Genomic DNA, 288,358 nt, shown 5'->3' with positions numbered 1-288,358 from the left:
TGTGGCCCTGGCATTTTCTGATGCCCTACCCTCACTTGGTTTTCTGGTGTCTGGTTGGGAGTAATTGAGTTTGTGTGTGGCCTGTAATGGCTCCCAAATGCTTTCGTTTGAGTCAGCAAAAGACTTCAAGCCATCCTGCTGGCATTATGTAAAATCCTTCATTTGCTTTCTACACAACTTGAGCAATATACATACATTTTTCTTTAAAATTAGTCTATTATCTGATCAGTGCAAGTCAAGTGGAGATAGACACAGCTGATGGATGTTTATCCTACTTATCCACGTTAGCATACTGTGGCTGCTATGTATGCGCTTACACAGGCTTTTTTACTTTACTCTTGCAGTTATTCATAACTTAGTTTTGCTATTAGGCATTTTGGACCGGTAACCTTGTGACCGTTTGAATCTTATGCACCTCTTAGTCTCCAGGAAACCCTGTTGAAAGCATATTGTCACTAAATATCTATCTATTTAAGATGTAGTCTCCTTCCCTGCCTTTCCAGGGCCGTTGTAATGCTTCTGAGCAAACCTTGTTGAAAGGTGGATTTGTTTAAAACCAGCAGCATCTTTACAAAACATCCCATAATATGATACTTTAGGACTGATTTTGGCTCCCTTCACTATTCTGAATGGAGCCAGTCTTGTTAGGATGCTAACCTAGGGGTAGCCAGCAACCTGGCAAGACGTTGCATTGGCCAATCAAACACTGGTGGATTATATTGTTAAGGGAATGCCATATTTCAACTGTTAACCTGATGATTGTCTTGATAAAAGGGACCAATCATCTGTGAATATGTTAACTGTTGTCCTGCCTACTCATCAATACACCAGTGGGAAATTCAGAGTGTTTAAGCTGCTCAGACTTACTTATGGGCGAGTCCTCAATCTCGTTTCCTGTCAGGAGTAGGTTGGACTGGGTGGGCTCCTCCGGCAGGCTGATGATCTGATTGGTCTTCTTTATCCTGGTCAGCATAACCTTGGCCATCGGGGGCAGGTGCTTCAGGCGGGGGTAGAAGAAGGAGTTGGCAGGGTGGCTAGGGAAGGAGGACGTAATCTATAGAGGGGAAAGGATTCAGAGTGAATATATGGTAATTCAGTGAGATGCCAACCTTTATAAAGACCATTTAAATATGGAATGATTAAGGGAAAAAAGATCTTATTGTGTTCATTATTAAGGGAACTACAGAGTTTTTTCTTTTATCTTCTGCTTTCCAGTTGGTTTCATTTTGGTTCTTCATTATCAAGTATAAAACATTGTGCACTCAAGCACTTAACCAAACTCTTAAGCTGTGATTTACAGTTTGATTTGGGTTGATGGATGTTGCCCTTGGCTCAGGCTTGACCCACCTGTGTGACTTTGTCCTGTGGGATGGTCTCGAAGTTGGGCGAAGAGAAAGTGAACCCGCTGTCGGTTCCTGCATCGTAAGGATAAAGCTCCAGGGACACGCTCTCTTTCCAGTGGTCGCCGTCACAGAGGTCGAGACTGTCCACACCCACAAACCAGTCCGGGCTGGGAACGATACGCACGATAAACGACAACTGCAGATAGAGGGGGAAATAGAGCGTGGGGAAGGATGTGGAGCGTGGTGAGAGAGAAAAAAAAGAGAGGGAAACGAGGAGGTGGGTCAGGGTGAGATGTGGAGATAAGGAGGAAGACATGGGTGGAAAGAAATGGAAAACTTTGTTATTTTACCAATGAATAGTTTGTTTTGTGTTGGCGAGCACCTTTTACATCCAACTGGCCTTTTCCCATTTATCTCACCTCCAGGCTACACTGGAGTTACACTCTCTCTGTCTCCTCTCTTGTCCAAGCCTAACATTGTGTTCTGTCTGATGTTCCCCAGACTTTATGACCTACCCAGACACTCATCAGTAGGAAGTTTAATGGCCAACCCCTGCAGAGTTTTACATAATGTTTAGAGACATAAATTAGGCTTCCTGCTCGGGGTGCAGCATATGGAAAAACTGACAATCTGGTTTTGTAGTTGCATTTGCTGCTTTGCAGAAACAACCTAGTTAAAAGACATTATGCAACTCTTAGTCATAATGGATTGTATTTTTATGATCAATAATTAGCAGTTAGATGACTTACGACTTGGCTAAAAAAGACACTTGGGTTATGAACTAAAAAATGTTTGGTAATTTAGTGTTTTTGTAACCGTAGCCTTATTTTTATTGTTCTGGCTTTTGTACTTAGACATGCGACGGCCTCAGTGGAAATAACTTGTTTTACCAGTTAGAATCCCTGCAAGATCACTGCAGAATCCCTAAAACTACATATGGAGATAAGAAAAATCAAACAACCTTATTGACCCAGAAAAGGGCTTCTGTTATACTTCCACTCCTGACCCAGTCTAAAGGAAAACCAGGTGTTGAGTAACTTACATAGGAGTGCCTGGCGAAGACCTCAAACTCAGTGTTCATCTGGCCTGAGCCTCCCACAACAGCAGGAGCGGAGAGGACCCCATAAACGCTCTGGATGCGTTCGCCGGCCGCCTCGACTTCCTTCATGATGGTCCAGGCCTCGCCTTTCTCTGCAAACTCCCGCACTCCGTTGCTGGCAAACTCATTACGCTGCCAGATGTGGTAATCAGAGCTGTGAGTCACCCCTTACAGTGGAGAGAGAGGGAGAGGACTTTGATACAACAGGTACTACAGAAGTGAAGTCATTAGAGATGTATATAAACTGCATCTGATGTTTATATACTGTGTATCTCTGCAACATGATATGATAAAATGATTTTATTTCTTACTTGTGTGAGAGGATTGCATGTGTATTGACAGAAAAATTATCTTTTCTACTTTTGACAAAAATGAGACACTTGCAATTTACTTCCTGTAAACTGACCAATCAGGGCATTCTTCATTCATTCTTCTAGTACAATCACCAGGGAGTTAATTTAGTGTACTTTTAAGGCCTTATATTTCCTTTGTATTGTTCCACGCCTGCTGCCAATACCGTGCAACAATCTTATCATACATTTCGAGCTTATACTTACCGATAAGGTTTGACCACTGTGCAGGTGGGCGGTAGACAGGATACTGTTTAGGGAAAGCAGCCTGGGTCCACTTGCCGGTAAACGTTAGCCTGTACTGGGCCGTCTCTGAGGCCGTGCACATTGGGACGTCAGTAGGAACAGGCATTGAGTGAACGCCTAGGCCCAGTGTCAGCATCATGACGAGCAGGTGGTAGAGCGCCTCCGAGATGGAGAGGATGTTCCTGGTGGTGTCCATGGTAACCAGGGTTGATTTGGGAGAGAATGGAGGATCTGAAGGATGTCTATTAGAGGGAGGAGAAAAGTTGCAAGTATTTCAATTGAGGCAAATGTGTTCAGGTGTAACAAGATGTTATAAACTTTTTCTTACTTTCTGCTGTTGCAACAACAAAAGAAGTCTGGCTAGTTGAGCTTTTACAAACTGTGAGCATACATGTCTTTAACCTAAGGATTTGTGTCATGCCTGTAATCTTTGCAGTAAGTTATTAGTCATATGTCTTATATTTTGACGTCTCTACTAAGACAGTTGCGGAGAATTGTTGCAAGGGCAAATCGTCTGCTTGAACCACCACTGTCGAGTTTAACAAGTGGGGCGTGTGAGTCAGAGGGAACATGTTCTCCACTGTTTTTCCACTGTTTAGACTTGTAAATCAAATTAAGTGGTTTAGGAGCTGCAGGAGGAGATCTTGCATTAATTAACATGCAGATACTGAATGTTTGGTCGTTGTTGTTGCTGTAGTGAAATCCTGTAGAGCTCTACATTCCTGCCTCAGCAATATTATCTAATAGAGTAAAGCTTTGCCAGCTGACTTTTACAGCTTTGGCTACCTTATCATATCATCCTCACTTAACTGTATTACAGGCAACATGGCACTCATCCTGCAACCTCCCTGAACTCCCTTTTCTCTGTCTTTAGCTTCTAAGAAAATGCTTTAAAAAAGTCCTGGTGCAAAACATTGCCTCGTGGGACATGCATACATTTTTCATGCAGCACCCTTGATTGTAAGAATATAAACAATTTTGGTATATGGCTTTATCAAGATGACTACTTAATATACAGGTCTGCCCTTTTAAGGCAGAGTTCATCAACATGTACATTTGCAAACATTTAAATTTGGCTAAAATGAAGCAGGTGTTATTTTCATAAAGGAAGAGCAGGTTTATGTTTAATGTCTGCAGATGTTTGAATTTTACACTTTTAAATATAATACATTACATCCTTAAGATATCTAATACATCCACACTTTATTCTCACTTGTTTGCTGCTCTATCTCCATTTATTGTGCATAGTTATAATAGCTTAGAGTTCAACTGTTGCAGAAATTATTGCCAGTATTTATTCATGCACACCCGGTAGCCTTCTATAATCCAGCTGTCATTTCTATTGGTGAATGCAGAATGAAGAGTGTAAGCATGTCTGTGCTGCCCTGCAGCGACAGGATGAAGATGTGGTGCAGAAACTACTCACTAGTTTTGCTCGGGGGTTCCAGATGAATGAAGGGCTGCAGCAGATGAGTGGAGAGGAGGGCTGGAGGTGAAGAGAAGGGGAGAGGAGAGCGATGGATGTGGCTGTCGGGAAGAATGACTGCAAGGCTCCAAGTCCTCTTTCGCCTATTTATGTCTTTCAGGAGGTTCACCCCTCTCCCTCCTCTTCCTCTTTCCCCCCCCTTTTTCCCCCTCCTTCCCTCCTATTGCTCCACTCCACTCCCCTCCTCGACTCGCTTCACTTTTCTTTCAATACTTTCTATCTGCATGTGTATGACTTCCCTGCCCCCTTCATGCCCTTTGACTTTGGCTCTCCCTCCTCCTCTCCCTCCTCCTCTCTCTCCTACTCTTTTTAAGAAGCCCATTAACTGGCTAATGTGTTCAGCAGCTCTGGATGCTCAGCCAGGGGTCCTGTGCAGCTCCGTGGGTAGAGTGTCATTTCACAGTGTGATACACGAGCTCTCTATATCTACAAGTATGACTAATGAGGCCAATAATGTGTTTCTAGAGTTCTCTAAACGTCTCCTAGTCGGGTTTTTGAACTGCAGTTGAGCTGCTAGATCCAATTCTAGTACTGCTTTTTAACTCATGTAGGAAGCTATACTGCCTCTGTCACAAACCATTTGCATAACTACTGTGATATGTTTTTCAGGGCTTCATAAAGTCCAGCGAGTGAGGCATCATCCAACAGAATGTGCTGGAGATGTGGGCTTTAAGATGCGGACAGATGATATGTGTTTGTTGGCACTTAATCAGAGTTTGGAAACTCTACACCGCCGCACATTTTAATTGTAAATTTTTTGCTGGTTATCTCGGGTGTGTAGAGTGCTAATGAGCCTGGATTCAGTCAATGATTTATTCCATTTACTTCAAATTGTGTCTACCACAGTTTTATTTCCCATCCTGGCAATTGTTTAATCATTCAGGCATTGTCTTCTAAAAGTTACAGCTGCTACACTGTAATGCAGTTAGGTTGTAACTACTTCACTTGTGGTTAGTTTGCTTATCATCTTCTTGATTAATAGACACGTCCAGCATTTAAGACCTGACATGTAAGCTGTGTCTCAATCCAGGGTTCTGCAGCCTTCGCAGGAGGTGGTCTACGGAGGAATGTTCCATTCATAGCCTTTGTAGACCGCTAAGGCCGAACTGAAATGAAACTGTTCCCGCTCTTAAGCTTGCGTCACCAAATGCCGCTCCTGACGCTTTAGCCACAGGTAGCTAGCGGGCTAACTAGCTCACATAACTAACGTCACATAACCTATTCATTATTTATTTCAAGCACCCATTTGTTTTTTTAAAATGTGTAACGCTAGCTACTTGATTGACTTGAAACCAAAAACTTTTACATTTAAAAGTTTATTCCTTGGCCGGGTCTGCCATCTGGTTTGAATTGGCGCGCAATGAATGTTGGGATACGTTGGGCCACGAAGGATGTACCCGATTGATCCTTCAGGGCCCGGGAAAAGGAGGACGCATTTCCCAGGGCTGATGTGACGCAGTCTACCTTCAAATACGTCTTTTGAAGTGTGTTCCCAAAAAGGAGTTGTACCTATATCAACCACAGTGAGAATTTAAAGCAAGATGATGAGAGAAGTTGGATGTTGTGAAAACACGACATATGTGACTGACACGTTTCAGTTTCTGACACAATTCAATTCAATTTATTTATTTTTGGTTCATTTTTAATAGACAAAACAAAATACAAAGATAGAAAATAAAAGCATCACCAAAATTTTTAGTAATAAACCGAAAGGGTGTAGGCAGAAGCTAACGTTTCAGTTTCTGATTTTTAAGTATGAATTTTGTGGTGAGTTCTGATCTTGCTGGATGGAACCATCGCTCGCTGTTGTTGGAGACATTTTTGCATTAATGTTTGCAGTTTTGTTTTGCTCATGGTTGTGCATGATGGGAAACTTGTGGCAATAGTATCCTCGTGTGTCTCTTTCAGTGGAAGTTGATAACCTCTGTCTTTTGCAGCTACACCTTGGTATAAAGCCATTGATGCAGGTGTATTTTTTACACCTAGCACTAACCCCACTTCCAAATTCAAGCACCCCACTGTGATTCAATTTCATTTACACATTATCAACAGATTATCATGATTGGAGCTGTAATTTCCTGCAGTAATCACACATGTTCTTCAAATAAACACAAGGAAGGCTGTAAACAGGCTCCTGAAAACAAACATGGGGTGTTTGTGGTCACATTTGCGGTAGAAAACTCTGGTTCAGACCGGACATGAACAGACGAAACAGTGTCTCTCCGAGTGTTTTACAGTGTGTGATGTGTGACTTCCACACCTACAGGCAGCCATGATAACAGCTGCTGTTTTCTCCTGGATCCTGTGTTGTGTGTCTTTAATCTCTCGGTCAGGTTTCAGTGTATGTGTGTGTATGTGTGCAGATCAGGGGTGTGGCTCCTGACTGACTTCGCCTGGAGGTGGCAGACAGCACTCCACACACTCACGTGCCAACACAGAATTGTGCCAGCATGCTGAATCAGCCCACATCTAATACTTTCCATATGGTCACGTTTCTTACAAACACAAACTGACACACCTACACACACGCACAGAGAATCCAGTTGCCCTCGCTCAACCTCGCTCGGTTTCAAGGATTTACTGTCTGGATTTCAGAGTCCGGTCTGCTTTCAGTCAGTGGCATTTGAAGAGGGAAAGTTAACTCATCACCACCCTTGCAGCTCGCGCACACTGAACAGTGCTGTACTGTACTCCGTTTTATTGAGGGTAGTGGAGCAAAATAAGAGAAGGAAAAAGCATGAGCAATATGGAAGTAGTAGAAGTAGGTGCTTTTTAATGTTGGTCATTGGGCTAAAGAGCTCGACTGGCCTAATTCATGAAGTTGATTCACAGGTACATCGCGCCATCACTTACCAAAGAGACCCTTTGTATTCCTGTGTCTGCAGACACATTGCTACACTGTTGGTGTATGCATCCCCTGAATTGCAGCCACTTCCTGGTCTGTTGCTCTGTTGCAGACCTCTGATCTTTGACCTCCCAAGAGAGCTCAATTGCCCCACAGAGATCAATAAAGTATCAGGTTACTATGAGTGGTAGAATTAGAAGTAGAGGGTATCTTTATGACGTGTAGTTGGTGGACCTGCCAGCAGGTAAAACAGTCTCCACTCAAGCTCCAGTTACACACGTGTTCTGGAGATTTCAACTAGATGCAATTTGCTTGGTTGTCATTGAAATGTAACAAACTAATGAACACTCCAAGAGTCCCTCCAGTGAAAATCAAGTGTTTAACCTTGTTAACATCTCCATGTGGTCTTCTTCAAGACATATCAGGGACAGCATAAGCAGTCATCTCCATGGCTGGGCCTGTCTGCTTTTAAACTGCAGTGCACCAAGGACAGGCTGAACAACATGTTTTCAGATTGGCAGGTTTGAGACGTCGCAAACCTAAGGAGCCAATCCCGTTAATGGACGGGGTGACGCTATGCATATCATTATATGATAAGACTGTAGCTTTCTTATAATTCATACATAACATTTGCAGACTCTCTTTTTTTAATGTCTTCATCTCATTGCTCCACTTTCTTCTGCAATGGTTTGTTGGCATCAGACAGGAGAATTAGCTCAACCAACCATTTACCTCACTGCACTCAACCTAATACTGTCTCAACAGTAGGCGATGGGTACAGGCATTAATTAGCATTTTCTTTGGCCAATATTTCAGAAAAGTCTGTTAAAAGCTGAAAATTCTTGTGTTGTTTAGGCACCAGTGCCGTCATTGTACATAGTTTATGTTGCAGAAGAACAACAAGGACAGATCTGTGAGACTCTCACACACACATACACTCTTCATGGTGTCAGCTTATGATTTTGCATGATACTTCTTACGCTGTGGCGAAGGACAAATTCACAGGTGCTTTATCTTGTCAGCATGTGAATAGAAGAGTGACCACAGCTCCTGATTTGAAAACACGATGGCACTGGGCTGAGATGGCAGCAGTGTGTTTGTGCTGGAAAAGGCCCAGTCGTCGTTTGAGGGGAAGCTGTAAATACCTAAGGACTGGAAAGTCAAAGAGAATATAGGTCAGAAAACACTGCCATGGCCTGGAGCCAAAGAGGCAAGTCGGGCACGTGTCTGCTGCAGCTGCTGGGAGTTCAGGATGTGGCTACATATTGTGGTGGAGGGTGGAAGTCCTGTCAGCATCCTATGTATAGAAGTTATATGCGAGAGCAATAAATCTGGCTGTCAAACCGCCTTTCTAGTGTTTCTTGTGTTTAAACCAGGGTATGGAGTTCACTGTGATGGGATGTGATCATCTGAGACCTAATCAGGAAGTTGCGATCAGGCAAATTCACGCAAATTCAAATGTTGCAACCTTTTCTTGACCCTGCAATTTTGGCCAATTCCTAAAACTTTTGAGCAACTTTGACCAATCGTCCAATTTCTCCTCTTGCAGAAAATGCCTGTGAAATCGTTGAGAGTCTACCTACTGCTTGTTTAACTGCAGCTGCAATTTATGCATCAAGAAATCAGGCATTTTATCATCAAATTGTGGATCATGTGATTACCAGGAGAAAAACAAAGCACTGATTTTGTAATATTATAGTGCCATGCTGTAATTTTATTTTAACAGCTAAATTACATGTATATTTGTGTATACAGTATGGTAAATATACTACAAAAATGCATTATTCTTTACTGATCTTTCTATAATACTTTAAGGTAGATAACTTGTGGGGAAGCTGTGAAAACAGCAAAGACTTAAACATTATTAATTGGCTAAATAAGGAGGAAAAAAGTGTCTTGAGTGACTTGCAATTCCAAAAAGTTAATGGTGTTAATGCACTGGAAGGTTCAGGGTCCATATGAACTGATGCAAGTGTCTGAAATGCAGAATGAAAGTTTGCACACTGCCAAGATTTAGACAAATCTAAAATGATTTGGTTCTATAGAAAATTAAAATACACCCCTGGTAAAAAAACAACATAGACATAAATTTAAGATTGTATGCAAATGCACTCATTAAGGTGGTCTACAGTGCGTCTTGAATCAGCCTGTACAATCAATACTTACTCTTGGCTGCACCCACTAGCCTCTCCGCTGTTTCATAACAGTAAAGGTTGTGAAACAGATTTAGTCCTTTTTATATGTAGGCACAAACTTTCATTGCTAAGAAATATTATCCAAAAACTGGTTTACAAGCTTGAATCGGCTTCTTAGCCAAGTAACAGCATTGAACTTTCTAGCAGAGAGCAGGAAGTCAGGCTAAACCCATTGATTTCAGTGGCCGGGTGGATGTCAAGACGCTGAAGGCTGCCGAGGGGCCACCATATGTCAACCAAGCGGACCGGAATGCCTGTAAACAAAACAGCAGAGTTTGTTGTTGTTAGGGTTAGAGCCAGCGTCGCCATGGTGACAGAGAATGAGGTCATTGTTTTGACTATCTGGCTCCATTTAAGATCAGATTTGCACTGACCACAGCGAATCTGGAATTACTGGTAACCAAAATGCTCGCATGTGCACAAAAAGAGGTTAAGTCACGTGTATTAAGAAGCACACACAAACACACGCGCATGCAGGGATTCACATGAAAACTCACAAGATAAAACAAAAGACACATCAGTCACATGTCAATTATGAATCAGTCTCTCCCCCTCTCTCTCTGGCCACACTAATACATTTTAATTTTTAAGGAGTGATTAAGCACCAATTTTGCTTTTATACTAACACACTGTATCTCCATGTAGTGCAGAAAATATCATTTGACACAAGGATTTTCTCATATTGCTCCAATGATAACTTGCCTCCTGTTGCATACAATAGGAAGTAGCATAATAATAATTTTAAAAAAGACAACAAGGCAATCTCAGAACTCAGCGGCTCTCCTCTCACATTAGAACCTCTGGGAGTGACAACCAACTATTCAGGGCTTCCTGTGAAGCCAGCTGTTAGCGATTCAGGACTTCAAGCTAAGACTTCCTTTTCCGTGTGCTGCATTGTTCATAATCTGACTAGCAACTTGAGAAGCGAAAATGGAGTTGGAGTTTAGATATGACATTCTGCACAATGCCCAGACAATGCCCAATTCACTTAAGTTGGCAGTTGCTGGTTGCAGTCTTTCAAATGTTCTGAGAACCAACTGCCAGCTCCACACTGCTGTTTTTACTTTATTTTACATGGACGAAATGTCGTGTGTACTGACGTTCCGCACGCAAGTAAAGGCTAGTTGTCAAAGGGAAGGCACTCTTAGAATGGGAATCCCCCCAATCCCCTTTTGTTGGGAAAAGGCGCACATTGGTCCGACCTGACTGGACATGTCAAACTCGAACAACTCCATCGGACAACACAGACTGTCGGCGCACACAGACCCGACAGTTGGTGGTTGGAGTTGGTCGGCGTTTGACTGGGTAGTGTGCAGCCAACTAGAATGGATTCACTTACATGCAGGTATCTGTTTATAGAGATTATTTAAAAGCTAAATCGTCATCAGATGACCGTCGATGGAAGCCATGATGGCAATTATGCGGATTGTGCTGCGCCCATTTTGCTCTCCACACAGACTGTTTGTCCTGCATGCAACCAAAGCCTGCCGATTCATGATTGGTCAATACTACTCGGACTACAAACGCACTACAAATAGAAACCAAAACACTTCCAAAATCCGGTCCTGTGCTTACAGATTCTACATTTTTATGCAAAATCTGCAACAAGAAGGTAGCAACACCTGTAATTTGTTATCTTTGTTCAATTAGCTGCTGAAAGACAAGGACGTCTTTGTCTTCTAGCAGGAAAATGGTCACATGTTATAGATGCAATCAGTGGGTGTTAACATGGGTGTCATTTTTTCAAAAGTGTGTGTTTCTGCCCGTATACACTGAAGGACAATCCTGAAGCTTTCTAACCGAAACAGGGTCTGTTAAAGGGCTTCAAAACAGCCAGAGTAGAGTGGACGTGACGTGTAAAAGTAGCAAAAGTTTTAAATCAAAATGTATTTGTCTAAATGTAGTGTCCGACTTTCTCTCACACAAACAGACACGCACAACCTCCCACTTTTCACCGACACCTGGTCTGAACATACAGCCCTTTTCACACTGTTCTCTCCTCTCTCACCTCCACTCGCGTATCCCTGCGGCCTTGTTACAGCAATAATCACCCCTGATTTCCGGGAGTAATTTCCTCCACTGTGTGGGAGCAATCTGCGTGCATGTGTATTCATTTGCACGTTTCTGAATAAATTGTGTGTGTGTGTGTGTGTGTGTGTGTGTGTGTGTGTGTGTGTCGGCTAATGGAAGCTGCAGGCAGACGATGATAAACCAATGCAGCACATGGCTCTCTCCGGTTTGGCTGAAGCTCTACTTGTGTTTATGCTGGTTTAAGGTTTCTGTGGTTGCTGCTGTGCGTCTTTTTACAATGTTGAATGAATATCTTACGCTTCAACTGTAATGTACTTATACTTTCATCTATTCAGGCCTTAATATTGGCTTTTTATAATATTGGTTTCTCGAGGAATTCAATCATATAAACTGTCTGACCTGCCTTAACTGTGTGATGACACATTATCTGAATCCCACTGTTTGACTCCACAGAAACAGACTGCTGGTATTTTAACGGACTTTGCTGAACGTTTGTCCCATCAATCACCAAAACCCACCACAGTCACACAAGCCAATATGAGATGTCAAGGCCAAACTTATAGAGAATTATGGATGAACAGCTCTGGTGCGGGGTATTCGATGACCACAGAGTATTAAAACATGACAAATATAAATTCAGCTTCAGGAAATCTCAGCTGCTGAGTCGGCTGTTCTTGCTGCTTCTTAATCGTTCTCGTGTCTTTCATTTGCTGAGCAGTTTGCGTCTTGATTGGATTGTTTAGTTAAAGTAGAAAGCTTTTTAAAAGCCGCACAAAGCAGATTTGCACATGGGCCACTCCAAATGGCAGTTAGGGGTCATGTGGGGGAGAGAGGTAGTGAGTGAGCTATCACTGTCGTTTAGTTTTGCGTGGGCATGACCTTTACCAGATTTGACTCAACTCTGGAAAACAGGCTACTGGAGCAGACAAATAAGTAGTTAGGCCATTTTGTCCTTCTGTTCAGTGGCTGACTTGTTGGTTTTTCTTTGTCTGATTACAGAGTTTGAGGTGGAGTTGGAAACTTTTTTTGCAAAAGTTGGAGCTTTAAAACCTATTGAGTCATATTTGATTTTGGGCAATAACGTCTAATTACATAGAATCTAAAGCAAAGGTTTAAAATTCACTGGCACTGTTGTCGCATCTGTTGAATGCCGTGTACCCATGTTTTTACAACTGGCACTGTATTACCTTAAGACCAAAAACAACTCAAAACCAGATCCATTGTCTGGCAATTTATAAAGTTATAAAGAAAGTCTGTTTACTATTACTAAGTGGGTTTAGAGATGTTAATCCATATTTTAGGTTGAATGTTATGGAAGCCCTTAGCGGACATGCATGTATACGTTTTATTTACTCGGTTTTCCTGTGGTAACCAGTTATTTCTGGTCATTTTCTCGAGATCTCGACTTTTATTTTTCCCGTTATCTGGAGTATGGACGAATGTCCGCTAAGGGCTTCCGTAGAATTTCACTGAGTAACGATTTAGGTGAGGAGTGGGATTTTTGTTGTGAGTTGCAGTATTCAGGTGTTAAATGTTGTGAAATACTTCTATTTCTATGTGTGTCAAGGGCACAGCTAATGCTACAACTACTGACTGTAGGTGAGAGGTGAAAACTAAAACAACTAACTTTCCATTGAATTGTTAACATCCATATCTCTGCCTCAACTCCAGATCCTGAGTTTGTAACACATCTTCTCCCCTGAATCCAAAATAATTCCAAATAGCAAAAGTGCAGTTTTTTTTCACCGCAATGTCTCCGCTATCATGCTAGCTAACCTCGCAATCATGTCAAATTGACACCAACTAATATGAGGGTAGCTGACAGCTAGTTGGGCTCCGATTGGCTGAATTATGTGAATACATAGCCCATTGATCAAGGCTGCATCTGATTGGTCAAATGTTCGAATGCTGAGTTTGAATGAGTGCGACATATTTCCCTTTTTTTATATTTGCTGTTGTGCGTTTGTTGATAACACAACGATGATAATACAATTTGTCAGTTAGACTACTGTTGAGGCAAACCCCGTTTCTATAGATGTGGCTCAGTAGAGTCGGTCGTATCTCAATCGGAAGGTTGGTGGTTCGATCCCTGACTGCTACAGTCACGTGTCGAAGTGTCCTTTGCCAAGACACGAGTCGCTCTCGAAGGCATAGGCGTTGAGTATGAATGGGTATGGATCTGATTGGAGATTGGCACTCGGGCCTTTGCCATCAGTGTGTGAAAGAGTGAATGTGACATGTTGTGCAAAAGCAGCTTTGAGTGGTCGGAAGACTAGAAAGGCGCTATATAAGTACAGTCTGTTTACCATTTATAAGTTTGACATTGTTCTCAGTGATGTTGGACTTCTTTTGAACTGGTGTGTTTTTACATTAAACTGTAGTCTGGTGCTACTTTCTGAAATCCTCGGGCCCCAAATAGGTCACGGTACTTTTTTCCGACGGGCCCCTCAGCTCTCATTTGGTTTTAATGAGACTTGGTCACAGGTTAAGAGGAAACATTTCATTTTAAGTCTGGGTATTTAAGTGACATGATGCCTTGTACAGGAGGTCATGTTATTTCATTTAAAAGACTGGTTTCCTGTGGGTGAAATGTCTCTGTGTTTCCAGCACCTGCAATTTTATCTGCCTTTCAACCTCATTTTAGTGGAAATCAGCTCCTGAAAACAGTCTGTGGCACACGTTAATTGTGGCTTATGAAGGGTTGCGTGGTTTAAAGGACTGTCATGTGCTGTGTGACTAACAGAGAACAGGGATTTGCCGGAACAAAGAGCACGTGGACACTTAATTAGAGACTCATGGATGGAAACAATGGAAACAGAGAAGGAAAAACAGCAAGTGCTGATATTTAACAGGATACAAGCAGCATTTTAAAATGACCTTTTACCAATTGTTTGATTAGTTTCTGTGGAAAAGGGCGTCAGCTAAATAGATCAAATGATAACCATTTAAACTGTTGCAAGGGGGGAGACCAAAAAATACTGCGCACTGTATTCTTGTGCTTTTGAACAAACTCAGCTTCAACTGCAGACTTTCTCTTGTCCCTCCTTTGATAGTAATTAAAGAGGCCTATCATTACTGTTACTTATTAAAACATTTTATTGATATCAAATCTGTTTTTATGGAATCGGATCCTGACGAAGCTGAGATTTTTATTGCTCTTTCTGCGGCTTTATGTCTTCATATTATTCTGTCTTTATTTCTCTTTCTCTGTCTGACTGTATTTCAATATTTTACCCCCTACTGCCTCTGCCTCTCGCTTTCATCCAGTGTAGAAATCCACTCCTACCTCCTTCACAGCCGCTCATCCTCCTCTGCCCTTTTTTTCTTCCTCTCTGTCTCTCTGTCTCTCTCTCTGACCCACTAAAGTGAGACCCCATCATGTTTTTCCCATCACGCTCTCCTCCCACCCTGTGGTGAGGCGGTGAACCCCCGGCCGGAGGTATAAAGGACATGATTTACGGGGCCCCATCGCAAACAAAAAAAGAGAAAAGAAAGAAAAAAAAACATTGAACGATAGCTCAGTTTTCCAGCACAGTAGCCTTGTGCTTCTGTGCAGGTTTCTCTCTTCAAAGTTTTGACTTGAAATATGGTGCACCGGCCACGACACGGTGTGGTCCAAATTTGCCAAAATGTGTTTCCACAGAAGATGAAAACTGTGATAAAGCCGGTTACAGTTTTATCATGTGTGACGTGTTGACATGTCTGGATGGAGAGACACAGAGATCTAAATGAGTGAGGAAATGGGGGCAACCGTTTAGCATGAAGGCCCAAGGCTGCGGTATTGACACGTTGTAAGTCTTGGTTTTAAAAGAAAGCATGGGATGTAAAGTCCCAATTAAATGGAGTCTGGCTTTTTCATCCTGGTAGTCATTGTTCACACAGTTTGAAGCCATGTGCGTGCTGCTGCAGTGAGACATGATTAAACTACAGAGAGATGGTGGTGTTGTTGAACTCTGTCGGCAAGAATGATGTTGATTTATGAAGCCCTTGCGAAACTTAAAGTAGCAAAGTGTGCTGCTCATGTTCTGTTGTTGAAGCTAAAGTGGGAGAATCAAAACATTTTGATTGCATCACTACCAGTGCACTAATTCTATTTTGATCAGATGTTATTGGCACAGTCGTCTCGAACAAGTGCGATATAAACAATTCCTGAAAGCAAGAGAAGCTGGACTGGATTTCTGTTCTTCTTCCACACAGATGGATGTTTTGACTGAAAAACATTGCACAATGAAGTGTTTCATTAAAAAATATTTTGAGATAGTGAAACAAGAATCTTTCAACATTTTTCAACAATAGAAAGGTTGGAAACGGTCCCTATTATTCTCAGAAACCACATATTTCTTATGTCCTTATTTGGAAACTTTTAGCATTAACAGCCTTTTGTTATTGACTATGGCCAACATGGCGGAATAGATCAAATAAACTTTATTGATCACACATTTTACAGATATTACACTTTTAGAATCAAGTAAATCTTTTATTGCAGTTAACTACAAGTATGTTTTGTGTGGCCAAAGTGGCAGTAAGCAACATGAACGTTTCAATGTAAAAAACATTCCGCCTCTCATGCTTTTTTGAATTTTGCAACTGGTGTGCAGTGCGTCTCTCTGCAGCACCAAGGCAAGGAGAGAGAGAGGAGAGATTCTGTTCATTCCAAAAAGTACACTTTATTGCAAAATGTTCAAATACTACTAAAGTTATCATGATAGTTATGATTCTTGGTGTGGACCACCTTTTTACCTCCAGGTGTTTGAGCTTAGTGCTACTGTTAGCTGTTACAGTGAGAGCTACCGTTACCTGTCAAGAAGGAACAGGGCAACCTCTGCATCGCTTCGCTCTTCGGCCCCTCACACTCCCACTCGTCTGATCCCTCTTTTTATTCAGGGCTCTTTATTTGTAGCTTTTTATCCTCCATGGTCTTCCTTCCTCTTACTTCTTTAGCAGTATATGCCGTTGTCAGCAAAGGAGGTACAGGAAATTTACCATAGGTTGCCATAACTCCTGACTGACAAAACCTCTGCGTGCACAAGTAGTGTAGAAGTCGGATGACACTAGTTAGTCGCTGTGATTGGCCAGTTACGTGGAAAGCTAACCCTGATTGGTTGTTTGATTCAGACTAAATACAAAGTGGCGGGCGCTCACAGTCATAGATCAGCAATCAACATCATTTCAATTTAATGTCGTTAGGGAAATGCAATGATCAAAATGTGTTATTTTAACCAAACTATTATTAAATAATGTTGGCTACTGTAGCTTTAAGATAACACTGAAGCATCAGTTCGGGGATGAAGCCTGTCCCTGATTATACAAAGTGCTATGAACCCAGTATCCTGGAAGTTAGAGCATCAGGCCTGTGGCTGGAAATTCCCTATTAGTCACTAATTCAGATTCAGTGTTAAGAAGAAAATGAACAAAGGTTTCCATACACTAAACAACCAAGAAATGTTGGTTCCAATGGGTCAGGTGGGGCAGCTCCGTCGTCAATAGCAGAACACTGTGAAGTACGGTATAGGTTGTTTCTTAAATATGATTTTCCTCTGGCGACTTGTCAAACTTTAAAGTGTAATGTTCTATTTGGACTTAAGCGAGAAAATAATGTCTAAATAGTTAATATAGTAAGTTTGGATGTTTCACATTTTGTTGAGGCTTTTTTACAAATGTTTCATATCAAAGTTTCCAACATCTGAACTGAACATCTGTCCTGCTTGGACAGATTCTGCAGTGGTGACTGTTAAACTCAGTGCACTCATCCTCCCATCAGGTTATTGAGTTGGAAAAGAAGTTCTCTTTTTCTCATAAAAGTCATCCGTCTTATTATGTAATTTTGGTACAAATCTTGAATGCTGAAAATGGAAACGGTTGCATTCTGAGTAAACTAGAAGGACACTATGAAAGCACCGACTTTTGCCAAGGCCTTGTACTCTAGTAAGTTCCCGATCCACTCCAAAATGTAATGGGTTCTTCTTTGGCGGATACTACAGCCTTCTTCCATATCTCGTAAAACATTCCCAGTATTTTTCTTATCCTGTTGAAAAAAACAAAACAACAGCACCAATAACATAACCTCCTCGGCAGAGGTCACAAAACAGCAAACCTACATTTTTGGGACAATATTTAAAGCTTTTATTTTCAAGTGTAGCCACTGAACTCACACTATCACTATTATCATCTTGAGCACCTACCATTGCGTGTTTTTTGGGAACTCAAACATGCAACTTGTAGGGTACAAGTTTGTCTATCTGCCGGGCATCTCAACATGGGGCAACATAATCAGGAACACTGGTCAACATCTCATCTCTCCTGTTTAAAACAACAGTATCCAGACAAACACACACACTCTCCTGAACTAAAACACTGCCAGACAGTGAAAGGCAAGGCCCATAAATTCCAGCGCTGGATACACACCAGTACATCTGTGCGTTGGTGTCAAAACTAGCCCCAAACACTCATAAATAAGGGTTATTACACTTGCATAACCAAAATGAAAGTAAAGCTACTGTAGGCTTTGGTGAAAAGAAACACAACATAACTAACGTAGGATTGAAGTTACAGTTTGTTTGAGAGTTTGGTTTCAGTTTCAATCCATGTTAAAGGGCAGTTCATTTTGATATATAGGTAGCAGCCTGACATCCTACAGTTAATCTGTCCAGAAGGTATTAATCAATGACTGTTTATAATGATGGACGACACGTCTCCATCTGCTCTTATTGTACAGAAGTGAAGCCAAAGAACCCCACGAGGCGGGCGCTGTTATCTTGTGCTGTTCTGCAGCCAGAGACTGAGCAGTAGGGATCGGCGGGTACGGCCGCGGTAACGATGTCCCGCCTCTTCTGCTAACCAAAACACACACCACGTCATGGCATTCAATCTGATAGATGTTGAGATATTTCAGTCTGGACCAAAGTGTCGGACTCACCACCAGACCAACATCGGCAACCATTTTCCAAAATTTTACCCTCACTTCATGGAATTTACCCGTTATTTACAAGCCCTGTTCGGCTGTAAAATATAACACTTTTTGGGACGGAGTTTGAAAGTTAATTTACTGTCAACCACAGAATTGAACTCCTAGACTAAAGGTTTAGCCGCTTAGTTGGTCCTGGAAAGACCAAACAAATTCCAAACTCATTATGTAACCAGAAACGGTTACAAACCCGCCATTTTATAGTTTGACAACATATTCTGGCCAGTTTTTTGTTCTGATTATGTAATCGAAGGATTACAGTAATGCTTCGTCTGAACATGATGTGGTAAAACGATCAGGGTTTGCGTCTACTGTACACTGCGACCTTGACTGAAGTCTGCCTTTACATGATGATTAAATGCTGGTTTGAGGATTGAGGCTGATTATTGACATAAAGGTTTGTGGAGCTAAAAAGAAAGCTAATGGGATAAACAGCCAAGCTCTACACAGAGGTCTCCTTCCCATTCAGATATTCACTAAGCATCTAAATTAGATCATAATGGCTATTACAGAAGTTTGTCAAGGCTTTACACATAAATGAATAAGAAACATGATTTCAAAAAGAAGGATAAGACAATGTTTACATTTCAGGCTATAAATTACTTTGTCTATTGGCTACAATTAATTGAAATTGAATCGAAATCGCAATATGGCGTCCTGCAATTTTCAAATCGCAGGAGGCGCAATATTTGTTAAAGGGGAAATTTGTCAAAATACCATTTTAATTTAAATATTGTGCTGCAGAGATGTTCTGGCCTACACATCATACACAGACGAGACAAGTATCAAATATCTTTGTTTGGTACAGAAAACACACCATAATCATTTTAATATGTTTTTCAATGAAAATGAGAAATATTATATAAAAATTGTCATTCAATTAAATATCGCAAGATATATGGAAATCGTAATTTAAGTCAAAATAATCGCAATTAGATATTTTTTCAAAATTGTTCGGCCTTAATGTTGGTCCAGAATTTCCTTTAATTAATTATTATGCCCTTGCATTTTGCCCCAAAAATCTCAGTTCAAATAACTTCTGAATATGTTAAATAAACACTTTGTTTATGTTTTTAAACTGATAATGGTTTTGGATTAATATTTGTTATTTGTTCATTTAGCTCAAAATTGATTAAAAAAAAAAACATGTCAGATTTCTGTTTGTTTGACACAATTCCAACACTTTCCTCAATTATTTTGATTTATTGACTTACATAACTTTTAGCTTAGATTGTACTGATTCTATGAAGCATTTTAAAATAATCTTAGAACTAATATCACAATAAGAACAAACACCTCTATAGCCACTTACCTTAACATTTCTGTGTCAGAGCTGAAAGGGTTAATGATTTTCCAGACCGACCATCTAATAGCGTCACTATCAGAGCTGCCTTACTTACAATATCTAATGTTTAAAACAGCTATGATTAATATGCATTACTTTTTACTGTCTGTGAAATTAATGCAAATCACCAACCCTATTATATAACACATCACTTATGTGTAGGTGTAGCTTTACTTCTGACAGGATGTTGGAAGAAGTTCACTGCTCTGTATAGGACACACACACGCGCAGAGTTTCCACTTATGCTTCAGATGGATGGGAAGTTGTTAGACTGTCATGTTGTCATGTACCTGTATTGTAAAGCCATCAGGGCTTACACGTATTTGCAGGTCTTACTGAGTATTTGATGATGGAACACTAGCGGTTAGAGGATTGAGACTCAACATCAATAATGAAACAGATCATTCAAATAATCCGTTGACTTAAATAAGTCTGGGGTCAGGGTAACCGCAGGTGACTCTGTTATGTAACTATGGATGGATAACGCATTAGATTTGTTTTGGCGTCTAAGAAGAACATAAAACACGTTACTCCACACACAAGTATTATGCATCATAATCCTGCACCTGGATCAAACTATTAGAGCTTGCAAATTTGGTTTTGGTGCGCTAAAGAATAAAGAAATCTTAGAGAAATCTTAAAGTTGACAAGCTCTGTCAATGTGTGTGAGATTTTACCAAACTTCTATGACTGTAATAATTAATTTAGTCATATTTTGGGACACTTTTGTTGATGTTCAAAACACATGGAGAAATCTAACATTAACATGCCATTAGAAAAAACTGGCAACAACAGCTTTTATTCTGAAATATGTTGGATATTTTGCCTTTCTGGATGTATTATAAGGAGTTTAGAAATGGTGGGGACCTCATGTCTGTCCTTGCAATCTTTTATTTTATGTGTTCTGATAACTTATAAATGTTTGCAAGGAAAACGACCAAGAAATCCGGGTTAAATTGGGAAAATCCACGTCCTCAATGATGTAGACTTGATAATGTAACACGATAATCATGCATGGATAGTCTCGAAAACTGTGACGCTAATGTTCAGACTCACATTTTTCTTCGATGAGGACGGATCCAATTTAATTTGTGTATCCTGAAGAACAAGACATTACAGAAGTAGCCAGAGATGCGTTGTTAAGATTTGCCCCTGGTCTTTCCCCACATTAAAAAGTTAAATGAAAAACATGATAGTGAGGATAACCGAAAAAACGGCCAGTGTGATGTACTCTGTACTTTGTGATTGTTGGAAGAGAAATCAGTTGGACAGAGGTCTGTCAGACTGTCACGCTTTGATGCAGATGAGTTACTAATAGTTAGGAACTGAAGAGACTGGGGAGGATATTAAATTATCACTGCAGTCAAAGGAAAACCTCAAATCTATGAGGACGTATACTTTTCACCCCGCAAATTACATCCATCTGAAACTCATGTCTTCCATGTGAGAGATAAGGGTGGTTCCAAATGTTGTTCTTTTTTTTTTTAAGTGATAACAGTGATAATGTGGCTCCAGAGGCGTACAGATAACATCTCTTGAAAGTTGCTTAAACAAGCCAGTTTGCTTTAGTCAAAATGACCTCACCCCTCTGGCAGAGTTTCCCGCCCTTACTTTCAGAGCAAAAGATTTAAAGATGCTACACTACGCCTAATGATTTGTCAAGCTGGATAGTTTTTGCAGTGTAGGAGAAAAAGAAAACCAGTTCTCATTTCCAGGTGATGCCAACAGATTGTTCAAAAAAAATCTACAATCTCTCGCTTTTTAATTGTTTCCACAGACATAAAGGTCATGACACTCCCTCGGCATGTTGGGGGATGATGTCAGCTTTAAAGTCAGGATGAAAATGCAGCAAAAGCCAAAAGTGAAAATGCAAGATTTCCACACGACTGAGGGATTGCATAACGACACTTGGATGGTGACACGTTGTCCTTAATCCCGTGGTGACGATGAAACTCCGGACAGTTAGTTCTGCAAACCAAAGCCTGATTGACGGGCTGTTGAAGTAACTGGGATATACGCACACGCAGATGGTGTTGGACATAGTATCATGCACGCAAAACAGTGGATATCTCTCACATTTCATGCACTCAGTGACACGACTGGGTTTATGATTAAGAAACAGGATCAATAAAAATGCAAGAACACATTCAGAAACCTTCAGTGAAGATGTGGTTGGATATTAGACCAGATGTCTGCACAAAAAAAGCAATTTATAGACGCTCTGTTTTTGTTATTATGCGAATGGAGAATTGCACTGTACAAAAAGTACAGCCACACTCAGACACTCTCAGGGAGCCTCATAAAGATACAGACATTTCTTCATGGCATTATTGCAGGACAAGACACAGGAGACTTTAATACCAACAGCACTGACACACACCTTATCAGCTTTCAATAAGTCAGCCAGGAAATTGATCTTGTGTTTCTGGTGTCCCTCTCTGTTCAGGGATTTACTGTCTCTCTCTGAGGAACTGTTAATGCTGCACCGTTGCCCAGAAGCCCTGTGTTATTCTTGAGAACACAGCCACACACCTAATGCAGAAAAAACTATCAAGAGCACCTGCTGTTTCAATGAAACCGACTGTCCAGGTGAATCCAGGTGAGCCCTCTAATCCGTCACTCAACTCACCTAATAAATCGCCCAGTGCCGTCAAGGATTTGGACCAGTTGAAGGAGGATATTTGAGCCTTGGAACAATTCATGCACATACGTACATGGACATCTTTTCAAAGAGTGTGCAATTCAGTTTCAGTCACCAATACTGCTCGTGGCAATAAAAAGAAAGGGATTTGTGTTGGTGACAGACTTTCAGTAGAACTACTGGAGGAATAATGGGTCAGTGCATTTGAGAGACAGTCGATACTTTGTGCAGCATTATACTAACAGCATGAAATGTCTGTGGCTGAATCATGGATTGCTGTTCAAAGACAATCGAAGACATCTTCAGGTCCAAGTGACTGATGTGTTCTCACAGAGTTGCTACTGTGGCTGACTCATTGGTCACGTGTAGTTTTGCAAGTGGACCTTCCCGGGGCAGTGCACCTATGGCGTGGGACACTTCAGGTGGACAAGGAAAAAGGCAGACTAGGAACCTTCAGGCAGATGGCCTGGAGGGAGGGCAAAGGCATACCGGAAGCCCTTTGACGGACTGTCTGGAGGCAGGTGGAAAGGGCAACAATCCATGAGCCCTCATGCAGATGGCTTGGAATTAGGGCAGAGGATCAGCAGGAATACTGATGCAGACTTGCAAGAGGTCACACAAATGGGCGGAACAGCTCTAAAGAACCGAAGGATGACCAGGTCAATGTAGCGGCTCTAGGGGGCAGCCTGAACGCCAGTGAGGTTGGCGTGATCGCTCCTGAGGTCAGCTATGAAGCTATGAATGGTTTGGAGGTCAGGACAGAAGCAGGACTGCTCTTGAGGATGATCCCAGAGGCGAGACTGTTCTGGGCACCGGCATAGCAACCGACGATATCGCAGAAGGTCGAGGCAGGGTTCAAGTGCTTAGCTGAAGTCAAGCGCCAGGACTGCTGAGCAAGGAGCCAGCAGCCGGATTGCATGACAAGAAGATGGCAACCTGACTACAAGACTGGGAGCCAGTGGCAGGGCTACAAGACTTACTCGAGCTGGGGCCTCGAGTGTAGGGTAGGCCTCAGTGGCAAACAATAATTGACTTGAGTGTAGTCTTCCTGCTCAAAGACTGGGAGGCTGAAGGAAAGCTTGGAGACAGGAGGCTATGTGATAAGGTTCAGCAGATGCGAGAACATGACCTTCTAGGAAAAAGTTTCCCCTCTTAACTCCAGACTGCCCCATTTAATTGTGGTAAATTGACTTTCTTGAATTAGTGGGCGCAGTACAGAGCAGTTCTGGCCAATTGTAACCTTTTTATATCTTACAGAGACACGTTTGTGCCAAAACGATTATAAGCCTCGATTCATGTTGACATTTGAGGAAAGTTCGATGGAAAATGGAGTAAAACGCTGTGAGTTAAATACTGTATAGGCTTTATGAACACTAATGGGCAAACTGTGCACACCTCTGTCATTAATACTTCCATACAGCGACACAACGTGTTTCCTTTTCCAAATAAAAAACTCAGTGCAAGACTTTACAGCTTAGGTTTGGGTATATTTTGGAACCACTTTGCCCAATAAACAACATAAATGTAGTTTCCTTTCCGTGCCGTGGTCTTCCTATATACTTCTAAACCATTCGACCGTGGGATTTGCCTTCCCCTAGCATTTCTAGGTTTTGAAACAATTCACCACCTTGTGCGATTATCAACAATTATTTCAAGTACATACTGTTGTATTTCATTGTATTTTTTCACGCTTTACACACAATTAGGATTACATAATTTCATTCAAACAAAGGTCATAGTAACAACATCAGACTCCTGGAATCCGCTCTTTTCCTCCTGTATCTGTGAAAGATTACAGCCAGATTACAGTTATTATGCTTTAATGAGATTACTGTAACACCATAATCCGTTTCTTCCTACTCTCGGTTTCCTGTGACGTCTTGACACGGTAATAAGGTCCACGCTTTGTTTTCATAGGTGTGAGCAGTAACTTCACGACACTGTGAGCGAATGGCCTCGCCAGCCGGCGTCTCTCAGGTTTCTCTCTTTATGAAATAATGATGACGGATGTGAGAACCATATATCTGAAAGCTGAGGGGGGCTATGAGAGGAAGACTAGTCTGTTTCTGTACCTGTCTGCCTCATGTCTAACTGAGACATGCTGGGAGGTTACTGCAGCACCACACACGGCAATTATCTTTAAACTGCAGCTGTTTGCTCATTTTGACTTATCTGTCGGTCAATATCTCTGCAGAGCTCTTCCAGAGACATCCTCGAGGCGTGTTATTGTGTTTGTGTGTTTCTGTCTGGCAGCATTAACAAACACTCATTTAAATTTCTCCCCCCTGCAGAGCTCATTATCGATTTAACAGGAGGCCAGATTAATCACTCCCATCTCTCCCTGCCTAAGAACCTAATTATCTGCACATGACTAAATGCTGCAAATGACCTTTCCAAGGACGACATACTGCATACATGTCATGCTTTGATTCTCTGTTATGTTCACTGCATTGCCGACCATCAATAGATATCCAGTTCTTACTCTTAAGGTCGAGCTGAAACGGCATTTTGAGAGTATCTAGCTTCCGTATCGTGACGTATTTCCGAGTGAAACAGGACGTGCAGGCGGGACATATCATTAGAGTGATTTGATCGTTGAGAAGTGGGCGTAGACAGACGTTCTACACAGCGCAGTAGCTAGCTAACGGACCGAGCGTTCTTGGTGCTCTGCGGCTAAATGTTGCAGATTAATTGGTTGAAATTGTTTGGTGCTAACTTACGTAAGCACGCGTGAAATTTAGTTTTACCGGAAGAAAAAATGATCGAATTTTGATATAAGAATACGAAGAAATGGATTTTCTGTATTTTTTTTGGCCTTTATTGTCAAATAGATGCACAATATTACCGGGGATGTGATCTAAAAGGATTAAAATGATATTTTTCATTTCACCTTGACTTTAACATAACCTGTAACTCTGAAAGAAAAATAGTCCTGACCTTAAATATACATCTTTGTACTTTCAAGGTAAATGTAGCAGAAAATAGCGATAGTCCCTGAATTACTAAAGCTCAGTTTATCCTTATAGAAGCAAATGTTTGTTTTTTCTAAGTGTTAAAAGATGTGTTTCGAGGTGTATAACCAACTCAGAAACTCTCACAGACAGCACACAACGATATGCATGTAATTTATTGCATCATTACATCTGTGGATATTACAGCATCTCCCTATTAGAACAAATCTTTTTCCATTGAAGGTCATAAAAACTGGAAGACTAATCCAGATAGAAAGTTGGAGAAAGACGCCTTTTGCATAACGCAGTCATCTGTTTTGTACAATAAGGATTGTACATCTGGCCTGCAGAGCAGAAACTCCACCATGAGTCAGAGGTTGATGGTTTAATTCCCTTATTCACCCTTTCCTGGCTGATCAATACGACATTCAACCCCTTTCTTCTCTGTTATTGAAAGCAATCTTAGTTGAAAACTAAAAGTAGGAAATGTGAGGACATCTGCTTAATGATAAAACAGTTGTCACATTAGATCTTCTTTTCCAGTCGGATTGAAAAAACACACATGGCTTTACGATTAAAGTAATCATTGTCACAATCATCCCTGTCACAGTTATTTGGAATCTGTGTTTTTGACATTCAACAGAAACAGAGGCAAAATAGTAGGAATAAAAACAGACTATAGTACGGTGGCTCAGAGGGCTCAATGCGCTGCAAAAAAACACATTTAGGTTGCCTAAATATTCGCATCTTGAAAAATCTTGAAAAAGTGATGCCTTGATCTGGGAGGCCTTGGAAACGTTTTTTAGTCCCTCGAATTTACTTGCTAAACTTCTTTAGTCCCAAACAAGACAACAACAACATATAGTATACAGGTTGGATGGCTTCATAGCTGCACCTGAAGCCTCAGTAAAGTGATCACTTCTGGATCTGATTATGCTTCAGGTTATGTTGGGACAGAATCCTTTTTTCGTCTTAAAGAGGTGTGATTCGACCAAATATGAAGAGGGAAGGGCCAGTGGTAAGCTAGTTTTTTAATATCTATATGTGTTCAATAACTTAGCTAGATAGTTAGCTAAAAGGTTAGCTAACCAGTGTTCCCTCAGATGCAGTGACACAAAATGGATCACATCTGAAGCAGTGTCATGGGTTGTCATTGTTTAGTTTTGTGTTTAGTTTGTGTTCCTGTCATGATTTAGTTAGTTAGGTATTTCATTGTTTAGATATCATATCTTGAGTTTGGTTTTAATGTTCCCTGTTTATTTTGTAGTTTTCGCTCCTTGTACTGTACGTCATGTCTTGTTTATCTTCCTGCCTTTGTGTGTTTTCCCGCCTTTTTGGTTGTGCGCACTGCCTTCATTGTTTTCACCTGTTTTAATTAGTTTCACCTGGCCTTGTTCACCCTCTGTTTATATAGTCCCTGTGTTCCCCTGTTTCTTGTTCCAGTGTGGATTAACTTTGTGGCTCCTTCTGTGTTTGTTCTCCTTTTTTGTTGGACTTTAAGTTGGACCTTGTTGTTGCAATTTGTAACCTTGACTCTGTAAGTAGCCCTTTTGGTTTTGTTTGACTTTTCTTTTATTTAAGGAATCATCCAGGTCTGCACCTGGGTCCCTCTTTGTTTAAACCACAGCCGCGACACCTAGTAGTTTGAAAGCATGTGGTGAGGAGTTATGACCCTGGATACATTGAATTTGGATTCATAATGCCAAGTAGTGATGCTGAGCTGAAAACACAATGTGTTGAATGTTGTGAAATCCTTTCAGATGAGATGTTCAAATCATCTGAGCTCCAGAGGAATTTAAACACAACACAGCTGGTTGTTTTTGGAAGCGGAATGAATATTTCCCTAATGACAAAAACCAGAAATGCTTGTTGTTATGTGTTAGTTTATTTTGCTCATTTATTTTGGAAGATGGACCCTGGAAGTGATCAGAATTGGGCCTTAGATTTCAAAGGTTGAAATCCCCTGCCTTCAGGCCCCTTCTTTGCTAATCTGTCTGCAGAGGTCCCTTTGCAGTAAAGCTGCGGGATAAATGCGTAATCCTGAATGTCTACAATTACTTACCTGCTACCATTTATCTTGGCTTTATGCCTCTCTGTCTGTTTTGTATATCCCTGCGTGTATAATATGTAAGATAATCTGCGTTGGCCTTGACGTTCTAAGTCATGTGAAGGAGTCGTCTCTCAGAAAGCTTCCTGGATCAACGTTTGGAAAACAGGCTGTTATTAATCTATGACAGAGTGAAGTGCTGCCATGCGATCTAAATTTGTTCTCCACTCGTTCCTAGAAGAAGACGACTCTTGATTTGTTTGAACACAACACTGGGCGCTTCTGGAGATGGTTAAATGTTTCTTGGAAATATCTGTGAAGTGATTAAGTCGAACTAAGTCGGAGAGGTTTTACTTCAGAAAGATAAAGCAAGTAAAATGGGCACTTGTTTTGTGGCATTGGTTAAGTTACAAGTATGTGAAAAGAAGATACAAAATGTCTTGGAACTTCATGCAGTTTAACTTGGTTCGATGTGAAGTGTGGAATAAATAAGAAATCTCACAATATCATCTACAAACAGAAAAACATTAAGACAAAACTTGGACAAAACCATCATAATAGCAGGAGTGAGGGGGTCTCTTTTCCCAGTTGCTTAAACCTTTATCATCACCTCTATTGTTTCCAGCATTTTAACTATTTTACTTTTTCTTCATGGAACACCAGTTTTTAATGCAACCATCTAGTTTCTTAGTTCAGTACTATATCTATATCTGTATATGTGTAGAAATGGTTGATGATTTTAACATCTTTCATTTTAACATCGCACTCTGATGGCATCATGGCAGATTGTTGAGCAGTGTCACAGACCTGTTCTCCCAAGGCCTCACTAATTTGGAATTGGGGGCCTTATCAGGTAACTTTTCAAAACCAATATTTCTACAAGCAAGCTCACTTTGTGCAGTGATATGCCAGGTGTGCTAAGGTGAGAAAGTAGGTGGAACTTTCTCTCTCATCCTTAATTCTTCACACAACCTCCGTGTCATTTTTCCAAGTCTACAAACAGGTGAAATACCAAAACCGACTTTTTGTGGAGACTGACTAAAGCCGCTTTCCCACTGGTCAAAAGACCCGCTAAAACCTGCTAACACCCGGCTTTTTTGCTTAATGGGAAAGGCTACAAAAGGCATTCAGGCCTGGGTCAAAGACTCTGCAGTAGACCCAGGTAATTATCTGCTCGGCTCCAATCGGCATTGATGGGAACACAAAACCAGTGTGGACACGCTAATCTCCGCCCCCTTTCCGGCACGATGCTATACTCCGTCGGTAACTTCTGCGACTCCTTGTCTTCTCAGCTACAAATTCTGCCCGTCTCTGTCCAAGCAGCGCTCGAACATCGTTCCAAATTTGTCGGCGCAGAGTTTGATACACAGACTGGATGAGTAATAGATACAATAATAACCTAACCACCGTAACATCTTCATTGTTTACTAACCCTGTTTCAGGCCAATTGTGACGTCAGACGGTGACGCAGCAGACAAGAGACTGACAGGAGTATACTCCACTGGCAGTGGGAAGGGAGACAATCGGCATCTATAAGCCGGTCTTCCCGGGTCTGAAAAACCTGCGTCAACACACTAACTTCAGGTTGGAAAGGGGTATTGGGAATAAATGTCTGTCTGTCTGAAAAGGCAAAAGACCAGAACCAACACAAGAAAAGGACTTTGTAGAATCTATCAGAACGAAAATGGAAAACTATATTATTTCATGACCTATGAGAAATGTATGTGTGTATTTATGTGCATGCATATGGTCTTAAATCTACCTGCGTGTGTTTCCTTCCATGTGTGTGTTTATGGGGACCAAATGGACCCTGTCAAGTGTCCGCCCCTCCCACCTCAGACACATGTGGTTTAAAGGGAAAAACACAAGAAAACCCAAGAAACCTGGCTGCAGAAACTGGGTCAACACCTTCACACACTTGTTTGGCAAACACACAAGGCATATACACACGATACGCACACACACAACATAACACGTTGAGGGAAAATGTGAAAACGTGACCAGCACCTTGGCTGAAAAATGTAAACAGACTGATTACAGATTTTTCGCTTTGAAAACGTGACCTTATTTCAGTGGAGAGGCTCTTCATCTTCATAATTCTCCATCTTTTTCTCATTTTCCTTCTTTACTTCATCTATCTTCTCTCGCTCCTTTCAGTCTGTATCCTTAGCTGTCTTTCTCATAATATTCCTCCTCTTATTCGATTCCTTGTGGTTTCTCCTGCAGCGCGGGCTCTATCCAGCAGACTATTTATTTTTCAACTATAGCGGTGTCTTCCAGCATTGTATGGGCCTAACAAAACCCATTAAGCCAGAGATAACAATATAATCTTCTTTAAACAGACTCTCGTCAGAAGTTAGAGCCAGTCTTTGTGACTGGTTGAAACCCCCAAATATTGAATGAGGCATTCAGAGGCATAGAAATCCTGCATGTTTGTCAGTGTGGCCGACAGCTGCAGTCAAAGGGTTTAAATCTGTCTTGCACATGGATAATCTGTAGCAGGAGCTTTCTGTTATATCCCCATATCATCATCTTGGTAACAGTTGCCGCAAAACCTCGTCAGTGCATAAAAAAAGAGAGGGTTTTTTTTAGCTAACTTCCATCTGTTGTTGACATTTTACAATCCATTCAAATGATGTAGCTTGGCTGTAACATCACAACACATTTCCTGCATGTGTGGCACACTGATGGCCGGTTATTGGAAAAATTGATAATTTGAGACAATATAGCAGACAGTTCGGGAGTGCTTGGTCGCCACTGACAAAATAATGGAGCAGCCAATTGAGTTGGCACATTTCAGGCAGCAGCCAGCATTTACAAGCACGTGTCTGGTGTTTATTACCACCAGACATTTTTCTTGGCAGCCCGGACGAGCCCTATGAAACAGTTTGTGGACCCATTGGATACTAAAACCTGCCATTGAATCAAATGTTAATGGAAATCCTGAATTTTAAGGAACTCATCTCAGCGAGGCGTCTCACCTTCTCAGTGTCGGGGCAGCTACTGTGTTCGACCACATTTCAGTGGATAATAATCCTTTGTCAGGCTTTATTTGGACAGTGCTCAGTCGAGGGGGGAGACGGGAGCAGAATATAAAGCAGAGGAGAGAAAATGTCAGGAGTTGAAACCGCAGCGAGGTGTGAGGAGATGTGAGAAGAGCAGAGGGAGAGGAAAGGGAGATGCAAAGAGGAAGTGTGAAAATCCACCCATTTCCTCCACGTCCATCATCGACCAATTCATCTGTTAAAGCCTGGACCAACCTGGTGAAAACAGTCACTTTCTTTTAAGCAACAAATTAACGAGCAATCGAAGTGTGTGGTCCCAAAACTAAAGCCCTCTTTCATAGTCTGACTTTGTATGAAACTCAATGGACTGAACTTGGACGAGGATTTTAGAAACTTTAGAGATTGACGGCGTTACTTTCCAATCAAAAAGACTTTTAATGAAAATATTGACTATAAAAATCTCTGGAATCAAAGTGAATTTCATGTTTTACTTAGAAATTTGAAGGTGAAAATCAGTTTATAGGAAGCTCTACCATCAGCCAATTGTTCCTCCGTCCATTAACTTTTTACTACTTTACTGTTTGGAAAAGGCCTCCCCTGTACTTTTATTTGCAAGAGCTGTTTTTTTTTAACTAACAGTATTTAAAGACCGTCCCAATTAAGACTTTAACGAGGAAAAAAAATCCTCACTTCACCACTTGAACCCTGTAAAACACAATGCTGCTATAACAGAGATTAAAGTTACGTAAGTGCCTTGCCCAAAGGCGGCCTGATGGTATTTCCCGAAGAAGTGGAGAGCGTTAGTCATTCGCTTGTCCTGTCTCCCAAAGTTTTCATCTAACAAGCCAGCATCTCTTAAATCTTCGGGCTTAGTCTGTACTCACAAAGGAGGATGTGACTTCTTGGAAAAGTCGACTCTGACCTTTGATTTGAAGTCTGACGGTGGTCGGTGCTGAAACGTCTAGTTCTGAGGTTTAAGCAGACACTTAAAAGTTCCAACAGCCTTATAAAATTGTATCTTCCCTTTTGCACAGTGCCCTGTGGAGGTCCCCGTGCTAGCCGAGTAAAACGTGCCCTCTGTCTGTTTCCTTTTTTTACTACATCTGGATCCCATCCTGCTTCCTGAGGTTTAGATTAAACCATCATGACTTTCCAGCTGCCGGAGAGACTCTTCCAGTGGCTGTAACCCTGAATGGATGAACCAGAGAGCGGAGAGAGGAAGGGACAGAGAGGGAAAGATGGAGAGATTTGGGGTTATGTGGGGAGCAAAAGAGAGCTTGATACGGAGATAGATATGGTATGATACGCGACACATGGCCCACGATAACGATGATATAATACATCACAATATCTGATTAACTTCTTAGGCCAATTAATTTCCGTTCTGCCACCATGAGGAGTCATGAAGTAGCAGTGAGTCATAATTGCAGGGAAATCTGTTTAGAGCGCCATGTACGCCATAACATTATGCCCACCTGCCTAATATTGTGAAGGACCTCCTTCTGCCATTAAAACAGCACTGACCCGTCGACGCATGGACTCCACTAGACCTCTGAAGGTGTGCGGTGGTATATGTGGCACCAAGACATCAGCAGCAGATCCTTTCAGTTGATGCTCTGTGGTCCAGTTCTGATGCTCACCTGCCCATTGTAGGCGCTTTCTGCGGTGGACAGAGGTCAGCATGGGCACCCTGACCGGTCTGCAGCTAAGTGGCCCCATACACAACAAACTGCGATGCCCTGTGTGTTCTGACACCTTTCTATCAGAACCAGCATGAGCTTTTTCAGAATCTTGAGCGAAAGCTCTTTTGTTGGATCTGTCCACATGGGCCAGCCTTCGCTTCCCTACGTGCATGAATGAGCCTTGGTCATTCATGACCCTGCCATTGATTCACCGGTTTTCCTTCCGTTTTGGTAGGTACTGACTGCTGCAGACCGGGAACACCCAGCAAGAGCTGCACTTTTGAGATGCGCTGACCCAGCGTCAAGCCATCACTATTTGTCCCTTGTCAAAGTCGCTCACATCCTTACGCTTCCAACACATCAACTTCAAGGACTTCAAAGGGTTCACTTGCTGCTTAACATAACCCATCCACTGCCTGGTGCCATTGTAACGAGAAAGTATCAGTGTTATTCACTTAACCTGTCAGTTGTCATAATGTTATGGCTGATCGGTATATTTGTAAATTAAAACATCAATATTTGGCGCCAGCCTATCGATAATTTTAAGGACGATGATATATTGTGGTATCGATATTTTGTCCCACCCCTATTCTTGAATATTTATACAATATATTTATGTCTTATTTCTAAAGAATTAACTATTCCAGTTTAGGTTGCTTAGGTGAAAAGTAACCTATAAAATTGCATGATCAAATCTATATTTACTCTAGTATTTCTCTCTAGTTTAAACTTCTGATTCAATGGCTGTCCTGTGTAAGATTACAATGCAGGAGACATCATCAACATCATTTTAATTCCACTGTTTTTTGATTTTCTAACTAAAATTAAACCACATCCATACAAATGTATTAATATCTGAAGGAATATCTACGTTAAATGAATGAAAAAAATGAGTCCTTCTTTGCTCACATCAACAGTTTCCGTATCTTGGATTACATTTGAATCTTGTTGAGGCCTTTTCAAACGCAGTACAAACAAAAGTAGTCTGTAATCGAATGTATTTCACATATCTATTTTCCGTCCCACAGTTGTGGATTGTGTGATCTCTTATTTGTTGACACGGGGCTTTATGTTTAAGCACCCAATAACTTACCAAAGTGTTGACATCCAGCGCTCTAATGTGACACAGGTGCGCTGTATATGTCTCGAGGAACACACACAGATGAGTGTAGATTTACTGTAGAATTAATTTAAACTAGAAAACAGATGCAGGTAGCAGAGCCCTCGCAGGTCCAGTTGTTACAGCTGGTTTGTGTCTTTCTCCTTAGTGAGTGTTGTAGCTGTTAGTGACATCTATTGGAGTCAACCAGTAACTCTCTTTGATAAAAAGGCCTTCTTCTACTCTCCCCCTCAATTTGTTTGTATTTTTTATACAATATAACACAACAATGATTTATTTTAGTGCGCAATAGTGCAACTTTTGGCAATTAGTTTTTTATATGATCAGCTTTCACTGAAAAAATGGATCAATGGTGCCGTTTTGTCAGAAAGTAAACCTCTAAAACGAACAAATCTAGTGAATAAGACACAAACGTCACCTTTCCACAGTTTATTTCCTTTTAAAATAATTCATACAAATGCATACAGTCACAAACATATCTTTGTCAGGTTGTCAGTTTCGACCAAAAATAATGATATTTACTGTAGAATATAGAATATGTATACTGTATATTGCTACGCCTACTACTTTACCATAAAGGGGACCAAGGTAGGCAACAGTGGACTGTGTGTTACTACCAGGGATGGAATTTCAAGGAGCACCTCGACTCTTTAAAAGCTACTCTGTTGTTTTTACTTGTGGCACCGATCGGTTTGAATGAGGAATGCTTACAGTTTGTATCAGGAAGTGTTAGCAAAGCCCCCCGACAGGCATCTGGTGAGGAAAGATCAGGAGTAAAATATTCCAGCATTCATGTCAGGATTTTTGGGCTCTAGACTGACAGCGAGATTTAAATGTCATTTCAGTATCGTCTGTAGCAGACACCCCCTTCATATCACCAGTGGCTAGTGAAATTTCCATCCCTGATTGCTACTCTTACTACCTCACCATGAAGAAGACCAGGTAGGCAACAGTGAACTGTTTTAACTACTCAGCTGCTGGTCGAAGGGGGATCCAGAAAGCACCGCCACTTAGCTGGCCTGCTAACATCAACAACACATGAACTTGAATCGGTAATAAATATCCCAGATTGAAAACAGTTCATTCACGACTGATGTTACAATATCAGCATCTTGTTTAAAAGTTGGAATGTAACCAGTTGGAGCGTAAATCACTGGCTCAGATTGCTAGCTTAAATTGTAAGTCTAGTTGGAAGTGTTTTCAGTTTTAAGTTTGGTCGTGTATTTAGATGGCAGTTTTCGCACTGATGCCTTGTGGAGAGTACTTGCAACCACCCCTCCTCCCAGTGCTGCTTTTTTAGACACAGATACAACCAAGTCACATTGACACAGGCAGGCAGAACACCATATGTACACATAGACACAGAGGCCACAGAGGGTGGCTGAACGGTATACTCAGGAAGGACCCATTGTGAAATGTTAAAGGGATACTAGACCGGAGGAATCAGTACGTTCTGACATGCTATCATGAGTAATCTTTTCTTTATAGTGCATATATGATGTCTCTCATGGTTTGCTCATAAATTGTTCCCTTTTTTTTTAAGACAAGCCTTATAACCATCTTAACTGAGTATCTGATTTATGGAGTTTGTTGATGCAGTTTTTCACACGACTGTTGGCAGTTTGACCGATCCACAGCTAGAAGGGCAACTTCAATATAATACTGATCAGGCAGCATGAAGCAACAGACTTATTTACCTATGTTGTGCATCATTTGTAAACCTTCGTGTGCTCATGCTCCATCAGCCAGAAAATGGATGTGTTTAATTTAGGAAGTACTGGATCATCAGATATAAAGCAAAGAAAAATAAATAACCTGTTATGAGACTGTTTCCCAAACTGTAAGCTGCTACATACTCTCAGTGCATTGCCCGTATCCTTCAATATAATTAATCCAACCACTCTATTTTGTGAACCAGGGAGTCATCCCAGCCAAGCATACCATCATGCCACCTCCCTACAGCCTTTCCTCCCACAACCCCCATCGATTTGGGTCAAACATTTACACAAGTCCCAAGAGCGAAAATCACATTCCCTTAAAACATAACAAACAAAAACAAACATTAGATCGACTTTAGCTTGCGTTAAAGTTCTTCTTCTAATGTGGCGGGACACAAAAAGGCAAGCAGGTAGAAAAACAAAAGCACTAAGTGGCATAAAAAACGAAAATTTAAAAAAATAATATACCAACCGCGGAAACTGAATTTCCTGAGATGGTGTGCAAAAAGCTGCCTCTTTTTTTCAGGGGATGGGGGAGGGGCTTGTTAATTTGGGGACACACATAAAAAACAGATATTGTATTCTCAAACCAGTTTGGCTACATAGAGAGATCACATGACCCTTGTTTTTTCTTAAGACTGGAATACAAATATCAGCATCTTCTTGTGGTAAGTCTAAAAACTGTACACAGACAGGTTACATTCATTTCATAACCTACTACTTTTGCTTGTACATCAAACTAAGGAAAGGACACAGAAAAAGAGAGAAAGACATGAAACAGGCCCCGCTAACTTTGGACACGCTACAGTCTAAGACGGCAGAATTGGATTCAAGAGTTTTTTTTCCCCAAATAAACAGGAAGTCCCTTTTTTTTTTTTTTTTTACTTCTTGAAGGGAAAACTCGACTATACTGTAATTGCTATGTGAAGATAAATGTGTGGATGTAACAGTCTTTCTCTGGAAATCTGTCCTGCTGTATGATTAGAGCATCTGACTGATATCCAGCCCTCCTCGTCATCCTCTTCATCATCTTCTTCCTCTTTGGAGTGTGAACCGGCTGCTGGGAACCAATTGCCAGAGTTGTGAATCGATCGTTATTGGGACCTCAACCTGTCCATCTGTCACTCTGTGAACCTGTCTGATAACAACATGTCACCAGACAACATGGGGTAAACATATCTGTGTGTGTATGTAGGTGTGTGTGTGTGTGGCTACAGTTGGTCGTTTGGATGCTGCTCTCTGTCGCCCTCTGGTGGCTTGACTGTGTTTTGTCCAGGGGACGGGGCATGAGGAGGGTGTGTGACAGCAGGCGGGAGGGTGTGTGCGATGGGCACGGCGCTGGGCACGATGCCTTCAACGGGCGGCGGGAGGCCGCCAGCTGGCAGGTTCACCACACCTGGAGGATACCTGGAGAGGAGAGGGGGAGAGAGAGAGAGATGCAAAACTGAGTTGATAGAGTACAACTGAAACAACAGTTACAAAGGTGTCACCTGCATTATTATATTGCAGTCGGCAACAAGTGAAATATGACAACCTGGTTGAGTTTTTTTTATTAATAGCTAAAAATCATAATCTTTAGAAAAGTGACAGAGTGCTGTGACAAAGTACCTGAATAGAGTTTGAGGACTCACAACGGACACATTTTAAAAAATATAATCAAAATCAAATCAGCAGAGGAGAAAATATTCTGACCAAAAATGCTTGATGTTAAACTTCCCACAGGGTTCCTAAAAAGTCTCAGAGCCAATATCGTGATAACCTGATGACATGGTCAGGGTGTCAGGGGTCATCTTCTCAGATTTAGGGTCGACTCTCTGTCGAGCCACAGATGAGATTATACTTGAACTGTTTTCAAAGGCAGGTTTCTGTGTGAAGACGAGTGAAATTCACCTTTAAGTAAAAATATAGCCTGCTTCACATGTTTCCTTTTGTGGTTGTCCATAATATTTTGCAGGTGCCCGGCAGTATTTTGTGAAATATAGGTGGAATAGAGAAGTCCGTATTGGCAGGAAAGATGGGATTGGACTTGTGTAGAGTGTTTCATTCCAAACAATTTCAGTAGGGGCGGGACAAAATATTGATACGGCAATATATCGTCGCCCTGACTCATGCAATACAATTTGTATCAATTAATGTCGCTATAAACAGATATCCCTGCATTGAAGACTCACCGCATCACTACTTCATGACTCCTCGCAGTGGCGCGTATGACATGAATGAACGTGAATGGAAATGAATTGGCCGCAGAAGAAGTTAATCATTTATGGTGATCTATCATTGTATGATTGTCTTTTAATATATCAATTATCGCAGAATTGTTGTATCGTGATGTTAGCGTTATCCTAGGTTACATATCGTATTGTGCGTTAACCTATGATCCCCTCCCCTAATGCACAGATGAATGAGATGTGAGACTGCACATAATGATTCCTTTCATTGTCGATTAATCTGCTGATTATTTTCTCTATCAATCAATGAAAAAATTGTCATGAAAAATCTCAAAAATAGAGAAAAATTGGCCTACAAAACTTCTACGGACTGCTTATATTGTCCAAGAACTGTTCCACAACCTTCCACACAGATTTTCCACTTCCTGTCAGCCTTGCAGTTGGGAATGATGGGCCAGCTATTGTTTGGCACTACAGCTTGAATGACAATTAATGGCTGCCAATTAAACGTCAAATTAGCTGATAGTTTCATCTCTACTAAAATGACAAAACCGTTTCAGTGTTTCGGCAGAATGAACAGCTGACAGCTGGGGTACAAAGAGTTACAACAACAAAAGATCAACGATGGATTAAGCTTCAACTTGTCAATACTGATTCATTAAAAAATGCCTCGATCAATGTGTTGTTGAAGCAGCTCCGGAGAGAACGGTCATCTCTAGCAACACATTAAACACACTCTACCCAACAGCATAATGTTAGACTGATCTGCTGCCACTCTTAAGCAGTAACACACTCTATTATTGAACACAGATCAATCACTTTTCCAGGGTTTGGGGGAAAAAATCAAACTGTACTGACCACTACAGGTTTCTTTATCCTGATGTCACTTATTACCTATAAGCCCCGTTGAGCTCGGGGTGGACGGTGGCCGGGTCGACTCCTGCCCAGTGGTTGTTCTGGGTGAGGAACTCCTTATTCACACAGTTCTTCAGACTGTCGGGGATACGACCTGAGAAGCAGATAGATGGAGCAAAGGCAAAAGAGAAGGAAGAAATCAAATGAATACTTCAGTGTTTTACAGTTCGCCTCAGGGAACTTGTTAGTGTTACTGCTCTACATTTCAAAGCAGGTGTGACTTTTTTTTGACATTTTCTGTAGAGGAAGACTGAGGCACTAGGGAAACCACGAGATGGGAAAATGAGAAGAGAGAGGGAAAAGAAGAAACAGATTGAAAGGAGGATAGAAAGATAGAAAGAAGAAGGCCTTGAAATCCCTCAGCTAAAAGAATAGGAAAGAGGGTTTATACTCGACTGCAGCAGAAGCACCTAAAAATCAGTTTTAGCTTTATGGTTGCATTTTTCCATCAAAGCAACCGTGTCTCCTTGATTGTGTGTGCGTGTGTGTGTGTGTGTGTGTGTGTGTACGCTACCTGTGATAGCTCTTCTGATCTCCCTGGCTGCCTCCTCTCTCATCTCCAGCGATGCCTGTTCGCTGTACCAGGCAGCGTGCGGGGTGCAGATCAGGTTGGGAGCGTCCTTCAGCGGGCCCTGACTGAAACTGTAATGTGTACAAACGCAGTGCAATCAGTTCAAACAACAACAAAATGATTACATTTACGGTCAAGTAATTACTAAATATTCTTTATTTCTCATTAAATGGATTACTTCCTTATAAAATAGATTTGTCTGGAAAAAAAGCTTATTACAATTTTTTTATAACCAGTCAAATTAATTTAATTAAAATCTGTGCAGTTTGGACGTGAGATGGAACGAAACATCACAGTATGTCAACATCCTAAAACACAACAGTATAATAGTTAGCCAAAATGACAAGCAGATGGCAGTGCATAAGAAGAACATATCCCCCTACATTTAATTAACAGCCCTCTTTCAACAGAAATAAACTTAAAAAGTGCTCCGTAAATGCAGCTACTGTCGGGCTCATCAAGTGTAGCTGGGATTATCCAATCAGTGGATACATGGAGTGTGAATACACTACACTACTACTGCATGCACATCATAGGAAACCCATGTCTTAGACTTTTGGCCACAACTTTCTTTTTTTCAAGCACACATCCACGACCCACTGAAAACAGCTCTGCGACCCACTTTTCGGTCCTGACCCACCAGTTGAGAACCAGGGGTAATGAGTACATTTATGTATACATCCTTTTGCAGATATACGTGTGCTGGAAATTATGTTAAACAGATAACAGTTATTTATAATAATACTTAGTGTTTTACCTAAACGGCTCCGTCTCATGAACATCCAGAGCAGCTCCACGTATCCTTCCCTCCTTCAGCGCCTGAGCCAGGGCCTTCTCATCCACCAGACCCCCTCGGGCTGTGTTCACCAGGAACGCCCCCTGACGCATCTTTAACACACATATGCACACTTATGGTACGTGATGTAATGAGACAAAACTTTACCTCACAAATTTTACATGCATCCAACATTCTTTGAGAGAGATCCAAAAACTCTACACTCTATAAATCTTGTTTCCGCTCTCAGCGCAGAGACACCTCATCATCATAATAATAAATATGTAATATTGTATTGATCGTTGTGAGACACTCGCCCTCCTGCAGCAAGGTCAAACATACAGCCTGTGTCTTGAGCTTTAGCTGTCTTTAACTGGCTTTAGCCTGAGCACCTTAGATGAATGACAAACAGTTATTTCCCGACTGTATCGGTCGTCATATGCATCGCAAGCAGTAGATCATCTGTATGTAGGTGGTTTGCTTCTACAGGTATCTGCTTATTTAATATTTATAGCCATAGGAAGCAGGAGTTGATGTTTTGATAAATAAATCATTCAAGTGTGTGCATGTGTTCCCAGTCCCAGTGTGTATGTGTGTGTCGCTTCCCTACCTGTTTGATGGTGAAGTCGTTGATCAGGTGGTGGTTGTGCTCGTTGAGGCTGCAGTGCAGAGAGACACAGTCGGAGTGGAAGAGCAGGTCCTGAGGAGAAATAGAGGAAAAGGCGTCATATATAAATCCCTTTAAACGGCTGCTTTCCACTGCAGGGGCTTCACAGCACTCATTTAAAATACAGTAGACTCACACTGACATGAAAGCTGGACTATAATTGATTTTCAACCGAAACACGGTCCAGATATCCCATAAAAACTCATCCTAATGACAGCACTCTTACTGTTACTGAGCACAGGAGGCCATCACTCCTTCACCGCATACAGAAGAGGCATAACAGTAAATACATATTTGTCATGGTGGAGGCAGGAGAAGGCAGTGTTATGTCAGCAAAGAGAAAAGGAGACAAGGATTAAGCGTGAATTGGTTTAAATTTCATGCTAGTGCTCTGTTTTTGTTGGCTGGGACTCCGAGAGGAATGGCACTTCAGTGACAGACATAATTATCCCCGTCATGGCAGACATACATTGCTGAGACTGGCCTTACCTGCAGAGCAACCTAATAAAAGTCTGACACCTGTGATTAGCCGGAGCAAAAACAACACCTGGACTTAGAAATATGCAGTCCTCTGTGCTCTGCTTTAAGGTGAAGTAATAGTAGAAGTAATGTCCTAAATATGATCGACAGAATTAGAAAATAAGAAAAGAAATAAGTTTAGAAAATAAATTAAAAGCTTCTTCTTCTTCCAGTCCTTCTTTGTTTCAACCACTGCATTGCTGTTAGTGTAAAAGTCTCACAATGCAGTAAAAGTAATTGAAGTTATCACTCTACAATGTGAACATGAAGCTGTACAGATACAGGAGGGCTGCCTCATTTAAAAATGACTACTAAAAAAAACCCCAGCAGTGGAAATGGCAGAAAGATGCCGATTTGTCAAACACAAAGTGGCCCCACCAATATCAGAGTGTGCGTCAACAGGAACATACCTGTAGTGTGGTGACCCTTTGTAGTCCCAGGGATCTCTCGACGCCATCAGCCAAATAAGGGTCATAGAAAATCACATTGAAGCCAAAGGCCTTGGCTCGCAGGGCTACAGCCTGGCCCACTCGACCTAGAAACACACATATAAACACAGTCATGGAGGAATACACAAAACAGTGCATACACATGAATACACATTCTAAATATAAATGAAGAATTAAACATTTTTCTGTTTGTAATATTAACCTTTTTGCCTTTTTTTCTTGGACAAATTACATAATTCTCTGGCTACACACGTCTGCTCGTCATTACTGAAAAAGCCTCCAGACTGTACAGGGAGAGATTTGCATTCTGCTTCTGGTTAATCCGCTTATACGTTATTGGCAGTAACTCCTTAGGAAGCCAATTTAGCTGAGCTAAGGACAAAACTTCACAAAATGGAAAAGAGAGAAAAATCCTTTGATTAAAAACTTCAGCTTTAGTCCTGAGCAACAACCTAATCAACAGTCTTTAAGTCTGACCAGAATGTACCGGACAAAATGAACAAAATATAAACTTTTATTACAAAAAGCTTTATGTTACGTCAATGGTGGTCTGAGTCCACCTCTTTGCTTCAGGCTGAAATATCTTAAATTAACTGTTGGACTAATTGCCATGACATTTGGAGACATTCATGGTTCCCAGAAGATGAACTTTGATCCCCTGACTTTTACTGTAGTACCAAGCAAATTAGTCCGGAACCTTTTAGTTCATTACATCCAGAAAAAGCTACAAAACATGTGATGTAGCAGTAGGCTTTTAGGCTGGGTAGCTAGTTCCAAAGTCAAATGTATACGGCATCTAGTTCAACATAACACACAGACTCTTGGCATGGCATAATTAAGTAGCAACACTTTGCAATTGTATCTCACTTGAACTACCGTCCTGTGTTTTTTTTTATTGATGTCATAGAAGATTGGGAACATTCCACATCACTGGCAGCCATCTTAGTTGTTTATGAAAAGGCCAAAACAGCTCTTAATCCCAGGATATATTACATTAACTGCTGTGCTTGGCCTGAACTGAATCTGATCAAATGGAAATCAGGCTGGTTAGAAAGGGGACTAAGAGCATCTGACAAGGCAAATAAAACAAGAGCTTTAAGATTTGTTTGGTCCAGTTCCACCAGTTGCTTTTCATTTTTGCTGTTGAGTGACATGTCTCAACTATGAAACTTGGTGCGACGGGTTGCTGACAATAATCTGCCAGATAAAAGACATTCCCCGATCCCTCAACAGTGAATCCTGTTTAGTTCTGATCATTAAATGGTAGGATGCTAACAGGCTAAACTAAGATTCCAAACAGGGTAAACATGATACTTGATAAACATCACCATGTAAGGGATAATGTATAGTCTGTTACACTCACAGTTAGAGCTGTGTCCATAGCAACAGTTAACTCTGTAGCCTTCTTAAAATGAGCTGTTTTTACTCACATTAAATGGAAACATTTCCTCTGATGGTGAAGTAAGACACATTGACCCGGGCCGCATGAATCAGTGCAGCACTTGATTGAGGTTTGAGTCTGTCAACATTTTCTTTTCCATTCACCGAGTTTAAACACCGCTGTAACCCACACTGTGGTCGGTTTAATGTTTACTTAGTGTGCCATTTTTAGTTTTTGCAACCTCTGATGCTTTCTCTCCACCGTATTCATCTCTTCTCTTTTTTTCCCCCTTTGTAAACAAGCCAACGTCAAATTAACCGGACTATTTTCGCAGATTGATATGATAACAGTTAGTCCTCCAGATACTGTGAATAAAGCCGCATCCCTAGCAACGGTCTGTTCTTCATAGCAACGGTCTGCTATCGAGAATTAGCCGTCCTTAGAATGCTGTAATTAACCAATCAGAATAAAGTATTTAACACAGCTGTCAGAATTAACACCGGAGTACAGTATGTTCGGATGTTGATGTATACATTTAGCACTGCTCTGCCTTTATTCAGCCTTACAGAGCATGGCTGTCAGCACGGCTGTAGTCTCTCAGTCTTGTTTTTACAACACTATGCCACGTAGGTCTCCCTGCAGAGGCATTAAGTGATATCTTTGCCGTTACTCACCGAGCCCTATAAGTCCCAGTGTCTCTCCTCTGATCCTTGCTGCTCCTGACGCCACCTCTCGGATCTGCTCCACGCTCTGAACCCGTGTGCCCTCCCGCAGAGCCTGGAATGAATTACAAAAACATATCAGTTAAACTCTAAGCAGGTTTATTTCAGGATGTCTGCATGAGTCTAAATCTTTTCACATGTTGATAAGAGTCTAAATAATTATTGTTACTTTTAACTGATTAAAAGAACAAATCATTTTACTGTATTTTCTACATCTTACATCAACGTCTTATAAATACAGCGACATTCTGAAGAAAATTAAATGTTTCGATTTGCCTGACTTTTCAGCAGACAATTATAAGTAACTGTCCAAACTAAAATTGTGATAACTGAATGTAAATGCCTGAAAAATATGTTTAAAATGACTTCATTCAAATCCAATTCATTCCAGCCCCTTTTATCAGCCACACAGAGATACAAACCTGGTGCAGCCAGGTGGTGCGTCGGTACAAGGTGAGGATGTGACAGAGCGTCGAGTCGGCCGTCTCCTCCACTGAGGCTGCTGGCATATTACATACAGCTATGCCTGTTGGACCAGAGAGCAGATAAGGATTAGTAATAGCTTTTGGGGCCGTTTTAGGAGAGAGATGAAGTTTGGTGAAAGCTATTTTTGGGGGGAGAAGTCAAGACTGAAGGCATGAGTAAGCAGTTTTCTCTACAAACACCAGTGGAAACTTTTAAATGGCAGAGCTTCTTGGTGGAGGGAGATAGGGGATTTTAGTTAGGCTCTGGCTGCTGCAGGATAGACTTGAGTTTTAACAAGAAATACGATGACAATGACAGTACCTATTGGCAGCAGAAAATACGTTTTTTGGGTCAAATTAAATGTTAAATAGCATCCATTGTCACGCCTTGAATCCCTAGAAGGACTGTAAACAATGATGAGCACACAGAAAGGGAACTCTTTGGCCCAAATATCCTTCCTTGCTTATCAGAATAACTGCTGGCTACACCTAAAGCCCCCCCAAAATTGGCAGTAATTGTCAGGGACTATATTCTTGTCAGTGGTAGTCAATGGGTTTTGAGATTGCTTATTACTGAAGGCAAAAGCACAAGCATGTGGCATTGGAAAGTAAAGATGATGTTTAGGTTCTTGTTACAATGTGTCAAGGATATTGGCATTAAATCGAGTCTATAGTCGCAACACAGAGTCGATTAATCATTGGTCAATTAAAAGACAATAAAACTACCCATAGTTTCAGTAATTCCTCAAGCAAATTTGACAAACATTCCAGCTTCCTAAATCCATCCATCCATTATCTATACTGCTTATCCTGTTCAGGGCTGCATGGGGAGGATATCACAGCTGTCATTGGGCGAGAGGCAGGGTACAACCTGGACTGATCGTCAGTCAATCATAGAGACACATAGAGACAGACAACATTCCACGCTCACACTCACAACTACAGGCAATTAGGGGTCACCATTGAACCTAACAAACATGTCTTTGGACTGTGGGAGGAAGCCGGAGTACCAGTAGGGGAACCCACTGGGAGAACCAAACCGGGATTTGTATTAGGAACCTTCTAGTGAGGCCAAAGCACTAACCACTGCACCACTGTGCAGCCCAGCTTCTTAAATGTAAGGATTAATTGGCTTTCTTTGTGATTCTTGGTAGAAAATTCAGAGTCTCTGGTTTTTAGACTGTAGGTTGGATAAAAAAAGCAACTTGAAGATGTGACTTTTTGACATTTAGTAGACTGAACAATGAATTGATGAATTTATTAAAGGAGCAGTTCACCCCTGGAAAAAGCAACTGTCAGTCAAAGCTGGTGTTCTCTGTAATCGATAGAAGCAATAATATTTGAAATTGGGGCCATAGCTGTGGAGAAAGTTGTACAAACAGCTTGTGGTTTCGCCCATTCTACATTCCTACAACACCCAGCGTGCATTGCGCCCCTCCCTCTGAAAGGAACGGCCCAGCGAGAGACGCTGGAGTGACATACTACTGTTTCACTGCAGGCAATGGCTCAGAGCAGTACAGAATCCGAAACACGACGAGAATATACCGGTGGATCGTCTAAAAAAATCTTCAGGTCTGCAGTCTACATTTCAAACCTGCCGATTTTGAACGAGACATGACATCAGAGGCGGGCGTCCTAGATTGAGGAACTGTAGTTCAGCAAGCTGCCTGGCCTCCGCCATTGGAGAAGCGGATAGCGTCCTCCAAAGGCAGAGAGCGTAATTGCATTCTTTTTCTACCATAATGGCATTAGCTCCCCATGATAGCATGATAGGACTGAGGTTGAAAATCGGCGAACTGGCCCTTTAATACTGAAAATAACTATTTGTAGGCCTAATAGGAGCAGTGGATGTTGTGTTTTGTATCTGTGTGTGTTCTCACCCAGCTCCCCGGCAGATTTGATGTCAATATTGTCGTAGCCGCTGCCGATGCGGACGATGATGCGCAGAGCTTTAAACTTCTCCAGGTCTTCTCTCATCAGAGTGATGGTGTGGTACATCAGAGCTCCTACAGCTTCATTCAACACCTGCAAACACAGACACACAGAGGGTTATTTAAAGAATAGATAGGCATGTTGGTGTGTGTGTGTGTGTGTGTGTGTGTGTCTGAGGAATATCTAAATCTGTACAGCCTTATTTAACCTCTGTGTTTACACGCTGGGTGATGAAAAAGACAACCGCACATGCATTAAACCAAACACAGGCCATTAGAGCAGCAGGAGTAGTTCTGTGTTTCTGCATTACACTCTTAATGTCTGCAGAACAACAGGCTAAAGTTTGAGACACATTGTAACAGGTCAAATTATCAGCATGTGTTTGTGTAGGTGTGAGCACAAGTCAAGTTTGCAGAAGTCAATTTGAGAGAGAGAGAGAGTTCACTGAGTTCAGTGTTTCCATAAACTCAATACTTCAGTTTCAGTGTTTTTAATATCTTCTGTTTATAACGTTTTCATATCCTGGTTTTTAATAACAAGGAATGACTGGTTTTCCTGAATATTACCATGGAAACTAAGCTTTTAGAACCACAGGGGTCGAGATAAGGTGTCTCTGCATGTAACAAACTACCTAATATCAGCAGGAATCTTATTGGATTCTCACTGGCGTCTAATCAGAATGACAGCCTGTTGTTTCACCTGAAAATGAAATACTGGGACTCAACAGCAGTAAACTTGACTATGAAATATAGAGTGTTTAAAAAAGGAAGGTTCAGTCACCCTTTAATTGGTGCTCAGTTAATTTCCCGCACGTTGCCAGCCTTCGTCTTCATGTGTGTGAGAGAGGATGAAAATGACATGCGGTTCAATTACAATAAAGAAGCCTTTTTAATTACACAATGAGGTGGCTGCTTACTAGACAGCCAGAGCGAGAGGGAGAGCCATCTGTTTCTCCCACGCTGTGGCCTACTGAGCGCGCTCTCAGAGAGAGTGTGCCTGGCAGACTCCCAGGACCAGACGTAACCCTGCCAGACATACAAACCCATTTACACTGCAGAGTGACTGTGGCAAGATCTGAGCCTGACCCACATTTTACACTCGCTCTCTGCACCCTTCTTTCATTTTCTTTTCTTGTGTGTCTCTTTTTCTGTGTTTTGGTTTTCTGTCATTTGATCTTCATGTCTTTGAATTTTAGCTGCGAGTGTTTAAGTCCTTAACGCAGAGCCAACGGTCTTTAAATGTGGCAACTTCAGGCTCTTCTTTTATGACGATATCTCAGGTGCGTATGTCGCATTCATGCAATTTCATTGGACTGAAAACAATGAATACATGACAAATGACTTCAGGGCATTCATGCATTCTTGGAAACAACATCTGATTTCCCCAAGTCATGTGCATTTTATTGCCTAAATAAGCTTTTATTCTGTTTTGAATTTGAATTTAGGACTTTGAGTTGCACTTGACAGCCTGAAAGGCATGAAGAAAATGGTGTTAGACACCACTTGTCTGTCATAAAGATGTTAATAATAATAATAATAATAATAATAAATTGTATTTGTATTGCACTTTATATTTAAGCAATCTCAAGTGTTACAGAGAAGAAAAATAAAACAAGACAATTTTAATGTTAAATATACTTCTACTATAAATACCATACGAAAAATTATACAATATAAAACATGATCTTAAAGATATAATCTTGAAGATTTTCATTTAAATAAATGTCTGTTATGTCACTATCTATCGCCGAATGACGTAACACACTGGTGATTGAGCCTATGGCCCACTGATGAAAGCCTTCACAAGCAGCGCCCAGTTAGTGACGTGTTTTCCATCACCCAGCAGTGGTTGGTCTGCCAGAGAGGGTAGGCGGAGCTAAGTGTGTTGCGAGTAAACAGTAATCTACTATGGCTGAACAAACAAAGAAAAGATGGATGACTCCAGATACAACTTCAAAAATAAGTGAAAATCCAAAGAAAAAGAAACAAATTTGACGCACAGATGAAGCAAACAGTCTGAAAAGGAAAGCGACCGTCAGCGAGGAAAATCAAGAGTTACAACCGGAGCCAACCGTGGACGTCTGGTTATCTGGGACATATGTGCCCGCAATTGCCTTTTATCTCCACAAGGTGCCGGCAAACAGAATGAAACTGAGAACTTAAGATAATAACTAACATCTGTGGCTTAAAATGTTTCCATATACATCGGGATGTTTTGAAGCCTAAAGTTGATTTTGGTTTGGTTTCACCTCCTCCTAAACTGGAACTTGTAAATCACTGCAAATATGACCCCAAAGGTACCCGGAGAGAACCGCAGGAAATATTTATTCAATGCATTTGTAATAAGAAAAAACATTATTAACATTATTTCTTTGGCTTTTGTCTTTATTACATAGGACAGCTGATGAGAGACAGGACATGTGGGGGGTAGAGAGTGGGGGATGACATGCACCCAATGATCGGCAGATTGGAGTCGAACCTGCGATCAGTGTGTCGAGGACTGGAGCCTCTGTATATGGGGCGCGTGCTCTACCAACCGAGCCAAACCAGCAGCCCAGTAGTTATTATTTATATAAATACAGGCTGTAAAAGCAGCAGCATTTTTTCTGCCCTAGTTGTGGCTTTTTTTGTCTCAGTCTCGGATTTTGAAGTTGGACTTACTGCTCTTTTATTTTTCTGTTCAACCGTGATGAGCACTGCTGCTCAGCTCTACGCCTGTTTATTTCATGCTGACCTAAAAAATGTAAAACATACTCACTTCCTGTTACAGAGAATTTTATGCAGCACCAGTTGTTCAATAATGACTGTCCATCTATCCTATCTTCAAACTCTTACAACAAACAACAAACTGTTGTCAATTAATACATGAAGATGAAAATATTGTCGGGGCAGGATCTTACTTACAGTGTGTGTGCGTGTGCATGATACAGTTTGAGTGTGTTACCTTCTCGTGGATCTCCTGTGTGGACTGAGCGTCACAGAAGGCCACTGTAGCTACGTCTTTCAGGATGGGCATCTCCACAGTGCAGTCACGCCCGTCCAGCAGCGCCACCAGGGGGCGCGGGTGCATCGGACCGTTCATGATGGGTGGCCTGATGCCTACAGAAAAACATAGAAGAAATACTGTGAGACAGGATGAACAATAAGCATAAGTTCATGTTGTTGTGCTGTATATAATATCACCTGCAGACCGTGCTGGGTCAAATGTCAGCCTTTCTTTAAAGTTTCAGTTGCGAAACGTAGACCTTAAGTTATGCTGTCGTTCCTGAGGCTGCATCCCATAATATCTCTGTTCCACACTGATGCAGTTGCTATGACAACTGTGACAGTTGTGGATGGTGGAAGAAGGAAAAAAAAGAATGTTCCAGCTGTCTATCTGCAACAGAGCACATTCCTTCTGAGGGCGGTCGTGTTTGCAGCTGTTTCTCTCCTCAGTGCATGTAAGAAAAGTTTATGATTCTGTTTAATTATTACTGCCTTTGAGTCTAAACAGGCAGTAATGAGGAAGATAGATGAAGAAGAGGCTAAAGGTCGACGTGTTTGAAATGGTTTTAAAAAAGCTAGTCCTCAAACGTTTAGAATATCCCAGTAGAATAAAAAATGCAGGGCACAAAAACATCATGATAATTAGATCCTTTTGTATTTCCTCCTATTTATATCACTTTAATAAGGTAGTATATTCCGGATACATGTACAGTGCTTGCTCCCTGTGGACTTTAGACTCTCTTGGGAGCCGCTTTCCAAGAAAAAATGGCAAGTAACTCGACTGGGAAACTACACAGTATGCAGCCTTAAAACCTAGATTACATCACAATCATCTTTTCTTCCTGCATATCTTGGTTGAAATTGAATTTTTGTCAGAAATATGCAACAAAAGTGTGACATTTCGTAGCTTTAAAACCCTTAAATTGTCACTAAAATGATTGATGTAGCCCGGCAGGTACAGCAGATCAGAAAACATTGTGAGATCTGTGTCAGGAGAGACTTGAAATCTGACAGTAACTGAGTAACACTGAGCTCCCCCTCTTCAACCTCTCTCCTGGATGTCTTATTAAATCATCTCTTCAGATTAAACAATTACCTTGAGCTTGCTGCCAGCTTTACAGGAGCATAAGTGGCGTTTAACAAGGCAGATAGACCTGACTAGTGAGCCTGTATTGAGGTATAGCATGAGCAGATAGGAGCTGCATTTATTGGTTTTCATTGCAGTGTACTAGATCTCTCGGTTTGTCTCTCCTTTAGGATAACTGAAGAGTTAATCCCTGACAGACGTACTGACTGAGCTCGGAGACATCTGAGCGACGGACAGTTGTAGATTCAGTGTATGTAATTGGGTCTCTGTGACATGCAGAGTTTTGACAGCCCTCTGAAACCCTGTAGATAAAATAAGTGAAGAGTTATTCCGGTTTCTGCCGATGCTGACCGAACCCATCACTCACTCCTGACTGTGTTCCAGTCGGAGATGTGCAGGCTGACATCTCACATAAGCAACCACTTCTGTCATTTCTCTCAAAATATTCCACCCAAGACTTTTCTTTGCTACTCAGACCTCCACATATAAAGTTGGTTTTCTGTGACTGCTTTCCAGTTTCATGAGCGAACATCATTAAAAAGTCGCCAAATTATCACCATTTTACAATCTTAATGTTACAATGCTTTGAATGTCAAGGACCCCTGACAATCAGACTCTTGTTAAGATGTTTGGAGGCTCCAAACCCGCATATTAGTCCCTCAGCAGCTATCATTAAGTCGCCTATGAGTGAAGTAAATTGGAGGAATTAAATCCTCGCCAGAAACATTATAACAATTAACATTAAACTCGGGCCGCTGGTTTAGCTCAGTAGGTAGAGCAGGTGCCCCATATCGAGAGGCAACAGGCCTCAGTGCAGCGGCTGCAGGCTCGACTCCCGCCCTCGGCCCTTTGCTGCATGGCATCCCCCTTCTCTCTTCTCCCCACATGTCCGTCTCTCTTCAGCTGTCCTGTCAATAAAGGCAAAAAATGGCCAAGAAAACAACAACTCTAATTTACAGTGCTTCTTTTGACAGAAGCATATTAAATATGAGGCTCCTGTACATCTTGCTTTATCTCCTGTTTATTTGTGCTTAAGTTAGTTTTCGAGGTATTTGCAGAAAGATTTTCGGGTTCATTAAACCCTTTAAAATCCAATACAACAAGTTTATTTGTTGCATTGCTCATGAAAGTTTCTCTTTTTGGAGACTTTTCTGTCTCTTCTGCCATTGAATGATTTCTTCTTATAAGACTGTTAGCATCGATGCTAAACAGTCTAACAAGCCTTGCCTTTTGTTTTCTTAAGCCTGACATGAAGCATCACTGTTTAAAAAAGGCAGCATTTTTACAGCTGATGAAAATCATCATCGCATGGAAATGTGCTGACGTGATGTCACGTCGGCATTTGGCTTCGTCTCACTGGTTGTTTTCCTTTATTGAAGCAGCTCACTGGCCAGAAGGGGAGGCCTGTTTTGCACTGTGCAGCTCCCGGGAGTGAATACGTGCAACTGCAATATGTACTAAACTCGTGTAAATTGATCGTCTCCGTGAAATCCTGCTGTACAAAATGTAATTTCTGATGTACAAAGATTCAGCTCCGGCTTGCAGATGTGCAGATTAATTTTAAACATACTCAGGGAGGAGGGAGCCAGTGTGCATGCATGAGGAAATAATGTATACAGTCAGAGCTTACATGCATCTCTGAGATCATGCTCCAGTGTGCCGCAGTGTTCGGTGTGTGGCGAGAGAAAACAAGTGTTCCGGATCCGCAAATGATTTACACGTTACATTTTAAAAGATCAGTGTTTACATTTCAAAGATAATACTCTCAGGAAACCTCACAGCTAGTTGATAAATGACATACATATTTAAGAGCTATTTTTAGAGCAGCATGCAAACCCTTCACCCTGCGAGTATCAGAGCGTAGAGCAGAGCGTGGGAGAGTAAACCCAGAGACATGTAACTGTAACCATGGAGTACGTCAGTGCTTGCATTTAGGATCATGCGTCTGTGGTTGCATATTGTTTTAGTTTCGGTTGCTTGGTTGCAGCGATGTCCCAAAAAACAAAAATATAAAGACTAGATTGTTTCTTGCCTTGAGACTGAAGCCTTACCGCACAAAAATAAAGCACTTTCTGTCTGTTTGACACAAATAAATTGGCTGACAAACTGCAGAGAAGCTCCAAATTTATTATATTCCATCACTCAATTTCTTTATTGTCTTATCTGCGTTGTCAGATTACAGCATGAGACCTGATCTGATGAAGTGGTGTGCAGAAGACCAATAAGGTGAAACCCAAATCCTGCTCACAATGCTTTATATGAGCTGGTAAAACATTAGCTTCCCATAATAGGATTTGCCTGAAGGCCATTGCACTTTCACATCAATACAAAATCAATGGTGCATAGCTGAGAAATTGGAATTGAACAAGTGCAAAAAGTACTCTCAGGCTTCCACACAGCCTTCACTGTAACTCAGATGTAATCACGAGCAGCACGGCCGCCTGTAGCGGGTGCTTTCGGCCCGCAGACTCGCCTTTTATAAGATTTCTTTTCAGCAGGGACCCCTGGGAACAAACTATGATTCAGAGATGATGCTCACTTGCACAAAATAATGAAACCTTGCCGGTCTAATCAGTTGTGTGGCCGAGTGGCGTTTTTGTTAAGCAGCAGAGATTCCAGACATTTCTCCGGCTCACACTCGGTCACGGAGCGAGGGAGGAAATAGCTTTCATTCCAGCACCATGCGTGACCTTGGGAGGACCAGCCGCTCTGACTGCTGAGTACTACGATATGATAAAACACTCATTCTCTCTCTGACTCTCCCACACACAGACACACAGACCTCAGTACTAACTCTTTAAGTCTACTCCCTCTCTCTTATAAATCCTAACTCACACAAACTCAAGCAGCCACTATCTCCTTTATTTCATGTATTTTCTAGGCACATTAAACACTCATTAAATTCCTCATTATATTAAATAATTGGTTAGACTTTTCTCTCACTCTGCTCAAACTGTAAAACCCCATCCATCTCTTCCATCTCTCATTATATTCAATACTCCAGTACACACTCTCCACCAGCTCTCTCTCTTCCCAACAGCCCCGGGGTGGGGTGACTGCTGGGAGCTTTCACAGTGCAAACAGGCCTCTTGACAGCCAACGGGGGCCACAGCTCCAGCTCTGCTCTCGCCATCTATCAAGGGTTTCTCTGATTCAGATTCGCTCCTGAATTTGGTAAACATTTTGAGGCTATGCAGCAATGCGGGAGTGATGATTTGCAGCCAAGACGACATTAAATATGGAAAAAAAGAGTTTGTTTGTAATAACTGCTCCCTAAAATCAACAACCATCTGCTTTTTCAATATGTGCTTACATCCGCTGATTTAGAACAGTATCTGTTAGAAGATTCGTAATCACCAAAATGAAGCTAACGCCGTTTGACTGACATTTAGAGACGGGAAAAGCAACTGCTCGAAATGCATCATGCGAGCCAGAGGGAAAGCCCCGCAGCCTGCCTGCATCCAGCTGTCGGTGACCAGCTAACAAGAACAGCTGGATTTCTCCCCCAGAGGAACCAGACAGTGTTTTCAAACTGTCAGTCAACAGACACAATGTCAAAGATCAGCAGTTTTCATGTTTTATAACTATGCAGGTCACAGGGAAGTCTGCCAGCCTTAAGGAAAAAGGGATCTGACAAAAAGAAAAAAGCTGCAAGTCCCTGGATTTGATTGACACTAAAGAACAGTGTGTGACAACTCGCACTCTTACAACAAGAGGTTTGATTTCCAGAGCAGCCGAAGTTCTATTTTGGTCGAACAAAATCAAAGTGTAAGGTTTTTTTTTTCATTAATTCAACGACATAAAAATAATCAGGAACTATTCTGATCATCAAAAAGTACCAACAGTTCCCTCGTCTCCACTGCTTTTTTCGTCCTCATGTTAATGTGTGATGACTATTTTTAGATTTTGACTGTTTAAGACCAAACAAGACATCTGAAGGCATCGCTTTGGGCTTTAGGAATGTGTGACTGGCATGCTTCATTATTGCTACACTTGACCAGATTCATTAAAAGTGATAATGTTGAAGATTTTTATTTAAATAAACATCTGTTAAGTCACTATCTATCGCCGAATGAGGTAACACAATGGTGATTGAGCCTATGGCCCACTGATGAAAGCCTTTGCATTTGCAGTGTTACAGACTGGGTGTCTGTGGCGACTTTCACGGAAAAAATCACAAGCAGCGCCCAGTTAGTGACACGTTTTCCATCAGCCAGCAGTGGTTGGTCTGCCAGAGAGGGTAGGTGGAGCTAAGCAGCTTCCTTTCCGCTCTCTGCAAGTGTTGCGAGTAAACAGTAATCTACTATGGCTGAACAAAGAAAGAAAAGATGGATGACTACAGATACAACTTCAACAATAAGTGAAAATCCAAAGAAAAAGGAACGAATTCGACACTCAGATGAAAGCGACCGTCAGCGAGGAAAATCAAGAGTTACAACTGTTGGGCTACAACCAGAACCAACCGTAGACATCTGGTTACACATGCAACACTGTCTGGATATCTAGGTAGTGTGCTCCCGCACTTACTGTTTATCACCATAAGTGCCGCCAAAGAGAACGGAACTGAGATCTTCAATAATAGCACTTAAACATTAAGTTGATAAAACCATAGGCTGCATGATGGTGCAGTCGTTAGCAACAAGGCTCCTGGTTTCAATCCCGGCTCAGACGTAGGAGGCCTCTCTGCGTTGCATGTTCTCCCATGCATGCATAGGTTCCCTCCGAGTACTCCGGCTTCCTCCCACAGCCCGAAGACATGCTCTTTGGGTTAATAGGTGACTCTAAAATTGCCTGTAGGCGTGAGTGTGTGTGTGAATGGATGTCCGTCTTTATGTGTCAGCCCTGTGATTGACAGGCGATCAGTCCAGGGTGTGCCTCACCTCTCGCCCAATGACAGCTGGGAGAGGTGTCAGCCCGCCGCGCCCCTGAACAGGAGAAGCAGTATAGACGATGGATGATAAAACAAGCTGAAAATAGAGCTCAAAAGATAGATCTGTCATTCTGAAAAACATTAATCTGCAACAATGTTTGATAATCGGAGTGATCTTTTAAGTCAGGTATCCAGTAAAAAACTGTTTGGCAGATAAAATAAGACTCATCAACATCTTGCGCTTTCATAGCCAGCACTTAGGTCGATCAGATATTTTAGAATCAAAGCCTTTCTCCTCATTTCAGTCTGCTCAAACTGAAACTCTCAAACAGCTCCAGAAAACATTTTCAGCTATGGACAAATAATCCCACACCGCTATCTGCTGTAAAATGTTTTCCTCAGGTGTTCACTCCTGAAATAAGCTCAGACACCCTGAATTAAATCTATTTTCAGTCTCTCTCCGACTGAACTGAAAAGCAGAACGCTGAAAGATGACACATCTCAGCTCCTGTGTTTGTATTTCTCATTGTTCAGGAGAGAGAAGAGAGGAGAGCGCTGCTGTCTGCACCTGTGATCAGTCAGCCGCCTGCGACCATTGTGCCACAACACGTCTGATTTATGATGCTGCTGGCTCTGGTGGCACGCAGCAACACGGAGCGCTTTAAAAAGCCCCTATATCCTCGTCTTTCACCCCCTCAGTGTTCCCTCATCTACGCGTCACTTCATCACTCGTCGCCTCATATTCACATCTCCATCTTTCATTTCTCCAAGCTCTCTTTATCTCACTTGCCATTTCCTTTTTTTCCGCCTGTCCCTGCCATCTCACCAACATCCATGTTTTTATGTTTTTATGTTTTTATGTTTTTATGTTTTGGATATGCAGGTGCACGATGTTCAGTCAGCTTGTTTAGCTTGTTTGTCATTCGTTCTTTCTCTCTCTACCCACACCTCAATTCTCAGGGAGAAAAGAGGAGAAGACAGACATTTCCCTCCACCAGTCCTCCCTCCTTCATATCACACACACACACATTCTGCCCCACCCACATTTACACAAACACAGGTGCACACTCAGCACACCAATCCACGCAGGTTGACACCACTAATATGCAGTGATATATGATACATACAAGTGCTAACACATAGAAGTGATCGCCTTGTAAGGATTCTCGGTCTCCCTCCGACAAACACAGGCGTGTTTACACACACACACACACACACACACACACACACACACACACACACATGCACATTCACAAGGTCTTGATATGTAGGTAGTGTCAGCAGTTCTGTTCAGGTTTGTCAGCTTTTTGTTCCCTTTACAGAGACAGCGGCAGCAAAACTGACTACAATGTTTGGCAGCAGATTAGCTGCGACTACCACATCCGCGTTGAACGTTTAATATGCAAATTTGATTTATTGTGGTTAGTTTTAAAACTGTCTTTACCAGTCTCTTCATATAAATAACAATTCTACTTTTAATTTAGTAACAGCTAAGATGAATCTGGAGCAGTGATGGTTTGAAAGCAGCGTTTCCCAGCTTTATAGTAATTACTGCATAGGCCCAGATCAATAAAGCAACAGCAGCAGCCCCCCATGCAACGCCCTGCACTGCATCAAAGCCTCCAGAGGCTCAATATGAAGCCAACCATTTCAAGTCAAATATATCACTTCTGTTGAAAAATGTGCATATTTTGCAGCAGTTTTTCATCAACCTGTAACTTTTTTGTAAAGTGTATTCAAAATTGCTCTTCATAAACCTGCTGCAGTGTGACGAGTGTCCCCTCTAGGCACTGTAAGCTGTCATGAACCTAAAAGGTTAACAAGCTCCGGCTTCAGTAATACTTGCATTACAGGAAATACTGCATTTAAATGCAGGCTGTAACTGGATTACTGTTATACTGGATTAAGTGTTAATATGGAGAGGAAAGTCACAATCACTCTGAAGGTTCAATTGGATCGGGGTCAGGTTGGATACTCGGGGGTAAATGTGCACGATAAATGGATTATTAATGCTGTGAGGCTTTCATTGTGTTATAGATTAAGGGTTCTCCACATGGGGTCTTCCCCAGAAACAAATGAATTTATTAGAGCTGATTTATTTGTCAGTATTAGTTACTTTAAGCATGAGTAGTGTCCAGGAATATCCAGTCAGGCTTGATTAGATATATTTTAAACCCACTGATTTATCTGTAATTACACTGGATCCACCTCATTTCTACTTTCAAATACTTTATGACAAAAGGAGAGCAGTTAAGTCTCTCTTTAAAATAATAGCTACCTGATAAAATCTTGCTGAACGAGCCCTTCAGTGCAGACAGTGGGTTTAAGTTGTGTAATGACATCAATAACAGAACTGCACCAGCTTGCAGGCTGCTATCTCTGAGCACCAGCTGCCTGAACACCACCTGACTCGGCTGATATGTAATATAATTGATGCTTTTAATGACGCTGAATTATAGCTTATGTACTAATTGTTATTTTGGGGTGATGCATTGTATGACTGTCTGTTCATGATTATACATGATGATTATGTAGCCACCTGTCTGGACTGTCATGTCACTCTCAAATTACCATGATCAGGTACATCCTGCTACATCTTTCACTGCTGCACCACTTGTTAACCTGTATGTTAACAGCCGGAACAGCCTCACTTTTAAACCTCCTTTTGTCTCTGAACTTTGACAGTGAAAGCCTAACTGTGACATCTCTTAGCGGTGGATGACTCACTCGTGTGGTTATAAAGAACTCAGCTTGCTGTGAGAACTAATGTGATCTGCAGGAAACATTGATTGACACTTCAAATCCTCCTCGCGACTACGGGTTTCTCCGGGGCTGCACCTGTCAGGTGTCCTGCTTAAATCCAATTCTCCTCTCAAATTTGTCAAACGGAATGGTGGTTAAAATTAAAGTAATAAACAATTTTCATTTGAATAAATGTCTGTTAAGTCACTATCTATCGCCGAATGAGTGACACAATGGTGATTGAGCCTGTGGCCCACTGATGAAAGCCTTTGCATTTGCAGTATTACAGACTGGGTCTCTGTGGCCACATTTGCGGAACAAAAATTACAAGCGGTGCCCAGTTAGTGACGCGTTTTCCATCAGCCAGCAGTGGTTGGTCTGCCAGAGAGGGTAGGCGGAGCTAAGCGGCTGCTTTTCCGCTCTCTGCGAGTCTTGCGAGTAAACAGTAATCTACTATGGCTGAACAAACAAAGAAAAGATGGATGACTACAGATACAACTTCAAAAATAAGTGAAAATCCAAAGAAAAAGAAACAAACTCGACGCTCAGATGAAGCAAACAGTCTGAAAAGGAAAGCGACCGTCAGCAAGGAAAATCAAAAGTTACAACCGGAGCCAACCGTGGACGTCACACATGCAGCACTGTCTGGATATCTGGGAAGTGTGCTCCTGCAATTGCCGTTTATCGCCATAGATGCCGGCAAATAGAACGAAACTGAGATCTTTGAGATGTAGGTCCGGTTACCATCATTATCCATTAATCTGCTGTTTATTTTTGTCCAAAAATTCTGTATAATGCTCAACACAATTTCTGAAAGCCCAAAGTAAAGTCGCACATTTGCTTGTTTGGTCCAACAGCCCAAAGACTCTTCATTTAGTATCATCAGTGACAAAGAAAAGCAGCAAATCCCTATGAAGCTGGAACCAGCACGTTTGATATTTCTGCCTGAGAATTACTGAAACAACAAATAGATTATTAAAATACAGCAGTTGGCAGTTCATTCTGTTGCAGCTTATAAATGCATCTCTGAATGCCATATAAAAATACAGTATTTACAGTGTCTTGTGTGTACACTTTCCCTAAATTGATCTGTTAAAAATGTGCAAAGACATGAGTCATCCATTGAAACAAGTTGTCTGTTAATTCCTGTTATTCATTACTTGTTAAACAAATAGGACTTTCATGTGACATCAGGTTGTGGTTTCCTCTCGGTTTGCAGCGTGTCACAACACGAGCAGTCTGCTTGGTTTTCTCCTTTGACATAATGAAACGTGTCTGTGGAGGCTCCTGGTGGGAAACTGCCTGGAGCTGTTAGGAACAGTCACGTCACTCTTTGCCCCTAACTCAGGTTATGAGATCAGACTGGGATCTCAAATCACACATGTAAGATTACAGTTTTGTACAGAGATTTTTATAAGGGATCGGGGCAGTGATTGACGCGTGTTTGTGTCAGCTTTATAATCAGATTAGAGTCAACACACAGGGATCAGAGGACCCCCACCTTCCCAAACATGAATCAACACACCCATCAATCAGCAGGAGCGACAGCCTGATTTTACACCTTAAAGCTTCAATGATCTCCAACGTGTGCTGAAACAGATCCGATGACCGGATCACTTTCACGATTATTGACCGGTGCTGATTTGTGCATGAGCATCTTTAAAAGCAGGCCACCCCCTCCTGAATCATAACTCATGGTCGTTATTCCCGTGACCTTGGACTCTTGAGCTGTCGGGGCATACTGAGGGGCGGATGTGGAGATCTCTCCTGAAGCAAGGAGGGGAAATAAAGGGGCAAAGGGGAAAAAGATCAGAGCTTCAACTTTAATCTTTGATGTCATCAAGAGCCGGAGCCCGCAGCGTGTTGATGACATCACAGATTACAATCTCTGCTTTCTTTTTTTGGGGGGGGAAATGCCCCGCAAATCAGAAAATATAGGTGACCGGAGACAGTGATTCATCTTCAGGGTGGATCATCATTCATCCTCACACCCTCCTCCTCCTCCTGCTCCTGCTCCACACCCAACCCTCCACCTTCTCCCCCCCCTCCACACCCACCTTCTTGTTCCCTAACAGCCCTACCTTGATCCCTTTTTCTAGAATAGTCTTCTCCAGCTGCTATCATAAGATGCATCTCTCACCTGTGTGTGAATCCGACTGTGTGCATGCTTGAATATGTGTGTCAGTTTGGTGCCCTATCTGTGTGTGTACGTGTGCATGCGTGTGTGTGATTTGTGTGTGTTTAAAGGCAAGCGCTCACTTAAAAGAAGCACAGTGAAAGGGAAATATGTGTCATGTCCTTGCTAGCCCCTCGAAGGAGAGAGAGATCTATTTCTGTCGCCACAAATGGAGGTGTTCAAGCAGCCTTCAATGGCTGAGATATACCTCTTCACACACATAGCACACACACACATAGCACACACACATACAGAGGGAGCTAGAGAAAAGGCTAACCATTCTTGTGTGGCGAGAGAGCCGGAGCGATGAATAAGATAATAGAGTGAGGGAGAATTAAGAAGAGATTGAAGAGGAGGAGGGAAAAAGGAGAAGAAGAAGAGAGAGAGAGAGAAGGGGGAGGGGAGGAGGAGGAAGAGAGAATAATGTACACTGAGTTCATAAATATTGGCACACACACACAGACACACGCACTCCAACATTAAAGCAGAGTGCTGGTTGTTTACCTAGAGGCATGCCTTTGTTGAGGAGATGTGAGCTTCCCATGGTGCGTTCCCCGGCCGGCCAGCGCGCAGCACAAACCTGCAGTCTTCACACAGCAGACATGAACAGGAATCCAGTCAGCATATGGCGGCTGTGGCCAGCTACCTCGCTTCCCTTAGTCCTTCTCCCAGCCCCTCAGTGACAAGCATACACATGTGCTCCCCCTCTTTCTCTCTCTCTCTCTCTCCCCTCCCTTCCCTTCCGTCCCCTTCCGCCTGCTCTCGCTATCTGTCTTACCCCTCCCTCCCTCTCTCGCTGTGCCGTCTCTACTTCCCCTCCCCTTTCTCACTTTCTGTAACAGCTAATCTCTCTGTCTTTCCGTTTCTCTCTCTGTCTCTGTCACCAAAAAAAAAAGAAAAACTACAAGAACTGCTGCATTTATGGGAGCAGGAGAGCAAAGGAGACGGTGGGGGGGACAGAGAGTGTGTGTGTGTGTGTGTGTGTGTGTGTGGGAGAGAGAGAGAGAGAGAGAGAGCAGGGGAGGAGCCAACGCTGGCCAAAATTCATCTTTTGTTTCCTGAAAGACGACGGGGAGGGAAAAAAAAGCAAGAAGAGTTATGCAATTACAAGGCTGCAGCAGGAGAGGAAAAACTTGTTCTCTGTGATATCAGGGAAGCAATTATTAAAGCTCATAAAAGTAAATTATAATAAGCAAGAACATGTTGTAACACCAGGCAGTGTGTGTTTTAAATAAACTATGAAGAACCAGAACTTAATTAGTGGCTTTGCTCTTATGATTAACTTCATAATTTGACTTTATTACTGCTCCTATTGTAAGTGCTGTATGTGTAATGCTTTGGTGAATGTCGTTTCTGTATTTTTACTTGTTTTTATGATTTGTACAGCGCTTTGGGGCATGTGATACTTAAAAACTTTGACTTGACTTGACTTTAGAAATAACACAAATCAGATCTGACATCAAAATGTGAACAAAGAGCAAGAGAACACTGCAGATCTATTTAAACAGACAGATGTGTAGGAGAGGACGAGTGGATGTAAATGTCTCCATACATCTGCAAGATTTCATTTTGGGACGCTGGTTTGGCTCGGCTGGTGGAGCGGGCGCCCCGTGTACAGAGGCCGCAGCCCTCGGTGCAGGTTCGACTCCCGGTCTGTGACCATTTGGTGCATGTCATCCCCCTCTCTCTATTCCCCATGTTTCCTGTCCTCCTTCAGCTATCCTATCTAATAACAACAAAAGCAAAAAAAAAGTTCATTTTATAGCTAATTATATTTCTATATATACAGTTTGTCCATAATCTATCATAGGGCGTTTACTTGTGTACCTATCTGTGTGGCATGAGAGTCTAAAATAAACAAATTGATGCCACTTCCTTCTGCTTCGCATGACTTCTTATTGTCACGAATCCATTTGCATGATGAAGTTTTGTAACTAATAATAACAAGTTATAGTAAATACACAAGTAAGACAGTTTGCGGGACAATATGTTGCCAATGGAGGGTTTTTTAACTTATAAAATAAGTATAGTAATGTTAATAAGTAAGTAAATGGTGCATCATGTTTAAAGATTTCCCGTAAAAAATAGAGATTTACAGCATGGATGAATGTGCAATATGTGCAGCATACTAATGCCAAGCGTAAATACAGGTGAGCGTTTATTATGAAAGAAAGATGAGGAAATATTCTGCTGTTCTCCTCCACCAGCCAAGTGTTTAATGTCAAACCTGCTTCTGAGCGATCTCTAGTTTGTTGTTTAAGGCAACTCTTTGTAGTTCTCTACAATGTCATGACATGAAAAGCATGCAAAATGCTTATTCCTTTTTATGGTTACAGAATTAGCAGAACTGTACTGATTATAATTAGTTTCACTAACATTGCATGGAGTCGTTAACAAGTCTTACCTTGTAAGGCTGTGTGGGTTAAATAGATTAAAACTTGACCTCAGGCAGTTAGAGTTGTTCAAAATACTGTTATGGGTATTATAATACATTAAATACATTTAAAATAAAATGGAAAGGAAGTTTTTAAACTTACGCCTGTAGCAAATCTTAGTACTTAAAATATCAGCTAATTTGCCTTCATGACACATAAAATAGTCAAAACATTTATGAGCGTTTCTATATTTGTAATATTTCTTACATGTGGGAATTGTTGCAACTATTTTCAAAAGAGAGTTATTTTTTGCTATAACATATCTCATTATGTAAGTAATTTTAACACGTAGTAAATATTCTCATAATGAGTCAGTTGTATAAATCTGCTGTAGAACATAAACACTGGAGTTTGTAGCAGCAGCAACAAACAGTTGAGTGGTATCTTAGATGTGGCATGGTGTTTTTCTTCTCCAGTTAGGGCTGTATTGTTGTGTAAGTGTACTTCTGATGTGCTTGCAGATATGGCAGGCAGAGTATCATATAATCACTTTAATCTCTTAACTTTCCATCTCTGTGCCTCTGACTGGTTTCACACCTCTCCACCTGCTCGGGCTCTTTCTATTCCTGCTGTCGTGATGTTACAGTTACTCTCCTCTGCATGCTGCCACTTGATAACCACAGTGATATAATCAGGCTCAGACGCCCCCCCTAACTGCCAGGCTCTAACCTAGTTTAACGCCATTGATGGTTACATCACATCCTCACTATTGGTAAATGTCACAGACGGCCGGTGGGCGAGTTGTTCAAGTCCAAAAAAGAGGCAGAGGGTCAGACAGACTGTTGTTTTCAACACTGTCGGGAGGCTGACTCACGACCTCTGTCATATGTAATCAGCACCACCGTTCTGCTCAGCCATTTCTGTCAGCTGCTGGCTTTATTAAAAACACAAATATAAAACAGATTTAGTCTAAGTCTTCAAAGGAACATCAGCAGCCTGCTCCTCCTTGTTTCCTGCTTTATTTAGACACCGAGGCAGGTCCATGCATACGAATCATGGCCCCTGAGCCCCTGTTGTTTCTTTGATAAAATAATCCATCTGAATGTTGCAGCCTCTCCTCTGCAGCTGCCAGGTTTATAACTCATCTCTTTCCCGACAGTACTGAGTCATGCAGCCAAAGAATCAGATGGGAATCGTGCCTAATAAACAGTCAGAGAGGTTAGGTAGTGTAAGGCTCAAAGGGAAATTGCATGTGGCATGTTTTGTGACTGCTGCCTACCAGAGAGCTGCAGGCGAATACCACCAACACCACTAGTGGCTGTGACTCTACATGTGTTAATTCAGTGATGATGACAGATGGGGGAGACTCAGAGGAAGGAAACATGACTCAATTATTCCTTAAACAAGCAGAAAACCCCAAAATAATACAACCATGGTGGTGATGCGAAAGATCCAAAAGAATAATCCCACGACATTTTTGAGCAGCTGTAAGCGACAACATACTGGGAGACAGTAAATATGGCTTCAGATCAGTTAAACAATAAAGACTTTTCTGGTCAACAATCATAAAGTGTTTAAAAGAAGCTGATGTAGCCTCTGGGTGTACGAACTGCAGTGCCTAAAAACTGCATTCTTTTAAACAGCCAGCAGGAGGCGACACCGCTGGTTGCAGGAAGAACTCTGATTGTATGGAAGTCAATGACAAAATGACCAACTTTATACTTCATGTATGACCTCAGGGATTACTCTCCAAATTAGTTTTATGGTCTCAATCGTGAATTTCAAATCTTCTCAAAGACAACAGGGCGTTCATTTTCTACACTAAGTTTCCATTTAGAATAAAATAGACAATTAATCAGGGTATGCTTAAGGGCGGGGCTTCCTTGTGATTGACAAGTAGCTACCAGTGACATGTCATTCCGCATAGAGGCATCCACAATCTTTCCCAAATATGGTCACAAACCAATTGATAAGGCTACATCCACCTCTTTTCTTCAGTCTATGTCATAAAAACATCATGTTGTTTACAACAACATAATAAATCCATATATTCACTCTTGACATGCACACCTTAATATGATTTTCACAGAGCAGCACTGAACTTTGGCCAAGGGTGGAGTTTCATATCAGTGTCTGTAGCAGCTTTGGAAAGGGGAAGTGGTAAAACCCCTTATGTTGGTTATTTAAAAGTCGCCTTGATTCACCTTTTTAGCTGACAGTGGCAGCTGCTCTGAACAGACCTGAGGTTTTTTACTGTACATGAAAGCCAGGCCGTTTTGTTCCTCTTTCTTTCACCTCAACACTATGAAACAGTGCAACAAATTTCTGAAACAGCCCACACTTCCTTGTACTTAAATGACAGAATAGGTTGATTGTCAATGTCTCCCAAAAGGAAATATAACATATGAAAATTGGAGAGGAGCACTTGGTTAACATCTCAAAACGTTCACAGCTTTGAGAGGTTTCGGCGTAAAAGTAATTGGTAATGGTTCAAATAAGTAATTCTCTAACATAAATTAAGTTATATATATTTGATGTGACTAATTTACCTAAATGATAACTTTTGTTTTCACAATCACCAGTTTTTATGGTGAAAGTTTGTTCGATCCACCCTGACCTCCTTATACATGCTTTCTCTCTCTTTCTATGACTTGACGTGACTTCTTCCACCCCCCTGTCATAATTACTCCCACCACAAGAGGTCACTGCCCAACAATATGCATAAATATGGGCCTTAATAATTTGCTTGCACAGACGGCCCATAGACTGTATAAAAACATGGACAACATGACAGCTCCCAAAAAGTGAAGCCAAAACATTTTGAGCGCCCCCTGCTGACTGGCTGCAGTACAGGTCATAAAGCCCGCCTCCTCTATGTTAACAGATGGGACATTTTTCTCAAACATGGTTTCTGTCATTATAATTAGTTCTCATCATGCTGATTTACGTCCAAGAGTTCATTTTTCTGACAAGTTTATTTTTAGTTGTAAAAAGGATGATTGACAGCCCTGTTGACTAATACGGCTCCTGCAGCCGATCTGTTCCAAGTTAAGGAGGAACGGCGAGAGGAGACATAACTAAAACAAACTAAAAACAAAGAAGCTGTTAAATACGCCGACGTGCGTTTGCCTTTTTTATCAGTAAGTTAAGTTTGTGTTTTGGTTAGTGGAAGTGGCTACGGCGGCTCCACCCACCGATCTCTACTGCGCAGCTCTGGCTCCAAATGATGTCACCATCGCAAGATGGAAGCGCCATCACAGGGGGGTATTTTGGCATCACTTTTTGTAATATTACAAGCATTGTAAAGCAGGTATTGAAATTTGATCTTGAACTTGCCTTTATAACAGCATTAAACCAACAAATTGTGCTTATTCATTCGCTGAAGCAACTGAAATCTCGACAAGTCTCTCTACAACCATTTTCTTGTCATCACACCACACCGTATCGCTACGTGCTACATGTCTAACAGGATTCAATATAACCATGGCGATTACATGAATAACAAAGACTTGGTGCAGTTCCAGGTTCAGTTCTCATACCAAACTCAAACTGACAACCTGGAGTCAGTAATGTGAGAAGCTTCAGACACATTTATCGTGTTGTCAGAGCCGATGGCAGCCACCTCCAACACGCAAGATACAAATGTTCCCCAGGAGATACAGAAAACATGAAACGCATTCAGTGCTTCTAAATAAGGATGGAAAGAGGAGACGACAGTGCTGGGAGACAATATGTGAACTCCTCTGCAGCTGCTCAGGGGAGAAGAATAGAAGAACAAGTAATGATCGGCAGATTATTTAATGCTGCTAAGGGAAAAGAAGGAGTGAAAGAGAGGACAGAAAGGAGAGGAACGAGGGAGTAAACTGATGTACATTTTATGCTGTGTAAACACCTGAGCCTTTAATGTGTGTAAACTGAGGAGATATTCACACCTTTATTGTGTGAGGTTGGACTTTAACAGTTACACCTTTTCCTCTCCTTATCACTCCACACCTTCCTCCCTCACCTCCCCTCCGCCTGCCTCCCCCTCCCTCTCTCTTCTCTATCTCTTTACCTCCTGCTCCTCCGTCTGCACATCTTGCTTTTTCATCTTCCATCCTTCCCAAATTTCTCTCTCAATCTCCTCCCCGCTCCATCAACCCCCCCTCCACACTCCTTATTCCCGCATCTTTTTCACTCTCTTTTTCCATCTCAGCTTTGCTCGCTATACATCTCCACCTCCCACCCAATCTCTCCCTCTCTCTCTCTCTCTGTAGTCACTGCAGCGTGTCTAATGGTTCAGCTCCTTCTCAGCAGATCCACCAAGCGGAGGCCAGGCGAGCCGCAGCACCGACTAACGCCCCCCCAACCGCTGGCCTTATCAAGACTGACAGCCAGCTAGACCTGGAGCTATCGCTAACACACACACGTACACACAAACACACATAATTACAAAGATACAAGCTCGTGCACAGAGAAGTAAATGTAGGTTCACATGAGAAGCTGCATGCAAAACACATGCACTGACAAACTATTGTGCGGATTAAAACGCAGATACACACGATGCAAAAAATGCAGCTGCAACCAAGCACACACAAATGCATGACAAGAAACGTGCACACACAGAGCTACAGACGCACACTTACTCTACAGCTCGTGCAGATGCAGGAACACACAGACAGCAAATTGGATTTATTGATACTGACAGTGAGCTGCAGAACAATGTGGATGCCGCTACAAAGGAGAGAGAGCAGATACAGGAGAAACTACAAATCTAATCTGCTATAGGAGGAGACAGGTACCGCCGGCATGAGCAATCTCACCCAGGGGTAAAAGAGAAACAGGGAAGGGGGGAAGAGAAGATTGAAAGGAGATAAAATAGGTTTGACCAGCAGGACAGAAACAAGAGATAAATGGAGGAACAGGGTAAGGAGGAAGAAAAGGGGGACAAAAGCGGAAAAATAGCAGAAGCTAATCTTACAGAAAGTTTAGTGTAGAGAGTTTAGTGACAGTGCTGAATAAATTCAACTTTAAAATATCTAAAATAGGGAAAACAAGGAAAGTTCCCTTTACAGCTCCTGTGAGGAGTTTTTCGCTGGTTATGAAACAGACTGAAATTAATTCTGATGACTCTCTATGAGCTACAAAAGCAAACCAGACCATCAGTGACAAGATTCATTATTTCTATATAGTTATTTTTAATGCCTGAAACTGCTAGCGGGGGGGTAGGTATCAGACAAACCGCACGCTGCCTTTGTTTACATTTTCCAGGGCGAAAATTTAAAGTGAGCGATACAGATGACTGGTAAGAAAGCAGGATGAGATTTTTTGTTAAAAACCACCACTTAAGCATGCACAGGACAAAATAAGCAAAGAGATAAGAGGTACGGCTTTGTCCACAGGGGGCGCCAAAATCAACACAAACCGAAAGTTCCTCACAGGAGCTTTAAATACACTTCAAATATTAAATCAATCAGTTGTCTCTATATTAAGTGTTTTAAATGTTTGATTTAACATAGAAAACTTTACGGCTGCAACTAACATCTGACGTCCCCAGACATCTAGATTCTCCTGAGCACCACAATGTCCATAAAGGAAATTTACTATCTCACAAGACCAGAAGATGCAGTAACTCATCACATTTGAGAAGCTGGAACAACGTAATGTTTGGCAATTTTGATTAAAATCCAAATTATTTTTTTCCTTTTGCTTTTGCCTGATTATAGGACAGCTGAAGAGAGACAGGAAATGTGGAGACAGCAGACCGGGAGTCGAGCCTGCGATCAGTGTGTCGAGGACTGTAGCCTCCATACATGCTGCTCTACTAACTGAGGTAAACTAGCGCCCCTTAAAATCCAAACGATTAATTGATTATCAAAACAGTTGCTAATAGGGCGCTTGTGTGTCCGTGAGCTAAAACTGTGCTGGTTTTTAGTTTGAGTGGACTTTGTTGTGTGTTTTCGACCCTCTTTGTCCCCTCCTCATATCTTCATTGTCTTTTCAAAATAAGATCTAAAAATGCTCCTCTAAAACTGTATTTATGTATTCGTTATTAAAAAGCTGCTACAGCTAAAAAAATAAAGAACAATGATAAAGTTAAAGTTTTGGAATTTGGCACTCACATTCTAGCAAATGTATACTCCCCCCCTTTAAATCACAGTGTATTTGGCTCTTAGTTCCTTGCATCTAAATGTTTCAGTGTTTGCTGTTGAGGATGTACTAAGAGGGAGCACACAGAGAGAGTAAACTCCAAAGCCTGCATGTTCCAATATTAACAGCAGGAACTGAAATTTGTGATACGATATTGTATCTCCACATCAGGGTAAGGTTTTACACAATTTTGGTGTGAGTCCATTTGCTTGAAAGACTGAGTGCTTTTTAGATCAAAAACCTTCAATACCCACTTTGTGCAAAATCCCTCATTAAAAGGCAGAAATAACGAAGCTGCTGCCAATTTATTCATCACTTCACAATAATCCTCTTGTCGCCCAAACTGTACTCTACAAAAACAAACACTTCTACTCAATCAGTCCCTCAAGTAAGCCTTTATACTGTAAGTACACGCATGCACAGAGTCATTTCCCCCTTATTTGACTTGGCGCAGAGTTATCTCCTCAAACCTAAACAGAGTGCAGAGCCAAGCTGCAAGCACAGACGCTGCTATCACCTAAACTCACACTTATACACGTATTCACACATATACTACACATGAGTTACACATGATATAGAGCCAAAAATACATCCCAAACCTTGCATCACTTTCCTCTCTGTGTCTCCACTGCTCCATTTTTTTGTTCAAAAGCTGCGATGGGAGGGGCATGCTGCAGATAATGGGCCAATTGTAAGCCATTATAGCTTGTGCCAGCCAATCAGCACAGCCTGGTACTGGACAGTGGCCAATGGCGATATGTTTAACATGGCTGGGGGGAGGGTGTCCTCACTCACACAGGAAATGTGTGGCCCTGATCTACAACAGTGTAGGGGGGTTTTAATGTTGTACTTATGGACTGAATACTGTAATTTCAAATATAGAAACATTAGAAATTCAATGTCCTTCTTAATAAAACATACACCCAATTCAGGATTCCTTTAAAGTAATTAGTGATTGCCTCTACCTGCTAATGTCTCAGATTTTTAATCGATTGGCATCTAGAAAATGTCTTATAGCTCTTTCTGCTTTTCATTTGTACACGTTAATAACGACTGTCGTCAATAAAAGCAGCCCTTGCCATGCAACTCCTCAAACAAATTGGATTCTATTAATTTTATAGGTGGTGATTTGTATTATAAGCATGTTTGGATGTGAATAGTTGGACCTGTGGACAACACTAGAACTTTAATAAAGACTTTCTTTTCTTAATAATCATGTGGAATTTGATAAATTACTTATTAATTTCTAAAAAAATATTGACAAAGTGCCAGAAAATGATTTTTTGAATGTATTTTTTTGTAGCTAAACTGACATCTTCTAATGCCTTATTAAACAATGATTCAAACAATTCATATTTTTGATATTATAGTGTTTAATACCTGATCCTGACATTCTTCCTGTCAGGTATACACATCTGTAATGGCTAAAAAATTACCAAACCTGATCTAGCACATGTGCTGCATAAGATAACAGGAAAATCAAGTTATTTATAAATGTAGTAAGAGAGTGAAACGGCTCACACTCACCTCTGCTTGGTATACATACTCAATTACAGCAGCCCTAAGAAATAGAAGACAAGACACATGATTATTGAAGACTGATTCATTAGTACATTATTTACTAGAGTCTTAATAATTAAAGGAAAATTTGACAGCAAATTTAGATGTGTTCATTTATTGTTAATGGACTGAAATAAGTGTGGTGATAAAGTTGCTATGTTGGCCAGTGTGGGTGAGAAGTCCTTGATGAGGTCAAGAGAAATGGAAATCTGACTTCTATTATTTCCTAGGAATTGACAATAGGCACACTGCTAGTTAATCTGCTCATGAAGAGCATGGCATGTGAATAAGAGCTCCAGAAGAGCTAATAAATGCTGGTGATATTGTTTCATCAGCAAAAGCGTGGAATTGACTGTATGTAAAACAACCTCCTGTATTTCACCTTTAATGATTGAAAACTTTTGCTTTGATAGTTGATTGCATTAGAAGAGCAAGTGAATCTTTTTAACAAAGCACACACATTGAGTCAGTGCTGACACCGTCTCACCAGGTGGCGGTAGTGAGCACCAAGGCCATTCTGACTTGATAGAAAAAAAACACAAACAACCACAAGAAAACCACAAAACCAAGATGGCGGTGCAAGAGACAGCATCTCAACTGTCCATGGCTCTCAAAGTCCAAGAATATCCCACCCTGAAGGTAAACAAAAACTGAAACTGGCATGTATGAATTGTCTAACGATACTCACGTTTCCACAATACACGAATAGTTTGGTTCTATTCGGAAAATGGAGATTATTAGTTCAGTTGATCGCGAGACCAGCAAGCTTGACAGAGAGGCTAACATTAGCTGGGCTAGCTTAGCCAGGTAGCAGTGTCCACTTCAGTACCTGCTGTGTTTGAAAAGCGATAGCAAAGATCAGAAAGATCGACAAATAACAACAGCTGACCGGCTGGTTAGCTGATTGTCTATGCCTCTCTGATTTCTTTTTATTGTGGTGAAGTCTGTCGTAGGCCTCAGGGATGTTAGCTTAAGTTAAAGCTTGTTGTTTTTGACATAGGTTGTGGTATGTCCGTTGACGCTTACTAACAGGGTCAGCTATCGTGGCATTAAGGCAGTTTAACGGTCGCGAGCCATATTGCAACGGTCGTTAGAATGTATGAACCGTTTTAACGACTGCGCTAACGGCTAACCAGGCCATTCAACCGTTTGACAGTTAAAGGATGAGACAATGGTTAGTATAAACATTGCCACTGACAGAGTGCAACAACGTGGTTGATATCGTTTTTCAACTATCAGGCACGGTGACAGAAGAAATATCGTTCAAGCGTGATTGGCCTGCTAGCAAGCTAGTTGTCTGTGGTAAAACCAGGACTAGCCATCTTAAAAGATGAGTAGCCTACCAGATACGTAACGTCGAGCATGCAAATAGGAGCAGGCTGAAAGCTGGTTGATATCACGGGGGGCAGAGCCCATAACGCTACGCTGTCAGACAGACAATCAGCCCTGCGAGTTAGCGCAGTGTCATCACATTGCTGCTGCCTCTCTGCACTTCAAAATGGCCAGCCAGAGAAATCACAGCCCGGTGCCGCACACACGCACTGTTCCTCCATTCCACATAACGTTACTGCGACACCACTGCTAAAAGACGAGCTGAAACAAGTCCGGACTGCTTCCCGTGTTCAGCCGCCTCACACAGCAGGAGAGCGTCGTCGTATAAAGCACGTTTGTGAGTAGCATGTATTGGCAGCTTTTGTGTGGAAACTAACGGCTTGATGTTGTCATAATGATTATAACGTGTCGTTGGCGATGATAAAACGTGTTCCCGTTAAAAAGGCATGGCTGTGGTTTGGGGGTATGTCTGCCTTTGCTTGGATGCTGCAGTAGGGATGGTGGGCACCATTTTAAGACAGGACTAGTGATGGTTATAATTGGCACCAAATGAGAGTCTACAGCTTGGGGAGAGCAGTGTTGATTACATTTGGTGCTATATTGAGTAGAAATATATTGACAGGAATTTTTCCTGACACTGAGGAATCTGCTAATCTGCATTACCAAATAATATGTTGATTTGTTTGTCCTTTAACAGTCAGATCAGTGAAAGCTTACCATTAATATACATAAGGAGCATGGTAACCCTGTTATATATATTTAGTCCTATATTTGCATAAATGGTTAGGCTTTGTCACCATGCTGAAAATACAGTTGGTCAGTGGTTTCTCAGATATTAACCTGAATGATGAAATTGCAGTCAATGATATTATATTAATGCATATTTAAGATATTATGCCTGTATTAAAGGTATAACATAATTATCATCCAGACTTCTTAAAACTATCCTCACAATGCTATGATTTTTCTATATTGTATGATAATTAATGAGTACTCTGTTCTGTTTGTAGTGGGCCTGTATATGTCTCTCACAATGAGCCACCTCCCAACAAATCAAGAAGGACAACCACGCACACAGTATCAGGCTAGCCATCAAAATAGATGTCTGAATCACATTTCAACAATGGAGTGAATCAAGTTGTATAGAAGGGACATAGCATATTCTTGCATATTTAAAATAAAATAATATCTAGATTTCCTTTTTAATGCAGTTTTGTTAAGACAAAAGGTCTACTTAAGAAGCTCAAACAATTTATGTTATGATTGTATTATGCAAATGTTCCAGAAATTCACTTGCAAAGGTTTTAAGAAAAATAATATCTAGGTTGTAACGCCTGTTTTTTCTTTTCTATTGAATGGAATTAAAAAAAAAACAAGGTTAATCACAGTCTGCAACACTTCTTTTCAAAGCCACATACAGCCAGAAATATTCAATATAGCAACTCTAGTAGAGAGTTTAGCATCATCTCTTCCTGTCAACATAATCTCTGTGGTTTTAAGCTCTGTTTGTTTGCACACGCTGTGAATTCTATGCATATTTTATGCATTTATTTGGCTTTCTCCACATCTTTCTGCAATCATCACCAGCTACTATGTGTATCTACTGAAGACTTAATCTCATGACCCCCAATTACTATTTTGTAAAAAAAAAAAGTCTGAATCTGATCTTGATATAGCCCTGAGGAGAAAAAAGGTGAGATATTTATATAAAGCCAGTGCTTTTTCCATGTTGTCTTTCTCATTCAGCGGCTCTGATGTACACATTCCTGAGCAGAATGGGCCCCATGTTACTGTCAACAGGACACTTATACTTACACGTGTATACAAATCTGTTAAGCGTCTGACTTATTGGGTCCCATTCAAATTATAGCCGTATAGAATTTATACTTACAATAATTCCAGCAGAAACAACAGTCACCTTCCTGTATCCTGTTTTGTTTCTTGCTTGCATAATTCCCTTTCAAACTTTTGTGATCTGTGAAATTAACTTGGCTCTATTTAAAAGAAAAATAATAATCTCAATGGATCAAAGCCCTCCTCTTGTTTTTTTATTATGTAATATCCTAGAAAAGAAACCACAGCGGTCAATCTGGCTCAAAAGAATCTGTTAAGCCATCTTGCTTTGTAGTGCAAATGGGAAAGCGCTGTACTGTCATCTTTAGATCTTATATCTACAGATCTTATAGTTTCTTTGTGATAAGAAAGGTGTTTATGAATTTGCTTTTGTTGCTTTTTTAAGATGACACATTCAATTCAAGGTCTCGAAAGTTTCAGAAACAGTTTTGCTAAATGCATCAAATTGCAAAAAGATCAAATATTAGGACAATATATGAAAACAAGAACAACAAAACCAAACTTCATACTAGTGTCGTGTACCTCACCATGGTCTTTATGAGGTCTCTAAATCTGTTACGGTAATAATTGTAAACATGTTTTTAATACATTTTACAGTCAAATTAAATCTTTTTTTTTTTTTGCAAAATTGATGTGGGAGAAGCTTTGCATTGTAAAGAAACAACTACTTTTTAGATTTACAGCCAGCTGCAATGCCAAAAAAAGCCTGATCAATAGAATATGTCACAGAAAGTACAACTTAAAAGGATCAATAAGATAATGTAGATTCAGCATGGTACAGTATTCTTACAAACATAATTGTGTGAAGTACAACTGAAAAGGATCTGTAGACAGAAGAAGTGTACTAACAGTTCAGAGACTGAATCTCCTATACAAGTCTCAAGTTGCAGTTTTGTCTTCCATAATGCAAATGATGCAGGGCTCCCTTGTATCAAGATGTTCCTTGTCAGCTGACCACACTCAGCATGGCAGAATACAAGGCTTCTTTTGTTTTCTTAAAGATCCTTTATGGCCCAGCTTTCTACCTTTTGCAAAACGCAAACCACAATCGGCTAGAGATGATACTCATTAGTTTTTTCATTTACTTGCCATTTGCCAAGTGTAAATCTGAATGCCCGATACACAGAGGTAAATGTCCTGTTGCATTGTTGTTGCAGGTCCCCTACGAGACTCTGAACAAGCGTTTCAGGGCCGCTCAGAAGAACATCGACCGGGAGACGAGTCACGTAACAATGGTGGTGGCAGAGCTGGAGAAGACGCTGAGCAGCTTCCCAGTGGTCGACTCTGTGGTGTCCCTGCTGGATGGCGTGGTGGAGAAACTCAGCGCCCTGAAGAGGAAGGTGAGGGATGCAGATGAACACTTACACACACTCATCTTAGAGTCGTTTCATCCTCATCAACTTTCAACAAGTGTGGATTTTGATTTGTTGTGCAGTAAACACCAAGATATTTGGTTACACTCAGAACAAAATCTGCTCTCTTAATTTTTGGCGAGTGTACTTCTGTACCAAATGGTCAAGGACATGCCAATTTGGAAAGTTTAAAACTTTCTGAGGTCCATCTGCATAACAAAGCAGAAGAACTGGAAAATTCCAGTTCAGCGTTGTTGGTTGGTCATCAGCGAGACTTTTACATCATATGCTTTTAAATCTCTTCCTCACAATTCTTCTTCGGGCTGCACAATATTGGAAAAAGATTTTGTTCTGCGATATTTATTGCGGTTTTCGGTTCATCACCAACAAGTTCTGTTAAGAATGTTGATTGCTTGATTGGTACTTTTGAGGTAGGAAGTACTGCTTAATCATGTTCTTTCGACTGTGACTCTTTCAGTTATTTTGTGTTGTATTAAAATAGTTTTTACAACAGCAGTGTGATTACAAGCATAATGGAAGCAACAGTTAGTATTCTGTAAATACACTACACCGCTATAAATACTTTACTTTTTTGTTTTTCAAACGGCCATTTAAAGCGAAGGCAATCTCTGTCCAAACGAATGTTTTGGTACAACTTCAGACCTAATCTCTATCCTTACTATTATGGGATATATATTACGCATATCACATACATTTATGTGCAGTGGGCATGTGCCTGCAAGTGTTAAAAAGCACACACAAAACTGGAGGAAAGGATCATACAGGGATGGTGACTGCTTGGACAATTTTAAGGAGTCCTCCTCATCATAAACCTTGAATTCATTGTGTTAAAGGCACAGACTTACCGTAAACTACCCATGTTGACGTGCTAATCTCCTACCCCTTTTGGGCATGACGCTATGCTCTGTCGGTAACTTCTGCGACTCCTTGTCATCTCAGCTACAAATTCCGCCCATCTCTTTCCAAGCAGCCCTCTAACATCGTTCCAAATTGGTCTGCGCCGAGTTTGATACACAGACTGAATTGTAATAGGTACAATAAAGACCTAACCACTGTAACATCTTCACTGTTTACTAACCCTGTTTTGGGCGTGTTTGTGACATCAGATGGTGACGCAGCACAGAAGTGACCGACAGGAGCATACTCCACTGGCAATGGGAACAGAGACAATCAGCATCTATAAGCAGGTCTTCCTGGGGCTAAAAAACCCACGACAACGTGCTAAATTTAGATGGGGAAGGGGTATTATTTTCAAGAGGTGTGTGAGCTTTTTGTATCCCAAATGTGGCCAAGCTCCGGTTGTGAAATGTGTGTGTTGTCCAAAAATCTGAAAGCCAGAGTTTAATCTAAGGCCTAAAAAAGGAGAATTAACCAAGAAGGGTCATGTTTTACAAAAACAAATCTAATCTGACATACGTTTAATGTGAAATGACAGTGCACATAGGACTGCAATCATGTACTGTACGGTTTAAGACTCTTCGTCTGTGTTTTTATACTGCTATGCTACTTTAGAAAACATTTCCTAATATAAATGTAACATTCAGCAATGGGAAACGTTTGAATTGTGTGTTTATCTCTAGCCTTGATGTCAACGACATCTAACGTACCTCCATTACACAGTTTATCACACAGGAAGCAGCTGTCTGTGGTTTGTGGTCTGGTTTCAGTGTGGGGGCAGCCAGGCACAGATAATCATTTCGGTTTGAAGTAATCATACGGTTCATAAAAAAGTAATGTGTTTCTTCCTAGTTCAAAACAAGTTTTATCGTACAGTATATTATAAATGTAATCAGATTCTGTTTGGCTGATATCCTGTAGAAAAAATCCTGATCATCCATGCATCATAACTTGAGCTCCTTCTTTTAGGAAATCCATCAATGCTAAGATTTTGGATTCAATGAGATTACAACAAGTGTCTGTATTGAATGCCTTCTCAGTTGAACTTGTATGTCTGTATACACATTCCATACTCAGCCTTTTGTATTGTTCCTGTGCGTTTCTGTCCTTCAGGCTGCCGAGTCCATCCAGGCAGAAGATGAGAGTGCCAAACTATGTAAGCGTCGCATCGAGCACTTGAAGGAGCACAGCAGCGACCAGCCGGCCTCAGTCAACCTGTGGAAGAAGAAGCGGATGGACCGCATGATGGTGGAGCATCTGCTGCGCTGCGGATACTACAACACAGCCGTTAAACTGGCCAGACAGAGCGGTATAGAGGTAATTGTCTGTGTGTGTGTAAAGTCAGTTATTGTCTTATTCAAAAGATTAGAACAAGGTTGTGTTCATAAAGTGTGCATTTATGATTAGGACAAAACCAAAACACCACAACACCACAACACCACAACAAGACCCTCTTTAACACACACACACCGTCAGTTTACCATGAACACATTTAGTGTATTGATGTGACTTTAGTGTGTTGATACATCCACTGTCCTATATTTTCAGGATCTGGTGAACATTGAGATGTTCCTCACAGCTAAGGAGGTGGAGGAGTCTCTAGAGAGGCAGGAGACGGCCACTTGCCTAGCCTGGTGCCATGACAATAAATCCCGTCTTCGCAAGATGAAGGTAATTCATCTAAAAGAGTAAACTCTTAGCCGCTTAAACCAAAATGTTTTAAAGGTGTGACAAATCTTGGTGGATAGATGCTTTCTGGTTGTGTGCCCTTCCTTAACAAGAATCAGCAAAGTAACCCTGTTAATGCTGCCCTGCTAGCTGTGGCAGCAGGGTAAAGCGTTTAAAAGATAAACGGTATGTATGTGTGTGTATAAGATCATCCTATTAAACATGTAAGTAGTTAACAGAGCTCAGACCTCCACCAAAGCAAAATAATCTTCCAGTTAGCTCTAACTTTTAGAGTCACCCTTATACTGATAACAAGATGTTCATATGGGCAGCCTGTGTCCTACAAAAGCTTATGCTCAGGTAAATGTCTTTGTTTTTCATTTCATTCGTCCTAAAAGTGTTTTTGAAATTTTGTTTTGCTACAACTTGGTGCCAAATAAAGGTTCATCTAGCTCATAGTCATATTTCTTTTTTAAGCTCTTCCAGCCAGAGTGGTAGGATACGTGTGTTTTTTTTCTGTCCCAAAAATCCATTTTGATGATAAAATATTTAAAGGCAGCTCGAGATTCTCGCAGCACTGCAGGGGCTGTTTAGAGGGGATCAGTATCCTGCCAGCTCTAAAGGTTCATTAAAAGGGCAACATAGAAACGTTGAAGTTTTTGCAGAACGTAAGTCGCTTACTGGAACCGTATCTGTTTCTTTTGCAGAGTTGTCTTGAGTTCAGTCTGAGAATCCAGGAGTTCATTGAGCTCATCAGACAAAACAAACGCATGGATGCAGTCAGGTACCTGACATAAAACCTCAACACACAGACACACCTGAAATATCACTAAGAAAAACCAATCTGTTCTTTATTTCAACTATCACTATATCTTCAACTATTGTATGTGTCTCTGTTTGTGTCAGACACGCGAGGAAGCACTTCAGCCAGGCAGAAGGTGGGCAGTTGGATGAGGTTCGGCAGGTGATGGGCATGCTGGCCTTCCCATCAGACACACATATCTCCCCGTACAAGGTAAGACCTAATGTTATTTACAAGTGTTGTTACATGCATGTATGAAATTTAATTTGGTCAGGGCTGTTTCACACACATAAAACCAAGCAATATTATGGTACACTAATTTGGCTTTCTACCATCTTGGATGTAATCCACACAAAACTTCTCAAATAGGAACGCCATTATTATCAATGACAGAGCGGATAGATCACCCAACTTGCATGTCAACTTATCGTGTCATTTTGTCGTCATTGGTCATGTTGATGAACAAAAAGTGTAGACCATGGGTAAACCATGAACACAACAGGTACTTGTTCATTGGTATCAATGTTTTTTTTTGTGTGTGTGATTAAAATACACAGCTGAAATAAATCGTGCAACATTCTCTACAAGCAGAGAAGGTGCTATAGCAACAGACAGACCACTAGAGGGCGCCTGTTGTCTATTATTAGATACCTCAACTCCCTCCACTTTAAACTTGTCCTTTGGTAGCTGCTTTCAGTATCAGTGTTGATATTTTTAAACTTCACCTCCACTTAAAAGTCCTCTGAGACAGTGAGTTGGACGATGACACAACAAGAATGCTAAAAGCCATTTCCCTATACAAAGAAGATGAACTGAGCATGACTAGTGTAACAGAAGCACAACTGAGAGTGTTTGTCCTCTGATAAGAAGTTTGTAGGGCTGCACTTTTATAGCTTCACTGGTATCACAATTTGTTTCTCAATGTGGAAATCATAGTCTGTTAACAATCAATCATTCAAAGTTGCTCTTAATTTAATTTCAAGTGACATCAGTGTGTTAACAAAAAAGTCCTATATTACTAAAATTAGGCTCACGATAAATGTTTCCGCCATAGCCAACAGGTGAATCAGGGATGTAACTGTAACTTTATTTATATGTATTTACATAATGCTTGTATTATGTGTCTGTAGTGGAAACACACAGCTGTGTTTGAGAAGCAGACAGTTTCACAGTTTGCTCAAAAGAAACAAACAAACACAAAGCTTTGGCATCCTTACTGATCATGTTTAACTAGAGTGTGGGATGTCTGGTGATGTCTGTCTAGTGTGAGAGAGAGCTGTAGTGTGTTGAAGTTTACAACTCCCCATTGAAAACCGTGTACTCGTGTTTGGGGACTTGTTGTGTAGTGATGCGAGTAGCATTTTGGAGGAGAGTTGTATGACCCTGATTTCCAGCTCGCCAGTTGTTTCAAAATGAGAAATTACATGGTCTGAAGTCATCTTTAATGGCTGTTAGATAAAACTCTCACCTCGGTCTTAATCTTTCTTTTCCATCAGGATCTTTTGGATCCAGCCCGCTGGAAGATGCTGATCCAGCAGTTCCGATACGACAACTACAGACTGCACCAGCTGGGAAACAACTCTGTCTTCACTATCACTCTACAGGCTGGACTGTCTGCCATTAAGACACCGTATCCTACCTTACTTATGTTTTTCTGCCCTTTGGATTTCATCTCCTCATCTAGACTAAGGAACCAATAGAGGCACTTTTTTAAAACTAATTCTAAAGATAAAAGGAGTGTTCCTGTGTCTCTGTGTACGTTGCCACTGTTGTTCCCAATTCACTGCATGCAAAGGGCAGTACACTGTCCGCTCAAGACAGGATTATTATGCCTCTGTTATGTTCCATCTTCTATGTAAAACGCAGGTAGTCTTAATGGTGGGGCGAAGTCGTTCCGCCTCTGAGCCAGCATCGGAGGAAACAGAGGCGAAACGGTGTCTGTGTAAACAGCAGAGCCGGCGGGGCAGAACAGCGCCGTGTGTGTATTTGAAGCAGGCGCTGTTTGTTTACACCTGACACACGTTTAGCTTCCGCAACGCCAGAAGCTGTGTAGAAACACGCACTGGGGCAGCTTCACGCCGCCGTTGCTTGGTCCAATGTAAAATGGCAACGGCTGCATGACGGCAGAACTTCGTTACGGCGCTGAGGCGGAAACACAGTGTAAAAAGGGCTTTAGATGTGACACAAACATGCTTTAGCACCTTGTTAAATTACCAAAGCTTGCCATTTTTTAAAAATCTGGTTATCGAGAGGATAAACAAATTGCTGTCGCTTTAGTAGCTGGTCTGTTCAAAAATGACTGGCTTAAATAAGTGACGTTTGTCGCTAACAAATTAATGGTCTAAAGTGGTTTAACTCTACTCTTGAGTGTCGGAGTAGCTTGCTTTCAACCTAGGTCAACATAATGAGGAACTATTCACAACTTTCACAAATGGAAACCTAACTGGAAGTGGAAGTAAGGCATCGGTTTCGGTCTATCAAACAGCCTTTTGCTTACAAGTAACTTTCTCTCCTCTTTCTTCTCTTTATGTCTTCTGTCTAACGGAAATTCTGTCTGATAAACTTATTTCACAGAGACATATAATTTGTTCCTTAACCTTCATGCCCGTTCCAGTCAGTGCTACAAGGAGGACGGTACCTCTAAGAACCCAGACTGCCCAGTCTGCAGTAAATCTCTCAACAAGTTGGCCCAACCACTACCCATGGCCCATTGCGCCAACTCCAGACTAGTCTGTAAGATCTCTGGGGAGGTCATGAATGAAAACAACCCTCCAATGATGCTTCCTAATGGATATGTCTACGGATACAATGTGAGTGCTTTACAAGATGAATTGCAGCCAAGAGTACAGGGAGCTGAAACTATTCCTATCTTCAGCAGAGAAGACGTCACTGAAACTGTAATGTGTGTTTTTCTGTCCCTTTCAGTCCCTTCTGTCCATCCGCCAAGATGACAAAGTGGTGTGTCCCAGAACCAAAGAAGTCTTCAACTTCTCTCAGGCTGAGAAGGTCTACATCATGTGATCACTCAGATAACCCGTCTGAGCATTAACATGATTGAGTATGGCCTGTCGTTCATCTGGCCGATGAAGAGAGCCACCTGTGGAGCTGTGATCCAGTGCCCTTCCCCCCCCACAGACACACCCAACATTTCCAACAACCCCCTTCCCCCAATAGATGATCGGCTACGGTTCTGCCATTCTCTCCCCCTCCCATTTTATCACACAGAAACTGGACTACTCTCCTTTCAGACTGTTTTAGATGTGGCTAGATAACAAGAAGTGGTTTGATCTGATCCATTCAAGCACATGGACTATCAACATTTTCATTATCTTACAGGCCCTCCCTCCAGAAGGACTGAGGGGCTGAAAAAAACCTAGGTAGAGATTTGATTTTACTACAACAAATAAAAACTTGTTGGGGTTACTTTGACTTTTTCCTTTCACTAGTGATGTTTTTTATTTTATTTAAATAACGTGGCAAGACTGTGTTAACCTGTTTTATTAACCAGATTAACACATTAGATTTGGTCCTTTTTCCAAACAAACATGGCTGGCTTCCTGGTCCTATGGTAGCATCTCATTCTGTGATGCATGCTGTTAACATCCTTTGTCTTCTGGCCATGTTTTTTGGAGGGTTGTTTCGGGGGGATGTGTTAAAAGAGTCCTTTTAACTGCCTACCTTTTTTGCATTTCACCCCTTTTTGGCTGTGAAACCAGAGCCTAATTTCGGCCACCTAAGGCTTCTTTTCAAGTGTAAATATTAGAATTAGGAATTGATCATCCTTATGTTTAAATTCAGGGGTTTTGGAGACGAGTAGCGACAATGAAGATTAACCTTCTACAAAGATTGCTGTGTGATCTTTTCTGGGGTGTTGAAAACCTGATTTAGTCCACAGTAAACAGTTTTTACAGTATAACGTGTCATTTTTGAGTAAAGCTGTTAGATTAAAAAACTTGGTAACAATAATATGGTGTATTAACTACCATAAAGAAATTAAGGGCAATACTCAAACAAGACTACCATCTCTGGTGTTTTTTTACGATTATTAAACAAAATGTCTTCCTTTTTTGTGTGTGAGGTTTGCCATTTTAAGTTCTGTTTCTATTCTGCAAAGAGAGGACATATCAGTTAACTCAATCCAACACCTACGGGCTTCAGTTAATGGATGTTGCTCAAAAACTTTAAATAACATAACTCTTTCTCCAACAATTAACAACATAATGAAGGATTGTGCTGATATTCTTCTCAGTCCTATATTCTGCCTCATGCAACATCAAACAGTCCACAAGGTTCGCATAGCAGGAAAGGGCCTGCTTCAACATTACATTATTTCCACTCACATCATTACTGCCTTTATTTAAAAAACACAGTAAAAGGCGGGATCAGTACCTGGACGAGGACGAACAATCCTGCCTTTTCTCACAGACTTTGGTCATCTGAAAACACTACTTAATCTTTATGACTAAAAAAACCTACTGTAGATAATGAATGGACTTAGAATGTGGAAAAAACAGGATGTACACAAATCCAGATAGCTGACCTCAGTAAAAACGAACGCACAACTGCTAAATAGTGAACATTTCACCCCGACACAATTAATCATTTGTTCCATTTTTTGTTTATTGACAAACCAAAAGTTGCCTCATTTGTGTCCATCAATGAGTTGGAACTGTATCTGTAAAGACACAGACTGTCCTGTGTGTTTGTGTTGGTAGAATAGATAAAGGGAATGTTTCATGAGCGAAATGTCTCATAAAGATTTCAGTGAACTTTGATTTCAGTGTTTCTTTGTTTGTTATGTCTGCTTCACTCTCTGGGCTCCTAAATCAACATTACCATAAGTTGCGGGAGGTGCGACAAGGTTAACGAGGCACTGCGGCTCTGTTGACATGGAAATACAAACCAAGTGTTGTGTCTTTCACCTGAAACTACACCTCCATAGTCTGAGGAGGGCTGCATTCTGTGTGGGCGTTTCTTGGTCTAGCAGTGAAAAGCATGCTTATATATGGTAATATACTGGAGTGCAATTCCCTTATCCCTCGTGGAAATGCATGAAAAAAAGACATGATTTATCCATGAAGACTGTAGAAAAATATGAAAATAGAATAAAAAAACAACAACAAAGCAAATATTATACGATTGGGCAATAAAATTTATGTTCTGATTTTCAGATTGGTTTCAAAATGCAAAAATGTTCAAAACATAAACCTTTAGTTGGTGTGATTTCACCAAGGTGCAAATTAAGTTATGTTTCAGAGATAAAAAGCAATCAGCCACCTGAAAGGTTTTGGGTGCAATTTACACTCAATATAACAATCATAATTCGACAGTTTCGTTTTTAGGGAGCTGCCTTCTTTTTCAATGGATACATTTTTCTATATAATCTGAACAAATGCCTATTTAAAGTTTCGTAAGTGCAGAAAACATTTTCAAATTACAGTGATAGAAAACAAAAAAGCAAATATATTGTTTTGGCACTTTATTTTTTGTAACTATTTGTAATTAGAATTGACTTGATTTCAAACACTAAGTGACGTATGGATAATTTTTGTAATGCTGCTTGCCATACACTTTTAGTCTACTTATGTAGTTTTAAACCTCTCAGTCAATACAAGCCTATATGCTTCTTAACTTCTTGCATACTAACCCAAGAGTTGTTCCTTGTTGTCATATATCCAGATACCAACACCCTCACATCATAAGACTCATCTTATAAATAAAGATTGCCACATTTTATGTAATTTTCATTCAAGAATGTGGTATTAGGGTTATGAACCCACTGTGACACCATTCAGTTACCTGGACTAAACCTTTTGTTAACTCGGCTTAATTGTGAGCGTCAAATCAGAAAAAATACAAGATACTGAAATAAGGTCACCGATCCTGCCATTCTAAAATGTATTTTTTACTTTAAATTATTAACGCTACCTTGTGTATTAGTAGCAGATGCATTCAATCGATGCTTTTTGATACCACGTGACGCGACACAAAAACGTATGGAGAAAAGGAACATACAAAGGATAATCTGCAACAGAAAAGCACGTCTAAACACAACAATATATTCAATAAAAAAATGTAATTACTATTTCAAGTAATCACAGTCGTTTAAAAAGTCGTTTTGTACGCTTAAATGCAGAATATCGTTTGACTTTTGTAACACAAAGGAAGGAATCAAGGACCGGAAGAGGTGTTACTGAATGCGAAGCTGGTCTGACGTCACATTGCGACCCTTATAAAGACAACTGCGTTCTACCTCTCCGCCATCTTGAGCCCAGTGCACGGTTGAAGTCGTTGAGTAATTGCCGTCTCACCGTTATTCAAAGATGACTGACCAGCTTTGCAAACTTTTTGTCGGTGGACTCAACGTGGACACTGACGACGATGGCCTGCGAAAACACTTCGAGCAGTTCGGTACGCTCACTGACTGCGTCGTCGTAGTCAACAAGCAGCTGCAGCGATCTCGCTGTTTCGGCTTTGTGACCTACTCCACGCCGGAGGAGGCCGACGCAGCAATGGGGGCTAGGCCGCACACGGTCGACGGCAGCGACGTCGAGGTGAAGCGGGCCGTGGCGAGAGAAGATGCAAACAAACCAGAGGCTCTCGCAAAGGTGAAGAAAATATTCGTCGGTGGTTTGAAAGACGACATCGAAGAGTACCACCTGAATGAGTACTTCTCGCAGTACGGCGAGATCGAGAAGGCCGAAGTCATCTCCGAGAAGGAGACCGGGAAGAAGAGGGGCTTTGGCTTTGTCTACTTCACCGACCACGACGCGGCCGACAAGGCGGTGGTGGTTAAGTTTCACACAGTCAATGGACACAAAGTTGAGGTGAAGAAAGCCCTCACCAAGCAGGAGATGCAGGCAGCCAACAGAAGCGGGATGGCGCCGAGGGGAAGGCCTGGAAGAGGCATGAGGGGTAATCAAAATGGCTACGGCGGCAGAGACTATGGCGGAAACTACAACTACGGAAATGGCGGAGGCTACGGAAACTGCGGCGGCGGTGGCGGCTACGGAGGATACGGCGGGCCTTATGGGGGTGGCTACGGAGACCAGGGCAGCGGCTATGGCGGTGGAAACGGCTACAACGAGTTTGGCAGCGGCTATGGCCAGCATTCTTCTGGTTATGGCCCCATGAAAGGGCCGCCCTTCGGAGGTCAGAGAAGCGCCGCTCCCTACACACGAGGAGGCGGCGGCGGTGGTGGCGGCTACCAGAGGGGGGGTTACGGCGGCGGCGGCTACTAAATGAGACTGCACGATGTAAGATCACACCAGCCCCCATCCCCTGCCATTTGTTACCTCCAGCCAGGATTTGGACGCGAAAACTCAAATTCAGTAACGGGGCGTCTGCCGTGAAACCCAACCCCGGCAGAGACACAGAGACCCCCCCTATTCATAATGAAGACCTCAAAAGCCCAAACAGGTAGGAAGGTCACTTCCCAGAAAGCCTGATAATAACGAGCAGCAGTTGCCGTTCAACTAGGACACGATAAGATGAAGAATAAAACAGTGATTCTTTATTAATATGTAGTTGTCGTTTAGAGTTGAATATTTTTTTTATTTGCGTTCACATCTCGATGTAGGATTGTTTTGCTGACAAGTATCCTAATATTTGCATTTTTAATTAGTTTGTTTTCTGGAGTAAACTTAGTGTGATTTCAATGTATGAGGATGAGAAAGCATGTTTTGTGGATTTCATTAGCTGTCATACTGATAACATAAATTTGTATAATTATTTACTTCAAAGGCGGGAACGTGACACTGCAGGATCCAGTCTCCTTGTTTCCTTCCCCAAACTGTATTCAAACTCTCCTCACGCGTAGTTATAGTTTCAGTCTAAATATTGTTCATTTTTCATTACCTGTAGCAATATCCAATGTATATTGTATACTTTCATGTCTGGAGAACAAAACCTACTGTTAAAACACTTTGGTATGCTTATGTATGTTCATTTTAAATAAAACGTTATACCACTTAGCTTAGTTATTTTACTTATTTAACCAGGCTTCCTCAAGTTCATCCACAGGTTTTATAAGTGACATCTTCTTGATCTTTAGTTACAAGGCATCTTTACCACAGTTTATTCCCTTACTCAGGTGGGTGAAATAAATGGTTGTAGTCTACCCACAGCCAATGCATGTAGGCTTTGTAGGGTTTGACCATGTTTTAAAATTATCATTGCTAATTACTTATTAATAATCTTTATTTTTTACATATTTGAATACATATCTATGTGGACATGAGGGCTCTGTTATTTACCTTTGATTATTCCTACATTTAGGTGTTCTTACTCGTATTCCTGTAGGCTATCCCAGCCAAAATAGCCTTAGAAGTTTGTTTGTAGGCTACATCAGGACCCTGTTGATTACCTGGGGTCGATTGTGATAGGAGTCTGAAATATCTCTTTAGGATATCCACATCCAGCAACCTAGGTATGTAAATCAACCTGTCTTCACTCTGTGTTGGTCAATTATGTATGGTATATCTTAAGAAGATGGTGCACAAGTGTGCCATTATTTAATCTTAAACAACTTAACTGACACTTTAATCATAGCTCAATGCGTCTAATATAGCTAATCTTAAAGTAAAACCAAAAAGGGGGGTTACTGAATTTGGTCTTTAATGTACTTTTAGTGGGTGGAGGGGGACCCAAATTTTGTTCCACCATTAAATGAAAAAATGGAACAATTAAATTGGTGTCTCAACCAGTGAACTTTTCTCTGTCCAATTTCTCACTCTCTTTTTCTCCATCTCCTCCAGGCTGCTTCTGCAACCTGGGCACGAGGACATCACCCCGAAAGTGGCGGGGTGCGTGTCTCCACACAGACTGGGGGGACCGGAGAGTGGTGGTGCCTTCTCCCCCTCAGGTGAAGTCACTTTTCACAAAGGATTCCCCAGTGTGGTCTAAATGCATTTTAAGTGAAAAGGATGGTTTTATTAAGGAGTTGGTTCATTTTAAAGGGAGAACTTTGATAACACAGTGTCCAAGTGCAAACATAAGTTGGCCCTGACTGTTAATCATGCATCTCGTATCAGATTTTATTCCGCTTAAGTGCTAATGAGGACTTGGGAGTTGGTACTTTGGGCACTGTGGGTATCAAAATACAATAAATATTTGATTATATTTGTCTGCGTTTTTAATAATATACACTATTTGTATTGGTCCCATATCTTGGAGTTCTCAAGCGCTTCCATATTATGGTTGTATTTTTCCCATTTATCAATACCTGCCAATAAGATTTCTATTAGAAGCTAAATCACCCCACATTATCTATACAGTAAGAGATTCAACTTCAGTATTCAAATCCAGACTTCTGCATCGTGATACAAAGCACCTGTTCTAAAGGGTAAAGGCTACAAAATGCATTGATTTCTCCAAGGATGATTGTTTCCCTTTTTGTTAAAATACATTTCAACATTTGAAGATAACAGGAGGTATTGCACAATATTATGAGTTACAAAAAAAAGGGTCAAGCATCATGTTGAAAGCAAAGAGACATACGACTGATCCTTTGTAATGCCCCTAAAATTTGTTATGAACAGGCACTGATCGTGTAACGGTCAGAATTTGACCAGTTATTTTTTTTGTTAAATTATTGTTGAAACGTTACGATTCACCACCTATTGGACATTTAACTGAAGCCTTTTTCTCTAACAAATTGCAGATACGGAGCACCATGTTTCTTTTGAGTTCTAAGAATGCAAGTGTCAAGCTTAAGGCAATAATTCATATCTACTGGAAGTTAAGTCAATTTTCATATTGAAGGACTTTGAGCCTGCTGATTATTTTGATCATTATAATACAAACTTGATTTCAAAAAAATAATTCAAAAATAGTCCAATCATAATGGGTGATTTTAACTGATGCTTGACCGAGTGATGGGAGTTTACATTTTACTTATCTTCTCCTCTTTAGGAAGATGGCGGTTCACGTTTTCTGATGATCTCATAGGAAAAGAATTCATCTGTTATGTTGGCCATGTTTTATATGAATCTTCAATAAATTATCTATTTTTATACTCAGAGACTTGGTATGTTACTTTTTTAAATTGTGGTTAATTTTGTTGCATGTTTCTCTGGTAAAAACCTGTCAAAGGGGTCAAATAAGGTGGCGAACTGATATTTTCATGATGAGGTGAGGTTCATGAGGTGGTGTGGCCACAGATCTACAGATTACTGGATAAACTTACATTCAACCAGGTTGGACGCATAAAGGACTTTCGATGGCTTATGAAGTACAAAGACGTGCACAACTTTGGTGCTTCTATAAATGGAATGCTTGGTTGGGCATTGGTAAAGAAACCTTTTTTTGTTTGAGTAATACCAAAGGCTTTATAAATGTACACTTGCGAATTGTGTCATCTGTGTGTTTGGCATTGACAGCCTAAATTACATTGTTTCTGAACCTTCACATATAAAGCACAGGTACTGTGGCAATTTTGAAGGTGCTTTGTGGAGGTTTCATGTAAACAAATTCTTTACAGTCGTTATCAAAACATGTTTCTAAAAAGGGTGTCATTTTTATTATACATTGATGTAAACCAGTTATTCCACCGTCTTCTTTGCCTATGTCAGCACCTTGCTTTTTGTTCTGGTTCAATACAGCCACATGCAGGTCTGTGAAATTATATGGAGAGTATATCATGTCCTTCATGCAGGCGTTTATTTGCTGGCTTGTGCATGCGTAAAACGCACAACACTCTGTATGGGAAGAACTGCACTATATCAGGGAAATCTGCAATTTGCAATTACATGATTCTATATTGCAATGGCACTGTGACCTTCATTAGACAAACCAAAACTGATGCATATAAGCTAGAACTTCCCTTACAGTTCCTGTCTTGCTGCTCTTTGCCATTTTTTGAAACAGTGCTTTGAAACATTGTCTCTCTTGTATCTAATTTAATTTAAAGTACAAGTGCTGTTATTTTCCTCTACCAGGTCTTTGTCAATTACAATGATCCTCCCCCTTCTCTCCATCCACAGTCATTGTGCTAGCTAATTAAGGCAACTAACAAAGTGACACTTAGGGGGGACAATCTGAGGGTGGTTTACAGCTGGCTGGGGCTTCATCTGATTGGCCAAACAGTGTGAATGCATGGCCATCTGTGCCATCTGTTAGGTCAGAGGTTAATGCATGGGACATGTACCTAAAATCTTTCTTTTGATTCAACTTCAGGCAGTCTTTTGCTACAGCTTTATTGTGAATGCTCACATTGGCTTCAAAATAATACTACAACGCTTTTCAGGAACTCTACTGGGTATCTTTTAAGTGTATAGAATGTAAACAGGGATTTAGACATACTAAAGATAGGGAGCTAAGTGAAGCTCTAGTGCCAAATTATAAACAGACAACATGGAAAAATGTATTTAACAACAGCATGGTTTCCCTGAAACTAATACTAGAGCTTTCCTGGTCCCTTGTCTGTGTTAAAACTGTAAGTCAAGGCAAGTGGAAGCTATTAAAATTGGTTTTGGCTCAAAATATGGGCGTGCTGCAACATGCATTAACATCCTGTGGATTCTTTTGAGATAGAAGCACCTTGAACAGCCTTTTGTTTTTTCATCAGGCTGGAGGGAGGGGCTGAGATAAGTTTCAGTTGCTTTGAAAAGACAGAATCAGCTAAACTGAACCCATAGATACTTTGAGTAACTCTGTAGGAAAGGCAACAATTCCATAGGTGGCTCTGCACTTTCTATCAAAACAAATACCACATTTGTCTTATGTGTAAATTGTAGTTAGCTCAGTGTGTTGGAGCTTCATTTATAACTTTTTTGGTTTCAAGACCAGTGTCACCAGTTCTCTGTCTAAAGAAATGAGTAAATACCTAGAGGACATAAAGGTGACATTGAATAACTGAAAATGTTGTTTGCCGTCCTGGAAGAGGGGGCCTTTCTCTGTTGCTCTTCCTGTTTTTTCCACCAGTGTTTTCCCTTGTTAAAGAGGTTTGTGGGGATATTTTTTCCATGTTTGAAAAGGGGTCTTAGGATTGAGAGTGTGGTGTACATATTGTAATGTCCCTTAAGGCAAATTGTTGATATTGGGCTTTATAAATAGGAATACTCTGACTTCTCAAAATCATCTTAAGGCTGATATAATTATGTTAGGAGTAGCCTTCATTAAACAAAAAGAGGATGATGAAGAATCACATTTGGTAAAGAGAATAACAAATATTTCATAAGTATTTTTTATCAGACACGAAAACCATGTGTACGGTTCAGGTGATTTTATACTTTTTCTGTTAGTTCAAGACTTGTGTGACCAGTTCCTCCTCTCTGAAGTCAAAAATAAACAACTAGAGGATTTATGTTTAAAGATGCAGTGCTGTTAAAATTGTTAGTCAGGCAAGACATGCTTTTATTCTAATACGCTTCTATTAAAAAACTTAAATCAGCCAATAACTGAAAAAATCTGCATGAATATCCTTAGGAACGTCTATTTCTTGCATTAATATAAAGTTAACGTTTAAAATCATTTGAAATGTAGTTTAAAAAGCCTCTGTTCTCGCCTCGTATTCTATTCAGAATTCTGATTAGTAAAATGCCGATTTCTGTTGTATTCAAAGAACATAAGGGCATTACAGTGACAAACAGCTGATGGCTGTTATATTTAATTAAGCATTGTCTACACTATGGAGTTGTGTCCAGTTGTAGTACTGTACTACTAATACTATGAACCAATGGATTGAATTGGAATATATCTTTATTATTGTGATTTGTGCTGTACTAAAACAAAACCAACGGCCACAAATGTTCAAATCCACGCTTCCCTTTCTCCTCAGCAATTGAACACAGAAAAGCCGACAGCACATGAAGGCAGCAGCGACGTGATTCGCCCGGGAGCCAATGAGGGTGTTGAGTTTTTCAAGACGACCAATCAACGTCTGATACGTCTTACGAAGGCGATTGTGTCAAACGGCCCGCCCTGACGTCGTTCATTGAAGAAGAAGAGGGACGGTCTCGGCATACCATCCTTAGAAGAAATTCAATCATGTCGGCGAAACTTTGCAAGCTTTTCGTCGGTGGGCTGAACGTGGAGACCACTGAAGATGGCCTCCGCGCGCATTTCGAACAGTTCGGCACGCTCAGCGACTGCGTTGTGGTCCAAAATCAGCAGCTCGGCCGGTCCCGCTGTTTCGGCTTTATCACCTACTCGACACCGGAGGAGGCCGACGCAGCAATGGCGGCTAAGCCACATGTCGTCGATAGCAAAAACGTGGAGCTGAAAATGGCCATTGCACGAGAGGATGCTAACAACCCAGACATCGTCGCTAATGTGAAGAAAATCTTCGTCGGCGGTGTGAAAGACCACATCGAGGCGGAAAACCTGACCGAGTACTTCTGTCAGTTCGGCGCGGTGGAGAAGGCCGAGATCATCTCCGACAAGCAGACCGGTAGGAAGAGAGGCTTCGGCTTTGTCTTCTTCGAGGACACCGACTCCGCAACCAAAGCGGTGCTGACCAAATACCACACCATCAACGGGAACAAGGTGGAGGTGAAGAAAGCTTTGACCAAACAAGAGATGTCCACCGGTGGTGGAAGAGGAGGAGGAAGGGGTCGAGGAAGAGGGATGCAGAACTATGGCGGCGGAAGAGGCGGCGGCTACGGAGGAGGCTACGGCGGTAATTACGGAGGCGGCTACGGCTATGGCGGGGGTTACAACGGTGGTGGTGGAGGTGGAGGAGGATACGGGGGGTATGGGGGATACGACGACTACGACAACCAGATGGGCAGTGGGTACAGTAATGGTGACTTTGGGGATGGCTACGGACAGCAGCACTCCAATTATGGTGCAGTGAAGGGGGGCAGCTACTCCTACAGGAGCGGGGCTCCCTACAACAGAGGCGGCGGAGGGGGCTACGGCAGGGGGGGTGGAGGTGGAGGGTTTAGCGGTGGCTATTAGTTGCCCCCTCAAATTTTGAGATGTTCATGGGGATAATTCTGATTACAACGAACTTGAATTCACACACATTACACACAAGCCCAGGTGGGGGTGAGGGGTCTTTGTTGAGTTCAGTTAAAGGGATCAGAGCCCATCACCCACGCGGAATGAATGAGACTGTCCCCCTGGATCCTGTCCCCCCCCCATCCGGACCCCATCTGTCCTCTTATTCCACACACCATGGACTTTACTACTAAGAATTGTGAATTATTGAATTGTACTTTTGTTATGTTGGGGGAAGACTTGTTTTGAACCATTTGTAAAGCCGTAATCAATGTCAGTCACTGCTTCTCTCAGAGTTTGTTTGTCTTGCAAACCAGCCACATGTGTCTGTTATTTTTTTTGCATCATGAACTCAGGGTTTTTAGTGAAGTTGGTGGCAGTGTCGGGCAGCATGGGACTCGATTGCTTGAGTTTCTTGATCTTAAAAACACACGTGACAAAGTATTTTTTGGAGAAATGTCGCGGCCTGTTTTTGTTAAGTGTAAATTTTTCTTCCCGTCCCATTAACTGGCTTTTGTTTAGATTAAAACAGTTCAATTGAAATCAATGTGTTCAGTTCACCCTATGTTTTATTCTGCTTTTATTAAAGTTTTTAATGTTTCGAAAAATCTATCCAATCTCGCAGTATTGATTTACATGATGTGGGTAAAATTTAAGTAGATAATGAGGACTGTGGTGGATGGGGTTCCTAAAGCTACCACCAGGAGGGAGTATCGCCCGTAAAATCCTACATTTCCAGTTGATCGGCCATTTTATACCGGCAAAGATTTACTGGGTGGAAGAACCTGATTATGAGCACCACTAACAGCTAAACTAGTTTTGTGATCTAGTTTTCAAAGTATATAATGCAAACTTCAATTCCATCCCAATAACTCAACTGAGCATCAAAATCCATTGAAATCCATATATCCCACATGGAGCCATGGTAGAATATAATTTTTATAAAGAAATCCAAATGTGTGATCTTCTAAAGAATATCTAAATCATTAAAATGTAATTTTTGGAAACCTGATCCAATCAGCTTTACTTTTAAAAAGTTTTTCCATAGCATGTGACTCTGATTAAGCCCATATATCCACACAATTGCGGACATCTCTTAAATTAATTCACTTTTCCTTGAATGATTAGTGTGCATTTTAAGGAAACTTGATTCGCCCTTTATACTTTAATCAAATTACTTTTCCCCCGTGGCTTTAACTGCCAAGTATGAGTGTAATGAAGCTCAAATATATATATATAAAGTACCCATCTTTGAAGAGAGACTGATTGTATGAGGACACCTTCAACACTGATGGTTTTTGTGTGGAAGCAGTAGGTGCACTGTTAGAGGATAAAAACAGTGTGAGCTCTCACTCTGACTCTATTTCTGGGTATGAGAATCAGCTATTTTATTTGAATTGCTTTACATAAAACAAAAATGCATTAAAACAAAATACGTTGGGAAAGAGAGAAAAGGCAGCATAAAATTACAAGAATAGTATTTTTATCCAGAACATACAAGATTAGAAAAAGCAAACAGTATAGAAATTGCAGTGCAGGATATGACTATTTTAAATTCATTTTGTTCAAAATATGTGTGGCATAAAAACGTGATGCTTCTTTTTTTCTCTCTGTGTTTGGTTTGAACTTTTGGGACATAAAGCAGACCTTTACCAGACTGTCTGAGAGGTCTGGACCATTCATTATATCGCACATCAGTAAAGTATTTTGACCCCCAAAACATGCAGTGCACTCTAGTATTTAGACTAAACATTATTTGACACAATGAAAGCCACTGTGGTACGACACTGGACTGATTTGATCTAGTATCTTTGTCTTGCTAGTTTATGAAAGGAAAAATACCTACAGCAAACTATTTACAAATACAAGATAGTGCAAGTGCATCTTTCATTTTTCATCGCTGCATCTTTCAAAGTTACTGAAACTCGTTTACGGTTGCAGCTCCAGGATCTTGTCCAGAGTGTCAGCATTTTCTTCAGGGTACAAATTATCTTTGGGCTCCCTGCTGGGCCTGATCAACTGCCCTCTATGCTTAGTGAATGTACTCTTTTGCTTTCAATTTTCCATTTAACCAAAGCAACCTCTGTTTGAATAAAAGTGATGCTGACAGTGATAAAATATCACATTAGGAATACGCATATGTGAAAGCAAGTCAGTGTTATGTCCTTTTGCAACACATTGCTGCAAAATTAACTTATAAAGCAGGATAAGCCCCCACTCATGTTGTACTACAGTGATGCAAATTCCCCTAATGTGTTAACGGTTAATTACATTACAAAATCCAATTGACATACAGTGCACAAAATTATTTTGGGGTCCATAATCTTGGACTTTAGGAATTCAGGATACACTTTACTATTTCAGACATTTTATCAAACGATGGAAAGTATCACATTTATGCCGCTAAAGGGAGGAAAATTCTATTTCCCTTATCCATTGTATTTTCTATCATTAAAAAAATAGGAATTTTATTTCATTTAACACATTGAAAATATACAAAACAAGACAGAGTTGATGCATATAAAATGAAGGTTAAAAATCTGTCAACAACGGAGGAAATTATATGCCACATGACAATCTGTTGAAAACAGTAAACAGTAGATTAGATTTCATTATTCTAATTTACAGCAAATCAATAGAGAACGGTAAACCGTACAACCAACAATAAACCAAAAATAAATAAAAGTGAAACAATAGGTAAACAAATGAAGAGCACAAAAGAACATTCTTAGTGACAGGTGTATAGCAAGTTTTAACTTTTCACTCTTTTTTCACTTATACTTAAGAGGAATTTAAGATATTTTGAATGAGCCAAGCACAAGAATGAATAATTTTTGTTTTGTGTATAATATAATTTTACATCTAAAATATATTGTTGAAGCCTGCCAGGGAATGGGTGGTGAGTCATATAGGTGGGTGTGGTGAATCTTACTTTGATATAACTAAGGACATTATATAAATATATTTTTAAATCAATTAAAAATAGACCATTTTTTGGCCCCGAGTAAGTCATACGAGCATAATAAAAACTGCACGTGTGTGCCATAGACTGTAGTGTACAGACTTCGTTGTGTTCACTTTCTTTAAACTACGGAGTGATCCATCTTGCTCATACACCATCTTTGTGCGGCTGGCTGTACAGCGCTCATGCCTGCTGTGGTGTCTGACTCCGGGAGGATGGACGGTGTGTCGTTGGGGTGAGTTGGCTCAGCAGCGGTAGGGATTATTTTGTAAAGCTGTGATTCACGCTGCTCCTACATCTGTTGGATAACATTTGACCACACACGATCCACCGGCTATTAACACAACACAGAGAGCCGAACAGATATCTCCTAGCAACGCGAGCTAGCCCTGTTGACTAGTTAGCTTCGCTGAGTTAGCTAGCATCTTTGGCTGCCCAGCTGAGGCAGTTAAACAAACTTCAAGTTCACTCATAGACATTTAGAGACTGTCATCAAGTGGTAACTTAAAGACAGCCAGTTTAGTGTAGTCTGGCTCTTAAAATTGGTTATTTCTGTCTTTAAAGCGATGTTTCATGGCAGTTATAAGCTTATGTTAGCTGTGAAGTTGCTAATAGCTAACCAGTCTGCCAACTTGCCGCTGAACAAACTCAAAACACATATTTTTATTTGTGCACTCTTTTTGGTATTTGGAAGAAAAGAGGACGGACTTTATGTATTTGAGAAGACGTATGCATGTACATGGATTAGTTTAATTGTTACCTGTTATGTCCTGAATCACCATACTAATCCTGATGCTTGTAAATGCTGCATCATTATTTCTTCAAACTGTTTTTAAATAGTCTGTGTCTAAAGGACGGGTCATAGTGAGAGTCAAGCTAGTACATAAAAAGTTATAGATCATGCATACAGTCATTACAATCACGAAACAAAGTAAATCTCTCGTTACATCAGTTCAGGCTGATGTCACATTGTGTTGTTTTTTCCTGCACCTGCTCTCAGGTGAGTGCAGATCACCTTTGCTTAAAAGTTGAATTGAAAACTTTATTTGAATGTTCTCAAATATATCCTCTCAGCTTAGGATATTCAATGCGGCTTGTATTACACAACAGGTTTTCTTCTGTGTTCCGGCTGGGTTACAGTACAGGAAATATTTTTGTTTTTCTTCTTTTCTTTGTGGGCCTGTCAGGGGAGGGTTTAAAGGAGTATTCTGTATTTTCTTGTTGTCAGCAAATACCTTGAACAGACTTAAACCAATAAATGTATCTAAGGCATTCAATATTTTTTAATCTATCCAAAGCCTGATAGCTTATTCCTTTGCACCATGGGCTTCATAGTTGTCCAATAAAACGTAATTTATTTAATTTTCATAGGGGCAAGAACGAAGCATGTATACTGCTGCAACATACCAAAGCATTTATAGCTTTATACCTTGTTTGTAATGTCGTTGTTGGGTCTTTAGAATACATAAAACTTGACAGAAAATACACAAGTGACAGTACATAACACAAACTCAACAAGAAATATGAACTTGAAGAACCCAAAACTCAAAAGGAAAATTAAAGAGCAACAAACAATACAAACGTAATAGAATGCCATAAAACAAGAAGCAAGATTTCACATTGATGCTCTGCAAGTGAAAAGATGGCAGTGGAATCAGGAGACTAATGAACACTGGAGTATTCTGATTATGTTTGCATTTATAGATGTGTTTAAGAAGAGAACTTTATTATGTTAAACATGACAATGATTTGATCCTATTGGCTTCCTGTCTAAAAATGAATTACTAGATTGTGTATCATCATAAGAGGCTTGGTTGTTGTGCATGCTGCTTTTGACCAAGAGGTAGCACAGTGATATAAATATGAAAAGATAAAGCAGTGCATGAACTGTTAAGTGCACATTATTCCTTGTTAAATGTTCTCCTCAGATAAAGTTGTTATAATTTCTGTGGAAATACGGAAACGATCAATCAACATATATATCCAGGCCATTAATTATGTCTGTGTAGCTAAAGACTGACAAAGGCTTTTCATCTGTGCCATGGGTATTATTGCTGTCCAAAAACACATCATTGTGTTCCTTTATTATCATTAAACACAGCTCCTGTAGTTTATTTTCATAACCGCCCTGTTAAATGTACAGCCTCCCTAGTATTGTACCAAAATGTGCATTAATCATACAACCTTTAAAATAGTCCCTTACACCCACACACAGCCCGGTCCTGAGTAATACATACTAAAATAGATCCCAAGCGGTTTTATGGTTTTATTTAGGGTGTTTTTAAAAGCCTATTTTCATGTGACTACATTTTGAATACTTAGATCTGCCTATACATGGGTTTTGGCATAAGCGGAAAGTGTTGTAAAAAGGACTAAGGCATTGTTGGTTTTGTAGTCCACAATTTAAATATACACAAACATTTTTTGCAGTTTTAAGAAAGGGAATTAATTGTTGGTTACAGTTTTAGTAATAAGCCATACACCTCTGTGTTTAATGAGTGAAGCAGATCTGACACTCCTAGTTTTTACTTGAGAAAAATCTTCACTGGTATATTCAACTGGTAAACTGGTGCTAAGTATATTCAAAATCCTGACTGTGGAGTTTCTCGTGTGCAGCTGCATCTAAATTCCATTACAACCAAAGCAGATTAGCATGTAGAACCTGGGATTATTAAAGGAGGATGGGTCAGTGACGTCACACAAGTGTTCAAAAATAGCTATCACAGGCAGACAGTGAAGCCTCGAGCAGCCCCTCTTTGGAGTCACACTTGATGTGATGTCTTTTCTGTGTTCAACACCATAAAGACAACAGTGACAGATATGTGTAAAATGCTCAGTGCGATTAACCTTATGTCTGTCCCATCCTCTTCTCATAACCTCAGTGATGAAACCGAAAGTAGCCTGTCTAACTGTCAGGTCATCGTCTATCTCCACTGATCCATCCAGACGCTGTCTCTCATGTCTTAACAGTCTGGTGGCCACACCGGCCTCGCCACGTCCGAACTGCACCACGGACTCGGAGGAGGACACGATGAATGGAGGGATGCTCACCTTCAACCAGACGCACATGAGGAAAGCTTTTCAGCTCATGAACGAGCTGAGGAGGTTTGTTGCTGACTGGCAGTTTTTGCTTTCACTTTCACACTGAAAATAAAATTACCGGAGTATCATGGTGTCTAATCAATCATTTTTTTCTGTCCGTTGTTCCTGTAATAAAGGGAAGATGGTAATGTGTCACATATTTAAGACAGAGTTGCTTGCATGATACTGAGACATGAAACCTCCATCTGCATGATATCCATATACTCCACAGCAACTTTACAAGTTAACCATGAAAATTAACACTTAAACTGGCACATTTGCTGGCACCCTTCCTGTCCACACTTGGCTCTTAAAGCGGCCTTCTTATAATAAATCCTTGTCATATTTATTTTTTACACAGCAGTGTCGTCTAAAGTGTTATGACAAACACAAGAATTATGCACATTATAATTAGTCTTTCTTTGTCTCTCTCTGTCACTCCTCGTTCTTTAGTAAGAAGATGCTGTGTGACGTCCAGCTGGTGGCAGGGAACGTCGAAGTGCCAGCTCACAGGGTGGTCCTAGCGTCCTGTAGCCCCTACTTCTGTGCCATGTTTACAGGTACGCACACACAGTTGTTTTGCACAATCCTACATGTAATGTGCATGTGTTTAACTATGCATGTGTTTGTAGGCGATATGAGTGAGAGTAAGGCCCATCAGGTGGAGATCAGAGAGGTGGACGGACCGACTCTGAGAAAACTGGTCGACTACATCTACACAGCTGAGATAGAGGTCACAGAGGACAACGTGCAGGTGAGTGTGTGTTTGTTAGAGAGTGTTTTTTAAGAGGGAGAGCGAGCAGGAAGGGAGTGAGAGCATTTTCCTGTTTTTACTTAACAAAATTTTCTTTCCTTTTTTCTTCTTTTATTGTGAGTTTGACCTCGTTCCTGCTCTTTCTCTGCTCTGTTGGACCAGTCAGTTTTGAAGAAGTCATTTTACCATTCGGGCACCAGCATTTTAAAACGTCAGTTTCCACTTTCACAGTTTGGATAATTAAATCAAGTGGTGCTGCTCCCAGCAAAAAGATGTTGGCTTACAGCATTAGTCACGCAGTTACAAAACAAAGTTGTTTTCCAGAAGTGAGCTTGTCATGTAGCTGCTGTCTTGACCTTCTCTGTGCACAATCCTTTTGTTTTAAGCTAAAGTCAGAATAACAACATAACAAGCTGGTAATAGGGATAACAACCAGCCCCTCCAGGATTTACACCAGGAGACCGCCGAAAGCAGTTGATGTTTGCAGTGGATATTGTAGTTTAAGGATTGTTTTTACTACACCGTTTATTCAGACCACATCGTTTTAGGCTTTTTTTCTAATTTCTAGTGACTCTTGATGGGAACTAATTCATCAAATTCCAAAAACACACTTTGTTTCAGCCACTAACTTTGCAAAAATCTGTGAATTGGACTCAAGAGGAGGGAAAAGCCAAACACCAGGAAGTTTTAGTGATTTTAAACATGCCTGTGTTTTTGCTTCCTGTAAGGGAAATTGTCCACTGAAGGCCTGATCGCTGTAAATCTCTGGTTTAAGTTTAAGTCCAGAATGAACCTGTATGAAGGGCAGATTTTTATTACAGGAGATGTTAAGAATGGTAATGTTTTCTTTGCTGTGAAAGTGCTGCACTGAGGCCTTGTTTATCTCGGTGGCATTCACTCTTGGTAGCTGCATGTCTCTGGCGAGAGGTTGAATAAATGCTGCAGGATCGGGCTGCAGAACGGAAACTTCCTCCGATTATTAGCACAGGAAGTCTGCATGGAGAGAGGCAGGAAATCCTCCCACTGTTAGCAGCGTGCCCCCCTGATTGGCTGACTCCGAAATGTTTTGATTCTTTGCTCATTTTCAGTAAATGTTGCTTTTTCTCTGCGATTTCTTGGAACTGTGTGTTTTCCTTGCACAACATATGTGTGGTTTTTCCTGTGTATGTATGCTCAGGTGTCACAGCTGTTTTCAGGGGATCTGATGCTCCCTTTCAGAAACCATGAGGCTTCAGAGCAGCTGTGCACTGACAAAAGAGGAGACAGTAACAATGCACACGCAGAGGATGACTGAGTGATGACAGAGAGGTGTAGAGGCAGGCAGACAGTGTCTCCCTGACCTAGTTAAGAAGGGATGCAGCACAGGATATCTTCGTCTGTCGGCGTCAAGCTTTAAACAGTACACTGACTGAATGCTAACAGATTAAAAATGCAGTATTACAGTGCAGGAGGTGCAAGCAGAGCAGAAATACAAGGTTGTCCATGAAAAAAGTTGATGCGTCACACCAGGACGTCCTGTTGTGAGGCGTTGCTTAGGCCTAGAGCTGCAACTATTAGTGGACTGATTGAGCAGTCGGTCATCAGGAAAATATTTGGCAACTATCATGATAATCTGTTGATCATTAAATGGACTTTTCATGTAAAAATGCCATAAATTGTTTTCTGAATCCCGTCATATTGGTACGTTTCCTGCTTACCTGTTTTTTGTCATGTTGAACTGAAGATTTTTAAGTTTTGGATCAACAAATGAAGACATTTAAAGATATCTCATTGGACAGAAATTGGGATGGAAACTTTATAGAACAAACTCTCATTAAATCGGTCTAGAAAAAAAGCAGATTAGTAGATTGATAGATGAATGAAATTGTGGGGGGGGGGAAATGGTCGGCTCAACCCTACTTTGGCCAATCAAATACATACAGAAACCTTTTTCTGTTTGACGCATCATTGTGACTCCAAGTCTGTCAATTGACTGGAGATATAGCTCTGGAAAAAACACTCCAAATGTTCCTTAAATCAGCCTCTCTCTCTACATGTTATGGCCAGCCCAATCCAGATCTGAACCCCTTATAAACCTCCTGAATGTGATCAAGAGGCCATCGAACAAAGACGAGTGGCTTGAATTTGTGCACCAAGAGTAGCATAATGTCAACCAACAGCAGTGTGAAAGTCTTCCAAGATGCATGAAAGCTGTGATTAAAAACCAGGTTATTCTACCAGATACTGATCTCATTAGTATTCTGTTGTTAAAGTCGAGCTGAAACGGCATTTCGAGAGTATCTAGCTTCCGTATCGTGACGTGTTTCCGAGTGAAACAGGACGTGCAGGCGGGACATATCATTAGAGGGATTTGATTTGATCGTTGAGAAGTGGGCGTAGACAGACGTTCTCCACAGCGCAGTAGCTAGCTAACGGACCGAGCGTTCTTGGTGCTCTGCGGCTAAATGTTGCAGATTGATTGGTTGAAATTGTTTGGTGCTAACTTACGTAAGCACGTGTGAAATTTAGTTTTACCGGAAGAAAAAATTATCGGATTTTGATATAAGAATACGAAGAAATGGATTTTCTGTATTTTTTTTTGGCCTATATTGTCAAATAGATGCACATAATAACCGGGGATGTGATCTAAAAGGATTAAAATTACATTTTTCATTTCACCTCGACTTTAAACATGAACTTGAACTTGTTTTCTTTGCATTAATTGAGGTCGGACAAACACATATTTGCATCGTTTCGTTTTCTTCACCAGTCGTCATTTTCTGCAAATAAAAGACCGAAATTAGAATTATTTGATTTGGAAGAAGTGAGAAGTGTTGTTTACAATAAAACAAAAGTTCAAGCCCTTTCCCACTGGACAAAAAACCTGATAACACCCGCTAACACCTGACTTTTTTGCTTAATGGGAAAGGTTACATTTGGCATTCAGACTCGGGTCAAATGACTCTGCAGTAGACCCGGGGAATTATTGCCGATCGGCATTGATGGGAACACAAAACCCGTGTAGGCACGCTAATCTTCCCCCCCTTTCCGGTGCGATGCTATGCTCCGACTCCTTGTCATCTCAGGTACAAATTCCACCCGTCTCCGTCCGAGCAGCGCTTGAACATCGTTCCAAGTTTGTCGGAAAGGGGTAAAAGTTAGCAGTAAACAGACGACCAATAATTGTTCCGTACCATGCTATTCTAGCATTTTTTTTAATTCATTAGAAGACCAGATTGTGTTTTTGTTTTTCCACCAACAAAATCCAGTTGAAGTTTTAAAGTGACTCTATTATGTGTGTGTCGTCACTGCAGGTTCTGCTGCCGGCAGCCAGTCTCCTCCAGCTGATGGACGTCCGTCAGGTTTGTTGTGAGTTCCTGCAGTCTCAGCTTCACCCCACCAACTGTCTGGGCATCAGAGCCTTCGCTGACCTGCACACATGCACGCAGCTTCTCAACCAGGCCCACGCATACGCTGGTAAGCTTCTCCACGTTCACACCACAAATCCTGAGTCATCTTTAATCTTTGTGTGTGTGAAGGTGCATGTGTGCTAGGAAGACCTCTTTGGAAAATGCTGCATGTCATGTTTTAAGGGGATTGGGATGAAGAAATCTTGTTAGATGTAGTGTGCGTGGTGTGTAACCCTGCATGTTTGTGTCTCTCAGAGCAGCATTTCACTGAGGTGGTGCAGGGAGAGGAGTTTCTGGGCCTTTCTCTGCAGCAGGTGTGCAGCCTCATCGCCAGTGACAAACTCACTGTTTCCACAGAGGAGAAGGTCAGACACCACAACATATACCAAACTGTTTAGCCCTTTAAGAAACTCACTTTGTCTCTTTCCTTGTGGATGAAAGTATTTTTGAGAATAGCACTTGTAAGGGAAGGTAGAAGATTAAGAAATTCTCTGCATAGTTGAAGCCGTTGCAGACAGGCGTCCTCATCCGGCTCTCTGCGTCTGATTGGCCCACTTTGGCAGAGGACATATTCCAGAGGATGTCAGCTGTTAGTCTGTCAGCAGGGAGAGTCTGAGGGAGCATCTGTGTGTCATCCTGCTGTCAGAGCGGCGCAGGCTTCAAGGTGACTGCCGGTTCAGTCAGACAGACACAGAGGGAGCTGTCATCTTGTCTGCTCTATGTCAAACTGGCTTCATCTGTCGGCACGATCGGGTTACTCATTGCAAAACTAAAGATGCTAAAATTCTGAATTCTGGAGTCACACAATTTTAGGAATCGATTTGTTTTTTTTTCGTGTCGACTCAATTTGTTTTGAGGCAGCGAGGATGTAAGAAGGGGGAAAACATCCTGTTATTTTGTTTTGGGGGCTTTCACACAATATTTAAAGATGCTAGCTCTTTTGCCAACGTTGTAGTCACACCAGATACATGGAAATTCAGAATTAGGTTTACTATCAGGGACGCATTTACTGGAGAAAAAAAAATAATGCTGTTTTTCTGAATTAACGAGATACTTCAAAAACCTGCAAAGGCTCTCACGTGAACACACTAAGGGCCCGATCAGACAGGACGCGTATTAGCAGCTGGGGGCGGCTTTTTTGTCATTGTTTTCAATAATAGTGAAGCTTTTTGCACATGTGCATTTTTGAGGAAACGCTCCGAGCGCCTGGAGTTGAAAAAACTTCAACTCTAAGCAGAAAAGTGCCCGACGTCATGGGCGTTTTTTCTCATTGTCCAATCGGATGAAAGGAGAGGCGAGCCTTCTGTCAGTTTACAATGTAACGGTTAGTTTAATGACAGCTAATGATTCGGTGGTTGCCTTAACAACAGTAGGAAAAAAAGCCGCCCCCAGCTGCTAAAACGCGCTCTGTCTGATCGGGTTTTTACTTTCACAAAAAAGGCAGTGCGGTGCGCCTCTGTCTGATCGGGCCCTTAGGCTGCATTAATACTGCCGCTAAAAGTGTCCCAATTCTGATCCCCCCCCCCCATGTGACACAGATCGGATTTTTTTCAGTGTGAACAGCAAAACGTTGCATGATATAATATAATAATGAATATGTGTTACTAAATCAGAATGTTTAGGAATGTTTCTCAAATCCAAACAGTGTAAAACTTCTTATCATTCAGCTCTGCTGCAGTGTTTTATTCATGTTAATATGAGGTGTTAGCTTAGCGTAACTGCCAGGTTACAGCCCTAACATAGGCACATTATCTTACACACATGTAGCTGACAGTGTCCTGATATCTCTGTCTCACAATTACAACTAAGAGGTTAAAGTGAACGGGCTTCTTTTCCCCTCGATGCTTCTTATTATAGTCTGTATGGTTTTATGTGAACTCTGCTTGTTTGTCCAAATTTAGCAGTAAGGGAAATAAGGATCTTTATTTTAAACATTAAGACGGCATCATTTGTGGTTCATTATAAGTAAGGCACTTTTTTAAAAGCAGGCCACATAAACACATATATATATTTATACCGTGTGAATGTGAAGAGGAAGTGGCTTATAATGTATGTTGGTAGAGGAGTTTCTTGTGTTTACAATTCATCTAGTTTGAAACCTTGATCAGAGGAAAGTCCGGGGAGTCGTCGACTAATGGTCCACTTTCCCTCACGACCCTCCTCGTCATCAGGGGGGGGCACTCAGTCCCTTGGTTGCCCCGACAGAGCTGCTCCACAGGCCAACAGGAGATGATTGAGTTGAATGTGAATTTTGAAGCGTTAGATTTTGGATTGCAAAACACGCAGGACAAAGGTCTGTCACCTCTGCTGGGCCGACATCCTGCTGGGAGCCGCTGTGACCACTTGATAACTCTGTTTGACTCTGAAAGAGAGCAGTGACTGCAGCTGTAACGATGCAGTTCACACAATCAGGGAGTCAATCGTCGGGCGTGTGAGATCATTTAACAGAGTCTTTATGTCTTCTTCTCCTCATAGTTTTGGGCTCTCATTCTCAATAAACCAACATTTTTTACACACACAAAAACAAAGTAATGATGTTGAAATGCTCTTATACTTCTACTTTTATGGGAAAGTTCTGTTTTGTGTTCCTCTATTAAAGCATTCATGTTTTCTCCCTCACTGCTGTCTGTCTCTCCTCTCTGTCTCTCTCAGGTGTTTGAGGCGATGATATCCTGGATAAAGCAAGATAAGCCGGCTCGTCTGGAGCACATGCCCAAACTTATGGAGCATGTCAGACTTCCTCTACTGTCCAGGGATTACCTGGTACAGGTACAAGAAAGCCTCTTTTCTTTTCTTTATACTTATTTCAATTCCATGAGGAACACCAAACGCATACAGCTCCAAACGCTCCTTAAATCAGCATCTGTCTCTACGCGTCATGGCCGGCCCAATCCAGATCTGAACCCCACTGAAAACCTCCTGAATGTGATCAAGAGGAAGGTGGATGGTCACAAGCATTCAAACAAAGACGAGCTGCTTTAATTTCAGTGCCAAGAGTGGCATCACGTCACCCAACAGCAATGTGACAGACTGGTGGAGAGCATGCCAAGACGCATGAAGCTGTAATAAAAAAAAAAAAACAGGTTATTCCACCAAATATTGATCTCTGAACTCTTCCTGAGTTAAACATTAATATTCTTCTGTTTAGACGTGAACATGAGCTTGTTTTCGTTGCATTATTTGAGGCAAAGAAAACATCCTTTTTGCATCTTATGGTTAAAAAACCATAATTGTTACACTGAATGTTTTCTGGAGCTGTGTGTCTGTTAGTCAAATTTTCAGTCAACCAGATCACAAGTTTTTCTAGTACGACTGTAGTGAAGGTCTGAAGATGTTCCCAGTCCTCCAAGTCCTCCCTGGTCTTTAGTTTCTAAGAATCCTATTGTCCAGTTACTTTGGAGTTCACCATGCTACAGCTGCTTGACAGCGTTTATTTTATGTCCCATGAAAAGTATGTTGATAAATGAACTGTGATTATTTTTGTGTTTGAACTGGATACATATGGTTACATGTGCTGCAGCTTACGATTACTTTTATTTAGGGATGCACGATATTATTGGCACATTATCGGTATCGGCCGATATTGGGCTTAAAAATGAGAGGATATCAGCCAACACGCCGATATAATTAACCGATAAAATAATGGGCTGCTGCATACTTGATTAAATGCCTGACCTCGGCGCAAAGAAGACCTGCGTGGCGCAGCGTGATGACGTCACGTGTGTCTACCTGCAGCATGAGAGAGTTAGAAGCCAAAATGTCCGTGGTGTGGAAGTTTTTCAAAGTGTCCGAAATAGAGCAAAACTGCTGTTTGCAATGACTGCTCAGCTTCGGTGATGCGAGGAGGAGCCAAGGCAAAGTCTTTCAACACTACAAACTTGATTAACCATCTCAAGACCCGTCACCCCGACCGTTGTAACAAACGTGATAAGAGTATCACCATTAAACTGTGCGCTAATTCCAATACAGAAGAGAGTTGATGACCTCTGCAATTAGGTGTGCGGGGAAAAAAATATCGGTATCGGTAATCGGCTAAATGAGTTGTAAAATATCGGCATATCGGATATCGGCAAAAAATCCAATATTGTGCATCCCTACTTTTATTATTGATTCATCTTAAAATGATCACGATTCACAACCAGTTTTCAAGTAAACAAAACTGGTCATCCCACTCTTCAGAACCATAAGTGATGTCTTTAAATAGCCGGACTGACATGTGGTCTCTGTTTCAGATTGTAGAGGAGGAGGCTTTGATAAAGAACAACAACACCTGTAAAGATTTTCTCATAGAAGCAATGAAGTATCACCTGCTGCCTGCCGACCAGAGGCACCTCATCAAGACGGACAGAACCCGACCACGAACTCCCATCAGCATCCCAAAAGTACACACGCATACATATACTGTAACACAACACACTTTAAAACATGAAGCCGTTGTCGTGAGTAGGATGACTGTAATTCGGATGTCTGACACTGACTGCGATCTTTCTCAGGTGATGATCGTTGTGGGCGGTCAGGCTCCGAAGGCGATCCGCAGTGTGGAGTGTTACGACTTCCAGGAGGATCGATGGTACCAAGTAGCTGATCTGCCTTCAAGACGCTGCCGAGCAGGTCAGTTAGTTTAGTCCTGAAGTTGTCTAAACGTTGGAAACTGATATAAAAATCACTAATATAGTGCTTTCTTTTTAAGCGTCTTCAGTTAAAAAAATAACGATTTAATCTTTAACCATTATTCACTTCCATTTCCTTAACTCTGTCTGTGTGTCCAGGCGTCGTCTCCATGGCAGGCCGAGTCTATGCAGTCGGGGGGTTCAACAGTTCTCTGCGGGAGCGAACGGTGGATGTGTACGACGGAGTCAGAGACCAGTGGAGCGCGGTGTCGAGCATGCAGGAGAGACGCAGCACTCTGGGAGCTGCTGTGTTGGCGGATTTACTGTACGCCGTGGGGGGCTTCAACGGAAGTATAGGTACGCCTTCGCACTCAGCACCATCATGCATCCTGTCACAGCTCATGGTCTTTGTGATGCCTTGATTGCAAGATTATTTGTGCTGAAAAAGACGCCTTTTTATAAGTGCTGAAAGTTTTACCAGCGGAAATTACTATCTCAATCTTTGACTAGAATTTAGGGATTAGATGGCACATCTGTTACATTGTCCTTTCATTTTGTCACTCCCTGCAGTACAGATAATACATGGTCAAGTCCTCTACTACCCCTTTCCCACCTTAATTAGCATGTTGACACAGATTTTTCAGACCCAGGAAGACCCACTTAAAGATACGATTGTCTCTGTTCCCATTGCCAGTGAAGTATACTCCTGTCGGTCTCTTTTCTGCTGCGTCACCATCTGACGTCACAAACGCGCCCGAAACAGGGTTAGTAACCAGTGAAGAAGTTACGGTGGTTAGGTCTTTATTGTATCTATTACTCATCCAGTCTGTTTAAAAATTGGAACGATGTTCGAGCGCTGCTGAGACGGAGACGTGTGGAATTTGTAGCTGAGATGACAAAGAGTCGCAGAGGATAATTACCTGGGTCTACTGCAGAGTCATTTGACCGGGTCTGAATGCCGATTGTAACCTTTCCCACTAAGCAAAAAAGCCGGGTGTCAGCTGGTTTTTTGACCAGTGGGAAAGCCTCTTAACAGACACAGAAACACACTGCAACAGTTACCAACAGGTTTAAAGAAGTATCTTCAGCTGTAGAACACAAAGCAACAAGTTTAGGGTCTAAATACAGACGGAAAGTTCCAAAATAGACACAGTCAGTGAAGAAATGAGTAGAAAACAGAAGTTAATGTGTGAGAGCAGGCTTTACAGAGAGACATAGTTTAAGGGCAACATGCTGATGTAGTTAGTTACCCTGTCTAGTTTTTGAGTGTGAAAATTACAGCAGATAAACGTGTGTTTTCATGTCCAAACAATTAACAATCTTACTTGTTATTTGGGACTTTTCTTTTTGCTTCTAACAGAGAGTTCAAGTAGAGCAACACGTTTCTTTATAAACTAAACACAAATAGACTTGTGGGCTGCAGTTGTGTTACTATACAGTATGTTATCAACCATTTCTAACTGTGTTCAAATCTATCTTTAATCAGCGTGATCAGCCCGGTGACAGTAACTTTTTGAAACTAAGGCTCAGCGTCTCCTACTTCCTGTCAGCACACACAACCTCACACCATGTGTGCGCTGCAAGTCCATCCATCCATTATCTTTCGCTTATCCCGGGCCGGGTCACAGTGGCAGCCTACTCAGTAAGGTGACCCAGGCGTCCCTCTCCCCAGCGACATTTTCCAGTTCCTCCTGGGGGATTCCCAGGCGTTCCCAGGCCAGACGGGATATATAATCCCTCCAGCGAGCTCTGCGTCTGCCCCGGGGTCGCTGCAAGTGTAGCCACTAAAAGTAAACACTCCGCAGCACGTCTGCTCCGTTTATGAGGCCACAGCGTTACCCAGCACCGGGACGAAGTGCCGCTGGTAACAGGAATACACTAATTTATAAGCCACACTGCATAATGGAGCGTCTGCCTTCATCGTCCCGCCGACATCTTTGACAGCAGCAGTGTCGCATGCTTGTTCACAGTTTACAGGCAGGTGACAAACAGTCTCTGCTGCACGGCGGTCAGTTCGCTCTGTGCTCTGAGAAGAGCTGCACTGGTGTGATATCAGAAGGACTTCTCCTGTAGCGATATATTGTTCAGCTCGAGTGTGAGCAGACTTTAACAGCCTGCTCGTGTTCACAGTAAACACAGCAAACACGGCAGTGTTTTTCTTCTCCCCTGTTTTAACACTTCTACTAGTTGGATGCAAAATGTTTACACTTCCACTCACACTTATTCTGACCTGATAATGTTATTTGCTGATATTTTTCAGTTGCTTCTCTCTGCGTCTCTCCTTCAGGTCTGTCCACAGTGGAAGCCTACAACTATAAATCGAACGAGTGGATGTACGTCGCCTCCATGAACACCCGACGCAGCAGTGTGGGTGTAGGTGTGGTCGACGGTAAGAATGAAGTGTGTGTGTGAACTGGGTAACATCGTGTGCTAATCCATTAAGAAGCCATATGTTTTAATGACTGTGTGCGTGTGTGTATGTGTGTCTGTACAGGTAAGTTGTATGCAGTAGGAGGCTATGATGGAGCTTCCCGTCAGTGTCTCAGTACAGTAGAAGAGTACGACCCTGTCGCTGATCAGTGGTGCTATGTGGCTGACATGAGCACACGGCGCAGTGGAGCAGGTACAAACACACACACACACAAGATAATCATTTTTATTACATAATGTCTCTTAAAAGTATAAATATTGATAGTAATAGCAGTGTATTATAGCCAAAGGTACAGAGTTGAGCTTTTGCCAAGTTTCCTTTGGCTCAACAGCACCACCCGGTGGACATTGTTTGCAATTGCATGAGCAAAAATCCTAGATGGAAAACAGTCATTTTGCTCACTGTAACAAAATGTAGTAACTGTGTTCACCTTGACAACACGGGGGAAAGTTAAACCCTCCTGCCTGCAAAAAAATACATTTATAGATCTCATTTTTGTCATTGCTCACACCTTCGTTTGCGTGTGGGGGTTTTTCTCCCAGGTGTAGGTGTGTTGGGAGGTCAGCTGTATGCAGCAGGAGGACACGACGGTCCTCTGGTGAGGAAGAGCGTCGAGGTGTACGAACCTCAGACCAACAGCTGGAGACTGGTCTGTGACATGAACATGTGCCGACGGAACGCAGGTCAGACATCGAGCACAGACACACAGCATTCATTAACCGTTTCTGCACGCGGGCGCTGAAAGTTCATGCTTGAAATTGATGATTTAGGAGAGAACAGAAGGTTGTTTTTTTTTGATTCTGCAGTTTCAAGACAGTTATAGGATTAGCTTTGAATATAAAGTTGGCAGCGGTTCATAAGGCAACAAGAGCTCATAGAGGTTCGTGTAGAGACAACAACAATTTACACTCTAAAAGCTGAGAACTAAATCATGAAGCTACATTTGTTTTTTTCTGTCAACCTAATAGAGTCCTCCAGAGCAGAGTGCTATAGTTTTATAGTTTTGAAATTTCCATTAGTTTTTATTTGTATTTTAGTCTTTCTGTTTGGTTTTTGATTTCAGTCAAATTCAAATTGACTAGTTTTATTTTAGTTTTTATTTAGTTTTAGTTTTTCAGGTGTTATGAGGAAAGCCTTGATTTAAAGAAGCTGAAAAAGTATGTTGCTTTGCTGTTACCTTCTGGGACTAGCTTGTTACTGTGTCATCTTCATTCTAGGTTCTTTTTATTAGGGCAGTGTCTCATCAAACAGAAGGGGACAAAGTGGTTTCGCAACAAAACCAAAGCTGATTTTTACCTGCAATGTTTTAGTTCATGTTGTGTTGTTCATTGTAGTTCTTATTTAATTGTTTTCATTTTTATTTCAGTTAACGAAATTATTTTTTTCTCTGCTAGTTTTACTCTTAGTTTTCATTAACTCTAATAACCCTGCTCAGGAGGTATGACCTAAACAATCGCAAGCTTGTTCCAGTGATACCTGATTTTTCTCTGCTTGCCTTTGCGTTTAAAGACGTGTAAAATGTGTCCAGCACCTAAACGATGTCTGCAGGGTGGTGACAAAAAACCTGCAAGAACTCAGGAGGCAAAACATTACCCTGCTTAATGTCTTGTGTTTTTTACTGTACAGAAAACAGTTTGCTGGTTTTGTATATTACGTTTAAATTATATATCTGTTTTTAAGAGTTTTGGAACCAAACAATGAGTGGAAATTCCTTTTTTTGTCCTGATAAACACCTGACCACATATTTTTATTGTATTTATTTTGTCGTTAAAAGTCTTAAAATGTTCGCTCCTACATAAAAGATGTCTAAAAATCTATCCAGAGTTATCTATATGTTTTGACATGAAGATAAAAAGGCATTGAATAGCAGAGAAATTACTTGTCAGATTTGCTGAAGTGTGAACATTGCTCTTGTGAAGGTGTGTGTGCCATAAACGGGCTGCTGTACGTGATCGGAGGAGACGACGGCTCCTGTAACCTCTCCTCTGTCGAGTTTTACAACCCGACCACAGACAAGTGGAGCCTCATTCCCACAAACATGAGCAACGGGCGCAGCTATGCCGGTCAGTCTGATTGCACCATCGCCACACGTGCAACATTTCCACGTCACAGAGAGAAATTAAGATCCACATTTAACCTTATTTCTCACTCCTACAGGAGTCGCAGTGATTGACAAGCCGTTATGACCGAGGGTCTCTCACCACGTCAGCTCTGCATCGGCTGCATCTCTCACAGAGACTCACACTGACGTCTGAAGCTCCACAGGCACACAGAGGAGTGACGCAGGCGATGAACGCTGTCCAAATGGACGGGACGCCCTCAGTCCTCGGCTGAGTGAAAATCAAGGAGGCATCTGGAGGAGCTTTTGGCGCTAAACCACAAGCTGATGTTGCTGCGATGTCCAAGAGAGAGATCCTAACTATTAAGACATGGTTGCACTGGATTAGAAGCAATATCCACAGAGATAGTGGGCTTATAAGATAAGCTTTCTCTTGGCTTTAAATGCCAAGCACATAACAAGTGGCTGTATCAGCTGACATTAGACTCACTGAGACTGGAAGAACTGAAGCAGACGGGGCCAAACGGAGAGTTGTATCTGCTCTGAGGTGTAAAGGCTGTACCTGCAAACCTCGGCACACCATGGGAGCTAATTTTTTAAAGAGACTTGCCACAGTTAGCCTGAATATAAATCTGCTTATGGGAAGTATTTGCTCGGTGGTTTTCCGGTGCCGATTGTCAGCAGGTGTAGCTAAAAGTTGACCTGAGCCTTCCAGAGAGCTGCAGCGTCGATTTGTGTTGAGTGTTTTTGTTTCCAATCAGGCGGCCCGGATCTACAGAGCTGCGAGATAATTTGAAGAATGTACAAAACATCTTTATATGCAAATCATATTTAATATTTTCAGATGTTTTTAATGATGTGCAGAACCACTGCGGTGGCTTTACACTCAGGCCCGTTGATCCGATTCGACACAGAAGGACTTGATTTTGTTGTCGGCACACTACTGATGCACTGATCACTTGCACTGACTGATTGGACCGCCTTTCTAACTTACCTGCTGTCTCTCTTCCCACTCATGGGAGCATTTAAACTCACCACTTTGAGGCCAATAATGGGATCCGAAATTGTAAAAAAAAAAGTGCCAGTTATATGATCAGAATGATGCTGGAGTCACACAGTGTTTTATCTCTTTGTAACAAACTGAAATGATGACTTGTTTCTGTTTATTGTGTAAGGGAGCGTGTCAAAATGCACTGTAGAAACCCAACTGTAAGATTATAATGTAAAAGAAGCAGGTTTAAGATTTTCTATTTATTGTTTTGAGACGATTGAGTTCACATTTCTTCATATCAAAGTGAGGTCGTCATTCCATTTCTCAGCATTTAACTTGTGCTCTTCTCACAGACGACAGCGGGTTTATTTTAGGTGTAGTTCTTCAGCTGACTGACTGGTGCCATAGCTTTGAAGTAAAGAGATTTATAGAAGCTGTTTTATGAAAGGTTTCCTCAGACGACCTCTCGTTTCTTTTGTCTCTGAGCTTCCACAAATCATGGAGCAACTGGAAGTGATCGGCTGTCATGACGAAAAGGTTTATAAAATACTTAACAGACCTCTGTGCTGTTGTCTTTTTCATGTCTTCCAGGAAGTAAGTTCAGGTCATATGATCACAGTATGAAACTTTACACTTATCAACTGTAAGGGATCACTGTGAATATCTAATTTTTTCCAGGAAATCTCCATTTGACGCAACACAGGCAGAACAATGGGGGTTTGTAGTTTGTGCAGGTGTTTTAAGTCCAGATTGAAAAGTGAGGCCAATGTCTTAAACTGCGTGCTTATTACTGGCCTGCAGGGGGCGTCTGCTGTGGTTGTATAAACAAGTTTTGTCTGGAGGTTGTTGAGAAAATGATCCTCTTTCTCACCTGAACTGTTTTCTAATATCTTTATGATTTGACCGCAAGTTTTAAGCCTTCGTCAACACAGCATGATGTTTAATTATTGCAGTAGGGTATGCTACAGGGCATGGCTTACTTATGATTGATAAGTCCTTACAGCGACTTTGGTACCGGGATAGAGGCGTACACAATGCATATCCGCCGCCTCTTCTAAATGTGGTGACCTCTGGCTCATAAAATATATATATTTGTTGACGGCAAATATGGCGAACTCGAGTCTTATAATGTCGTACACATATCAATTGTATAAGTCCTGAAGCTACTTCCACTTCTTACATGCAATACATTCAATGGTTAAGTCATGCTTCATGTCAAAGATGCAATCCAAATGTGCAACCCTCCAGATTCTGCTCTAAAACTTTGACAGGTTTAATTGCGTGGTCATGCAGGTGAACAGCATGGATTGTGGTGCGTTCGTGATTCTGCAGGTCGGAAACACACATAGAGTCCACTTGAACAGTGTTGCAACATAGCGGAATTTGTAATGACAGATAATCGAAATCCAAAACATTAACAGGTTAGCATGTGGAATTAGCAGCTCCTTGTATCACACTTTTGATCCTGCATTTATTATGCATTAAGCTTTGTGGAGCACTCTGCATAATGTGAACTTCTGCTGTTGGAGCTTTAAGTATATTTTGATGCTTATACTTTAATTCAAATAAGATTTTCAGTGCAGGACTTCACTGTACTACTTGTACTAAGAAATAGCTTTGAAAACTTCCACCACCACTAGAAGTAAGTCCAACAAATCACAGTAACCGAAACATAGTCATAATAGAGGTGGTTATTTTTCTTACTTAAGATGAAAATCTTCACTTAGATGTTAAGAATATGTAATATATATGTAGTTTGTATCTAAGGATGCTAAAGAGTCAGGATATTTAGAATTGTAACTTGAATGTAATATAAAAACGGTATCTAACATGGCGTAAGTAACCGCTCTCTTCCGGCCTCTGATGTCTGACTGACAGGTGCAATTAGCCTAATTAGTAACTCTCCGGCCTTTCTGTGGCTCGTGTTCAACAATGCCACAAGTCTGTGGATCCATTTCAGGACGTTTGACGGCTTCAGCAATAGGTGAGTTTAACTAAATTAATTAAACAGCGACAGTAACGCTAAAATGTTTCCTGTTGGTTGATACTGACGGTTCATCAGCTTGCTTTTAACCTACCTAAACACACACAGCATCCTCAACTCTGGCCCAGCAGTTTGTGGTACACGTTTGTACGACTTTCTGATTTCTCCAGTAAAAACACAATTTAACGTGAGACACAAACTTTCCTCACAGCTGTGGAATTTAAGGAAGTACTTTTACTCAAGTACCATACCGAAGTATCCTACGACTTTTAGGTAATTTCTTGAGTTTACACTGTGTTTTAAACTTGAACTATTTTGTTTTATGGATATTACAGCTATATTTGTTTTACTTAACATTTAATAACACGACCACTCACAGTATGACAGTTGAAAGAAATAGCAAAAGAATAATGTACAAAAAAATGGCAGGTGTGTTAATCGTTAGCTTGTTTTGCGTGTTGTTGTCCACTAGAGGGCGCTGACGACCAGTCACTGTGTTGTACTACATTAATTGCTGCAAAGGACGTTATTACTGCTCATGCTCAAATCAAATGAGATAATTTAACATTTGCTCTTATGGATTGAAAACTTTAAGATAAAATATTTCCTACAATTTTTTAAATAACTTAATGAAAACCTGACAACTTAAAAAGAAAAAAAGTGACCGGATAATGTAAAGATTGTTTTGAATACGAGATTTGAAGCTTATTCTTAATGAATCATTTTACATGTAATTGGACTCTTTTATCCATCAATTAATTTAGATTAATGTATATTATTAACACTGTTATTTGTTTTAGCTATATAATTGCTTGATAAGTAAATAAATGTTATTCTATTATTATTAGTTATTCTTTGTTTTCCAGCAAATGTATTTGTTCATTTAAATTTCAACAACTTTTTGTCTATATTTTATTGTATCACGCTACCCTTTTTCTGTAATTTTCTCAACATGCTTTACTATAATATCAGGTGTAAATATTATCAAGTTCATTAGTTACTTGAGCTGGCAGCGCTTTTAAAAAAATATATCCACCTACTATACTTAATCCTTTTATTTATACAGATAAGTTAATACGTCTTATTAGTTCACTTTAGTTCATTTGACTCAAGAAGAAGGAGAACCGATGTGGCAAGCTTGTAAATTTTATTTCCATGTGTAAATGTTTGTTACTGATTGTATTTTCTCGTCCTTTTTGTTCATGAAGAAACAACAGAAAAAAAGCATTCACAAAGTAAGAAAACATTTATAGATACATACGATATATTGATGTGATAAAACACAGTATCACATGGAGGAGACAGGTCGGAGGAAGTCGTAGCAGAATTCAGAATCAAAGACGTCATGAAGTATCTCAGATATAACAGCGTTTAAAGATATTTGACAGCTTCTTTAGTTAAAATTTAAAGACTTTCCTTCGTCAACAATTCCTTAGCAGACTGGTAAATGTATATATTTTATGTTGCTTGTTGCCTTTTGACTAAAAGAAATATATTTTCTTATTCGTTTAAAGGGGCAGCAGTGATTCGTGGGACATCTTTGACACCGGTTCCCGCTGCGACCTCCGGCTGTGCGTGTGAAATAACCACCATGCTTGTTGGATGAGTAAGTGTGAGATGAAACATACTGTACACGGACAGAGACAGAATACATTTACAGATTACAACGTGAATTTTACCACTCTGTTGCAGGCACAATGAAAACTAATGTTAACAAACTGCTCATGTGTTTGACTGAAAAAAAAAAAAAAAAGCCCTTCAGAGATTGACGATGGATCGTTTCCACTTTCTGAGTGATGATTAAAAACTGGAATGTTTTCAGATATGACACGTCTGTCATTGGCTTTTCAATCCCTGTTCACCGTCCTGTTCAACTTATTTTGGTTTCTCAGCAGCGCCGACATGAACATTATGCTGACAACAACCAGTGGTAAAAACACACCGTCTGAGTGTGTGTGTGTGTGTGTGTGTGTGTCGATGTGTGTGTGTGTGTCAGGCTGAAAACAACTAAAATTAAAACATATTGTACCTAAAATATTCACACCTATCCTTTCCCGATACTGTAAAACCTCCAGGCAAACTTTTATTATTGCTGCTTCTTCATGGCACAAACAATAGAAACAATACATCATGTTTTTCATACTATTATGTTCTCTTTTTGCCATGCAAGCTCACTACAGTACTGCTTCTAGATTAGCTTATTATTTTACACAGAGCGACAAAATAAAATCAGAGCAGGTTCATGTTGGATTAGCCACACACAGTGCCAGACTAACTTCTACAGCTGGTTTTACAGTTGGTGAGTAGATACAAAAGGGATTATTATCGTCGTCATGAACACACAAAATAATGGTTATGATAGTAATAGCAATATTTATAATTATTAGAATAAAAAAACACATTCTCAGGGCAGCACAAATATAATGAACCAAAGGGGGCCAAACGTAATGTTTGAAATAATTTAAACATTTCTGACATTCATTCCTTCGGGTGTTTTTTTTTTGTATGTACAGTATATATTTATATTTGTATAGAAGTAGTGCTTCATCTTTAGAAATACAAATGAAAAAACACAAAAGGGCTGCATTCAGTGAATGCTGTGCAAATAACTTGTTTTTACATCAAACCTCCAAACTTTTACCCTCCTGACAAACACGCCCTCCCTCATTTTCTCCACAAGCATCACGAACAAAAACTCTGGACTCATTCAAAACTTTTCACATCTGTCGTCCACTGACAGACTAAAGACTGCAGTCAACGTTGATTCTGGCAGGTAAATGAAAAGTATGTCTTCATGGCGTTAAAACGTTTAACTTTACGAGCCAAAGTTCTGATAATAGAACTTCACCTGCCCAAACAGCCGGTCCGACAACCCACCAGCTAAAGGTGGAAACTCTTCGTCCCACATTTGAAATCACACGGTGACATCTCGACTACATGGCCTCTATGAAGAAGAAAAAACGAAGAGGACGAGCCTGTTGGCAAACTTAGCCCTCATTTTACCTGCCAGCAGGAAATGAAACTTTTCCACACCTGCAGATTTAAGAAACACAACCGAGGATTGTTTTCGTTTTGGCTGCCTGATCTCTCTCAGCTTTGTGGACAGCCTGCTACTTATCGGACCCTCAACACCGACGCACCAGGTGGGGAAAAATGTCAGTGAACCACAGACGGAGTTTCTTCTCTGTGTTTAAAATCAGTGCTGGCAGTGTTGGCACCTCATCGATACGACACAGCCTTTAAAGCTACAATCAAACTTTGACCACCAGAGAAAGATCCGCTCAAACAGCTGCACAGCAACTGCTCAAACTCGGTCTGTCAGTCTCCCACTGCCTGAAGAAAACGCGCCTTTTTGCTTTCAGAGAAGCAGCAGAAGCAACGTGGACCAGATACTGGCTCCTCTCCTGCGGCACAAATCACCCATAATCCCTCAGAAACTGAAACACCTGCATGCAGCAAACAGAACAAGTGAAGAGACGCGTGGAAAACAGGAAAGAAAGACGTAAACCCGATGCTTCGAATGTCCCAATGACATCATAAAACCTCCTCATCAGAGAAGGACTGTTTCCTGTGAGCATCTTCAGTCTAATGTTGCCTTTAAATGCTTAAAAGCATCGTTTTTCTGCAAGAGGCTCATGGGAAATGTAGTTCAAAGCTATTTTGCAAAGGAGAAAGACAGTTAACGCCCATGTATGATGACCTGCTGCACATCTCAACGAAAATATTACCAAAATATGAAGAATAAATCATGAAGCAAATGCTGAAGAACAGAAATAATGAAAATGAAATAAGAATCAGTCTTTTTTAACAGCTCACACTGGGATTAAGTTCAATTATTTTTTCCTTTTTCCTTTGGATTACGACAAATATCTTCTTTTCATTCAAGAAAACGTGAACAGTAGTGTCTCACAAACATGTATGTATACACTTAAACAATACACACATGAACTTTGAACTTGTGAATGAGTTTTAAAATCAGTCAGAAGGTGAAAGCACCCGGGATGTTAAACTGTGAGAATAAAATAAAAGTCGTCGCGCGCCGAAGAGGACGCTTTAAGAAACCTCGTCTCCCTGAAGCGAGGCAAGACGGGGACGTCCCAACGAAAGAGCGAGCGCCTTGAGTGAAAATGCCAGTCTAAAATGCCAGTCCTCGAGCTGTCCGATCAGATTCCTCAGCATGAAGGAAAAAACAACAAAGAAGAACGACAAAAAGAAAGATGCTGAAATTAAAAAAGTCACGTTTTTTGTTTTCTTCTCAGAAGTCAAAGAAATGTGAGGGCAGAGTCTTGAGTCGCGTTGGTGGGATGAAGATGATGAAGACAGTGAAGATGATGATTCCTTTTTCTCCAGGTTTTAAACGATATGCAGTCGGACGAGGCAGCAGAGATCAGTTGTGGCTGACAGGAGTGATTTTTTTTTTTTTTAGATTAACTGGTGTTGGTGCTGTGTTCATGTCATGGAGAAAAACCTGTAAAAATGCACGTCACCTCTAAGCTGCTGTGGCGGAGAGGACCCCAATAAGATCACATAACTGAAACCACCACCAAAGAAAAATCTGTAGTCACATATAATCTTATATTTATCAAAAAAATACAATTATTATTATGAATTTGTGATTAAAATGTGCTCAAAAATAGTTCACTGCACATCTAATTCATTAAGTTACAAATCATAAGGAACTAAAATAGTAGTAACAACTGCTGTTCGAACATTTGTCTTAAATTTTCATGACAAAATTTGGCAAATTAGAGCCACTTTTAGGATTAAAAACATTATGGATGTCGTTTTTGCACTTTTAACTTAGTAGTTGTTTAGTATTTGCTTTACTGATCACAAACAAAGCCTCGTCCCTAATCTGAACACTGATACAATCAACAACATCCAGTGTTTGGTTTCAGTCTAACTGTTGCACGCAGCAGCAGTCGTGAGCTGTCGGGATCACTCGGTGCACACTGAATACTTTGCATGGCAATGAAACTAAGAATCAGGAACCAAAACTTACTTTGGTAGCTGAAAATGTTTGGCTCTGTGGAAGGTCAGTCACTTTAAATGTACATAGAAGTGATATCATGACATACTGACTTTAAAGTTCATGAATGCATCAAAGTATTCTCCAGCTCGCTCTGTTTCAGGTTTCTCCATGACATAAACGCAGCACATGTTGAAGTCTGAATGACCGTCTCCACTCATCTTGATGTCCTGTGAGGTCATGCGACGTGGAGTGATTGTTGAGCCCTCCCAGGTGTGATGTGACGTGACGTCTGACAGACTGATGGTGTACTTCCTGGGCGGGTCCTCGCAGCAGTGATGGCGGTGTGTCTGAGCCGGGAGTGGGTCTAGATGGATTTGGAGGAATCCTGTTTGCTGATGAGAACCTCCAGGAGGCGGAGTTTGGCCTTGATCCTCTTGTACTCCCTGTACTCCTCCAGCTTCGGCACCCGGTCCTCCTTCTGAACATTTCTGCAGCAGAGGAAGAGGACAGAGGAGAAGATATTTACCGTTAAATTCGGTGTATAAGACGCACTTTTAATACTTTTTTTTTCATCTAAAGAGTGGGCTGCTTCCTTGCAACCGGTGTGACCAGTATACCAGTATAAAATGCAGAGAGGTATGTTATTGTGTTACGGTATTTAACCTAGACGATGGCGCTATAATCTGGCTAAAGTCGGTGGTTGTGAAGTGGTGACATCACACCTCCGCATTAAACTGTTTCCGGGTCCAAGCTGCTACGTCTTGTATTTACAAAATGCCTCAGTGCTGTTTTGTGTTTTCCTCGCCGTTTTAAAGCGAGGAAAACTGACTTGATTGTTGCTAACGCTTCGTCATGCACCGTCATGATCGCCATTGCAGCTGCCACCCTCACAACAATCAACACCGGTAGCTCGCAGGATTGCAAACTCGACATGGTGAGAACAGTAGGATGTAATTTGTGTGTTTGAAATGTGTTTTAAATGAAAATAAATGTATATAATAAACTTGTAAACACGAGTGTCTTATATTCCGATGCGACTTATATTCCGGGTTTTACGGTATTATTTCTTTTCTTGTCCTGAGGAGGTTTAAAAGAAGTTACTTTATTGTTCTGACTGAGGTGTCTTCTATGTGTCTGTAAATGAAGTAAATAAAGAACAATAAAAACTTACAAATATCTGCATGTGTATCCACCAAACTGAATTTTTAATGGTCTTGATTTTGTGTGTGTCCATGTTTGTGACATTGTCAATCACCTACCTTCCATTACGCTGGTAAAAATCTTCCTCAAACTCTCGGATGGTCTTCCTCAGTTTCTTCTTCTCCGCTCGGGCCTTCCACAGCTGTTCCAGCAGCTCTGGCCTGGAGGATGATGGGATACAGGATGGGATGAGTTACACAGTTTCAGTGCCAGTAACAATGTAAGAGGCTTTTAAATCACAATCGTTTTTCACATCTTTCCGAAGCTGTTATTTATAGATCTCGTCCCATAAATTTAGAATCAAATCTGGAAAGAAAAGTGGGACAGGAAGCGATGTCACTGTGAGCAGGAAGTGAGCTGTGGTGGCATGAGGGATCAGCTGTCAGGATCATGTCCAGACAAGAGACCTGGATGTAGGAACCTGAGCCAATGTAGAGGATTAGAGGTGTGTTTGTGTGTGTGTGTGTGTGTGTGAGCTCAGTGACACATTAACCAGATTACAGACTCAGCAGATCAAACCTACGTCTTCTCTCTGTCTCACATTTTCCTGCTGGTGTCAGCAGAGTCAGCAAAGTTGGAGATAATCAGAGCTCTTTTAAGGGTTGATACTTAAAATGGACAATCAATCAATGTAAACACAAAGCTTTGTATTTTTTATGTTGTCTATTTATAAGCCTGTTCATTCAGGGAACTTTGGGATGTTTTATTGGGAGTTTGAATTTCCAGCACCAGAGTAACAAACTTTCCTTTAATTGTAAAATGAAGGTAAAGAAAATAAGTGCCTTAAGTCCAACATCGTTCTCTCTACAGGACGTATAAGGGGATATACATGTACTGTATGTGTGTGTGTGTGTGTGTGTGTGTGTGTGTGTTCGTACATGGACGAGGCGTTGGAGCTGGACAGCCGCAGGTCGAGCGCCAGCCTCCCCGACCCCTCCTCCATCTTGGCTGTGTCCGGTTGGTTCTGGCTCCTCACTTGTCCGTCGGTCGGGGTCACGATGTCGACGGCCATGATGACCTCGGAGCTCTGCATCTCTCCGCCGCTGCTCTCCCCCTCCTCCTCTTCCTCCTCCTCCTCTTCGTCGTCCTCCTCCCTCTCCTCCTTCCGCTCCTCTTTTTCCCCTCCTCCTTCTTTTTCTTTCCGCTCCTCCTCCTCCTCTTCTTTGATCTCCTCCCAGAAGTGAGCGGTTTCGCCCTCAATGATTGGCTGGAGGGTCTGACTGCGCCTCTTACTGGAGGGGGACACCTGGGGGAGGGGGGGAGAGTGTGTTAGCTCGAGTTTAATCTCTATTTCCAGATTCTACATAGAAATGTAAAGGTAAGACCTGTTAATTAAAATAATCACAATAAAAAACGTTTCTTTTCTGTAAACAAGACAGCACGCGGAAAAGTAAGTCATTTATTGCTAACTGCTGGCTACACGCCCGACATGTTCACCTTTGTCCCCAGAGGCTATATCGTCACCAGACTATAGCCGATGGATCTGAGATTGGCTCTAGTTCAATATGCAGAAGAGCAGGTAGAAAAGATGAATTTGTGTGTGTTTATAATTACGTACTGTGACAGGTGTGATGCTGACTCTGGTGAGCATTTGTTTGACCAATCTGTAGCGATCGTAGAGAGGCTTCACCACCTGACGTTCCTCTCTCGTCACCTGAGAGACAGAGAGAGAGAGAGGAGAGTTAGAAACGTTTCACAGAACACATGAAATACCTGCAAGATTTAAGATGTTGGTAACTCACCGGTCGACCGTGCAGGCCCTCATAGTGCAGCAGGTTCTTCTGTAGGACCGTCTTCTCACACGACAACTGCTCCTTGGTCATCTTCTACAGAGACGGACACAGTTAATCATGATCGAGCGATACATCCTATAGCTAAACACATTCTCACCTGTGACATGTCCTATCTGCAGCTCACCTTGATGTCATCAGGCCAGCCGTCCTCCTGCCTCTTCCCTTTGACTCGGCGCTGGATCAGCTCCAGTGTTTCCTCCCTGGTGGGACGCTGACCCTTCGCGTCTCCCGCTGCATCGTAAGCACCCTGGTCGAGAGTGGAGCCGAAGCTCTTGGGTAAGGTGTTGCTCCGAGGACGAGTGTGGGGGCCGAGCTCGCTCTCTGCACGGTGTTTGGCATCTGGGGAAGAAGGAGGAGTACAGTGATGAGGTAAGACGTGAAGGAGGAGATACAGAGTACGACAGAGAGAACCAGGATAAGAACAGGAGTTACAGAGAGAGAGAGCAGTGTTCAGACAGAACTTAAACTGGACGATCAGACATGCAGGAGTTTGCAGACAGCTGCAGTGGTTAAAGTCAGCCCGTCACAATATGAGGAGAAAGACACACATGCTTAGACAAGACACACACCCTGAACAAAAACACATCACCGCACAAAGTTGAAATCCAAACACACAAGCAAAAACCCTTTTCTGTTTAAAAAAATGAAGATGTTCCAAATCCAATACGTCAGTCTGATAGTTTCACGAGACATACTGCACTGCTACCGGCTGTTTATTGCACTCTATCTACATAAAGCTTCACCTTACTCTGCAACGAGCCTACTGAAGGTTTATATTGTATATATATATATATATATATATTATATTTAAATAAATGTTAAGTCACTATCTATCGCCAAATGAGGTAACACAATGGCCTTTACATTAACAGTATTACAGACTGGGTGTCACAAGCGGCGCCCAGTTAGTGACGCGTTTTCCATCAGCCAGCAGTGGTTGGTCTGCCAGAGAGGGTAGGCGGAGCTAAGCGGCTGCTTTTCTGGTCTCTGCTAGTGTTGCGAGTAAACAGTAATCTACTATGGCTGAACAAACAAAGAAAAGATGGATGAATACAGATACAACTTCAAAAATAAGTGAAAATCCAAAGAAAAAGAAACAAACTGGACGCTCAGATGAAGGCAAACAGTCTAAAAAGGAAAGCGACCGTCAGCGAGGAAAATCAAGAGTTACAACTGGAGCCAACCGTGGACGTCACACATGCAACACTGTCTGGATATCTGGGCAGTGTGCTTCTGCAGTTACTGTTTATCACCATAGGTGCCGCCAAAGAGAAGGAAACTGAGCTCTTTGAGATTAAACTTTAAGTGTATTAAACTAAATTGAAACTAAATTAAGCTGTTGTTTTTGTGTACGAACTGGAAACATTTTCACGCATTATTTTAAGATTAGCTACTTGATATAATCTTGTCTTATTATGTGCCAATAAATCTGTTCCTCTGTGAATTAGTTTTATGGTACAGTTAGATTCGCAATAAAAACTTAATAAAAAATTCGTTTTTACTGAATAGTCGGCAAATATTCAACATCTCAGAGTGTGAATTTTTCAGTGAACTCCCCCATTAAAAATGAAACATAACTGCCCTTCTCCTTGTTGTTTCTTCAGGCTATCTTTTGTTAAACCTCCCGTCCAAACATGCAGTATTAACAGGAAACACACGGAAAGCAAAGAAGCAAGATGCTGTCATGATGCCGCCTCATTGTGACTGTGTACAGCAGTGTATGTGATGTCTACTTACTGAGGGGTTGGTACTTACTGAGGTGAAACGGTCTAGAGCTCAGGCCTGAGTAGGGGTGGGGAGGGGGGGTGAGTGTGTGATGGGGAGGTGAGCAGATAGAGGAGGAGGAGGAGGAGGAGGAAGGGGAGAAGGGAGCATGGTGGCGTCTGTATGAATGGAGCAAAGCCTGGTGCCTCAGCGTGCTTCTGGGTAAAAGGTGGTGCTGGCGTCCTGGTTGGCCGATCAGTCAATCAATCAATCAATCGGGTCGTTGGGCGATTGGAGGAGGGAGGAAAGTGGAGAGCGGGTGCTCGCGTTATTGTTGTTTTCAATTTTGATTTGAAACAGAGAGAAATGTTTCGGCCACTGCGTTCTCCGCAAAGGAGAGCCGTCACCTCACATGGAGGGTGGATGAGTGTCATGAGGTGCGTTCAGAGCGGTGAAACGGTGCACAAGAGACTCGTCAAAGGGGAGGAGAGTATCTCTGGACAAAAAATGAGCCATACTTTACAGGAAAACAAGTTTAACAAAGTGCATACATCCTACATTTTACAAAGATTGTTTTTTGTATTATTTCAAAATGTACAGAATCATCGTCTTATCCACCGTTTCACCTGATCGAATTCACCTCATAGGTCATGAATGTGGGTTCACAAGGACGCACCAGCACACTGGAGGGTGGGAGCCACGCATGTGAGAGCCACGTCTGTGTGTGTGCGTGTGTTTGTGTGTGTTTGTGTGTGTGTTAGACCAGCATACATGCGATGTTGTTACAAAGGTCAAAGGTTAGGAGTGGGGAGGGTCAAGCTGTCCAGCATGGAACAGGATGGCACACAGACACTCTAACCCAGACACACACACAAATGCAGACTGAGAGGAAAAAGAGCAAGTGGTTCTACCTTTAATCTGCCTGCGGATCTTTGTGAGGTCGGTCATCCATTTGAGGACTTTGGGGTTAGCTGCCTTGTCGCCATGAGAGGGCTGCAGAGGGAAGAGGAGGAGTTTTACTAAAAAATGATTCATCATTTTACTTCTCTTTAATATAAACGTTTTGTTTTTTTTTACCTTATAGTTCCTCTCCTTCTCAAACTGCTCTTCAAACTGTTTAATTTTCTTCTTCAGGTGTTGAAGCTTCTTGGTGAGTTGGTGGGTCACTGAATCTCCTCCCCTCATCGCCTCTTTGGAGCCAAACGATGCTCGCCGCGGCCTGGAGTGACAGAAGGTACACATAGAAATAAATAAACTGCTAAAAAAATACAACATGATCACAGACTTCTGCTCTAAATTAGACCAAATAGTTTATGAAGGATGTTAAACCCATCTAATCGTACCTCTGTGCTTTGGTGGGCGAGGTGGCGTCTGGGTCCTGCTGGAGGAACCGCTGGGCACCGTGCGCCCCAAAGTCGAGGAAGCGCCGAGCCAGGAGGTGAGGGTGGGAGCGAGAAGACGAGGGGGAGGCTACCTGGCCTCCCTCCCCTTCGTCTTCCTCGCCGTCCTCCTCCAGGGGCAACGGGGGGAGAGGAACCATGCGACCGGCCAGCGGGGAGAGCTGCGCCTCTCCGCTCTCGCTGTCGTCCTGCCAGGATTTAAAAGCGGGGACGGGGTCTGGAGAGAAAAGAACAGAGAAGGAAGGGAGTCAGAGAAAGTGAAGAGAGGTAAGGAGAGGGAACACATATTTAACCTCTGGCTACATGTGAGCCAGGTGGTGTACATATCAACTTGATGCATACAAAAGCTGCCCAAGAAGGGGCTGTTACATTCACAACAAATTCATATTCTTCTTCAGTACCCTGCTGACTCACTGCCTGATTAACAGCGTCTTCTGTCAGCGCTATGCTAATTAGCTGAGTCGAGGGGGAAAAAAGTCGAGGGTGAAGGAGGGGTCGTGACAATAAAGAGACTGGGGTGAGGCAAAGAGAAGCGGAGTCAGTGGAAAAACAATGTATAGAGAATAAGAGAGAGAAGGGAGGAAAAACATCCTGATCTGCTCAAGGACCCTGCAGCAGGAGGAGAGTTAAGAGGAAGTCAACTGTGTTAACACATGTGATAGAGGGAAGTTTCACATGCAGGATATTTATTATAATCAGTATCACACAAGCAGATTTTAATATGTGAGAATGTATTAATAAAGCTTCCCACACTGTGTCAAAAACCAGCGAACAACCAGCATAAAAGAAAATGGAGGAGAAAGGATGAAAGGAGGGATGGGCTGACTGGTGGACGCGTGGGCTCATATTAAAGACTTACCTTGGCCTTCTTTCTGCAGATGCATACATGAGAAGTCTATGGGAGGGAGGTGGAGATGGGAGGGGGGTGACGCTGTTTGGATGGAAGGAGGCCAAGAAAGAGGAAGAAGAGGAGAAAAGAGGCAGAGGGACAGGGAGAGAGAGATAGAAGAGAAGAGGAGCATTGACGTCAATCTCTCACCAACATTCATCCAGTACATCTGTGTGATGATGCTGATCAATGATTTCTCTCAGACATGCTGGATATTTGACAAGATTATGGTGAAATGAAGGAGGGTGACAGCTCTGATGTTTTCTCTTTGATTTGTTTTGGATGCATTCATAGAGACGACCATTATAAAGCCTCTACGTGCTGACAGAAAAGAGGGTTTAAGAGCGATTTTAAACAACGTTACTCTCTGCTACGAAGGGAATTAAACCTTAAATTGTGTAAACATATACGGCAGAAAAAAAATGCATTCTCCCGATCTGGGATGATATCATAATTTTGGGACCGTGCTGAAAAGAAGTCTCCTCATTTAAACATGTTTTCTTTGGTTTCATTAATCTATAAATAGAATTAAAATTTGAGTTTAGGTGATGCACAACGACCTTTACTAATAATTACTGACACTGTTTAAGTTCTTGAAATACATCACAAAATATCTCAAGTTAATTTAAGTCTATGTCTCCTTTGGCTGTGATATCTAGGGCACATGGGTACCTACCTTCCCACTGGTTGTCAGGAAAGAGCTGGAGGTGGGGGTTTTGGCCAGATTTTGGTTGGCATGGCGACAGGTGGTTCCGGTTGGTTTCGCTGGTGTTGGCGTTCTGATCACAGCGGCATGAACCCGAGTCCTGAAACACAAGAGAGAGACAGAGAGAGAGAGAGATTAAAGAAACAAATCAGGTATAAAGGAATGAAGGATAGGGGAAACAAATGATTCGAGATACAGGTGTAGCAGTAGGTAAAAAGCATGGGTGTATAAAATAAGGAGCGAAAGTAATCCTATGCAGAATGAAACAGGAAGTAAAAGGACCTACTCACACAGAAACAGTTACATACATTTGAGGCAATATTTTGCCAATTGTCTTTTACAGATCTGTAAAAACTGCTCTTCTACAGCTGTCAGAACACAGACGTACATTGATACATCCACACTTCTTGACACTTACACAGCTTATGGTGTCAGTCTCAGTTTGCTCCATGATGTCACAGGGTTGATTGTCCTGCCTGAAAGCAAAGAAAACAACTATAAGATACTCTTGAAAAAAAATAAAAAAATAAAATAAAAATAATAACTATAAGTTAAGTGATGAAAATACTCTGAAGTACAACTTTGAGAAAATCTTACCCTGGGAGGCTCCAATTAGAAAGGGTAAATTATATTAAAATATAAGAGACATAATACATAAGAAAATAAAATATAATAAGAAAATAAGGAAGCCGTAATTAAACAATCCAAATAAAAAATATTAAGGATATTTGAGAAATATGTACCGGTACATTTTTCTAGTTATATATATAACAAGGCAAATGACGTACATGTAAGGCAGAGGAGAAATATAAATTCATGTGTGAGTATTGCACAAGGGGGTTGTGTTTATGTAGTTTTATTTATTTAAAAATCGGATGGCTCGGTGGAAAAAGCTGTTTAACTAACTTGTTTATTTTCTAAAACTGTGATTAATTTTTATGAGACATACTTATTGTAGCGCTGATATCTACAACTAATGTGTTGTTTATTTATATGTAAAGAAACCTAGAGACGTTTCTTTTCATGTGCAGACCAGTCTTTTTGCGTCCCGCTTCAACACTTGCTGTTAACAACAAGCCAGAAATTTCATGATGATTTTTTAGAGATCCAAGAGTATTTGAGTCATAATCTTATTTGACACATTTTCGGTGTTCGTCACAATCAGCTGCTAATTTAAAAATCTAAATCTAAACTCTCAAAGTTGCTGCTTCAGGAAATTCTCACATTTGTTAATATGTGAGAGAGAGACAGTAGAGGTCTGTTTGAGATGCAGCCTCGAAATGAGCTCTGACTGAGACAGCATGTCCGAGTGAGCTGTCAGGTGGTCAGTGTGAGAACACGTCTCGGCACGTGTTCAGGACAATGAATCTCTCTCTCAGACAAAGAGAGAAGCCCTCTCTCCACATCACTGAGCTCCACCGGGCTACATTTAGCACACACGTCTGTCTACGTCAATTAAATTAAATCCAGAGTTCCCCTTGATCAGATAAGGATTACATAAACTTCCTATTAGAGGACCAGAAGATTCTTAAATAGGATTTATCCTAATTTGGTATCACAGGAGGAGACATGACTAACTTTGCGAATCCAGTGTTACCTTAGTACATCCTATGTCAGGTTTGTTACCTAACAAATGATTTAGGCTTAAAAGCATCTCGCTCTAATAATGTTGCTGATACATTCTTGACAAGAGGTAAAACTGAACTCAATAAAGGTTTGACAATCAGCCCACCTGGCAGTGTTGATGTTGTTCTCAGCATCTCTGACCGTCTCTGCGTCCAGGTCCATTCCCGAGCTCTCCTCGAGGGCGGCACCAGAGTCCAAAGAATCCTGCCAGAAAGCAACAAGCAAGAATTTAAGATTAAATGTGTTGCTGGGAATAAGAACGTTTAACACATAAAGTAGAGCACAGTAAGAGAAGTGAATGGGAGAATAGAAAGAAAAAGGAATCTCACGAGCAGGTGGATCCTGCTCTTACAAACTACATACATCATGATGTTTCACTTCCTTTTAATACTTACGAACACTTTTTTAAAAGTAGAAATAAAGTAAAGTAAACATCCAAATGATGCCTCTACACATTAACGCTCATTATCATTACATCTTGAGCTATAAATAAGTCAGGAAATTTGTATACGCTATCAGTTAATCTTATGATTATCTGACTCATCTTTTGTAACCTTTAAAGTGTAAGTTAAAAAAAAATTCCAAAGTGAAGGCGAAGGGTTTTACCGTCACAACTTCCTACCTAAACTGGTAGGTTTCATAGCAATCATCATAACACTACAGGGGTTAATATAGATTATATCAGTTTAGAAAACACGATAGGATTAAAGTTGTGCTCATTGAACTGAACTGAACTGCAAAGGTTTATCAGCATAGCATCCTCTAAGTGGCAGTTCACACGTGAGTCTGTGTGACGAGTGAGTGAGGAGCAGGATGATGACTCTGAGTATATCTGTCAGTGGGAATGTATGACCCTTTGCATACAGAGCACGTCACACTGGTATTATAACAGAGAGTAAGTGTTCAAACTTTATTTTGTGCTGTAAATAATTTTGGCATCTTATCAGAGATTGCGTTCTGAGCAGAGTCGTAAAAGAAAAGTCTCTATACCCTTTTTACAAGTGAGGGGTTTACAAACTGATTTTTGAAGCTGTCATGTTAAGGGACAAAAGTTGCTTTAAGTCTGTAACTTTTACTGAATTATCCGACAGAATCCAAACAAAGACAAACAAATCAGCAGCGAAGAAGTTTTGATCTCTATTAGACTGAGGTAAAAACACACCTGTAATTACCTCCTAATGTCATAGATGTCAACAAAGAAAACATCAACAGAGATCTTTTGAGGTTTGCTACTTTAGCGAAGGAGTGGTCCCTTATCTGTACCAAGAAAACATCTAACCCACCTCTCTCCTGGAAACTTAAAAAGTTCTTGTGATGGTAAAAACTGTGCTTTATCGTGGGCTGTGACACTAAGGGGATTTCCACTATGACAAGTCTTACAATATTGCGTCTGTTTTCACATATGTTTCAGCCTCACGTCACTGTTCCCTAATGACTCAAAGTTACATTGGAAGTATTTAATGATCTATGTGTATATTTATATCACAGGTCTGTTGTTTCTCTGTTTGCTGCCCTGAAAGAATTCCAGCTATTGAAATAATCAGCGCAGAACAAAGATGGACTGTGCTGATAATATCAGAACAATCAGCCCGGGAATGGAAACAGACTGAGACAGGAAGGAGGTCAGCTATGGGAAATATGCTGGTGGTCCACACAGCAACTGCTCACGGCTTATGTGGTGTGTGTGTGCTCTTTTCAGGGAACTCTCCACCTCTGGGTGTGCATCGTCATTTGATTTCACTTTCAATTTGACAAATAGGCTTTTGCCATTGATCAGTTTACGCAACATTTATTGTGTGGATGACTTGGATGTGCATGTGTTAGTAGTAGTTGTTTATAGGCATGTGTGGTATAAATTTGTGTGTACCTGTGTGTCTTTCTGGCTTTCCATGAGCTGCTCAGTCTGTGTGAGTGGGGTTTCCCCTTCAGTGTCGCAGGGGCTGTCCTCAGGGTCAGTTTGTTGCTCTTCATCTCCAGGATCTGCAGATTCGATGGGACTCACCCTTGACGACAAAAATAAAAAAGACAGTCATTTAAATTGTACAGTTTCGAACACACCTAACAGAATTAAACATATTTGCTAAGTTAAAACTCTGCCTCTGTGCCCTTATGCTAACAGAGCGGTCTATTTCAGTATGCGTGTAAAACTGGACATCTTCTTTTGTCTTGAGGTGACTAACCACTGAACAGCTGCTCCCCCCCAAACATGTAGAGTTCGCTAATTAACGCCACAGCTGTCAACACGTTTACTGGTAAACTGAACCATCTGTCTGGCGTTGTGCCTTTGTACACAATGTTCACAATGACAAAAATGTGTCTTTGAAGTCATCTGATGCCACCTTTAACCACTTAGGAATCTGTGTCACGCATGTTTCTACCAGCAGGTGCACAGAGGAGCAGTTTGTTTTGCACCTGCATGAGAAAGCCGAACAGATCTTTGGTGTGTAAATGCTCTTACACATGATCAAAGTGTATTCAGGTTTTCATGTGTGTGTGTGTGAATGTTACTGTGTGTGTATGCACTCTTACCCCTGGCTGTCGTAGTTGCTGAGGTCTTGGTCGATGGAGGTTTTCAGCTCATAGAAGTGATGCTCCACTGCAGCTCTGATGGTGCGCTGAATGATCCTGGGAGCACACAAGACGTAAACATTTATTGAGATTTCCTTTGTGAATTCACTTTTTCAAACATGAACATGAACGATTTTGTGTTGTCCTAGCTTTGGTCTGAACAAACAAAGAAGCTATCAGGTTTTTGTGACTCTTGAATTCAGTATTTACTTTATTTGTGCGACCTCACTGGACATCTAACCCTTAACATGTTTCTTCCAAATGTTTTTGACTGAGTTTTCTGCAAGGCTTTCCCACTTGAACTTTGGCAGTAAGTGACTGATCAATCGCAGTCTGTGTTTAAATCCCGTTAATCACTGAGTAACGATGCAGGCCAGGTCTCCTCCACTGGAGTGAGTTTAGCTCAGCTGTAATGAGTGTAAACTGTTACTGCTCCTCTTACCACTCATTGTGTTTACTCAGGACCAAAGCCAAAGGTTTACTAACTACTTTGGATTACATCCTGTGGCCGTGTTTTCTATGTTTATTCAGTAGAGATTGGACTCCATGGCAGGAAACAATCCCACCACAGACAATAAAAATATCCAGCTAAGTAAAGGACAATGTACATAGTTGTTATCGCGGAATAGAACTGTGATAGGGTGACGCAGGTCTTGTCATAGCGGGAAGGTTTAGCGTTGAGGTCCATTATCATTATATCATCTTTATTATCAAGGTATGTTTAGTGCTTTCTTTATACATTTACACAAGAACATAAGGTTTAGCAGTTCCCAGTAGTGATGCACAGGTTTGTGCATGCTTTAACTTTTAACTCCGGACGTCAACAACCTCTTCAAATAAACAGAAATACCTCTACTAATCAAAAGGTAGGAGCTTTAAACAACAAACTGATATTGAATCAATGGTTTAAAAGCTTAAAAAACACTGAAATGTTTTTCTTTTCCATCCTCGGCTATTTAAGGAGCCCTTATAAAGTCAATATCCTCGTCCGGCTCTGAAAGGATTAATAATGCTTTAACTAGAGCCGGGAAGGGATCGGACATCACAGCCTATAAAAGGTAACAACGGTAGTAACACTCTGACCTCTTCCACACTGACATGCAAAGGTTGATCCACAGGCTTTTCTGAGACTTTACTTAACCTTCTACACCGTGTGTGTGCGATCATAATGTATCCCTGCACTCATTTACTTTAGCATTATGCAGTCTATTAGCTATTTCTGCTCAGTTACTTAACACAAGAGCAGTTAAGATGATGGGCTTGCAGTGGGTCTCATGCACACACATGCAATCAAAAGAAGCATCATTTGTAAGCTGCTGCTGTCCTCTAAATCTGTCACAGAAAGGAGGCCTCTTGAACACATCTTGGTAGCCAGAGGTAAATAAAGATATCAATCACACTCAGTGACACAAGACTGTCTAGGAAACCAAAGCTCTTGTAGCTTTCTGATGTATTCCTGGAAATGGAAGCTGTTTTTGAACACACAGGAAACCCTGAAGATGTCAAATGAATGAAACGCATTCAATTTCCTGTAAAAGCAGCTCATTATTTACAATGTTTGATTCCTGTTTTTACTTTAATCTTAAACAAAGGTTTACTAATCAACACTGCCAGGTGGGCTACTAATTTACTAAAGGCTATTTTTTTGGCGTACTGAAAAAAAAGCTTGCAGGTAAATTGTTGGGCCAAAATGTTAAAGAACCAATTAGCCGACATTACAATTAATTGAAAATGTATTGGTTCCAGCTTCTTAATTGTGAGGATTTGCTCCCTCTTTATCCTCCTTCTAATTCTTATCAGATACTATTGAATATATTTGCGATTCAGACAAAACATGTCACATCTCAATTTTCTGAAAGAATATAATATATAATATATAAAATCTGCACATTAGTTGATAATATGTTGAATACAACAAATGCAACTGATGGGACCAGTTATGTTGCTTTCAGTTATCAGTGCATCAGACTGCTGAATCTCAGTTTTCATGTGTTGTTCCTGAGACGTGTTGTTGCCCTCGAGCCTTCAGGTCAGTATACTCACGTTAATGCATAGCACCATAGAAAACTATTTTACTATGATTTCATGTCATGCAGCGAGGAGGTATGACAGTCAGGTGATAGCTGAGTTCGCGTCCTTGGGGCGCCATGCAAAATGCTTTAGTGTGGCTTCATAATCCAAACACAAGGTCCACTCTGCTTCTTATCACTTCTTTTAACCTCAGACCTTTCACCAAACTTTATTCCTCTCAGAGCTGCCTGCACGTCTTCATTCTTACTTCCTGTTATTCTGTCTGCCTCGAGCACTGAAGTGGCTTCACCTCAGCTAACCTGCTTGTCCATGTCTAACACCTCGTTTGCAGTTTGCAGGATATAACTGCTTACTTCACACTTTGTAAGAGTTGCAAATAAAAGGAATTGTCAGGTTCTTAGAGTATCTGAAGTGTGTGTGCATAAAGAAGTGTATGTGTATGAGTGGATGAAGTTAGTGGTGTGTGCATGTGTGTACTTACTCAGCAGAGTCAGCAGGCAGGATGGATATAGGGGAGAGGTGGGAGCTGTAGAGAGAGAGAGAGAGAGAGAGAGAGAGAGAGGGGAAAGGACAACATGGTTAGAACATCCCGTACTCCTCGACTCCCTTTCCATTCTGACATGACATGACCTTGGAGGGCGTCGGTGTCGGCCAGCAAGAGTCAAAACAAGGAAGAGGAACGACAATAACAATTCATGTGTCTGTAGAGTTTGTTTAAAGAGGCAGAGAAGGAGATGAAGCCCTTAGAAGTGAGTGCTAAAAAAAGAGTTAAATAAAAATGTGTGCAAGTCAGAATGATGAGTTTATGCTCTCGCTGCAGTCGTCCTAATCCAAGATCCCTTCTGCCAAATATCAATCTCAAGAAATGCACCACACCCACACAAATACACAAAGTTCCAGTTGTTGGCGCCACTCTGGGTGGGCAGATTGTTATTTAGGCTGCAAAGCTCTGCTGAACGCTGCTGATCAGATACAAGTGTGTGTGTGTGTGTGTGTGTGTGTGTGTGTGTGCGTGTGTGTGTGTGTGTGTGTGTGTCAGGTAGTTGTTCTTCGATGTTCCTCCAAAGGCGAGAAGTGTGTGTGCGTGTGTGTGGCATGAAACAGGGAGGTGGCTGAGATGTGTCCGTTGATTCAGCAGCCTGCCGCTGGCCTCACACACACACCCACCCACACGCACACACACGTACACACACAAACAGGCACGTCAGGATTTATATAACACTTCTACACATCACAAGGTCGCTCACATTATGCCCAAGTGCAAGGTTACATCTCATATAGACTTTGAGTGTGTGTGTGTGTGTGTGTGTGTGTGTGTGTGTGTGTGTGTGTGTGTGTGTGTATCTCATTAGACAAGCAGCAGCTGACGTTATGCAAGCTGTTTGTGTGGATGTATGTTGGCTCCTAAACACACACACTCTTATGCAGCGAGGAGTCCACAGGTAGATCGATACAGACTGAATTATTAATGGCAGATAGGACACAGTAATGCCCTCCATGTTTATTCTTCCCTCTCCATCTTTTCCTCTAATTCTTCCCGTGTTTTTTTGCTGCTATTTTCACCACATTCCACAAAACGTTCAAACTATCTTCCTTTAGCCCTTCCTTTATCTTTTTGTCATCGATTATCATTTTTATTCTCTTGCTGCCCTCTCCTTCTACTTATTCCATCTTTGCCTTTCTTTCATTGTCTTTCACACAAATAAAGTTTTCATCATTACCCTTTGCTGATGTCTTTCTGAAGTTCTCCTCATCGCAGTCTTTTGCTTTTTATCGCTTCTCCCTCTCAGTCCTTGATTCTTATTTTGCTTTGAATGTAACGAGCATCTCACGTTCCCTTTCTGAATCTGTAACCTTGATGGCTAATGTGAGTAAGATGAAGACAGGCTGCCAAAAAACTCCAAAAAAAATTAAGTGTTGACTGATTAAGTACTTGTATAATCTTAAACTAGCTTCTGACTTTAAGTCCAATCCATCATCCATCTCTCCAACATCAATATTTGTGATCCCAGTTATCTGGACCAACTTTACGTCTCATCATTCTTCATTTGAACCCTTCTTCTCCTGTTAGTCAACATAAAGAGCTGCCCTTTAAACAAGAACGCACCCTGCAGGCTCCCTCTGCAGCGACTGTCCCTTCCAAGCTCTGATAACATCTGACAGCAGCCTCTCCCGATGTGTTGTACCCTAAGGGGCCGAGCTGGGTGGCTGCATCACTAACAATAGATCCTAGATAGAGTCCTCAAGGACGTTACATAATCTTCATGTGCCTTAAGTAGCAAAGATACTATCTGTCCTTACACCATTTTGCCCCTGAAGACGTGCACTGAATTACTGTAGCAGCCTTTGGGGTGATGCTGCCACCCTAGAGCTCTCCCTACGCAGCGGAAATAACATTTCTATCAGCGTCAGAGGAGCCTTTGAGGACCAAACATGCAACCCTTTATAAGGCCCTTGTGGGCATTTCTCTCCCGCCGAGGACACCATGAAGGGCAGATAGGACTGAGTTATCAGGGCCCTGATGAAGCACAAAGTGGTTATGATAAGGTTTCTTTTACCAATTAAGCTGACAAACATGGTTCAACCCATGAGGACAGAAGGGAAAAGTGCACTAAGCAAAGCACTTTTGGTTTAAGAAACAAGAAACAACACAGAGAAACAAATCAGCACACATCTCTCTCGTACCCTCAACTGGCTTCTTACAAAACATGGGTTAAAGATGTGTGCTCAGTCCTTTTTCTCATTTAAAGCATAATTACAGTAATTAACTACAAAACCTTTTTGAAAAATATTGTAAAACATTCAAAAGAAAAACATTCCATTAGTCATTTCTCTGAGAAAAACAGGTAACTGGATCGCTCTTAAAGAGTAACTTTACACCCCTGAGGATCGCAAACGTGTACTTCTGGATGTGACAGTGAAATGTGACAACACTTTAGGGCTGTTATATAATCAAATCAAATCATACTTTATTTATAGAGCATCTTTCATACTAAATTGCAAAACAAGGTGCTTATTAATACGATGAAATACAGCAATACAATAATTACAGGAGCAACAGAGAAGATTTATGACCTCACCCGATGAGATGCAACAGACTGAAGACTGATAGAGAGAGGACTCCTTCTTGTTAGTGTGGTATTAAGTTACTTTTTAAAAGGGCTGCTTGTTTGTATTATTGTCTGTTGTTTATTTTAGACATGTTGTATTTCGATTAAAGGCAAGTGCACAAACCATGAAGAAGAGAGGTTGTTGCAACTTACAGTAAGCAACATAACAACAGGGCGTCTCAAAACCATTTTAAGATACATGACGATTGAACATTTACTCCTGTTGTTGACTTTGGCTCCTTTAGCGCGTAGGTGTCATAAAAGCACCAGTTGGCAACAGAAGGTTTCACTCTGAGTGCCCCAAGTAGGTCGGATGAGATCAGCTCCTGCCCTACAGTCACCACTACGGCAGTAGCCAAAGACAGAGATAAGACCTTGATAACATCTTAAGGAGTCGCACCTTCAGCTAACGGTTCCTTGGCGGTGATACTGTAAAACCTTTTAAAGTGACCTGAGTCCACAGTCACCTTGTACTTTATAAAGTGTCAGAAACACAAACTGTCTGCTTGTTGTTAAATTGGATTTAGCAACAATGACTCATGTTTTTCATATCATATTTGGAAACCACCTTTTATCATCGGTCTATCACGTTGACATTCTGACTTTAACATTACATAAAAGCACATTACTACTGTACTATTTTGACGTCACTAATTGCTTAACCTGCTACATCCTAGAGCATCTGCTGTGAGTGGGTGAGTAAAACAACTGTCGCCAGATTCACTCTGATCACATCAGGCTAATCTGCAGTCTGCTAACCGGATCCCTGACGTGACTGAGCAGCAGGAGAATCGCTCTGCTGGCTGATTAGAGCATTAGGTCGACAGGTGTGCATTAACTGAGAGCTGACTGATGCACCTGTGATAGAAAAAAAGTAAGTAATATGCTTATTCATCTAACTCAAGTCGAATTAAATGTCATCAATTGACACCATAAAATGTGTGTAAAAGGACCTGTTTATTAGACTTTCTGTTTATCCTTGAAGGGTTGCAGTATCCAAATCACATTAGTGTTGTGTACTACTGAAACCCAGGAGAAATGCTCCATGCAGACTCATTAATTTGTGCATTAACTGCCAATTTAAAAGACTGGTGACCTCTTACTGCCTCTGCATGTTTGAAGGCCATAAAATCATCAGGGTTTTGTCCAAAATCACAGACTTGATTTTCAACTTCAAAAATATAATAACGTTACTGTATTTTGTTCCTGCAGTGGTGAAGTAGGACATATTAGTCTTTATATGACATTTTCATCTAGCCTTTCATATCTCCAGATGGTTTGTGACCTTCACATATCAGCAGATAATATCTTTAGAAACAAGGTTAGCCCTGCTCCTGCTGTTACGAAACTGAATCAACATTTCCAAACTCTTTCCTGCTTATCTTCATATTCTTTAGTCCCAAGCTGCAGCTCTTATTTGAACTCCGAGGCAGTATTATAACAATCAATTCAAGAGCTACAAGGATTAATGGAAAAGTTGTCTACTCTCACATTAATCACTTAATATTTTTATATTGATCACTTGTTTTGGGTCATTTTTGAGAAGCAAACAGGTACATTTCTCTGATTCCAGACTGGTTTCTTTCCTCCTCTATGACAGCGAAGTGAATCGTCTTGGGCTTTAGAAAACAACATTTTTCAACCATTTTCAGATTTTATGTAGACCAAGAAATGTTTGATTAATTGAGACATAATTGACAGATTAATAGATGGAAATAATAGTTAGTTGCAGCCCTAATACCAGGTTCAATCCAGCTTCCACAGTCTGTTTTTCTTGTTGTGGAAGCCACTGACCTCAACATACAGCAGTACTTCATGTCACATACATTATATAGGGCACAAGTATCAGTTTCACACAGCTAAGAGTAAATACAGCAGAGCTGAAGCGGCCTCGTCTCAGCTGACTGAGTGACTAAACATCTCAGAATGACTGTGGTTTTGTCTGCAGCAGTAAGTAAACAGACAAAAAGGACAACACAGGAACGTTGTGTTCTCAGTGCAGACAGCTGTGAGGAGAAGCATAATCAAGGACAGTCCTTACATTGAATACAAGAGTTATTCTGAACGCGGGAAAAAAAGGAAACAAAGGCATAGAGATAGAGACTATGAGTGAGCGTGTGTGTAGGTGAGTTCGAGGAGAGTTGTGATTCTACAGAGGTGCTGTTGTCAGCAAACCTGACTCTGCTCTGTTCAGGCTGGGAGGTACTACACACTGCTGCAGTCTACGCTTACACCCACGCACACACACATCAATTCAAACCACACATATACATCAGCACGTACAGGAGGACATATTTCACGTTGGCAGGTAACCTACTTTGAACGCACACAGGCTTTGCATCTGTAAGCCTTTCCTTTACTTACACACACCAGCACTAACCACAGAATTATAAGCATCGTCTTGCATCTCGTAAACAGCTCTTCCTGCTGCCTCTGAAACACTAAACATTTATAGCTTTTAATGTCCGAGCCAAGAAACTCTCACGGAGCCTCACAACAGATGTTTGCCTTCAAACAATCCACATTCAAACACTCGGGGGTCAAACGGTAAAGATCTGGGTTTGGTTCTCTGCATGGATACTGCTTGTTTGTTTGTTGTTTTGCACTCGGGACTATAAATGACCAGTTCAGCTCTCCTTCATTCATCCTCCTGTAATCATCCCACAGACTTTTGGCCGTCTGAGAATAACGATCTGTTTAGTTTAGTCGACTCTACAAATCCTCCCGAGCCCCTCTCTCTGCCTCCTCAACCCTCTTTCAATTAATCATTCCTTCTGCAGAGTCACGAGGAGCTGATGCAACATTGCTAAAAGCTTTGACTTAAAATGAGGCGGCTATGTCTCAGGAGGGAGCGCAGGTTGTTTACTAATTCGAAGATCGGGGTTTCAATTCCTGACTCCTTGTGTATGCATGTCGAAGCGACCTTGGGCAAGATACTGAACCCCTAACTGAGTATAAGAATAGATCCTGATGAGCTGCACCTTGCATGAAAGCCTCTGCCATCAGTGTGTTAATGGTTGGAAAGTAGGTCCTGTCCATTTGCTTTTAAAATGTTGTATTTTGGGGCACATAAGCAATGTGTGTGCCTATTTAAGTGGATGTCAAAGTGGATTCATTTTTGTTTAATTGATTTAGACTCTTGGTAAGAAATAAAAAGACCTATGATTTCAACTTTGACGAAACAATCAATCAAGGAACTAACTGGCAAAGCAATCAGTGACAACAATGTATAGTGCCAGCCCTGAATAAATCTTTAGATTTTCAGTGGAAAAGTTGAAAAATGTTAACTATTGTTTCACATTGTTGGCAACTAATTTTCTGTCAATTCAGACTTTTTTTAAAGAGACCAAAAATGCTAATTATTCCCCTTCTTCACCTACAACTTCTCTAATTCACAAATAGTAAGCAAAGATATTTTAAAATAGTTTTAAATCGAATGCTATGATTTTTTTAAAGCTCCTGTGAGGAGTTTTTAGCTGGTTATGAAAAGGACTGAAATTAATACAGATGCCTCCATATGAGCTACAAAAGCAATCAGCGAAAAGAGTGATTATATCTTTGTAGTTATTTTTAATGCCTGACACACCTGTCGGGGGGTAGGTGTCAGACGAGGTGATGAACTTTGCGGTGCCAAAACAGCCTCTATTATATATATATGTTATATCTATATTTTCCACAGCATAGATTCCCAGTAAGTGATGCATTTGAATGTTAAAAGAAAGCAGGAGGAGATTCTTTGTTAAAAAACTCTTCTTACAAATGTACAGGACAAAATCAGCAAAGAGAGAAGATGTAGCCCGTTGCCCACTGGGGTCGCCAAAATCCCCTTAGAGTTCCGAACTTTAACGTACTTTGGTACTTGATTGTGAACTGGGATTTCCACCAATCACCAGTGCCACTAATTGCCAAAAGATTCACACATTCAATAAGCCTCGATTTGAGAGAATGCTTTTAAAAAAAAGAGAAATCCATTTATAGTCCAGGTTTGTCACAAAATGCTGACTCCTTCTCAGACAGGGCTCCCTGGCTGTCTTTATTCTTCGATTGCATAACACAATACCGGCTGTTAAGTAATGCCATGACCTCTTTCTCGTTCTCTTCTTCTGCTCTGTTTCTATTCTAGTAAAAGAAAAGTCACAGACTTCCTCTTCACTTTCTTTCATCTCACCCTGGTAACAAAACAATGAGCCAGAAACCCAATCCAAAGCTCATTTCCCTCCATTCTTTCATTCATAACAAAGGAGTGAACGCTCATTCTGAGGGTTTCCAGTAATTCATTTCAGCACTCGCACTTTGATCTATTCTTCTAGGTTTCCCTCTTTTCATTATTATTAATTAATCCACTTTATTCATCCAACACCTTTTCCTCCATTCCATCATCATCCATTTCTCTATAATCCAAGCAAATTATTGCTCTCCCATCCGTTCATTTATTCATTCATCCTTCACATCATGCATTCCAGGCAGACTAAGGAGGTTACATAACCCAGATGTTTACCTCTGCAGCAGAATGTCACAGGCCATTCTCATTTTCGCAGCTGTGTTTTCTCTCACTGTGATCTGTCCTTTTTGTTTTGTTTCGGCTGCTTTATGTCAGTGGATCCAGCCTGCAGGTGCTTCAGGGTGACGCCTGTCTTTAATGTCTGATTGGCTCTTTCTCTGTTGTCTTCTTTCTCTGCCCTGTGCGGTCAGCAAACTAACACGAAGGTTGTTTAAGTCCCGTCTGCTGTATTTTTCAAATCCAGCAGAGAAGTCGGCTTGACTTTTGCACCAAACTCAGCAAGGTTTCCGTCTGTGTCTTCTTTTTGCCTGTTGACCACTTGACACATCTCCTGCAGGAGCAGTATCCAGCTGTTTATGCTCGTTCTGTCTGTCCTCCTTTCAGATTTTGGATCTCTTTCAGTATCGGGTGGGTCAGCCTTGTTGTATCCAGAGGTTAGGTTATCCCAGTTGAGCACTTTGAGGTGTCAGCGTCAGCACCAGCAGGTTAAGCAGCAGAACCAGGGTATAGCCTGGGAGCATTCTGTGACGTCCTCTGGATCGGTGTGTGTGTTATCTTCAATGAGTGTGTGTGTGTTTGAGTGAGGTTGTCTCACTCTGCACTCTGTCTGTAAAAGTGCTGCAGTAAACATCCAGAGCACTGCTCAAATATATGAGCTTCTGATGTAACCAGGCAACAACCCCGACAGGACCAATGAGATGGGAGGGGCTGAAGTTGAGAGCCAATCATAAAGAGGGAATGACGTCTTCGGGCCAATCAGGAGGCAGAAAGAGGGAGGGGGGTTTGATTTTTTTGGTCCACTCGGTAGCTGCTATAAACTCAGCAGTTATTACAGCTGGCCCAGTGGGCCGTGTAATGATGTGCACACAGACACACAGTCACGCACACACACACACACAACATGCACATAACCACAGAAACACACCCGTGTCTTCTAAGAGACTTTTATAATGGAAGCCTCTCAGACAGTCATTAAGACATGTAACAAACCATTGTTCACAACGGGAGCATAAAGAGTGACCTAAAGACTCGATCACGGAGGGACAGAGAGAAAGGAGGAGGACGTGAAGACAGTGGGAGGAAAAGAGGGAGGGGGGTATCCAAATGTGCATTTCACAGTTGTATCTGTACGCCTGATGACGTTGGGAACACTGATAATCATGAGTGAATCAAAACTCACATATCACTCCCGAGGGAACGAGGTTAGTTCCTTCTGTCCTCAAAATGCTTGAGACTTAAGATTAACAAGCTTTAACCAAGACCTAAAAAGGAAAGCCAAACAAAAAGGAGTGTTCTCTACCATTTGAACAAAGTCACCAAGACAAGCGATACGACAAAACTGAATTCTTGACTGAAAGAGAAGTTGTTTCATCAAAACAAAATTAACCTTTAAACGCTGTATTTACATCTGCTATTTAACACAGTGGGCCTCCATGACTGCAGAAACCTTAGCTTGGACCAGGACAAGATAAGGCTGTTTTATCATTTGTTTGGCACTAAGGAACAAGACTTGATAATTGCAGGCACCCTTCGCCAGATACCCTTAGTGGTGGTGCCCAATAGTCCCCAACATTTCAAATGGCTAAACCTGAAGTCAAGCGCCATAAATCAAGTTGAAATATTGAATATACAACAACTACACAACTTTCTCCCAGCAAAATGTCCTTGTTCTTCAAGTCAAGACAACGTGTCTCTTCTTTAAGCATAAAGACCGAGAAAGATGACTGTAATCTATAAACTCAGTATTTTTCATTCTTGGGAGCTTTTGGTTGAGCAGAAGCCACAACAGGAGGTAAATGCAATGAGCTGCCGTTCTTTCTTTTCCTTAAATCAAACCGGGCCATAAATTAAGATAAAAACATCAACACAATGGATTGTTGTATTGGTATGTTATATCTAGTGGAACAACTCAGAAGTTGCTCTGGGCAGTGATGTATTCACAACTTTTATGAAAATGTTAAAGAGCACATAAGAAAGAATACTCAAGGTGTACAGGAAAATTAACTCCAGTTATTTATTAGTAAGGGATAATGTATCGTGAGCAGGTTGTTATAGTGGAATGAAAGACCTTGGAATGACCTAATAACCAATCAGAATCAAGTATTTAACAGAGCTGTGTAAGAGTAAGTAGTGATACACAAAGAGTTGTCCTAATACTGTGTTCCAGGTTCTGCTTCTCTTTAGTCTGGGTGAACCTGGTCTAAACTTTACATGATCCCAGAAATCCTTCATGGAATGAAAGAGAGGAGACAAAACAATAAAAGTTACGCAACTGTGGTCATTATTCATTAGCTAGATTTGGCCTAAGTTTGGAGCTATTTGAACTTAGTGGTGTTTTTATTGGTTAAGCCAAACTCTAATCTCTAACTTTACCTGTGTGGCCTGTGACCAACACAAAGCCGCTGCAGAGGAGACGTGTCAACACAAAGTGGCTTCAGCAGCAGTCTGTGGGGTGACAATCAAAATAATTTTTTTTCCATGATGATTTAGGACCATGAGTGCTCTTTAGAGAGCCTGATAGGACAGCTGTACCAGAACTGAGGATGAGAACTGATAGCACAAGTGGTGAGTGGTGCTATCTAGGTCAGTTAGTATATCACATTACATATTGTGCCCAGCGCTGGGCTGGAACCCAGGCCTCGACAGAGAGGGGCGAGGAAAGAAGGGGAAGGAAGGCATGAAGTGAGACGGACTTTAATGGGGAAGACTTTATATGTATACTGAATAATTACAAGTAAGAATGAATTCTTAACAGTTTCAAATGAATCATACAATGATAGACTTATCCCTGGAGAATTGATAATTTATAAAGTAGACTTAATAGAGTACGTGCTATAAAGTAGGCTCTTAAAAGCTCTCCATTTAGGTTCATTCAGGGACACTATAAATGAGTTTCATCAATCAGCTGCCAAAAAGGAAATCATTTTTAACACAAGCATCAAGCAAAAACCCATTATCCCTACAGCAGCTGCTGTGGGGTTTGTGCTAACTTGATTGAGATTCATCAATCACTTCATGTTTTAATCCTTTAACTTTCATTAATCATTTCTGTGTGCACAAAATAGCAACACAGAACAGAGTTTTAATTCTTCATATTAAGTGAATGAACACGGTATTTAAGCTAACTATTGTCATCACATGAATGATATTTTAAGACAAATTGTTACACTGTGCAACTTTTGATATTTTGCTAAATCAAATAGAATATATAAGAACATATGGTCTTCCAGTTTGTAGACAAATCATATTTGCAAAGGTGTCAGTCATTTAAGAAAAATGGGTCAGGTCTCTGAACCAGGTCAAAACACCAAGGCACACATGATACTCTTGTACTGACCTAAATACTGTGTTTTTGTCTATGTATAGTTCATGCACACATACACCTGTCATGGATATGAACAGTATGAGACAGGGCACTGCTCGACTGCATGCGTGATGGGGCACCAATGTGGGCAAGGTACCAAGAAGGAGCCTGAGAGCCCAGCAAAGACTGCTCTGTTTAACACAAAATACAGAACTAGCATTATCACTTTTTGTTAAAGACAAGTAAGAATACAACAATCAAGGTGGGTGTGTTCATCAAAGGTTCGTCTTTCTTTTATCACAAGCCACTTTTAGATCACGTTTTGGACAGTCGTCACAGGCTGTTCATAAGAGATCACAAACAAAGCTGAGACCAGTCACAATAAATCTGAATGTCTCTACCCGCCCCCTTAACACCGAGCGCTTTTGGGCTGTCTGAGATGAAAGCTGACAGTTGTGAGAAAAATATGGTTAAATCTTCCATCATCAATGCAAAACATTGGTCCTATAGTTCACATTGAGACAAATTTGGAGTTTTGGCAAATAAATCCTTCATGAAATCGCTAAAACAAACAGGACAGTTCTTGAGTGTAAATGTTTTGGGGGGTTTTTTAAGACTATTTTTTGGGTCATTTTTTGCCTTTAGACAGCTGAAGAGAAACAGGAAACATGGGGAGAAGAGAGTGGGGAATGACATGCAGCAAAGGGCTGAGGGCGGGAGAAGAACCTGCTGCCTCTGCATCCAGGACTGCTGCCTCTGTATATTGGGCGCCTGCTCTACCCACTGGTCTAGACAGTGGTAGACAGTAGCTCAGTCTGTAGGGACTTGGCTTGCGTACCGTAGGGTGGCCGGGTCCCTTCCTGGGCACTGTCCAGGTGCCCTTGAGCAAGGCAACGAATCTCTAACTGCTCGGGGCGCAATCCATGTGCATGTGCAGCCCCCTCACTCTGACATCTCTCCAATAATGCATGTCCAGAGAGTCCTGTCTGTGCATGTGTGTGTATTTCAGGCCTATGTTTGTGTAGCATGAGTGAAAACATTGAATTTCCCCTCGGGGATTAATAAAGTATACCTTCTTCTTCTTCTAAACCAGCACACCTCTTGAGTTTAATTGTTACATAAAGTTTAGAGTAAAAGAAAACTACACATAAGCACAAACCATTCTTCTTTTGAGGTTTGTTGATGTATAAGGGTATCAGCACTGCCGCCAAAGTTTGTTTATTGTGCTATTATTCCAAAGGGATTAATAGCTCAAACCCAAAATGCCTCAAATAACTTACTGTCTGGCACAGATTACAAGATTTTATTAGTCTTGACTCATGCATTGTCAAAGTCCCAAATCCTTTTAAGTTTCCTTTAAAGAAGAAAAAAAGTGTTTCGTGCGTGTGTGCACAAAGAATCAGGTGCTCATTGAAAAAAACAAATGTACTTGACATAGAAGAGAGGAGTGTGCACATACTTGCGTCTGTGTTTGTCAAGTGTGTTTGTTAAGTGTGTGCACGTGCACATTATTGTCACAAATAGAAAGAACGGAGTTCCCCAGCACGGTATGTAGTCACGTTGGGGTATAAATTATTTCAACAGCCACATAAAAATCTAGAGAATCTCATTAGGGATTCATCAAGAGGTGCTTTAAGAAGAACAGGACTGACTACCTGCAACACAACACGCTACATACGTCACACATGCTGGGAGGGTTGTGACTGTAAGGAATGACTGGAGAGAATGAAGGCTCTAATTCGAGGACACAATTGAAGACAAGTGTTTTATAATGTGTTTAAATGCCATCTTCTGTCCTGACCTTTTCTCTCCCGAGGTCTGATATTGCGTTTACACTCAGACTGCAAATCAATAAATCGTTTACAAGTAGGGACACTTTCCAATTCTCCCACCCTCCTCTTTCTCCCCCATGGCCTTCTCTACCCTCTGATTCTCTGTTCCCTCTATTAATCCTTCCCTCCTTCCTGCTCTGCTCCTCCTCACCGGGGCCAGGAGTGCATCCCAGGAGCCCTCGTCGTCAGCCTGCCAGGATATTTCAGAGGTCTCATGAAAAAATACTTTCCACAGGAGAGAGAGAAGAAAAAGCAGGGAGGAGGGAAGAAGTGACGAGAGAAGAAGGGAGATCAGAAGAGAAATACCAGGGAATATTTATAGATCTGAAATGAGCAGAGGCTGTCAGCATGTAAGGTGTGTGTGAGTGTGTGTATTGGCTGTCAGAGTCTATTAAGGGCACACTGCAACAGCCACAGAGGACAGACTTTCCTGTCTGTCAAGCGCCAGACAAACAACTCAGGCAGAGTTAATGTTGAGTCACCAGACAGGAACTTTCTCTCTCTCAGAGCTGTCACAATCAGTTATGAGTCGAAGAATAACTGATGAACACACAAACTATTATAAGTCATGCTGAGTTAAAAATGTGTACGCACACTGACTCATCAAACCAGGACATTCCTGAAGGTTTTCATGACTTAAGCTCCATTTTTAGACAAAAGTGACAATGAAGATACAAGAAACAAAATGCTAAAAACCAAACTGACGATAACACATTCTTCAAATTCCTTCTACTGTTGATTTGGAAATCTTTCGTAAATTAGCCTGCAACATTTTACCCCCCCAAAAAAGACCCATTTTTCTTCAACTAAATTATGACTACAACTAGAACAATAAGTTATTAATCAACCTTCAGAAAATGTATCTGCACCAACTCAGAATTTGAGTTGAAACTACTGCTTACCCCCCTTCTCAAATGTAAATATTTAAAGGTTTTCTTAGTTTTCTATTAGATCAAACTGCATATCTTTGGGTACTGGATTGTTAGTCAGAAAAAGTAGCTGTTTGAATATTAGATTAATCCATAATTAATCAATACTAAAAATAACTGTTAGCTGCAGCACTAAACATGAGCACAGGAAAATGAATCATTATTGTCACCCGTTTCATTTGTTAAAATTTCCTAAAATGTAAAACTAAACAGGATATCTGAGGCTAAAATCTATTTCCTTAAGCCGGACTCTGAATCAGAGTAGTAATCCATTATCGGTACAATTTCTACAAATTAAATAACTCTGTAGTTTTGCTCAAATGACAGAGCTTTGGGCCCTAATCTGAAGTTTGCTAGATGTACTACCTGCAGCTTAACTAAGTGGAACACATAAAACACAGAAAGCTAAACGTTATGGGTCAGGTGAGCAATTAAACTACATGCTTGTTGGTTCAGAGTGCTGGATTTTTTAGCACTTGAAATAGATGTATTCTTTAAAGCTCTGGGTCTGTGTTATTTAAATGTGGTATGTGCTGTGGACTCCAGGGTCTACAAATAAAGCAATAATCCCCTAGACCAGACACAGAGGTCAGCCAAGGTCATGGGGACTATGGCTGCAGGCTAGCTTCAGCTAATAGAGAATTAATACAAACTAAAACAATCACATGAGACAGTTCGGCCAGAGTTGTTCAATTTAAATAATTTGCTGCATGTAACCCCCCCCCACATCTTCATCAGTGATGATTAAAGCTTTGTCTGCACTTTGAGTGCCAATGGACAACAGCCAATGAACAACAGCTGCCGCTTACTGTAAAGCCTTCCTCCAATAAAACACAAACACACACAGGATCCTTCGTGTTGCCCCACAAACAGTGTATTAACCACTAAACCACTTATCTTACCAAAGATTCATGCAGAGATGGCACACATAACCACACATAACATAACATACACAAACTCTGCTGTTATCTATGATGACACAGTCTGTTGAACTCTGACACAGAGGGAGTTAAAATAGGACAACAGCATCCTGACAGCATGTTGATTAAGACATTAAAAACTTGTTTTGTTGCAGTAAAAGTGTTTGACAAAAAAAAATGCACAAGCTGTATGGTCTACTGTTATCATGTGAGCATGAGTGTGTATACTGTAAGTGTGTGTGTGTGTGTGTGTGTGTGTGTGTGTGGATTATGGATTACTGCCTTTAATCATCTTAAATGCCAGTAGGACAAGGCTAACAGCAAGACACTGACCATCACACAGACACACACATGCATGCACGCACGCACGCACGCACACACACAGGCAGAGCACAATTAGTGTTGTAAAGTATGACACTGGACTGATTTATTGTCCTCACTGCTGCTTTACAACTCTATCTAACAGGTAGTGAGCTACTGATCAACTCGGGTATCGCAGTGCAGAATAAACAGTCTTTACAAAATCACTGGTGAAACCGACCAGCCAGGGTCCAGAATCAAATGTGTCCACATCCAGAGACACGCAGAGATCTAATTAATTTGTGGATGATGAGAGAAGCCAATGCAGCCTAGGTCAACAACACTAGGGTCAAACAGCAACTTGGTTCAATCTGTTTATTTCAAACTGACAAATAAATAAAAACTGAATTAAAGAAACCTCCTGTTATGTTTAAATGGCAATGGCAATAATGTCCCCATAATAAACTGCAACGCCATGGCTGTAATACAGATCATAAAGCACCGTGAACTCCAGAGGGACCTATCTGTGCTAATTTAAACAATAAAAATAACATTTTGCATAAAGTTTTACACTAAAGCCGCTTTAAGACTTGAAAAGATTTATTTTCAGATAAAAATAATAATTCATTTGGGAAATTATAACTCCATTTGCAATAAATGATAACTTGGCTGTATTGGCCCCAATACTTTTTCCTCTCTCTAGATTAGATGACAGTCATAAAATATTTTATAGATGTTTTTTAATACTGTTTTGTTACTGTCCCATCTTTTTGACATGCCTCCTTAAATGCTTTAATTGTGAAGTTTTGAAAAGTGCCCTACAAATAAATCTTTACTCCATCACTTCCTTTGTGCTCTGTTCCAACTTATCTGCACACCCCTGATGAAGACATAGTCTAAATACAGTACAGTGCTGTTCTGTGCTCTGAACTGAAGACATAAATAATAAAACAATTCAAAGAGGACTAACTCTTCATCACCTCTGTGCACCACTAAAGGATGACTTCAGTGTTCACTTCAGCTGTACATTAGAGTATTGGATGTAAAATGCCTAGCTGGATATAGAGCAGTCTGGGTGATGCACTCAGTAATTAACTTAAAGGAGATCAGCAGCTCAGAAGAACCTGAGATGATCTTCATGTTCCTGCAGGGGGATTGGTCTTTCAGTCTGGAGGGGGAGTCATTATCCTGTGTACGTGAGCATCTGCATGTTTGTTTACCAGCTACCAAACATCAACTGCCTACATGGTACCCCCAGGATTCTTCAACTAAAATTTAAGACTTTTTAAGACCTTTTTAAGACCACTTCCTATGAAATTTAAGACCAACCTTGCACCTTTTCTGGCGCAGGGTGTGCGCGCTTTACAGCAGTGTTGCCAGATCTTGGATCTTGTGAGAAACACGTAACCGGGCCTTGCACAAATGACTGAATAACTGACTGTAAATGGGACTGTGTTTGTATGTGATCCTAACTTTGATACAAATTGATATAAAGTTCTGAATATTAGGCCTGAATGATAAAACGTTAGCAAAATAACGCTTGATAAAACGCTGGATGATTTTACGTGTAAATGCACAACATGAGAGCACGGAGCTCCAGCTCGTCACCAACCTGTAACATCTCCATGGTAACATCCCCATGAGTGAACAGCCAATCATCTAACAGACAGTCCCACGTGTGCTCCCTGCCTGGCTAATTGAAACAGCCTATCATATCCCTGGACGCTACCAGTGACAGGCAAACAAATTTGGGCTGTGGAGCCAGCAAGCAGACTGTCCTGCGTTTGAATGACATATCGAAAATATATGTTTGACAACTTATGGCGCTGCATCATGTAAGTAAGAGAGGGAAAATAAGACTTTTGAGAACGACATTTAAGACTTGTGAACAAAATTCAAGACCTTCTCAAGGCCTTAATTTACGATTATTAAATTTAAGACTTTTTCAAGTTTTTAAGACCCCGCGGGTACCATGTGCCTAAACACAAGTACTGCTACTTGTTGTGTTACCAGATAACTGTAACTGTGACTGTGAAAACGGATTTAAAACATGCTTGGATGATTGTATTCTCCTTCTGTTGGTCCACTGGCTGTGACATAACAAGACCAGCAAAACCTAGTATGTGGCTGGTCTCTGCACATGGAGCGCCCGCTCCACCCACTGAGCTAAACCAGTGCCCCAGAATGAGTGCTTATTTACAAAAAACATGAACGTTTATCCGTCTGAACATGAATATCTTGTCTTTGTACAGTTTTCCACTGATTATTTATGATTGGCAAATCATTGCATTCTGTTTTATCTACATTTTACACAGAGTCCAAACCTTTTTAAATCAAGGTTGTAGATAAATTAACCTAAGTGGACTCCTGATATGTTGTGTTATGTGTGTTGTCACTACTTCAAAGCACCCTCTGCAGATTACTGTATTTATACTTGCCACAGAATGTTTGTTATATAATCATTAAAACTTAAAACTGTTTCATAAAAATAAAAGCTTACAAATCTTCATCAGATGAGGTGACCCTGATTGATATGGGGCTGCACTGATTAAAAGTCTTTCTGATAAATATGTCCAATGACACAAGCAATACAAAGAAAGCAGTGCAGCTACTCAGTGCCAAGAAACACAGAACTAATGTCAGTCTTATTGGTCTATAAAAAGCCAATACAAATAGCCTTAAACAATTATTCTATTATCTTATCTACTTTAATAGAACACACAACAAAAGACACTTTGTAGACGCACTCCAGTTGAACTACTCTTTACTAATTGTATAACTATAATTATCTCTATGGAAACTGATCCTTTAATATAGGAATAACCTTGAGTATTTAAAGATGTATGACTGTCACGAGAAAGTGATGGGATGTTTTCATAACTCAAAAGTTAAATTGAAATCAGACGAGCAGCTTTTCAAGTTCTCTTGATGGACTACTGGTGAATATGTAACTGAAATGTCCTTTGTCACATGTCATAACCTCTCTAAATACATTACACCAGTCCTGGGATGACCCAAACTGAAACATTTAATTGACAGTCTTATGTAACGTTTTTTTTATACAGTTGTTATGTCTCACCTGGCTGCGGGGCTTTCTTCAGTGTGTGTGTGTTGTGGTGAGTCAGAGGAAGCGGGACCCTCCTCTCCATCCTGAGGCAGCTCTTCACATTCGGCCTCACACCTCTCGTCATCCAACAGCTCTGTGATCTGAGGACAAGAACATGAAAGGACACAAGGGTCACCTGTCAGAAAATGATAAATTTATTAAGATGAAAGTGCAGGTGGAGATATTGTTAACTGAAGGACAAAACGTACAGTTACACAAGGACTTCTGTTGGGCAAATTTAATGTGAAAGTGATCTGACTTGAGCTGTTTTGTACATGGTAAAATGATTCATGCTGATGATGTAACTTTATGTGAATAAAGTAATAATCTAGAAGATTGTCTGCTAAGTCACTATCTATCGCCGAATGAGGTAACACAATGGTGAATTAGCCTATGGCCCACTGATGAAAGCCTTTGTATTTGCAGTATATAGTCTTATTATGGACTGGGTGTCTGTGGCGACAACAAAACTGAAATGTTTGAGATAACATCTTTAAGTGCAGAAACTGCTGTGATAAAAAGTAATATTCCTTTCATGTGCCAAAGGTAAAAATATACTATGCTGATAGTTTCTTTTCTTTTCTTCTTAATATTTTAGGTACGGAGAGGGAGAGGGTTTGAAGCTAATATTAGTAATTTATAAGAGCCTTTGATTCACACTGACGTTAAACAGCCTCTTGAGATAGTCCAGTGAAGGAGAAGGATAATAGTGTCTGTTCCAGGACCTTAGTTTTATAATTTAACAAGAGTAGGAGAATATTCGCAAGGATAAAAGGTCAAAGTAAAGACTTACTCAACTAATTTACCACCAACTCTGATCAGTGGACATCTATTACCTCTTTGAGTCAAGTTGGAAATTGAATTTGATCTTAAGAAAGTGTTGGGACTTTATGTAACTGGAGGCTGAACATGAATAACTCCCTTGAGTCAAGCTAAATATCCTATCATTTAAACTATTTCCTCTCCTCTTCAGTTTTATTTAGTTAAACTTAACCGGAGATGATGTGTCCTGTACAGGAATCAGCAGGAAAGACTTCTGGTGAAAGGTGTAGGTATGTTTGCATTATGTGCGGTATGTGTTTGCAAGTCAGGAAGAAGATATTACAGCTTGTTCCATAGCACATCTTAATATAGATGGAGCTAATGTGTTACACATTGACGCAACAGATGCAGTACAGTGGTAAGCAGAGAGATGAAAAAAACAGGATAGGGAGAAGGAGAGCAAGAAGATGGGCCAGACAGAGAGGAGGGAGGGAGAAGGTTGGAGGGTTTAAAGTGGGGTTAAGTGATATATCATTTTCATGTTGACTCGACAATGTACCCACGAGTGATGGTCACATTACAAATTATGTAATATGGCAAAGTAGACCTGATTAAGTGCTCAACATAAAATAAAAGCTTGACAAGATGTTTGCATGTTCATGACTAATCTTTAGCCTGATTGAATACGCGTAAGAATAAACAACTTTTTCCTTTTGTTTTTGATTAAATAGTAATTTCTGTGAGGAGTAAAAGCAATGAAAAGAGGGAATAAGAACTGTTGGTGGATTAAATACTAAAGTGTTAAGTGTTAGAAAGACACTTTGCACTTAACTACCGTAAGAGAAGTTTAAACTTACGTATATCTAATTAAATTATGCAACTTTATCACAATATATATTGCAAGAATTAAACATTGTAATGCTATATTTGCTGTGTACTTCAGCCTTAGTTCAGACTCAGAGGTCAATGCAATAAATAGAGGCAGTGGAGAAACCTAGAGAGCGCCAGAGGGATGAGAGGGAGGGAGTGATAGAGGGCAGAGTGTAATGAATCCAACAGTAAACCAAGAGGAGATGGAAGACGGGAAGGAGAAAAGGGGGAGGGCGGTGGATGCTGGAGAGAGGAAGGGAGGGAAGTAAATATGTAGACAGAAATAACTTATTATATACAGACAGCTGAGAGCATGTGAACAAGGCATGAACAGGAATCACTGGGCATGGGGCACCCTGATAGTCGAGTGGTCAGGGTTAATACCAAATGTACTAAGGAGTGAGGAAATGTGGGAAATGACCAGGGGCAGAGGAATCAAACCAGGGATGGACTCTCCACTATCCGCCCCATAAATTATATTATTACTAGAAGAAATCCTTAGGCAGTATTTTTCATAAATAGCTCCTTACTTGTTGTTTTGTTGATTTTATATTAGTTATATGCAACCTGTTTAAAAAGACATTGGTTTTGTAATATCATCAGCTGATAAAAGAAACTACTGATTCAAGCTATAACCAGGTGACAAAAACATTTTCACGCGCACTTCTGTGTTTAAACTTTACTGTGAAGAAGCCATGAAGTAATCGGGTTAAAAGGTTGTGAAACTGATTTGTCATCATGAGCTTTTTATTTCCTCCCTGTCTCTTGTTTGTCTGTCCTCGTTTCTTGTCTCTTTCCTCCTTTGCTTCTGTCTCAGCAGCAACCCCATCTGCTGCTGTCACTGTGTCGTTGCTACGGTAACACCTCTGTTCCGCGAGCTCTGATTGGCTGTCGGGGAATTCTTGCACCGTCACATGAGCAGATAAGGGAGGATGAGTCATACTATTCCTCTCTCGCTCTGTCTCTCTCTCTGTGTGTGTGTGTGTGTGTGTATGTGTGTGTGTGTAGGGTATTAGGTAAAGAAGTCCTCATTTGAGACAGCCTAAGTCACAATTAACGTCTTTATCTTATGACAAGAGCTTCTTGAAATTGAATCGAGCAGTAAAAATGATTCTCTGTGGTGTGCAGCAAAGCCAAGCCGCACTGTGATTTGCATCTTTATGTGTAGGTGTCTGTAAAATGTTAACTTAATGACTAAATGGTGTGAAAAGCTAACGAATAATAATTTAACACCACACCCTCTCACTCCACCTCACACAGCACTTTCACACCACCTGTGCTGTTTTTATATGATCAAAACAATACAGAAAAAAGTGGACTCTGATGCTGCATTATCACACGTACACAAATGACCTTGCAATGGCAGATAATAAGCTTTTCTTATCCATGGAAGATTACTTGCCTGGAGGACACAACAAAAAACCTCCAGGTTACTTTTGGGGTATGCGACACAGAGAATATCAGTTTTGTTTCTGCTTCTACCTGCCCTGTCCATGAGTCCCTGCTCAGCACATAGACTTGGCCGCATGATGACATCACAGATTTTTAAATAGCTTTTCTCAGCTTGAGTAATTCTTTTTAAATATGAAACATCCATAAAGTAGTAGAGTAACAACTGATTTTGTTTGAAGTTTGAGGTCCTCTTTTAACAGTTTTCCAGACATCTTTTTTTCTACAATGTTGGCCTACAGGGCAAATGTTTTCCTCAGGGATAATCTTCGCCTGGTGTGGCCCAGGGCTGAATGGAAGCAAGGCTGAGCGGTGGCACCGCATGTAGTTCTTAATAATACATCCATGGAAAATCCTCCTTGGAAGTAATTTGTCATCCAACGCCTGAATGAGTCAATAAATGTCAGAGGTAAAGTTTCCTGTCTCAGGAAAATTTGCAGTAATAACTCAAATTCAAGATATATCAACATTTTAGTTGTAAATTATAACAGCTCTAGTTTCAAATATACAAAATTCAATACTGACATTTTTAAGGTGTCCAAAAGACAATAAAAGTACTGTAAAATGTGAAGAATTATTGATGTCTTAATAGAGAATATGACTGGACAGAACTACATTTAACATATCTATTACTTGAGTTTCACCAAGTCATCCTCTAAATGAGGATATCTATGTATGTTTTGACAAGTCATACATGTATTGCACATATCCTTTATGTAAACAAGTTCTTTTGTTTGCCATAGTAGTGGACACAATAGATATGCAACTCTTACAGTTACAAACACATTACAGTCAGAATTGAATCATAATTGAGTGTTCATGTGGCCTTGTGTTCTGTTAAAAGGAAATTTCATCATTTTAAGCATTTAATCAAATACTCCCAAGTGAGACTGAACAACAGACAATTATATTATGATTCACAGATACTAAGGGACAAAAAGTGGGGCATGATCCCATTCAATAAAATTCCGGATTTCATCATCCAGATCAGAGTTCATTCTGCCAAATTCACGTCTGTCTAAGTAACCTTAAAAAAAAATTTGGGAATGTAAAATAAATTCAAACCTATTCAGAAATAATGTGAACGAACAATTCCATGAATATAACCTTGGTTTTTACACCAGCTACCAGAGACTGATATGAAAAAAATTAGCCAGGTTAACTTGTTAAATAAAGAATAAGAAAACATGAAAGTATAGCGGTCTCTGGGCTAAAAATCTGATTCAAACAGCAGTGTAATGGATATGATATGAGGTCATAAGAAAGCCTTTGAGGTGATGGAAAAACATTCAAGTGTAAAAGTTATTAAATGCTTGGTCAGGATGGCCTGTACTGGCAACAATATCCCCTGATGTTAAAACATTTTAATAATGTGGACTTACAAATCAGCTTTTAATAAAAGAAGTTTCTGTTTGTTTCTGTGTACAAGCACATCTCTGTGTGGAGTTTGTGTTTGTGTGCCGAGTGGGTGAAAAGACAGGGCAGAGAGACGCCCTGGAACAAAAGGTCTTGGCCTTGGCCAGGGTTTTAGCGGCCTGCTCCGGAGTTTCGGGATGGAAAACGGAGAAAACAACAAGCCCTGCTGACATCATTAGCTGGACCGATTGTGGGCCAAGAACACAGAACAATGATAACTGGCTGAGGCTGACATTACAAGTCTCGAACTGTGGCCTACATCTGTGGTTTCCAAGGCGCCTTTGTGCGTCTCCTCCATTCTGATGTTAGATTTGTAAATGTCAATACACTCAAAAGTTTGGTCCTCCATACATAATAGGAAGGTTTTTTCTTCACATGTTTAATGTTCAACTCTGAGAAAACATCAGAAAGACAAATGCTGTTTCTTATTTGTAAAACTATTTTAGATCAAATCTAATTGTGGAGGGCAAATAATCAGGAAGATTTTATTCTAGGGTTCATAAGATGACTCACAGTTTTTCATTTTAGATGCTCGACATGGATTTCTTTCAGCTGATACCAAAGACCAAGAATTAACTGCTTCTCATGGCTGATATCAATAATTTAAAGAAAAGCTCCATTCATGTTTTAAGACATATAAAATGCTCTGCTTGAAATAATAAATTGTGTCTCATATGTTTTTCTGCAAAATACATTTAATTACCTTGTAAAAATCCTCCCGAGACATCTCCTCCTTCTCCCTCATTAAAAATTCCCAAATCTGCATAGTCACCGCCCACTATGCACATTTCCAAAAATTACAATGACGGTTACAGCTGTCTCGAACATCGTCGAATTGGTTGCCATAGGTTGCATAGTAATAATATAGGTGCATATCCTACAACATGTTCGATAAATGCATCAGTCTCGATATGTCATTTCTTATATTTATTTTAAGGATGTGCCAAAATTTGAAATGTATTGATTTTTAACCCCTGTCATTACCTTCAGGAAGGGCCTGAATGTTGCTGGACTGTTCAGACATGTGTATGTTAAGGTTAAGGGTGCCTCTGTTGTTTACACAGAGCCTCAGCCTTGGCCTCAGTTATGTGACACAGTTCTGCGGTTGTGTTCACAAAGTGAAAATATAGAACAGGCAATGTATTCACTGCCAGTTTTGTAATCTAATCACTGTGACAAATAAGTTTATTTGTTCACTGACAGACATTTGCTGTCTGATGCAGAAAAGCTGACATACTGTCGGTTTGGATGCCGGCCAGTCAGTCAACAAATCTGTCCACACGCCCATTGCTGAGAATCACATCTGATGATTCATGTTTCAATAATCTAATCACTACCTGCACTGCTGCACCATAGACTACACTGTGTTTGGGTGAAGGAATGTCATTAATAATGGCAGAGGAAGAGAACTATTTCAATTGAAATTACTTTAAAACATCAACATTTTAAAACGGATGGTAATTAAAATACAGCAAGGCAGCAAAATGAAGAAGAAAGTGTTTTTAAAATAAACATTGTAGCTTTTATGTAGACAGAATTCTACCACTGAAAATAATCTCTCTATCTCAGAGGTCCAAACTTCTTCTTCTCTGAGAGTGCTTTTGCTCATCTTGCCTTTGTGACTGCACTGTTTACTTCCAGCAGTACCACTAAAGATAAGCCCTCTGGCCTAATGTTCCTGCTGTGAGTGGGCTGTGTGATCTACCTCCCATCCTCACCTTCAAATGTGTTAAAACCAGATTTACAGACATTCATATTCTCTCCAAACACCCATAAAATCCAGTCAAAGTAAATAAATAAACAGAGCGGCTGTGCATTTCTAAACACCTGCGGGTTGAAAAATGTGTGAACATGTGTGGGTGTGTGTGTTCCTACTCCATTTCCCCTTACAGAGATATTATACATCTACTGCAATGTCCAACTAGGCCATCACCTCCTCTTTAAATACTCCATGCTCCCACTTAAATGGATATAACTCAACAGCTTATAACTGTGTCACATGTAAGTAGACATGTTCCAACCTATATATGCTGCTGACAACCTCTGCTACATGTAACATAACTCCATTCACTCAGTTCTAATTAATGTCCAATGTATGGCTTCCATACACTGTGGCATCTGAGACATGGCTCAGCTCCAGGAGCACTTACAGAAGTTGGCAGAGACGCAGTAATAGGACACATCCTGGTTCATGTATCTGCTAAGGTTAAATTAACAGAGCTGGAAAAATAAGGCTGTCATTAAGAGACTTAATTAAGTAGACAGACAACAGACAGTCTGACCAACACTGGGTCAGCCGGCCAGACAGGTTGGCAGCATGCGGCGCAGAAGCTTTGATTTAAATGTGCAGCTGCCTATTTCAAGTATGTTTTGGATTTCTAAAGTAAGTAGTAAAGTTAAAGATAATTGTGAATTTTCTACTGATAAAATGTTTGAACTACCTTGTTGTAATGTTATAGAAGTAGTAGTTTTAGTAGTATATTTATTTGTTTTGCTTGTTTTTTTTTGGCATTTTCACATTGTTGATGTCATTATTGATGTTATATTGATTTTTGATAAAAGATTAAAGTTTAAGTTACATTAATAAACATTTATTAAAGTGCTAATCTCGAAGATTTCAGTTTTGTTCTCTTTGGCAGCTACTATGGCAATAAACGGTAATTGCGGGAGCACACTAATCAGATATCCAGATAGTGTTGCATGTGTGACGTCCACGGTTGGCTCCGGTTCTAACCCTTGATTTTCCTTGCTGACGGTCGCTTTCCTTTTTAGACTGTTTGCCTTCATCTGAGCGTCAAAGTTGTTTCTTTTTCTTTGGATTTTCATTAATTTTTGAAGTTGTATCTGTAGTCATCCATCTTTTCTTTGTTTGTTCAGCCATAGTAGATTACTGTTTACTCGCAACACTTGCACAGACAGGAAAAGCAGCCGCTTAGCTCTGCCTTCCCTCTCTGGCAGACCAACCACTGCTTGATGCAAAACACGTCACTAACTGGGCACCGCTCGTGATTTTTATTTACCGTAAAAGTCGCCACAGACAGCCAGTCGGGCTTTCAACAGTGGGCCATAGGCTCAATCACTATTGTGTTACCTCATTACGGCAATAGATAGTGGCTTAACAGACATTTATTTAAATGAAAATGTTCAAGATTATTACTAGTGTGAATTTCTTTATAAGATATTCAAAGATATAAATTGTGAGAGAAATTGTATTGTAGAGTATTTTGCTGGATATTCATAGCATATTCCACACAGTTGGCATGAATGAGAATCAAAAATGCAGATCGGTGGTGCTGCCCTTTTTATGATTATTAGTTTCCCCCTTCTTAAACTCCATTACTTGTGCATGTTTACTTTGTGCTTCTGTGGCCTTTATGTTAATACACTGGCTCTCAGACTTGTCCATGCTGGAAGTTGCACAGAAATATTCCTTGATCTGAAATAGTAAGATTAACGTTATAACATTCACATATACATGACTCTAGGTCTAATTCACAAATAGGATTGATGTGTAAAATTGTATCACACTTATGTAATATCTGAAAGCAGCTTAAGAGTCAAAGGCCTTAGATCAAGCCTACAAGTCACGTTTTCTCTACACGAAGGCCCAGTTCGCAAAGCCCGAAAACACAGAGCTTATTATGATTGGGCAATCTGCTTACATTTCATGTTCATTACACACTGGTACAGCCATGTTGCTCCGTTTCTAAGAGGTTTGAGTCAAACAGAACATGTTGGTTTCTAATGCCACAGGATGCAAAGTGGTTGGTTTTAACTGTATGTATGTATGTGCTTACGAATCAAAACTAGCTCTCCAACACAAAATGTCATGAGCAGTCTGAATGCAAAGAGATGAAGAAACATCATCATTTTTCCGTGCTCTGTTCAGGTACTCGGCTCTACAAGACTTCTTCAAACAGTGAATCAAAACAAATACACCCACGGGTTTCATCATAGCAACAACAAGCCTCGGCACAGTCTCGCTCTCACCTTAACTTTAATTGAACTGAACCCATTTTGCCAACAAAGGAACCAAAATCCAACTTTGCACTATTTGTTGTTACATCCATGCCCGTATCATTGAGTTTCAGTTGTGCCCCAGCATGCCTTTAAGTCTCCTTCTTTCTTACTGCCTCCGTCTTTTCTCTGCTTCTCTGTTAAACTAGCCTCCAAAATTGATCTCATTTCTCCATTTCTGAGACTTTGCATTGTTTATTACTCTGTGGTTTAATCTAATTATTCTAACTAACATTTTTGAGACTCAATTTTTTATACCTTTTAAAAAAATGATAAACACTGTTAAACATCTTAGAGGGAAAAACATGCCAAATATAATCTGACATTTTGAACTTTTGGCTTTTAAACTTGCTCTTAAGTCTGTTACCAGGCTTAAGTGAAAGCATAAAGCATGTCTGTCTCCTGTGTGTGTGTGTGTGTGTGTGTGTGTGTGTGTGTGTGTGTGTGGGAGATTATCCCCTTCATGAGGGTACGCTCATACAGAGAGAGCCGTCCCCAGCGTAGTGCAGGGGCTGGAGGTGTGAGTTGCATGGTTACATCATCACCGGCTTCTTTTCTTATCCTTCCCCTCCCTCGCTATCTCCCCCTCCCTGCCTTTTCTTTCTTCTTCTTCTCTCAGCACTCTCGCCATCTCGTCGCCCCATCTTCCTGGCTGCTTTTTCTCCCTCTCCCTCTGTAAACCACCCACCTTTTGTGCCCTCTCCCTTACATAAGACACATGGATTAGTGCAGAGATGATTTGTCTTAACACATTTTTCTCACTGTCCCTGTCTGCTCGTTCTTCTTCATCGGCTCTCTCTCACTCCGTCTCTTGGTAATGTTATATTCTGATTCATATAGGACTGCAGCCAATAAAATTGAGGACAAAGGGAGGATAGAAAAACCATGAAAGTTACATTTCTTAAACTGAATTTCAAAGAGTTGTATGGAACAAAAAATCCTACTTAGCTTACTGCTGCGCTAAACTTCAATCTAATTAAGGTTCTTTCACAAGCCAGAGCTTTGTTAAAAAAAAGCTCAATACAAAAAAATACCCCTGGTTTACAAGCAAAATTGGAGTTTCCTGCAGAGGCATCGTTTACAAAAACACTCAAATAGAGATAGAGACTAAAGTAGGAGGGAATCAGTGAAAGAGTGAAGGAAACAATAAAACTAAAGCAGATAGTTGAGAGTAAATGAATAGGTGACCTACTACAGATACTGCACTTGTTTTTCTTTCAAGGTCTGTAGCCTTTAACTTTAACATTTAAACATGATCTTTGCAGTGTCCCTGCTCTGTAGGAGAATGTTATCTTAAATGTGACAGGAAAAAGTATAAAGGTGATACTAATCAAGGGTTGTCTCAAGATGATTGTTTTCATGTGTACGTTTTCATATAATAATACCTTAATCAGGTCATTGTAGAATTAAATGTTGACTTTGTGATTCCTGGCCCCGTGGTGAGGTTGTGTTTCTTGGCAACAGGGGAAATGCCTCTGAGCTTGTTTAGTCTGCCAGTCACGTTCTGGGTGTTCAGTGTACGTACAGAAGGAATGTATAGTTCAACAGTGTAGAGGAAAAAGAGATGAGCACACTTGCAGTTGGATTCTGATCTCAACACTGACACCAGAGTCTTTTTATTCTCTGTGTTCAGTATGTGCTTGTGTGTGGGTGTGTTTGGGTGTGGTTCTTCTGGATTCCTCCGACAAATATTTGGTTGTAAGAAGAGCTTTTTGTTAAGTAACACCATGCAGTGCAACAATGGCAAGAGGAGTAAGTGAAGCTGAGTAGCATTGTTACCTACATTCCGAGCTGTGTCTGATGCACGGCAGCTAATCAATCATTCTCAGCTTGAAAGGATTCAGTTTGGATTGTTTCACTGGAAGATGTGTTTGTTTGTGGGTAGGCGTTGTAATTATATAATCCCTAGGTCAATGTGAATTCTCATGTAGCCTGGTTTTGTAAGACTAGAACCAGTGGAGTCCAAAAGCCACATGTGCCAATAATTTTGCAGTTATTCTTGCATTACTTACTGATGCTAATAATTACAATAATGATACCTAAACTAAAAGCTTCAATCAAAGAGTCTTAAGCATATCATGCATGCGAATATATAGCCAAATGATTAAGTTATATGAAATCACAATGGAAATCAACAGTATTTGGTTACATTATATGATTATATCATTGTAATATGATTCCATGGTAGAGTCAAATAACAATAATTTAGTTCAATATGAAATTAAATTTATAGTCAGGAGGTGAAAACTCATTCAATCACTCACTCAATTGAAGCAATGTAAACTTAACCAAATCTATACAAAAATATAGACTGTACTTACTGTATTAAATGCCATTGGAATCACACATTATCATCAGTAAACCAACCAATATGTCCATCTGAATACCAGTTAAGAAATGCATAAAGCCATTCAGCAATTGCACATTTCTAGGACTCCTTTCCAGAGGTATCTATTATTACAGTCATATTCTTTCAAAATGTGAAAGTGTGCATCACTTACTATTCTTATATCAACAATCAGACATACTGGCATGGTATTATCTCATAGTATTAGAGAAGATAAAAAATAAGACATAAAGGTGTTTGTCAGTACCTGTTCATTGATGGAGCTGTAGTCGTTGGTGGTGGAGACGTCGTCGTCCTCAGAGTCAAACAGGCCCTCCTGGTTGTCCAGCAGCTCAGCAAGGACTCTGCTGACAGACTCCTGGTCTCGAAGGTCCTCTGCTTCTGTTGACAGACTGCAGAAAGAAGACAAAAGAGAAGATCGTGGGCTGTTGTACACTGCTTACAGTGGGATTCAAAATAATTGCACTAGCTGAATTTATACATCTGTAACGGTCTTAGTGTGCATCTCTTTGTATGTTTGTCAGAGAAATTATTCCTTTTTTTGCAGCAATCCTGTTTTCATGTTTTCACTTTCAGTGATTTTAACAAAATAACTTTAACATTATGTAAGGATCCACTATAAATGGACAAAATCTATTGTTGTAGGTGCAGAAACAAGGATTCAAACAATTCCAATAAGCATGCAAACAGTGAAACAGCATGATAACCTGTCTAGATCTTAAAACAATTTAAAATAAATACATGGAAAGATGCACTCGGTTGCCTTTAGCTCACAGTATCTGACAGGTGAGATTGTTTTGCAGCAGAGCAATGATTGTACTTATCAATCATGACTGATAGATAGCCCTATACAGGCATCTTACTGGAAGACGTCTGGTCCGAAGACGGCAGCCAGCGTCCCGATGTTCCAGCTCTCTTGTTGAAGTGAAGCCACACTGGCCAGGAAGCGACATAGGAAGCGCAGCAGGCCATAGTTGAGCTGGGGAAGCTGTTGCAGGAGGTACTTCATGTTTCTACACAGCTCCTCTTCGTTGCTGTAATCTGAGTAAGATCAAGAGTGCAATACAGGTTATGATTACATGACTATTAACATCTTTACAAGCTTGACTGCGGTCAACATATCTTACTGTAATTATTTTTACTAGGAAAGGGTGTTGGTTTATTACTATTGTTGGTGTCATAAACTTGTATGCCCGGTTCATGACTCATTGTTGCTTCAAAGCTTTTTATAAATGCTTTTGGAGATAGTGAGGAGTGAAATTTGGGTTATCAAGTTCTTCGTGTTACTTTACAGTTTACTTTAAAAATTGTTATCTCTGGGAAATACGCAGACACGGATAAGATTGATTTCGAATCCCCTGGGAGAGGGGAAATAAGGTGAAACCTGTGATGGCATTTGGGAGCAAATGTTCAAAAAAGGGTAATCCCTTCTGTAGTACAGTTGTGCCTTTTTTGGTAATAGTAGATTGAGAAATGAATGACATGACATGCAAACTGCCCCTTTGCTGTAATTTGCATGACAGCAACAAGAACAACTATCGTAATGACAAGGGGATTATAATAGATTATCTGTGATAGAAACAGAGGTGAACGAGGACAGGGCAAAGAGGAGAAACGAAAACAGAGCAAATTCGGATATGGAAGATTTGTGAAAGTGATTACACGTCCTTTAACATGCATCCCTCCACCTCTTTATTTGTTCCTTTAATTGGTCTGACTTTGATCAACAACATACATGATGTATTCAAGAGTTAGCCTGGCTGTTAATTTGGTCATGCATTTAAAACACCAAAAGGGAATATGTGCATGTATCTCATCACATTTGAATAGTTATTTTCTCAATCTTAAATGACTTAGAAGAAATAGTTTGTTTCAGAGTGGTTAATGAGAGGTGGAGTAGCAGTCCTGTCACACACCTTGGTGCAGCTGTAGTATGTGTCCCTGTATTGCTGTTGGGATGACAGGCTCGGGAAGCTCCTGCAGGAAGAGTCGGAGCAGACTGACCGCTGATGCCAGATCCGCCTCCTTTTCTAGCTCCACCTCCTCTCCGCTGTCGTAACGCTGGCGCAGCCAATCCACGCGCTCTGCGTTGCCATTAACCAGGAAGAGCCCCTCCAGATCCAGATGACCTGTTGACACGTAGAAAATAGAGGCATGACCACACTGACTGTTATCATTGCTATATGTGACAACATCAGAGTGTTTGTGATTAGAAGGATATAACCGATTTAGTCAGTTGACACATTTTCCTTCTTTACATAACAAGCTATCTGTTCATCTTGTCACATGGCATGTTCTTGTTCTGTTTTGTCACATGACCTCACCACCGCAAAAAATTTCTTGTGTGTGTTTTCTGCAGCTCCAACTACTACTGCTGGCAGCTACTTAAATAACCGCAGGTCAAATTTACACAAATTTAAATCAAGATGATGTTTGCAAATATTTACTACATACTGAAAGCATGTGAGCAGCCCTATCATTTCAATACCGTGGATACAATGAATGTTTATCTACATGTCAGTCCTATTCCATGAACTCTCAACTGTACTTGGCTCGCTTTGTGTCCTGCAAACTCTTCATGTAAAAACCGCCAGATGTGTTGGTGAGTCATTTCTTATACCATGTGGATGATTTTGGTCATAACACAGATGTGTATGTTGTCCAAAGGTGTCAAATATGTATGTTTGCAACATATGATGAATCGTAACAAGGGGATAATGAATCACACTCAGACAGTGAAGATGTTTCAGTCGCAGTCGATATTTCAATCCAAATGTTTAACTGGAGTCCTGCAAGATCGATTTCCATTTTATAACTCCACAAAACTGCTCATATGGAAAACAGCATTCAATGACACTAGGGTCTGCAATCATAGACGGTGCAACAACAAAAAGAATCCAATAAAATAACTTTTCACACCATAATGCCATGCACAACACTGAGGCCTTCACACATGGTTGCTTAATGATTCAAAGAAAACATTGATCCTCCCTGTTATGTATCCACTGAGGCAGCTGCTCAAACTGTATGAGCATTTTAATCCGTCACAGATGCCACAGTTTGGTCCGACACATCTTCAATCTCTGTCATAACATCAGATTATCGTTAAAATTTATATTTTAAAACACCCTGCTCCGACTAAAACCTCAGACATCAAACACAAATTAAATGAGGGAGATTAAGGCCTTTTCTCCGGCTGAATAACTTCTGACCTGGCAGCAGCACTCAAAGCAGAGGCCAAGGAGGATTAGAGCGTTATTACATAACCTCATATGGTCAAGCAGCCCCCAGGACACACAAACCAGCATCCTGCTTCACTGGTCATACTGAGGGGACCTGAGGTGAAGCTATGGTTTAAAAAACTGACTAAACAGGTTTTACAAGGAAATGTCTCTTTTATGTCTGACTGTGCGCCCAAGCAACAATACAAGGCTAAAACAGAGAAATGGAAAAGGAAGCGCTTTCTGTTACAAAACTCGAAATCCTTCCTTGATGTACTAAGGTGCTGAAAGTATTTCTCATTAAATTAATTGATCAGTTCTTTGGTTTTTTAGAATGTGAGTAAATTGTTGATATGTGTTTCCCAAAGCCAAAGAAGACGTCCTCAAATGTCTTGTTACGTCCACAACCCAAATATATAAAGTCAACTGTCATGAAGGAGTAAAGCCACCAGAAAACATTCACATTAAAGACACAGGAATCATTTCCTTAAACATATTAATCAGTTAATTGTTGAAGCCTCAACATACTTTTTAAATGGTAAATGGACTGCACTTATGTAACGCTTTTCTATTCTTCCAACCACTCAAAGCACTTTTACACTACATGTCACATTCACCCATTCACACACTGATGGCAAAGGCCTAAGAGCCAATCTCCAATCAAAACTATGCCCATTCATACAGCGATGGCTATGTCACCGGGAGCAAATTGGGGTTCAGTGTCCTGCCCAAAGACACTTTGTCGACATGTGACTGTAGCAGTCAGGGATCGAACCCCCAACCTTCCTATTGAGAGACGTCCAACTCTATCACTGAGCCACATCCGCCCCATCCCATATTTTACGTCTAATAACTCATCAATCCATCCATTCATCCATCTATCCATCTCTAAGGCTGAGCCCAGCCACCCTCCGAAGGAAACTCATTGAGGCAGCTTGTATCCGCGATCTCATTCTTTCACTCACTACCCAAAGCTTGTGACCATAGGTGAGGGTTGGAACGTAGATCGACAGGTAAATCGAAAGCTTTGCCTTCAGGCTCAGTTCCCTCTTATAACCCAAGGGCTAAATAAAACACATATACAACACACTTCTATCACCTTCTATGACGTAAGGATATAACATCTAATCTGCCTTGTAATCTTAAAAACTGAACATTCAGTCCAGTATATTATTACAACCCAATGAAGGGATTTTCATTTTCATTCTGTGGACTTATTACTTTCAGCATTTCCTTCCCAGTATGGATGTTATTTTTACAGCCGTATAATTGCTGCTGCTATGAGACACAGAGTAAATCAATTCTAAAAATGGATCTTTACATGCATTTGCATTTTTTTCTAAAATGAGACATACAGTAATTTCCTTAAGACCCTAATGAGAATTTTGGAGTAGAACAAATGGCTATTTTTATCAAAACTATTACATTTGCCGCTCATTTAACTTTTCATGCACACTCACACATCTAAGACACAGCTACCACGCAGGGTGCTGGTCTGACACTAAGGAGCAATTTGGGGTTCAGTCTCTTGCCTAAGGACAGTTGGACACTTAGACAGGAATCACTCAACTTGACAATTTCCCCAGGGTTCAGACCGACAATCCATCCTCAACACAAAGAGGATTTAATGGTTTGGTGTCTGGCTGAGGGCTATTTGAGCTATGTAAAACCACAAAACGGGTCCTGGTGGTGTTATGTAGCCAAATGCAGAACGTTTCTGGTAAGACTGGTTCGGCTAAAAACTTGAATTTGGCTGGTGAAATAGGCGAAATGTTTTAATCCTCTCCTCCTTCAGAGCAAGAAGTCTGAACTGCCTCCCTGCTCTCATGAAGATAATGACATAAGAGTGAAGTTTCTGCTCTGCGAAGCTTTAAGGGAAACATTCAAGGGGGGCAGATGTGGGAAAGGCCCGAGGCGAGGACTTTTGGTTGGATCTTCTCTTCACAACTAAGCTCCTCTGTTTTCACAAGTGGAGCTGCAGTTGACAGAGCAGTTATGTAATGAAGGAAGCTGACTGTGAAGCTGTCTGTCGGAGCATTCAGAGTTCATCTTATCACATAAACTGGATCTCAACTACCGACATATTTTTGGTTTATCATGATGCAAGAGCAGTCACGGCAGGGCAACAGCAGCAGGGCGTATTAGGGAGACTGAAACATTACAGAGGGCAATCAGATGTAAGTGAGCGCTCAGAAGTATGAACTAAGAAGTTTTAAGTGGGACACAAATAGTGGAATTCAAACTATTAATGGGCAGAAGGGAAATAGAAGTTGGCTAAAAGTGGTATGAGTAATCTTATTCCTGTTCTCACATGTCAATCTAAAGTCATGAGACTCTAGTTCTGCATTTTCAGACAAATAAATTCCATGAAGGTGCAAATACTTATGCCTCTTTACTTAATATCAGGTATTTTGTTTGAATGAGAATAACTTATATATATATATACATATATATTATATTTCCTTTAAGACCAGCTCCAGTCAAGTTTTAAGACATATAAAATGCTCTGCTTGAAGTAATAAATTGCGTCCGATAAGTTTTTTCTGCAAAGTACATTTAATAACCTTGTAAAAATCCTCCTAAGACATCTTCTCCTTCTCCCTCATTGAAAATTCCAGAATCTGCATAGTCTCCGCCAACTATGCAAAAACAAAACACGTCCGTCGCAAAAACAAAACACGTCTCTGCCGTCATTGTTGAAACTTAGCTGGTTTGAAATGTAGTAATCAGTAGTAGTAATGTTAATGTTGGTAGTCCAAGTGAGTTCAGAAAAATTACGATGATGGTTACAGCTGGCTCGCGCATCACCAAAGTGGTTGCCATAGGTTACACATAATGATATGCATAGCGTCACCCCGTCCATTAACGGGATTGGCTCCTTAGGTTTGTGACGTCTCAAACCTGCCAATCTGAAAACGTGTTGTTCAGCCTGTCCTTGGTACACTGCAGTTTAAAAGCAGACAGGCCCAGCCATGGAGATGACTGCTGATGTTGTCCCTGATATGTCTTGTAGCACATGAAGAACACCACATGGAGATGTTTACAAGGTTAAACACTGGATTTTCTCTGGAGGGGGGCTTAGACATTTTCAATTTTGACTGACTCAGTGGTGCCATGGTGGTGAATTTTTTTTTCTTTTTGGGGGGCTGATTGTAGGTACTTTTTTTTACTAGGGTGACCAATTGTGTAAAAAAAATAAAAAATGTATTATTGTAAAAATGATATTAATTTACAATCGGTTTCATGACCTACTGTCATGTTTTTTGTTTTTTTCAGTTGCAATTTAGCCCTTTGGTGCCCTTAATTGTTTCCTTTAACTTGAATTTGTGAATTGATCATTTGTTATGGATCATGTCTTTAACATTATGCTTACTTACAATATGTTTACTTAGTCAGGAGGCTGATTAATTTGTTTATTAGTTTACTTATTGAGATCAAACATGTTGATAGGCTGCAAGCATGTTGATGGGCTGCAAGCAGCCAACTGTTTGCCTGATGGTCGAGCACCGAAACGTTGGACAGTGTGCAGGAGTTTACTAGCAAAAGTAAATTACTCTGTTAAGTGAAATAACAATTCACAATTTTCTCTGCTTTTGTGTTGTGTTCAGTTATCATCTTCCATTAAATCTCGACAGTGTCCTTACTGTCTTTAGTTATAAGAAGTAACAAAGCACAAAGATTATTACACTAAGATGACTCAAATTCCTGCAAACAAAAACATCTCCATGCTCATGTGGGTGTTTATGAGTCATGTGAATATACTGTATCAAGACACTGACTTCATTGGCTGATAACCCAGATATATAACTTTGTGAATATTGATTAAACAATTCGGTTATGAGTCATTTACTGGAGGATTAAATGACGCAAAACAAAGACCTGCCGTTGAAATGTTAAAATAATACATCACTTTTAATTAACTATAAATGACACAGTTTAAAAGTGTCTCTGCCACTCACCATGCTCCTCAATGTATTCGACGATGTGTTTCACCAGTGCAGGAACCTCGTGGCCACTGATTGTGTGCGTGCGCGTCACCTCCTCCAATGGGACGCCAAAAACCCGCGTGGTGCTGGCTGAGCTCCCGCCCTCATTGCCTGGCAACGGAGACACGCTCTTCCTCATGGCCTCCTCCTCCTCCTCACCACAGCCCCGCCAAGACCTCACGTCTACAGGAAGAAAAGGAAAAAATGCAGGAGGAGGCAGATTAGAACAAAAAGTGAGGTGGAATGATTTTACAAAATTAGAGCACGACATAAAACATCACTTTTCATCTTCAGTAATACTTACGCCGAGTGCATGTTGGAAAAACAATAACTGACTTAGACTGAGACTGATGAATAGATCCAAGGTGATAAGGAGAGTGATAAAGTGATATCAGGAAACTCTCTACCTCTGCCGGTCACAAACAAACAAAAATGAGCACACACATATCTAGGAGTGGCTGGTTTGTTGCATGCTTTTGAACCTCCCCTCCAGTAGAAGAAGAGAGGGAGGAGGAAAAGTGGACAGCAGCAATTGGCCATTGGTCAGCAAAGGACTTCACACCTGGTCCTTGGGGGGGTAGCTTAGGCTACATGTTTACACAAAAAGTGGTTCTAGAACCCGTCACATTGGAGGAGCAAAGGCACAAAAACAAGCAGACCGATTCGAGGTTTAGTTGAGAGACATCTAATGAGTATTTGTTCACAGAGGGGTGTTTTAAATTATATAAACCTGATTCAGTGAGGGAGAAAGTCTGTTTTTTTTACCCTTGTCTGGTTATCTGTTACATAATCATGATTTAAAGGTCATCACTTAAATTAAATTCCCATCCCTGCAGTGTTTTTATGTCCTCTGTCGTCATCACACCTCAGTTCTCATGCAAAAGGGGATGCTGTGACTGGCTGAGTCTGGCAATAGGATGGAAATCAATGCAAAGCAAAGCAAAGCAAAAGAATCATTCCTGTTGAAAGTTGACGATGGTGGTGGTGGTCGGTTGGTGAGTAATCTGAATGCAAACAGATGGCAGATGGTGTCCGTTTAACTCATCGGAGGAGGAGGAACATCAGAAAATGTTCCAAAAAAAAAAAGGCTAAATAATATTAGTCTTTTAAAGATACACATGTATTACAATGAATTACAATAACAGACACTTTATAGACACTCTGACCTGTAGAGCTCATGCAGGTATTGCTCAATAGCAAGTATTATGGAGCGGTCAGGCAGGATTTTTCTGCTAAGAACGACGCTTAACTTGTTTGAAGTGGTCAGCTGTTTGCTCCTCCTCTCACACCGCTTTAAAACCAGTTTGTTTATGCTTGTTATATGAGACGACATAACAAAACAGGGAAGGAGGACACGCCACTCCCTTTGGATTTTTTAATATTAAAAGACGAAGCATCGGTTTTGCTGTTTAGATACTTAAACAGAGTGGTTTATCCTTCTGCGGTTACACTAAGTAAATTGTTTCTTCTCCTGTTCAAACAGATTGTGAGCTTAGCTTACTTGGTACAAGTCGAGGTTACATGGCAGACAACTAACATAGAAGATAAAATCCAAGGGGAAAAGGCCCTGAATTGCAACCTCCAGGATAAAAACCTGCAGTTATATAGGCCTCTGACAACACATTCAGATTGTGGTGATCAATGCAGAACATTATAAAGTTTAACATTGACCTTTTTGATGTTCCACCTCAAATACTACATTTATCCTTTGAGACATGTTTGTTCAATTTTGTCATGATTAGCATGAGAAACGTTATGGACAAATACATGTTTTGTGAGGTCACAGTTCTAAGGAGTTCATCCTTGAGTCCAAGATGATGTTTATGCCAAACTTAAAAAATTCCCTGCAGGCATTCATGAGGAATTTTGTTTATAAGAATGAGGTGGACAGACAGACAGACAGAGACAGACAAGCCGAAAACATAATGCCTGCACAGAGGCATAAAACTATTCATGTGCATCGACATATACGGATATGCTAAACATTACCGACTGTATTTCAAGAGAGTGTACGTGTTGTTTAGAAGGAGGAAGTGGTTACTCCTATTATAAAGAGACACTAAGTTCTGCCTCTTTGTAGATGTTTGAGCAACAATTGAATGTGGAAGATTGTGAGTCAAGAAATGTTCTCAAACATCTGGACAAAAGTTTTCATTTGTAGGTTTTGTTTGATTTCAGTCCTTAGCAAATGTAAGCTCAAGCTTAAGGTGTCAAGATCCTATTAAAAATAATGTGCAAAGAGAATCACTCTATCAAAGTGAAATGGTTGCATTCCTTCCTCCAGCAGCGGATGTGTCTGCAGGTCTGTGTGTGTATGTGTGAGAGTGTGTACTCACCGTGTAGCAGTGAAAGTGTGTCCTATCCTCTCCTCCCCTGACCAGTGAACCACTGAACCATCTATGGCTGCTTCAGGTTGTGGCAGAAGATGAGCCGGTAGTTCCTCATTGACGGACCGCTAATCCTTCTTGCAGGATTCCTTACTAGCTACACTGAGGAGAGACGGACAGAAAACAGAGGTTTGATTTAATATAATGCAGCAGAGTTTCAAGCTGTACCATATCTAGAACTTTAACACCTGTTGTCAAGTGTCAACTGCGATTTCCTGTAAGGTAGGTATACTGGGTATCACATGGAATATAAATCTGGTACAAAATCTCACAATTTGTTTGATCATCTAAGAATGAAAAACAAATTTAAAAAAGTATTAGTAGTATAGTAAGCTAAAACACATACATTTCAACATGTTAAGGCTGGCATTACTAGAAATGACTTTGCATTAAGCAGCAAAACTTTCCTTACATGTCTTGCAATGCACATTAATCAACATAAAGAGTGTAAGATGGCCCTTGCCAACACAGACACTTGTTGCAAACATTATGTGGGTGCCACAGATTGATTACCACCATGTGGGCTTACAACAGGTTCATTTTCTTCAGTGCAGCAGCCTCAAACTTGTGTGACAGAGAAAAGCCAAAGATAGAGCACAACAGACCAAACATCTAACCCCTGCAGTACATCCAACAAAGAGGACACTGCACTACAGGCAGTACTAGTAATAGTCATTAATATCATAACATAATCTAAAATACAAAATGCAAAATGACCGCTTTAGCCCCTTTCTAATAATGGCCACAGGCTGTTTACACAAGAGCAAAATCAGCAAACCCATATTCAGTGCAATTTATTAACCAATTAACTGAGTGCAACACAAGGAATTAAAGTAATACATCAAGCAAATGCTTACTAAACTACATGCAAAACACCTTTTCATAAATTAGACCCAGGTGACAAATGAGACACAAAATGAGGGCAAAGGATTACACTACATGGAAAACAAAGCTAATTAATCACATAAAAGCATTTTCAACCTTTTTATTCTAATATTGGCGTCAAAACAGGACCCCCAGCTTGGGTTTATCTTTGGGGGAAACAAACAACCTGATTGGGTATTATTTCTATTTCCCTATTCCTCTCAGTTTCCAGCTCCCTGTTCCCATCTTTCTTTCTTTCCCAACCTTCTTCTCTCCCCTTGCATCCCTCTTTTTCTTCCTTTCTAACCTCATCTTGCTACGTTGAGGTTTGAGATGTCAGTTTGTCCAAGAGTCGGCTGGAGGCAAGGACAAAACATCCTAATTAAACTGACACTGGTTAGGCAAGAAAGCTGTGCCAGTCTGTGTCTGTGTGTGTGTGTGTGTGTGTGTGTGTGTTTCCTGCATGTCTGTGCATGCCTGCGTGAAGAACAATGTGAGCAAACTGTAGCTTTGAATCTGTGTGTGTTAAGTGTGTGCTTGTTAATTGCTGCCACTTCAGTATGTGGCGAGTGTGGACTCATTTGTGTACGCATGCTTGTCTTGCGGTTGCTTTACGTGCAACTGTGTATGTGTGTGTGCTTAAAGAGGCTGTCAAGTTTGTGTGTGCGTGTATGCGAGCTGGGACTAGAGGGTGAATGTGTGTTGGTGTGTGCACAAAGAGAAAACTGTCCTCTGGGGCTGCTCCTGTCCAGCTGGTCTGTATGGGAATATGTCCATGTGGCAAAATATTTAAAATGCAGCCCTACTTTTATGAGACGAGAAGTCAGACTGATATTGAAAAATACAAGAGATTAAGAAGGCATAAAAGGAAGACGGAACAACACATTTTGCAGGAGATATAAATATTTTTGGGTTAGGTATTTAATATTAAGGTCTTGATAAGTTGTAAGAAGATAAAAATGAACAGTGTCCACAAAAAATGGATCAATCAAGTCCATAAATGAACGGCCAAACAATCACTCTAACTGCCAAAGTTTCTGACCTTGTGCTTTGAAATTTTGAAAGTTCATTCAACTGTTGTTGGGGACATTGACCTGTGTATGTTAGAGTTAAAAATGAGTGTAAACATTTGATAAGCAACTTTTGGAGGATTTTGTTTTCATACGAGGATTTAATTCTTGAATCAATTCCATACAAAACTGTCCCACCCCTTTTACAGTAGCTTGACTCTGAATTTTGATGCGTTCAAAGCATTGCAACAGTACTCAATAATGTTTATTAACATTGACCGTTACACTGGTTTTTGAAAACCTAAACACATGTATTTAAGACAGATTAGCCCAATTTACTGCTTTAATCATACTGAACAAAAAGTAAACCCAACACTTAAGTTTTTGCTCCCATTTTTAATTAAAATATCTTAGACTTGTTCTAAGAACTCAAAAGACTTATTTCTCTCAAGTTTCATTCACAAGTTTGTTTAAGCCTCTGTTTGAACTCTTACTGCACATAAACTGGATAATTGTGCAATAATTCAACTGTGCAATACGCTGACATAAATACTGCCTTATACTGTTCATTTGTAAATAACTCTTGTATGACTTTTTTGCATCATAATTCTTATTGTGCATTTGACTTTATTCTGGCAATGATATCTAATACTGGCATTCATATTTAAATCCCCATAGATCCACTACTCAGCATTTAATCTTTATCCTTATTTCTTTATTTCTCTATTTATTCTATATATACTGCCCATATTTGACATTTTTCTTACTTCTATTTTATGCCATATATTTCTCCATTCTTCTCTCTGTGTCAGAGCAACTGTAAGGCCCAAATTTCCCCTGGGGATAAATAAAGAATAGGTGATTCAGAACCTGGTATGCAAGTAAGATTTACAGCAGGATTATTACACAGGCTGAAATATTTAGTTTAATCACACAACGCAATGCTTGTGATTTCCTCCATTAATTCATTGACTACTTGTAGCAGCTCTACACACCTGTCAGGTGGATGGATCATCTTGGCAAAGAAAAAGTTCTCACTGACGATGCTTAATCAAAACTGTGAACAAAATTTGAGAAATAAGCCTTCTTGGTGCAGATTTACTTTTATTCCCACTCATGGCGGGAGCACCTGTCACAATTGTTGCATTAATATTTCTGTTCGGTAAAAATGAATTCTTTTGAAAAGCAACATTTTCCAACCCTACCACACAATTTCTTCAGCTTCCCTCTGAAAGTGAACCCTGGTCTTTAATATGCACCCAAGCACCAGGTTCCGAACCAGTTTTTCCTTGAGAACAACTCTCTTTCTTTCTTCCCCGCTAGAACTATGTGTCTTGTTACTTTTCCTTTTCCCCCCTTGTGTGTCCCTGCTTTTGTTTCATTCATCCTCTCGCTGTGTGATACACAAGCCATCCGACCTACTTAGGCATTTGGCATCACCTCTACGTCAACAGCAACGCTTCTACGTCAAGAGGAGGAGAGGAGTAGAGAGGAGCAGGAACAGATAAATACTGAGTTAAGAGTTTAATCTATTTCTCAACGTCCCCTGAAGGTATTTTTCCTTCCCTGAAGGTGACCTCCCATTACAACTAGCTTATTACTTTCAAAGGATAAAGGGTTTGCTGCACCCCATTAGAAGCATCTCTCTTTGCAAGGTATTACACTTAATCCAAGCAGGACCAGAGGCTCCCAAAACAACATCCAGTCATCAAATATTAGAGAGTACAGGTTATTATTTCAATTCTCACCAAAAACAAACTTTTTTAAAGAATTTTGGCAACTATCATGTGGAAGTTAATTCCTGTGCCATGGCATAAAAGCTGAAACCTGAAACAAGGACAAAGCTATATTGTCTCTTTCAGGTACAAGGGAAGAACCAGGATCCAAACCACAAGTAATTTAGAATTCAGTCAGTCCAAAATTTTTGTTTTTAGGTAAATATGAAACCTAAAACATGTCAAGACATTTTCAGTAAACTATGTGTTTTTACCAAATGGATTTTAATGTATGTTTCCTTGTTATTTTGCCCTGTCAAGTCTTTATTTTGAACATCATATATGGTCTGCTACACATTTACAGCCAACAATTTAAGGCTCCTTATGTAACATAATACATATAATTACATGCAGGTTTAAAATGTTGTTCATAAATCCACACATTTCTATTATGGAACGCTTCAAAGACAACTGAAGCATCAGAAATGTTGTCATCAACAAAAGCTAAATCCTCTTTAAACCTTTCTGAAGCACAGACAGAACTCAGGTGGATTCACTTGCTGCCTTAAATGGCCGTGATTCTGATCTCCACCTCACTTTTCAGCAAACCTTAAAGTATTAGAGTACCCCTCACGTTGCTTCCACCACAAGCTACTTTGAGAGGATTCCTTGGCTTAGAGTTCATTTCAAATTTGACCAATAAAACTGTATGTCTCACTGGTACTCTAATATGACAATATGTAGGCAGGAGAGGCTGCTCTGCCTGCACGGAGGAAGCTTTCAAATAAGTGGACTTCTAGCATCACAGTATTTTATCTGCATTATCGCTGAAACTGAATATCTTTTTGCCAAGATTCACTCCAAAGTAATTGATCAAACTCATTCTAACCCTCAATCTAACACTGTCTTTGTGGGGATAAGCACATAAAAGCACTTATAAACTCAACTAAACCTGAGCAGCATTTTAAACTGCACCTCCCTCTGATACAGCAGGTTTCCTTTTACCTTTTCCAGCTTCAAAATACATCTCTCTCTTACTGCCCTTTTATGGACTAATTCAGTGAATACCTGTGAGAAGATATACGGCCTTTTTGGGATATTACATATTTTTCTGTCAAACAGTTGATCTGTTTAACTCTACATAATAAATGGGTTTCCAACTACATAATAATAACTTACATAACTGGTTTTCCCTTTTTACTGAAGAACAGATTTTTACCGTTTCTTAGGGTTAATAAATCAGGGTTTCAGGACCCGTATGTTTGCTCACAAGTATTGTTGAGTCCTTAAAAAGCGTTCTTTAGTCTCTATTCTTTCCAAAACCAACTAAACTGGCACTGCGTGGTCCTAAGCTTCTTTAAAAGCTAGAGGAAATCCCACTTTTGGAACTGAAATTCTGGTATTGGTTCAGCGCCCTTACTATTGAAACCGAAAAAGCTACCAAAAGCCACCAGATAGTTTTGTTCTGTGAAATCTGAATGAATAAAAACCTTAACAACCAAATATAATTGAATAAAAACATTTATCACCGTCTACGATTTCAAAGCCTTTACAGCATAGTGCCATAGTGCATAGATCCTTAAGCAAGAGTGGTCTTGTTATGCCAGACATAAAACACAAGCTGCAACTGACAGATGAGGACAATGACACTAGGAGATTAGGGAACTCAATGTTCCAAAAAGCTGCGCTTGTCTGCCATGAAAACTGACCCTAAAAGGCCTCTGTAGTGAGGATTTGGTCAGTAATGGAACACTCTAGAATAGCTTTGTCTGTGTTTTTTCTGTGTGTCTTAATCCCAGATATCATGCTTGACAACCTCCTGCTCAACAATGAGGGACATTGTTAGAAGGGAAACGGAGAAAGTTAAGAAGCGAAGCAGAGAAAGTTAAGATACTAAGAGCAAGAAAGAAAGAATGAGCAAGGGAGGGAAAGGGAAAACCAAGGGACCCAGAGAAAGCAGGGGACACCACTAAAGAATGAGACAGTATGGAGCCATGTTGGTGGGGGTTGTGAAGCTTTTTAAGACTTACATTCAAGTACTTTGAAAGTGTTTGAATGAAAAATATCATATAAACCAAAAATCAATCATTGTACAATGTATTGTAACTGTGTTTATTTTACAAGCTGTACGTCTTCCTGCTATTATTAAAATGTTCCATTAGCCAGCCAGGTGTCATCAGCCTGGTATGTTGCTAAAGCACCCCTCCCCGTCATTCAACAAACAAATATGATGACGGGATCGTTTCAGATGAAGATGAAACACCAGAAAGTGTTAAAATCAATCATTTTTCAAGGAGTCACAATCACATTCACCTACACTAGAAAACAACGATTATAAGCATGACTTGTATAAACCCTGTGTGAGACAGACATGATGACTATGTAAAAAACCTACTAACCCCATTCATTCATTTTAATGAAGACGCTGTGTAAACACAGCAGAGGTGCAGTAAGCGTATAAAATATGCTGTGTCATCCACCAGAGATGCAAGTGTACTATTCTGGTATTACATTGTAATGTAAAAGTCATTCAACTGTTTACATGGAAGTGGTCTAAACTGAAACTCATTACCCTTAGACTCATGGCTTTACTACTCTGATTTTATGCAAATATTCACATTTATTCAGAGAATTGATTTTTTTGGGAATATACAACTAGTAAATTATTGTTGTCGCTCTAATGGAAACAGACCTATTTAAAAAAATCTGTACTCAGTAGCAGTTTAACCGCAGATGTGGCAGCAGTAAATGTAAATGAGGTTACTGTATATCAGATTTCAGTTTGGTTCTAAAAGCAGCACCTGGCCCTGCACACATATAAAGATGAAGCACGATCTGCGGTCTGCAGGGTGGCAGCAGTTAAAGTAAATGTCCTTTAACCGAAAGGTCACAGCTTCAATACTTTCAATATTGTTTAACCTTGTGAAGTTTGCTTAAGGGAGATATTTCAGCTGAGTGCTGCTTCAGCCACCTTGAGTCAGTGAGTTAAATTGAGTGATGACTAAACAAACAGCAAGAAAACAAGCAGAAAAATCAAAGCAGGAAATATTTAGGGAAAAGAAGAGAACCAGAAAACTAGTGCAAGAATATCAACAAAAACTGTTTCCTGAATAAGAAATTTAAACTGAAATATCCTTTTCCTCATGTGTTAAATATTACGTAGAGAAATAACCATCTCTGCTGTAGGTAAAACCCTATGCTTCAACAAATGGAAGAGCACATTTATATTTCATGAAGACAATTTCATATGCATCAAATATGAGAACAGAAACCCTGTTATGATTAATCTGTGATAACCAAATAGCCTCAGCTTCTTCAAAACAAAGTGCACGACCAAAAAGAAGATTAAATATTCAGAAGATGTTATAAATAAACCAGCAAATTTCCTGCAACTTGCATCATGTTGTGAAATCCCAAAAATAAAAGATCAAAGCAGTTTAAGGCTTCAGAGTCTATCGCTAGTGGTCAAACTGTCCGGATCAACTAAAATTGGGGAAGTGGAAAGTGACAGACAGAAAGGTCGGACAGCGGGAACCAGGAGATAAAAAGGATCAGATTTCTGCATCAAAGCCAACAAATCAAAGGGGGTCAGAAAATAGCTAAAAAGAAGGTATCAAAGCTTATTTAATCAATGTAATCTGAAAGTCAAAACCTTACACACTGATCTCTGGACTTTCGAGTCTGTTGATTTCATATGTTAAAGTGAAAACAAGAGGTGAGCGCGCTGAACTCTGCTCTCTGACCTGACCCTCGACAATACAATCAGCGGGAAGTACCAAAGCCTGGTGTTTCTGCATTTAACTACCGTGTTATTGTAGGGTTCATTTTTCACACATATCCCGTGACCCTGACACAACGCATTACTTCCTGGTATTCTCTGGTATGAGCATGACTTGTCACATCGTTTGACCTGCATGAGACAAACAGATACAAATCTTTTCCATCAATCACAGAGCATATGACTGAGATGTTTGTCTGCTTTGTCTCAGATGGAATGACAAATGACCTGTCACGCTGTGGCCCTTTTAACCCAGTTCCTCTTCAAAATATATATAGTTGGATGTCATACATTTTGGGCTTTTTTTGGTTAAACAATCATAAACCTACCCTGAGCAACAAATACCTGTTAAGTTACTGACCTGACTGTAGACTGTTGTTTTATTCAGGATATAACGTTTCCAAAAATGTTATTGCAATATCTGATATGTTTAATGTCATTATAACTACTGTACTACCATGGGATGTTGTTAGCCTTATTGTTGCGAGGCTAACGGTGCCTTAAGTCTCTTTTTTTAATTAGAAATCTAAATGTCCCTACAGGTGTTTCATTGACAAGTGTCAAGACTTGGAGCAGATCAAAATACGGCTGTTTTTAAAAGCTTGTCTAACAGGAAACTGAATTATCTAATTTGTCGAGCAGCTCACTATCATCGATCATGTGGAGCTCAACAAGTCAAAAACCTAGCACAGCATTGTGAAACTGTCTTTATTACTAAAGTTTGTCTAACATGGGTTGACATCTACAGATTTAAGTCACAACAACCATCAGCACTGGAAAAATGAATACAGCTAAATTTGGACACTGCCATTTAGCATGAGTCATTTCCTGCTTACTGGCGGTTTATTAAAATCAATAGACACTTTATGACCAAGTTTTGGTAAAAGGGGGACAAAATGGTATCCGGGTAAGCCCCAATTAATAATATATCTGTGAAACTTTCTCAACAGGACACGTGTTGCACAAGTTTATCTCAAAAAGCGAATGTTGAAAAAGGGGGGTCGTCTTATCACCTAGTTTTTTTTACTCCAAGATGTCACTTTGAGTGTCATTGTATGTGCAGAATGTAACACTATGCACACAAAAATCTACCTTCAAGCCTACTCATTTACTCAGACATACTACCCTAGATGTGTCACCTCATGGAAATTATGTTAATTTTCAACTAACATTAGTCAATAGACATCAATGCTGTTTAACTGCTTTGCAGCATGACAGGAAGTCTATCAATAAGCCGCTTAATACTAAGCCAGTGTGTCATGCTTATCTTTGCAACACACCTATTTTTACACTATACACAGCTGTATCAGTCTACTGAGTACAAAACGGTGGTAGGTGGGGGGTGCGGTTACAAGAACAAAACGTTTGCAAATGAAAGCCTGCGGTCTAAAGCATACCCATAAGTAGGGGAAATGTAACTCCTATTAAAACCCACAAACACACACAAACACACTCACACACCCTGTAAGCTCCAAGGTTACATGTTGTGAATGTTGACCTAAAACCTGCTCGTGCACATTTTAAACCGTCTTCCATTACCGCTGAGCTTTCCTGTTTGACTTGGGGTAGTAAGCCAGGGCTGAGAAGTGATCACCAACTTGACACTTAGGTCAAGAGCCAACACACAGTTTGTCAATATCCACAGCACTAAGAGAGTAAGTTTAAGATGGTCTTCTAAGATAGAGGCCAATACAAGAGTATGTATGCTATAACGGCAGTTTCTAACACAAATTAACAACTTGATATCCTGACATGTAGCATCAACCTGTTTTTCTCTACATCATATTGCTAAAATACGTCATCTATTTCTCAAACTGAGTTTAACCATCTTTAAACACTGCTCTTTGGTTCTAAATCATAATCTTAGACACGGGTGCATAAAGGGGATTAATCTGCAAATATGTGCAGGTCAGACGCTGGCTTTATTCATGCATTAAAGCTCTGGCTGGGCACACGAGGTTGTCCCTAAAGCACTTTTGCCAAACAGCTCAGGGTTTCTGGCTTTATGTTGTTTTCTTGTAAGTAATTTTTGCTCAGGAGAAAACATAGAGGAAAAGTGGCCTATTAGAGATTTTGATCTGGGTTTTCATCTATGAAGTATGCTTTAGAAAACAAATGTGGTTATTTAATTGGACACAAAGGCCAGTTTTACATGAATGACCTAGGACGATTGGATTTCCTGCAAAAGAAGGGTGATCCAAATACTCTGAACCAACCCAACTGCATGGCATGAGTCATGATCATTCAAGAATCACTTCTAATGACTTTTGATGCATGTAGGCGCATAACTTAATGTGTCAGCTGTGAATCTGAGCCAGTCTTCCTCCTTTGTCTGGCTGTCATCCGTTGCCTGTCTGTAAAATGTATTTACCCATGTGTCCGTCAGTTTACACAAAGGAGACAAAGGAGTGGTTGTCCACACACTGAGATTTTCAAATTCCCTCAAGTTATTTTTACTGATGCAACATTTCGCCCGACATCTCTACACCACTGTGCACACTATCCAGTCGGTTAACTTAACCTGCAATGCTACTCTCCATGCAACCTGTGTATTTCCTTGTCTGGAGTTCCCACACTGAACTCTGTTGCACATGACCTCATTACTGATGAGTCATTTGCAAATAATCAGTTGACTTTCCCATCTAACATGCCCTGTTCTGATTGAGGTTAAGCGGCATGAATGCTAACCGGAGACAGCGACGGATATCAGGGATAGAAATTTTAATTATTAATTCCCTTAAAATGAATATTTTGATGCATTAAATAGTAATTTGATCCCCGAAATTATTCATGTGAAACCTTGAATTCCCTAAAACAAATAATTAAAGGTTAAGTGATTGCTATCATGCTACTTACGCTTAGTTGCTGCAGCTAAAGCTTTTGGCTTAAATCTAATTATTCAAGGGAAATAATTTATCTAATAATTTTTCTAATTAGTGCTCAATAAATGATACATTTGAGGATATAAAGTGCTTATTCCACAAATTATCCAAAGTTTAACTTCAAACAGCCTCCAGGTTTGTAAGATATAGTGGGTCAGCATTTGCTCATACTTTTGAAAACGGTTCTGTGTCTTACAGGCGTATACCAGCAGGTCAACTCGGGCTGGGAGGCGTGGACGCAGATGGATGAAAGGAAAAATAAAAGAGGAGAGGCGGCGTTATGGAGAATAAAAGAGCATCAGAAAGAGACTGGCAGAGGGAGATTAGAGGAGAGAAGGCAGCGGGGAGAAAGGAAGTGACAGGAGGAAAAAAAATAGGTGAGGTAAAGAGCAAGAGGAAGAAAAAGTAGAGGCAGTAAAGCCAGTGTTTGCCCTTGAATCAGTAGCAGCAGTTCACAGCCCTCGCCTAGTTTAGCTGCTCCTCCCAGGCTGGCCCTGTCAGTGATAAATTAATAAGCACATGTCTTCAGGGGGGACATGGGCTTTTTCAGGCCTTGTTATCTCTGTCTGTGGCAGCAGAATCTTCCCTTTATTTGTTTTGAAGACGTAGGAGAAACGTACAACGAAATAATGATCCTTTTGAAAGACATATTCTTGTACTATACTGTGTACAAAAGCAAGAAAAGGTAAAATAATCCATCAGACTATCATTTCATTCTCAATTTTCTTCAACTAGATTCTGAAGCTTGAAAATCTGATGAACATGCCTGCCTGAGGGGATGAAGAAGGCTAAACCTTGTTCAACAGACTAATAATTCATAATGAAAATAGTCAGTGTTTTAGCCGGAATTTGTTGCATATCAGCTTATTTTCCTGAACAAACATTGTGTTCATCTTAAACAAGATGCCAGATATAGCTACGCTCTAATCAGCAACATCACATTTCCATCACATGTATAATGTTCAGCTTTCATCAGAGTAAAGCCGCCTGAACTTAGCGGTTAAATGCCACTACACACTTCCACTGCCAGGGTTAAGTGCCCTGCTTAATAGAATTTGCTGAAGGAGGAGGGAGTTTCTCTAACCAGGTGATTTTAAGTCTCAAGCCTGTTCCAGCTCTACACTCCAGGTTACAACAGTCTCCAGCGTTTCACAATTCTCTCCACTACGTTTTTATAGAAAGCCTGGAAAGTCATACAAGAGCTCTGTTGGGAAAACAGTAAAATAAGATCCATTCTTCGCTGCCTTGAGGGGCTGTGACACTGCAGAAATCCTGAACGCCTACAGTGGAAACAAGTGCAGCTCTGTGTAAGGGACTGTGGGAGTGGAGCTTTTTGTTCGGGACATTTGCATTAAGTTTGCCTGGTTGCCATCTGGGTGAACAGTCATACAGGTTCTTCTGTTTTTCTTCCAAACAATCAAACTTATTTGTTTTTCTTTATAATCAAAAAAAAGTTTTAGATCACGACTACTCCTTAAATAAAACCCTCATAATCTTTAAGTAATCAAACCCTTGGCCCTGTTTGAATACCACTTTATTAGCAGAGTTTAACTGCATTAACTTTAGGTTCATGATATTTTTATTTATACAACTTCTATTGTACCAGTCATGTATAAACATGTCACGTTCAGTTACATAGCTGTTTCTCTAGCATTCATACTGATGTAAGATATTAACTTGGGGTTTCTGGTCAAAGGAGGGTTTCTAACCACATTAGTGCAGAGTTTCAAATAATATACGTGTGCCAAATAAAAACTAGTCCAAACCGAGCATGGACATTAAATAGACTCATCAGGGGTGTCATAGAAACTGTTTCTCAGTTTGGGATCATCCTGAATGTGTTGAATGCTTTATTTTTGCAAATATAACGGGTCGTGGATATGAAAAAAATCTGTGATTTAAATCCTGTATTTCATATGTAAATTTAGATAATGACATTGATATTGTATTAAGACATTTCCATGTAAAAAAAACGTATTCCATACCTATCAAACTGTAATACTGCAGCTCAAAGCTAAAAAATCATAAAACTCCAATATGACCATAACGCAATTACTCTCATAATTGATTCTCATAGATTTGCAGCATTGTTTAACAACAACCAAAAACCTAAGTTAGTTGATTACATGAGAGTCAGATGAGGATATGCTTCGATTCAGGGGTTTTTCTACTTTTAATCGCAGTTAATCCTCCTTTATCTCTCCTGAGGCATAAAATGCGCACAAAGTGTTTCACTGTGATTCACAAGACAGAACTGCAGTTCAAAGACACATCGGTGTATCGCGACTCAAGAGTGATCGAGACCTTAGCAGAGCTTCCCGGAGCCACTGGGCCCAGCCTCGCCTCAGACAATGACATTGAGCTTTATTGATTTAGTATTGATCTGTATCACCTCGCTCCCTTGCTGTGTCTCATACTGATGGAAATTTCCAGACCACTGCGCACTAAAACACCAGCCAGCGTGATTCTGCATTTGCTGCATTAAAAAAAGATCCCTCTCCATCTGTTGTCTTTCTATCCTGTACATGCCTGACAACTCTATGAAAGCGGTACAATGAGGAAGTGAGAGTATAGAGAATCAATGAGGAAATCCCGAGCCCGTAGTTAAAAATGACTGAATAAACCCTCTTTGCTCTATTGTACGCGGACTGAATGAGACTCAATTAACACAGAACAAACAGCTCACGCAGGATAGTACAAGTGTCATTTCCATCTGTGTGTGTGTAAACAATAGATCAAAACACCAGCTGTGACACAACACCGACAACTGAGCAGGCAAAAGAGCATTCAAACAGTGACCAAGCAAACTGACGGTGCAGTTTGATCTTATCAAACAGCATACAAGACTTTTTGTAACTCTTCTCGTTTGTTTTTGATAGAAATGTATCTGACTTTGCGTAAATGATCATTTAAATGTACAAATGACATACTTGGTGCTCTCCATCACATTTTAAAACATCTTAAAATGGAAAACCACTGATCTAATGCAGACATCTGCAGTCTGAGGTAGAAAATGGTGCCAGAGGTTAGACAGAGGCTGTGACAGTTCAGACATCCTGTATTTCAAGTCATGTGACTTTCATTACTCTATTGTTGGCTCGTCACATTCAGTAGATGCTGTAGAGCATGACAACTGCCCTTTAGCTTACATGTCTTCCACTCCAAATACTTCACAGGATGTAACCATTATATTTTGGGTAACCAAGCTTCTCAAGTCTTTGTTTGGTGTGGCAATGTACACAAAAGGTCACATTTTACAGGGATGTATGTATACTAAAAATGATTTGTTTCCGCCATTACCTCGTGACATCCTTTTGGCAAAGAGGAGATGACGTTAACACCAGCCCCAAATCCCATTTATCCAATACATATAACAGATTCAGAATGAAAAAAACTAATTCAAACAACTAGATTTTACTTTGTAGTTTGGAGGAAGGTGACATATGTAGACTTGTTTTAAATTGTGAAATTATGCGGAAATTAAATTGAAGAACGTTTTATGAAATATGCAGATGGCCATGTCTGTTTCGGGTAATCCGGTGGATTTAATACCTTACGAATAGAGGAATTTCATTAAATGATGACAAATCCCTTAAATCCAATATTGACAAAAATCTGTCCCGCTTAATAATTTGCAACCATGCCTCTAATGACCAAATACAACCACAGATAATAAAGGAATAAAACCCTTGACAGAAACTGTACAGCCACATCTTTACCAGCTGACACATCTGTATCATTATATACATAGTCAACTGAGCAAAATTCTTCCAAAATTATTGATTCATGTGTAACTTCTCTTAATTAATGTTGAGTTCATTTAGGAAAATAATACAGCACATTTTCTAAGATGCAACATCGCAGGCTTTGCTAAACCAACAGTCAACAAACAGTAAATATTCAGTTCTCGAACCAGAGAATCTTGACATTTTTGTGAGACAAAAATACGAAATGACGGCAAAGTAATGGATTAACTGACAGCTCATTTCAGCTGTTCTTTCAACAAACAACTTCCTTGATTGACAGAATAAAATGTATGTACATTTTTATATTCATCAAAGCAAGAAATATGTTCATACATTCCTGCTCTGGACTGCACTGCGTTTGCGGCAGAGAATTTTGAAGAATTCAAATCTAATGTTTTAAAGAAAATGCTCCTCGGATTATAAAATTCTGTTTCGAAAATATGTTCCTTAACAAACAAATGCAAAGTAAAGAAATGATTGATGAGAAAATAACTGCAAGTCACATTATTTTCTACATTTCTGTGGAAAATGCTCTTGTGAGCCTTTTCTCTGGAAAGACAACAACACATCAATACAAGATGTTTTCCCCTGTAGAACCTTTTGTTATTTCAGCTGTCTAATGGAAGATCTCTATTTGCACAACTTTGGGGCCAGGTCATTGCCACGCTGCATGAAACTGCCTCTGGCCCTTTTTGCCGTAATGTACACCAGGAGATGATCTGGCGAGGCTTCTTGTTCGATACTGAGATTCCCTGTGTAGTCATGTATTTCTATCCAGTTGCAGTGTTTTGATTACTGTTTGAAATGACTGTAAATTATGGCTATCAGCTAATTCTAACAATCATCATATGTCGTCCTGCAAAAGAGAAATAGCAAAAGGCTTAATTATGAAAGAACGTAATATTTGAACTGACAACGAGTGAGGTTCTAAAGCACATTTCCATACAGGTGTGAACACAAGCAGTTGGATTTAATCTGGTGAATTTCTGGCAGTGTGGGCCCAGCATTAGAGAGATTTGGACCACACTCGGTTTAGCTTGGCCCCCGTCCACAGAGTCTAAAACAACCACTCACTGACCTGGCAACAACAATCCCACACTGCAGGCAGCTGTGCAGTTTTGACACTGCTGTTACTGCTGCGTGCGGTACAAAAACTATGGGTCGTCTTACGTACGCAGTCGTATCTCACACAGCGGGAGGCAGGAGGGATTTGACTCTGTCGGTATGTGCATACGTGAGATCCTTCACGTAAAAGGCTGCAGGTTCAGCTGAGGTACAGTAGGAGAGAATAAATGATAATCAAGGTCGATGCTTCCCCTGCCTCTCTGACGCGGTATTATATTAGAAAAGATTATAAAAAAAAGAGTTCAGTCAAAATTTACAATTTTTTTTTTTGTTTGTTTTAACTGCTTCAACTTAATAATGTAGTTCCTAAATAATGTTTCCAAACTTAGTTTTAGAACCCAAACTAGGCAGTGGATTTGTATAGTAGGCTAATTGGTCTTGGTAATTAAGTTATTATATAGGTATACCTCGTAAGTCTAAAAAGGCAGAGTGACAGAAAATTCATAAGAAAGTACAGTTATAATCAACAGGGATTGTAGTAATTTGTCAAGCAATTAGGCTATGCCAACTATTCAGAGGTTGCAACTTACAACAATTTCAGGATTTGCTGTGTTTTTTGTCATTTATGACAGTAAACGGAACATCTAAATTTGAATTTCCCAGATTTTCAAAGATATCTGGAAAAAAAAATCTAGAAATGAATCGTGAGATTTTTGGAGCGTTTATGTCTTTAACTGATAGGACAGTATAGAGGCAGACAGGTAACAAGGGGAGAGACAAGGGTATGACATGCAACACATCTCCCAGACTAAAATCAGACCAGCAATGTGCTGGAGTCAGCTATCAGGACACCTAGAAATTGGAATTAATTGTCAGATTGATTAATAATAAAACGAATGGTTAGTTACAGGTCTGGACGGAGCTGAAAGCAACGCAGTATAATATGACAGCCCTGCAGTAAATCCTGCCTATATTAACTTATATTTGTGGGGCTGCAGAATTACAAAGCATTATGCTGTAATAAGTGGTCTAACCTCACTGATAACATACAAATCAACAGTACCACAAACTACAAATTCAAAATCGACCATAAAGTGCAATCAACACAATCTAAAACAGTTCTAACAAAACCACTTTGACCTTCTTTAACGTAGGACTTATTGCCAGAGTGTTACTAGACTGCAAAAGTTTAACTACATGACCAGCTCAACATTCAGCTGGGTGCATTACACCATCAATCCAAAGTGTACTACACTGGCTGACTTAACAACATTTTACCAACATCAGCACCACAGCACAGTTGACCTTTACTCCAGTGTCTATAGACATATCTGCTGTCTCTTACACAATAACCTGGCTGTTTTGCTAACTGGCTAAACTTTACTGAGCTAATGGGACAGATTTTGCATAAGTCCATCAGATAAGATCACAGATCATGTTCATTCTGCAAAGTAGCTGCTGTTTGTTTTCAGCTTGTTTGTTTGGGTTGTTGCTCTAGCTGAGGAACTTCAGAGCCTAAAAAACATGACCAACAAGACCTTTTTCAAAAGAAGCGCTGTTACCTTTGAATCTTAACTATATTTAACTGCTTTATTATTTCTCAAAATTCAGTAATAATTGGGTTATCAATATGTCATGACAAATGTTTATTATTACGGTCATAGTTTGCAGTAGTGTCACACTGGACTGGATGTCTTAAAGAGGTTTTCTAATATTTTGTTCCTCAAATGAGGTTACATGAAACCCTTAGGGGCACTTCACAGAACTGCAGAGGGTACTTCTATATTTATTAAAAAATTTAAAAATGAATGCATAATTCCAACAACAATTATACTATAATTAGTTCGATAATAAATGCAAATGTTTATTGATTAACCACATTTTATACATAATATTCCCATTTTTTAACGCCGTCTGTTAACTTTCACCAGTTGCAACAACTGCAGTCAATATCAATCAATTTCTGTTTGTGTATTATGTTCGTACATTGTGTGCTCGAAGCTAGTTTCAATATTGAATGACGAAACAAATCAAGAAAATTGATTTGTGGTTGAATTTTAGCATGAACAACATAAAATTTAAAGATTAAAGGAAACATGCATGTCGAATTCATCACATTGAACTGTACAACTGTACCTAATGAACTGGACAGGGATGTCATAATAAAAAAAGATAATGCAATGTAAGATCTGTACCCTACAATGTACTTAATGTACTGTAATACATGGCTGAACACCATATGGAGAGCCCAATCCTCCTCTAATTCAGGGCAATGGCCAGATAAGATTATGCAATGTGCAGAGGATTTCAGAAAGCCCAGAAATGAAAGTCAGCCTAAATCCACGTCGGTTAATGAAATATTGCATACAAAAATCTATGCACCAGGAGCAGCAGGGAAAAATCCTCTTATGCCACAAAAAAACACCAGAACATTCCAGCACAGACAGTTTTATATGACTAAGCTGGAGCACCTTTGCACATAATGATGAGGCTTTCCAGAAATAGTCAGAGCAGAAAGCGAAACTAGGAGAACAAGAACTTCAGACACAGGAAACACAGGATGTACTGTATGTTTCTGTGAACGGTTGGATTCAATAACCGTCAAAACCAGATGAATCTTCTTCATTTCTTCATACACAACAACTAACTATAAACAACTCTAGTGTCAAATTTCTGCAAAATTGAAAAGAAGACAGCCCAGTTCTGCTTGTATCCTCCCAAAACCATCAAATATTAAATTATTTAGGGCAATGTTTCTCTTTCTGTCTCAGAGTTAGCTGCCTGTGCGGAGGAGCCACAGATGTGATGGAACTGCCTAACCGTTGCTAACCGTTAGCCGTTAGCTCCCAATGAACAACAACTGAAGCCGTTGACGTTTCTTAACACCCGCTGTGCACTTCAATGTTAGCCTCCAATTAAAGATACAACTGCGGTGGATAAAATTATAAAGTACATGTACACAATAATAAATCACAAAAATACAAAGCAAAGCGTCAGACACAGTTAGCTTAGCAGGCTAGCATTAGCCACTAAGATGCTGAGTGAAGCAGAAGAAGCGCTGTTAGCACAGCGAGCTAATCAGTCGCTCCGGGGTACCTTACCAGGTCAAAACAAACAGGAACGCGGAGCAAGATGCATTAATTTCTTGTTTCGTTTCTGTAGCCGACGTCTGGAGAGACGACAACTTCGATGAGATCAAAGCAAACGGCGTGGAAATATCGTCGGGAACATTGCAAAGACACTCGCAAATAATGTGGTTCCTGTTTTTTGCTCGGACTGGCTCGGATGCCCGTTTGCAGGTCGTTGCTTAGCGAGTCTCTCTCACTCACTCACACACACGCGCAAACACACACACACACACCCTCAAGGGACGAACCTGCCAAATACTGACCCCGCCCTCCAGACAACAGACAGGCATATACAGCAAACTTAAAACATAAAGCAAAGATAATTGCTGATTTGTTTGATTGATTTTTATTCTTTGTGTCAATATCGGACCGTTTAACCAGCTTAGTGTCTGTGTCACAAGTTAAAGCTCCTGTGAGGGCTTTTTTGCTGGTTATGAAACAGACTGAAATTAATTCGTATTACTCTATATGAGCTACAAAAGCAAACCCTACAGAGTAGGGTTTATAATAAGTCCAAATGTGGAGAATAAAGTCGAAAAACAATGTCCAGAATAAAGTCCAAATGTCGGGAATAAAGTCAACTCTTGGACCTGATCAATCAATGTCAGATTAAATTAATCTACAGAATACAAATTTGTTAAATGTAGCTCCACTTAAGCCTGGTACACTTCCAAGTGTTTCGCCACATTAATGTATCAGGCATGATGATACCATGAAATTATATACAAATATCAGATATCTGATGGACCTGAGGAGTTGACTTTATTCTCAACATTGTTTTTCGACTTTATTGTCGACATTGTGAGTTTCTCCTCGACTTGCGAGTTTATTCTCAAAATGGTAAATGATCATTTCTTAGTGTGGCCCGAATACTCCTTCATACAAACCAGACCATCAGCGTCAAGATATCTATATAATTATTTGGGGGGTAGGTGTGCTGTCAGACAAAGTGATGAACTGCTCGCTGCCTTTGTTTACATTTTCCAGGGCAAAATATTAAAGTGAGTGATACTTATCACTGTTATAGAAAACAGAATGAGATTTCTTTGTTAAAAACCACCACTTAAGCATGTACAGGACAAAACCAGCAAAGACATAAAAAGTATGGCTTTGTCCACAGGGGGCGCCAAAACAAACACAAATAAAGAGTTCCTCACAGGAGCTTTAAGGAGGTCAGTTGTTCACAGTTTAGCCACCACCTTCATGTCATCCACTAACTGACAGTTGTTGTACTATAAAAAGGGCACCAGTGGTCATGTAGGGCAGCCTTTATGGTACTGTAATCTTTACTGGAAGGGCAACTAACAAGGCCCTTTATGGCGTTTTCTCCATTTTAAGGGCAACCTGGAGGGCACATTATCACAGTTTACTCTTATGGGGCATCCTATAGGACACTTAATCTCACTGGAAGGACACCTTGGAGGGCTCATATCACGTTTTCTCCAATGGAAGGGCACCCTAAAGGGCACATAGTCAAGTTTTATCCATTTAAAGGGCACTCTGAAGGGCAAGTTATCTCATTTTCTACACTTGAAGGTGACCCTACAGGGCACATTTCCCCCCCTGGAAGGACATCCTGGAGGGCCCTTCATTGTATTTCTCCATTCTAAGGGCACCCTGCACAGCACGTTATCATGTTTTTCCAGGACACCCTGAAGGACACTTTTTCTCCATTGCAAGGTCACCATTGAGGGCACTTACCTGATTAGTTTAATCAAGTTGTACACAAACAAAGAAGATGCTAAAATAGGACTTTCTTTGTAGACCCATTAAATATATTAATAAAGTACATAAAATAACTTTATATCTTAAATATAAATGTATAAAACTAAATGAACTTTAGCTTTACCCCAGTAATATAACTTTTTAATATATATTTGTGAAACCACTGTCAAGTGTTCCAGCCTATAATTCTGATTTGTAAACTCCAATGTTCTTTAAATATAGATATAAGTATTTACTTTACATATGGACCCCCAGAAAATGTTGATTGTGCTTTTATTTCACAAATTACATCCATATACCATAAGTGTCTGTCCGCTCATTTGAGTATACACATTATTTAAAACATCAATCACTAAAATATGTACAGGTAAACAATCTCATCCATTATATTACCATGTCCTGCCTATAAAAATCAGTTGGCCTACACCGCCACCTGGTGGAAAATTTGTCTCATAGCACTTTAATTTAAACGAACTCTGTGTGCCTTCCTCTTCTCACATCTGTAACAGCATTGTTTCTCTTTAGTTTCATTGTCGAGTTGAGTCAATGAATAAAACCCAGACATCAGCTGCTCTATAGACACTTTATTGCTGTTTTTATTGTTTTACACTCACTGGAATGTTTTACTGTGTTTGACTGGCAAGTCCAAACACTCATCCTCCGAATATCTGTTACCAAACCAAGATTTAAATAGCAAAAACAACTCTAATGCAGTAATACAATATACATGACACTATAAAGTCCTAAGGTGAATTCATTCTCACTAACATATAGGCTATACTGGTCCATTTACAAAATGCTTCTTTATATATATTTTTATATAAGATATAAAACAAGAGTAATGCACATTCTTCAAAAGGGAAATGAAATGTTGTGTTTTTGTTCATATGCAGATATATTCTTGAGTGAATTCTGTTTGGTGGCAACAAAACAACATCCAAAAGTCATTGTCACAAAGTGTATCCACTGCATACAAAATAATAACACGTTTGACTGTATGTCCAGGAGATCGACAAAGATTGTAAGATTGTAAGAGGGTATCATCACCCAGGTAGGACTGTAGTGGATACTGAAAGGATATTTAGCAGAACAAATGAAATAACTGCCATGTATTGAATGTGTTGGAATGAAATTAATGAGTGTTGTTTTGTTTAAAAGTAGTAAATATGATTCAGAAAGCTGGAGTTTTAAACCAAATAGTCCCCTTTCAACGCTCAAGCCTTCAAAAGAACACAGTAACAAGGTCCAAAGCCCATAATGGATAAGTTCGATAATACACTGTATGTTTTATTATTGTCAAAAAAAAACATTAAAACCACCAATTAATTCATCCTACGAATAATTATTTTCTGTGTACCCAAGGCCCGATGTATTCTTTTGTACCTTCCAAAGTTATTGTTTTCCAAAACACACACTTTTGCTGTTACACTGTTGAATAGGTAATCTTCTTTTTTACCATAAACAGGACGAGTATTATTCCACCGCTGAAAATATTCCCCAACAAATGCACCATTTAGTCCTGTCTGAGTGACATTGCTAAAACTGCAGAGCCCAGCTGTTAAAGGGAGTTATTTAGCCTTTTAAAATACTCCTGATCTGTTTTTAAAGGGTCATGTCGTGCATTGTTGACTTAGATATTTTCATTGAATATTGGTAAATATGATTTAAAATAAAGACCATCTCCAGCCTTATCCTTTCAGATGATAATATACATAGCTCAGTAAGTACCGGTAGTAATGTAGGTGGTTTTATGTGATATTGCTTCATTATACTTTTATTTTAAATATGTAACTAAACAATCTCTCTTGTTGATGTAAACCCACTGACTGTATAAAAGAAGTGGACGCAGCCTCTTGAAGCTAATGTAGAGGCTGCATTCTGCCTGATGGCCAGCAGGGGGCAGCTCCTGTAGTCTAATTGTATAGAATTCTTTGAGAAAGGGGACCCTATTTATCACATGATGTATTACCTCAGTATACATTTCCCCAATAACTTTATGGTCTCAGTCCCTGGTTTCAAGCCTTCTTCAATACAGCATGATGTTTATTTTGAAAGTCACAGTCCCGTTTAGAGTACAACTGACTAGTAAATAAAGTCACTTTAAACGTGACCTGTCAATCAGGCTAGAGGCATAGCAATGCATATCCACCCTCTGGGCTCGTCCACTTCTTTTATATAGTCTTTGTGTAAACTGTAGGCAGTCTTGCTTTCTTTGTGTGTTTAATAATCAAGTTTTTTAATGAACCCACAGACTGTCCTGTATGTAGCGATGGCACAAACTAACTATTCATATTTTACAGGATGGGTGCTGCAGAGTAGTGTGTTGTTTGACACATATGACTAGCATGGTAACATGGTAAACACACACAGTGGTAGATCTCCTCTATGTGAATAAACAATAGCAACTTCTGCATTATATGTAACAGCAAACTGACTGCCTCTCTCTTTGATGCACTTCAAATATAACATCTCCTCCCAGGTAAACAGATCCTAACTGTTGGCATTGTCATTATGAATAAAGAGTGAAACAACCCATACTGCATGTTTCAAAGGAAAGTTTCTTCAGAATGAAAACAGAAAGTCTCTTTACGAAAAAAACTGAACAAAGCCTACAGCTGTGTGAACACAGATGGTGACGTCTCGTCCACTATTGGACACGTTTAACTACAGTTGTAAAGACGGAGTAGTGAGTGACTGTATCTAGATAGATGGCGGACTGAAATGAGCCCACCAGCTTATATGTATATATATATATGTAGTAAATATATCTCTTAATGTGCTTGACAGATCTCAGGCAGAAGAGGGAGAAGTACAGCTTGATTGTAGATCACATCTTGTACTTCTCAAATAACAGTCCTGGTGGTTTTGTCATCTTGTGTTTTGTCTCACTTGATCCGCGTGTGCTGGTCAGCGGAGGTTTTAGGCTTCATACACCCTGAGGAAGAAACAAAACAGGAGATAATGTTTCTGTTATTCCAAGCATTGGATGCCTCACAAGTTACATTTGTCTGCCAACATCATTGGCCGTATCCTTCATTAGTATTTCACTTTAATCTCCAATAAAGATGAATGATTCTTCAATTTAATGTGTTGGCCTTGTGGATGTAAGTAGAAGGACACAGGCTGGAGGAAATGTTCCTTTATATCCCTGCTTCCTCCTCCACAGGGCTTTTGTCAGCTGACCCTGACCTCTGACCTCCTCGTAAAGTGGAGGGAAGATTAAAGGAGACATTTCAACAAAACAAATTATTAAAGCTTCACAGAGAAGCCATGGGACCTGATATAATAATCAGAGTCAGTGATAACACACTGGTTGGTGCATAAGAGGGTAGGTCGTGTGCATCATGGGTAAATCTGGAGAGCAAACCGACCAACACAAATCAACTCTATATGTTCATCAGGCGCTGATACTTAATGAGTCTGAATTAGCCTTATGAGTGCAGCCATGACAGAGAAATGTGTGCTATTACAGCATAAAATTTAAATCTTCAGTTGTCTTACACAAAAAATAAGCAACAGGTTAGATAAGTACAAATAAACTTGCAGTCAGACGAATTGTATTGACTGATTGAATCACATTTACCTGTGCTTGTCCTTCCAGATGCGGAACCATTTGACCAGATTCTTGGTGCTCTGAAGTTTGGGATGAAGACAATACTCCTGCCCTTTGAACCGAGCCACGTTCTCCATCGTCACACTGAGAGAGAACGTAAAGAAGAGAGAAAAACACAGAGATGTTAGAAAGAAAACTCTTTTTTTTTTTTTAGGTTTAGCTTTGTCAAAAGCAGTCTTCTAAACAAGTTCTATAACTGCATAATTAACATGATAATATTCATGTATTTTCACGACAAAATTGGGCTCCACAATATGTCTGGAGAAATAGACTTCAACAGTCTGAGATAAGACTGCAGGAGCCAACTTGAAGTATGCTTTTTTAGTACTTCAGTGGAGTTAAACTGAGTAAAAACCCTGTTTTTCAGACTCTCTTGAAGCCAGCCTGAGTCATTTGAATAGGCACTGGTCATTTTTGCCCCAATTCTTCGCAGCTATTCTGCGCTGCCCTCAATAACATTTCCGCCGTTAAAGCCACCTCGATTCAAAAGATCAGCGTGCACAGAGCGGCCGGACAGTTACTTGGCGAAGGAGTAATATTATGGAGCTGTCACTTAAAAATGTGACATCTAAGCTTATTGAATCAATCGGCCTGCCTGCATGTGGCATATTCAGGCCAAACAAGAGAAATGTGGGAAAAAACTCCCACAGTGCCATGGGGCCTCTCCAGCCACTGACACACTCAAAGGCTCACCAACCCATGAATGTTAAATGAGTTGACTGGAGGAGAAAAGACTGGACTCTCAATAAAAACGCTGCATTCACCAGTTATAAGATTAGATTAAAGAGTTCTGCATTGATTTTCCTGCCCATTCAGTTGTCTCTTTGTTCGGCTGTTGAGGTTTAGTTGGGCAGCTGTACATGCTTTGTTGCTGAAGAACTGAGCCTTGAATGTGCTACTAAAAAAACATGAGAGTGCGTGCATGCCGTTGGACTCCGCATGGCTGTAATAAACACACCCTGGATGTTTATCCCCGGGCTGCTCAACTGAGGTGAAATTAAACCTGATTGCAGTGTTAATTTGCGCTTCGGTTCCTCCTCATTATAATTCACCTGGGCTGCTTCAGTGCAGCCACCGGCTCTAAAGGCTAATATTGTTAGCAAAATGTTACATAAGCATGGCAGAGGAAGGGAAGGCTTTGAGGGGGCTAAAAGGGTAAAAGTGAAAGGAAATAAAGTCTGTTTAATTTCCTGCTGCTTTAAACTTCAACCTTAAAACGTTAATGGTTAATATTGTGCTTTTATTTTACGGCAGCACAAGTTACAGACGGAATAATCAGCAAAGTAGTATGAAAAGAAGAGCTAAAACAAGCTCTACCTTTTCTTGCAACAACTTCTAAATCATGCAAATCATGCATTATTTGACATTGGTAAAATATAGACTTTTGCTTGAGTAAAAGTAGTAGTACAGCTTGGTGTTACTACTTTTAGGGTAAATTAAATAAGTAGCAAGACCAAAATAGAAAAATAAACTGATAAGAAGGAAAATAAAGATTAACAGGAACAAAAGCAGTGTAAGAAATAATGTAAAACTGAAACAATAAGATACAACGTGAGACAGAAAGAAGAACTGAAAAGAGCCAAAAGAAAATACGGAGTAAACAGGGGCATTTCGGGGCTCCTAGCTTGTGTGTGCGGTGAGTAGTGGTCGCTCTGAATGCCAAACTGAGCAGCGTAAGCCAAACGGCCACAACAAAGGCCAGAGGGGGGACTCTCTCGCTCATTTCTCTCCGACTCTCTTTCTCTCCGTGGCTTTCCGGAGCCCGCTGAGACTCATTTTTCACTGGGCACCAGCGGCTGGTGGCCCCCATCTCATGCTAATAGAGCAGCCTTAAATAACGGCTGTCAGCGGGGAACACAAACACACACAGAGAAACAGACCTGTGAGTGGACGGAGGCAACTTTAAGTACTTCTCAGAGTGTTCTTTTGCATTTACACTTACTGAAATGATTTCCTCACTACATGTTTGACTGCATAGTCTTTGAAAGCAGCACGTTATATTTCCTTTATACACTCATAAACACATAAACGTACATCGGCACTATTATTTTAATAGTGTTTTGGTGAATTCTGCAGTCCTCTGAGTTCTGTACGTGTATGTCTCTGTACAGGTTCTTTACATTCAAAGACGGAAGAATTACTTTCCTAATGTGAATCATTTTAGACAATTAACTTTTAAAACAACACCTGGCTGTCAGCTAATTCTTTGTTTACCAGCAAATTGGTAAAGAGACGAATGAGACTAAGCAAACAGATTTATGCCATATGCCACATCCACATTCTCAGTTTCCCAGCTGTCGCTGCAGTTATGTGTAATACTGTAATGTGCCAGCAGGTGGCAGCAGAGTTGGCCCATCAAACTGACTCCAGGGAGGCTGACATAACATCCCCATCTGTTGTCCCCTCATGACATGAAACTTTAAATGAATTCCACCCTGAAATCACAGCTCGTATTTCAAACTACGTTTGAGAAATGACCAAAGATCACAGTTAAGAAAATACGCTACATGCTGTCTATGTTATGTAAGATTGTTTATGTAGAGTTGTGCAGTATATCTGAGCACCACAGGCTACTTTGAGTGTGTTCGGACCCCTTGAGAAGGAGAGAGGCCTAGATATCATCTGAGAGGTTCATGCTGCATTCCACAATGGCTCAAATTGAACATAATAGCTGTCTGTCTGCTCGAGCTGTGATTTGATGGGTCAAAGGTCAGATGGTGGAGAAGAAGAGGAGGGGGGAAGGATCACAAAGATAGGGTGTCAGTCACAATCAAAGCTCAAACTGTTAGTGACAATGCAGTCTCAATACAAGTGAGTTAAGATAAGTGAGTTTACATTGTTAAACTGACAATCTCGAAGATTTCAGTTTCGTTCTCTTTGGCGCCCCCTAATGGCGAAATGCAGTAATTGTGGGATTCATCCAGACATCTACGGTTGGCTCTCTTTGTCACGGTTGTAACTCTTGATCTTCCTCTCTGACGGTCGCTTTCCTTTTTAGACTGTTTGCCTTCATCTGAGCATCGAGTTTGTTTCTTTTTCTTTGGATTTTCACTTATTGTTGAAGTTGTATCTGTAGTCATCGATCTTTTCTTTGTTTGTTCAGCCATAGTAGATTACTGTTTACTCACAACATTTGCAGAGACCGGAAAAGCAGCCGCTTAGCTCCGCCTACCCTCTCTGGCAGACCAACCACTGCTGGCTGATGGAAAACGCGTCACTAACTGGGCGCCGCTTGTGATTTTTTCGCCACAGACACCCAGTCTGTTATACTGCAAATTATTTAAATGAAAGTCATCAAGATCATTACCTTAACGTACAGATATTGTTTTCCTTTTCGGGATAACATAATTTAATAAAGACGAGTATGTATGTGATGCATACATTCCACATAACCTAAGATCCTACATGTTTCATGTGCAGCATGATATTAGCTGTATGATCAAAAATAAGCTTTAATACAAACCGAGAACGTTTTGAAAAGTTCTTCATCCAAGTAAAAATCATCCATCACCGCTTACTGTGGGCTAAATTAAATCATCAGTTTATTATCACTCTGTAAATCCTCCTAAGTGCTTCGAGCAAAGACGACAGGATGTTTTGATACTGACTGTAAAGCTGCCAAACATTTTTTATAGTGTTTTGGAGGCCAGTCGTGGCACAGAGACAGTTGTATATCTGAGTGTCAAGTGGGTACAAGTTCTGTGATATTACAGCTTCTTCACGCACAGGGAGAGAGAAAGGGGGGGAGGAGTGGAAGACAAAGGAAGGAGGAAAAACTGCTACTATATACATGAGGAGAGGCGAGACCTGGCAAAAAGAGAGAGACTGAAAGAGACTCACAATATCATCTTCTCTTGGCAGTACGGGTGTTTGGGTTTGATCTCCAGCTTCTGTACATCCATGTATCTGATCTTTGGTCCTTTCCTGGTGCACCTGCACTTGTAGGCTGTTCAGACACACAAACATCAGACCGACTTTAATCATCAAACAGAAACAGAATGAATGTGGGGATTTATAGCTAAAGGAAACTGATCGTGTGGAAACTGTGTGACAGATTATTAAAGTTTGTCTCAGAGTTACTTCCAGCTATGAAACTGACACAAAGATTGAAGTGATAGAAAGTTAATACTTTGAGATCTGACAGCAAATTGGCTCCAAATCGCTCCACAGTTTATCTTTAAAGCACACGCTGACAAGAGAGGATTAGCAGAGCCAACATTTTAGTCTGGTAACTCACGGCTGCAACATCACATTCACTGCTTAAGTTAAGTCATATAAACAAGCTAAAAATAACCACGGATAAATTAAACTCAAAGATGGATTAAAAGTAGGACGACTTGTGTCTAATTTGCCTGCTGTTATTTCTTATTTCAAAATAAAAGTCTAATGTTTTTAATGCAGCTTACATGATTTATAAATTCACCTGTGCCTTCAAAATAAAACCCTTTATTATGCTTCTTCTCTATAAGACTACTCTTGCACTGTAAGCCCTTTGGATGTATAACTGCATGATTTCAACTGAGGTTAGATGCAGTCATCTAAGTCCATCTTCTGACACACAGTTTATGCTGCTGTATAAAAGGCAGAGGAAATGAGTTTTTGGCGGGTTGTATATATTTGTGATGGGGAGCTGATGACCTGGAGAGTCCAAGGTTTCCTTCATCCATCACCTGCTATCTGTCCTCACTGCCGCGGGCCATTAAATCTGTCACCGTCCCCACATTGGGGCCAGCACTCAGAACATACAAGAGCCAATAAAAGTGTGGACACTGAGGTTAATATCCACGTACACCAGGGCTTCTACGGAGGTAAATGGCTTCAGACGAGATGCTATGTCCTGTACCAAGTCACGCATGGTGACTGCTTTAACATATTATAAACGTTAAACATGAAATACTTCATAAGCTGAGTGTAAGTCAATGTTTTGTAAGTTATCTGTTTTTCCCTTTTTTGTCACAAAATATGATATTTGAGCTCAACTACAAAATACATGCTTTCAGATGATCAAACAAACACTTTAAAGCCCCTGCTAAATGCATCCTACTTATGTTTAGATTACATTTAGGATTTGCAAATGCTTTACTGACTTTTATCCTTATTAAATCTGTTATTCACAGAAACTATATTCCGTTGAATCCCAACATGCTCCCATAAAAACTGGCTTTAATCCTTCCAGCTACATATGGTGAGAATCACTTGTTTTGCCAGACTCACAGAGACATGCAGAGTGGTGTTCAGGGAGCATAAAAGCTTGCAGATGCCAGTTTAAGGCGCAGGATGAGATCAGATTTTTACACCGCAGTTGTATTTATCATTACACTTTGGTTTTAGGACGTTGTCAATTCAAATAGATGTAATAAGCTGATGAAATCACGAAGTACTTTTAGGTTTTTGATCAGATTAAAAGTAAAACGCGTGCAGCAGGTGGTATATTGTAAAAACATTCAAGCGGAGCACTTGAATTAAGTTATTGTTTTCACAGCCTGTGCAGGAGATTTGTGGATCTTTGGCGTCAACTTCACTCATGTTTCAAACAAACTCGAGTGATTTTGCACTCAATCCCCCAAATCGTTCCCTTCGTGCACACATAATAATGCAAATGAGGTGTGAAAAACCGCGTCTCAACCTATTGTTTGCTATTCCGTTACATAACCATAGTTTATGTGCAAAACAAAATACTAACTCAAGCTAAACATATAAAAAAGTATTTACCTTCTGCATTTAGGAAGTATAAGGCCACCACCAACAGAAGTAGCACCGCTGTGCACCGATGCATGTCTTCACAAGTAATAAAAAGACGTTGTTCCACAAAATCCGAGCTCTCCAAACCGCCTCTATGCGAAAAACACAAAACACTTAACAAAAGTCTTCCGAGTTGTAAATAAGATCCACTTGCTGCCTCTGTTGGATGACAGGATTGAAGGAGCGCTGAGGGTTTCTCTGCTTTTTTGGAGTCCCTTCGGAGCGCTGATTGTGCAACTCCGTCTGTGCGTCCTGAGCGCTCGGATGAATCTCCAATCACTCGTTTAGGTCTCTCTCTCTCTCTCCCTCCCTCGTTTTCTGGCTCTCCGTGGAGAAGCAGGCAGCAGCTCTTTTAAAAGCAGCCCGCTGTCCCTCTCTCATTAATATGCACGGCCAGACAGCGAATCAAACACTTGTGGCCTACGAGAGAGAAGTTGAGAACATGGAAAGGGGAGGGAGGAAAAGGAAAGAAAAAAAGACACTTATTGTCGACCACAGATGAGGGTGGAGTGACGTCTGATTTGGTAGGCAGTTTGGGAAGCTTATGCTTGGCTCCCACTGTAACCCGTCATCTTTTCCCTGATTATATATGACAGAAAAATATAAGGGGAGCAGATTAACGTCATACAGAGAGGAAAGGAAATGGTGCGTATGGCTAATAAATGGGCGTAAAAACAATACTGTTAAATAATCTTTTAATGCGATTTTGAGCTGACTTCGGTGTTTCCAGTTATGTGGGTCAAATCTTAGGTAACTAGCAGAGACCTAAATGCTTCAATGGCAGTCTTGCAAATCACCATATTCACACAGTGGCCATTTTCTTCTGACATCATGCTCAGTGCTGTTATAATGTTGTATTCCATGTTTGCAAATTATATACAAGTAGTGAATCTGACAGTTTGTTAGAATCAGGAACTAAGGAACACCGGGCTATATTTCAAGGCAAAACAACACACTGTAAAACCTAACCGTCTATCTTAATAAAAGTAAGTTAACTTAACTCAGTCCTCAAAGAAATTTGACGTAACTCATCCCAGTGAGTTAGCAGCAACTCAAAACTCGAACTTTTGGAACACTTTATGTTGCAGTAATTGATTATAGTTAGTTACAGTTACTTATGTAGTCTAAGAAGTGTGGTAGCTAGCTGTACCTGGCAGCCTATGGTAACGTTGATTGTTGTATGGGAGGCGGCTGCAATGGTGATCATGATGGTGCATGTCTGTTTAAAAAGGGTCACAGGACATGGAAGCTATTGAAAAAAAACTATAAATGTTTCTATAAATAGATGGGAAAAAATGTATTAAAAGTGCGTCTTATACACTTAATTTTACCGTAGGCCTACTTGTTTTGTGTTACTGCAACTTAAAAGGTTTACGGTAATCGGTTTACGTGATTGAAATAAATAGACACAGGAGAGCTTTAAGTTGAGATAAACTAAGTTCATCTTAATTAAACTCATTTTTAAGTTCAATGCACTGAATGAAATGGGTACTGTTTACTTAATTTATTTAAGTTACCTTAACAATAAATAAAAGAGTTTGGTTTTCTCAAATGGTTTGAGTTGAACTAACTGATCAGGTTTTACAGTGTACTTGGAGACATTAAGCGCTCACATCTTTAAAAAAGTAGGCTGTAGCTTACTCAGATAACACATGTTCATAATCATTTCACATCATGACAACAGTTATTTTACTCACTTTTCCCAAGGTAATCGGTTTCCTCATTTAAAAAAATAAATAAACTTGTGGGAGTGTAGTAAAGCTAGGTCACAACAGCGAAATGGTAATGATTTGTCAGTTGTTGTATTCAACTTTAAACCTGGGCGTCCAGCATTTAGATTTTACCACAGCTTTGGGGTCTCCACTCTGAGCGTGGTTTTAATAAATGGTAAATAGCCCATTGGTCTTTTATTATAGCCTAATTAGATAGCTAGCCAAGACAAAGTTGCAGTGGTCAAACTTTTAGCTCAAATTGCTGTTTGAACTTGTTTAAAGGTGCACCAAAGCTAGCAAAAGGAAATTTTTTTTGTGCTCCAAACATATTCCATCAACACGGTAACTGTGTTCCTTGTGCTACTTGCCAACACATAAGCTAGTTAACTTTTGTTGTGACATGGACTGGCAAAAGTGACTCAAAGCCAACTTTAAAATAACAAAGATACAGATAAACAAAGGTAATAAGTAGCGATGGTGCAATAACACACTGTAATGTTGTGATATATGAAAATAATCATTAAAACAAATGCATTTAAGGCCACCGTGAGACGCAGAGTGTAATTTCCTCAGCTGACCCTGTTATTTCCTAGAGGCCTACAAGGACAGGTCAAAGAGTGTATGACGTTAGTTGAAGATAACAGGGAATCCTTGAAACTGGAAAAAAGTCGATTAAGCCACACGAGAAGTAATTTTAATTTATATTCAAAGTTAATTCACTTTAAGTGCAGCTAAATCAAATTCACTGTCTTTGCTCCAGTGAATGCCTTGGTTGGTTAGGTCCCCTTTCTATCCTTTTTCTACTCTCGTTTATTCTGAGAATATGAATAAATGCTGCTATTGTACCTGGTGATGCCGTCAGGCTGAACCACTGACCTGTAAGAGATAGCCCTGAGAAGAAGGTCTGACCCCTCCCACCTGGGACGCTGTGACCACAGGATTAAACAGAATTCATCCTGCATCATGAGGGATTTGTGTGTGTGTGTGTGTTCACTATGCCCTCTCTCTATCTGTGTGTGTTTGTGTTCACCTCCCTGCCCCGAACACTGACGCAATCAGCTCCTGTCATCACTCAAACCAGCGGCCTTGAAACGTCCGACTGCACCATGAACCTGCGTGTGTTTGTGTGCAGCTACATGGGTACTAGCATGTACATCAGTGAAATGCTGCCTGGGTCACATATAAAAAGAGGTAGATCTTTTCCAACCCTTCCTTTGATCTGGTTGTAATGTACAGTGAACGACAGTAGGACATGGAGCCAGCTACCGTTTACAGCCCACAGTGACAGATTGAGATGTGTGTGACCCCTGCAGGACACCGATGCTGTGTGAATCCATCTCAAGTCGTCTTGATCTCAGGATAAAAGACATCTGTGGGCTTGTCGGTTCCAGGCTTCTGCTGAAGTGACGGGTAATCGTTCGGACATCTGTTGTCTTCATCCATCAGATCACTTCAGCTTCACTGAATATAAAATGAAAAAAGAAATTGAAGGAACTAACAGGAGTTTAAAAAGGACAGAGGATCAGCCAAAAGGGATCTGTTTCGACATTTATAATCAGTCAAAGATGGTGTTTTTTTTTGGAGGGTTTAGTTTTTTACAAAGTTGGATACCCTAAAAAAATAATCCCCAGAAGTACCCTCACAGCTCCATCAGATGCCATCTAGAACAATTAATTTAGTTCCAAATGTGTTAAGTGGATATTATTACAATATTTCCATTTCTTTTTTTTAAAAGATTATTTTTTTGACCTTTTATGACAGAGAGCAGTGGATAGTGTTGGAAACAGGGAAAGAGAGAGTGAGGGATGACAGGCGTCAAAGGGCAGAGGGCGGGAGTTGAACCCGGGGCCGCCACATCGAGGACTATAGCCTCTGAATGTGGTCGCCGAGTTAAACCGGCACCCAATATTTCCTTTTCTTGAATGGCATAGTGTTTCGAGAAAGTGCCACCATGGGGTTCCCATGGGTGATTGTTTTTGTGTGAAATGTCTCAACAACTGAATCAGAATCAGTTTTTCTATTGGCCAAGTATGATGGCACATACAAGGAATTTGACTCTGGTTTCCATTACTCTCGTTGTACAGACAAACAACGACAAGGACAAGTTAGACAAATAGTAACACAAACACTGGCACTAAAACTAAAGCTATACAGGCCTATGGACACAATATATATTATACACATTATTTAAAAAATAAAAATAAAACACTTGTAGAATGGAGACAACAGTGCAAAGGTGCTGAGATAAATATTGTTATGGATATGGTAGCTATACACAAGTAGATGGTTGTAGTAGCCTATTTACAGTACTTACAGAGAACATTGATTGTCATGGCAACTGCAGGACGGATTACCTTGAAAAGTCATGTCCCTCTCGTGATCAGTTGTAAAAACCACTGACTTCCCCATCAGTGTCATCATGGGGATCAAACTTTTGCCCAGCCACCTAAGAAGCTCATTTCGGCCGCTTGTATCCACGAGATCTTTCCTTTGGTAACCTGACCGACTGCTCAATCCATAACCTTGGATTCTGTCACAGTTCTGCTCCACTGCTCACCTGCCCTCTCCCAGTAATTTTCCACTCACCCCTGTACTCTCCTCTGCCCCGACATACCTTCTGCCTGCTCCCTACTGGTTCGTCTGCTTATAATAAGTGCTGACCTGGTTCTGGACCTGCTGCTTCCTTGACCACGTCTCCTGCTCGGCCCTCCACGGTACTGATAACTTCCATGTACTGTTGTGATTGTGTGACAAGCCACCACCTCACCTCTCTCCTGGTTCAGCTCACCCAGCCCCTGGCCCAGTTCATAGACTCTGACAGCTCTAAGTCTTATTCTCTACTGAACTGTGTTTTCACCTGTCTGTTCCTGTACCTGTTGGAGCTGTTGGTGAAGATTATTACCAGTGATACCTGCTCTCTAGTGTGCTGCATTTGGGTCCAAACCCGGCCCGTTACATTCTGTGTCACCTGCAAAACACCCCAGGGCCTGTACACTGCAGGAGGTCACACGTTCACATCGTTTGCAAAGAGCAGAGACGCAATTCTGAGTTCCCAAACCTGGACTATCACCATCTTTTAAACAGGATTATAATTATACTATGTCTTTGACAAACTCCTGTCTTTCCGGCCAGCCTCTTGATAAGGCAGAAGTACCCCTGGGTTGGAGCTATTGCTTTGAAGTACTTTAAGTTTAGCTTTAAATAGACTCTTCAGATGAAGCAATGCCCACTTATGACCCCCATTAGAAGCTATACAGAGTGGTGAACAGTTCAACTGTGACTTTCCTTTTTCATGTTGTTGAATGAAAACATTAACTGGGGCTTAGGAGCTTGAAATGTATGTTATAAGAAACATTATCCCATTTATAACAGATTAAATTTGTCCATTGTATCAAACTGTTTGTTAAAGACAACAAACATTCCTTATTGTTTTCATTTAGTGGTTAAATGCAATAATAGAAAACCCTAATATCAGCCGGAGGCATTAGTGTGAATCCAAACCATGACTGTCATTTTGGCACTAAGCATTTCATAATCTGACACTTTGCAGAATAACAAGATCGCTCCTTCACTGAATCAAGGCAGACAGCTGTGTTTGAAAACGGCTGTCAGAATACTTCAGCCCCTCTGGCCACCTCTTTCAATATTTCCACATGACTGAAAACCATCAGAATAAGAAGGATTGTGTCTTGTTGCACAACCTGGACTGGTTTCTAAATTGTAAACTCCATTTGTCTCTGCGGTCTAACCTGCACTTTAGGCGGACTTGGCTGTTGCACAAGAGCAAACCTGTGCAGGGAAATCGTGCAGTTTACCCCAAAGTTAAACATGGCAGAGGGCGTGTGAAGTGTGCTGGGGCTGTTTAGCTTTCAATGACATGTGGTTAAAATGTGAGAAGAGACAGAGAAGAGAGAGTTTATCCGTGAATGATCTGCGCTGGCATCCAAATTGAGTGTCTTGATTGTTTAAATGCAGGCTGCAGACTGTAACTAAAACACACACAAACCTTCAGGCTAATTAAAACCGTCAGTGCATAAACACACTGCATACAACTTCAGGTGCTAGAAACAGTTCAACATGGCTGCTAATGTCATCTGATATGACATGAACATAGATCATCGTTGACATGCAGGCAGCTTTTACGTGACGTTAAATATACTGTCCTGACTTTAGTCATTGATTTACTAACATGTTTACTTAAAGGTTTGAGTTGATGTCTCTGATATTGATGGACACTTTTTTAACCAAGGGATGACGAGTACCTGCCCTCACTTTTATGCCACACAGAAATCCAACAGATCTCTTCTGATTCATTTAAATTTCGGCGACACACAGTGTTCAGTTGTACTCGTACCTTTTCGCTTTCATGCAGCCTTATCCTTCACTACATTTGGGGAGCCAATATTGTTCTTATTACATTAGTTACTAATTTCTTAACTGATTCATAGTTATATTACAAAACCAGCTTTACATTTAACATCTGCGACATGAGAGATGCTGACACTTGAATGCATCACTATTGCATGTAATGCTAACTTAGTGATGTAATACATGACATGTTAAAGAGTACTTTACGTTTGAGGTAGTAAGTATATTTTGCTAATGCCTTTGATCTTTTGCCTAATTATGATTCATTCTTAAATGTGTAACAGAGTATTGCTACACTGTGTTATTGCCAATTTAACATAAATAAAGGATCAGAGTTCTTATTCAATTATTGTGGTAAACTTTGGGAATGACAGAAACGTACGTCCTTGACATTATTTGTCTTTTAAAACAAAAAACATGATTAAATAAAAAATACTTTTAGAAATTTTGCTTAAGCCGTGATTTCCAATTGGTCCAACTTTCAACATTATACATAAATAACTGTTTCATAGCAAATAAAGAAGAAATGATAATAGCATCAGCAATGTGTTAAGATTCACCTGATACTTGTGGACATTCAGTCAGAAAAACAGCACTTGTTTAAAAAACATCACTGTTCCATTAAAGCCTGTACGGTGGTGTCGTTGTTAGCGGTTACCTCACAGCTAGAAGGTTCCTGGTTCAAGGGATCTGGGATCGAGCCCCCCGGCGACCCTGAACAGGATAAGCGGTATAGATGATGGATGGATGTTTCATTAAAGTTGGACTTTCTCTGTCTTAAGACATCAAGCCCTGAACCTAGGGGTGTCCTCGGCTTGTTCTTTCTGTGTCTACTTTCCGCCCACTGTTGGACTGACTGTCTTTTGAAGTCAGGCAGTTTTATCAGATCCTCACATCTAAGGGAGGTCTGGGGTTAAGATTAGAGGAGTAGGTCTCCTCATATTCAAAACTGCATAAACCTGCAGGTGTGTTTACTTTGCATAAAGCTTCAGATATCGCCGTTCTAACAATTAATACAATCCTTGATCAACAGAGTTTAAACAGGTGGAAATGACTGATAGTGATGATTGTAAATTACACAGGGAAACTTTTAATCATATAAATGTCTGTTCCTAATGAAAGGCTGTATTTATTAAGAGGATTTTCATTATTACGTAGCAAATAATCTTCAGGTCTATGCTCCTAACCTGTTTGCATTCTCCTTTGCATGTTGCTCCTGAGTTTTCCTGTTTTTCCTTCAGCTTCCCTTTCCCCGCTCCAACAGCCGAAAGACAAAGAACACACAGAGAAAGACAGCTTTAAGATTTGCATGCACACAGGTCAGCTGGCGGACAGACATGTACACAGACAGGTGGGCAGGTGCTGAGGGTAATTGCAGAAAATAATGATGGTTTCTATGTTTTTCAGTACTGCAGGCATGTAGGGACACAGCATACAGACAAAGACAGGTGTGCAGGAAGTAATTGCTGCTAATAATGGGATGCTAAGAAGTGTCTTTGTTTTGCTGTTTACCTGAAACCAGAATATTCCAGTACATACAGTGAACCATCACTGAATCTGTGTTAAGAGTGTGTGTGGCTTTCTTTGAGTCTGAGCAACCGTTGGACAGGCAGAAAGGTGGGAAAAAAAGAGCGAACAGGCAGGTGTTCGAGCTCACTTCGTTTCAGGTGATTGAGGTGACATGGACGGAGAGGCTACCTGCCCTGGGCAGAGATGTAATTGCTGCTTGACTGTCATGTTCACATCATTCTGCTTTCATAAGGTTTCAGCCATTAGGCTAAATAGTGGAGGCTTTGTAGAGAGAGGATTACTGGAGGTCAAATGTTTTTCCTTTCCCTCCTTCAGAGTGCAGCTCTCCTTCATCTTGTGGTCATTTCTTATTGCTATTCGAACATATACTGTGAGGAGTTCTATGTGACCTACAAAGCAGCTAGAGGGCTGTAAAGAACTATACAGTTATTTATTTTTTATTTTATTTAACTTTTATTTAACCAGGAAAAAACTTGAGATTAAAAATCTCTTTTTCAAGAGTGTCCTGGACAGGCAGCAGCACATTAACAAAGTTTTAGACAAACATTGAGCAGCCATACGTACAAACATGACACATAATACATGACTAGAATACAATAAAAGACATGAAACAGCAAGTGAAACCAGTCAATCTTTGTCTAAAACAACCACAATCATAAAAATCTACAGCCAGATGTGTCTGCATCCAAGTTATTTAAGAGCACCTTAAAAGCATCCAATGAGACCGGTTCCTTTAGTTCCAGGTCTTTTTGTAATTCGCTCCACGTAAAGGGAGCAGCAAACTTTTCTCCCCTGTTCAGTTCTGACCTTTGGGACAGACAGTAAGAACAGGTCCTGGGACCAAAGACTGTAAGCTCCTGCACTCTTCTGACTGATGCAGTTTAGAAGGTACGAGGGAAGCATACCTAAGATAGACAGTTTTAACGCCCGTCATTGATGCCTCCGGGTTGGATTCCCACAAAGCGATTCCCAGCATGCAGACTGAAACAGCTTTTGTTCACATTTTGCAGCAAAGAAGAAGTTAAAGTTAAGAAGTTAAAAGAAGCAAGGATGAGATTTTTGTCCGAGAATACTACAAATGCATGTACAGAACAGTATAATAGCAGGGATCAGATGAATGGTTTTGTCCACTGGAGCTGCCAAAATCAACTTAAAATGAAAGTCACCCTAAATACAATAATTTGTTTAATATTATTTTTAGTCCGTCATAGTTATTCCATTGCTTTTATATTGGCAAGAAAGCAACCGCTGCTCTATTAAGGCAAGTTTATACTGAAGAAAATTAGTTTGCAGCTTGCTCCACTGAACACCTGTACATTTTGTACAACTGCTGCACAAACTCACACCAAATGTGTGCGAGCAGTGTTTATGGGGCGAGTCAGACTCAGACTGAACTCTGCTTTTTCTCATTGAACTCTTGTCCCACAAATGCTTATGATGAGTCTCTAAAATGAGCCGACATCTCATAGATTAGACTCAGATATGAAGGTCAAACATGATTGTACATCAGTCCTCTGTGAGGCCTGACATTTAAAAATGCGCTCTGGATTATTTATTTGACAATCTTTTTTCTCACACCAAAGACTCTTTCCAAATAAAATTCTTTTCTTGAAATAATGCGCACTGAGACTGCAGACCGTCCTGCCTTATACAGTCCTGAGTCTGAGCGGACATAATGAACGGCCACACTCGAGCGGGGACATAAACATCACCTGCTGGGACACGAAGACACAGAAAAGACAAACAGGCCTTCAGCTGTAGTTTGTTTGGATTTGCACGACTTCCACAAAAGGAACGTTTAGAACAGTTTCACAGAAAGACAGAGGGAAAGAGAGAGGGAGCATGTATGTGCGTGTATGTGGAGATTCCTTCTATATCCATGTCAGTTAGCATGTAAACAGACAGGCCATTACTGCTCAACAGAGAGAGTCATTGTCGATCATATATCTTTGTAGAAAAGCACGAGTGCACATTATGTTCACAGGGCAAGCAGAACAAGAGAACAAAAGAAAGGTAACTAGTTTTGTAGAGATACATTAAACACAAAAGGAGATAGGCGTCGACTGAAACTGCTCAGCATTTATACAACCTACATTCAAGATGTAAGGGAAAGTTATTAAAAGGAATAGTTTGTTATTTTGATAAACAGGCTTATTCACAAGAAGAGAGATATCACTCTTACGCTGGTCAATCACAAATGTAGCTACAGCTAACAGCCAGTTAAAGAGGCGCTGTTGTGAGATGTTTTATTGAGTGTCTGTGTCTGTCTGTAGGAGTAATTGCAGCACACGTGTACTAAGCTTTGTATAGGGCCCAGGGCGAGTTTGTGCCCAGGGCCTGTGGCCATGACAACACTACGACAATAGTGCAATAATGCAGAGTGCAAAGGGTGCTGAAAACATGTTTGATGGGTTAACCTTTAACTTTGAGTGATGATATTTACATGTTCAAATGTGTTTAAACAATGACGACATATCATTTACAGGTACAGTGGATGTTAGTGTCACAAGATGACGGCACAGGGATTGTTCCTCACACTATATGACCGGTATTAACTTTTCATTACAGTGACAGTGAGTGGATCTGCTCAATTTGGAGAACTGTACTCTGAGGTAACAAACTGCTCCTTAAATATCTATGTATTTTTATTTGTAGAAAAAAACCTCCATCTAACTCTCAGTCAGAAACAAACATGTATTTCCCGAGATGTCAAACTTTTCCTTTAAATCACAAACTTTTTGTAATAAATGAAGGCTAATCCTATTATGCAATTCATCTTTACCCACTCACATGTCTGTATGTGTGTTAATGTGTATTCAGGCCCCAGATGACGGGGGACGTCAGGTCAGCAGGAAAAAACCAACCAAACCATCACGCTCGTCAAATTCACCATGAACGCAGCATATGTTCAGTCCCAGGACGAGTCCTATTTTAAGGTACTTTATGACATTGATCCTGGCTTATGTATGTGTTATGTAATTTTTTTTTAGCATCGCATTGAGGCTGATTCTAAAAACTGCCTGCTCATTCCACTGAAATGGTCGGACACAGCTGATGGAGCAGAGAAATACGGAGGATGAATTAAGAGCAGTAGCACAAATCATTGAAGCGAGGGAGGGGGGAACAGCACAGAGGGAACAGGACTCAACAAGGACATATATATATACATATATATATATATATAAATAGAATAGGTAAAGATCCTTTTTCAATAAGAACGTAACTTTATTTGTGTAGACAAATTAAAAAACAATGGTCTAAAGTGCTCTCGGGTGGCACCAAGAGAGTCCAGCGTTTATAACAACAAAAATATTCATTACCTCTTGGAACATGTGGTTATCACCTCCGCCAAGATGGCTATGTTTCCTGTGCGACTTGTCTGTTTATCAGCAGGATTATGGGAAATGTATTTTTCTTGAAACTTGGTCAAAGTGTGTAGCATAGGCTTAATGACAAAGGATGCTTCAGATTTTAGAGTAGATCCAGAAGGCCTTTGCAGAGCTTAGCACTCTCTGAGTACTATTCTGGTTGTTTTACCTTTAAGAATCAGTAAATATAACACATCTGTCCTGCTTGATGTCCTATTGAGACAACACAGAAGCAGAGGTGGACGTTACCTTTTGGGGTAGCTCAGTCCGTAGGGCCTGGGAACCTGAGGGTGGCCGGTTCAAGTCCCAGTATGGACCAAGCATGGAAGTGGGGATGGTGGCTGGAGAGGTGCCAGTTCCTTTCCTGGGGACTGTCGAGGTTTCCTTGAGCAAGGCGCTGAATCCCCTGACTGCTCGGGGTGCATATCCATGTGCAGCCCCCTCACTCCGACATCTATCCATTAATGCATGTCCACAGGGTCCTGTTTGTGCGTGTGTGTGTATTTCGGGCCGATGTGTGTGTTGCATGTTTGTACTAACAGAGTGAAAAGATTGAATTTCCCCTCGGCGATTAATAAAGTATGTCTTCTTCTTTCTTCTACCTGGAGCGGTTACTACCAAGGTAAAGATATAAGCTGATTTATGAGTTTGTAATTCCACATTTTTGCTACTTTGCTACTAGATCTTTATACTGATCTTTGATAGATTGGGTTTGGTGATTCTGGAGGTCTGGTTACAGTTATCAGTGTGCAGAGAAAAGGAGATATATAAATAGCTGAACAAATCTAAGGTGTAAATGTGACTCAGAAGAAAAACAGGCTCTACTGTCATTTGCAGGCGAAGAAATAATTTGTGGCAGCACTCAGAAAATATCTGGAGGTCGCCTTGTGATCCATCTTCTAGGACCCTGAATATCCACAGCAGATTTTATGGGAATGTGTCACACAGCCGTAACATGATCATCTCATACATCAAAGTCCTGTTCTCACCTCACAGCAACTCTCATCTCATGGCAGTTTAGCCAGTAGAGGATACGAGACTGAAAGCAGCATCTTCAGGCGCCATCACTAGTGACAAAACAAGGAGGACAAGAGATAAGTCGTTAGTTTGCATCAGTCAGCAGGTGCACACAAAGATTTCAAACACACACAGTAAAGAACATATGGAAGATATTATTTGTCAGAATGATTTGTTGATACTATCCCAGTGATTACTTTATAAACCCCAAGTGGTCATATTTCGTCTCTTAGCCAGGAGCGTATTTGGCGTTTGTTCAGGTCTGATGTGCTCCAGGTGTCTGTCGGGACTCATACAATTTCCAAAGGGACGTCCAAGATAAGGAGCCAAGTAAATGTAACTCTATGTCTAGACATAGATACATTCAAAACAGAGACTGTATTTATCCTGATTTCATTAACTGTAGGCCGAACTGAGCTGAATGTATTCTTTAAACGGGACCAGCCTCACTTTATCTGGAGCTGGTTTTAAGTACAGTTTGCTATCTTGTCTATACATTAAAGTAATTCTTAGTTTGTGGGTTAGAAAGCTGCACAAAATAACAAAAAAAATCACCCTTCCCTCAGACCGTTTTCCCACAATGACGACTGTCTGACTACCTCTGAAACCAGAGCTGCATCTGCGGTTTACTTACAATGAAGTCTGAAAGAATGAGTTCCAGAGAATGGAGCCGGTAAACGTGCCCTTTCTCTGGAACCAGACACAATCTGAAAATTGTAAGAGACGTGTGGTTAAAGCATGACATAAAATGATGCGGAAAACACGGCTGAACTACTTTAAAGCTCCGGCTGAAAACACATTTTACTCAACATCGGTATTTATTGTTGTTTTGAGGTTTTATGATTCGGAGAATTGTCCGTGCTGTGGCCAAAGCTCGTCTATTATTTCGGTATAAATTCAATACACAAAGGGATGAAGAGTTCATGACACACTTCTGCTTACATTGTATTTCCTAGCAATAACTCTCCCACTGCGAACAGACAATCTGACATGCCGACTGTGACTGATACTTTATCTTAAACCTAGCACAGTCATCAACTGGAAAAACTGTTGTTGCAAAATCTAAAGGCGCCTTAACCCATTAGAAATATAAATGTGTTCCAGTTTTTGTCATTAATCAGTCAAACTTCTTGTTTTTCTGCAGGGTAAGTTCTGTCAGAGTAAGAGATGACAGAGGTTTGGATGCTCTGACTTGTAGCTTCTCGAGTTATGCAAACTTAAGAGTTATTAACCTTGAGGATAGTCAGTTAAATAAATGTTTGTTAGACGAAAGCCATTACACTTGCTGTATTCTTTGGTATAATTAACGGTGTGTCGAAATTCTCTGGCAAAATCACAAGCCGCATCCATCAGCCAGCAGACCGAGGTGAGAGAGAGTAGCTGGAAGCGGTGTCTCTCTTTCGCCGGTCTCTGTTTTTACTCAAAGAAAATACAGAAGATGAAACAACAACACAAAAAAACTAAAGAAAAAGAACAAAATTCAATGTTCAAATGAGGACAAACAATTAAAACCATCAGCTATTTAGATCTCTTTGAGAGTAAGGTTCAAAATCCTGCCTGCAGTTACCGCTTACCGCCAGAGGTGTCGTCAAACTGAGTGAAACTGAGCTTACTCGTGTCTCTTGTTAAGACAGTCTGTCGGTAAATGCCCGCCTCTGTCAAACTCTACCGTCCCATTTTATAAGACTTCACAATAAAAACATTAAGTCTCAGAGCCCTAACAGAGATAACCCCATCTTCATGAGGGCAAACATTTCCCAGATTGACGGAGCTCCTGCAGAGCCACAGATTTAATGGTGTTTTTACAGAGTTCTCCCCAGTGCTCACGAAGCTCACTGGTATGTACGTACGGTATGTTCCTATTTAAGTCCAAGCCATAGTCAAGCTGTGTCTTAGTGCAAGCAGCCCCAGAATTATACTGTGATATAAATCTTTATATGCTGGAGGTAAAACAAGCTCACGCACAGCATGCACTGATGTGATAGAAGAGTGAGATGGGATCACAGCCAGACGTAGGAAATATGTAATCTGTGTTTGTGAGAAAGAGCAGCCCAGCAGAACTGTCAAGACTCGCTCTGATGTTTGAATTATTCTCAGCTGCAAACACAACCGCAGCTAAAACGACCTCTTTTCTGTTTATGTTACCTGTTACATAAGAGGTGTAAAACATGAGAGGATGACCCTCTCTGCTGCAGACGAATAAAGACTGTGAACCTAACAGTTTTGTGTGTCCTGACTCAGTACCTGTGCTCGCACGCTTCCTCAAAACCATTTTTGTTGAATTCTAAACAAGCAAACAATGTAAACAAGTGTGCAAAACAGATATGACTAGTCTATAGAGGAAATCCATGGTGAAGGAGCACATTGTGTAATCTCTATTTCCCAATCGTCCCTCATATCAACTAGCCACACACAGAAGGATACTTTCTCCCTGGAGTAATACAGGAAGGTGTTGGCCGTGTGTTTTTCTTAAAGGATTGAAAGAAGAAAAGCATAAAATTAGGGGCTAAAGAAATGTGTAAACTCGTACAAATAATTAATTTACAGAGATCATCATAGAGACAACTCATGAAGTTCTTTAGTCGTGACAGAAGGTTGTGAAATATTTCCAGAAGGCCACACAACTGTTTGGACTTGTTTGAGCAACAAATCAATCTTTTTCGAAGTGAAGACAGGACACAATGTTCCTGAGGATGAGCATCTTCCCTCCGCCTTGTTAGTGCACGGCCTACTTGAATTGATAAACGATGCTCTGAATCTGGAAAGGCAAAAGCCAAAACGTCAAAGACGGCAACTTCTCATCTCCTCGGCTCGACAAGATAAAATCAAGCAGTGGAGGGAGAATCTATCCAAGGATTGTGTTGATGTCAGAAGGATTATTTCAAGACAAGGATCTCAGGACGGTGTGGTGGCGGCCAACTTGTCGATGTCTTATATGACTCTGCAAGACGCTGCAGAATTAATTGTGGCTGTAAAAACCCACTATAAAAATGATTTAACAATGAAGTCTATCAACTGAATCTGAATATATACTTTATCTTGAAAGACTGATATAATTAAATCTCATTAATTGAACATGATAACTGATAAATCTTTCTTAGTTGTGTCACTTGATTGTTTGTCAAGACAGCAAGTATTGGCACTGCTATAGCAATAAAAATACATCCTCTTTAAGGGTTTACAGGTCGCCCTTAAAGTAGTACTTTCTGCAGTATAAGTACTTTTTGGATAGTATGTCACTAACCTAGAAGTACGGCCACAAACTAATCACACGCTTAAAGGCTTAATATTGGATAAATGATACGGCAAAGGTCTCAGAGATTCACTGACATTCATTTAAAAACTGATGTGTATAAATACATTTATCCCTCCCTCTTTGTCTTCCCACCATCCTCTCTCTCTTTCTTTGTTGCGTCTACCTTTGTGTTCCTTCTTCCCGTCTCTCCCTCCTCCCGATGATCCCCGTTGCTGCCGAGGCAGATGGAAACAGATGCAGGAGAGATGTTATCCATGTGTTCCCTTGGCAATAAAATAACAGCCTGAAGTTAGACTCAGAAACCCGCGGTGTCCTCACATGACCCGTGTTACTCAACAGAACACAAGAACAACATATCTCATGATAGAACTGACAGAACTAGAGTTGGATGAGGGATGGATTGTTAAGAAGATGTGTCATTAATTTCAAAAGTAAAATATATTTGACCTGTGGGGGTAGAAATAATTACACATCTGCTCAATCATATATTTATGACAGTGTTGTAAGTGTAATAACATGTATGACTAATGTGCTTTAAATGCTGCGCTTGTGTTTTCTATTTCAGAAACATGCCAGTTGGCTACAGAAGAAAGTGAGAAAAGAATATTGATATTGCTTTCATGTCTGCACAGTAAATATGAAGCTGCTGCCAGCAGCGGTTTAGCCTACAGGTAACCACAATACATCGTTTTCACACCTTTAAACAGATACAAAATATTGTGTTGTGACTGCTGTGCTATAAAACAGTTGTCGCTAATGTTAGCTTAGTTGTAGGTTAGCAAACGGTTGCTACAGTTGCCGCGACAAAGCTTACATGGCTAACAGACCGAGATGGCTTTATAGAGTTAGCACACCTGCTTTGGACAGCAGTCCTCTGCTGCTACCTTAGCTAACATGACAACAACAGCATCTCTTGACAAAGTACAAAGTAGGTTAAACCAAGTCTGTGTACAAACATTTTTTTAGCACACACAAAGACAGCTAGCTGATCGTGTAGAAATATTGGATTAGAACATTTAATTAGTTATTCAGGGGTTGATTTTATAATTGTGTACGGAGCATGGCTAGCTGTTTCCCCCTGTTCTAAGCTATGCTAACAGCTGCTGAATGTAGCCTTCTACAAACTATTCTAAACCTCCACATGACAGGTGGCTGAAAGCAATTTTGATGTTCTTAACTTTGTGTTTTGCAGTCTTGAATTGAAACCAAATTTAACTACATATATTTTTGTACATTTATAGTACTAAATTCGAAGACATTTCCATAATAAAACACGTAAAACAGCCCAAATACTTATATTTATGGTTGTTTAGTCAAGACTGTTGTTGGAAGGTATATTTTCAAAAGGAGGTAGGCTGTGTTTTTCTCACTCTTTGTATAGGCTAAAAGGGTGTGGCCTACATTGATATGAATCTTCTTAGCTGACTGGATAAGAAGGCAAACAAGCGTTTTTCCGAAGCTGCTATAAAGGATTCTGTTCTTTACAAGGCTCAGAGAAAGATTTACATTGTGAGTGTGAGAAAATGAGAGCCCTACAGAGACACGGATAAAAAAATAAAGACCAAATGACCCAAAAATGTGAATGATTGATCTCAGAACGGCAACAGCAGATAAACAAAGCTCCTTCACAGAGATGAAGCACAGACATCGGCTAGATTGTCCAACTCCTCTTTTGATAAACACCATTTAAAGTCTGATGCTAATGAAGAGCTGCAGTGCTGCTAATGTTCACTCGAATGATTGAATATAAACACAGAAACAGGATTTAAAACACGTCTCTCCCACATCTTTTCATGTCCTTTTCTCTTTTTTATTCTTCGTGTTTGGTTGTCACAAGAGAACATTTTAATTTATCACAGACTGAGGACTGTAGCCTACTTATACAGGAATTAACTACATTCAATGCAATTCGTGGTTCAGTGTCTTCCCAAGGACCCTTTAGCATGCACACTGTAGCAGTCAGGGATTGAACCACCAACCTTCTGATTGGGAAACGACCAACTCTACCACTAAGCCACAGTCGCCCCACAACAGCATACATACGGTCCTTTGAATATCGACTAAGACGTTCATTCCTCACAATTAAGGTGCTGTCTCCGCATGAACTTGTCTATTAGTCATTGCTGATAGATACTGAGTGTGAATGTGTGTGAATGACCGGTCAGGGTGCCCATGCTGACCCCTGTCCACCACCAAAAGCACCTACAATGGGCACATCAAAACTGGACCACAGAGCAATGGAAAAAGGCGGCCTGGTCTGATGAATCACGTTTTCTTTTACATCATGTGGATGGCCGGGTGCGTGTGTGTCGCTTACCTGGGGAAGACATGGCACCAGGATGCAATGTGGGAAGAAGGCAGGTGGGCGGAAGCAGTGTCATGCTTTGGGCAACATTCTGGGAAACCTCAGATCCTGCCGTTCATGTGGATGCTACTTTGACATGTACCACCTACCTAAAACAAGTCCAACCCTTCATGCAAACAGTGTTCCCTGATGGCAGTGGCCTCTTTCGGCAGGATGATGCGCCCTGCCACACTGCAAACATGGTTCAGGAATGGTTTGAGGAACACACCAACGAGTTCAAGGTGTTGACTTCACCTCCAAATTCCTCAGATCTCAATCCAGTCGAGCATCTGTGGGATGTGCTGGACAAACAAGTCCAAACCATGGAGGCCCCACCTCGCAACTTACAGGACTAAAATGACCTGCTGCTAACATCTTGTTGCCAGCACACCTTCAGAGGTCCGGTGGAGTCCCTGCCTTGAGGGGTCAGGGCTCTTTTGGCGACAGAGGGGGACCTACACAATATTAAGCAGGCGGTCATTATGTTATGGCTGATGTGTATTTCAGAACAGAGCAGCAGCATGTCTCCTCATTTCTGAACTTCCCCTTCAGTTTCCTGAAAACAAATCATATTGACTCACATTGAAAAGATTGCCACTGCTTTTATCACTGCAGTCCATCATGAATATTTGACATCAATCGCAACTGATTGCTGGCCCGTTCACACTCGACAGTTCACACACCGTCTCTGTTGCTTTAATCGACATGTTTTCCATTTCACAACAGCCAGATGTGTCCGTCTGTGTCTGTTATAGACACATGTGTGCCGGATCCACTATTCACCAAAGCACAGTGATTATGGCTGATTATAAATAATTGGGCTGAGGTCATTTCAATTATAGAAAATCAAACAGAATAGATTCTTTTTTATCCCTGAATCTGTGGGTAATAACCAACAGGTGCTTGTCACGCAGTGAGAGGTTAAAGATGATGGTTCTCCCCCCTTACCTCCACAGGAGATACCAGAAAATCAAAACAAACACCAACAGACAAAGAAAGAGCTTCTTTCCACAGACTGTAAAATTAGATCAAAATCTAACGACAGGCGAGGAATCAACACCAAGAATAAATCACAAAAACAAGAGAGGCCTAAATACTACGACCGCTGCAGTGAGAAAATGATCTGGCACAGAATGGGCGAAGAGCCGGGGTTGAACCACTGCCAGGCTGATGAGTCGATGGTGTGCAGGTTCAGCAGGTGTGCGTCATCGGCAGGGAACCAGGAGCCAGGAGAGCCAGCGAGGGATTACTACAACAATACTACAGACAGAGAGAGAGAGAGAGAGAGAGAGAGAGAGAGAGAGAGAGAGAGAGAGAGAGAGAGAAGAGCCCAGGTGACAAGTTATCAGGGAGGCTTCAGTCTTTGGAGCTTTAGAGCTGTTTAGTTCAGCATGATATTTCCACGAAGGACAAAAAAAAGGCCTAATTCTGTGTCGGGTTCTTGACAGTTTTACAATGACCACAATGTATGACACTTCATATTTGTAGCTCAATGGCAGGACTCAAAGATCTAAAAATCCCACATGATTTGGTGGAATATTCCTCAAAAGTTTTGTCTGCCAATTCCTACAAAAGAAGGCAGACTGCTATCTCAAATAGGGATGCACGATATTGGATTTTTCGCCGATATCCGGTATGCCGGTATTTTATAACTCATTTAGCCGATTACTGATACCGATACCTTTATTTTTTTCAAGCACACCTAATTGCATAGATCATCAACTCTCTTCTGTATTGGAATTAGCGTACAGTGTAATGGTGATACTCTTATCCCATTTGCTACAACGGTCGGGGTGACGGGTCTTGAGATGGTTAATCAAGTTTGTAGTGTTGAAAGACTTTGCCTTGGCTCCTCCTCGCATCACCGAAGCTGAGCAGTCATTGCAAACAGCAGTTTTGCTATCTATTTCGGACACTTTGAAAAACTTCCACACCACGGACATTTTGGCTTCTAACTCTCATCCACGATCTTAAGCATCCTTTTTATTTAACTTATTAAACAAATTACTTTGTAATTATGTATGTTTATATTTATATTTTATATGCTTTATCTTCTTCCTCTCTTTCTGAGAGTCTGGGATGGATGGAGGGTTCGAAGAAGTTTTTGTCTTCTCTGTTTTAACAAATCAAAAGATGGGGAAAGCATGTTGTAACAGATTTGTTCTTGACATCTGTTTGATACTGGTTTCCAATAACACAAATATATCGGGGGGAAGACTGCACTCAGGATGTTTAGACCTTGTTTGATCAGTATAAATCAGTGTTTCTCCAAATTGCTTTAAGATAAAGGTCGATGACCGAGGAGGAAACATTTGTGTTTACGATTGCTTATTCTTCATTCACTGGTTTGTGAACTGAGGCTGCGTTTTCATTCTATTTAGTATGCCACAAAAAATATACCATGTTCCAATGCGTGTATGTCAAATGCATTGCGGACAACCTCACTACATCCAGTCGCATTTTTCAGTCTGCATCCAGCATGATCTTCAATGCATCATGAACAACCTCACGAAGCTGCCTTCAAACATAAAAGAGGTCAAAGAACAACAGTCAAGTAATCGTGGAGCTCCTCTGACTCAATCTTATACCCTGTCTGCTTTAACCTGCACAAAACTCACGAAAACTTAAGCCAGAGAGACAGCTGTCATCTTTGGAAATGAAATCTCCAACCAATCAGTCTGTTTGGTTACAGTTATCCCCACTGAAAGAGGCCTGGGCTGCACATGTTAACATAAGGGCTGAGATCATGATATATAGGTCACAAGCTAATGCTGGCACGAGACGAGGTGCACCCATGTGGAAACGTGACCACGCTCCTGAATAATTCACGTGTCACGTAAAGGGATACGCTGAGGTCTCACGCGCAGAACGGCCTCTCATTCCAGAGCTCCAGGACATACGTTGAGGCATTGGCGGAGATGGTTACATAGAACACGAATGAATAGAGAGAACTCTAAAAATAGAGAGCACGTGTAAATAACTATAGTTAGAAAAAGGAAAATACATTAAAAACGGTTCCTTGGATGATCAGCTGAAACAAGTTGATGGATTCTTCTAGCATCATTTCATGAAACAGCAGCTTTCCTGTTCAAAAAGCAATCAATTCATAGAGATATCAGCCAGCACCACAGACACGACTGATGTGAAGCCCAATTTTCCATTTCCTTGGAATAATTTGGGGCTGCAGTCGCTCACAGCTTGAAGGTTCCTAGTGCGAATCCTGGTTCAGACGAAGTGGGCCTTTCTGTGTGCATGTTCTCCCTGTGCATGCGTGGGTTCCCTCCAGGTACTCCGGCTTCCTCCCACAGTCCAAGACCATACTTGTTTGGTTCATTGGTGAGTCTAAATTACCCGTAGGTGAATGGTTACCTGTCTCTAAATGGCAGCATTGGGATTGACTGGTGATCAGTCCAGGGTGTACCCCGCCTCTTGCCCAATGACAGCTGGGATAGGCTCCAGCTCCCCCTGCTACCCTGAACAGAAGAAGCAGTACTGATAATGGATGGATGGAATAATTTGCTTATGGACAAGAAGGCAAAAACATTTGAAACAGATAGTCCAAGAATAAAAACAGAAAGTAGATGGAAGTATTTCCAAATGGCCTCTCTCTTGTGTTAGGACACTGAATAAAGTTCCCCAATTTGATATTAATCCCTTAATTGACGCGTTAATTCACTAGAGAGGGCATGTCTCCTCAATATAACCAACCAGAGGAGTTTGTTTTACTTCCTCCACCCAGGCAAAATCAGTATGTTGACATGGCTAAACATTAGTTCTGACTTAAACTGACTCTGGATTCAGGCAGATACTTTGGTCTCCAGTGATTGGTTAGGAAAAATGTAATCCCCCCACCATAATGGAAATCGGTTAGAGTGGAGGCCATGTCAGACTGTTATCTGTTGTCTGGTATCAGGCAAAGGTTAGGGAACCGGTCATTCAAGTCAACAACTTTAAATCATAGGTTAGGTCGGCTTTAAACAACTCGACTAAGGTTGGGATCAGATTTATGTAGAGTAAAAGTCACAATCTTTCTCACTTATGATCACTTCTTACCACATGATTGAGTCCCATACTTGGTTGAAAGTTCTGGAAAAAAGATTTTTCTTTTTTCTTCTTTTTCTGAAGAGTTCAGTAATTTAGGTTTGAGACGTTTGGAAACTGAAGCTAAAGAAACGGACGACAAAGACGGGAAATAGGATTTCTTGATTTCCAGATTTTTTGCTACATGTTTAAAAGTGAGCCGCAGAAAACACGCTGCTGGTTTGATTGTCTCTTCTAGATGTTTGAGTTCTGTGACGAGAGACATCAGGCAGCTTTGCATTGTGCTCATAAGTTATGAATAAACTGGTTAATTATTTACCTGTTTGGCCTAATTAACTCTGACCACAGTAACCTTAAGGTATACAAGTCACACTTCGGAAAGGTGTCACTCTGGGCCTAATTTGGCACGTGTCTCACACACACACACACAGAGATGCTTATACACACAAGACAAAGCACAAGAGTCAGTACACAGGTAAGCAGACCTGCTCACACGCCGACACCTGAGACTTCCTGCTATTGTGACAGGCCAAAGATAGCTTCCCTTATCGTGCAGGAACACGTGATTAGCTCCGTCATCCAGCTACAACGACCAGCAGAGGAGAGAGGGAGCGCCAAAGCCTCCGAATGAAAATGATGCTTATAAGCTGCAGCTGCAGCCTCCAGAGACAGTATCAGTTTTCACCTACAAACTTATTCACCCGTTTCCATTCACACAAACAAACAGCAACATGAATGAACTGGTTCACACTGGACAGAAGGCGGGTCAAACGGGGGAGACGGTCCTGAGCCTTTTATGGTAATGTAGGTAATGTAGAATTTTAACAGTGTTTTATATCTGCCTGTTTCTGTTTTTAAATGTAAATAAAAGAGTCTGTGTTATAAACATCTGGGGGGAAATGTATAAACCATGCATACAAATGAAAAGGGTACTTACACCATTTTACAAGCAGACATTTTAATGTATGGCTGCATGTACTTTATAAATCGGATATGAACTCTGGGTAACTACCAAAGGAAAGTCCGCAATTTGGCGTGGTAAAGTCGGCATCAGAGCGCTCAAGCACTCCATGATTTGACAGTGGGACAGCACTGAGCGCTCACACACTTAATGGGAATGCGCCTCAAAGTCCGTGAGTGTGGAGATTGGGATTTGGCTTTCGTGTTGCAAGTCCTGTAGTGAACTGTGCGCATCGACAGAGGGCTCATGCACTTGGACAAAACTTCAGATGTATGTGGAAAAAACCTGCGGGAACAGATGTTCATGGTGTTCTAAAAATCTGTCAAAAGCAAAGGTGTGTTTCCTGTTTGGTGTGGACAGATTTATTCAACTGTAAGTTTTATACATTTTCCCCTGTGAAAGGGGAAATGTTGTACTTACCAACAGTCTTCTGATTTGTCTCACTTAATGCCAACTGTAACGTGTACTGATCAGTGACCTCTTGCATGAGGAAAAAGACCAAATGTTTTCAATAAAGTACATTTGAAGTGTCTGGAAATGTCTGGGTTATTTTGGCGAAACATCAGTCGGGCTCAACTACACGATGTATCAAATATGCATAGATTTAATGTGCTGATTAATGGCTGCAAAAGAAACACTGTCAGTGCGTACTGGACTGCAGGAGCTGAAGGGTGTTACAAAAGAGACACACGCATTCCCCTCCAAGTGACCTGGAGCAAGGAGCTGAATTTGAATATCAAACACACAAACACACACAAAGGAAATTTTGAAAACAGTTGTATGAATACGTAGACATAAATGCGTGCCTGCACACACATGCAACACGCAAAGACACATTTATTCAGATTTTTGTTTTTGCAGCAAACTTAATACAACTTGCTGTGCAGAGATTTCTACTTTGGCATAAAAAGACAGACACCATCAGTCTAATCTGAGTGTGTGTGTGAGTGTGTAAGAGAGATAGAGAGAGAGGGAGGGAGGGAGGGAGGCAGAGTGTGTGTCCACTGGCACACAAACTTGAGCAGCGTCCAAGCAACTGCTATTGACCAACGGTGGAAAGTGTTTGTGAATGAGACGCCTAGCTCTTACACACACACACACACGCATATGTGAGCATGTAGAAATGTCTGCAGGAACAAACATATGTACACATACATAAGCTGACACACACACAAGCATTCACATACATCTACACTGAGACACGAACACAACCTACACACACGCTGCTGAAACACACACTGCATCCAAATGGCTAGTTCCTGCAGACATTATGTTTAAAGTGGACACACACACACACTTGCACACACACATCGACAGACTCTTCTCCTGAAACAGCCCTCTCAGCAGGGAATGGGACTATTTCGTTCCGTCTATAAAGGCCGCTTTGTGTCCCGACTATCTCCTAAACACACACAAACACACCTAATGACTGCTTTGTGTCCACATTTAAAGACACACTCACACATCAGCGCAGAGACCAGCTGCTTTGTACCCGTGTTATGTAGCTGCTGGGCTCAGGATACTTGGGATGTTGAACACAGGACAAGCAGATGTCTGCTGGCCTTACAGCGCTGATGACAGAACACACACACCTGTACGCTGTGTAAACTGAGCATTTGGCCTTGTGTTATTAACATGGTGTCAGGTTGGTTTTCCAAGGGACATACAAGTAGCTTCCCATTAACAAGAACGTGTGTCACTGAAAGGACGAGTCAGAGGAACAGGGTTAGCATCCAGGTAGCACCAGCAATCATATCCTTTGTGGATTTACTCTCTGCACTGTTTGCTAGGATTTGCTAAGTTAAAGCCGACACCGCTACCTACTATTCAGTGCAGGTGTTTCAGCCACACACATTGCCAACAGGTGAATTAAAAGCCAACACATAGCAATGGATTTTCCAAAGCCAAAGATTTAGACTTTCAAGTTGGTCGTAAAGACTTTAAATGTTGCTCTGTCATTGATGCCACCTCTGCTCCAAGTTAAAAAGTAAAGTTTCGGCCACACTAACTCTGCCCTAGTAAATGGTAAAGTTCTTATACTGTGGAAGCACCTAGGGGCAACATCAACTCAGCAACTAAGTGGTAGACTCCGTGAACTCACAGATTGGGCCGATGAGCTCTGAAGCATTTAGTATGGACGACCACCAGAGCAGAGAGCGTTGGAGCAGCCAACAGACTGGATATAGTGCTGAGTTGATGATGGTTATAAGCCAAACCCCAAAGACATCTGATGCTACTGACTTCCACATTACTTCTGGGAGGAATGTCAGTGGCTCAGGAGCCCCATAAACTGTGTTTCCATGGTCAAACAGCTGCATGAAAGCCTCATATTACCATGTGTAATGGATTGGGGTACAAATGGACTCAGTGGAAACTTGCTCTTTTGACTGATGAATCACCCGTTCACTCTCTGGTAATCTGATGGACAGATCTGGGTTTGGTGGATGCAAAGAGAATGCACAGTGCCTACTGTAAAGTATTCTGGAGGAAGGGCTGGATTTCAACCCTGAAAGCTACTTAGTGAGGCCTCTTACTTCTACTGAAGGGTTTCCTAAAAGCTACAGGATACAAATAAATTAAAGTGCCTACGAATATGTGGACACAGTTTTAGGAAGGCCTCTCCAACACGACTGTGCCGCTTTGCACAAAGTAAGGAGAAAGAGATGGTTAGACAAGGTTGGTGTAGAGGAAGTCGACTGGCCTGCACAGAGCCCCGACCCCGGGCCGGTTGAACACCTTAGGGAAGAATTAGAGCTGACTCTGAGCCAGGTCTTCTTGTCCAACATCAGACAGGCCTGACCTTACAAATGCTCTTTTGGCTGAGTGGGAACAAATTCCCCAACGGCACAGACCAATCCAAGCGGAAAGACTTGGGGCTGCTATTATAGCTGATATCTGATGCTGTGATGCTCATTGTAAAGAAGCAGTTAGAAAAACCGGAGGCTCATCACAGGTCACAAAGCCATGAATGACTGCATTAAATTGCATGAAAGCCTATCGAACAGCTGTGGACTTTTTGCTCGAAATACACAAAAGTTAACCTCCTGGTGGCACAACATAAAAACTCAAAGGACCAAAGAAGCTGGAAAAATGTAATGCTGATGCGCTTTGGTGAACTGGCTGTTCGTGGAGAACAAACTTCAGCTGCAAGAAATCCTCCTAAACCGATGCAAAAATGAGCTTCACGGTCATGTCGTCATTATTGCTCTAATAGATGTCTCCGCTTCTTCCCCCCCAAACCATATCCCATTAATTTAATATAAGTTCTACATGCTGATAAGAAGACGTGACATGTCGTTGGATGTAAGCGCTCCTATGCTGAACCCTGGAAGTTCGGAAGTTCATGCTGTATATGTATGAGTCACGCAGAATATAGAGGAACGTAGGCAGCACTGTAGGAAGCCAAACAAAGAAAAAAATGCAGCAGTGCACATTAGATTCTCATCAGCGTTGAGAACAATGCCATAGTTTTAACCACCTCTGACGTTCACAGTTGGGTTTGTTCGTGAGTCATGAGGGGCCGAAGAAGAACACAAAAAAGGTCTGAAAGAATGAGAAGGATGAACAAAAGATTCAGCTTCTGTTTTGAGTCAGAGCTCGGCTGTTTCTTCTGCAGGAGACGATGATGACTGAATCTGAGTCACTCTGCTGCTTTCATGTGGCTTCTAACTGGATGGGAAACAATTCCACGTTCGACAAAGCATCCTTTTCTTTCACTAGCGACGACTGTGCAACACGATTGACGTATTTCATAATCAGTCCACGCCTACTCGGCACGCATAGTTCTTCATGACACACTTTTAGCTGCTGACCGAGCCCGAGTGGGTTTGATGCTGTACAGCCATTCACCATCTTATCTCTGTCATCATCTCGGCGACATATTTCCATGTAGACAGTCAAGGAATTGACTGAAGGAAGGAAGTTGAGGAAGTCAACCCACATGAGCATGTGGTTTTGTCTAAAGTAGACAAAACCCTGCAGAGAATTCCCGTTATTTGGGAGTTGTAGGACAGGGTGGGATGTAAAATACCAGGAATGAGCCAGATTCAACCCACAGAGGAAATCAGATCAGGGAAAACATCTGCGAAACAAGAATGTAAGTGTGTCCTCAAGAGTGTCATGTTGGGATGCTGTGGTAAGTAGTTGGCATCCTTCAGGTTTCCTTTTTCTTGTACAGCAGTAGAAGACAAAATACATCTTCAGTATCCAAGAATAAGTTTGATACTCTCATATGTTACGTACTGTCATATGTCACACAATCATCTTCTTGATTTGCACTTTGCAGAGGCCAGCAGTGACACCATCTTCTCCTACGTGATGAGTTCAACCGCAGCACCATGACTCCCAACAGAAGGCACAATGGATGATTTCACAGAAACCACAATCCCCTCTGGGGACACAAGACAAGGTGATTGGTTTCAGCAGGTAGAGAGGAGACGACTCCATCCATCCGGGGCTGCTGTCCCGTGTAAGGGCACCACGGGCGGCTGCCCGAGCCAGACGGGACCTGATGTGCTTTTCTGCGAGTTGCCTCGGGGAGCTGCAGCATGGGCGGACTGTTTGATGAGGAGAGGACTGTGTTTAGTTCATTTCACATCCTTATGTCCAGTTTCTCTATAACATTTGATATGTGATGATTCTTTTGTTTTGTTTAATTGTTTGTGGTATTAAATGTGTTTTAACCCTTCATGACCTGAACCATGAAATTATTTCCAGAAAATTCTAATTTTTCTGAATCTGGAGTCTTTATTGAGCCTTCTGACAAATAAGAAAAAAATTAAAATGCATGTATGAGTTTTGTTTTGAATCATATTTGATACATCAGGCGTTTCTGTTTTACAATTCACTTGTTACATTGTCTTTTTTAAACAAATAAAAACAGACACAAGAATTTTTTTACCCCTTTAAAGTCCTTCACAGACACAATATCACCACCCACAAAAATGTACCACACGTCTTACAGAACAGAATGATTAACACCTTTAACTCAGATAACTCTTTATATTCTCCCTTGAGCGTCTTCAAATGTAGAAAAATCTTGTATTGTACAAGAATGTGTTTTTTGTGAAAATCAAGAGAGAGAGAGCCAACTACTCCTCCTTCACTGTGATAAAGCAGGTTGCGTATATATAATAAACACTGATACATTTACAGATACGTTCATTTAAATACCTGCAGTATCTAAGTCGACATTTGACACAATTTTATCATAAAATAACAAATATTAGGTCATTTTCTGTTGCTTTAATCCAGTAAATACTTCTCTTGAAGTATCGGTTACAATTTTAATGTTTTCTTGCCTTAACTTTTTCAAAATTGGTAAAAATATCTATAAAATACAGGTGAGGGTCACAGACTGACCACCACCATGTTTGATTTCTCGTCCAAAGGTCTTCTGGGTCGTACACTTTATCCCCTGGTGGATTATCCGTTCACTGCATGTATGTGGTTGCATTCAAAAAGATTTTCAGTTAAAAAAATGTGACACTAACGATGTAGAGGTCGATAAGTTTGCGAGGAAAATTCGCAAAACACTGAAAAGTTCTAATTCCTCAGTTTTCATTATCTGCTGCTTTCCTTTGTCTTATGTGATAATGAACCTTTTCTTGAAATGTATATACCGAGCAATTAATCTGTTCATATATAATATAATTTGCAGATTAAGCATTGGTTGTAATATCCCTGTTGCAGCCCTTAAACAGGCTATGCTTATAGATGGTTTAAATAAAGCACATGAAAGCATTATGGGCCGCCTCTTTGATCTTTAAATGGTAGATGCATGTGCAGCATTTTCTTAAGCTATGCACTGCACTAATGTGAAAGTGTGTGTTCATGATTTGCTGACACATGAGGTTTATACTGCATGCAATATTTACATGCTTTGAACTTCTTCATTTAATCCACGCGATTTTTATTTCAGCCTTAAAAACAAATTATTGGATAAAAGTCACGTCCTGGAAGTCGTCTCGTACTCTGAGGGGATGCATGACAGAGGGATTAATGAGCACACTGTACTTTTCCCAACAGTGATTCCATGATATCAGCGACTTCCTCTCCCAAGTAATCCTCTTAGGGGGAGATCGGAGGCCTCATTTCTTAACAGGAAATCAGCATCACATATACTGTGTACCTGACAGCCTGAGCTCTGCAGTCTGATAGATTTTTATATTTTGCTTTGATGGTAATGGAAGTGAAATTCAGGAATTAACGAAACGTGACAATGTTTGATTCAGTGTGGATGTATAGTCTGCCACCAGCAGTTGGTTTTAGTTAAGACTTTTCTGGGAGACATTTAAAGTGTTGCTCTCAGTTGTTCATAATAAAGACACCAAGTGTTCTGTGTTAGGTGGTCAACTCAAGCTGCACTGTTGACATGCATCATTCTCCGCAATCACATGACAAACACACCCTCCCAATATGGCGCTCTATTTACGTTGCAACACTCACCATCTCTCCCTCTGCTCTCTCATGGCCACTTCTGCCCTATATGCCAGTACTGCGCTCAGCCTTTCAGCCCCACCACCACCACCCCAGCATCCACCTGTAGGCTCCGGCTCCGACTGAACTTAGTTAGTTCCTCTGGAGAGACGACTTAAACTAATTAGATATCATCGTGATCTTTACCAACATCATTGAACTTGTTTTGCGTGTGTTTGGGGAGTTATAGTGATGTGTTTTATGCTGCAAGTTTTATGGTGACAGCTGTTGGTTTATATTCCTCCTGTTTTTCATGCAGCTGGTTTCTTGTTTTTTTTCTTTTTTATAAAATAATGTTTTTTTAATGTCACACGTGTTCTTATGGCATCTGCTTTAACTCTGTGCAGTTCATTTGTTCATTTATTGACGACCTCGAGTCCAAAACTGAATTCCTCATGGGGATAATTAAAGTATTTTTTTGGCCTAACTGTTCTCACAGTTTCTTAATGGCCAACAGTCCAACAACTGCTATCCTCAATCTTTGTGCACAGCTGTGCATCTGCACGCACGCACACACAGACGCACACACAGACGTGCACACAGACGCACACACATACACAGTGGACGTCAAAACCAGACTGGGATTTTAACAAATTTTGACGATTGCTTCACTGTTGTTTTGTGCACCTGGCTCTCAAAAATGAATCATATTAAAGAAATGTATTTCTCCGATGGAAAATGTGGGAAAAATAAGTCTGAAATCTGTGACCTTAAGTGCGAGCTATATTAAATATCAATTATTTTTGATTAACATTTGAAGTCAGATCAAAAGCTCTCAGTTTCAAAGGTTTTTATACTTCGCTTTAAGATCCATGAAGTCCATCTGTGGCCAGAAAGAAATATTCCAGAGAACAGTACATTTGCAGGAAACATTTGGAGATGCGTGCAGAGCAGCCGCCACACTGCAATTGCCTTGTAAAAATCCTCCTAAGACATCTCCTCCTTCTCCCTCATCAAGAATTCCTGAATCTGCATTGTCCCCGCCCACTATGTACATTTCCAACGACCTCCTCTGTCACGAAAACAAAACACATCTCTGCCATCGTTTAGTGGCAACTTGTTGAAACTTCACTAGCTTTAAATGTAGTAATTAGTAGTAGTAACGTTAATGTTAGTAGTCAGTAGTGAGTTAAGATGACGGTTACAGCTGGCTCGTGCATCGCGGAAGGGGTTGCCATAGGTTGAACATGATATGCATAGCGTCACCCCGTCCATTAACGGGATTGGCTCTTTAGGTTTGTGATGTCTCAAACCTGCCAATCTGAAAACGTGTTGTTCAGCTTGCAGTTTAAAAGCAGACTGGAGGGGGTCTTTAATAAAAAACTCTGTCTAATGTGTCATAGTATTCATATTCAGAGAAATGGGTAAATGTACACAAAAACTAAATAATACCGATAACAAAAAACTAGATGTTTGGGGGGTGAAACTCAGAAAGGCGTCACATGGACGAGCAGCAACCACAACTTTCTGCAAACACAAAACACACTTTCCTGACGCCGCCCACACAAACAGCAAGTAAAGTGTTTGTTTTGCAGCGGAAAAATATCCACCCAGCAGTCAGGCTGTCTGTGAGAATACGTGACATCACAGAGACGATGATAGTGATTAAAATGATTTCCACTTTGCAGAAATGATTGTTTGTGTTTTGTAGGAGGAGATTCCTGAACGTGTCGGAACATCTGAGAGGGAGAGTGAAAACAGGACACAATAAGATACGGTGCAGGATGCAACATGCAGTTGAAGGTCTATAAAAGCATGTGAAGGTGCTCGTCAGTTTAATAATTGACGGTATGTTTGTGAATGGGTGTGCAAGCATACCTGTATACCTGTATGTGCTCCAATGTAACACTCCCTTTATGTTTATCTAAACAGGAAAGGAACAGCAAAAATAGTTTTATTATATAGAAAAACAATCCATGTCCATGTTTGATTATTATTTATGTTGTTTATTATTTATTACTGCTGCATTCAGGCGTATATAGTATTTTACCACTGTATTTTTTTAATGACGAAATTGTGGATTTTTTACAAGAACATTATAAGCCCCTGTCCTCTGAAAAAAAACAACTAAAAATACAGACATAAGATAGTCAAAAGGGAAAAGATATGAATGCATTCCTTTCAATTTTTAAGGTAGATTATATTGCAATACAGTTCAAAAGCACTAACTGACCACATACTCCTAAATGATCCTTGCACCTAACACCTCTGTTAAAGGTACAGTAAGTAGGACAACAACACATTCAAACTGGGCCCCATCACCAGAAGCTCACTGTCACTCTCTCATGCCGTTGCGCGAGCATGCTAACCGCCTACCTGTCCAACAGAAAGGAGGCCAACTCTGCATCGCTCTTTCACCATGTTCACCAGTCTTAATGAGGCCCAGCTGCTACTCCCACTTCCACACTCAGCTGTGATTGGCTCAGGGAACAACAACAGCGCCCCTCCTGAAAACGTCCCGTGCAAAGCAAAACAACAGAATAGATGCAGAGGGAAGGGTCTCACAAGGGTCTGCACACACACTCACCAACACACATGTATAGAGGCCTATGAGTGATGATTTAAATTATATTTGTTATATTCTATATTTTATTTTTTTAGGAAAATCCTACTTATTATACCTTTAAGCTATTTTAACTAACATTAAACATTATGAGCTTTAGGTAGGATTTATTGCAGACTGCATTGGTTGAAGCTACGCATACTTTATAAACTGGCAACTTACTGTAAATTTAGATGTTTTAATATATTCCAGGTCAACTTGTGGACATTGACTGTGTTACATCTTGCAGTGGGGGCAGTAGTGATTTGCGGATGGCGGAACTTTATAGTAAAGTTATATTGTAAAATATGCAACCAAACTTTTTTTACTGACAGAATTTAACATCCATTTACATTTTTGCATTCTGATAGGATTGTTTCTGTGTTTGTGTATTAACTGTGTGAGGTGAGTGTGTGTTGTGTTTACAGTCATGTAATCTGAACTGTCAGTTGAAGTTGAAGTTGACGTGTCGACACGTGTTTGTGTGTCAGCGGTTCTCTGTAAAAACAAAGAAACAGCGTTCAGGACAGAATGATCTGCTGTGATATTTCTTCAGGCAGTTTTCCTGAAAAGATGAAAGGGTTTCATACAAGATGACATTTCTCTGACGCACCGAGATAAATGACTGCCTGGAGCGTATACTCTATCCAACATATCATTTACTGTAACATCACTTGTTGTAACACTAATTATTTTCTATGAGGAGTTGTTGCTAATGTTTTTGTTTTGGCCAAGTTGTCCTCTAACTTTTCCAGGTCACATCAGAAAGAGTCTGAGCGTGTGAGAGGAAATGTTTGAGAGATTTAAAGATGAGAAAAAAGAAGATACACGATAAAGATAAACAGGAACGTGAGGGAAGTGACCTAAAACTGTTCAACGTGAACGAGAGGCAAAAACATAATAAATATTTGTTTCAAAAATATCCATTTACATGTGGAAATAAATTCGTAAGACAGGAGCTCTCTCTGGGCGCCGGTTTAGCTTGGCTACAGTCCTCCATGCAGCAGCCCGCGGGCTCAACTCCCACCCCCAGCCCACGTATAATTCCTCCTCTCTCTTCTCCTGATTCCGAAACTATCCACTGTCCTCATCACAGTGGTTCCCAACCTGGGGTCCCAGCCCCCTTTAGGGGGGCGCCAAAGATCACTGGGGGTGCGTGAGGCTTTGTCTGCACTGAGATTGTCAAGATTAGATTTAGACATGTTAAATAGAATCATTAAAAAAGCACTTAATCAAAAGTCTGTTTAACTATAAAAAATATATTCATGCATACATACATGCAGAAATGCCTACATCCACATGTTTACATTTAACTAAAAGGGATGTTTATTATAATAACTAAAGATAACTTTGATAAACTAAAACGACAAAGAACTATGGACTTATTGGTGCCAATAAAGATTTATAATGAATCACTTCTTTATTGTTTTGTGTATGTGTGTGCGGGCTAGGGGGGCTCAGCCTTTCTTAGATACAAGGAAAAAAGGTAGGGAACCACTGCTCCATCTCTCTCAATAAAGACACAAAAAACCAAAAACAATTAAGGTTATTAAAAATATGAATAAGTAAAAAGAGAGAAGCTCTAGTAATTTAAAGTTAAAATTACATGTACGGGTCTATCATGGTTGTGCAGAGCCTTGAATTAATTTGCAGAAAAAATAAAGTGCAAAGTTTGGCATCTGAATACTTTCTCACATTCAGCCATAAAAATCTCTGTATCACGGAGAGTCTCACTCTGCTTACTGGCTTCCAGCAGGAAGTAGAGCAGGACTCTCATTTCCTCTTCTCCTTCTACCATCTTATCCCCTTCACACACACACTCACACACAGCCCACCTCACGTGCATCCACATTCATCAGCTTCTCTTCCATTCCAGGAAATCTGGGCTTTGCGTGCACGATCATCGGGCTCACATGCGGTCCACTTCCCTGCCTGCACACACAGCTTATAGATTATTGCCTGGGAGCGTATTCATCATCTCTGAGCACCCCACGCAGACTCACGTGCACTTTGCTGAGCCTGTCCTCTGTTGTACCCCCGTATCCCCCCTCCATCTCCCTCAGGGAATCTTGGCACCGCAGCGATATTCCTTTGCCGCTTCACGCTGCGATCGTTTCTTGTCTGTTTCTCCGTCAGCTCTCTTTTATGCATTCATAGCGTCATTGCTTTCTTGTTACTGTTTTCTCTGCAGTTTTCTGTCCTTTTACTGATTTCTCTCTCCTCTCTTTTTTTTAAAATGTACTGACATCCCGAGAAAAAGTCTGAAGTGGATAATGATCGCCAAAGTGCCCACCAAACACTGGCAGTGGTTAAAAGAAGAAAAACACTTTTCATGAGCTCTTTAAAAACAGCCCTCTTTCAGCTCTGAGGAGCATTTTCTGGATGCTAATCCAAGAGGAGCTTTAAATTGTTTTAGCTAAAGAATCATGACAATGTTCCGATCCCATCAAGGAACACTTTATCCAACAGCTTGTCAGAAAAAATACAAAAAGCCAAACTTGAAGATAAATGGACAGGAAGGTTAAGCAAAAGCAGTCATATATGGTTGAGCAAAAAAGTACAATGGAGATTTTTAAAGTTGCAAGAAGTGGAGATACTCAAGTACTTTGAGTGTGTAGTATATTAGTTACAGTCTACCACTGAGGCTGGATAATCATGTGGGATTTGGTGTCTTTGTTTGGTGCCTTTTGGGTATTTCCTGTCTTTGTTTTGTTTTGGTGCTTTGTTTGGTCCGCAGGGCTGTTTGTCCACATGCAAAAAAAGATTTTTTTGGGCGCTGGTTAACTCAGAAAACATTTGTATTTGTGTTGTTAGGGATGGGTCTTGTTTGAAAATGTTCCAATGGTATTCCAAATGGTTTGGCCGCTCTGGTACCAACATGATTCCTTTTTTCATACAACAAAAAAGTAAAATATCTCGACAGTTAAAACACAAGAAGTCCAACAAATATACATTTCTGATGAATCCACCAATTTTCTATCATTATAGAATCTCTTTACATTACTGTACACTTTTGTACCTGTCACACACCAGGAGCTATTAAGGGTTTGGGTTTGCTTAAGTTTTTAATACTTAGCAAAAATAGGAATCCATCCATCCATTATCTATAACACTTATCCTATTCAGGGTCACGGGGGGCTGGAGCCTATCCCAGCTGTCATTGGGTGAGAGGCGGGGTACACCCTGGACTGATCGCCAGTCAATCACAGGGCTGACACATAGGACAGACAACTTTTCACGCTCACATTCACACCTACGGCCAATTTTAGAGTCACTAATGAACTCAATCTCAGATCCCATCGGCTATATTCTGAGACGTTAAAGCTTCAGGGGACACCAGTGAACGTGCCGGCTGGTAAGCGATAAACGATTTCCCGTGAAGACTTCCTTTACTGCGTGCTGCGTTGTTACAGAAAAAGAAAACGTTTCCTTGTGATTTACTTGTTATTAACGGGTCTTACCTTTGCAGAAGTTTCAACATCATGATGCAGATTTGTAAGAAGTAAAAATGAAGCTTTGTCAGGTCTGTCCTCAAGAGGAGAAGAAAACTTTTAAAATGCTCGATTGTTGAACGGAGGTCGGATCGATCTGATGCATTCGAGGAAGTCGGGAAATCTGAACGCTGAATGGCTTTCGTGACACAGCGTCAAAGGAATTCACCTCAATTTAAATTTTAGATCTAGAACAGAGTGTTAGCTGTTAGCATGCAGATGTTTATAGAGATTAATAGGAAGCTAAATCGTCAGATCACGCTGATGGCATTATGGCAGATTACGTTCCGCCTGCTTTTGCTCTCCTCACGGACAGTTTTTCTTGCATACGCCGAAGCATGATGGTACGTGCCTGGTCAAAATTACTCAGACTACAAGTGTAGTTCAAACAGAAACCGGAACACTTGCCTTCCTGGAAATCTACGTCCCTTAATAGAGATTACCAATGAACCTAACAAGCATGTCTTTGGACTGTGGGAGGAAGTCAGAGTACCCGGAGGGAACCCACGCAAGCACAGGGAGAACATGCAAAGTCAAACCACCTGCAGCATTAACCACCGTGCAGCTCTGCCACAAATCTAACTCTGACAAAGTCTGACTTTTGTAACTCCAAATCGTAGCTTATAAAAGACACAAAAATGTGCACAAACAAAAGCTTGCTTTATCCATGTAATTGAGAAGATGTCTGAAAAGAAGTTTGCCAATCACAGAAATAAACAGACCCTGACTCACTTCTGTCCGGTTTGGTTAATTCAGACAGAAGCCAGGAGTTTGATCTCATGTGAACAGATCAAGCGCAGCAAAGGTTTTCTTTTTATCGTTGTGATTTGCAGGGAGAACAAACCAGTTCAAAGAGTACCAATAACTATTCTGTCTCAGCCTGTCATGTCAAATCTGGTTGATAAACTGAAGCACTGAGGCTGGTCGTCTTCATGCCTTCAGTCCATCTGGATTTCCAAGTAAACCGAATCTTTGAATCAGACAGTCCAGCTTCAAAGGATCTGGCTCTTAATTACTTAAAAACTTTTGATTCTGGTTCTATTAGAGCCACATTGGGTCCAGCTCCAGGATTAGACTCCCACTCACTGACTGACTAGAAACACATTGTTGCATTTGTTTGATTCAAGACGCTGAGAAGTCTGCAGCTGAAACATGCATGCAACATACACACTGTACACAAATGTTAGAAATGATTGGCAGATAAAAAGATGTACGAGAGTCACGATTTACAACGCTGACGATGACTCACTCATGTCTTGCAAAGTTTACAAATCAAAAAATAAATCATTTTGGATGACTTATATATGCAGATCTTGAGAGTGATCTTTTAAAGGCTGGTGTTGCTGCTTCAGCTACGCTTAAAAGACTATAAATACAGCCATAAAACTGAGCAGGATGCAGGTAAATCAACATCCCGAGAGGTAAACATGCTGGGATAAACAGACACAAACAGATGCAGGAGAGAGAGGAAAATAAAAACAGTAGAGAGAAGGAGAAGCTGGAGTTATGCAACATATCGTGCAGGCAGACGTAAGCCAGAGTAAGAGACATAAACTCACACACACAAGTGATACAACAAATCCCAGGAGGCCACAGGAGGATGTTTAAAACACACTTTTATCTATGGTTTCTTTATTTATTGACATCTTTTTCTAACAGTTTACTGCACATGTAGGTTCTTCTATTTATACTCGGCCATCACAGACCGGCTACAAACCACACCTCTGCACGCAATGGCTCTTTTTCTTTCTCTAAAAAGACTTCACTGCACATGCCAAAATAGACCTTTTAACACTTACGATTACAAGTGTTGTAAAATAATCTTAATTTAAGGTCGTCTTTGCAGCTTTCAGCCACACCTTAGTTTTCATCAGCGATCAGAACTTTTTTTATGATAACTACCATTCTGTTCTTTCATATGTGAACACTGATTTTTACTGATTTTAGTGGTTGTTTGTTTCCTTTTATATGTCTTGTGGGTGTGGTATTTATGCCATTTACAGGGTTCTACTACTCCAGGGAGACCCATGTTATGTTCGAAATGCCATACTATACTAGCAGTACGTACTAATTTTGCCAAAGTGTAGTATGTAGTATGGAAACAAAAGCAACATGTGCAGTATGCCAAAAATACCTTGTTGTCGTACTGATTTGGAAAAAATCTCCAGTATGCATCGGACCAGTCTACCTCGCCTACTGTATCCCACAATGCAAAGCGCTGGAACGTCACAGCGGCAGATGAAATGACGGACAGCAGCAGCATTCCAACAGAAGGGGGCGCTTTAGCTAAAGAAGCGGCGGTTATTGTTTACTTCCGCCTGGCGCTGCACACTGCAAAATGAGTTTGAAAAGCTCCTCCAAGCTACAGACTACTGCAGAACGAAGTATGCAGTGTATAGTACTGGCATTTCGAACACACCCCAGTTCCTGTAACAAACTCCTGTCAGACCATCTCAAATGCATTCCCACACGGCCATTTTCCTTAAAGGGGAAGGCTTGGCCGGTAATGCTGCAAATTGGTTAAATGCTGTCGTTTTCTGAGACTTACCCAGCAATCTCATCCAATTCTGTTTGGGTCGACTTTTGGGTACAGCCCTGCAACACGTAATTGTTTTTTGTCTGGGTAAGTTGTTAATCAAACTTGGAAAACAGGCTGAAATCATCAACGTGCCTCCTGATAAGAGGATCACATTCTTGTAAGATAAAAACTGATGTTTTTGCACTGTTGGGGATGTTTGCCTGAGAACTACTCAAGCAACATGCCAGGATTCAGTGATGAGATATTTCTCCTGGTGAATAAATGTAATTTATAGCCTTCAAGCTGCTGTAGCTTCTAGAAAAAGCTCCCAAGTTTTAGTGAAATGAGTGAAAGCAGCCCTGATAAGATAGAGGAAGGAGGAGGAGAGGTTTTTGTCACAGAGCCAGACAGAAAATCTGAAAGTCATCATTCTGTATTGAAGGTGGCGGCATGTTCTTATAAACTGTTTATCTTTTTCACAGGTTGTTCTAAATGACATGGATACCCTGACATGTAACATTCAGCTTTTTTCCCTCTTCCTGATTCGTGCAAAAACATTGCGAGGTCAAATTGTCCGACTGAGACCTTCCAGAGGGAACACATGTAAATCACTTGCAAACTAACCTAGAAAAATATTGCAAATGAAGGTGGAGGTGGATTTGTCTGCTTGGTCGTCCTGCATGAACAGAGAGCGCCTCAGTGGAGCTTCGACAGCCGCTTAGCTCACTTCAAAGAAAGTCCTTTACTTTCTTACCTTCTCCTCTTTCCTTTTCCTCTACTGGGCAAGAAGTCTGACCTTTTTCCCAAAGTAGACGAACACAACCTGGAGCGAGCAAACACGGGCCAAAACAGGAGCTCAGTTTCACTTTTGCATGTCTTAGTTTTCCCAGCGTCCTCATTTGCATTTACAAATCCCGGAGGATTCAGTGACACTGTTGACAGGATGCAGAAACTCGCACGATGCAAAAGATAAACATGTAGTAATGCTGTGAGAAAAGCAGCGCAGATAAACGGGGGGATTTGTGTCATCGTTTTGCTTTAAATCCCCCCGCAGATAGTGACAACAGCCTGACTGTTAAAGGAGTAAAAATAGTTTTTAAGACTCAGAGCAGTCGTTATGTAAGTCATCATGGAACTTCAAAGGTGGCTGTTTGATGTGACGCTAACACCTCCCCCAGAGAGAAATGTGTTTAAAAACGCGTGACGTCAAAGAAAACCCCTCGGGGAAAAAGAGAATTAGAAAGGAGAGTTTTCCTGAAACTTTGGTGGCTCTCAAATTCCTAAAAGAGTAAACTTTCTGTAGTGGGTGAGCTTTTTTTTAAGATACTTTCTTTTGGCCTTCACCTTTATAAGATGGAAAGAGTCGGAAATGCAGGAACAGAGAGTGGGGAGGACGTGCAGCAAAAGGCTGAGGGACCAAGGGCCGCTGCATCGAGGCGGCATGCTTTAACCGCTGAGCTAGACTGGCACCCCAGTTCAGTCAAGTAGCACTGTGTTTAATATAGGGTCCCTGTTTTGTTTGTCTTCTGTGTGCTCACGTGGGTGACACGCATATCTTACTGCTTCTAGCTTGTAGATGTTAGTCAGCTCTAACATCCAAACATATGCAGCAATGCACAAAAAAGGACAGTAACAGTAACAGTGTGTTCCCGGCGTAAAGAAGAACACAGATGGATACACACTGCAGGATTTAAATTACTTTGGAAAATAGATTTTGCAAATGTTTTATGAGGATGTAAATGCGTTGAGTAACACTAACTTTTATTTGAAGAAAACACACAGGGCACCTCAGACAATGGTCAACATCCCTGCAGCCAAAAACTGGAGAAAAGCCTGAAACTAGAGGAGAGGAGGTAGTTAAAGCAGCATACTCATATAGTTTTAGAGACGGATATTCAACAGTGTTATACGTAAGAAAAGGACCCAGAAGTTCCAGTTTACTTCAGCCCCCGCTAAGTTTACAATGGAGGCTATGAATAAGCCTATTAAGACGTCACCTGTAACCCAAACAATACCAACATTCATCCTGGTCTGGTGAGAAGGTCATAACTTTTCATCCAACCTTTTACACTGGGGTTACAGCCAGTCACACACACACGCTTCTGGAGCCATTATTAAAAAATAATGCAACCACAGTTCAGATCCATGCTCCAACACACACACAATGTCTTATGTGTGGGCTGCACCATAATTAGGTCTGTTTTGTACTGATAAAGCAACAGTAACGTGATACACACACACGCACACGCTCCTGTGATTAAAGACGGAGCCGACGGCTAAAACAGAGAACAGACGAGGAAGAAGACGAGCAAAACTGTGAGTGAACAGGGAAGCCAAAAACCCTGTTAGAACTTATATCTAGCTTCAGTAAAAAAAGCAGCTTACATTTAATTACATATAATATGGACACATTAACTTCCACTGTAGCATCAAAATGATAAATGATATGTTCCATCTTCATTGTTAAATAAACCCTGCTACTGTTAATACATGCATATTCTGTACACGTGTACCTACTTCAGTTGTTAAAAGTATCCTATTATAATCATCATGACCTTTGGCGAGTAGGTTCTGTTATTTCGGTGCTTGTCCGTTTGTATTTTTGTCAGCAGGATTATTAAAACAATACATGGAAAAACATGGAGCTTGGTATAAGGGTGTATATACTGTATATAGTGTTGGCCGAGGAAGAGCCCATTAAATTTGTCCTGGATTTGGATCTGACTCATGAAAAAGCTATTTTGGACCAGATCCTGATCCAGCTCACGAACAAGCAGTAAAAGCAGATCCTTCTTAAACAAGCCATAAAATGGACTAAATTGTATAACAGATGTAAATAACAGCAGATCTGACTGACAAATACAAACGTTTTTCTTGCAATCAAACAGTTAATAAAGACTCACTCAGTGTTTTTGCTCACAAGTTACCATGTTTGTGATGTTACTTCACTGTAAGCATTTAATGCTGCTTTTCACACCTGTATTTTTAGAATGTACATACATCTAATTTAGAGGTACATAATCAATGCACAGCTGATATTATGATGCTGCAGCTATGCAAAACATATTGATTGTTATGGTTTTGGAGATACTTAAAATAACATTAAAACAATAAAATATTAGAAATCAATAAATAAAAATCTGTAAAAAGCTATTATAAAACAATGATGAACTTTGACTAAGGCTGTAAAATGACTCTAAAGTGTAATTTTTTCCAATGACACTGCTGTGGTGGGCCTGATCACAGGTCACAATGAAAAGACCTACGTGAAAAGGTGGACGACCTGACAAAAACCTACTCCTGAACATCAGCAAGACAAGACAAACGAGAGGATGTGGTTTTGGGGATGAAACAGAAAAGAAACCACACCCCCCTTAGTATACAAAAGGTCATCAGTGGAGAGGGGGCACACCTCGACGCTGCATTAAGACTCAGTGAGAGAAAGAATGAAAAGAGACTGTTTCACCTCAGATGCTTGGAGAAATTACAGGTGAAGGGACACCTCAATGATTTCACTACCTGAGATTACCTTGCCTCCACCTCAAATAAATCATACATATATGCTTATTACTGTATACTATCTTAAAGTACAACATTAGAGACCTGGACCGATAACATGTGACATAAAAACATAATTGATTTACTTTCATGTTTGTGTTCTGGTATGCGCGGGCGTATTCATACTTTTGCACTTAATAATGCTTAATGACTTTCTAACTGCTTTAAAAACACACAGAGGACGGCTGCATGTCCTGGCTGACAGAAACACGTCAGGACTCATCGGAACAACAATCACAGAAGAAGAGGTAGGGTCAACCTGAGCTGCAAGGCATCTATGAGTGTGTTTGCTCCCAGAAAGTGAGGCCAAAACATCTCTATCGCCCCCTGCTGACTGGCTGCAGTATAGGTCATCAAGCCCACCTCCAGCACAAGAAGCGGTTCTGCTGTCGACTGTGCCTATGTGAGGGATCTATGACATTCTTGTTACGTGTGTTTAAGTTAGAGGAAGGGGCTGTAAGTCAACACCACAGCTCCACCATATGATCTCTACTCTGGCACCAAATGTGAAAGATGGCAGTGCCCGCTGCAGGGGGTTTACACACAGCATGCCTGTTGTGTTTTTCATTTCTTTAACCAATATCAACATACATTTTGTTGTTAATAACAGAGCCATTTTTTTTCTTACCTCTACTTGTCCTGTAGTTCCAAGCTACATGGTCATACTGTATTTAAAACTGCCACAAAATTCCACTTTATTCTAATTAATATTTATTTGTTTATTCTGAACTTGTCTGATGACTTCAGTGTCACTCAAAGTTTTATTCTTTTTCTAGACTGACAAACTGAAACAACTAAAGTCTGCCAAATAAAAAGATAGTTCAGTCAGATAACTCACGCTGTGATACTTTAAAACGTGTATTGCTGCAGCAGCTTGTGTTTGGCGTCTAAGCTCCGACATCATCTCTCCTCGCGGATTTATCTTGCATGCAGAAATTTGCAGAGTGTAATCTTGCAGCTTAAATAGACCGCCAAATGTGATTGTGGAGAATGGCGCATGTCAAATGTGAAATCAGCGCAGCTCGAGTTGCCTGCCTGAACGAGCTTGAGACTGTGCTGCCCCCTGTGGAGCTCTTTCTCTTCTGTTATGTAACTGATAATATACATAAATGTTTGCACCTCTCCTCACAGAGCATTAGACTGACTGTGGAGATACAAATCAAACAAAAAGGCCTGATTATAAAGTGCGTTTGGTTTGACACTTAATAGTTGATTATTTTGGGAGCAGCTCCCTCTGTATGAACGTTTTTAAACATTTTAAACATGGCAAATTATTACATACTTTTTAAGCTTTACTGGTGATAAGAAAAACCTCTCACTGCAATGTGAGCTCAACAATGTCTTTGAAATACTAGGGACATGTTAGAAACTAAACTAAATGTTTAAATCCTTTAGTGCCTGTGTGTCAGTTTGATGGCTGATGTGTGAGTATTGTTTCTGTACATGTGCGTGTCTGTGATCGTTTGCCGCACCTTAAAAAGATCCCGGTTAAAACCTGATGGAATTAAAAATCATTTATGCCCTCAAAGTAATCATTCAACCACAAGACTTTTCACGTTCTGATAATCAAGGAGGCGTGAGAAAATGAACATCTGCATTCAAACACACCCTTAACAACTATGTTTGTTGTTGGCAATGTTGTCCTACTGTGTGCATATTGTTGTGGTATTAAAGTAACACATTTAGCATTTTAACGCTAACCAACAGTTGATCTTTGGTCAGGAAAGAAATGGGCAGACATTGGGGTAATTTATTCTCACAAAACTCAACTCTGGTGAGAATGTCATTAGTCACCCTCAACCACTGACTTAAACATTGACTTTACATAAATGCTGAAGGGCTCAATTCAGTTTTAACCATTAAGTGTTGTGTGGATTGATGGCTGGATGGTTACTTTACTGAGCCCGAGGGGAATTCAGGCATCCAGTAGCTTACAAGACACAAGAAATGGCACATCTGTCACATCTAACAAATATTTCTTAAAAGAGAAATATGCTAAGACTAAATATGCTAAATATGTAAGTCTGTGCAGTCTTCTTTGTTTTTCCAAACAGCTTCATGATCCCTTAATGATTAAGTATACAGTGAATTGCTCCTGTGCTTCTTTAATAAATAATAAATGAAAAATTGTGTATTATTTGGCAGAATTTGGACATGGATACATAATTGTCCCAAAAGGCAGCATGGGTCATTTGATCACACGACACTAAACAATCTGAAGATGTTGTTTTGGGGACAACAAATCTTTAAGCCTGGTATCAAAAACAAAATCTGTATTCAAGTAATAATCTCTCTAGATTCAGTTAAATAAATGTCCGTTAAATGTCTCTATCTGTCTCAGAATGAGTTTACACAGTGGTTACGGAGCTCATGGCCCACTTGCATATAATGTGATATCCAAGAACTAACAGGGGTGTCAAATCAACGGCGCAAAATCTCAAGGGACTCCGTCAGTGAGTTCCATCACCAGCAGTGGTTGAGTGGAGATGTTACGAAAGACTTGCTCTTAAACGTACTGGTGAGAGGCAGCAGCGGTCTCTGCAAGTGTTGCGCATAAACAGTAATCTACTATGGCTGAACAAACAAAGAAAAGATGGATGACTACAGATACAACTTCAAAAATAAGTGAAAATCCAAAGAAAAAGAAACAAATTCAACGCTCAGATGAAGGCAAACAGTCTAAAAAGGAAAGCGACCGTCAGCCAGGAAATTCAAGAGTTACAACCGGAGCCAACCGTGGACGTCACACATGCAACACTGTCTGGATATCTGGGAAGTGTGCTCCTGCAATTACCATTTATTGCTACAGGTGCCGCCAAAGAGAACAAATCTGAAAAACTTTAATGCTGTATAAGAAATGGTGGAGGTCATCCTGTTCTTTTGATGTCTTGTTTCCTAACTTTAGGAGAAAAAAAAACTTTTCAGAGGGAGGAATCATTTTGACTTTTCCCTGAAAAAACAACAGGAAGTCCATCTGTCCCCACCGAGACGAATCAGAGCAGAGAATCGGCTGTGCTGTCATAGTTTGCCCAAAGTAAGCAGGGTCGACAGATGACAGCAGCTAATTGGAAAACTAATGAGGTCGAGAAACCCAGGCTGGACTCTGCTGTGTGTGTGTGTGTGTGTGTGTGTGTGTGTGTGTGTGTGTGTGTGTGTGTGTGTGTGTGTCTGTGTGTGTGTGTACAGAGAGAGTAATGAGGTCCAGAAAGAAGGACAGAGCGAGGTGTCATCCTTGTCAAGAGCAGATGTTCAGAAAACTAACAAAAAAAACTGTCAAACATCAACTTCTTTTGAAGAAGGAAAACTTGTAGAGGGAAGCACATCTTTCATTGATATAGTCAATCAGTTAGATTTATTGGGAGCTACTGATAGCTACCCGTTTCATGCCTTAACACCCCATGGGATTTATTATTTTACCTTAAAAATCTCAAATAACAGACTCCTTATATCTCCTTTGTTAGACACATTTGCAAACTTCAAGGTCAGCATTCACTTTTTAAGCCCACAAAGACGACATCATCTCATTTGCATGAGACTGAGGCGGCCTGATGCAGCTCCCTCACTAACAGCCGTCTTTGGTTTTAACAGCAATCAGACCTAATAACACTGGCATTAAAGTAACACTATTGTTGTCTTTTCATCACCCAACATTTACAACACGACAGCTACGATACACTTTTAACCTGCAGGTTATACATCTCATTTAGTCATATTTGTACATATACTATTAGCACATATACAGTATTATACGTATACATTATGATTAAAGTGTATTTGTACATACTGTATATTCTCATACACTGATCAGCCATGACATTATGACCACTAACAGGTTCAGTGACCAACATTGGTTATCTCGTTACAATAGCATCTGTCAGTGGGTGGGATATGTTATGCAGCAGGTATACATTTTGTCCTCGAAGCTGATGCGTTAGAAGCAGAAAAAATGGGCGACTGTAAGGATGTTAGCGACTTTGACAAGGGCCAAATTGTGATGACAAAAGGACCGGGTCAGAGCATCTCCAAAACTGCTGCTCTTGTGGGGTGTTCCCGGCCTGCAGTGGTTAGTACCTACCAAAAGTGGTCCAAGGAAGGCCACAGAGTGACAGTGTCGTGGGCGGCTAGGCTCATTATTTTGTGTGGGGAGCGAAGGCTGGCCCGTGTGGTCCGATTCAACAGAAGAGCTACTGAAGCTCACATTGATAGAACGGTGTCAGAACACATTGTGCATTGCAGTTTGCGTAGCTGCAGACCACGGAGGCCCCACCTCGCAACTTACAGGACATAAAGGATCTGCTGCTAACGTCTTGGTGTCAGATACCTCAGCACACCTTCAGAGGGTCTAGTGGAGTCCATGCCTCGACGGGTCAGGGCTGCTTTGGTGGCAAAAGGAGTCCTACACAATATTAGGCAGGTGGTCATAATGTTTTGGCTGATCAGTATACATATCCTTTACTTAGGTGTAAAGTGACTCTGACTCTTCAGGTGCTGTGAAGAGTGCATGTTCCCTGGTTATCTTTTCCTATGAAGATTCAGAGATCTATACGTCCGTCTGCAGTTTATAAGCACTATCAAATCAGCTGACATACTGCAGCCTGACCTCGTGGAGACAAAATGGAACAAAACAAAAGTCATAGTCCAGGAGGGAAGAAGAAAGAGAGGAAGAGGAAGCAGCTGATGATGAGAAGAAATTAAGGGATGAGAGAAAGACATTTGGCCCTGACCTTAACACTTGCAGGCGAATTGATTGAAGTTCTACTTTTGATTTATCATTGGCAAAAACAAACTGTGACATGAGATGAAACAGTTATATAAAGTAAAGATTTCCTCATACAGAATTTAACACTCACACTAGCTAACACTTCATACACACACGAAGAAAGAGTTATCTGAGGGCCATCAAAAGGCCTGCAGCCACTCGCCTCTTAAGAGCGGAGATTAAACCACCCCAGAGAGAGGATTATAACAAACACAATAAGCACTGTGGAAAGAGAGACACAGCGATAAGAGGAGATGATGGAGAGAATGAGCAGGAAGACGGAGGTACAGAAATAGAGGAAGAGGATGAGGAATGTGACGGAGGAAAGAAAGGACAATGAGTGAGAGGTGGGGATGAGGAGCCGTCACATGCACAAGACAGAGAGTGAGGAGAGAGGCTGACATAAAGGGCAGAGAGGATTTAGATGATAGGAATCATCATTATGTGCGTTACAAAGGAGATGGAGGGAAACGAGAGACAGTGACTTAAAATAGTTTTAAACAATGCATGAAGGATTTAGTCAGAACTGGAAACTTGAGACACAGGGCCACATGCAGGGAGTCATCTCAACATGTGATACGTGGCCTTTGGGAAAAAACAGGCCTGCTTACAGTTTTACTTTAGACTCAGTCTGCGGAACAAGGCAAGTAAGGCTTTGTTCAGATTGCTGGCAAAAAGCTGCTTCTTTTTTGGTCTGTAAGGATTGAAACAGGATCATTTTTTATAAAGTTTGGACAGCAGAAAATCAGAAATCAGATCTAAGCCAGTCTTACCGGTCAGATTTCTACTGTTGTGTAAGGACGCTCTGGCTGTTTATGTGCCTTATTCGTCACTTGTAATGCGTATAAATTAAGAGTGATTGAAGTGCATAAGAGCAGCTGAACAGACTTCATGCTGCCACCAGCTGCTACTAGCTACTACGAGTTTATCTGGCGAAACCATAGACTGCATAAAAAGATGGACGACATGACCGCTTCCTAAAAGTGAAGCCAAAACATTTTGAGCGCCACCTGCTGACTGGCTGCAGTACAGGTCATAAAACCAAGTCAAACTATAAAATCAAAATACACGTCAATGTTTCTCAAACATGAATTCTGTCATTATAGTTAGTTCTTAACATGCTGATTTATGTCCAAGTGTTTATTTGTCCAACACGTTTATTTTTAATTAGTTATTTGTTTCTGTTAAAAGGATGATTGACAGCTCTGTTGACAAATACAGCTCCTGCTGCGATCTATTCTGGATTATCAGAGTGGAGGAGGAACATCGAGAGGAGACGGAACTAAAACAATCACTACAGTCATTGAAGTTTCCATATCTGCAAACATCTGCTTCAGACCAACACAAGAAGCTGTTCTGCTGTTAAATGCGCCGGCGTGCGGGATCTTTGCCGTTTTTTTCAGTAAGTTAAGTGTGGTTGACAGAAGTGGCTATGGCGGCTGCACCTGCCGATCTCTAATGTGCAACTCTGGCCCCAAATTACTTCACCATCGCAAGATGGCAGTGCCTATCACAGGGGCTATTTTGGCATCAATTGTGTACAATGAGAGCAGATGGAGAAGCCTCATCCATCTATATATACAGTCAATGGGTGACACAGAGAAAATCTGCACCACCACTAGACAAAATTGTTTGGAGGGTGAGGTCATGATCACCTATATTTAACAGTGTAAACAATCTGCCCAAAAGTTCTGACTTAGTAAACAAACCTGCAGCCTGAACAAGCTGTATCAGACTGTGATTTGTTTTTCAGACTTTGTTTGACTTGAGTAGCAGTTCTGACTCCACTCAGCAGGCATATCTGTGACTCAGGGCTGGAAAATAAAGCAGCTTTAGGTCGGGCTCAGACTACAGGAGGTTTAAACCTAACCTTATATAATAAATGGGTTCATGCAGGTAACAGAAACTTCACAGATCTCTCTAATCTCAAACATTTTTTCTCAATTCAAACATTGGTGTACAATGCCTCTGAATGCTGCTTCATGGGCATGATCCAGCAGTTAACATCAGCCATCCTGTAACAGCTGGTTTGAAGGGACACGGTATCTGTATAACCAAGATTAAGACTTCAGAGATACATTATCTACTTAATTCACCTCTGTACATATCATGACACACATTAAGGCAGAGAATAAATGAGACTCATTATTTTCTCTTTTCTGGGTATTAAACCGCTGTAATATCCAGGTCTCTTGTCCGCCTTTGGTGCAAGGTTAATCTGCTCTCCTTCGGTCTGTGTCGGGGGCTCTGTCTGTCTGTGTGTTTCTCCCTCATTCATCTAGGATATTTAACCTTGAATAAAATGGATATGCAAAAACAGGTACTAATGTTGTTATTTTAAGAACTGTACTTTCTATTTGATGCAGAAAATATCCCCATCCACCACTTTGATTCTTGACAGCAGCACGCTTAGCTTGGTTGAGCATGAAATGATGTTGGCTATGGCACACCAAATAACAGCTAGAAAACACACCAACATGTTTATTTGTGTCCCTATAATATACATAGGACTGTCAGAAGATGTTGTCAAATTGTAAGAGGTGTCTGCATTTTTGAATGGTTAAACCTATTTTGTACCATTCAAATCTAAAGTTGTCCAAAGACACACATAGAGAATTGCTGGTTAGCTCAAGAGTTAGCGAGAAAGATTACCTAAAATAGCCAATATCGATTAATTAATCTTGAGCTCGATCTTTAAAAATATGTGTCAAAACGTGTCTGATCACTCATGTTTCTGAGCGCTCCTGAACGCAGCACGACTCAGCCGAAACACGGACTTGTTTACTGCACCTACTACGGAGACATCAGTGATCGCTGATGGACTCTTTTTATCGTGTGTGCGTCCATGAATATGCAAGTTAGTTTTGCACTGATGTTTCTGTAACACTCCGTTAGCGTCGGCTTTGGCCCTGAGTGTATTTTTGGCATGTTGTTACACAGCATGCCTTTCCCCATAACTCCAAGTCTCATGTGGTTTTGTTCTTCGCGCTGTGAGATCTCCTGGCCAAATCTCACGCAAGTTGAACCCCAGTTTGTTTAATCAAAACCATAGCAGGACATTTCATTTAAACAAATCAAAGCAACATTTTTGTATTAAACTTGTTAATTAACTTTTAACATGATAAAGTGTATTGGTCTTCCACTGATACTTCCAAATGGGGAAAAGTACACACAAGAAACCAAACACAAAAAGAGGTTTGTTTTTTTTACCTACTCCCTGACAGGCCGAGATACACATGCACCTTGTCTACAGGTACACAGCTGTTCGCTGCCGCATGACATTTTCGATCTGACATTTGTACAGGTATTCCCACAGCTTCACACAGAGCAAACATGATTCTGCTCTGACCTTTCACCTCCTTCTCTCCTCTGGCACCTCTTGTTGTTTTAAAGAAAACAGTGTTGTTTAATAAGAACAACACATTTAGAGAATTCAAGAGAATAAACATTTGTTTTGTGAAGGAAACCATTACAGCCCATGTGGTGTTTTTGATCTGTGGGAGTCCGCCCAGCCGATCCATCACGTGTCACACTTCTGCAGCCTTTTGTCGTTTTCAACAGCAGTTACCATGAAGACAAAAAACACACTTCAAAAACACTCTGCTGGCCATTGAAGCTCATTATGCTGCTGGCACCAAGTGTGTGTTTTAACTTGTGTGTGCTTTACTCTGACTGTAAGAGGACAAGAGCTTGTGTGTGTGTGTGTGTGTGTGTGTGTGTGTGTGTGTGTGTGTGTGTTAAGCCCTGGGTTCATGTTGAGTGTCATACAGAGCGTGGGATTCTTTTCTATATGACAATAACATCAAAACCAGTCAGGCTCACTCTTTGATTTCACACACACGCCTCTCTTTTTCCTGTGTGTGTGTGTGTGTGTGTGTGTTTGTGTGTGTGTGTGTGTGTGTGTCTGTCAAAGCCTCCTCTGTGCTTGTCCGGTAAATGATGAATGAAGCCCCGCCCCTTTATTGTGTCTGCATTATGTAACAAGAAACTAAATGGATGCTGTTTCATGTTGCTGTTGGATCATGTCTCTAAGTCTAAAAGATTTAAAAAGAGCACCAGAGACGTCACATGACTCAGCGATACTGTTTGTAGGTCAAGGGTCATAAATGATGACTAAGTAATAATCTTGAAGATGTTCAGTTACATGAATGTCTATTGTTTTTTTAACACAACAGTGATTGAGCCTATAAGATGCCCCGTAGAAAGTTGAAAGCAAACAGTTAAAACCTTCAGCGAGGACACAGGTTTTAATCTCTGACAGAGTCCACAAACAGACCTGCAATTACAGCTTGTCGCATTTTTATGTTTCAGATTGCTACTAATTATTAATGCTGCAAGTAAAAACTGTGAATCACTATAAAGGCAGTGACAGACTAAAGTCTCCATGAGTACACTCCAAAAACAGGACTCAAGTTGTAGTTTACAGCTGAGACACCACGGCAGCATACACCTTCCTGTTTTTATCTCCCAAAGCATTATGGGAACTGTATATTACTTAAGGCATGGTTTTTACTATACTGGAAGTATAAGAATAAAGAACAATATTGTGGAAAAATCTATGAATTAAATGTTTAATACTAATTTTTGTCGGGGCCTTGGCGGACGCCCTAAGCGGACATGCATCCATACAATTTATTTACTCCGTTTTCCCATGATAAGTTATTTTTGGTCATTTTCTTGAGATCTCGACTCATCTTTCTCATTATCTCGAGATAAAGAAGCTGGTTTTCCCTTTATAACGGATTAATTTGGCCCTTTATCTCCAGATAACAAAGCTTGTTTTCTTGTGATAACAGGATCATTTTCTGGCGATCGAGAAAACAAAACAACACGCCGGTCACTGTGATATCACAGACCAGGACATGCCATGCTGCCATTGCCCACACTAATGAGAACAGTTAAGCCTGTTTCTATGCTGGTTTTGTGCTTTTACATCTCTGGGGATACGAGCTATGATCATCTGACGCCATGGCAGTGCCACGTCGTTATCTCGTGATAACATGCTAAATAAGTAGAGACCTCAGAAAACGGAGTGAATAAAATGTATGGATGCATGTCCGCCAAGGGCTTCCGTACTAGGAGGCACACTGTCAAACTTTTAAACCCTCTAGTCTAGCAGACAACCGTTCACTGTTACACAATTAGAGTCCTATTATCATCTGACCTGTAGGTTCTTGGAATGTTTGCGGAAAAAGGGAAGCGGTGGAGGAAAACCACACAGCTAAGATGCAGAAAACAAACTGGTGACGACACAATAAAACACATTAACCAAAAAGAAAATATATGACATTATGGCTTTCAGCTCAGAGTAAAGAGTAAATGTTCCTTCACATTCATGTTGTTATTATATCACTTTTCCCCTAAATAACCCCACTGGTTTAAGACAAATGTTTTTTATTGTAAAGTATGTTTGGCCAGAATAAAGTAACATTTACATTACTTGCTAATAAATCAATCTTTTTTAGGAGAACAGACGACATGTTTTTGAAAAGTTAACCATGTGAATTGTTGTTAAGGGACATTTTCTACTTTTCTGGACAGCGACAGAGCAGCGACTTTTTAGTCCAGTGCCTGTGATGACGACCTCTCAGTCTGTGGGCCTGAACATGGCTGGTGTGTGTGTGTGTGTGCGTGTGTGTGTGTGTGTGTGTGTGTGTGTGTGTGTGTGTGTGTGTGTGTGTGTGTGTGTGTGTGTGTGAGAGAGAGAGATAGAGAAAGAGAGCTAGAAAGAGAGGCAGAGTCATTGATTGTGTCCCAGGCCTGAGGGGCCGCCAAGACAGCTTGACTGGTGAGAACAGATGGCAGCCCACTGTGAGTGTGAGTACGTGCATGCGTGTGTGTGCTTGTGTGTGTGTGCTGCAGAGAAAGTCTTTCTTTACAAGTGTTGTAGGGTGAATATTATATATGTAGGAGAGAAAGTAGTTTTCTATCCATATGTACCTGCTGTGTGTGTATGTGTGTGTGCATGTACATGTTTCTGATATAGAACAGACATGTAAACACTCCACACACACACACACACTCACACTATGCAGCCCACGCTGGGACCAGCTTTTCACACTCGTCAAAGCCTGAAATTACAAAATTTGCCTCTCCATGAAGCCTCGTCCTGTATCCTCCATTACACACACGTACAAACACAAACACACACAAACACACACACACACACACACACACACACACACACACACACACACACACACACACACACACACACACACACACACACACACACACACACACACGCACACACAACAAAGAGATCCTGGGACCACAACAAAATAATCCTAATGTGGGTCACACATCTGAAAGTCATTTCAGTCAAAATGTAAAATATCAAACTTTACATACTGTAGACAAGAATCATCATGACACACAGCTGCTGGGCCATCCTACATCTGAATCAATAATAACACATTTTATTTGAATTAAGCACAAGATACTTGTGCCCTAATGATAAGGATACTTGCTCAGTGAAGTAACCCCTCCCTGTGTGCCCTCATCCCAATACTCATAATTAACCTACCACATAACCCTCAGTGGTCACCGCAACCCAAGCAGCACTGCCACCTTCAACAGACCAGGGCTCCGTCATGCAAGCTCCAGGTAATCACAATGCTGATACGACCTACCCTACCAACCCTACCACATGGCTCCTACTGACCCCCACAACTCAAGCTTGTAGTTAGATATAGGCAGCGAGAGCCAGCACATCAACAGGGTTACCAAGTGGGCATCTCCCCAGGTGTTTGGTCAAGTTAGGCCCCCTAACCTAACAGTGAGCTTTGGTGTCCCAGAACCACCCCCCTCCATGCTAGCTTTCACTGCCACAAGTATTTGTACATGATTTCATATGTGCCTGCTCTGAATAAAAAAATCCAAATTTAACAATAAAAAAATTATCCATGTCAAGACTAGGGGTGGGACAAAATATAAATATCGCAATATATATCGTCGTCCCGACTGGTGTGATGCAATTATCATATTATTATAGTGATTGATGCGTTAATTCTGCACTGTACCTTTTTAGGGGCATTTTGTGTTCTTATATTAACCAGATATTGTGATGCATCATTACATGATTGTCTTGCAATATATCAATTATCACAGAATCGCTGTATCGTGATATTATCAGTATCGCGAGTTAGGCTACCCTGTGATTCCCACCCCTCGTAAAGACACATGTAAACAAAATTAAACTCTGACACTTATAAATAAAGTAGCAATAACTGTCATCACTGATTAAGGCTTATAGCTGAAACCCATTGTTGTTTTTCTCCACAAAAGGACCATTTTATTTTTGTGTTTGGTTTTTGTATTATGCTTTGATTACCGCTAGCATCCAATTTAGCTATCAAGTTATGGAGCTGCGGGAGCATTATTTTCCATAAGAGACATGTAAACAAAGGAAGACAGGTCAAAGGTCAACTACAACAACGAACAATGAACAGTGAGCTTGGTGCTGGTAGGAAGGGATGGAAGTGAGTTTGACTCCTCTGTCTGCTGTGTTTGTAACAAGCCGACCCCCTGCTGTCCTGAGAAGAGACTTTTGGGGGGAAAGGAAAAAGGTTTATTTTCTCTTCATGTGGAAAAGCGAGGGATTGAAAATCTGAAATCTAACTTCCCCCACAGGCAGTGTGACATGTGACTGTTTTTAACTTTGTAAATGTATTATAGCTTTTTTCATCCTCTCTTCAATTTCATTTTGTCATGTCCCTTCCTCTGTTCGTCTCTGCGTGCCTCTATTGCTTCTGTCTCTCTTTCTTGCTGTTTCTCTGTGTGTGTGTGTGTGTGTGTATGTGTGTGTTATTGCACAGTCTGACCCAGCACATTTGGCCAAATCAATTGCCACACTTCTGGAGCCAAAGCCCGGAGGCTCAGCTGTGGCTCTGTGCTCTCTCACACATCAAAAGCACAGACACACAATTATGCAACGGTCCTATAGGCCGGGGTTTAGAGTTACCAATATACACATTTTTACCGGGAGTCATTTCTAAATGAATCCGGAGATTTCTACTCTGTGAAGATAAACAGAGATGCACAAACACGGCAAGGTGTTTGAAAGATATTGATTTCAGGATAAGAAGAGGCAGACTCACCGGACTGATAAGGGATATCTGTGAGAGAAGCACAAGACAAGCACACGTTTTTCTTTTCCTCGGTCGGAACACAAACACCAGCCGCCAGCATTCACTCACACGTTATAACTTTTTCCCTTCTTACTTACACTTTCCTCTTCTCTCTAAACAACAGCCGTTTATTCTGATTATATCAAACTAAATGTTGCTAAAAAGTTTTCGTTACAACCCCTCAATGGATAAATACACATTTTTGTATCAGTCCTCGCTGCAACTGATTGAAAAATACAAACTGTTTGTAATTTTTACTTACTATCACTAAACTTAAGACCAAAATCAAAACACTTTATCAGTTCTTTTAGACTTACTCCACCAGTCTGATTCCTACGGAGCCCCTGAGGGGCCAAGGCGAGAATTTTTTTGAGGGATCTTTTTGCGTTTATTTGCAATACATTTCTTCTTCTCCTTCTGAGCAATATAACTAGCGAGGAAATGCATTAGTATTGCAAAACATATTGCGAGGGAATGGAAAAGTATTTCTCAAAAAGATTCTCGCGGCAACGACTCGATGGCTCTGTAGATTCACATTCACTCCTACATTTAAAACAACAGGCAACAAGTATACGGAAGCCCTGAGAGGCAATTGAGAAGAAAGTCTTTTTTTGGCGAACTTCTTTTTGAAAACCGGCTCATTCTTTTCTTTTCAGGAAAATAGTAATTTTTTATCACACACTAAACACTAAGTAACTATTGAATATTGTGTGTTACTGTTAAATAATTTGCTAACACTCAATACAGAGTGTGTAGAAGTCACCTGGGAGTAAAACTGAATGCTCTAAGTTTAAGAACATTGGTCACTGGTGCATTTCAGCCCCTTGTGGCAGAAATAAGAATTACAACAACAATCAATGTTACTGAAAAGTTTTTTTTTCATCTTCCATAAACACAAAATATCATACAGCTTGTACAGTACATATTAATCCTAATCCACACTGTGTTTGTTTCCTGGATATCTTTCAAATTAAAGTAAAAAATGTTGAGATTTAACTTTTATTTTCTCTTCAAGACAGAATTGCTCAATTTATAGAAAGCTTAACATACAGCAGCACAAAAGCACATCACTATAACATAAACAACATCATTACCAAGACCACAAACTCAGTTATTGCCTGTGTGTGTGTGTGTGTGTGTGTGTGTGTGTAGTCCAGGCACCATTTGCACGCCATCTGCCCCTGTTGGTTCTCATGGTAACCATCACCAGCTGTGTGGTGGGAAATGTTCCCTTCACACACTGCCTGTCATGCTCCTCCATCAACACACACACTCACACACACACACCTGTTCTCTCTCCCTCTCTCACACTCGTCCCATGACTCTCATTCAGATTCACTTCAGGGCTCATTAGTTATGTTTCCTCGTTGATCATTCAGACTGGTTTGTGTTTCACCTCTGCTCAAACTTACAAGGTTAAGTACTCTGTATTCTGTGGGGCCATATATCATGTGTTTGTGTGTACTTTGGCCATGTGGTGTGAGCTGTGACTTTTTTTTTTTTTTTTATGAAATATAACTTAATGTGACACATTAAGTTATATTTCATTTTTGTACAATGAGAGGAGTTTGAGACACATTGTCAATCTTTATACACAGTAATTAAGTGAGACTTTAAGCAACAGCCATCAGTAGTGATGACAGAATTTTATCAACCATCACAGCTGTACTTTTCTGACTTGGTAAAGTCTCCTGCAGACACCTAAAGTGTTGACAGACAGTATCTAAAACTAGCACTCGTCTGGATTCCAGGAGATGTTCACCTGTGTACAATCAAACTATGATGATAAAGTTGACTATTTACATCCAATATTTCTTATGGATCCATTAAGTCCAAAACATTTCTGAGAAGTTTCTCAGAGAGAAAACACGTACATTGGCACTAAATATGGGAGAAATAGAGAGTTACATGTTGGCAACTAATTCCAAATACTAAGCTCACACTGTTGAGACTTTTGGTCAGTACACAGCAGGTCTGCTGAACATGCAAATAATAAGAGGCAGCATAGAATAAACAAATGAAAATGTAAGTTTCTGGGAATTAATTTGGGTCCATTAATATTTAGTGAGTTTCTGTAGAGAAAATTGAATCGTTTATAAACTAAACAATGAACTACATTTGGTAACAGTCCTGTGAAGGAGATGTAGGTCTCCAGTAACGCCACCAGAGGGAGTAATACGTCTACATTTATGTAAAATGCAAAAATTAAGCTTCTTTCTCTTCGTTACAGCGGTAAATATGTCCTTCGTATCTCTACACTCCAGACATACACCTGCACAACCTGTCTCTTCCTGTCACTGTCTCAGTATTTCTAGATTTATTTGACACAAGAAGGATATATATTCTATTTTACACAAACTATTACATTATTTCATTACATATTTTATTCCCTGCCTCAGTGGCTTCTCACGTGTTAAAACACATAATAATTTGTGTGTCAACAGTGACCTCTGTAGGTCGTAGTTTGCACATGCACTGCATGTATACAACCACAAACTGAAGGCAGATACACACTGTTTCCACAAAAGGCATACATATATTTCTTCCTTTTAATTCTACGTATTTAATAATAATAACTTAGATTTATAGAGCGCCTTTCACGGGACCCAAGGCTGCTTTACAGAGTAAATAACTTATTCATCTTAATTCCTAATTTTAGTGGAAGTAACTGCTCATCTCAGCTCCAGTTCTCTGTTCCCCATTCACACACCTCTGGTCTCTGCACACACACACATTCTCTGCATACACTAACTTGTGTATGTTGAAAATTCTATAATGGGATGCCGAATATACAAAATACATGCTTTGGTTGCCAGTAATATAACTAAGTGGCACGTTTTCCACTCATAAACATGCTGCAGAGGACTTTTCATACAGCCAATACACATACAAAAATAGGTTGGGGTAAAGTTAATAGAAAATATGCCATAATTATGGAAATCAAGAGCTGCAATTTGGCATTACAAAAGGCAAACAAGGTTACTCAAAGCTCTGACATATCAGTCGATCTCCTAAAATCCACAATAAACAAATGAAAAGTTTCCAAGTGAAAGGAAGGAAAGCTCCACGGAACAGTTACCAGGGAAAAACATTTACCTCTGTATAAAAAACAACAATAAAAACGCACCAGGACAGATAAAGTTCCAGTGCACTATGAGAAGAAGTCACAGTAAGTGGCTGAGGGATGATTCGGTGCAACCTGGACGTCTCACAATTACCGAATGAGTCATGAATACTGCTCTGTGATTCTCTCACAGGGGAACACAAAGTCATATTTCTGCAGCTGCGGTCGAGGTGTGAACGGGTCACATGCCGAGAAAATGATCCGAGACACACCAAGCAACTTCAGGGCGGCTGAAGAAGAAGAATTTAAAGTTTTGAAACGGTCCTGTCAAAGTCCAGAACCAAATCACATAAGAGAGTGTCGGTTTCTGAAACAAGAATTTCATGCCTGCTGAGTTGGAGCAGTTCTGTATGAACGGTCGGGTCAAAATTAATCCCAGCTGGTATTACGGCTTATTGCGTCTATATGTTTTATATTGGACGTGAAAAGAAACAGACTTTCTTTTGAATCTTTACAAATGTGGAAATCTGCGGAGGGCAGTGGAGTGTGTCTAAACTACACCTTCTGCTGCTGCAGAGAAGACATCACTGAAAAGGGACACAGTGTATGAAAAAGGATTTAAAGATGGTAAGAATCGACTGCAGATGTAGTTACACTTTGCCCCAGTGTTCCTGCAGCCGACATGGCACTGTAGAGTTCAGTTTTCAGAATAAAAGTCCTATTTCTACAGCACTAGTGGCACTTTGGGACGTCTAATAAATTCTTATTATCGCAGAGGTTGTCTGTGATCTTTTTTCTGTGCTACATCTGTCATCTAAGTATTTATTAAAGTGAAAATTCCTCAGAAAGTTACTTTTTTATTTTCTGCATCTTACCAGGTTATCAAAGCGCTTTGACAGCATTTGGGTGCAATTTCAGGAGGCTTAAAAAGACAGGAGACCCATTTTCAAACAAAGAAAAGGACTTTGATCCAGAAAACTGGAAAGTTGCATCATGTATGTAGCAAGACTTCCTGTTTATTAAATTCCTTAAAGTACCTCAATTTAACTGAATCCATTTAACCGAATTTTCCTGAATCTAACCAAGAAGTTTTGGTGCCTAAATGTAAACAAACTGCAATCGTGTCACTACATCAACCACATATTTATTACCGCTGTCATGGCAAGAAGTTCCAGCAACATCTAGCCTGTCACTGTGGACTTCTGGGTGCAGTTCGCCTTGTTTGAAACTCTCTAATGGTGTTGATAACCACTTATTACAGGCCGTTAGTTGGTCAGCTAAGATTGTAAGGGTTGGCCATTTTTCACTTTCTTTTCCCTTATTAAATGAGTGAGAACATACGACAGTTTAGGAGGTTGTTAAAGTAGAACAAAGTCTTTTTTTATTTACTTTTTCCCCATCTGGTCTGAACAGAAACATCAAGCCTCCAGTTCCAAACACTCCTCTTCATCCTCTATCAAGCTCCAGGGATAAATCAAATGATCTTAGATTAAAGAAAATACAGTTCATAGAGCAGATGAAAAACTGGAGGCAGTAAAATTGTTTAATTCCACCACTGTGAATCTGCCGTGCTCCTTTTCAATCCCAAACGGGGCCGGAAATAACACCCACATCTCACTTGAAGAGGCTCCTACCTTCTGTTGTGCTGCTGTGCCAGTGAGACTCTCAGATCTCCCGGCAAATTATGCACTCTCCTAAATACATGTGACTGCAGCTATTAAAGCTAATGTGCAAGTTGTGTTTTTTCTATCCACATAACTACAGGCTTAATTTAAGTTGGCACGTATATGGTGTTTAATGCTGCTGCTGAAAGCAAGCTCATGTAGTCCTTACAGACCGAGGAGAGGCGCTCCTTACTCGAGGCTGCTGCAGAAACAGAGGAGAGATGAGGAGGGAACAGAATTTATAAAACTGTCAAATAAGATGAACCTTTAGTACAATATGCAAATTTAATTGTGTTAATGAAAAAGTATGAAAACTAATTAGATTAATGCATGATTCACGTCAGGGGCTGATTCAAAAAGGGCGATAAATCTGTAGCAACTAATTTGAAGCAACATTCATGATACATTCAGTTAACTCTATGGACTAAATAGTGAATGAATGGATTAAAAGGGAATAAAGAAAACAAAGGTTTAACAGGTTCATTAAGTTCAAGCTCTTACGCCTGGATCCCACAGGTTCCGTCCGGAATCACGAACATTGACTTGAATGGGCGCGGCGCACACAGAACACGCTGGAGACGGATCCTGTGGAATTTAGCAGTTAAGAAGAAGCTGATAACGTGACTTCGTATTAAGAGGACCAATCATATTATTAATTCATCTCTTCTTACTGTGCCATATACCTTTTCTACCATGCAATACACATTATTTACTGTGCAATAGACATTATTTAATTTTATTTAATTATTATTTTTATCTATTCCTATTTCTTTTTGTACTTGCCTTCTTGCTACTTGCTTCCTGCTTGTCTTTGTGCTGTTGCAACAATTGAATTAAGGAATTGGTAGGTAACACAATGGTGATTGAGCCTATGGCCCACTGATGAAAGCCTTTGCATTTGCAGTATTACAGACTGGCCGTCTGGTGCGACTTTAGTGGAAAAAAATCCCAAGCGGTGCCCAGTTAGTGACGCGTTTTCCATCACCCAGCAGTGGTTGGTCTGCCAGAGAGGGAAGGCGGAGCTAAGCGGCTGCTTTTCCGGTCTCTGCAAGTGTTACAAGTAAACAGTAATCTACTATGGCTGAACAAACAAAGAAAAGATGGATGACTACAGATACAACTTCAACAATAAGTGAAAATCCAAAGAAACAAATTCAACGCTCAGATGAAGGCAAACAGTCTAAAAAGGAAAGCGAGGAAAATCAAGAGTTACAACCGGAGCCAACCGTGGACGTCACACATGCAACACTGTCTGGATGTCTGGGAAGTGTGCTGCCGCAATTACTATTCATCGCCATATGTGCCGCCAAAGAGAACGAAACTGAAATCTTTGAGATTAGCACTTTAAGTTACAGTTATATGTTGTATATAAAAAGTGTCATTTTGGCAGAAGCCATCTTGGTTTTTTGGAGGCAAAAGTGACAATATTTAGATGAGAGCGGGGAAACGCTTTTCTGCTTCTCTACAGGTTAACCTGGTTGCGGCCTGTCAATCATAAGACCACCAGAGTAAACAGAGGGCAAATTCGGGCATGTGAAAATAGATCTTAAATGTAATCTTAAGAATCTTGTTTTCTTACACACCTTGATCTATTTCAGTTATAATTCCATCCTGATAACTTTCTCTGAACATTTCCTGCGTCAGAAATGAGATGCCTCTGCGCATTATGCAAAGAAATCAAACGGCTCTGGTTTGTAATGACAGAATAAAAGTCGCAGAGGAAAATTCTGAATCCTGGGCCTTTAAAAAGTTGCTCCTCCACTTGAACTCATCACTGAGGATTGTGCACATATCTGGCTCTTTAAGTTAAAGAGTACAGTGGGGGAATTTGTCAGAGTTCTGCCACTCTCCGTCTGCGGTAATTATTAATTTTTGAAAGTTTTGTCACAGAGGTTTTTCTCAGCCCAACAGATGGCTTTGAACTCATCACAGGAGGTTTTTGTGTATAATCTTCTTCACTCTGTTGCTGTCTTCGCCTGTCACTTCTGTTTTGCGAGCGTGGCAATCAGAGAGGATGCGGATGGTATTTACCTGCATGGGGATGTCGGGGTGCTTGTAGAAGGGGGAGGGACTTTGAGAGTAGTGTGAACACCGAGACGCTGCACATTTCCACACAGAGGGTACATCTGTCAGCACGTCTGTGTAAACAAGCCAGGAAAGCTGCTGGGAGATTTTCACTCGCGGCTAAGTGCTCGATACTGACAGTATATTTTTATCAACCTTGGCACGTAACACGACGTCATGCTGTGGATTTTCATTTTGCAGGAGTATCACACTGTTTACACATCACACCAGAGCTTCAGTATTATAGATCCTCTGTTAAACACAATCTAATGTGACTACAATGCAATGAATAATACTTTGACCTTTCTTGATTTGTCTTCGTTTGATGCGTTTTGATACTTTAATTAAAGACATATGAAAGTCTGTGTGTCATTAGCTCTGTAACACATTTAGACTTCAGTTTTTATCATCAAATCACGCACAAGTGCTTTGAGTAATTAATGCATTAATCATCTGTTCATGCCATTTTTCTTCTTGCTGAGTTTTGGCCCGAGGACAACTATGAGTCATTTTGTATCCTCGACTGAACTTTTCAAACTGTCAAGTGAGAGTGACTGATCACAGATCAACACAGAGCGAGTGAAGATATTTGCAGCACAGAACAATTTAGGGCTGCATGATGTTGGAAAAAACTGACCATGTGATAACTTTTAGTTCTGCGATATTTATTGTGATTCTAAAAGATACCAGTGTGTTTTCATGTTCATATAAACAATAAACAATCACACTTATTATTTGGGACTTTTAAGTCTTTTTTCTTCTAACAAAACAAAACTCCTCTCCTACTTTTACCACTTTTGCTTCAGCAACACTGACAACCTTTTGAAAAAGTAGAGAGAGTTCAGGAAGAGCGACACGTTTTTATATAAAGTAAATACAAATAGACTCATGGGCTGCAGTTGTGGTATATGGTACGTCATCAAACCGTGTCATATAATTTCTAGCGTGATTAGCCGGGTGACAGTAACTTTTTAAAACAAAAGCTCACAGTATCCTACTTCCTGTCAGCACACATAACCTCACCCCGTCTGTGCGCTGCCACTAAAAGTAAGTACTCTGCAGCACTTCTGCTCCGAGAAGGTCCGTTAATGTAGCCACAGTGTTAACCAGCACCGGGACGAGTGCTGTTGATAACGGGAACACACTCACTTACTAGCCACCTCGCACAACAGAGCCTCTGCCTCGATCGTCCAGCCCTCATGATCTGCGACATCAGCAGCGTTGTTTACAGGCAGGTGAAACACAGACTCTCTAGCTGTTAGGTCACTCTGTGCGCTGGTGAAGGGCTGCACTGATGTGATTAGATTAGTGATTAAAAACGAGAAACTGGTGAGTTTTCATTTTGTACCAGTCAACAAATAAAGTAGCAGCTTGACGTGTTTTACTTAATTCGCTTCACTATCGCACGTCCTGCGATGTGACTGTTGCACATGTGCACATTGCGATTGTTTAATGATAGACTGTGCAGTCCTAGTACAATTGTACCTCATGGTGATCCACTCAGAAGGAGCTGTGATGAAAAGTTTTGAATTTGCCAAGTGACAAGATGGGATTGGAATGAATGAATAAGAGAACAACAGGTCACCCCGGACAAAAAAAAATTTGGTAGAGAAATGTGCAGAATGATACCATCATGTGCAAAGCATTGCAAAACTATCTTACTAAGGCTTGACAGAAGTTTAGAACTGCATGGTACAGCTTAAAGATACATGGATACATTTTATCTGAACTGTTTGAACATTGGGAATAAAGCATGATAACATCTTTAAAATGTCAATGCCAATATGCCAAAGTTATTAAGTTTCAATGTTTACCATGTTCACTGCTTAGGTTAGCATGTTAGCATGCTTACTTTTTCTACGCAGTACAACGCACTAAACCCAGCTAAGGATGATGCTAATAGTACTTGAATTTCATACCATATTTCTATGTATCTAAGCCAGTTATATCTTTTGAAAATCACCTGCAGTTGTTGCTACTGTTCTCTGTGTCTCAGAGGCGCAGCTGCTAAATCTGGTGTTCTTTCAGCACCCGTGTCATCATGTGAGGAAGTTGGTGGATCTATTCCCTGCCTTTTCTTGGAGAGTAAACTATCAACAAACTACACTACGAACAGCATTCCAAACAGGAGTACAGAGAATGTTCTGATGGCAATACATTTTACAGTGTTTTGCTGATGTGACACAGCATATTATATAATGCAGCTGAGCGGTGCAGAGACTGTGTCTGCTAGCATGCAATGCATCCTCGCACTTGCAGGCCCTGCGGGCACGGCTCTGAGATCACGAGAACTAAGCTTTTCCAGTCAATACCATAGCCTGCACTGAGGAATTTATTTCTTCAATTCACTGCATTTCCCATCAACAATGAGTGGACATCCACTTAAAATGTTAAAGTATCCCTTTAATTAACTATATATTTAGGTAATGCTTTAAAAAGGAAAAAGGAGCAGCGTAGAAAATCAAAAGCTAGACTACAACGTGCAATCAATAGACTGCAGCAAGAACATCTAGAAAAACTTAAATTATATTGTGCTGTTAGTGAGGCATCAACAGCAAGAAGGAAAATGGAAAAAATAGGAGGAAAAGAGGCTCCAACCAAGAAAAATTCTCAGTAAAAAATGTCCAAAATGAAAAGCACAACTGTGGGAATATAAGGATGAACTCAACAGAGAGTAATGGGGCTCCACAGAGGAGGAAAGCTGAATGAAGTGGGAAAAAGAACAGTTGAAGAAGTTTCCTGATGACCTCAAGACTTCAAAAATCTTTGCAAGGGAACAAGTGAACTACAGAGGCAGATGAAAGAAGGGAGGGATGAAAAGAATAATAAAACACTGCTGAAACGGGAGCTAAAGAAGGCGTCTGTGCAAATGGAGGAGATGGAGGGAGAGACGAGGGAGGGAGGAGACACAGACAGGAAAGGGAGGAAATGAGGGATCTCTGTGAAGGAGATGAAGACGAAAGAAAAGCCCCTGATGAAGACGATTCCCCACATCACGCTCCCAAAGACGGACGGATGAAGACAAACTTTGAAACGCAGGTGGAGGAGAGGGACGGATGAAGAGCAAGCCAGAAGAAAAGTTACGCGAGATCTGTGAATGTGTTTTCCGGTGCTGGGGGAGGTCGAACCGAATCTGCTGACAAGAAACGGAAACAAGCAGACACGGAGAGGATTGAATATAAATGAAGAGCGGGTCAATAATACATGAATGTGACTGTTATATCCAGTGAAACAATGTTTTTGCCAATTATTCCCACACTGAAAACAACTCCTCCAAGACACAGACATTCAGATCTTCTGTGACTTAAAACACCATAAGTGGTTAAATCACATCAACATACACACGTTCACCTCTTTAACTAAGATGTCAAATCATCATGGCAGCAATAATTGAACAGAACTGAGCAAAGGAATTGTGACGCTTAAACCTTCAAACACTTATTCCTTTTGATGCTTCTTCATGCCCGCAGACAGGGACGTTTGTATAATGCGTGTTTGAGGATGAAAGCCGGTTCACGTCTTTTTGATTAATCTGACAAGTTTGGATGAAACACAGGGAGAGGTTGTTTGAGCAAGGATTGGTGGCATTTAGGTACATCTCCGGGCACACAGAGGTGGAACTAGACGGACAGTTTTATCAGGATTTAAAAGTCAGTTACAGAAACGCTGAGTAATACTTTCAGTTTTTAATTTCTATATTCAAAAAGAGACAATGTACGTCTATCAGAACAAACGGATGGAAACACACCAAAGTCAGCTGAACGGATGTTTTTCATGGGCAGACCCTTTGCCTGATGGGGCTGGGCCTCCTAATTATAAATGACACATTATAATATATAATACAATTAGGGGTGGGAATCACAGGGTCACAGGGTTGGTGTAACTTTCACAGAATATGACACAAGCTAAGATGAAACAACAAATACATGTTTTCAGCCTTTAAATTACATTTACAGAACTATAGCACAACTGTAATAACAAATTAGGACTGATTTGAAAGTGTCTAACACATCTCTTAACTTCTTTTCACCGCCATCTTATTTTATGCTGCTGTCAACTTCTTCGGACAATTAATATCCATTCACACTACTCTCATTCATGTCATGAGCACCACCGCAAGGAGTAGTGAAGTAGTGTTGCAGTGAGTCAAAATCACAGGGAAATCTGTTTAGAGTAGGGTTGGGTATCGTTTGAATTTTAACGATTCTGATTCCTCTAAAGAGCCTCGCACAGGTTCTGCAGTAACACTTCAAAAGTAGCCCAATTCCACTGGAAAACCTTGGACCTGGCGACCCAGGCTTGCATCCTGCATTTCTTTTTTACTATATATAATATTTTCAAGGCTGTTGTTGACCCAAAATGATTCTGAAATGAAATTTCTGTTGGTCAATTCCATTAAGCATCATAATAAGACTTTAAAACACATCAAATACAAGAAACTGTGAAGCAGACTTGTAGCACAGAGAGGTGGAGAGCGATCAGGTGATATGAAACTTGGATCATGAAGCATGATACTCCTCCACAGCTCGGTGTTTAACTGAAATATATGAACTACACAGCATATGGACATATGACAGCGTGTCGAGAAGGAGTTTATACTTTACAGTAACTGTGTGCGGAAATACGGACAGATCGCGACATTATTGAGCACGAGAAACGGACACAGATCTGTGTCACACCTGCTCCTCTCCTAACATCTGTCTCCTCCCCACACGGCATGATGAACTACGCGTGGATCACCTCTGGTTCATCTAATCCACTGCATGTGGAGATTTTTATGTTTTATAAAGGTTGTTCACGGAAATAAGGACAGATCGCGACCCTATTAAGTCAGGGGCAGAGCCTGAGAGGGAGACACACAGGTGCAGTGTCCTCACTGCACTGCATGATAACAGTATTGCCACCATCTCTCCCTCTCGCTGGTTAAAGACTTAGATACAGTCTCCTCACTGAATAAATACAGACACGATCAGTCGGTATTTCCGTGCGTGGGACCGTAATTTATGCGCATGCATGTCAATGAGGGGACCCCCTGCTCTGCGACGACTCTGCCTGAGGGAAATTTGTTTTGGAATCGATAAGCAGCATCGAAATGAACATTTGTTAATGATTCCATCAGAATCTGAATTCTGTAACTGGTTCTATTTTAGAAGCGATTAGTGAGAAACGACTTCCAGTTAAGACTTCCTTTTCCGCATGCTGCATTGTAAACAGTCCAGTTAGCAACTTGTGTTCAGATGAAAAGTGAAGGGAGTTTCACCCCTCTAGATATGTCAGCAAAATAAACGGCGCCAGCTCATCTGTTTCTGGTGAGTCTCAGTTTCTCTGTGAATAGTTAGTTTCACAGAGGCTTCACTCTGACTTTCTTTTGATTGATTTGAAATTAATGGGTCTACGTTTGCCGAAATGTCAACATCATGATGCAGATTTGTAAAAAGTAAAAATTCAAGCTTGTCAGGTCCGTCCTCGAGAGGAGAAGTAAACGACTTTTATAATCTTTGTTTTAACTCGTTTGCTGAACGGAGGTCAGATCGATCATGCTGAACGGCTTTTGTGACACAGTCTCAAGTTTTTCATCTAGAAGGGATTGTTAGCTGAACTTGCTGCAGATGTCTGTTCATAGAGATTAATAAGAAGCTGAATCGTTGTCAGATGGCCGCTGATGGAAGCCTGGATGTCCTTACGGCGGACTACGTTCCGCCTGCTTTTGCAGCCTGTTGATACATGATTGGTCAATATTACAATAGGACTACAAGCTACAAACGGAAACCAGAAGACTTGCCACACCTTAAATCCACGTCCCTGCCTACAGATTCTACATTTCTATGTAGAATATGTAAATAGAGATTAGGAGCCATCATATAGTTTGATGATTTTGATACAATCAATTTAAAGGTGGATAAATAGCATCAATATTAACAGTGCTGTTAAATGGGACAAAAGTGTCAACACTTTAGAAACTGATAGTAAGATTCTTATATATTGTTTTAAATTTAAACTTCCACAAATTTTCATGTGTTATAAAGTAAATTCTTACTTTATTGCAGTAGATTTGATCAAGGGGTGAAATAAACGACTTGTATTATGTCCATTCTCAGACACACATCTTCCATCTTTCCATTAACGCTGAATACTGTCCAAGTGTCCTCAAGGTCGGGGGAGCTGCTGGAGTAAAATAAAAGTTAATTTTATCTTAGCTATAAAAATAAATTAGATTTAATGAGTTCACAGATATTGTTAATTGAGATCAGACATACTCCGGTTTAGGGATAAAGTCTAATAGTCTGCTTAATTAAAGTGACATTTACACACTTGCAGAGGTCATAAATAACACTGAAATGATTTATTATCAGGTTAACCACAAAAAAGCTTCATTATAAACATAAACTATAGCTGTGTGGAGATTTTCCTACAGCTTCCTTCAGTGGGTGTGTGTGTTCTTCGCATTCATTTTTTATTCTAAACCTCGAAAAGTATTTAAAAATGTCCTTACAAGCGTAATCAAAAAATGTAATGAGAGGGTTTGATCCGGAGTATGCTCGTCCATTGCTCATGAACAAATGCAGTTGATTAGAAACACTAGATGGCAGCAATGTATCAGAGTAATATAACAGGATGAATCACTGTGACATGTTCACTCTAATGAGGCTGATATTCTGTTTTACATCAGCCAAACAAGCAGGTAAAGTGCAAATTTTACAGGACAGTAAACACTCGAGTCTAAGATATTTGCTGCTGAAAGATGAACAGAAAATAGAAGAAATGACCCGCTGCTTTCCCTCCTTATTGATCGTCTATTGGCTCTTCCAATCAATAGACCTAACATTTCCTCAGTGACGGCAGAACAGGATGCGAGGTTACTCCTTGGCGTGAACAGTGACCCCCCGCTGATCTGGAACAGATTGAATTAGAAACTTCATCAGTCGGCAGCTCAACCACTTCCTGAGCGCCACGCTGTGACACTGGATTGGATCTCCCTCAAAGGAAATCATCTCCCAAAGTCTGTATTAACACCATCTCGCCCCCTGCCAAGTCAGGCCAACCTGTTCCACTTGTCTCTTGCCAGGGTTACCACTGGCACAGACGGCGGCAGGTACCTTTAAATGCGGGCCAGGGCACAATCCTCCAAAGGTGGGCTTCTGATTAATTGAGCCTGAGGATCTGCGGCCTAGCCACTGACAGATACTAAGTGCGGGTGCCATGTTGAGGGAAAGAGCTCTCCATCTTGCCCCTGGTGACTCATTCCATGCAGAGGAAGAGGAGGGGGAACTCCCTTGGAGCTCCATCTCTGAAGAGCAATGCTGACCAGATGCACAACATTTGAACATGGCCAGCGCGCGGGGAGACGTCTGCTTGTGTGATCGATATCTCGTCCGAAAACTGCAACACCTCGTCGAGGATTCAATTTAAATTCCATTTCATTGAAAAATGAATCCTATTGGCGGAGCATTGTCCATACACTCAATTAAATATCACTTTCCCCGTTCAGTGGAGATCAGTGAAAAATGAAATAGGTTACTACCGTGGTAATGGTCTACTAGCCCTGCAGTCAATTTCAATCTACTGTCTGTGCATTCTGTAAACAAGTCATGCTTTTGCCTTTTAGCCCCATGCTGCTGATGGCTAACGATGTTTAGAGCCATAGTGGGAGGCTTGCAGCTCTGCACGCCGACCGTGTGAGAGGTAATTATCGTGAATATGTAAATATACACTTTACATACACGCGGCTTGTCGTGCAGGTCTAAGCATGTACACACAGAGACACATACACAGAGGGCATGTTCATTGTGTGCAAATAAAGACGCTAACTACCGCAGTAAGACTGAACGCAGACAGTTATGCAGAGCTCTTCTCCCTGGAGACAGAGGAAGCCTCTCTGTAGAGCTGCATAAATGATCTCTAACTGCCGTCTGTTGTAAATATGCTTGTGTTTATTGCGTTTTAACAACAACTGGCATGCAAAACGAAGTACCTGGAGTGTAGGCGTGTGCATATTTGTGTGTGTGTGTGTGTGTCTGTGTGTGTGATTGTGAGTACATCTTGTGTGAATTGTGTGCTGGCATTTACAGCTGTGCCTGGATATCATGAGAATACATCGGTCTCGGTGGCTCCGGCAGCTCAAGCTGCTGAACCAGTCACTTGTGATTATACTTATCAGCCTCTTCCGAGGAGCACAGGAAGCTGGGGAGAGAAGAGTGGAAAGAGGGAGGAAAGGAGGAAGAAGACGGGGGGAACGAGGGAGAGCAGAGAGAGGGGAGGGGAGGGATGTGTGTGGTTAAGTGAGTTGTAAAAATTTACAGCTAAAATGGGATTTCTCTTCACGACGAGCCATATTTGAAATGATATGAGCCTTAAAGAAAAGATAAGGCAAATATTTAACAGAATGGAGAAGTGCAGCTGCTCCACATGAACCTGCATGCCTTACAGGATACACTGCAGGTTGTACATTGAGGAGCTGTAAGTAGTACAGAGTTATTACAGGCGAGGGGTCTGGACTGCTGCCTTTCAGATCACATGCTCGCCTCAGGAGAAGTTTATGCAAAAGCGTAGTAGGATTATTATTTTTTGCTAAATCTACGTTTATTCTTCTGTAGGTGATGCCGAGGTCTCTGTCTTCCCCTGGGCATTTTTTTTTTTCATCTCTGCAGCTACTTGCCATTTTTAAATGATTCTAAAGCTTAATTCATTTTAAAGAGAGATCCTGGCAGCGGACGACTCTTCCTCTATGTGGTCTTCATTATACATGGGGATTTTCAGCTGAAAAAGATGGAGGAGGCAAACGTGTGGGCGACACCAGGGATTCAAGAATACAAACCAAGATCACAGCATTGCACTTTTATCATCTAACCTATCCTATTATCTTTAACCTAGCAAAGTTTTATCTTATTATAGCTCTCTTTGAATTTTTAAAAGCTTGACACATTAATTGCCCTTTCATTTCTCCTCTTAAGTAGCACCTGATCCTCTCAGAGATAGACGCTGAGGTATTTGACAATAAGTAGGTTCCCTGAAATAACACTTTCTAATGTTTCTCTGGGAAGATGATCTTGTTAGACACACAAAATAGTTTTTATTATCATGAGCGACAGTTCATGTTAGATAATGAAATGATTTTGACAATCTTGTTTCCAAGGACCCTTTAAGATAATTTAATACTAAAATGAAACCGTTATTTGAGTTACACAAAGTGGCCCATGTGCTAATGCAATAAATAAAACCTGACAATTGTGGAAGAAACAACACTACACATACAGTTCAGGCTAGCAATGACAGTGAAGAAGAAGACTGCTAGTTAGTAACTGCTAGCTAGTAAACATGGATGTCAACAACGCAGGGTATAAAATACTTTAGAAATTGGTTTTTGAAAAGTTCCATGAGCGAGGAAAATGCACACAACAAATGTGTTAGAATCCAAGGGAACAAATAGGTACAAAAATATTAGCAGCCAAATTTACTTCGCGAATCAAAAGTAAAAACACATTAAGTAGAAGAATAGTTCCTGTCAAATTGTTGTAGTATACTTTAGGATTAAACTGTTTAAACAGTAGTTTAATACTATTAGTAATACTAAGTATTTTTAAGTGGAATTATCAGGTACTGGCCCTTTAATACTTCCATTGTATGACACTTCATATTTCTACTTAAAGACACAATCTTGAAGATTTCAATGTATGTGCTCTTGAGCGCCTCCCACTGGCGATAATTGAAAGATATGACAGCACTCTTCCCAATTTAACAGATGTCTACGGCTGGCTCCATTTATCATGGTTCTAACTCTTGATTTCCCTTGCTTTCGTTTGTAGACTGTTTGCCTTCTTCTGAGCGTCGAATTTGTTTCTTTTTCTTTTATTTTCACTTTTTTTTTTTTTTAAGTTGAATTTGTCGTCATCGATCTTTTCTTTGTTTGTTCAGCCATAGTAGATTACTGTTTCCTTGCAATGCTTACAGAAACAGGAAGTGCAGCCACTTAGCTCCGCCTACACTGTCTGACAGACCAACCACTGCTGGCTGATGGAAAACGCATCACTAACTGGGCACCGCTTGGGATTTTTTCCGCGAATGTCGCCACAGACACCCAGTCCATAACAACACGATATACTGCAAATGCAAAGGCTTTCCTCAGTGGGCCATAGGCTCAATCACCATTGTGTTACCTCATTCGGCGATAGATAGTGACTTAACAGACATTTGTTTAAATGAAAAAGGTTGAGATTGTTACTTTAAGTACATTACAGTTACACTGAAGCATAGAAGATTAGATAAGATCAATAAAGTACAATCTTATCTTAGATGCTTCAGTGTAACTGTAATGTACTTAAGTAGAAGTATAAAGTATCATACGATGGGAGTATTAAAGGGCCAGTACCTGATAATTCCACTTAAAAATACTTATTGTGTTCGTCAATAATTTCAGAGACTTTTCAGACTTGCTCCATTTTAAAAAACACATTTGCACATTATGTGTACAATCTGTACTTTATTAACTTCTGTGAATAAGCTACTATGATTACACTACTATGAATTATGTCAAACTTGGATATTTTAGTCCATAAGTGTTTTGCAGCTGCAATTATGTACTTTGCCTGAGGATAAATAAAGTGCATCGTACTTGTAAGGCTCTTGTTTACTGAGAGTGACTCACTGCTCAGTGTCAACAGCTACATTGTTGTATTCTGGGATCTGACAATGCTAATGACATTGTTATCAACCGCGTTGATGGCTCTACATCGTGTTTGCTGAGTCCTCCAATGAATTGCTGCTCCCCAATTCACAAGCTGCTCCCAAGTCAGAGAATTACATCAAACGAACCAAGAATCAGCTGTAAACATTTCATTTTACTCCAAGTTAAATAAGGAGGTGATATTTAATACATGGAAATCATAAAAGGGGTAGAAATGTAGTGGAAAAAACATGCGATATAAGATACAGTTTCTGAAAATAACAGCTGAATTATTTATCAAAGCGTGTGATGCCAACTTCAGACACATGGTGCATCATACACATTCAAAATGTATATTAGATACAGCGCTGTATGTCGTAAGTAAATTAGGTTGACTTTGAGCGGATGCAAATGTGGATGCACGAGAGAATCAGAGATGCAGCTGTGTTAAATTATATATTTCATTTGTAAACATCATGCTTGATTTTAAGCATTTAGATTGTGTGTTGTTGACTCCATTTTATTCAGATACTCTCTTCAGTGTGTGCTTCAGTTCACTGCTTCTCTCTTCCTCTGTCTGTCTTATATCAGTGTGGGAGAGCTTAACTCTTATCAGCTCTTCATTACATATATCATAACTCTCGGCCATGAATCACCAACAATTGGAGAGCTGTTCATAAGATTTTTCCAAATGGAAACTTTCATTCCCATCTAATGCTGTCATGCTTATCTTCTCATGCGAAAAACAGATTCATTCAGTTTCCATTGCAGACTGATTTACCATGTTCAATTTACACTCTGTGATAAGTAGAGATACAATAGAGGCTATTCAGCTCCAGCACCGTGTCAGGATGTCGAGACTCCAAGTAAGAGTTTCTCTGATAGAGAAAAGAAAAGAGATGGCCTTGGGTTGTACTCATTTGTATCACAACTGTATGCAGGAGAATACATGAAACACTTCTTCCAATATGTCAACAACAAGAGCACAGCTGACAAGGAAAGTCGGATCAATAAGCAGAGTCCAATTTATCTTTCAGAAGCCACAGCCGCATTCAGACGCAACAGACTCTGTAGCAGCAGAATCTCTGGTTTCTCTGCAAAATCATCTCACTCCTGCTGGTCTACTTTGTCTGCAAACTCTGCTCTACGCTCTGACACAGCTCCAAACACAACAGGACCTCACATATTTGCAGAAAAACACAGACACTGTTCCAACGGCTTTAGTAAACTACAGGTCATTTTCATCTCTGTGAACAAACAAGAAAGGCATCACAACCGACTGCCCCGAACAACACAAACAGCTGATACCTTGTGCATCATTAGCAGCTGTAGGAACAGTGGGTTTTAGGCTTCGTAGCTGTCTACAACAAAGCAGAAACTTGCCTGTAGCATTGTCATTACTGGGCAAGGAGAATGCTTATAAGAAGTAATGGAAGTATAGGTGCTGGGACAAGTTAACAGAGTGTTTCAAATTCATAACAGGTGTACAAGTCAGAAAGTGAGGCCTAAATGAAAGTTATCTTACTTTATATACTAGGTCTGTTACCTTATATTCAAAATTTTAACATTGGATTAGGGTTTATAGTCTAATTTGCCTTTGGTACAGCAGAGGGTACTCTAAACAAGACCAGGTCAAAACCTAGTATGTGGCTGACCGCATCAGGTCAATGTGCGCTTTTGTGGGTAACATGTTACAAGGACTGTCCTTATGAGGCCGATGACAACATGTTTGAAAGCAGGTGCGCCCTGCGGACGTAGGTGAGGACAGCGGAGGAGCAGCAGAGGAGCAGCCCCGCCTACTCCCCTAACAAAGTATCCAGAGCCATATAGACAGAGAGTTGTGTCATTGGAGGTCTAAAATGCTCCATGATCAGCCACTGCGATGTAGCAACTCTCTCTCTCTAAGGCTGTGAAAGTATCGACACTCACTCACTCAGTCAGTCAGTCACACACAGCAGTCCGGCGGTCAGCCAAAAATTACTATAAGTGTAACCTCTTACATGCCCCTTTGACCCATCACTAAACTAATGGTCTGCTATTTGCTATGGCAATGGAAGACAATAACAAGCAACAGAAAAACATTTTTATTTATTCTGACATTTGGCGTGTCAATTATAATAAGTTGGAATCTGATTTTTGAAACTTAAATCCATTCAGATAACATTTTTATCAAGTCACAAACTGTTTATACTGAAAGTATGCTCTTGATTTGTTTTGCTGACAATTTTTCCTGGTGGTAACTGAAGCAAGATTTCAAGGTAACTTTTAGGCACTCACAGCACTTACTAAGTATGTAGAAAAGTTTTTTTTTTATCTCAGTCACACTATCAAGAATGCAAAAGAAACATCAGACCTGACTTGTTTACTTCTATGTATAAAAAAACAAAACAGAACACAATGTTTCTCTATGTTTGTGATGGTTCTCAGTCATCCAGGTCATGGTAATTCGAAGTAGTGTTGTGTCATTCACGATTCTTTTGAACGGCTCTTTGGTGCAAGCGACGTGAACCAAGTCGTAGCTGAGAGCTCTTCCTCTACGTTCTTTTTATAGTTGTGCCCAAATTTCACTGCCTGCAGGTCAATGCAGGTCGAGTAATTTGGTGCTGCTAAACCTAGTCCACACATGCAAATTGAAATTATATTGGTGTGATGTCTAAGTTTCAATCTGATCCAAATCTTACCCGATCATTATCTTCCTGATTATTTCGCAGATAGACCTAGCAGCCTCCGCCCCCTTGAAAAAAAAAAAATCTGGCTCCCTTCTAAGATCTGTAATTCTCAACACTAATTTGAAGCTTAAATCGAAAAGGCAACTGGACTTTCTCAGTTCAGAACTGAACAAGCCTTTGGGATGAGAGGTGAACATGTTCAAGAACTTCAACCACGTCCAGTTACCTTTTGGATTAAACTTTACCTAGAAATGTCACTGTTTCTGGTTACACATAAAGGATGTTCCTCTTTAAAAAAAGGACCATCTTTGTAGGGATCATTTACGTAATGTTGTCGGACACCTGGAGTAACAATCTGAGCCTGTCAGGGGCAAAAACAAGCCCTTTTAGTGGACGTACTTTGATCAGGCGCATTTGCCCCAGTCCGTACCGCAGCTACGGTGGAGGCTCCCTACTAGACCGACTGCAAAACTGTTTGTTCCTATGAGTCATTTCAACACACAAATTTGTACAAATAGGGCCCAGGTTTAAAAATACAGAACTTCTCCTTTAATAACTGTACTAACCTACAACACATTTGATAAAAATGTGTGGTTCATCTTAATTACAGTACAACTCACATAGACCGAGAATAAACAGGACATTATTCAATTAACTCAGCAGTCACTGTTTCCCCTCTTTATAGAAATAATTAACAACCATCATAGAAGTGACATGTTTCTATTTATACACCTGGACTGATATCAGCATATTTGAGTCATGAATGCAACCGAGCTGTTTGTGTGAAGTGTGCATCAGACTTTGGAAATCGACTGAATTCTTCAAGGCGTTTACAACATTTTCCTGCATTTATATCCCCCTCGACCGATAATAATCGCAATGGACAAGTGACCCAGTCATAACCCGAGGCCGTATATGATTCAACATATGATGAATTTGTTCATGGATCCACCACTAATCTGGATCTTTGCTTTCTCAGTGGTTTAATATCTGTAAAATCTATTCAGTCATTTTTTTCTGTGTGTCACAAAGAGCCTTTCTTACCGTCATTGGTGCACAAGTGATTGAATGGCCATATGAAAGGAAGGTGTGATCATACTGAGTACCTATTGTGTGCAGGCTGTATAAAAGAGTCAGCAGACAATTTTTAGTTAAAATCCTTTAAATGTTACATTTCAACAATTATGTTATTGTTTAAGAGAAGAGTGGTAAAGTGAGTTATGACACACTTATTATGTGTTAAATATGTGGTACATCGCTCACACAGTATGTAGCTGTGCAGTTTACTGTATAAATGGCAGTATAAATTGACTAGGGTGATTTTTTTTATGTCTATATCTTAGTTGGCTTGATAGTAAGTACTGATCTGTAGTTCACCTGACAGGTGAGTTAATGTTAAACAGCTTTAATCCTCCACTAGCAGAAACTTGTCTTGCTTGTTTCTTCAAATGTCCCTTGATGTAGGAGTTAGAGAGGCGTGAATGCATAATGTCTGTCTTTGAAACATTTTGAACACATACATTTTGTGATCTCTGTTCCAAGGTTGCTGTCAGAGACAAGTGGGGAAGTCTTTGTGTTACAGTATAAAAGAACAGAAATACGAAATAAAAAGATTTCAAGTTGAATCAATTTTCACAACAGCATAAAGCCATGCGAAAACTGAACGACTCAAACAGGAGTGTTTTTCAAAAAGTAATCTCCGGGGCTGAAGGACGAAGCAAAAGTGTAAAAGAAAAACTGCACTTCCTCAATTGGCCACTTGAGGTTGGCTCCAAAAGCAAGTCAATTCCTATAGAGCCCCATGTTAAAATGCCCAACTCCACAGCAGCATTACACGCTTATAGTCAGCTGGGGGTGATTAAATGAATATGCCATTTACATTATGTTAAGCCTTGAGGTTATGCATGCTTAAGGGCGTGGCTGCATTGAGTGTCGGGTAGGTGCCAAAAGCTTTTTGTTAGGCGTCACCTTTGCTAATTAACTGAGCTAAAAGGGGACATAGTCTAGCTATGCAATCCATTTTGTATTATTCTAATGTGTTTTTGAATCCCGTTGGTAACATTTGTTTGGTTTTAAAAATTGTATACATATTTTAATTTAGTTATTTTTCGGGGCCTCTCCTTCCTCCTGAAACAAGCCGTTTTGCTGTCCAAAGGTCAGACCTGAGCCTCGCTTAGCTGACAGTATTTGGAGTGGCTGCATAGCTCCTCCCCCAAGTGTGCAACCCCACGTGGAGGAGCGGCCACACTGCACTGTCACTTCAAATTTGTAGAAAACATGGCTGCTCTACGATCGGTTATTCAGCCTTATATGTACAAGTCAGAATCGCCACGAGCTATCAGAATGGTAAGTTGAAATCTTGACAACGACTTGACTACAAGCTCGTGCAAGAAGGCAGCCTGAGGTGAATGACAATTGATCGATTTCAGCGAAAGCAAGGTTCTACGTAGAAACCTGCAGCTGTTCTGAACGGCCCATTTCAGAGGCGACCTTTATAAACATATAATTCTGGAAATTATGCAGTTTTCACTTTATCACTGTAAACATAAACAAAAAAGTGAAACCCATGCACAATATGAGAATATCCTTTCAAAAGATATTTCCTCTTTAACCTTTTGGCTGTGTTTGTGTGTGTTGGGGCCTTTTAGAGATTTTTGGATACAAATATTGTATTTTTATGTTAGCTTAGCTTGTTAAATATCTAATTAGCCAGCAAAGGAATTAGCCTTGGGTATAGACTGGTAAAATTTGATAACTTAGCACTGCCAACCCCTTACTTATCTTCCTCTCAACCTTCTTGTCCATATGGTCACTTCTGTTTCCAAAAAAACATAGTGACGGCCAAAATGTCAAACTTGAGGCTTCAAAACAGCAGTCCACAAACCAATGGATGACGTCAAGGTGGCTACCTGCAGCTTTTTAGAAGTCTAGGGTGTTTTTCTATATTTTACCCATGAGTTGTATTTACGTTTACTGTTCCGATCATATGGTTCATTTTAATGCCTTTCATCTCCTGAACTAGGTTAATTATATGCATACTACTGCAATGAGAATTTATGCACTTGTTATTCCTCTTATGTTGCAAAACACCTATTACAAGCTGAAACATAGCAGGATGCTAAAACGAAAGAGGTACTCTGTCTTTTTGATCCATAGAGCCTTGAGAAAGTAAACTACACAGTCACAGTGAGAAAGCTGCAGATTGTTCACACTGCAGGTCTAGTTTCGAGCGCTTTGCATCAATGACACTGCGCGTCCTCATTCAATCAAGTGCTACATCTACAAGGTGCTTTAACCGTAATGACACACCTGTCTCCAGCTTCTTAATTGAGCAGACACATCAACGCAACGACAGGAATTTCTCCAGATACTTCTCGTTCGATACAGACCTGTGCTCCCAGACCCCGCAGAACCATGGGTAATGAAGGCACTGCCAGCTGCGAATTCATTCATAGATCATCTGGTGATTTTATTAATGCATGAAGACTTGCTGGGTAGACCTGGACCTCACCCCCACCCCCCCAGGAGAGCATGATTAATGGTGTTCCCCCCAAACTGCATCAGTTAGCCGGTGCTATCTGGTATTTGTCTTTACAAGATCGTATCGACTTTTGGGAGATCATGCAGAAAATGAACTGTCATGTGTGCAGGAGCTTGCTGAACGAAGGGTGGTAATACCTTCGTTCTGTGGGTGAACAGAAACAAGCCCCAGCACTGAAATAGATACCACAGAGGGGCTGTGTAGATGATGGTGCACAGACACCTCCCCAGCTTCTTTCTGAGCAGACAACTCTTGTTCTGCCTTTAATAAGTGCGGCTCCCCGCTTCTTTTATGGAAATGGGTTTTAACAGAGGTCTCAGAGAGGATATTACAACATATCAAGCTGTTCCACTGTTTGGTTACACCATATAATGGCATCATTATTTCTTCCTTTGCATGCAGATGGAAAATTCAGCAGTGAACACTGACAGCAGGCTTTGTCTTTGTACTCTGTAAATGGCTACTTACAGTCAGATTAACATCAGAGACCAAACTTCCAACACACTTTGATTTCAGAGAGGTTTTCTCTCTGTCTTTGTTTCCTTTTACACATTTGCATGGACTTCAGAGGGGTTTTATCACAACATATTACAATATTCACTTTACATAATGACTTGTTTGCTGTTCATATGGAATCTTCAAAGACACTCAAACTCATCTTATAACTGTCGCATTTATAAATTCGATAGGAAAAGAAACCTTGATGTGCCAAATCCAATATGAGAATGAATTGCATGGATGTCACAATACCTCTTTTTTCGCACGCTTGGGGGGCATACGGTGCTCAAAAGCTTCATTCAGTAAGTTAGAGTCAAACATTTAGAATTTCCAAAAATTAGTTAATATCAGCACATCAGTTTTAGTTTCTCTGCTTTTTTCTCATCCTAAATTACTTAGAATTTGGAGACCATTTTTCAGAACCTTTGCTCTTTCAAAATCAATTGTTAAACGGTCGGGTTTTTTTCTCCTTCTTCCTTGTAATTCCCAGTCAAATCTCGAAATCTAGAGTCACGTCCAGGTCCCAGAAGTCATCCATCAGCCATGTTGGGGGCAATCTGGAAGAAAGAGATTGCATCAACAAGGCTGATAATGCAAGTTAAGCCTGGGGCAGATTTTCTGACAGACCTGAGAGCAGCATCCAACAACCAGTGGAAGGAGGGAAAAAAGAAAGGCAGCCCCCTTACTGAGGCAATTCACATCCTCCCGACACAGGCTGGAATGACTGCTATGGGAAGATAATTGTGCCTGGAGTAAATCCAGCTACAGGAACACAAGGAATTTTGTCAGCACACCACCTTCCTCTTTTAACCATGGGGTGGGATATGAAAACTGGCAAGGTGCAGGTGGGGAGGCAGGGAGCGTCATTACCAGAGGGTCAGTGCACACATGATAACCCTACCAGCTCCTTTATTCCTCTCATTTTGTTTATGCTCTTCACTTGGTTGCCTGCTTGATGAGGTAAATACATGGGTCCCCTGGCTTTTGAAATCAATTTGACTTTAGATTTGTCTCCAAAGACACCTGACGGGCCCTGTGGTGCAGCTCTGTTATGGTGCCTGGAGGAGTGCTCCGGCTGCCCTTCGTCCCTTTCAAACACCGAGAGCGAAGATGGTGATTAAGCGTGAAACAACAGCTCTCTTCACTAACTCACAGGCACGAATAGAGATGCTGCCACAGTCTCTCCTCGCCCTGCCTCTCTCTGCTCTCCAACTGTGTTGCAGTCTTGGGTTGAAGCCAGAACTGCGCAGTTTTTGGATGAGCCTTGTTCCTGGGAGAGACTGTAAAGTAGGTTGAGAGGACAGCCATACCCACAAGTCTCTTCCAGAACTAATGAACATTCTGGAAAATAATTAGTGGGATGCAGCCAAGTGTTTGACCTCAGCAACCTTCATTTTTCTGCTCACAACAACTCAACCTAACTGCTCATGGTTTACTTAACCATTGGTTTAATTAATACAACCAGTATTACAATTTGTCTATTGGTGGTAAATGTAAAGTTGCATTTGGAAACAAATCGCTCCCGTCAAAGTGTGTTGTGAGAAATATGTAGGACATAATGCAGATGACTGCATGATGCTGATTACTTAAGTTAACCAAAAAGCAAAGTTATTGATTAACTGATATATACAGTAGAGTGCATTCTTTAGGGCTGGTTCATTTGATGCCCCTTGCAGGTAGATGTCTAAAGTAATGATAAATGACTGTTGAACTGGAAGACAACCACGGCTAAAAATAGACTCCACAGGCGTATAGGGACGGGAAGGGTAGCAGTTCACGTTTTCTCTATTTTTTCTTATATAATTAGCAGACAAAGGATGCATTTTGACCTTCAGAAACACTGAATCTGCCACTTGGTTGTACCAACATTTATTCTCATTATCAGTTCATCTATAACTTGTATTCTTCACTAGCTTATAGTGATATTTGAATGTCAGAAAACCAGTGAATGCTCTGTCAGTTGGTTTCAGTTGGATATTCTGTTGACAGTAGCAATCACCATCATGTTAACTGACATTCCTCGATTTAGTCAGAACTGTGACTAAGCAAATAAAGCCATTCACCAGACTGACACAGCAGCCATTTCTCTTAAATGTGATGCTAAAGGTGGGAAGCTGAAATGCTTATGTCAGATAACTGTATTTCAGGTTGTGAGTGATAGAAATGTAGAGTATCTAACAGTCATTCTCACTTCACCAGTTATCAATAAATTAACTAGAAAGACAATTGATTGTGAAAATCTAGAGGAAATTCTGTCGACCTATCAAAGTAAAACAACATATTGGATAACCCATTAGCTACCTCTAGACAACTGCTAATGCTAGCATTCAAGCACTTCCTTGATAACAATTACGTTAGCTAGTAAGTATAGGTATGTGTTCCAAATGACCATTATGTTCACTGGGAATTTAAGCTTTTCCTGTTGTATCGTGTAAAAAAACTAAACTATAATATAAGCTTTAAGCCACTGCCTATCTTACAGTAATATTGTCAAGTAAGATGCTTGATGCTAGTTTTAGCTGCTATATGTATAAACACTCCAGATTTGAACTGATTATTGTCTTTTCAGCTGCTGACAAACTGGAAGGTGGTGAATAATGATGGTCAGAAACCCTTTATCTGTAAGACTAACAACCTGAAACATAGCAGTAACACATAATGACAGCATTTGAGCTTTTTTAAAATCGCTTTTATTGATGTAGCTGTTGTTTATGATCATCAAAAACTTGAAAGGCTAAAGTGATCAAAATGTATTGTTTTATCTAACCAACAAACCCGAGGATATTCAATTTAAGATGATATAAAACAGTAAAAAGCAGCAATATAATAAAACTTGCTCAAAAGAATATAAAGAGCTTTTCCTAGATACATGATTACAGACAAATAAAGATGAATGAAGATGAACAAAGATTACTAGAATAAAAATTATTTTTTGGTCTAAATTGTAGTCAAAGTGATTATGACAAATTAAGAAAAAGTTTTATTAAAAAGATAATTTGCTCCCCTCATGAATTAATTGTGCATTTTTGATATGCTACAGTGGTATTTTATTAATCCTCAAAGCAGACAGTCTTCTCATTTGCAGGTCAGACTGTAATGTCAGCACAGCACCTGACATCATTTGCAAAAGGACTCTTCAGCAGGTCGCTGTCACCGGGGCCTGGACCCCATCCTCCTGGCTGAAGGATCATTTCTCTAATTACCCGGTCACCCTGACACTGAGATGAGGTATGATTTATAAGGCACATTACACTTAAAGTGTTCATACCTGTAATAAGAATCCAGGACACTGAAGTAAGATTACAATTATTTCTGTCACAAGATTGTTCAGAGAGATAAAAGTGCACTCATTGTCTAAGCTCATTAGTGGTTGTAAATATTATCATATTAGTATATTTATATTACCTAATGTTGGATAAGGTGTTAATTGCACAAAAAGTCAACATTTTGACTTTGATTTCCCAGCTTCATATCTCTGCATGTCTTGTGCAAAAGTATAACAACAACTTCTCACAGGGTCTCTGGGAGAAGTCAAAAGGCATTCTGGGAAATCAGTTACTGAAGCGTGTAGAGTACATGAGTCAAGTTGAAAGGAGACTGTCCTCCCAAGAAAAACAACGGCCTCAGTTGTTCCAGCAAAAGCCCAAATGTGCTTTTGCAGTTCCCTCCTGTTTCCGACCAACAACAATCAAGTTTGTTTTCTTTTAACATGACTAGGACGTTCCACAACCGTAACCATGGAGTATTATTTTAACCATTACGATAGTGGTTTCTCTCGTCTGAGGGATGTAGTTATTTGGACTAAAACCATAATCAAGTTGTTTTAGTGTGACGAAAGCAAAACTTAATCTGCAGTAGGAAATAGCTTGTATGCATTCTTGCTAAAAGCATACGTGAATGTTTAGAGTGGAGTTCTTGTAGTATGAAAGACGTCAGAATCAATATGCAGACAGCTGTATAATTAGATGTACAGTTAATTAGTCAGGACGAAAGAAGGGGGAGTCAGAAAAACGGTAAATTGAAACACTGCTCAGCCAAAGTGCATCCATCAAAGATGTATGATATGTAACAGCATAAAAACATCTGAGGGTTGTTTGTCTCGAAACCAAACAGAAATAATTATTTGCAAACTCAAACTGAACCACGCTTATTGTCTGGATTTTTAAAAATACATGACCTTCTGTAATTTGCCTCTGTGTTTCCTCCTCCCTCTTCCCTGGTAGAAGTCCAAGAGCTGCTGTGCTCCCCAAATTAGCCTGATTACTACAAACACTGAAATAAAGACCTTCAGCGGAAAGTCCAACAGCGAGCTGACACGCACCAGTTTTCTCTCACCGCGAGGCGAATAACTCAAGGTGAGATCAATAGGCGAGGCCCTTTCTACATGAGGCGAGTCTCCTGCGAACCGCCCCTAAAGAGCCATTATTTACTGCTTGCTCACACTGCGACAAATGAACTCAGCGTGGGCCCATTAATGTGTAATTAGAGAAAAGAACGAGACAAATATTTAACAACACGAGTGTTTCTCCCCATTAGATCGGCTTCAATGGGGGATTATTAATGGTTTCCAGGTTTAAGTAGAAGTGATGAGCTAAGGTTACAGGACAGAGTTCAAGTGTGATATATTATAAGATAATACTACACTATTGAGGCATCTAGATGCAAATACAATTGTATCTTTACTATTACTTTCTTATAGTATGTGTAGTAGTTTTAATAGTAATTATTATAGTTACCATTTAATTATTTTTTGCTTTCTCAGTTCCAAATCTTTTCCAGATATTTTGACGATCAAGTAGACAGATGTGGCAAACCCAAGCCATGACTTCATCATCATTTTCAATATTTTACTTGATTAAGAAAAAACAAATCAGTAGATTCATCTCCAATAGACATACTCATTAGATGCAGTTGTCAATCAAGTGTTTTCATCTCTATCTAAAAGTTAAACATTAATTCAGCTGTACTTGATTTGTGGCCACTTTAGGGCAGAAACAATCAACACAAAGCTTTCAGTTTGAATTATGTTTGGAGCGAGGGGATGAAAGTAGGTCCAATATCCAACCTCCTTCTGGCTCTGCTACTAGACTCCTCCAACCCCTGAGAAAAGCCTAATGGGGAATTGCAGAGTAGGTATCTACGATCCTGACCACATAAGAAGATCTGTATCTAAGGAAACGCTGAGGTAAATGTATTCCTATTAATTACCAGCGGCGGTCTTGGCGATATGGATTTTTCTCTGCCAAGCATCTTGCTACCCTACAGGTCCCTAATGAAAAAGGGAAAGGGACAGTCTGGATCTCCATACTAACGTGGTTTCCACCAGCATATTGGGAGCTTTTTTCCCTTTGCTTCACCAAACTTGGCTGTATCCTGGAGTGCTGGGAAGCACATTCAACCTATTGAATCTTTTCTGTATATTGATTTGTCAGAGCAGAAGAAGGAGGAGGCCTCTGGATGGCCCTACACACACTTGACTGCTCAAAGACCAGTAATCAAAAAGCTGTGCCTATTGTTGTGAGAGCATAAATTGAAGGAAGTGATTGGTTGACTTTTCACTGAAATTGTTTTTCATATAAGAACACATGATAAAGAAAAATGACTGATTGAAGCAGCTAGAAGGTTTGGTGACTTCTTTCATCTCTTTGCCAGCATTGATGGTATTGCCAAATGAATGGAAGTGCTTGAGAAATGGTTCATCCACCTAAAGATGAGCTTTCAAAAAGATTTTATAATTGAATATTTTGATCGATTAATCACTATACAGAGCTTGCAACTTTTTTAAAGCTCCAGTAGTTCATTTTTATGCAAGTTCTCCTTAGACACAAGTTAATGTCAAACGGTAAAATGGCGGTGTGCACTTAAGTTAGTAAAAACTCTCCAAGTTTTCCTAAAGTTTGTGACGACTAAAAGCAGTACCAAGACTAGATTCCATCAGATGTGGTGTTAAAGAAAACAGGAGATTTATAATAAGTCTGTATTATGAATCCCTAATATCTGAAGTATAATTTGTTTACTATATGGACCCTGTAAGTTGGACTTGAGTCAGGTTTGAGCTAACTTAATACATCTTTATCTCCATAAACTGTGGTTCGATGTGAAATAAGAAAACCTCGTTTCACAGGAACTGCATTAAAGTAGATGATATCTGGCACCCGTTGGGACTTAAAAGAGGTAGTGGAGTTAGAAGTGTCTGAATTAGACACAGACTGGAGGGACTGGCTGCAGTGGGAAAACTCCTCTCCACCCTTAACATGCTCGTGTTGGTCTGATTAAAATTGATGCAACAGTCTGCTTGGTTCGGCAGAGGTGAAGCTTTCCCATGTCTTCTAATGGTTAATTCATGCCTCTTTGTTCTTCCTCTTTCCACTTCATAGTATTTTGGGGGTTTGTTCGCTCTCACCTGAGGAGGAATCCTTCCTGTCCATCCAGTTCTCAGTGGCAGTTGATCATGCTCCACAACATCCCCCATAATCCCTTGCTCTTCTTCTATTTGATGTCATCTTTTTCCGGGGATTAACACGGGTGCCCTGAGGGCTCGCGATAAGCACGTCTTCTTAGAACAGCCCAGTCAATGAAAACCAGGATCAGGATACTTTAAAGTTTCACTTACACACACAAAAACACACACATGCGGGCAAAAACACAAACAAACATCTAGAAAACTGAAAAACACAACCAACAAATGGAGTCAATTATTAGTTTGAAGCTCTGAAGAAAACCAATTATCCAATGAGAAAAAGGTGTACTTTGTGCTCAGTAAAAATTGATTTCATGGATATTTTGGCAGGTTTTAAAATTAGATAAAATCAGAAAAATAAAATGTATAATTCAACAGCAGTTTTATCTGTCAGCAGTCAAACTTTAAACCCTGAGGCTAAAGGTTGATGGCTGCATATGAAGCATTGATGGGAATAAGAACAATATTCAGACAACTACTTGATGAGGATTTTTGCCGTGGTACCAGTGGACCAGTGGAGTTAGTTGGATATTTGCCAACTTGTAATGAAAAAGTGCTTCTGTCTGAGGCCTGTAACGTGGCATTTCAGTGTTAGAATAATATTCAGCTTACAGCCGTTTCCCCTCTAAACGTAGCTTGTAAGCCTCAGACAAAAAATACCACTGCTTGCTGTAGAAGTTCATCTGTTTGAACACATAAATGAAAAAGACAACAGAGAGGAGAAGGCTAAAGGACGTATTTGCACAGGTGAGATAAATTAACAGTAACAGGCTTCAAAAACATCTGAAGAGACTAAAGACATGAATGGGATTTCTCTTCTACAAAACAAGCAAGCTAACAACAAAACTCACGAGGAGGTAAGATGACATTACAGAAGCTAAATTCATAAATGACAAGTAAAAGAAGTAAACTGAATGACAGGAGTTTGAGGAAGACAGTTAAACAATACGAAAAATGACTCTTTCATTCTCAGACAAAGCTTAATTGCTTGCAAAACAACCCCATATTTTAAAGCTTTTCATCGTTATAAAACAGGATTTTCTTCACCGTTAACAATTGTGCGTCACTGCCGGCTGGAAATGAATTTTGAGATAAACCGCACGGTTCAGTCAAAGCACTTGAACGCTCCTGTCAGACAAACAATAGAGTCAGAAGCAGAGAGGATGAAGATAAGCGTAATGAGCAAAAAAGAAACAAAACAGCATTAATACAGCACCCTCATGTTTTCCCAATTGAATCTGACACCTTGGTCTTAGTCAATACACAGAGATCAATACTTGGACCATGCTGAAACCAACACTTTCAGATGATGCCCAGCATAAATCATTTATGTCATGGCTGAGTTATTGACCCAGGGATGGGAAAAACAAAAACAGAGAGCACACACATTCACACAAACACGCACAAACAACACAGTCTATGGAGACTAAGCTCTGTTTGTGTATTTAGGCCAGTCGTTACTCTAACATGAAATGTGACCACCATTTATAGTCCCGTCTCCTCTCATTCTTTCGCCACTTATGCTCCGGAAAAACAGGCTCATTTGCATCTCTCTAGGGGACGTCCCTGCTGGGCTTTGTGTGGGCTACATTGCTCATGTTGGTCTGATTACTAAAAATTTTCCTCATTGCACTTCTAATCATTCAGCAGATAAGGGTGGGCTGTTCTCTGGGCAAAAAAAATAACAATAATGAGGGACACACAAAAAAAGTTAATGAGGTTTTTCCTGTAGTACACCTCTAGAGGAAGGGGTCGGCTTAGCAGCAATGTCATTAGGCAGGAATTAAACTGGGACTGTTGTTTTGCTGTGCTATCTATTTACATGCTTTAATTGCATAACCAAACTGTTCTGCCACAACAAGGCGAGCTCAACATGCAGCAATATAAGTGTGACCGGACATGTTTTGTATCCGGGAACACAGGCTTTCTTGCCGTTTCTCTTCAACACGCACACAAAGAAACCCCTGCTGTCTTGTTTTGTTGCTGCATTTGTTGCAAACTTTTAAAACTAGAGCAGACACAAACTCAGTCCCACGAGGAGTAATACATTAGCCAACACCCTTTAGCAAGCTGGGACTGTGTCCTAATAGTATTTTAAAGCAGCTGCACTTGGCAATCCATCATGGAGATAGCAATCTGAGTCTGTCCCCCTCATACTGCCACAGACTTACCGTCACCACGTACACAGGCGCCGGCATATACATTTATGCATCGAGTAATTCAGGACCGCTTGGAAATACATGAGGCAATGAAATAATATAAGAAGTGCTCAATCTAGATTTGATTACCTGTAACATTAAACTTTATCAAGAAGTCTGATCAGCCTGCTACGGAGAGAGAAATCTGTGGCGAGCAGAATGGACTAGAGATAATGTCATTCAAAAGGAAGCTGTCCCATTTCTTTCACTAACAACTCATGTCCCCAAAAACTGAAATTTGGGGTAAAATAGGCTCTTCCCTAGCTACTCCCCTGGGAAATGGCATGTCTGCTGCCATAAGGTTAGGTTATTTCTGCATTCATTTGAATTCCACCCACTGGATAGGAGCGAGTGTATTTACATGTCAGAGCAATAACAGAGAGGGAAACAAAAATTGATGGAGACAGAGATAGGAAAACAGAGAAATGAATTCACTGCTTTGTAACGCTGACTTATCTTTGAATAGACTATTATACTTACACGTGATACAATCTATAAACTGCTAAGTGTGGAAATGGGCCTCAAGATTTTCATATGTTTACTGTTATTGTTCAGTTTGACAATTTAATCGTGTCATGCCTGCAGAGCCTACTGAACTGAATGTAATTGATTTGAACAGAAGGGGGAGAGTGTCAGGGAGAACACGCACACACAGACGACACACGGAGGACAAAAAAATCTGAGAGATAAGGCTTGTCAAAATGAAAAATAGTAGAAATTCTTTTCATCTGTATTTTCTTTTGTTTTCTTTGTTGTGTGGGAGAGTAGGAATGGTTTTTTCTGCATTTCCTCTCTCTTGATATACTGGCATGAAGACGGCATCCTTCATTCTCACACTGCTGCCTTTACTGATTGATGTTTTGTTCAAAAGCGTGTTAATATTTTCATTTGCCTGATTGCATCCAGAAGAAACTCTTTCAACTCTAGGGAACAGTCTTTTTTTACACATCCTTCCTCAGCCCACACACCTCAGCCCTTCATCGCCGCTACAGCACCGAACCTTTGTAATTGAACCTGAGATATCAGGATGGGCGGCACTGACGCCAGGTGCATACTAAAAATAGTGCTCTCTCATTGGACCCTCTCTTTGGGATGCCATTTTGTCATGAATTATGCATGTATGCAAATATGGGACGAGGAAATGGATTACTTGAAAGGGCACCTGTGGTTCCC

The 288,358-nt window shown here is 40.6% G+C and overlaps 8 protein-coding genes across 17 annotated transcripts in view; 4 read left to right on the top strand and 4 right to left on the bottom strand.

The window, feature by feature from the left end:
- The window catches only part of spon2b (spondin 2b, extracellular matrix protein), a 6,511-nt gene extending 1,956 nt beyond the window's left edge, over positions 1–4,555 (bottom strand). The window contains exons 1-5 of the mRNA XM_069670640.1: positions 4,465–4,555; positions 3,000–3,280; positions 2,386–2,609; positions 1,348–1,539; positions 868–1,054 (exon numbers count right to left, since the gene is read on the bottom strand). Coding sequence (XP_069526741.1) covers positions 868–1,054; positions 1,348–1,539; positions 2,386–2,609; positions 3,000–3,234 — 838 coding nt within the window. The 5' untranslated portion in view covers positions 3,235–3,280; positions 4,465–4,555. The remainder of the gene's footprint in view (positions 1–867; positions 1,055–1,347; positions 1,540–2,385; positions 2,610–2,999; positions 3,281–4,464) is intronic.
- A 29,209-nt stretch (positions 4,556–33,764) lies between these two features.
- On the bottom strand, positions 33,765–60,241 carry LOC138598005 (C-terminal-binding protein 1). 2 transcript variants are annotated; one of them, XM_069669637.1, is made up of 11 exons: positions 59,995–60,241; positions 48,575–48,729; positions 45,580–45,724; positions 43,658–43,761; positions 43,188–43,290; positions 41,094–41,218; positions 40,108–40,197; positions 39,480–39,610; positions 38,666–38,793; positions 38,131–38,245; positions 33,765–36,475 (listed from the first exon to the last, which is right to left on the bottom strand). In XM_069669637.1, exons 1-11 carry the CDS (start codon positions 60,032–60,034, stop codon positions 36,280–36,282), a joined length of 1,332 nt encoding a protein of 443 aa, XP_069525738.1. In that variant the 5' UTR covers positions 60,035–60,241; the 3' UTR covers positions 33,765–36,279. The 2 variants fall into 2 exon arrangements, with proteins under 2 accessions (XP_069525738.1, XP_069525739.1); XM_069669638.1 differs by having other exon boundaries at positions 36,388–36,475; positions 38,095–38,245.
- Positions 60,242–70,100: 9,859 nt separating this feature from the next.
- Positions 70,101–82,255, top strand: maea (macrophage erythroblast attacher, E3 ubiquitin ligase). Of its 2 annotated transcripts, none has more exons than XM_069670537.1 (9): positions 70,101–70,193; positions 73,898–74,080; positions 76,124–76,327; positions 76,559–76,681; positions 77,386–77,462; positions 77,585–77,693; positions 78,977–79,110; positions 80,095–80,290; positions 80,406–82,255. In XM_069670537.1, exons 1-9 carry the CDS (start codon positions 70,125–70,127, stop codon positions 80,499–80,501), a joined length of 1,191 nt encoding a protein of 396 aa, XP_069526638.1. In that variant the 5' UTR covers positions 70,101–70,124; the 3' UTR covers positions 80,502–82,255. The 2 variants fall into 2 exon arrangements, with proteins under 2 accessions (XP_069526638.1, XP_069526636.1); XM_069670535.1 differs by lacking the exon at positions 70,101–70,193 and adding an exon at positions 71,150–71,223.
- A 1,470-nt stretch (positions 82,256–83,725) lies between these two features.
- On the top strand, positions 83,726–87,501 carry LOC138598581 (heterogeneous nuclear ribonucleoprotein A0-like). 4 transcript variants are annotated; one of them, XM_069670387.1, is made up of 3 exons: positions 83,726–84,899; positions 86,237–86,343; positions 87,393–87,501. In XM_069670387.1, exon 1 carries the CDS (start codon positions 83,804–83,806, stop codon positions 84,719–84,721), a length of 918 nt encoding a protein of 305 aa, XP_069526488.1. In that variant the 5' UTR covers positions 83,726–83,803; the 3' UTR covers positions 84,722–84,899; positions 86,237–86,343; positions 87,393–87,501. The 4 variants fall into 4 exon arrangements, with proteins under 4 accessions (XP_069526488.1, XP_069526487.1, XP_069526486.1 ...); XM_069670386.1 differs by having other exon boundaries at positions 87,142–87,501; XM_069670385.1 differs by adding an exon at positions 85,758–85,908 and having other exon boundaries at positions 86,237–87,501.
- A 2,922-nt stretch (positions 87,502–90,423) lies between these two features.
- LOC138598584 (heterogeneous nuclear ribonucleoprotein A0-like) lies at positions 90,424–92,029 on the top strand. The gene has a single exon (XM_069670388.1). It carries the CDS (start codon positions 90,468–90,470, stop codon positions 91,377–91,379), a length of 912 nt encoding a protein of 303 aa, XP_069526489.1. The 5' UTR covers positions 90,424–90,467; the 3' UTR covers positions 91,380–92,029.
- A 2,539-nt stretch (positions 92,030–94,568) lies between these two features.
- Positions 94,569–112,256, top strand: klhl3 (kelch-like family member 3). The gene is made up of 15 exons (XM_069669499.1): positions 94,569–94,618; positions 97,354–97,488; positions 97,918–98,024; positions 98,097–98,218; positions 101,512–101,674; positions 101,863–101,972; positions 104,260–104,376; positions 105,840–105,989; positions 106,101–106,218; positions 106,377–106,574; positions 108,505–108,606; positions 108,712–108,840; positions 109,191–109,331; positions 110,568–110,711; positions 110,806–112,256. Exons 1-15 carry the CDS (start codon positions 94,569–94,571, stop codon positions 110,832–110,834), a joined length of 1,815 nt encoding a protein of 604 aa, XP_069525600.1. The 3' UTR covers positions 110,835–112,256.
- A 2,558-nt stretch (positions 112,257–114,814) lies between these two features.
- fam13b (family with sequence similarity 13 member B) lies at positions 114,815–189,395 on the bottom strand. Of its 5 annotated transcripts, none has more exons than XM_069670641.1 (24): positions 189,190–189,395; positions 170,978–171,130; positions 168,615–168,824; positions 163,351–163,563; positions 162,298–162,475; positions 161,682–161,826; positions 150,547–150,674; positions 133,053–133,097; positions 130,502–130,597; positions 129,840–129,975; positions 128,079–128,176; positions 126,765–126,822; positions 126,317–126,446; positions 125,611–125,682; positions 124,695–124,968; positions 124,429–124,570; positions 124,263–124,344; positions 123,403–123,594; positions 121,772–121,986; positions 121,597–121,680; positions 121,413–121,508; positions 120,733–121,100; positions 119,914–120,015; positions 114,815–119,142 (listed from the first exon to the last, which is right to left on the bottom strand). In XM_069670641.1, the coding sequence occupies exons 3-24, from the start codon at positions 168,778–168,780 to the stop codon at positions 119,019–119,021; spliced, it is 3,144 nt and encodes a 1,047-aa protein (XP_069526742.1). In that variant the 5' UTR covers positions 168,781–168,824; positions 170,978–171,130; positions 189,190–189,395; the 3' UTR covers positions 114,815–119,018. The 5 variants fall into 5 exon arrangements, with proteins under 5 accessions (XP_069526742.1, XP_069526744.1, XP_069526743.1 ...); XM_069670643.1 differs by having other exon boundaries at positions 121,597–121,677; XM_069670642.1 differs by having other exon boundaries at positions 170,978–171,125.
- Positions 189,396–191,197: 1,802 nt separating this feature from the next.
- On the bottom strand, positions 191,198–200,706 carry cxcl14 (chemokine (C-X-C motif) ligand 14). Its single transcript, XM_069670531.1, has 4 exons — positions 200,267–200,706; positions 198,395–198,500; positions 194,525–194,638; positions 191,198–193,876 (listed from the first exon to the last, which is right to left on the bottom strand). Exons 1-4 carry the CDS (start codon positions 200,328–200,330, stop codon positions 193,861–193,863), a joined length of 300 nt encoding a protein of 99 aa, XP_069526632.1. The 5' UTR covers positions 200,331–200,706; the 3' UTR covers positions 191,198–193,860.
- Positions 200,707–288,358: the final 87,652 nt, after the last annotated feature.

This window comes from Semicossyphus pulcher, unplaced genomic scaffold (assembly GCF_022749685.1).
Source record: "Semicossyphus pulcher isolate SPU_LCO1_2020_fin unplaced genomic scaffold, fSemPul1.0.p SCAF_2, whole genome shotgun sequence".
Taxonomy (NCBI): Eukaryota; Metazoa; Chordata; class Actinopteri; order Labriformes; family Labridae; genus Semicossyphus; species Semicossyphus pulcher.
Note: the sequence above shows the minus strand (reverse complement) of the source record. Positions and strands in the feature narration are given on the sequence as shown.

Bases quoted from the DNA above. Each gene is read 5' to 3' on its own strand.
- LOC138598005 (XM_069669637.1), bottom strand. From the start codon at position 60,034: ATGGGAAGCTCACATCTCCTCAACAAAGGCATGCCTCTAG. The intron at 40,198-41,093 runs GTATGTTCCTGT...ATTTCTCCTCAG, and splicing joins AAAGGGTCACCACACTACAG to GACCTGCTCTTCCACTCCGA. The intron at 39,611-40,107 runs GTAGGGAAGCGA...TGTGTGTTAAAG, and splicing joins ACGACTTCACCATCAAACAG to ATGCGTCAGGGGGCGTTCCT.
- cxcl14 (XM_069670531.1), bottom strand. From the start codon at position 200,330: ATGCATCGGTGCACAGCGGTGCTACTTCTGTTGGTGGTGGCCTTATAC. The intron at 198,501-200,266 runs GTAAATACTTTT...GTGTCTGAACAG, and splicing joins ATACTTCCTAAATGCAGAAG to CCTACAAGTGCAGGTGCACC. The intron at 194,639-198,394 runs GTGAGTCTCTTT...GTTCTCTCTCAG, and splicing joins TGCCAAGAGAAGATGATATT to TGTGACGATGGAGAACGTGG.
- LOC138598584 (XM_069670388.1), top strand. From the start codon at position 90,468: ATGTCGGCGAAACTTTGCAAGCTTTTCGTCGGTGGGCTGAACGTGGAG.
- klhl3 (XM_069669499.1), top strand. From the start codon at position 94,569: ATGCCTGCTGTGGTGTCTGACTCCGGGAGGATGGACGGTGTGTCGTTG. The intron at 108,607-108,711 runs GTAAGAATGAAG...GTGTCTGTACAG, and splicing joins GGGTGTAGGTGTGGTCGACG to GTAAGTTGTATGCAGTAGGA. The intron at 110,712-110,805 runs GTCAGTCTGATT...TCACTCCTACAG, and splicing joins CAACGGGCGCAGCTATGCCG to GAGTCGCAGTGATTGACAAG.
- fam13b (XM_069670641.1), bottom strand. From the start codon at position 168,780: ATGAGGAAGAGCGTGTCTCCGTTGCCAGGCAATGAGGGCGGGAGCTCA. The intron at 161,827-162,297 runs GTAAGATGCCTG...TTCTTTCTGCAG, and splicing joins TTCGGACCAGACGTCTTCCA to TCTGTCAACAGAAGCAGAGG. The intron at 119,143-119,913 runs GTAGGTGATTGA...CCTCTGCTGCAG, and splicing joins TTTTACCAGCGTAATGGAAG to AAATGTTCAGAAGGAGGACC.
- maea (XM_069670537.1), top strand. From the start codon at position 70,125: ATGGCGGTGCAAGAGACAGCATCTCAACTGTCCATGGCTCTCAAAGTC. The intron at 76,328-76,558 runs GTAATTGTCTGT...CTATATTTTCAG, and splicing joins CCAGACAGAGCGGTATAGAG to GATCTGGTGAACATTGAGAT. The intron at 76,682-77,385 runs GTAATTCATCTA...TTTCTTTTGCAG, and splicing joins CCCGTCTTCGCAAGATGAAG to AGTTGTCTTGAGTTCAGTCT.
- LOC138598581 (XM_069670387.1), top strand. From the start codon at position 83,804: ATGACTGACCAGCTTTGCAAACTTTTTGTCGGTGGACTCAACGTGGAC.